This window comes from Vanacampus margaritifer, chromosome 12, assembly GCF_051991255.1.
Source record: "Vanacampus margaritifer isolate UIUO_Vmar chromosome 12, RoL_Vmar_1.0, whole genome shotgun sequence".
Classification (NCBI taxonomy): domain Eukaryota; kingdom Metazoa; phylum Chordata; class Actinopteri; order Syngnathiformes; family Syngnathidae; genus Vanacampus; species Vanacampus margaritifer.
The window spans coordinates 4541132-4829489 of NC_135443.1; the positions used below are offsets into that span (position 1 = coordinate 4541132).

Below are 288358 nucleotides of genomic sequence, written 5' to 3' on the forward strand. Positions count from 1 at the left end.
TCCTCTGTTACAGGATCTGTCACTGGGGGATTCCGAGTGAAGTGTGAAGAGGGGTGTGTGTGTGTGTGTGTGTGGGTGGGTGGGTGGGGGCGATGCTGAGAATTCTAAATAGGTGCGTGCTCATTTCTCTCATTTGTTGTCTCTTTGTTTAGTTTTGTTGCAGTGACAACACTCGATGGGTGGAAGAGGGAGCTCGTGGTCGGTTTTCAGCTCATTTCACTTGCAAGGCCATGCAGTGTACAGGCACGCACGCACATACATAGCTTACACAGTTTTTCACTCTGGGATCAAGCAAACATTCACAACAGGCTTCACAGCACACTGTAGCCAATCAGAATCCTAAAGAAAGTAATTTCGGGAAAAGGCATGATTCCAACTGAAATGGGGCGAAGATTTTTGACAAAGTCAAACTTTAAAATACAAATCTCATGTGCCAAGTTATACTGTTCCACCCCAGTCCTTAAGAGGGCGCTAATGCAACAAAAATATAATTTCTGTATTAACCATTTCTCAGTTTGAAGGGACTTTCTTGCCATGCTATTGCCGTTCTCAAATGAGTAGAAGAGCGGAGCATGGTCGGCTCCAAAGGTAGCCTTCGCTCAGGGCCCGTCCGTCTCCATGGAAACGAAGGCCAGTTTCGAAGGCTGGATTCAAAAGCCAACTGAATTTGGGATGCGTTCGGAAGTACGCTCTGAAGTTCTTGCACTTCACCGAGCGAGCGTATGTTCGGAGTAGTGATGGGCACGACAGTTCTAACTGAATCATTAGAATTCATTCTTTGAAAATACTTGTTCAAAAGATTACACTCACTCTCTGAATCGTTTGATGACGGGAAATGGCAGCATGTTCACTTACTGAATCGTTTGCGAATGGGACGTTCCCTCACTGGCGCTATCGCGAACACTAATAGTGAAAGTCAGTATGTTCAGTCCCGTCCCCATCTGACGCTGGCTGCTCATTGGTCACTCGTGAAGACTGGAAGAACGAATCTTCAGTGAAGGATCACTTCACTTCCTTTTGAACAACACTCGTCCGGACCAGCACTATGTTTTTGTATTTGGTGCAGTCTCAATTTCCGAACGGCAAATTTGAGCAACATGTTGAATTTTCCCCTAACGGTCGGAATGAACCGATGCGCACTTGGAACGTGTTGCCGAACCTTTGGACACCGGTGTGCGGTCGAGTTGCGCTGGAAGTTATGTCATGTGTCCGTCAAATTCGGTTTTTGCGGGACAGAATCTACGAAATTGGGACACCGCCATACTGCCAGAAATAAAGACGAAAAAGGTGCTTCATTTACTCTAATATGTTTTATTTTTTAATAGATTTTATATATCCAAAATATAATGCAATTTCAAATATCATGTGACTTATTATTATTGTTGTTATTATTATTCCCTCTTTATAATGGCAGGTGCCACACTCCACAATATGGCGCTGTGCTTGAGAGAACCAGCATATAGAGCCTGCTAGAGGGCCGTTTTAAAACTTCTATTTTTGCACAGTTCCTGACTTGTACTGATTGTCTAGTACGCCTATCTATGCTGTTAACGTCGTTGTAGCCCACGTGAGTGAAACGAAGTCGGAATGGTAAGTCAGTTGAATTGTTTGTGTTAGCATGCTAGCGCTAGCCGTAGCTTGTAGTTGCTAACCACCTATATTGGGAATGGAACTCGGACACGCTTGTGCTAACAACATTTGTGCCTTTCCCCAAACTAAAACTAACTGAATATAAGCTTTTTTCAATACATTTTACAGATTATTGGCCATATTAACAGTAGTACTGGGCACCACCGTGCTAAGTTGCTAACATGCATTAGATACTTTGAGTGGTGATTTAATACGTACTTTGTTATGTAGGCTACTGTATGTTTTCAAAATATGCTTGGTCATGGAGACATACTCTAACTTTCCTAACTTAAAATAGCCATTTGTTACAGTAGATACAAAGTGGAGGTCTGAGCATATGGACTCATTTATAACCAAGTTATGCTGACATGTTAGGTTTACCTGGTTGGGGTGTGTGATTGGGTGTTGCAAAAAGTCTCTCCACCACAAAAAACAAAAAAAAAGAAAAATGGAGAAGAATCATAACTAATGAGGCCATTTAGCGCCCAGCACCTGACTTTGGCCCGTGATCTCCAGGAAACATTAGAGGCAATTTGCCATCCACTTCAGGGCTGCTGTCCCGAATGTTATCAATGAGCTTGTCAGGCACACACCTAACCTCCCTTTGTTTCCTGCAGCACGCAGTCCCCGCCAGGGTCCCCGCCGCCTGCTCCCCGGGCCCCCGAAGAGGAACCGGCGGCACGATGTCACACACCTGTTTGGCTGGAGGCTGCGGCCCGGCGACGCTCGCAGCCGCGGGTGCCACGTTGGCACCTTTGCCAACTTCCCACCACCCTATCCCCCCACCCACCCCTCGTCGCTGCCTGCTACGCCCCGTGGATGTGTCAAAATGGCAGATGATGGTCGGGGTGTGTGCAGCTGCTTGGGAGGAGGAGTGCCAAGGGCGCTCGTTTCCTGCGGTGAGTTTTAATTTGCTCTACGCGCGTCTTCTAAAAAGAACACCACCACCCACGCCACCGCATCCACTCCTACAAGCACTTGCAATAAACAGACGCATATCCACAAATCTGTGCAGCACGGTGGCTTCGTGGTTCGCACATCTGCCACGCAGTTGGGTGCGCCTCACACCTACGCATTTTTACAAGTAACCGTCGGAGTTGGACCATATCGTTTTAAAACTTAGTATGAAATCTTACTAAAATTCTTCAAAAAGTAGAATACAGTAGGATATTGCAGGTAATGTGGATAAAAAAGTATTTTTGACAAGTGGAGAAAATAGAGAATCCTGCCAAAACAAATTCCACAATAATAGCTAACAACACAAACTTGCTCCACTAAAATGAGTTAAAATGTTATGTAACTTTTAAAATTATTTTTCAATTATTTGGATTTTTCAGTCTTCACTGTAATGACCATTATTTAAAATAAAGTGGGTAGTAGTAGGCCAAAGAGCATTAATACCTAAAAACAAAATTGGAACTGGATGTAACAATTTTTTTTAAACAAGGCTACTACATTTTGATATGTTTGAATGATTATACGTTTTAAATTCTTTAAACATTATTTTTATTTAATCAGTGATTATTTCATGTAACATTAGAAGTGATACGTACTACACTTTGGGTGTCACTGTTTAAATTCCACTTGGGTATTCTTTAATTTTTCGAGTAAATCATGTCCAATTTCTACCAATTACGTTCAAAGTTGTTTTTTTTTGTTTTTTAGAAGAAATCTTTCTAAATAGTCTTTGCTCAATATTGCTTCTGCAAATGAGTTGGATGAATGATATGGATGAACTTGCACCAACATTAACCATAATTAGTAAAGAGTAGATAAATAAAATAAAATAAAAATCTCAATAAATACTAAAATAACTTTTCGATATACACACAGCAAGCACAATCTGAGAGCTGTATAAAAAACTAATTTAGAAAGATATTAATGCTTACTTTTGATTGACAGATAAGATAAGCATTCATTTTTATTCCCCCCTCCTTCCAAAAACATCCATGCTAGGTTAATTGATAGACTCTAAATAGTCCATAGGTGTGAATGGCTTGTCAGTTGGCAGATGACTAGTCCAGGGTGCATCTCGCCTCTCGCCCCAAAATCAGCTGGGTGGCCTCGAGCTCACGCGCGACCCTAATGAGGACAAGTGCTAAAGAAAATGGATGGATATTCACAAATCTGTCAGCACCCGGTGGGGGTGTAAAAGTCCCACTTGGCCAAATAAAGGTGACAAGGTGTCAGACAGACAACAGTTGTGCCTCAACTTACAAGTTAAATTCATTCAGTGACCAAACTTGTAACTCAATTTACTTGTATATCCAATCCGTTTTCCACGTTGCAATGTATTGAAATGCCATTAAACTGTTCCAGCTCCCCAATAATAAAAACACAATTTTTGGTTTCATGCTTTTGATGAAGAAAATAGCACGGCATTGTAAAATATTACACAGGCGACCGTCTCATTTTCCGTTTTTCTTTTTTGTCTTACAAACACTTACTGTATTACAATAAATAATATCCGATTTGTCTAAAATGTTTTGTTTTGGTCTAAACTGAAACGTGAATTCATATGAAAGAGAGTTTATTTATCTACTTCAGTTCAACTTTTTACGCGTTCACTTTGGCAATTTCACAAAATTCTACCAAAACAAATGTGACATAAACATAAATCAGTACGTCATAATTCAGATTACGATTTTTTTTTAATCAAATCTGTTATTGCAAATGTTCATGTTTCATTAAACTATGTAAATGCGGACTACATTTCTTTGAGCACTATCTAAATAAATAAATAAACTTAAATGTTTGAAAAAAATAAAATAAAGCCTACCTACCAAAATGAAACGTTTTTTTTTTCCCACCAAATTGCACCCTTTGCAATTAAGAGAATTTCATTGTGCTACATTGCAATTTATAGTTGAGGCAGCAGTTCTCTCATACCGTAGTCAAAAATTTAGCTCGCAACACTAAGCAAAAATCTACCAAGTGATGGGCTTGTAACTTGAGAAACTTGTAAGTTGGGGCACTCTAAGTCAAAAAGGGAAGACCAGAGCAAAAGTGTCGCGTATGAAATGGTGGCGTCACGCGGCCCTCTGCCTGCTGACACGTGCCGCACGCAGCGTTGTCAGCGTCAACTTGAATCCCTGTTGATCAGACACCGAGAATGTGTGCCGCCGTGCTTCCCCGCTTTGCGAACAAACCCGCTCTCACGGGGGGGGGGGGGGGGGGTGCTTGGTCTGACAGTTACACCCAAACAATACTCGCTGTTTACCCGAGAACAAACGCGTCCACAGCGAAGCAGCAAATCTATTCTCAATGCACACAAGACATTCAATTTTTGCCTACCGGGAGTGTTTCCCTTTTTATTTTTTTTATTTTAACGCGACAATCCCCCCCCCCCCCCCTTCTCCTTCCCACGCCTTTGATGTTAGCATCGACTATAGGCGGCTAAAAAAACTATAGTTTGCAGCGAGCTGACAGATAAAACGGCGCGAGACGCCATTACCCTGCAAAGCGGCATAATGAGGAGACCTGAACGCGCACAAGACAGGAGCCCGGTTGAATTACGGCGCTCTCTCATCCAAGGTGGGAGCTTTTTGACAGCTTTCCAGGCAGCACAACACATTAGCATACCCACGCTGCCGTGTAGTGCCAAAGAAACTCTTTGATGAAAACAGAACGGGGAGATCTTTCGACGGGGGCCTCCACGCCGTACGTTTTTCTACGTGCCGGTGTCCTCGGCGACAACAAAGACGGGACAACAATGGCAGCCCAAGCGGTGTCAAGCTGCAACTTTATGTTCTCTAATTAGCGAGCCCATGAGCGGGCTTCCCTCCGATTGGCCAACGCACAAGGGCCCGTTTTTTTTTCTGATCCACTCATGCTGTCAAAGCTGACAGACGTTGCGTCCAGAGGTGGGTAGACTAGAAAATAAATTGTACTCAAACTTATATGAAGAAGAGGATGCAAGGGCCACTTTGAAATTCTTGGACTTTTTCATATATATATATATTTTTTTTTTAAACACTCAAAGCAGTTATGTATGTTTTTATATACAGTATTACGGTAATTTTGAAATTGTTACTTCACAGCTTTCTGTTAAAGGCGCTAAATGATTTTTCCAGATTTTGGTCTGGCCAGCAGCCCGGTTTCACAAAAATAGATCCACTCCTGTACTGGACAGCTGCCGAATCACATCACCACATTCAAAAACCAAAACAAGGGCAATCGCCACAGAGGCCAGACAATTTTCAAAGATGTCTTTACGTCATTATGATCGGGGCCGTAGTTTGGACACCCCTACTTATGACTCAGATTAAAATGATGAAGTAGTTACTCCAAATAATTACTTGAATTAGAGTATTCAGTGAATAAACTGCTCAAGTACTGAGAAAATGATGTACGGTTTTATGCCATGCTTCATGTAAATGAGTCACTTTGAAAACTTGACTTTGTGGCTGATCATGTGACTTCCTGTCGCCGTTTGATTGCTGAAATAGCGGTTAACGACTCTAGTGGTTACGCTGGATTTGGTGAAACACTTGTGATGAGTCATGTGACAGTAACAGAGGCAGAAGACTTTCTGACAATCCAAAACAAGTTGCGTAAGCAGTAATTGAAATAAAAGATTAGTGGATTGTAGCTCAATGCGACAGAGTAAAACTACTATTTAAAAAAAACACTCAAGAAAAAAGTAAACTACCGTATCCTGACGTCATGTACAATTTATCCAAAAGGATACTGAAGTAAATGTAACGGTGTCAACCTGGCCTATGAATGTGTCTAAAGTTGGGTTTCCAGTCACCCTTTTTATTCGAATTTTCAAGAAAAGTGAAAATAAAACTGGAACTGGAAATGCTAGAAATTTGAAAAAAGGGCCCAAAATTGCAAAAAAAAGTTTCCATAGTCAAAATGTAAATTTCAATACATTATGGCGAGACCGGATATACGTCGCACGTTTGTATTCACAAAGCAATGTCAGACGATAAAGTAAGGTATGTTTGGGGGGAACGACGAAACAGAAATATTTTTGGAATTAATTAAAAAAGTGAATAGTAACGCTAATTTAGATGTAAAACAGCAAAGAAATGCTACGGTTTATCAAGAATTAAAAAAAGCAAACTCATACGACGTCATCGCACGGCAGTTGCTTCCTGGTCGTCGTCTTCTTCTTTTAAAATTACTGGTGCATCACATCTCTTCGGTGTATAGCGCCACCTACAGCGGCGGGGTCCTCTCTTAGTATTCGCAAAAGATGAACACATTGAAACGGGCATAAGTCGCATGTCCGTTTTGCGCATTTACAGTAAATTCACATAAAAAATTTGAAGCAATTGGATGGAAACCTGACTTGGGACAGTCATCCTCCATTTTTTTAGTAGAAGGTGGTAACACACTTTGAGTGTTCAAAGAGAACCTTGCATCCTCGCAATTCATTAGCTTTTTAGCCAGTTTGCTTATCCGTATTCTAGCGGCGTAGGCTTGATGTGGGCTCTTTTGGCAAGGACACCCTGTACTGAGTTTTGGCACGGCAATGTGCCGCAGTATGCTGCTGACTCTGGGTCTTAACGACAGGCTAAACGAAGCGGGCGTTACGGCCCCCTGGATAGGTCATTACTCGTCCGTGGCCAAGAGCTAAACTGGAGCAGGGCTTTTTAAAGAGGGGAGCAGGTGTGTTTCACCATAGGGGCTGGAGCCGGCCCAAGACCAAACAGCCTTAACGGTCTTTATCTCCTTCATAATGAGGCCACGCTCTCCACACACCTCAACGCTGCCCGCACGGGCCAACGCTGGAGGTAAGGAGACCCAACCCCCCCCTTCCACACACACACCCTGTAACCCCTCCCCTTACCTCACGGTTAAATGGTGACACTTTCAAAATGACCCCAGCCAGGGAGGAACGGCGACATGCCATCAGCGTTCATACACACAAATTGGACAGGCGTGATTCATGTTTGAGGAAATGCTGCTTAAACACACTCCGCTGAAATGGCCTGTGCGAAAAATTTCGTCTCGTGCCGAAAAAATGCAAAAATGTTGTCGTCATAGCTTATAAAAAAGTCATGTAGAAATTCCTTGAGTTGTCCCATCATCAGAAATTTGGCCTTTTTCTGTCACATATCTATTAAAGTCTTTTGATGGAATGGCATTTTCCAGAGATTAGGATCCAGATGGATATTCCTGTTACAATGTATTTGAAAGGATGATGTGGATAAAATAGCCAAAACAAAAAAAAATTACCAATTGAGAAAATCTGAATTAATGAGCGACATGTCTCAGTTCCTATAAAATGCATTTCTAAAAAAACAAAACAAAAACTGTACTCCAGAGCAACTTATATTTTTCCTTCTTAATGATGCTTTTTTTTTTTTTGAGTGGTGCGATTTATATTCCGCAGTGATTTAAAGTCCGAAAAATACAGTAAATACTTTTTCATATTTTTAATGAAATTCTTCTAAATTCTCTCAAGATTTCGCTCCAATTAAATCTCCCTGCTACAAAGTATTTAGAGTGATAATGTGGATGAAATAGCCCAAACCAGATGTTTTTTTTTCACTGAGAAAATTAGAATCCTGCTTCAATGCATTCCACAAACATGGCCGACGTGCTGTGCTGAGAATGCCTGGCCATGAAAACGCAGTGTCAACACGCAAAAGCCAGTTTCTGAATCATTTTGACTATTCAAAGTAATTCCATTTAGTTTTTGCTAACATTTTTTAGTTTTAGTTTTAGTTTTAATCTAGTCCTTTGTGTCAAGTTTTCTGTTTCTGCAAATGTTATCTAGTTTTTATTTTTAAGGGATGCTTGACTCATTTGAGCCATTTTCATCAGTGACAAGTTTGTATTTTGTCCAGAATGAATTTGATAATGAAGGTGACATCACCTGTGCTGAGGAAGTTGTTAACGACCAATCATGGCTCACCCGTTTTCTGGGTTTGGTCATCAAACTGAGCTGTGATTGGTCGTTACCTACTTCCTCAGCACATGCGATGTCATCTTCAGTCGACAGCAAGTGGACAATTTCGTTTTTAAAGGTATTAATTCCACATGAAAAATAATGACGTTATCAAATTCCTTCTGGACAAAATAGTAACTTTTTACTGTTGAAAACGGCTCAATGAGTCAAGTATCCCTTTAAGCTAGGTAACACTTTGTCGACAGTACCACGTGTGCAACCAAACCTTAATATTTTTTAAGGTTCATATTGAACTGGATCACACTGAGAGCTGTTCAGAATATTTTGTCTTTCTCATGACCTATGACGATATGGGCCGGTTGAGACTTTCAAGAAGTAGCAACCGTATGTGGTAAGTGGGCCTTAGAACCAAAATGGCTGACCACGTACTAGTCAGTGTGCGTTCCTTGAAGTCAGTAAAGTTGAATGGAAAGCCTCTGAGTATACACGTATTAGGCTTACTTCTTCTTACTTGAACTTAAATAACTGTCGGAATAAGAGTGTGGGTGGTGCCAGGAAGTGTGTGTAGGTGTGTCTGTGTGTAAGTGCTATTGTCCCGCGCCTTCTCTTTCACCTGTCTGAGTAGGTTTTGTGTGCGGGCGCATGTGTGTCGGAGGGTCCCAGTGCTCCCCGCAGTCTTCTCGGGCCTGTCAGCCGAGTTGAACTTGATCAACATCAAACGGCATAGCATTCAAAAGTATTAGTGTTCTCTGTTGATGGGCCCTCGCGCTATCACAAACCAAGTCCCTGAGCTACTTCATTATTTATTCCTAATTCGTCAGTGTTGTCTCTTACACACACACACAAATCTCAGCTTTAGCCTTGTTTTTTTTATTTTTAGCTTTTTGTATGTCACCTGCACACACAAAAAAAAAAAAGCTGTACTTTTTTCACCTTCGGTTAGTGTCGGTATATTTTATTTGGGGAGTGTTTAGGCCTCGCGTTTCACCCGAGTCCAAAAAGTAGCCCCTGTGGTGCCGCGACCTCTGACCCAGCGTGGGCGATCCCACCAGATGTGGAGTGTGTGGCGGGACGGTGGCGAGGGGGCAGCTCGCTCTCACGCGGGGAGGCCCCCGTCTCCCCAAACTGCCACAGAGAGCATGGCCAGAGGGCTTCTGTCAGCACCGTTATCAATCATACTCCCTCGCTCGCCCGCTCTCCCGCTCTCTCACTCCCTCACGCTCGCCCTCGCGCCGCCGTTTGCTTTTTGCGCCGTCTCTCACTTTGTCTCCGTTCTGCTTTTGTGTTTCTCTAACTTTATTTTTATTGTTTTTTCTTCTTTTTGCTCACTCTCACATTTTCCTTTTTACCCCTCACCACTTCAGACACCTTCTTACGCACGCTGTAGTTAAGCTCCTCCCTCCCTTCTCCCTGCTGCCTCACACATGTACACGCTTTAACCTTCCTGGTACGACTTGCATCCTTCTGATCCGATGCACACGCACAGCTTGTCGTGACCTTCACGCTGTGAGAAGGACGCGGAAGGCAAGATGTTCCCATGTGAATTTAGTAGGCAATGCTAAGTAAAAGTTAAAGTTAGCACTACTTTATTGCAGTCAACGGAATATATTCCACATTTTGCCAGCTTCGGGCACTTGTGAATTGACAGTTTTTTTTTTTTTTAAATAATACATGAAGAAAATTAAAAAAAAAAATGGGAAAAGTATATAAGGGGTTAAGTATATCTTAATTGTTTGTTGGAGTCAAAACTGAATATATTGCACATTTTGCCATCTTAGAATACTTATGCATTCACAATTTTTCACATAAAAACGATGAAATAAATAGCTTCATAAAAATGAATAAAAATTTATAGAAAAGTGTCTCTATAGTAGAACAATCTGAACAGCTATAAATATATTTGAAATGCAACAACTTCTATATGCCTAGAAAGTTGCGTGTTAGTTTTATTATTCAGACTCATAAGCGGTTTAGATGGATGAATGGATTGATATGAAGCCCTCTAGTGGTATGCTAGAGAATCACAAAAAAATTATGTATTTTTTTTTTTTAAGTGCATCGCGACAGTTTTTATTTTTATTTTTTTAAACAATCAAACATTAGAGTTAATGAAAATATTTAATCTACTAATGGAGGGAAATACAAGTTAAAGTACATTTGCAGTTAAGTTGTCTTTAACTTAAGTACAATACATTTACATTAAATAACTAAATATGGTTTGTTTTTAAACATTTGGCACTTATTTAAATTGAACCTACCGTATGCAATTCTGCAATACTTTTTAATTAAATCAAGTACAGTTTAGCTATTTTAATGTAATGTTATTGTTCAAACTGAATATTGTTGCATTGACTTACAATATTATTAGAAATATTTATTAGGAATAAAATCTATCTTGTTTTTGATGAACATTTAGGCCTATTATTCTACTGTATTGTAATTTCCATCATCATGGTGGTAGTTAGAACTACCCATTTATAGTCATAGTCTATTGGGGCATTGGAGTATTTTCTTAGTTGACCAAACAAATTTTACATTTTTATTATTCAAACTCATAATGGTTAAGATGGAATATTTGTGGACAAATTTGCACATATCATCTATTAGAAAAACATTGTAATGAAAAGATCGGAAATATGAGTATGATTTTTTTATGTAACCCTAAAAAGGCAATAGACTAAATAAAAATGTTATTATTCAGATATTAGTTGTAAATTACTTGCAATATTAACAAGTCACAACAAAAAATTAATACCGCAACCAATTTATTCCGTCCCCCCCAAATGTAACAGATTCCTCCTAGGGGTGAATATTAGGTTTACTCTCCACTCTTTCCTCTTTTATGGAAGTGGCTAATCTGCTAACAACATCATCTCCTTGGCGGAGGTCACGGCGCGAGGGCAGACGGCGAGGCAGGCGGCGGTCACATTTTGGCGAGGAGACGCCAGTCGTCCCCGCCATGCGGTGTGAGGCGTTCGCTGACACATGGCACTTTGAAGGCCCCCCCACTCCCCACCGCCCACCTCCACCCGGCCCCCTATAGCGCTGCCATCCTTCACATCTGCAATGAGGGCAAATGGGTTACAGCCAGCAAAACAGACAACAACTAAATAAACAACATACCTGGGGTGGATCCCCTCCAATTTCCGGACTGCCAGTCTGGCTTTGGTGCATTTTTAAAACATCACTAGGTAATTGAAGTGGAGCGTTCACACTGACACATTTGCATGGGGAGGGGTGCACGGTGTGTGTGTGTGTGTGTGTTGGGGGGGGTCCTGGTGTAAGCAATGGAGCAGCTGGTACGCACCAGTACGACTGCGGCTCAACCAGTCCTCCTGACTTCATATGTAGCACTTAATTGGTTCCCAAGGCAAGAATGAAATATTTAGCTCGCACGTCCTTTAAAATGCGATTGATTTTGATCTGACAGCTGTGCCTGTCCCGCGCGAGGGGAGCGGGAGAAACCAGGAAGAGGCTGGCGAGGGCTGTCTGGGCTCGTTGCCTGCGAATAGCGCGACAACACCCACTCAGGCGCACACAAACGACACTATATGGCCACGCCATGTACGGATCACTCATGGATGCCATATGCTATCAACTGAAGTCTCCTTTCAACCCCCACCAACACCCCCCGTCTGTAACCTTAAAGAAGATGCACAAAGCTTTGTGTTCACCAGTCAAAGATGTTATTTTATCTAAAGTGTCTCATGTATAGTCCAGAAGTAATTGTCTGAAAAGCACTTGCACCCAAAAATATTTGAAAAATTGCCTACGTAGATTTATCTAATAATGTTTTTAGTGGACAAAACTCCAACCCCCCCCAAAATTCTAATGTTGTTATGTTTCACTTCTTTCTGTCCACTTTCATTTCTTTTTTAAAGAATGAAATACACATTTTGAACATTGAGACTTTTTTTTTTTTAAGAAAAAAAAAAGTTTTACCTTTTCACACGCATATTTGAAGTTAAAAGTAGGGACTGATACCAGGTATCTGTATCAGGCTGATACCAGAAAGGAAGATCTTTGGTCACTATTTTTTTGGCATTACGTTTAATGAACCTTCTTATATCCAAAGTATGATGGGTATCGGTGCTGTGTATCGGTGAGTAATCGAAGAGTGTTGAGGGGGAAAGTGTGCTTGCTTCAAGCGGTTTGTTACTCCCAGCTGAGGTTTGCTATGAAACTGACACATAAAACAAGAGAACTTGCAGTGTATATTTAAACAATAACAACAAAAAATCGTTTAAACTATATAATTATGTAAAGTCTGGCTGAATATTTTAGTAAAGCTAAGAGCTGCCCGCATATTGCAGCACAACGGCATACTTCACTGAAGGCACACTACTCCAAAATTTTGCTTGTCTTTATAATGTAAAAAAGTGATATAAAAATTGGTGGATTGTAAAATGTGTGCTAATAATGAACCGTGACATATAAAATTACACTTTAAAATATATTGAGATACTTAATGTATGTTTCGAACCGTCTTTTATTGAGGAGATGCACACCCCTAATATATTTATAAATATTCTTTAAAAGAATGCCACATTTACAGTACTGACAAGTTCATTCATATTGGAAAAAAAAAACTCATTGCGTCATATTCTCTTCAACTGAGCCGTACCGAATCGAATCGGAATCCCACAGAATCAAGCCGGATCAAGTCATGTCACTTTAAAACGAATCATCCATATCACACCCCATGCATCGAGATATACATCAAATCGTATTTCATTTCAATGCCCCAATTCAACAATGAAGTCATCATGGTATGACGGTAAAGTTATTAAATGAAAATGAATGGTTATGTTACAATATTATGAGAAGTTCTAAAATGAAACCCGTGGCCTCCCCCAAAATCTAATCACGCTGGCTTTTGCGTTGGAAGTGAACGTATTGCCACGCGCATGGAAAAAGCACTTTGCAGCCACCTTGTCTAAGGAGGCGCAGCTAAGCTTGCCGGAGATGGCCAATCAAATTGGATTAATGTCACTAATTATTTGGCAAGGCAATGGCGTGGTCACGCCATAACATGATAGAAATGCATTAAACCTGCACGAGATCCATGGCCGGGCGCCTCCCCCCTGTCAAATTGACTAAGCTGCAAATTACGTACAAACGGATATATCCTTTATATAACAGCCGCCATTCCCCCCCCCCTCCACTTTATCCTACCTGTCAAGCTGAGAACATCACAGGCTAATTCTTTATTAAGTGAAAGGGCATCGGGGACCGGATGATCCAATTTAAGTACATTGGGCAGAATAGAAGACTAATTAAAACCCATATTTTTACATTATTAATTTTGGAACTTCACTTTTAATGAATGTGAAATGACAGGCCTTCCATTTATACACACGTACACTTTGGGCTGCTCGGCGGGGGAATAGGACTTACGGGTGTACTGCTTGACTGCAGGGGCCGGCCGGGGAGGATGTTTTTTTTTTCCAAGCGTCCGACTTGGTATCAAAAAAGTTGAGACGAAGGTGTGCGCCGCTAACTTGATCCTGATTATGAAATTGTGCTTTTTTTTAAAAAAAAAAAAATTGAGCATAAACCGATTTTGGCTTTCTTAGCTTTCGGGGTGGTAAAATGCCATTTGAGGATGGAGACAAGAAAGTAATCAGGACATCTGTAGCCAGGGGTGCAACCTTGTCATTGACGACTACCTGCACAGTGGTGAGGAAAAAAAGTAGTAATATTACGATATCAACGTCATACAAAAAGAAGTTGTAACATGACAAAAGTTGGGGGGAAAAAAGTGATGTGATGAGAATTAAAGTTAAATAAGAAGAAAACTTGCCGTTAAAATATCAGAATCTCACAAGAAAAAGGTTACAAGAATAAAAAAAAATAAAAAAACTGTAGTCAGGGGTGCAACCTTGTCATTGTTGACTACGTGCACAATGGTGAAAAAAAAAGTAGTAATATTATGCGATATTGGGCATTTTGACGAATATCAGTATCAGCCTTTTTTTAAATCTGATGACCGATATAAGGTAAATCTAAAACAATTTTAACCTCAGAGAGCTATTTATTTAAATGTTCAGTTAATTTTTATACATAAGAGATGCTACTGACCCTGGGAACCTTCTAAACCAAAGAAAGTGAAATTTTTAAGATTTCAGGTATTTTAAAAATTTGAACGGGATTGGGGAAAAAAAATATTTACTGTAGAAAGCAATAAAGAGCTATGGCATTTCCTTGCTTAAGTTTCCAATTATATTATTATATAGACGCAGTAATAACCTTGGGAGCTCCCTGAACGTTTTGTTAGAAATTTTAAAAGATGTCCAAGAATAATTTAAGACATCACAACAGAGTAAAGGTTGACGCCAATACCCCCCACCACAGGTTTTTTTTTATTTTTTTTTACTGAAAATGAATATCGGCTACAAATATCGGTTATCGGCCTCCTTGACTACTAATAATCGGTATCGGTCCTGAAAAAAGCATATCGGTCTAAGTAAGTTGTAACATTACAGAAGTTGAAAAAAAAATTTGGTATTGAGAATTAAAGTTAAAGAATAATAAAATTGCATTATTGCCGTTAAAAAACAAAAACGTAACAAGAAAAAAGTTGTATTAGTTGTATTGCTATGAGAAAAAATGTAAAAAAAAATATTTTTTTAATTGAATGAGTCATATGAGGAAAACGTTGTATTATCATGAGAATAACAAGAAAAAAGTGACGAGAAAAAAGCCACAATAGTATGAAAAAGTCAGTGACGAGCTTGAAGGAGTCACACGGCGTAGAAAGGCTTTTTTGAAATGAGTGTAAACCACGCCGTTTGTGGCTTTTGTGGCTTTCAGCGTGCGAAAAAATGCCATGGAGACAAGAAAGTAATCAGGACGTCTGTAGCCAGGGGTGCAACCTTGTCATGTGGAGTACCTGCACAAAGCAACTTTTAAATGGTGTGTGGCCCATTTCTGCGCTGTCCATCACGCCCTCTAATTAGGCAAATGACCCTGTGTCTTAATTGAAAACACCCCAGCAATGCTCCAGGAAAATCATCTATTTTTGCCAATTCAAAAAAAAAAAATTGCAGTGTGGGAAAAAGAAAGAAGGAGAAGGCGGGACTGGAGTGTTTACCCTCTTCTCTCGATGCACTTCTCATTCCCCACAGGCTAATGCATCCTCACATCCACAAATAGACGCCAGTCAGAGGCCAGCCGCTTTGTAAAATTGAGTCAAATATACAAAACGGACATTTTTTTAATGCCGTTTTTTTCTTCGTTTTTTCTCTCCATTTTTGCGCACCAGCTGACCCCCTCTCGCACGGAATGGAAACCAGTCTTTTTTTTCTTTCTTTTCCTCCGGTTTCAGGAAACTCTTGGAAGGCAAAAGCAACATCCTGAGCTGGTGAGGAGACAGCAGAGGTGCTGACACGCCGACAGGCAGGGGATCCTGGGAAAAGCCACAGACAGGAAGAGCCTGACTGGCTTTGACCCGCCGGGTCAAGGCTGGGGGCTCGGCAACTGAAAGATGTTTCCAAGCCACACTCGCGCGATCATCCACTTTTTTTTACAGGAAACAACTTCCAAATGCAGGCGGATCCTTTTTTATTTTTTTCATTTTATTGCTCGCTCTTTTGTTTGGCTCGCCCGCGACATGAAATGCGATTTGGCCCTGAGCTATATTTGACTTATTTGTTCCAGGGTCACTGTATGTAATTGCACAGAGCTTAAGTCCACGTCCCTTTTCTACCATGCGAAAATATTCCGTTTTTTTTCCAAGTTCACTTTTAACATGTGCTCTGACTAATGCAATTATGCTGTGAAGGCCAAAACTACAGCATACAAAGGCGTAGAAGGGCAACGCTCCAAAGTAAATACAGTATATATTAAAAAAAAAGGATCATAAAATGATGAGGGTAATAAAGTCTTAATGTCACAAGAATACATTTGTAATGTTACAAGAAAAAAAGTCATAATACTGTGATAAATAAAGTCAACATGTTATAAGAATAAATTAGTCAGTCATGGAAGGAACAAAACTGTTGCAATGTCATGAGAATAGTGAAAATAAAGCAGTTGCGAGATAAAAACTTAATTTTAAGGAAAGAAAAATGTACTGTGTAAATAGTTGGAAAGTACAAGAGTAAAGAGTTGTATAGCAAGAAAGAAGTTGTCACTTAACGACAAAAACTTGCAATGTTTTCAGAAACAAACTTGTTATGTTTTGAGAAAATCATATCAAAACAATTTATACTGGTAATATCGAAGAAAAAAGTCCTAATATGAGAATGAAGTAGTCATGTTGCAAACGAAAATGTAACGTTATGGGAAAAAAAATAGTATTATGAGAATGGGCTTTTTGAATGGAGTCGTGATTTTCCCCCAAAAAAACCTTTGTAATGCAACCCAAAAAAATCATCAAAATTCCCCACACAAGCGTAAAAATGTTACAAGAATAAAACGAGGAAAAGGTTTTAATGTTACGAAAAATGGTTGTTGCAACCTGACAAGATAAGATAAAATTTAGTAAAAGAAAATTTGTACTGTTATAGGGGGGAAAAAAGGTCGTAGTTCACAAGATTAAAGTACTAACATGTAGAGATGAAAGACAATGTTAGAGGAATAAACTTACGAATAAACTCAAAATGAAGTTACGAGAATAAATGAGTCATAAGAAAAGTTATGTTGTGAGACAAAATTTGTAATGCTAAGGGATGAATTTCAAGATTGAATGTCATCATTCCCAAAACAAATGGAGACGGGAAAAAATTGAATAAAGAAAAAAAATTGAATGTTAAGTCATTATCCTCTGAGTATGCATTGGTGATATAAACAAAAATACAATTCTAATATTAAAAGGAACAACAAATGTTACAAATATGAAAGAAAAGATGAAAAACAGAACAAACTATGCTCGTACATACTTGTAGGAAAAATATGATGTAGAGACTGGAGTAAATGGCCAACCCAACTTCATTGGCTAGGCCACGCCCCTTAAAGGCATAGTTCCCCCAACTTTTTTCTTCTTCTAATTTTAAGTGTACTCTACGAGAAGAATCCTTCAACACATACAGTAATTGCACTTCATAAAACCATTTTTTTTTCACCACCACGGTGATTATGACTTTTCTCCCACTATTAGTCTGTAACATTCTCCTTCCATTTTCCCTTCTTTGTGATAATAATTTGACTTTATTCTCGTAATACTGTGGCCTACATGTTTTATTTCAGTGTGGCCCTAATAGCAGTTCATACAGTCTCCCTGTCTGACAAGTGTTTTGAATTAGGCAGATTGTATCTTTTTTTCCCCTCTCTCTCTCTCACGTCTGTGTGAAAGTCTCCAAAGGCCTCTTAGAGTAAAACCAAAAGATGGTGAGGGGAGATTGTCCTCTAGCCAGTCGTGCACAACGTCGCATAAATCAAGGCGTCCGTCGTTTGTCACCCTTCTGTCCCGGCAGCTCCTGGCTCGGACCCCACCGCTGTACCGATTGAGATTTTGTCTTTTTTTTTTTTTTTTATGGCCCAAATGTATCCATCAAGCCCTCCGAGTGGCTTGCCAGCCGCCCCGGTCGATCGATGGGTGCGCCGTACCCTCCCTCTCGGCCCCGCGCGCGAGCTCTTGCCTGCGTGGGAAGGGGGTAAGAGGAACCTCATTTTAGCTGGTTTTAGCCTCAGGCCACTACTGTGATTTTACCCCATGCTCCTGGCCTGACGTCATTAAAGATGCATGATGATGGATACCGTGAATTCAACCTCACCGAGGGGGTTTTGAGGTGAAGAAGAAGAGGGAGAGAGAAAGAGAGAGGGGGGGGGGGGGGGGGAGAAAAAGAACATTGCTTGTTTTTCAGATCAGATAAGAATAAATCAAGACTGTTTAAATGTAGAGGTTGCAAGTGGATGCATGTGACTAATCTCCCGGTTGCACATCAGAGGGGAGCAGACGGCAGGCAGGCTTCGCGGGTGGAGAGGCGCCTCCTGACCAGTTGGTGGTGCTCCTGTCACAGTCAATTCCTGCTAACAACACTTTGCAAAGTGAGCCTCTAACACGCACACACACACGCACAGCAAAACACAATCATGCACATGTAGATTTCACATCAACAATGATATTTATGTTGATTTTTTCCTCTTTTCTCACCGCTGAAAATGTTACTAATTCTAGATGATTCTCTCCTTTCCTCTCCTCCCCTTGCATGTAATGCATACAAGATGTAGTATTCATGAAGACACGCACACACAAAAAAAAACAAAGATGCCGATCCATATGCATGTTAGATTCCTTTAAAATATGATCACATACGTGCCAACAGAATGTAGATTTGCAACACCAGGCGTCAAAGTACAGCGCATACCTCTGCCAAGGCTTTGAGAAACACCTTAACCATACAATGCTCGCCTATGTTTAGAATTTTATTGTTACAATTCATGCGTTGGTTATGCTAAAATATAGAAAAATGTTGAAAAATGTGCAAAAGCATATGTAGGTATTGTTTGGGGTCACCTGTCATGGGAACTTACTCGTGTCAGCACCTTGCGATGTCATCATACTATGAGAAAAGTTTGATTTAAAAGTTTTATGGAATATTACATAACTGAGGTCGGATACTATATGAAAAAGAAGCCATAATGTTATGAGAATAAAGTCAAGTCATATTTGTTGAAATACGGATAGTAAAAACAGAAGTGTCCATGTGACTAGAAACGAATACGTTGTTATGCAAAAAGAGGAACAACAAAAATGTGCAATGTTATGGCTAGAAGAGAAATATTGTTTCAAAAGAAAAGATAAACATCCAGTAGAACAAATTATGTAAGGAAAGAGTTGTATTGAAAAAAAGACAAAGAGAAAAATAGGGAAAACTCAAAACTGAGAAAACCAAAATGCTCTGAGATAAAAAAAAAAAAATTATGTTACCAGAATAAAGTCACAATTGTTCAAAAAAGAAATGTGAGGACAAAAATTGTATTGTTTTATGACCAAGCTTAAAACTCAATTTACTTTTCTAGTTCCCTAATATGTCAAATATTTTTTTTGCATTGAAATGAATTGAAATTCCATTTAAACAAAAATGAGAAAGAAAAGAGAAAAAAAGCACTATTGTATAAAAACATAATCAAATGGGTTTATTTAGTATACTGTATTACAGTATTTGTATGTTGGTTGTGTGCCTTTAAGGGGCGTGGCTTCCTCAGTGATGTCCGGAGTGTCGTGTTTTCATTTTCCATTTGTGCGTTTGTCCCATTCAATAAATAAGTGCATCAGCTACTGTGGCTCTCCTTGCCCCACAGGCGAGGGCATTACAGTACATTTAATTGATCCATTTTTTCTCCATTTTGTTTTTGCCATACATGTTTTTATTGTGTTCATTTTTTTTCTCGTGAAAGTACAACCTCATTCTTGTAATACAGTTTATTCTGTTTTTCACCTTTTCTTTAATATTTGCTACATTGAAATGTTTATTCTCTGAATTTTTTGTAAAATGTATTAATCCCCATATTAAAAGAAAAAGTAGTGAAAAATCACCTACAAATTTAGTCATTAATATTCAAGCATTATTTTGTGATAAATGACAAATTTGGAACGGTCAACAACAAAACAACTAAAATCCTGGATGAGCACATTTAGCGTATCATTCTAAAATTTTAAGATGCTGTTGTACATTCTAATTCTTGATGAGGTATTTTGCATTGCAAAGGTTGATTTTATTTCTTAATTTTCACTGCGTATTTCCTCAATTTAATCAAATTTATCCATATCCCACCACAGGTTTCTTTCCTCCATGGTGCAACACTCAAAAAAGTTCAGCGGAAACACATTTTGTGTGAACTTTTACTAAACAGTGTTAAAAAAAAAAACATGTAACTTAAAGCTTCAATGTAACAAAATCCTCTGTGTGCATGTGTGTGTGTTTCTTTCCAGAACTCGTGTGTGTGTCTCCAAAAGTGGGAGTGACAGAATGGGGGAGAGACATTTGACAGCTGTGCTCCCCGGGTTCAAAGGTCGTGTCAAGCGGCGGACGAGTCTCAAGGTAAAGAGCCTGACGAGGGTCCGCCTGCCCGGTCAATGGCTATCGTTTCGGGGGGCCCCGGCTGCGGTAATGGGACCTCACTCATGTGTCAGCTCGCCCAGGAGAAAGTGGGCAAAAGAGATTGAACTTTTAAACTGTCCAATTTCCAGCTTAAAGGCGTCATATGCACGCTGAGGGCTTATCAGTGTCTTTCCGCCTGTCCGGCCACTCCCGCACGTCTTCCCACACTTTTAGACGGTACTGTAATGTTTCCGGGTACAAGTACTTCACGTACGTAATCGAAGCAGAGTTCTCCATCCTTCCAGCAATTTTTGAAGATTCTGGCTAAGACCCACAGGATTGTTTGTTCTTTGGTATAAGCACCGAAACCCATGGAAAGAAACAAAACATTCTTTTCTTACACCAGAAATAGGTTGTTTCTACTTTTTTTTCCTGATCTTTAGTAGTCAGCAGTAAAATATGGGTTGGTTTCGTGAAAAGCAGCGGTTTCTGACTTGCAAAATGGATGAATAATGTTGTATAATTTCCCATGAGCAATGCCCACTTTTCAGTCCTTTAATTATTGTACACCTCAGCAGTAAACCAAATAAAATAAAGGTGACTTTCAACAAAAATACATTCAATATCTGAAAAATGACTTATTAAACTTAAGTACTAGGGCTGGGTATCGATTAAAATTTCCTCAATTGATTCGATTAAAAAAAAAAAAGTTCAGTTTCGATTTCGCTTTTCCCCCCCGATTCGATTAGCTTCACTTCACAATCCGATAATCATTAATTATTTAACATCGATTCTTCTAAATGGAAAAACTCCACAAACATTAAAATCCAAATTCAATTTTGTGAAGGCAGTAACTAACACACGTTATAATCACTTAAGTGTTGCACAAACATTTTCATCAGTAAAGATGAAATGAAAATATTTTCATAATTCTAATTCAATAATTGTAAATATACATTAAAAAAGATTCTGAAGTGAGACAAGTCAGGTCTTTCATAAATGTAAGAAAATACATTTAAATTCATATGAACAGTAAATTTCAAGAAAACAGTAAGATACCAAAAAAATGTCGGCCTTTAAAATACTATTTTCTTATGAATTTCTGGCAAAAAGAGATATTAAAATAATGGTATTATGAATCTATATCAGGCTCGAAACGGAAAATTGATTCAATATCGATTATTCAATATTTTTAAAACCCAGTACAGAAAATGTCGGATACTTTAGGACTTTTACTCAAAACTTCTACCAAAGTTACTTTCTGTGAAAATACTTGTACTCGAGTATCACTTTCAGGTACTTTATACAAGACTGCTTTTAGCCTGCCTGTGTTTGAGCGCCGAGCGCGCTATTCCAGCATCCCGCCTTAACCGTCCCCCAGCTTGGGGAGTTGAATCCGGCCCCCTCACTGGAAGACCCTGAAATAAGGCCTTTATCAGCCGGGCCCACACAGTATCAGGGGGCTCCTCCGGCTGCCTCTGATGTGAAGGGGAGATGGACGGCGCCTCATGCCGGTCCTCTGGTCGAGCACCAGAACGGGATTGGGGTTGGTGGGGGTGCTGGTGGTGTTGGGGGGGGCATTGTGGCGTCGGAATTAAGCAGGCATCAAACGAGAAGAGGAAGCCGTTGTTGATGCATTGTCTCGTGTTATTTTAACCGGCTTAGCGCGAGAGCCTCTTCATGCTGGAGTGTTGTGGGCGCTGGATGCCGATGATGATAAGTGGCGCATTCTCTGTTAAGACTGCTAAGCTGCCGCGCTGGCTCCACCAGCAACATACTGTGCGTGTGCCGATTTGGGCTGTGTGGCTCAAGCCTTTTTCAATAGGTTAGCATGGTCTTATCCTGTCAAAAGCGCTGACTTGGCAGTCCGACGCACGGCCTTTATGGTCTCACCAGTGGGAGCACTCTTTATTTCATAATGCTGACTTTTTTTTTCTTTCTTTTTTTGCAAGAGCTTTGAAAGGAGGGGTGCGGGGGTGGGGGGGGTGTTAAAACACACAAAGAAACTTTTAAAAAATATCTTCATGATGAGTACATGTTTAGAGTGGAAACCTTGTTATGTAGGGTCAAACTAGCCCAATGTAAAGTTTGACAAGAATATTTAGGAATGACTAAATTTAGGATGGCCTTTTCCTTTTCAATCAACCCATTTTCATCCAATGGTGCAGCCATTTTGCCATGATACACTCTAAAAACAGTTGGGTCAAAAGTAACCCAATTATGAATCAAAAATGGACCAATCCACTCTATGGGTCATTTTGACTCAACTTTCTAGGTTGTTGTGTCAAATTGACCCAAGTTGAGGATCGGTCCATTTTTGACCCAACTGTTTTTAGAGTGTATCGCCCTCAAAGCGAGTTTATAATAGTTTTGGATTGGGCACTCTGACGTCAATACCATTCAGCAGCAGGGGGCGGTATAACGTCAAAATGGCTGCACCCTGAAGTGGATGAAAATGGGAGGATTCATCTGTTTCATTTTTTTCCCATCAACACAATTTCAATCAAAATAACGTGCTTTGACTAGTGGGGCAACATTGAACACATCATTGAAAAAGTTTTTTTTCTTGCCCATGTTGTCGAAATCACTTTGGCTATCATTACGTCAGCTTTGATTTGTTGCTGGGATGGAATGTTCCGACAATTTTGCCACTATCCCTAATCCTAATTCGAACCCTCTTCCTACATATTTCAAGATGACAACTTTTTTGCTGCAATATCATTTCCCCCTTTCAGCGTGGTCCTAATATCCTCCGTACGTTGTAAACGCCAACAAGCAACACAGAAATCATTTTAATAATGGCACCAAGAACGTGTAAATAGGCGCTATAAACGCACATGGGGTGGGAAATATGTTTTGCATAGATTTAAACGGCGGCATTTTATTTACCGGCCTGCTGAATAATGGCCCAGCGAAGATAGTTGGAGCTTTAATTCCTGTCGTCTGTCGTATTCGGGCCCATTAAGTGGCGTCATATGTCATGTAGCTGACACCTCCGCCATTGGCTACGGCCTGTTTAAAGCGGCCGTGACGTGTTAATAGCTTAGCCATCAGGACTTGTTCGATTTTATTACCCTTTCAGTTTGTTCCGTCTTGAGTGTGTAATTTTTAGGATTTTTTTTTACGGTTTGAGGCTGTTAATTAACATGATTTAGGGCTAATCTGGTAGAAAATGAAAAAAGATACAAATTTCAAGTGGTGAGTAGAATGAAACCTATTTTTGCCCAAATTGTATGATGATATAGCAAATAATTTCAAAAATGAAGTTTTCTTCGGTTTTAATTGGCCAAAAGTGGTCATGATAGAGCTAAAAGGTGTAATTTTATGTAAACATTTTATGACTGATATGTTTTACAGAGCTAAAGTTTCAAATGATAAAATTTGCCCAAAATCCCCACCCCAACCTTACAAACAATCTTGTTAAAATTACAGTTAAAAACTGTACTTTCATTATGGAAAATTACCATGTTTTTTTTACGAGAAAGTTATTTCACAGTCTTATTCTGGCACCCCACCTGAAATTAACTTAATTTTTAACAGTGTATATCTCATTCGGTTTTAATACAATGAATGCTACCATCTATAGGACATTACAGAATTAGTTTTCACTTTAAAAAAAATTGTCAATTCAAAAAGACATTATGGTAAAATTATTACTGTTAATTTCTCAGTAAATATTTTTTTTTCCATTTTTTTTTTTAGGGTTTTAAAGTTTAATTTTACAATTGAATCCATTAAATAACAGACAAATATTTGTGAAATTACAATACATTTGTGAACGTATTTTAACAATCAGTATTTTTACATTTGACATGCAAAATCAATGTATTTTTGTAAATTAAATGTTTTTAAAATCCAGAAAAAAACAAAAAATTGAAATAAAAAGTAAAATATGTTATATTACAATTTTTCTTAACACAGAACATTTGTATCAACTCAGCTAAAATGATGAAAAAAAGGAAGCAATGTAAACACAAATGTCCACCATAGAGCACGGAGGGTTAATAACGTAACCTGGCAAATCACGACACCGCATCAGGAAGGAGAAAAAAAAACTGCATGAGGGCCAAATGTTTTTGTGGACGGCGTAAAACGCACGCTAATCTGAATGAAAATGAATTTACGCCAGGGCCCTGCTGATGCCAGCCTCCGCCATCGCCGCCATCGCCGCCGCCGCCATCTCGTTCGCAGTAAATTTTCACTTCTGCACGCGCGCAACTGATGCTCGGCGGACACCTCGCCTCACTCTCGAGCTGTCTCATTACCCTGCCTTTCAAGTGGCGGGAGAAGAGACGGGGGTGAGAGCGACGAGACGGAAGCACAAGACGACGAGGGGGCAAGGAGGAGACGGAGCGTGTTATTTTTCAAACGCCGTTTTTTTTTTTCTCTCTTCCCCTCTCTATTGTTTGCCGCGAGTTCACACCGATTTTCAAAAAAAGTCTCACTTCCCTTTCTGACAGATGTGGTGTCATCGCTGCTGTTTAATTAAAAAGGAAATGGAGGTGATGATTGCAACACAGACGTGATCTGATATGATAATGTATTTACAATCGTCGAGATGAGCGTCATTAAGGATGTGTCAAGGACAAAGTCACCCTGGGAATTTTGCTGGGGGTCCGGAGCTGTCAAATGTGTTTTTTTCTGAGGCGGCTGTTTGTTGAGATTGTCAGGCGGCCATGACAGTCACAATTAATAATTCGCACACATAGAAAAACAAAAAAAGGAGATGTGATGGTGTTTTATGTTTTTTTTTTTTTTTGAGCTGGTGGCCACTTGTAAATGAAAGCGGTTTCATACCTGCAGAAAAAAAAGATGAGCCCCTTGATACTATACGGGACTCCATTAGGAGACGACTTTGAGTTATTTTATGAATGTTTCATAAGCATATGGAAGCTTCATCAAAACAAATTGTTTCCATTTTGACAATTACCCGCGACAATCGCCGGCCGCACCTGCCTGGGAAGGGAATGAATAATTTCCAGTCGTTTTAATTGCTTATGTGACAGCTAATCATCAAGGCCTTCATTTATTTATCCGGCTTCATTTGAACTTCCTCCTCGGTTGATAACGTATCCAGCCCCGCTCTCTAGAGTCGTGCCACGCTGATTAAACTGTAGCACAAAAAAAAAAAAAAACTCCCTCCACTATTATGCAGATGCCAGCCAAGGCAGGCCCCGCACAACCTGCGATAATAACATGTAAGATCCGGAAGTTGGTCAGAGGTGGCATACGTACTCTCAAACTCAAATTAAGACTCTGGTAAAAATCCAAGTACCGCTTTAGCTTATTGACATAAGTATCTGAGACCCTGTAAATTAAGTTCTGAGATTGTTTTCTGAAAACGTCATACATGTTTGAAGACAATTATTTACTGAGACTGAGAACTATAGCACTTAATTGTGGAGATACAGTTTTTCACAATGTCAGTTTTCCAGATTTTCGGGGCGGTGCTAAAACAGGCCATGTGACCCCCATCACGAGTCGCCCTCTCCTCGACCATATAAGAACTTAACTCATTTGCACATTCCATTTTAAATGTTTTAAGTGTCCCAAATTTTAACATGTTTTTTTTTTATGCTAGAGCATACAAGAAGGCTTTGATGCATTCTCTGAACTGCAGAGAACTGGTGAAGCAATGGTAGTAATTACAAAAATGGCCAGCAGGTGGCAGTAGAGTATAAGAGATCAACCAGGGCCATGTTACAAATAAGCTGATTTTCCCACAGTTCAAAACTGATTTTTTTATCTGATGAAAGAAGAGTCTCTAATCTTTTTTTTGGTAGGTTCCATGTTTTTATAGCAATAGAACACAATATTCTGTGGGCCTTGCAAAATCAGTAAAACAGCCGGGAGCGAAGGGGGTTGCTTCACTGAAAATGGCTGGGAACGAATATGTTAAGCACCTCCAGTCGCATCAGCTTTCGTCATTGGCGCATTTACGTTGCATTGTTAGCTAGCTAGTTAGCTTGCACTCTGACATACTTCTTCTCTTCAGTTAGTCAGCTGGCACAGCTGACAACATCAAACAATTTGAAAGTAACTCCATTATCAATCTCAATCACGGTTAACTTGACCTTTCTCTATTCACATCTTGTCTACGTTGCCGTCATCCTCGAAGGTTGAAATAAGTAATAAAAACTCATTTTTCATAGAAACTACAGTTGTCTCTTTGTAACAAGTGGTCAGAAAAATAAATATGGAATTAAAGTACATAATTGGGTCAAATCTGCTGAACCACGTTAATAAAGTATTTGTACTTCACACCAGTGCACATCGGTCAGAGCTGTGGAATTCTGGGCAACTTGTTGACGCTTGCAAAATTTGAAAGTTAAAGCACGGCGTGCCATCTTGGCGCCAGTGGGGGGAGCTTGAGCTTGTCTTCTCTAATTGTTGTCGTGATGAGCAGCCAGCCACCAAATGTCATTTTAATCATGTCGCCGTTTAGGTGGCAAATCCATAAAAATTGCCCAACATTGCCTCAAATCAGAGGACAATCTTGACAGTGTGGAGTTATGATGACGACGAACATCTGCACGCCCCCAACTCTCAGAAGAAGCGGCGCATTAGGCCCCGATGTTCCTAGCCGCCGGTGGCTCGTCTGCAGCTGCCGGTGGCGTGCCGGGAATCGGTGTGGTGGCTATGGGGAAATCAGCCACTGCCCCCCACCTCCCCCCGCCCCCACTCCCACCCCACACACATACACACACACACCCCTCCCTGCGCTCTCAGCGTCCCAAGCATGGCCATTAACTGACTGCCAGCAGCTCTGGGAAGGGGAACAACAGATGCCAGCCACTGAAAAGCCTCCAGCTCTTCAGCTCGAGCAATCCCAACTGGGCCGGGACGGGCCTCTGTAGATTTTTGGACATACAGCGAACAAATGTGGACATGAAAAGGGGGGAAGAGGAGGGTTGTCGCCGAGGTAAAGATTTGTTAACCCTCTTGAACTTGACAAGAGACGGCACCCAGGCGCAGATTAGCCCCCTCAAAGCTTGCTTTGGTACGAGGTTGCCGCGTGAATATGTGAATATTGGTGGCAAGTGTGTGCGTGCTTGTGTGTGTTTGGACAAGGAGGGCTGTTTGCACATCCTTGCATGCAGCGGCGAAAGTCACGTTTAAAAGAGTGCGTAATTACACGCTTGTAACATGTTAATTACACAGTAATTACTTTCTTTTTTTCCCCGCATGTCAATACAAATGACTGTGATGTAATAGTGGAGTAATGGACCGAGGTTTTTAACAATTTGGGTTGATATCAGAAAAATATGTCCCAAAGTGAGCAGCACTTTATATCAGTGGCTGGCCTGTCTGCCTCAAAGTCAAGGTGTCCTAGGTTCAAACCTCCTATGATGAATTTAAATGTTCTCCCTTTGCTTTGCTAGCTGGGTGTCAATTGTGTTTGTGTTTGGACAAGATTGTCTTGTTTGTCCATGCACATCACGTGCAACAGCAAAAGTCATTTTATAACACATTAATTACATTATAATTACACTTCTTTTTTTTTTTATTGTTGCTCTGATTGCATGTCAGTAGAAATGGCCTTTTGACATAATTCCATGTATTGGTAACTGCAATGCAAAGCAAGGCAATGCAATGCAATTGCAACTTTTGACCAACATTTTTGGAATAGTATTACTCCAAAGGAGCAGCATTGAGAAGGAGTGGTTAGCATATACGTATAAATAAAGAGGACAGCATGGTTGACTTGCGGTTAGCACGTTTTCACACAGTCAAGAGGTCGTGGGTTAAAATTTTGGCTCCTGTGTTGAGTTTCACTGTGTGTCAGTTCTTTTTGTGCGTGCGTGTGTGTGTGTGTGTGTTTGGACATGGTGCTTGTTTGCACACTATTGCATACCGCATTGAAAGTCAAGTTTAAAAGACTGTGTAATTACATGCTTGTAAACATTACTTAGCCAGTAATTCCCTTTTCATTTTTTCCCCTCGTCAATCTCCTGCCACTTGAAATGACTTTGTCATGCAATTTCACACAAAGTCAAAACACCTTTAAGGGTAATTCAACCACGAATATGCCTCGCGACACATGTTGAAGTTTGGACTGTCATGTAATTTAAGAGAGCCAAGTAAGAAGAACATAAATGAATAAGTAACTTATTCTTATTTTTATTCTGTTTTGCCAAAGTACTGAAAAGCGTTCGTAACAACTGGAATTTATTTGGTACAAACATTTCTGTAAAATATAGAAGGTGCCTGAGTGGTTTGCATGTCTTTGTCAGGAAGTAATAATAAAACTGTAACAAAGGTAAACATATAAACAAATAAGACACTAGAGAGTTGTAAAAGTGTAAAATAAAAATTACTACCATGATAGCATTTAGATATTTGGAAACAAATAGGAGGCTCTTAACTCATTTGCTCCCAAAGACGTATTTATAATTTTTTTGGTTTTGTTTTGTTTTTATGCTAGCGCATACAGAAGGCTTTGATGCAGCCTCTGAACTGAAGAGAATGCTTGAAGCAATGGTAGTTATTACAAAAACAGCCAGCAGGTGGCAGCAGAGTATAAGAGATCAACCAGGGCCATGTTGCAAAAAAGCTCTCTTTTCCCCACTGTTTTAAACAGATTTGTGAATAATGATGAGACTTAGCAATATTTTAATGCTAAATGCTGCAAAACGGAAACAGGTACAAATATACTTTTTTTTCCCCTATGAAAGAAGAGACTCTACTCTTTCTTTTGTTAGGTTCCATGTTTTTATAGCAATAGAACACAATATACTATGGGCCTTGCAAAATCAGTCAAAATCCAGTAAAACAGCCGGGAGCAAAGGGTTGCTTCAGTGAAAATGGCTGCGAGTCAATGAGTTAATAGGAACTCTGAAGTGGAAAAATACAGAATAGGAGTTTCCTGCTCCCTCTTAGATGTTCCAGTTAAGAGGCGATCTGCAGTATTTTGAAACAAGTGAAGACGTTTAAGGGAGGGCTGGCTGGCTCCAAAGTTTACAGATAATCCGGGCCCAGATGCAAATCCATGACCCCCTTGAGTGCCAGGGAGATAATCTAATCACCAGGCGTAGTTTAGAACACAATGTGTTTGACCTTGAAGGTTGCACTTTAATTTCCTCCTGCAAAAGAAAGAAAAGTTGTTAAAACCTCACATGTTAAAGTGATCAAATCGCGTCAACGGAAAGAAACGCAACGAAGCAAAGGATGAAGGCGTTAATGTGACCTGCAAGTCTCAAGGTCATTTGCCGCTACATTACATACTTAAGCGGAGCCACTTTGACCACACCAACAAGGAAGCGGGGGACGAATCGGAAGTGGAGGTGTGGAGTGGCGAGGGAGAGGATGGAGGAGGATTTTTTTTTTGGAGTGGGGGGGGGGGGATGGGGCGAGAGCACAAAGCCTGGGTAAACACAGCTAGCTCTGCATCTGGAACCAACTAAAAAGATGCTTAATAATGCAGAGCCGTGCAGGCGGGCCCTGTGCAGCTGTTGTGTGCGCAGGACCATGAAAGACTCTCCATCTGACAGCTGGCTCCATCTAGCTGGCTCCATCGCCCTCTTCCTCTCTTTCATCCATCCCTCCTTCCATCCATCCATCCCTCCCTCACTCTCTCTCTCTCTCCTCCGCGGTCCAGAGCGGCCAAGAGACAGCAGATTAGGGATTAACCAATCCCTGCCTTCCTCATCTGTCCCATCTGCCAAGCAGCCAGGCCTGGGCTGCCGATTCCGCCGAGATACGGGACATGAGCGAGGAGACAAAAGCGGGGACGTGATGCGGGAGACGACTGGGAACCGGAACGCGCTTGGCGGCAAAGACTTTGACCGGGATAGACAGAGACGACATTGCCCCGTCGTCGAACTTGAGGCGACTTTAACAATTTAAACTAATGCAGCATTAACAAGGGGAAGGGGGGGCTCCCACAATTGAGAATTCACACCCATGCAGTTTTGAGAGTGGTTGTTTGTCTATGTGTAGTACCATGTCCTGCCACAACATACCAGGCAGCACTGAGCTCTACTGGAAGAGATGCAGTGTAATTAACAGCAAGAAGTGGAGGATGCTCTTTTGGTATACTATTTTGCACAGGATAGGTATGAAACCCTGCTGTGAACGACAAAAATCGACGAGTAAATTGACCAGCGTGAAAAGGTTTAAAATTGTATTGCCACAAGGTGGCGACAAAACACTTTTTTTCTATTCTACAATGTTGAGTGAAGCTGCTCTCAGTTCATCATAGACAACAAGATGCGAATGGGTTTTTATAAGTTTTAACTATAATTTTTTTAAAATGCTCTCGCTATATTGCAGTTTTCATATAGTGTTGGATCTGGAAGGTATCCCTGCGCCAAACAGGAGTTCACTGTAATCCGCAGCTTCCCCGCTACGGGGCGACGACGCGAACGTACATTACATTAAAACGCTGCGCACCTGAACAAAGCTGGCACTCTTTTTAAGGTGGCTAAAAATACACTCTTGTATTTTGTCTGGCGAATCAAAGGCGGCGCTCGTCTTTTTTCATGGCGTGCCAGCTCACATTTGGCAGCGAGCAGAGAGCACACTTGCAGAAATAATTGCTCTTATCTGTGAGACTCAATAAAAAAAAAAAGCTGCTGCTTTTCAACTGGGAGGGTGCTCCTCGCTAAGTAACTGCTCTTATACATTATTATAGAAAAGTCGTATTCTTAGTCAATTATGGAAGAGGCCACATACTGTAGCTGTAGCTTAGTTTTTTTTTTTTTTTTTATAATGACACAGCAGCCATTTTGACAGGGCAAATACTAGGGCTCGGCATGGCTTATCAGTGACATTAATTAGAGTTTATTCCATTTGGCTTTAAGAGAGATGTCAAGTGTAAGAGGGAGGTTATAACATTATCTAATAGCGTTACCATATCATATTGCACTTGAAATGTTTGCCTTTAAAGTTTGTTTTTCAGCTCTTCAATAGTTTCTTTTATATATATATATATATATATATATATATATATATATATATATAAAGAACTGTGAAAGAAAACAATGAAAAAGGAGTCTTTTATGCTATTAGTGCTGTCCAATGAAAAGCATGCAGTAGCGACTTATCTGCAGCGTTACTTTTTTCAGTTTAGTAATCTGACTACAGTTACTTTACTCTCGTCACAATTCATAACTCTAAAGCTGATAACATTGATGGCAATCAGTTCACAGTAAACTAACTGCCACTTAACCATTTGTTGTGACGTGAAAGTTTAACAGTGAGTGATATATAATAAAAAATAAAAACAAGTAGCTATTTACGTATAATGAATTCCATGAAGACTATTTTTTTTTCCAAATAGAAATAATTATCTCAAGTCAAAAAAAGTTAGTCTTTATTTCATGTTTAATTAAAAAAGAAAATGTATTCTTAAACATTACTGTAAAAAATGTATTTCCAAATAACTATCGGCAACATTGGTTGTCAGTTTTATGTTAAGCGGGGATGTCGGCGTCTGTTGAATGTAACAAAGTAACTTGTGATCTAAAACCAAGTAATCTGTAAGTAAATGAGGAGCAAACTAACTTGTGAATCCATTTTCATTTACTGAACACTTTCTTCTTGAATGTTTTACTCTTACAACTTAATTTCTCTGTATGTTTTAGTGCGGTAGTGTCAGGCAGCAGCAGCAGCAGCAGCAGCAGCATTCCAGCTCTCGTTTCATATCATAAAAAACGATTCAAACTTAAGGGACCGAGTTCAGCTCGGCCACTTGGGAATTTGGGAAAGTCAGAAAGGGAAAAAAAAAAGTTCCCTCTCCTTTGGAAAGATAGCGGGTGTCTTAACAGGCCCTCAGCTGCAGTACCTGGCTCCCTGTGTGCACACCTTTAAATCACACCCAGGATAGTTGCCTTGTCAAAGCTCTCTCTCGCTCTTTCTCTCTCTCTGGCTCGCATCTGAGAAACATTAAAACGCTTCCTCATGCAAGCCCGAGCCTCCCACAGGGCAGCGAGCGGGAGCAGAGCCTTTCTCTCAGGCCCGGCATCCGGGGAGGATAGCGCTCAGTACCGCTCGGAAAGTCCCAGCTCGGACAGCGGTGGTTAATATTTTAATAGCCTACGGCTGAGGCAGTTATCGTCCCCGTGTATTCTTGTTGGTGGCTTGGAAAAAAAAAAAAAAAAAACACTCGCTCACGCTGTCTTTCTCACAGTTAAGAACCCGATTTGAGTTTTTAATTATTCTTTTTTGAATTCCCCAAACAGCTCTCCTCTGTTCTTTTTCATTTGTGCGCCGCCGTTTTTCCAACACTTGTATCCAGGGAATGCCCGATAGTGTCCTACTTAACTTTTCACTTTCTTTCCTGTGATTTCTCTTTTTCCTTTTTTTCCCCAAGCACCCACCCACCTCCATTCCGAGGGACTATTACTGATCAATCCTCCAAGCACCTGCATTTATATTGATCACTCGTTCACTTTCCCTTCCTTTGCGACTGAAGCGAAGCCTTGTCAAGCTCAGGTAAAAGTGAGCCGATCCCCTCATGAAGACTTTCCCAGTCCACAAGGCTTTGTTTTGATGTGGTCTACAGCAGAATAAGACTCATTGATGCCACTTAGCAACAAAGTAAACCCACGCGAATAGAGCAGAATTTACGCCCCCGAAAATCATTTTAATTGCCGGTATTAAAGCGGTGCCTTCGCTCGTAAGACAAAACAGGCATACCTCAAATCATATTTTGCCATTGACATGAATGGAAATGCTATTAATCCATTGCAATCTGTTGCAATCCATTTTCAGTGAAGAAGTGGCAGTACAAATTAAAATGGCCGCCCCTCGAGACACTTAATTCATATTCCACAAGCGCAATTATAATCAGAATATCATGTTTTGACAAGAAGAGGCACAGAGAACATATTAAATAAGATTTTTTTTTAGCCTTGAATTCTTTCAAAACAAAAGATTGTATATTCTGGCAAATATGGCATTTTTCATTTTGGCATCAAATTAAACCATTTTCATTAGCACAATTTGCATTCTGTGAAAAAAATATATCGCCTCGGCAAAATATAATAAAGTTTTAAGGGGGAAAGCAACACATTAAAACACTCTCTGGTCCTAAATAAACCAACTATACGACTCTTGATGGACACACCAAACAATTTCCAGCATCGAACGGGTCTCCAGATGCAACTTTACAACTTTTTGTTGTTTCTGCTCATCAGCACAATAAAGCGAGACCACCAACCCCCCTTTACGCCCCCGCCACCTCCCACGGCCCTTCATTTAAAACTAATTACAAGTAGAGGAGGCGAGTCAAGTAAGATAGACACAACATCTGCATGTATGGTGGTTAGTGCTCTCACTTGACTGGCTGGCGTATGAGTCAGTGCAAATGCAAATGAATGCATTACAGGTTCCTCAGTGTGTGTGTGTGTGCGCTCGGAGCCCGCCGTCAGCACAGCCTGCAGGGAAGGGTCCGGGGTTACGGCATCAGCTGCGAGCGGGAATGAGAGTGGCTGAGAGTCAGACAGACAGCGCCGTGGGTTATTATGTTTGAGTCAGAGCAAACACTCCCGGGAGCACCAGCCCCCCCCCCCCAAAAAAAAGTAGATTGCAGTTACAGTTGTAACACAATCACAAAATAAGGCCAGGCAGCTTTTAAGAGCAAATTTATATATGCAGGAGGGGGCTCAAACAGCACCCGGAATAATTAATTAGACAAATCTCATCTGGGCACACTTAATTGAAGTGCGCTAAACACGCCGAGCGCTCTCCAAATGGAGAGGACGGGTCAATCCGAACCTCTGCACCTTCCGTAATGAAAGAGAAAGAGGAAGATAATAGCACACATAACCTGCGGCAATTAAAGGGCTCGGGAATGTGGTGAACAAGCTTTGCCCTCTTGGACACTGTTGACCCCCCGGTGCCCAACAAGGCCCCCCGGGGAAATAAGCACTTATTAAAAATGGAGGAACGGGGCCACAAATCCCGCCGAGGCTGTAATATGCTATAGAGTAATTTAATTCTACTTACATGTATCACTTGGGCTCACGTGCCGAGCGGGAAGCAATTCGGCATTTCATTTGACAAAATATGACCTGTCGAGAGGCGGAATAATAACTTGTGTTGTTGGGTGATTGCAGAATGGGGGGGGATATCAAAAGAATAAGACGCTATCTGGGCGTATTTGTCATTGCGCGTGTGCCATCTTGCTGCTTCCTAAAATAAAAATAAAAACCCAAAAAAATCCTCCTCGTCTACTTAAGGGATTATTTTGAAAGTCTCTCTTTACCCTGCAACAGACTGATGAAAGACACGTCCGTGCTTGATTTGATCAACCTTCATAAGACTAAAAAATGAAAAAAAAAACAAAAAAAAACGATATATATATGTTGGAATCACAAGTTCTGGCATGGGTTTGGGAATATTGGTTGTACCCTCCTCCAGAGTGAGGGAAAATCCCCCCGGTGTGGCTGCGCTTTTTCTTTGTGCTGTAGTTTCACCGCAAATAAACATACTGTCTGTTATTGTGCTCCCACAAGAGCCGCAGTTAAAGAAGTAGACTTTTCCTTTGCTCTTCAAAACCGAATACAGGTCAGCGTCCTACATAAGTTTTGCTGCACTTTTGGAAAAACACTTGCAGCGCATATGTTCACGCTTTTCACGCAAAATATCTGAATTCACCCTGAAATGCAAATCAAGTTTGTGTGCAGTGAGCGTTCATTAGGTCAAATTTAGTAGCATTTTGGAATTAGTCAAACTTTTATGACTGATTATTAATTATTCCCGATAGAACAACATGGCAGTCAAATTTTATGCCGTCTAAAAGAAAACAAGCAACTAAGCTCTCCAAGTGCCACCATCATGACTAGTTTTAAAATAGTGGAGTATTATATACTAGACATAGTTTTGAAACATCGGAGTGTACCAAGTCTGCATGTGGCCGAGGTCAACATACGGATTATTTATTTATTTTTTATTTATTTTTATGTTTAAAATAATTTACTTTAACCTCCAGGATTCCTTGACGTACACTGGCCAAGTGTTTTTGTTGTTGTTGTTGTAAAGTTTAAAATCCGTCCATGTGTTCCGTCATACCAGCTTGCTTGCTAGCGCTAAGCTAACCTGTGAGAGTTCATCACTCTAGTCAAACTTCTAAGTTTGCCAACTCCCTTTGTGCTAAGATGTCATCAGAGTCCAACAGTGGAGTAATGACAAAGCTGCGTTTGATACACCGTCCGTGTTCTGTCATACCAGCTAGCAAGCGCTAAGCTAGCCTGTGAGGGTTCATCTCTCCGGTCCAACTTCTAAGTTTGCCAACTCCCTTTGTGCTACGATGTCATCAGGGTCCAACAGTAAATAAAGACAAAGGTGTGTTGGTACACTGCCCAGATGGGCTATATTAACTGATACAGATTTTTATAATGCTCATTAGCCAGCTAAACATTCCTATAAGCATTCACCACCGATTCAATCTGATTATCAGGGCAAAATATTATATGTAATTGCAAAATTACGTGTTTTTATAATATATTGTAATGCTCATAAAGCCACATTTTTGGCTTTATGTAAAAAAAAAAAATATATATATATATATAGCATTTGCAAAATGCTAAATGGTAGCATTTTAATGGCAAAATTTAGTATTGTTTTGTGGCAAAAATTTGCATATGGAAAAATATTGTAACAGTTAGCATTTTTTTTGTATAATACTGCAAGATGTGCCATTTTTTTGTCTAGCACTCACTCATTTAGCCATAGTAAAGTTAGCCCATAAAATCTGCCTTGATTTTGTATGATTTGCCGGAAAATTCCTGCGGGACCCTGTTGACCATGATGATAGCTACAGATGAACATTTAGGTATGAAACAGGAGGGACCCGTGGCACCATGAATAAAACAACTGCTGCAGGGGGAGCAATTTGGGACATCTGATGAATATATAAAAAAAAAAAAAAAAAGCATGAAAAAAATAAACAGGCTCTTCTTGAGCATGCACGCGCGCTTGCCTTTGGAAGAGCAGCCATGCCCCGTGGACACATAAAGGAGTGCAAAGGAGTGATAGGACGCGGGGGGATAGGGCAAGGACACGCGGCGGCCCGCCCCTGGTCATCGGTGACAAGAGCGGGGGGATGTTAAACACACAGTGGGCTGACTCCACACTTTGATTTAGCACTTTTGCCTAATGTTACTAAAGGGGGGTGAGGCCGGCTGGAGATGGGATCAGCAGATCTGCTCATAAAGAAGCTTCACGTCGCCGCCTCGCCTGCAGTCTGACGCGCCAGCCGGCTTCTCGTTTGCGTGTGTGTGTGTGTGGCGAAGAGTGGGGTGGTCCGCCGACCGGAGAGAACAATACACAAAGGGCGTCTAACGATTCCATATTGATGGCGGGTAAATGGCTTAATTTGTCTGTGGTGAGGGCTGTATTGACTCCAAACACATGATTTAATACATATTAATATTAGATGAATCACTCATTAATGGATGCATCAGACAAACCGTAATATTGTGTCGTAAATAGATTGTGGCCTTTTTAACAATTTATGCTGAAGGATTTTTTTTCCCCTCCTCTAACTTAGGAAAGTGGTGCAATGTGGATGCGGCATCTTAAACAGCACCACACGCAAACACCAGGGTTTTGGATTTTTCATTATAATTGGTTTTATGTAGTTTTTAAATTCTGTTAGTTTTTTGAAGGCAAGTTTGTTATTTTTATTAGTTTTAATTTTTTCGAAAATGCTTTCTTTTAGTTTAGTTTTAGTCCTAGTTTCAGTTTTTTTGAGTATTTGTCAAGTGCAAGAAAAAAGGTCACTAAGTATTATGTAATAAAGTAAAATAAACTGTAATTCTGAAACTGAGCTGCCTTCTCCCTTAGCTATAGATGTACAACAATACCAAAATGAATACATTTAATAGAGGTGGGCACGTGCCTCTGTTGTTTCTTTCTTTTTTTTATGCTAGCGCATACAGAAGGCTTTGATGCAGCCTCTGATCTGAAGAGTTTGCTAAAGCATTGGTAGCTAATACAAAAAAACGGCCAGCAGGTGGCAGCAGAGTATAAGAGATCAACCATGTTTTAAAAAAGCTTTTTCCCCCTAGTGTTTTAAACAGATTCATGAATAATGATGACATTTCGCTGTATTCTAATGCTAATTGCTGCAGAATGGAAACAGACAGAAATGTACTTTTTTTTCCTGATAAAAGAAGAGACTCTAATCTGTCATTTGATAGGTCCCATGTTTTTATATAGAACACAATATTCTGTGGGCCTTGCAAAATCAGTCAAAACCCAGTAAAACAGCCGGGAGCAAAGGCGGTTGCTTCAGTGAAAATGGCAGCGAGTGAATGAGTTAATATATCATCACCCTCTTAAAATAATTGCCTAAGCCATTTTTTGGCAAAAAATATTGTTTTGCATCTCCTCATTATGCAAATGGTTCCATTTTTTGTTTTTCCTGAAAAATGACTTAGGTAATTATTGTAAGAATGCGTCGATATTAACTTTAAAATCCCTTGATAAAATTGATTTGCTAATCTTGAAACTAGAAATAAATAAAGCAAACATTTTACTGAATTCACAAAAAAATGTCTGCTTTTGCCTATTGAACTCTTTTAATGCAGAGACTTATAGTAAAAATTCATTAAAAAAAAAAATCCAAAATATATAATTGCTACAGTAGCACCACTGTTTATTGCCAATTTAGGAAAAATATTTCAATGTGTATGCCTTCTTGACCATTGCGTGTCCATCATGTCAGTGTAGTGTGTTGCAGCAGCAGCAATTGACCATTTTTATATTATTTATTTAGTATTTTTCCTCCAACTTCCACTCAGGAAATTGGTGCAGTGTGGAAGCAGGTAAATACTCCGCCTCACACACCAACACCACCGCCTCTCTTTCCAGCTAGTTACTCTGACTGTGGGCTGGGAGCTGATCTGTGCTCCAGACACTTTCAAGTCTACTTAATGTAGCCTACGCGGGCTTCACAGGCTGTTTCATGCTCTTATGGAAAACAGGCCTTTGAAATCCCTGCGCAGCCCAATCTTAATCTCATTTGTGAATATGAGCCCAGCCACGACAGGTCCAGGAACATCCTCGTCTTCCTAAAGCGTCGATTCATTTGTCAGGAGATTTGGTTGGGGGGCGGCGACGTGCGGTTGACACTAGAAGAGTGATTTAATTGATTTTAATCACACACCTGAGATAGGACGGGAGGCGGCGGCGGCGGGGGCGGGGCTGCCCTCCGCCATTATTCCGAGGGCCCCCCCGAAGCTGCCGCGCGCCCGTCGTCCTCCCCTGTTTGTTTTGAGACGTCAGCGATTTGACAGATACGACTTGGATTATGAACTCGCAAAGCGGGGCCGGAATTTCAAACACGACCTTGGACTTAATATGCCGACGAGGGCTATTAAAAGACGGAGCCCGTCACCTGGAAAAAATAATAGATGGAGGTGCGATATGGATTTCCAAATGTTGCACCCTTGACAAGTTTGACTTATTGCTTCCAGCGGACGCGTCCACAACACACTGTGAGGACGTTCCGCAGGCAATATTCAACTTTTGTAAGCGCGCGAAGATGAATTCCTCCCTTCTGCCTCCTCAGGAAGTCTGAGGCCTTCCCTCAGCGTGCCAGTAATTTGTTATGAAAATCTCCACCCAAATGCGTCGAGTGGGGGAGGAGAGCGTCGGACCACGTTGTTGCAAGCCATTAGTTGGGAAAACAGTTTGGTGAACATTATAATGCAAACCAAGCCGGAGAAGTGGGGAAAAAAGAGGCTAGAAGACAGCCTGGGGAGAGAGATTTAAATATGTAATCAACTAATATTTCATTTATTTGCCTCACATGGGAACCTGACCATTTAGCTGCGGCGCAGTCGGATCTAAACCTCTCGCTTTTAATCAGGCAGCCCGGCAATTATGCGCAGATCTGAGCTAGCACAAAAACAAAAGTCACTTTTGTGTTATTAAACCCCGCAATCCGGGTTCAACGGCAAAAAAAGAAAGAAAAAAAAGTGTTGGGATAAAAGTTTTACTTTGCTCTGCATTTTATGACGCGCGCTTGGCCTCATTCCTTCATTTAGCGCGTCTCGGCGAGCTCGGCGGAAGCCTGCGTCGTCTTATTTTTTTTAAATTTATTATTACCCGACTCTTGCCGGCTTGTCGTGCGCTCCTGGTAGAATACAATGGCATTCATTCTTGATGAGCCCGCTGTCACTTTTAATTTCTGCTCGTTCGCCGAAAGTGAATGACAGTCGGCCGCCGTCATAAATATAACATGTGGCACATTAATTTTTCAGGGAACAAGAATGGGAGGCTCCCGTTACTAATTCCTTTTCAAATGTTTAGATTTACGGCTTTCCTTGCCGGCTGCATCTTTCTCCAACTTTGCGGCAGAAATATATTTCCATCTCATTAATGAGCAATTAAGAAAAAGGGGGCGGGAGAGAAGTCTCCATACTGAAGGACGGGTACACTTATATACCGTCATACAATTTGCAGGTTTGAATTCCACACTGTGTTATTACACTTTTATTACTATGTTATTACACTTTAAATTTTTTTTCACAGCGTCTAATCAATGTTATGTACTACACTGACTTTATACTGTACAAACAACATCAACAAATAGTAGTCGTTCATAACAAAATAATCAATTGAGGAAGATAACTCAAAACAAGAACACAAATGACCAGCAACTTCTTGGAGGATTAACACCAACATTCTATGGCTTTTTCCTTGGCTCATGCCCCGCCCCTTCACAAAGTTTAATCAATATCAGTGAATTTGATTTTGCGTAATCCCGTTGACAAACAAGACAAATCCATTGTTCAGACAAATAAACTACACAGAATGAAATTGCTTAAAAGTTACACATACACACTCATTTAGACACACAACATAATACACAAGCAAAGTTTTGTTTTGGATTTAAACGCATTTATATTCATGGCTAACTTCTAAATTCTGTTGGTATCTTATGCCATTTGTGTGCAGCATAACAGCTAAATGCCGCTTCACCATGTTGGTTTGGACTCTGGGGTCAACTAATCGACCCAAGTCTGCAGACTTTAGAGCTCTACTGGTAGATCTTAAATAAGGATAAGGCGCCGATATTGGGCATTTTGACGAATATCGGCATCGGCCTTTTTTAAAAATCTGACGGCCGATATAAAGTCAATCTAAAACCATTTTAATCTCAGCGAACTATTTATTTAAATTTTCTGTTAACTTTATAAGAGATGCTGCTGACTGTTTTTGTTATACATTTAAACAAATAAATGTGAAAGATTTCAGGTATTTTTTTAAGTTTTGCAAAAATAAATATTTACTGTAGAAAACTATAGAGAGCTTTGGTGTTTACTTGTTTAAATTGCCATTCAACTTTTTAAGACGTACTGATAACCTTGGGAGCTCCCTGGACATTTTGTTAGAAAGATTAAAAAATAAAAATAAAAACTTCTACATTTAGAAAAGTCTGAAAAGATGTCCAGTAAACATGCTTTTTAAGGCATTTCAACGAAGAATAGAAAGAAATGTATATCGGCTCCAAAATATCGGTTATCGGTCTTCTTGACTACTAATAATCTGCATCGATATCGACCCTGAAAAAAACACATTAGTCGATCTCTTATCTTAAATCTTAACTTTTTGTATTGCTTGTCAAAGGGTTAGGCCGCATTTGCGCTAGTGTGAAAACGACAACGCGTCCTCAATGAGGCCTTTAGCAGCCATCTTTGCGCTCGCGTCTTATCGTATCAACGCCGGTTTTGTGTAGAGACCCGGCGTTCCGGCTCCAAAAACAGATTGGAAGGCGAGAAAAAATGAGCGAGATGAAAACGTTTGGATATGCTCAAAAGAAGCCTTCTCTCAAAGGCAGCACATCCTCAAAGAAGTTGGGGGAATCTGCTATTCTTTTTAATGTCTGCAACGGCGCGGAAGACATGAGCTACTGTCCTTGTTGTGGCTCCGCCGTCATGATGTATCACACAGGTCCTGATTAGCCACCGGGTATCCCGCAATATCAAATAAACGTCATTTATTGGACCAAATAGATGGTTGTTGTGACTCTTTTAAAGAGATGGGGGGGGGTGGAAGTGACAGCTTGTTAGCCGCTAATTCAATTTATGGTGTCTGCTTTAATTTAAATAACATCACCTGTGCCGGATGGCGTGAAACTCATGATGTTACAGCAGTTTAAAAACAAACGCATTCGTTCTCGATGACAATTCGCGTTGTTATTCTTACTCCGTGACATTAATTTGAGCCATAATAGCGGGCAAGTTAAAAAAAATAATACATTCGGCATAATTCACAGACATGAGAGGTGGTAGACAATAGACAGCAAATCAGCGGCAATCCAATTTCCATGCCACCTCGTCTGGGAGCAAAATGTCATTCATATTTTAACCCTTATTAGGACCGTCTGCCGCTGAGTGCCTGAATTACATTTGCAGGCTTTTCGCTCGTCATGAAAGACAAAATCCACCTAAAAGATGGCAATTGACAGAGGGGAGTAAAATATATAGGAATCCACCACACGCACCTTTTCTTCTGGGCCTTTTTAATGAGCTAAAATACCCACTTCTTGCCATTTCCCCTGCCTTAATTGATGATTATGTTGTTACACAGGAGCAGCGCTTGCCGCTCTCCTCCCAGTCATTATGATGTGGACGGGCAGCTCTTGAAGCTTCAAAGGCGGGAAGGAGTGATTTAAGCATGAGGTTCGAGCATCCCCTTGGCCTCGCAGGTAGAAGGAAAAAAAAAAATACAGCAAGAAAAGAACCCATGTAAACATTACATGCTAATCGCTAATTAGCCCCGTGGCTGAATTGCACACAATTCCTGTTTGGAGATGACCGACGCTACGGTGGCGCTTAAGGGCATGTTGTACGTCTTATGACGAGCCAATTAGAAATTCAGCTGCAGGAGCGTAAAGGGAAGAAACCTTTGTCATGAATATTTAAAAAGAAAGCCGCCGACCAGCACGAAGGGGGCGCTGAACTGCGTGTCATGCGGGAGGGGAAAAAAGAGGTTGGGGGGGGGGGGATATCCGGCAATGTAGCCCACAATCGATAGCCTCTTGATGTGCTCTGTATTAGAGGGAAGATGGCGGCTGTTCTTGAACTGGTTGTGTCGAGGCAGATGGTGGGTCAAGGTGACGAGGGGCCCGAGAACTGTGTGTACAGGCTCCAGTCGAGACATGAGCCAGTAGATGTTCTTAACCAAACCTTTTCTTCGAAAACTAGGATTCAGCTAGAGACGTTATTAACTCATTTGCTCTCAAAACTTATAAATATGTTCTATTTTAAATGTTTTAAGTGTGTCAAAGACGCATTTATATGTTTTATGTTTTTTTTATATGCTAGAGCATACAAAAGGCTTTCATTCAGCCTCTCAACTGCACAAAACGGTTAAATAAATGGTAGTTATTACAAAACCAGCCAGCAGGTGGAAGCAGAGCAAAAGAGTACAAGAGATCAACCAGGGCCATGTTGAAAAAAAGCTAATTTACCCACAGTTCTAAACTGATTTGTGAATAATGATGAAACTTAGCTATATTCTAATGCTAATTGCTGCAAAACAATAGGATAGAAATATACTTTTTTTCCTGATGACAGAAGAGACTCTAATCTTTCGTTTGGTAGGTTCAGTCAAAATCCAGTAAAACAACCAAGAGCGAAGGGAATTGCTTCAGTGAAAATGGCTGGATACATTTTGAAAAGAACTGTAGTTCTGAGTAATTATCCTTTTAATAAGAAAATAGCACTCTAAAATATTGTACTCTAAAAAAACATGCAGTAATGACGCAATTAATTACGTATAATGTAAAGAATTAAACATTTAAAGCTTCTGTGAGGCTTAGGGACTTAATAAACCGCAGTGATGTTGTAAACTTGATTATACTCTTAGGAAAGCAGTTTATTTTTTAAGCTAATACATTTTCACCTAACATAAAAAAAAAAAAAAGTTAGATGCTGAAACAAACAGTGAAATGAAAAATGATAGAAGATGAATATTTAAATAAATATTTAGGTAATATGGGTACCCTGGATTTTGATCTTTATCGAGATATTTAGTAGTAGTTGTGCTGACACTTTGTTTGTTTTTTGTGTTTGTGGGCTTTTGTAATGTCAATTGTTTGTTTAGTGTATAGTGGTTATGTTTTGTTGTGTTATTTATTCTGTAAGGGCCTTGTTGTCTTTGTTTTTGTTGTGGCATGTTTTACTGATTTTGTTTCAATTTAATGCACATAGTGCTGCTCCTTCTGGTGTGGCCACCACAGGGCAGTGTAATACAAACATACAAGTAGATGAAATATTAGATGTTCATTACAGAGGATAAAGAATATAAGACTGTGGTGTGTTTTTTTAGGGTACAAATATGGTTACGCGGTCATTATCTCGTGTCGTCTATGATGTTTTGCTGTGTTTGTTAGCATTAAGCAAAATTGACTTCATTAAGGCGAAGCTATGTGGTTGCTTAATATACACAATGTAGGCCTTAGATTGGCTTCAGCTCACCTGTGTCTCGAATGAGAACAAGCACTATAGGAAAGGGATTGAATTTTACTTATGTCATTATAGATTAAATTGAAAAAGCTCTAATATGGCCAATAACTGTCATGTCTATGTCATGCCTCTAATTAGGGTCGTATCCCTCACAGCGTGTCAGCATAACCGCAAGTTAACACATGTCGAGGATATTATGGATCATTTATCATGTCAACAATGCATGTAAAACACAGTAAAAAGTTCCTATTACCAAAATGATATTATTCCAACAGTAATATTTGTCGCTTTATTAAGACGCTCGCACGCACACATGTAACACAAGCTACTTGCTGTTTCCACAGTCATAATGATGTCAGTGTTCGAGACCAAGAGTGTGATGTGCTTAATTGGTGTTTTTAAATGCGGCGACACCTAAAATTGATTCTTTTGTTTTTCGACAGCGCCGCACGCATTGCTGGTGTGATTGTCGCGCAGGAATGTGACAAGTGCTTAAACTTCACTCGGCTCTCACCTCATCGCACGCACGCCGAGCTGCGAAGTAACTTGCGCGGCACAAGTATTTGAAAATGCGGGCGCTTCCCGACACCTTCGTCGAGTGAGCAGGTAAACATGTTTTGTTTTTCAATGCCTGCGAGGCACGATCAATTATTATTCATCATTTTTTATTACGCGCTTTTACTGCGTGTTAAATCACATTTGCATGCTACTAATACAGTGGAACCCCCGGAGGCCAAATCCATGTGGTGTTGGAATTTGACCAACATTTTCAAGAAACATTTCAGGATTTGACGTTTTTTGGGATTCTGGTAATATTTAAAATAGAACGTATTTATTCGTTTTTTGGGAGCAAATGAGTTAATATATAAGTATATATATTTTTATGGTTAACAACAAGTAGGACTAATTAACCCATGAAGCTTTATTGTGCTGAATAAGAAATTAACATAAAATAAATGTTAAGAGAGGAACATGAGGAGAGAAGATTTTACACAGGAAGTTACGAAAAGAGTGAAGTCTGACATTTGAATCAGTTTTACAAGTTCTTTTTACACTCGTGCGAAAAGTAAGAATGTTCAAGGAGAAGTCAAGACGAAAATGATTTGTGCGTACCCACAAGTCTAAATATGGCATTCTGATTAATATTGTGTTATTGGACTATGAATTAAGCAGAACAATACACCTTTTTTCATCCATTTCAGGCGGCAGCCATTTTGGCATTTTTACTGTCAACTTGCTGTTGACTGAAAATGACATCACAGTCCCCGTTTGCTGGATTTGTTCATGTGACATTCGCAATCTCAGCCCTTTGGCACTGTGATGTCATTTTCTGTCGACAGCATGTGGCAAAATGCACCACCCCCCCAAAAAAAACTCCCAAAAACAGGAGACTACAAACTTTTTATTTTCTTTTTTTCCTTTTAACATCCTCACATATCCTCAGAATATGATGCAATCATTATAGGAAAAATACCTAACCTTCATTAAAGGAATATCAAGTTCATTTATCAAATGATGTCAATCATGTAAACAAATGCACAAAAAAAGCAGACCTGTGCCAATAAAAACATAAGTTCCCTGGAGCAATTATTGACACCGCCAGAGAGGTATTGATTTCATTAATTCTAAGTCTGATACTTTATTCAGCGACACAAGAGTCGCAAACTATCGGAAACAGCTCGTTGTGGTACGCTCCAATTTTACATCAATGCAAAAACATTGTTCAGTTAAGTGTCCATCAAACATTGGCGTAAATTCATTTGAATTATCTTGACTTTACCTTCTTCGATTTATCAAAAGATTATTTTTGATTGCGCGGGTGTCCCTAATGTTGCTGCTGTATCATCCGTCCACTGAGTAGCTCAGTAGCAGAGAACACAGCACACCTCTTAACCTCGACGCTCACTCGCGGCGTATCACTCCAAGGCAAATTGTTTTTACTTTGGACCCCACAACAGCAACTAAAGACCCACCTGCTCATCCAATAACAGCAAATCAAATCACATAGGCTTCCCTTTCTCGGTTTCAAAGGGACATGCTCTAAGTTGATTCTTTTCATTTAATTCCAGCAAAGGGATTGACACCCCTCACCCCCTCACCCACGCCACCACCCCGCCCCCAACTCCCCACTGCACCCCAACAACAGCAGCAAGCAACGCACGCTTGCCCTTTATCTGATGCTGAGAGTGGGGTGGGGTGAAGAAACAGAGGATTATCGATTTGCACTCAAACAGTGGGCCAACCTAAAAAGCCCCAATGAATTGTCACTCATTATTGAAATTATCAGGCACTAATTAAACTGGCAACCCTAAGCCCCCTGGGCTGTGCTCATCTCCAACTGAATTCCAGCTCCTCCGACTAATAGGGAGGCAGCATTAGCCGCTACTGGATGCTAATGAGACCTGGAAGCTGTCGGTGCCTCTTAGGGGGCTTCACAGGAGCATCACTGCTGCATGTGAAGCGCAACTCCAGTGCTGCAGCAGCAACTACGCAAAGCAAGCCGCTGATTGGCAGCGCCGGAGAATGAAAGCGGACGCTCGTGCATCGGCGGCTACATTCAGCGTCATTTTAGCGCATTTCCATATTTTTCCCAGAGTTGTTGACGCGCTCGCTCTTTTTGCTTTTTTTGTACCAGCGAGAGTCTGACTGACTTTATCACACGGTACACAGCCTGTTAATAACTTCCTCTGACAATTCCCCCTCATCTTCTGCTGATGACCAGAGGGACGCCCGTGATTGTCATGTTTGTAGGGGGCGGGGGGGAAGAAAGGCTCCAAAACAATGATGTCACGTCAGCCTCTCTATTAAAAGACTTCATATTTTGAACGGCATAATTAATACTCTTGGGCACGCCGCTACCAAGTTGGCACTCCAGGCAAAGGGCTGCCACTCACCTGATAATTATTTTTGGAAATGGAGCCCAAATTACGGTGATTGACAAACGCAACAAAGCAGAGACAGCCTGCAGCATTCGCGCGGGACAGAAAGGGGAAAATAAGTGCTTATTGCATTGTATCCGCTTCCACCAAGGATTTCGACGTGTCCTTTCATGTCTCACGGAGAACTTTGGCGAGGGTCAAACTATTTAGCCTCTCTATCCTCTTGAAGGAGCACAACAAAAAAGCCTCCGCACGAGTAATTAACACTTCTGTCGCATTTTTGAAGGAAGTGTAGTTAAAGCAACAGTACGTAATAATTACACACTGCAGTAGCAATGCCTTGTCAAAACAACAATGATCTCATGTCATTGTTGTGGTGATCATGGATTACTAATTTAAGGGGTTGGTAATATTAGCAGACAAGCCTGGGCAAATCAAGAAATCATCTGAAAAGTTTTTTTTATTATTATTATTTTTTTAACTCATTCACTCCCAGTCATTTTCACTGAAGCAACCCCCTTCGCTCCCGGCTGTTTTACTGGATTTTGACTGATTTTGCAAGGTCCAGAAAATATTGTGTCCCATTGCTATGAAAACATAGAAGAAAGATTAGAGTCTCTTCTTTCATCAGCAAAAAAAAAAAAGTATACTTGTATTTGTTTCCGTTTTGCAGCAATTAGTTTTACATTATAGCTAATTATTATTCACAAACCTGTTGAAAACACTGGCAAAAAGAGCTTTTTGCAACATGGCCCTGGCTGATCTCTTATATTCTGCTGCCACCTGCTGGCCGTTTTTATTTATTTATAATAACTACCATCGCTTTAAGTGACCTCTTCATGTCAGAAGCTGTATCAAAGCCTTCTGTATTCTCTGGTATTTAAAAAACAAACAAAAAACGTATAAATACGTTTTTGGGGGTTGAATGAGTTAATCGTTTTGTTTTTATATGTGGAAGAAATCAAATGTGACAAATATAAATCTCTCTAGAGCGTTGAACTCAGTATCGGCAAAAAGTTTAAAGGCCAGACCCCACATTTTTATTTACAGTTCCACATTTACTGTAAATTAACTGTAAATTAACTTCTTTCTTTTTTTTTGCACACATTTTGACTTGCTTGTTGAGACGACTATCAATTTAAGAATGGTTTGATAATTACTTTCTATGATCTACCTCATGAAAGGATAATTTCATAATGAAGTTGTGCCACATTATAAAAATGAAGTCGCAGTTTTATGCATAATAGAGAAAATGAAGAATTTTTCCACTGATTAAAATCAATGAATAGTCCAATGCCTTGTGAAAAGAATGACAACAGCAGCCAGTCTAAGATAATCATCAAACCGTTAAATTTATGTGAGTCAGAGAGCAAAGGGGTTTGTTCCAAAAATGGTGTTGTAAGGAAAGTTTCTGTCGTGCAAACGCATCGTATTAAGAGAGCAGCTGTTAAAAAGCCACTGATGAGCAACAAGCAGGAACATTTGCAGTGAGCTGATTTTCAAATAGTTTCACTCACTGATGAATGCCGTGCTGCTTTGGATGATCCAGATGGCTGGTGGCTGGCCGCCATGTCCCAACAAGGCTGCGACGTCAGCAAAGCGCCGGCTGAGTGAAGTTTTGGGGATGGAATAAGGAGAAATGAGATGCCAGGGCCCTTTAGGGTGCCTGAAGGTATCAAAATGATGAACCGTGCCTTCTGCAGTAAAATAATTCACATGCATTCAACGCGCCATCCCATACAAAAAAAAAAAAAGAGAAGAAAAAAAAGAAACCGTTGCAAGGTTTATTTATGTGAAAAAGGGAGACAATTCATGTGGACACCATTATCCCCTGACATCAACCCTATTGAGAACCTGTGGGAATGGATGCCAGTATTCAGGAAAGTTAACAATAACAACATATGTGTATATTTTTTAACAAAGTGTAAAGGGTTCTGTATAAAGCCAGAGTGGCTAAACGCGTTGCAGGAGACCAATTGTCCCCCAATCATCAATCCATACAATGACAATGTTTGTCTTTACATGTCGTGCGATTGGCTGGCGACCAGTCCAGGGTGTACCCCAACTCTCACCCATAGTCAGCTGGGATAAACTCCAGCACACTTGTGACCCTAATAAGTATAGATGGTATAAAAGATGGACGCTCAGAAGGGATAGACCGATAATCGTCCGGCCCGATTATCGTTTTTATAAATTTGACTGATAATTGGAATAAATGCTTGCCAACGTAGCAAATTTAGGGTTCACAGACAATTTGTACTTGTCGGAAAGACATTTCAAACATGTTCAGACAATGTTTTCACTGTCTGCGAAGATCTTTTGAAACCTTTTACGAACCCTGAGGAAAACCCCAAATTAGCTACATTAGCATTTGTCGTTCAGTGAGTAATTTATGGATTTATTAAAATGTCCACTTTATAAAAATGATGCTACACTGGGAACTCCCTACACTTTTTTATTTTTTTTAAATAAAAAAAATAATAAATTAAGAAATGATGTAGAAATTTTGGAAATTTAATTTACAGTACAAAACTTTAGGGAACTGTTTACTTGCTTAGTTTTTAATTTAACTAAACACATGCTGATGACCCTGGGAGCTCCCTGCAATTTTTGTTATAATTTAAACAAATCTGTCAATTCTTTATATGTCTAAAATTAAAAGAAATATATATATATATATATATATATATATATATATATATATATATATATATATATATATATATATATATATATATATATATATATTTATATATATAATTTCACTAATATTTTCTCTTTTATTACAAATGAATATCGGCTTGGAATATCGGTTACCGGTCTCCTTGACTTAATAATCGGCATCGGTATCTACCTTGAAAAAAAATAAAATTGGTCTATCACTAACGTTCAGCATGGCTTAGCGGGCCAAATAAAGCATGTCAAGGAGTTCTCCAGACATCACATGCAAACATTAAAATGAATACAAGTGTGTTACCTTTTCACACATCCCCCCCCCCCCAAAACTAGTTGTAAACCCGTCAGTTTGCACCCATTAGTTGTTGCCCACATGCTTTTTACACCTCCCACCAGGCACATGCAGAGATGTTTTTTTCAAGGCAGGTGCTCATGCCAAAAAATAGGGCACCTATTGCAAAAAAAAAACCCATCCTGTATATTACTTGATTATTTTTTGTTATTTTTTTAAACAGTCTGATTAACTAGGATCATTCTAATGATCAAATTGAATAAATAAATGACTAAAGGAAAAAAAATACAAGCAATGTATTCCAAAGGAGATGAAAAGAGCATGAGTGTTCAGCTCTTTGTAATCTAATATTGTTTTCAGATGTGCGAAAATGTTAAGTATCACGGTTAATTTCGCACCAAACAATGTCAGGGATTGCACAAATACCATCTCTCTGAAGTGGCGCGTCAGACGAGACCTGCAGGTTTCTCCGTTTTTTCTTGCTCGGATGGGGGTTTTAGACAAGGGGATGTCGTTGATCTTTGTGAACTGTGGGCTTGTGAAGCCCCTTCGAGACTCGTTTGCGATTAAGGGCTATATAAATAAACTTGACTTGCAGCGGGTTGGCCTGGCGGCTAGCGTTCAGCACTGCATGAGAGCTAAGTAGAGGACAGGGACATGCGGTCAGGGGAGGCAGCGCCTCACCTGGATTATGACGTGTGCAATGATCAACAATTGTTAGATTAAGCCTTTTAATGATTAGGGCCCCCTCAAAAAATCTCAACATTTAAGAAAAACAACCCCATAGCGATATTTTGACGATATTTTACAAAAAATAATATTAATTATGGATAGACAGCGTTTTTGAACAGCTCTTGTTTATATTTGAATTTGCTTAATGCATCTGCTGCAAAACATTTTACAGCGATATTCTTTAACAATGCATTTAACATTGAAATTCTTATTATTATTTCCAGGCTATATGTGGTGTTTCAATTGATTGGGACAATTTTATTTGAAAAAAAACAACACATATTTTATTTCAATTTCAGTTCTCTGGTATGTGCTTACAAATAAAATAAGATTTAAAATAATAAATAATTAAAAACATTTTTTAATAAATGAATAAAAAAATTCAAATATGTATATATGTGTGTGTATATATATATGTATATATTGAAAAAAAACAACACATATTTTATTTCAATTTCAGTTCTCTGGTATGTGCTTACAAATAAAATAAGATTTAAAATAATAAATAATTAAAAACATTTTTTAATAAAAAAATAAAAAAAATAAAAATAAAAATATATATGTGTGTGTATATATACACACAATACATACACACACATATATATATATATATATATATATATATATATATATATATATATATATATATATATATATATATATATATATATATATATATATATATATATATATATATATATATATATATATATATATATCATTCAGTTTTGCTCATACATTTGTCAGTCTGACTGTAATGTCAGTGCATCACCAGCCATGAACCTTATGTGACTGATGAAGGAGGTGGAGTTCAAGGAAGGAAGGCCACTTTTGGGGGATTGATTACAGAAAGGATGATTTTTTTATTTTGTAGAAGTATCGATGAATGGAGAAAAAAAATGGGTTACACCAGGAAAGGTTACTTTGGCGACTCCCGCCATGCATAAATCAGCCACTCGGTCGCGCCGCTTCTTAGTCAAGAGGGTGAGCAATGATGTCAAGTTATTTGTTTTGTTCCAAAATGAAATATTTATTGGCAGCGAACACCTAGCAGGAACAGACGATAGGCCAGGACGCTTCTTCATCTTCTCACACTCATATTTGGCTTCCACCTCCGCAAAGGCCAGCGCGTGTCCTGAGGGTGTTCAGCGATTCAGGAAAGTGCGCGGGCTTTGGATCCGCATTTCAAAGCTAGCGAGTATGTGTGTGCACGCAAGTGCAGCACTGAGCGAGACGTGCGGACAAAATGTCCGAACAATTATATGCTGATTTCCTACATTGCTCTCCTGACTCTGCCCCCGTGCTTTATTTTTCCACACACTGTACATCTCTATTGTGCAAGGCGCGGGCTGATTTATGCGTTTGCGGTCAGGACGTTTTCCACTCCAGCGGCAGATGTGAAGTTGCGGTGCATTCTTTGTCACCGGGGGTTGTTTTGTTTTCCTGCACAACATGCGGAACACATCATTTACCATCATTTAGGCTTGAAATACCGGCGTGGGCGGCTCGGGCGGGGGGGGGGCTCAGAGAAAGATTTGATGGAAAAGCAGCAAAGAAAAACACCAAGGTGGAAACTATAAATCGCCGGCGTAAAATCCAATCGGAGGTCTGTTGAACAGAAACACGCTCTGACAGGAAAACCATCACGCTGCGGTGCGGTTTCCAGAGCCACCGCTCACTTCGGACCTCATTGCCTAAAGTACTTTTCACTGTGAGGAGCAGCCGGGTGGTAAGAAAGGGAAGTATTATTTGCCTAAACTCCAAGTGGACCACTTAAGCAGTAATATTATTGATAGTGGCAATAATTTCCGACTTCTGGTCTACACCCTTTGGTGCGTCATTTCATGCAACAGCCTCCACCATGCTGGGAAAGCCATTAGAGAGGCCCAAATGCTAAATGCATTAACAGAAAAGGGTCAGAAAGCATTAAAAAAAAAAACAGTCATTGTAGCTTGGCTCAATCGTGCTACAGTGCTGACCCCCCCACCCCCCCCTGACTCGCATTGCAGTCATGATTGAGCTGGTGTCATCGCCAGCACTACCTGGAAAAACTCTTTTCCCGGGCCCTCATTTGATCATGCATGCGGGGCGACGCATGTCACGCCGGGTTATTCCCATAGTTAATATGCTTTCACGAGCTGCCATTTGCAAGCCTCGACTTGATTATTTTGGCACATGGGCAAACGGCCGCGGCTTTTCAGGTGGCGCATGCGGTATCAGAGAGCCCGGCGGTCACAAGGGGTGATCTATTCGCTGAGAAGGCAGGCTGCTGGCAAAAGACTCAGCATCTCGGCGTAATGAAGCCAGCGCCTCGTGTGTGTGAGCAGGTTACATTAGAAATGCATGAAGGCCAATAGGTGGCTACCTCCGCTCTGCTCCAAGCCATTTATATTTCCATCAAGCGCTATCAAAGCGGCGGAATGTTTTTGGAGAGCGCAGCGTACACGTCGGTGTCAACAAAACATGCAAAAATGGCTGTCAGATAGCGGCGGGCACGCGTTAAGCGAGGCGGCGGGCGGGCGGCGTCCAAGTCAACTGCGACCACAGAAGGCGCGAGGCGTTAGCGCTTGGACGCCTCAACTGTGGCTTGGATGACGACTGGCTTCCTTTAACGACACTTTAAAAAGCGCCATGATTTTTTACTTTGCCGTCTCATTATCGATGTCCACTTGGCACGCGCCGGAGACGCCGTTGCCCAGAACGGAGGCCTAAACCTGGGCAACTTTCCTGCCGTCCGCCCACCCTCTACGCCAAGCCATCCGCCCCCCCCCCCCCCTTCACTCTTTCGCTCTTGGAGACTTTCAGTGCGTACTTAATCATGATTAATCGCTGCCTGGATAATCAGATACAACATCAAAAGGTTGGAGATGACAGTCCAAGGACGCTTGGGAGGAAACAAGGTATACCAGGCATTCATTAGCTTTGGCATGGCACTCATACATTAGCCCATAACCCTTTATTGTCCTAATTAGGCTGGAGAGGCTGCTGGTATCGTACTTTTACATATACGGCCCGGTAGTTTACCTCCACCTTGACCACAGTGGAAACACAACGCCGCCTCTTCTTTTACATGCGCTCGTCTATTCCGGTTTTATTTTTGCGTCTCGCCTGCTCCACGGTGCGTTATGTTCACACTAAGCTGGGTAATGTTTTTGATTTACAGTCACTTACAGGGGACAAACACAAGACAGGCTCTCCCATCTTGTATTATTTTACTCATCTTACCGCACACTGCGAGGTGCAACCCACACTGTATATTTCATTTCTTTGGTCCCCCTCATCCCACCCACCACCCTCCTTCTCCTCTCTCCACTGTTTTAAGTCTCCCTGGATGGAGCCTGGCTTGCGGTGCACCATTTTCCCAGCTACAGTAGCAGTGGTGCTGGGCCTTGTTCAACCCCATTATTTCTGGGAGCCAAATTCCCATGGTCCCAGGAACAGGCGTGCCAGCTCTGCCTTCTTGGCTCTCTTCCCTGGTATTGTTTCCTTTGTTACATCCAGAGCTGCATTTCAGTTCGTTAATGTTTGCGCTGGGAGGTCCGAATTCCCAGCGTTCAGCTTGAGAAAAGGTAACTTCAAGTTCAGAATGCAGACACTTTTTTTTCCCTTACCTTCAGAAAATTATGTTTTGTTTTTTGATTTAGATGTTTTATTTTTTTTTACCATCCCTCCACTTTATATTTTCCATTTTTCTTCTTTGTTGCGATACAGGTGAGCACGGTGATAAAACTCCAGTGTAATGTTTGCATGGATGGCCACCATAAAATCTCTCAAACGGCTCAGGTGGCTCCTAACCCAGAATCATTGTGCTTTCAATTATGTCTGCAGGTTTTTAATGTGCATAACAAATATATATATATATATATATATATATATATATATATATATACTGCATGTAACAGCGGTGAACACATTTGTGAATAATGATGAAATTTAGCTATATTCTAATGCTAATCCTGATGAAAGAAGAGACTCTAATCTTTCTTTTGGTAGGTTCCATGTTTTTATAGGAATAGAACACAATATTCTGTGGGCCTCGCAAAATCAGTCAAAATCCAGTAAAAAAAAAAAAAATAAATAAATGGGAGCGAAGGGGGTTGCTTCAGTGAAAACGCCTGGGAGTGAATGAAAATGTGGGCAAGGAGAGTCACATTGCTGATGCATTCTCAGCCATTTATTGAACTGGACAAACTTGCAAAGAGCTGCTGGAGGCCACAACCCATGCTTAGACTCTCACACGCTAGCTAATCTGACAGTTGTTGTCACTTAGCCACGCCACTTAAAGGCGTACCTCCAACAAACAAATACTACAGTACGCGCAGCATTTCTGTTTTCTGTAATGGATTTGTGACATTTCAGTTCATTTCTATGGGGAAAATTGATTTAATATACTGTACCAGTAAATTGGTTCCATGCTTGTTTACAGAGCAAATTAAACTCAACTACGCCAAAGGTACAACTACTGTAATTCTCCCAGTATATAAGCCTACTTAAGTGGTTGTCGCCCCACCATATTAAACTCACACTTCACATAACAAACGCGGAAAAGCTTCTCCACCCAAATTCCGCCAAGCGGAGCTTATACAAGCGCGATTACCTAAAAGTGAATCACGATTAACATTTGGAAGCCGTCTCCCCTATTCAACCATGATGGCATTCCTCCATCTGTAATCCACTTTATCGCCCATCATTCCAGCCTGAGCACCCTAAACTCCTTCTCTGTGATGCGGGCCCGCCAAAGCCACCACGGCAGCTCACACACGTGGGATTAAATGTGAGGCTTGTTGGCTCAGCGCAGCACGGCGCGAGCATATCCGACTGATGTCGGCTGTTCCACTCGGAACGCCAGCGCTCGTCTCCCAGCGCGCAGACACGCCGGTGTCAGGTAATTCTCTGAGGAAGAGCCACGCGCCCCTGCAGGGAGCGGCGGGGAGGCCTGTATCACATCTCGGGAGTTGTAATAGCAGCTTTGAAGACTCCAGTCCACTAATCCCACATCATGTGATCATGTGTCTAATAGAGCGGCTCCTCATTCGCCAGCATTGTGGGGGATTTCTTTGCTGTCACTTGCACCCGTTACAGTTGGGAGAGTATTATATGTCGGGAAAAATAAATACGAGACTCCCGCGCATGGCTTCCCGTGGACACACGCGGGGCCCAGCATTGGATCTGGAGCTTGCCGATTACGATGTCATGATCGCACTAACGTACAATTAGTACTCTACAGTACTGTAATAAAGCAAAAGTTGCGTTAGGGTCAGCGAGGCCTTCCCTGCTGGCCTAAACATGATCACAATGCCTGACCTACATTCACAACCTAAATTGTAATTAATTTAAAATGAAAAGTCTATTCTCTTCTTTCCGTAGTGATTCTCTTGGCTTCACTGCTTTGAGTACATTAAGGTGGTTGTTGGATTTTTTTTTTGTCCAATCAGGTTTCAGCCAGTATGTGCTGCCCGAGGACTTCAGAGTTTAAAGTCTATCATTATTTATGATGTATGTAAATATATGCTCAGACGTGTTTATACGAGCTAACAGATTTAGCACTTAGAGAGCTCAGTTCCGCTAATGTCGACTAGCATGCTAGCTTGCGTGGACTAAGATTTTTGACCCATTTCTGAGGAATATAATTATATTACACTTGCTTACAATTGTAATGTAGGTCTTAATGGATATTCAGCTTTCTCAAACACTGATTTATGTTTTTAAATTTGCTCCTGAACTTGATTAGCACAAGCTAGCAGTAGCTTTAGCTGGCCCAACAACGGGTGTTCCAACAGCCGCTCAGGTCCAAATTAAAATGAGTTCATAAATGTCATTTTGTTAAAATTTTGAGCAGCCCAGAGCAAATAAAAAGTGTCTCGTGACTTCAAACGAAAGGATCAACAGTGAATACTCTTAAGTGCTGCCCTAATCAACACTTAAGAGAATTTACATGAAGGGCTATGATCAATAATGGCATCTCTGGTGACGTGCAGACAACCGTGATCACACGTGTGTGAATGCAATACCTTGAAGAATAGCGGAAATTGTCTCCTCCATAATCATAAGCTGTCAAAAATGCAACAAGAGCCTCCGAGTGGAGCGTGTGATCATCGCGGAAGCCCAGGTCTGCAGAGGTTTGCGTGACATTTTTAAGTCCTCTTTTTTTTTCTTTCTCTTTTTGAGCGATTATCTCAGAGGTACGGCGCACATTAAATGGCTGAGTTAACCTTAACACATGTAAAAACCATTACGGCTATTGACGGCAGCCGCGTGTAATCCCGAGGTCTGATATTGACACCGCGTGATCAAATGCTAAGCTCTGCTAGCAGATAGCTGGTGGCTCTCTGGGGGGGGTGGGGGGAGACAGGCAAATGAAGCAGAGCCAGATTGATGAGAAATGAGCGCCTTGCATTGTGCATGCATGTGTGTGTGTGTGTGTATGTAAGGGATACTGCCGCGCCAATCAATTAATACTTAAAGTGGAACCAATTCTTGTTTCACTTGGGCTTTGGCCCCCTTCATTTTCATACGCGCCGAGGTCTGCATGGCTAATTAGGAGCACTGCAAATGGATGCTAAGCCACGCCAAATTAAATCTTAGGTCATTAGATATAAGCTCTTTAAAGATTGAAGGAAAATATTAGAATTTTTAAAAAGTTTCAACGTTGCGGCGTCCTCATTAAAAATGGGACGTCGCAACGTGCGGGGAGGAAGTGGGGAAATGTCTTTGTGCGGATGAATAATCCAACCAATATGAAATATTAAGTCACTATTTTACCCTGTGTTTCTCCTCAGGCTGTAGTGATAGGCTGGGTAATAGAAGGCTTCTGCTTTGAATAAAATACAGAGGTGCATGAAGGGGAAGCTCAACTATCTGGAGGCGAGCGCACTTCTGAATTACATTGTAAATATATTCATTATTCCACGCACACACACAAAAGAGAGTGTGAGGCATTGTTGATAGACGTCAGTTTCAAGTCAGCCGGTAAATAAGTAAACAGCTTTTATTTTCTACTGGAAACAAAAAAAAAAAAAACACATCACCAAACTTCAGGTTTTTAATTTTTAACTATGTTTACTGCCTGGATGGACCTTGAGATGGGATGCACTCACCAGTCAAAATATTAGGTACACCTGCTCTAAACCCACCAAGAAAAGTTGGATTAAACATTTCCTTTACAAACTTGCTCGGTATTAATCTAAATAAATTAAATACCTCACCTCAAATAAATGCAAGTCTGTCCTGATACTGATAAATTATATTCTATGAAAAATTCCCATGTAATAATATCATGCTATATTTAATACAATATATGCATGATCATAAATCCAATTTATGTTTTCATGTCGCATGATATTGTAAAATATATGATTTTGGATTAATTATTGGGAAATGTGTTTATAATAAACACCTGACCTCGAATAAATGCTTTCTCCCGGATAAATATTATTTATTCAAAATTTCCGCGGGAATTTTTCTAGTTATTTACTAAATAACAAAGTGGTGGTATCGTCATTCATCAACTGGTCCAAATTTATTTCATTATCACAGTATGCTGGTGTAATAATATTTATTGTAACTAATTAAGCTTTTCTTTATTTTACTACTATTGTACTGAAAGACTCTGAGACGTATTATTTTTAAGTAAAATTCGCAAAATTATCAAATACAATCTTATATATTATGTATGAATGTTTTTCATTCATTCTGTTGTAATATTTTTTGAATGACATTTTTGGAAGAAAATTATTAAACATATATTGAAAATAAATACATTCATACAAAATAAATGCCTCACCTCAAATAAATGCCTGGTGTTCGCTGTAGTTGAATATATCAACACCACTCAGCCTCTACAGTATAGCAATTATGGCAACCCTACACCATCTGATATTATTATTATTTCTAACTTATTCAAGCGGATATTACTTCCTTCCTTTTGTCACAGTTGTTTTATTTTGCAGGTGTAGCTAATGACCCGTCTCCCTCTCGGCCTTACGTCACTTGTGGCGCTGCATGCGAGTGCGACGCTAGAGCCAACTTGCGCCTTTTAACTGCCATAATTCGGTGATGGCTGAAGCAGATGTTCGGCACGTCTCTACCGAGCGCCGCTTTCTCGCACCCCGTGAAAGGAGACAAATTAAAATCCATCCAAATTTGTCTCCGGGAACGTTCCCCGTCACAGCTTGGCCCGAAACGACATGCGAGGAACACGCTCTAACACGCCGTCTGCATTATAGATTAAAAACCTATCACGTTGACTTTGTATGAATAACTTTCTTTTTACTTGTTCTGTCACCTGAAGTCGAGTTGTAAAATCAGCGAGCTCGGAGGCCACCTTGTCGTAGGAGTTTTTACACAGTGTCCATTGTGTAACAGCTGTAAAACACGCTCCAAATTATTAACTCCACATGCCTGCGCCGCTGATGAACTGGAATCCCAGAACAACCTTTGGATTTTGGCCAATAACCTTGGAGGGAGACTCTGATTGAGAACAGGACTGCGAATCCAGGTCAGTCATCGTGCACGCACCGCTGAGAGCGCGATGCGTGACCGATGTGAGGGTGTGGTGATGCTCTTTGAGTCATCTGTTTTGGATAGCGTCGCGTTTTAGACAAACCGCACCTAAAAAAAAAAAAAAAAACACTTGAAGGGGACGACAGGTTTCAAGGAATGCAAGGAAAATTACGACGGTCTCAACGGAATGGGATTGCTGAGCGATGCCAAAGAAAGCAACAAATAGCGGTACCTTCACTTTAAATGATGGTAATACATCACAGTACATCATTCAGATGCAGTGGTTGAAAACAATCAGTTCCAAAACATTAGGTGACCTCTGACTTGTCTGGATTTGAAACATTCTTCCCATTGGAAATAACCCAAAAAGAAATACAACGTTGCCTTAACTTGTGAGTTGAATTTGTTCTGTGCTATATCGAACATTTTTAAAATTGCTTGGTTAAAAGTAACCCAAATTGGGTGAAATAGCTAACCCAGCATTTGGTCCATTTATACCCAGCACATTGGGTTGAGGATTTATATATTTTTTTATTGGAAATTATTTTCATAGCTGACAAATTATTGCTTTTTTTTTGGTAAATAATAGCATAATATTCAGAAAAGATTGTTCTGTGGAATGAGAGAAAAATATCACATATTTAGTATTACATTTGTGTGAATATCTGACAATGCTTGACTTTTCCAATATTCTAACAATAAAACTCAGGTAATAACATTTTTATTTTACATATGAATATTAGTCTTTCATTCACAAATAATCCCTGATATTAAAGAAGCATTTTGTATAATAAGCGATTATAAAAAGGTGAGACGATTTCCATCATTTTGAAATGACTGTCAATTTTATTATTATTATTCTCCCGAGCTGCCGGGACAGACGCAAATGTCGACTTTGCTCTCGCGTCTTTCGGCAATGATGTGACACCCAAAACCCAGGAGTGACTGTGTCTCTTTCCCCGCAGGAGGAACAAGCGAGATGATTTGTTGAGGGGCCCCGGGGAGCCAGCGAGCACGCCTTGAAAACAGGTGGTGCAACATCACACCGCAGCGTGCCTTCGGGGATTATTTGTAGACGTTCAGGAAATGCACCAAAAACAAAACACATCCGCAACGCGACAGAGAGACTGACGCAAAACGCCACCTAAGGTACGACACTGATGCTCAGGATGCCATTAAATCATGACACGTTCCCGCCAAAATATCGCTGTCGTATTTGAATGCTGCATGTTCTCTTTCAAGGAGACATTTTGTTTATTTTTTCACAATGTAAAACAGTTTCCTGGCATCTTATTTACTTTCATCTTATTTCCAACTCATGCATTAACTGCTGTAGTCTGGCTTTCATTACCATGACGACAACAGACTGCATGTGTAACAGTTGGCTGGATCCTGCCAGTACAGTAAGTGTTACATTGGGCTTGGACTCACCGGCAAGTGTATGCGTAACAGCAGGCTAGATCTCGCCAGTAACTGTATGTAATAGTGGGCTGGATCTCACCAGGGAGTGTATGCATTCTAATTGTGGTTAGGACATGTTCTCTTGTACGCTGCTCAGCAGGCTGTCTCCCTTCATCTCACCTGCAAGTGTATGCGTAACAACCGGCTGGATCTCGCCAGTGCCTGTGTGTAATAGTGGGCTGGATCTCACCAGGGAATGTATGCAATCTGGTTGCTGTAGACCGTGTATGTATTCTATTTGTGGTCAGGACATGTTCTCATGTCTCCCGTCATCTCACCTGCAAGTGTATGCGTAACAGCAGGCTGGATCTCGCCAGCTAGTGCACGTGTAACGGCGTGCTCGATCTTGCTAGTGAGGGTGTGTGCAAGAGTGGGCTGGATCTCACCGTCAAGTATGTGTGAAACAGTGGTTTGAATCTCGCCAGCGAGTGTGTGCATTCCATCTGATGTTTGTCAGTCTCTTCCACGTCGCTCAGGAGGCTAGCTCTTGCCATCAAGTGTGCGCACCAGTGAGTGCATATGTAACAGTGGGCTGAATCTCGCCAGCGAGTGTGTGCATTCCATCTGATGTTTGTCAGTCTCTTCCACGTCGCTCAGGAGGCTAGCTCTTGCCATCAAGTGTGCGCACCAGTGAGTGCATATGTAACAGTGGGCTGAATCTCGCCAGCGAGTGTGTGCATTCCATCTGATGTTTGTCAGTCTCTTCCACGTCGCTCAGGAGGCTAGCTCTTGCCATCAAGTGTGCGCACCAGTGAGTGCATATGTAACAGTGGGCTGAATCTCGCCAGCGAGTGTGTGCATTCCATCTGATGTTTGTCAGTCTCTTCCACGTCGCTCAGGAGGCTAGCTCTTGCCATCAAGTGTGCGCACCAGTGAGTGCATGTGTAACAGTGGGCGCGATCTCGCCAGTGAATGTGTGCAAATTCGGCTTCTAGAGCCAAGAATGTTGGAAATTTTCAACCTTATACTTTGACGAACTTGCACTGAAATAAGCCCCAATTATCACGGCTTGCATATATTATAGTACAAAAAAAAGCAGTAAAACCATTTAAACTCATGGATGCAGCAGTCTGACTAAGGCCGCCTCTTGAAAGTGACTCTGGGTCTTCACCCAGGCTAGTTCATCATGTCATGGGTGTTACCTTACATTACGGTAGTTAGCCCCACTGTTATATAACAGTGCAAAGTGGCTCAACACAGGAAAAAAATTGAAACAGGCAGATTATAAAAGGTTTCCTTGGTTTCTCAGTTTCATACTCAACTGCACTCCAGAGACCAAACAATTTGTACACAAGCCATTAAAAACTCAATTTTCCATAATATGGCCCCTTTATACTCCTAACATTGATAAATGTTGTGATTTTGCCCCTCTCATATTTGGCGTCGCTTACACTTGGACAAGAACAATTTCTTGCTTTTGACAGATCACTCCAAAATGTATTAGCAGAGAGGCCGACTGTCAATCCGGCTGCCCAAAGGTCCTTACAGGTCCCTTTTTTTTTTCTCTCCTAGAGTTGAAAAATGATGTAATCAAGCCGTCCTTCCTTCCTACCAGCGCTCCATCCATCCTCTCTAAAGGCCTGGCGGTCCCTTTGGCCTCGCTCTGGATCAAGTCCCCCACAAGGCCCCCCTGACCCCGTTAGAGGTGCATGATGGGCGGCCCTGTCACTTCAAATGGCTGCCCGGGTCCGGCGCGAGACTCACCCCTCACTGTGAGTAAACCTCTGTGTTATTTCGGTTTTATGGGCTACGGGTGGATAACTCCGCGGAATGGATGCGGACAACTTAGTTATTGTCACGCAGGGCGAGGGAGTCGATGCTGTTACGCTCTCGCAAAAACAGCTTTGGATTGAACGCTATGAAAAGTTATGTGGCGTGAGGAAACCAAAGCGCTGCGTTCAGGATGACCAGTGCCTGGTAGTTGGCCGCGGCTTTATCCCGAAGACGGTTTTCAAAGGGGTTATTTAAATTTCAAGGCAGATGAATGCCTCGTATGTGATGTGTTGCTTCAGTTGTGGAGAGCGGCGCCTTTGATGGCGAGGAGAGAAGGGAAGACGGCGGCTTTGTTATTGAAGTAAAGAATAATAAGGCCACTGCATGTTGGGCTGTGTACTGAGACCTTGATATCAATCCAATGCACTATGCATGGCCCCCGCACAACAAGCAGCCAGACAGGAAAGCGCGTGCCTTTTGATCCCGCTTTCCTTCTGTTGTCTTTCATCTGACCCATCCTCCCAAATTGTCACCAGCACGCGCACACACACGGCGAAAAAAAGACGGGAGCGAGGCGAACCCTCAGGGTTGGGGTGGGGGGGGCGCCGTTCACCGAAATGCCCCAGTTCACCCTGGACATTTTTAGTCATTAAGTTCCAACGGAGGGCGCCTGGCATCTTTGGAAACTACTCCGCTGTGTACACGGCGGGCCAAGTGGCTATGATGCTCAGATTCCAGTTTTGTGTTGGAAATAATCACACTTTAGAGTCTTTGCTGTAAGACCACAACTTTGGGGACGATTAAGCCACTCAATTAGAATATTAAGCATATTTTACAGTGCAACTAAGCACCAAAATGTTCAACTGAAGCATATTTCTTCCAACGAATGTAGTTTAGCTTAAACACCAATAGACTGGCTAATGGAAATTAACATCAATGTTATATTATGCTATATATGACAATACAAATTGCTACTAAAAATTTTTTTTCCACTTTTGTTAACGACAGTATGAAAACCTAGAAAAAAAATATTGTACATTTAAAACAGATAAAATTTGTGATTAATCGTGAGTTAACTATTGAAGTCATGCAATTAATTACAATTAAAAATTTAAATTGTCTGACGCGGCAATCTATAACTGATAAATAACTTCCAACAAGCCATAAATGTCCCAGTACTTCATTTGTCCCACATAGGCCACCATACGAACAATCCCTGACGAACCAGCTTGACTTTTATGACACGTTTTATGACAGCTTGACAGGTTTGTATAAAATCCAAAATTCCACATAACATCATGATGCGTCAAAAAATGGCTGCTTCAAATGGATTCCAACGAGTTACAAGGGCATTGATGAGCCACTGCACCGGCGGGACAACAACGGCAGCTGTTGCCGTGCTTTCTGGGTCTTGGACTTTTAGACATAAAAAAAAGTACAAATTTTGCCCTCCAAATAAAGATGCTCGACGTAGGTGCGAACTCTAATTACTACAGCCACCAGTGTTATTTATAGCGTTGCTGAGATGATATTACCCGTGGTGCGGAGGAGAGAGAAGCTTCGCTTTTCTCTCCTCATGTCAGCGAATTACACGCTAGAAGCGACTGAGGCCATGAAGGGGAGGGCATAGCAAAAGATAATATGTTAGCTTTGGATTTGATCCGCTGAACATACATTTTTCTTCTTCCAACATAAATTTCTCTCTCACCGTCACAGTAGCGGCAGACTTAAATAGTCTGGAATCAGCATTTCAACTTTGTGAATTCCATCCCTTTCACCTCGGGGCGGCATTAATAATCAGTAAAGTGAGTGCGGAGTAAATGATGCATTTGGAAGTTTGAGTGTTTCCATAGCGCGCCGGCCTGTTGTGGTTCAGCTCGTCTCCACTTCCAGGCACTTACGGTCAGAGGGAGCATTCGTTCCAGGAGGATAGAAAAGAATCCAATTGAATTATGGCAATGTTGAACGCTGCACTGTTTTATCACATTCTCTGCGCACAAAAAAACACATACAGACAAGAACACAGAGCCTGGCAATCAATGGAAGATAAACAGTCCATTCCAATATAGCGTTTATGCTATTTAACGTTCACTAACATTAACCTTTTACTTTTTTATGCTATTAGTAAACCAAATAAAACCACAAAAGGTTCTACTTTAGTCTTTATAAGTATTTAAGAGTGTGTTCCCCCCACATTTTCCGTGTATTAAATATTTAGCAGTGTTTTTTTGGGGGGATCTTTTTTTTTTTTTTTTTTTTAAATCTCGCTGAGTGATGATCGACTCCAAAATCCTGATTGTGTAAAGCCTAGTTCAAATATAAGTTTATACCGTAATATTGATGCTAATTTTGTTATACTATGTAGGGTTTTTTCACATTATGTGTTAGCATTAAGCTAGCAAACGTTATGTGATTTGGTTAAATACACAACATGTCTTTGAAAAATACTTTTTCACTTGTTTTTAAAGCTACTCTAGATTAGGTCAATTCAACCACAGTTTATATCAGCCTGATCTGATTACAATTTAGTAGGATTTTGTACAAAAATGTACAGTAATTAATCAAAAAATTCTCTATATTATCTCATGGGCTCTCAAAAAGTATAAAAACGTTCTATTTTAAATATTGCCATGGTCTCAAAACGTATTTCCACGTTTTTTATGTTTTTTTTTTATGCTAGAGCATACAGAAGGCTTTGATGCAGCTTCTGACATGAAGAGGTCGCTTAAAGTAATGCTAGTTATTACCAAAAACAGTCAGCAGGTGGCAGCAGAGTATAAGAGATCAGCCAGGGCCATGTTGCAACAAGCTCTTTTAGCCAGTGTTTTCAACAGGTTTGTGAATATTGCTGAAACTTAGCTATATTATATTGCTAATTGTTGCAAAATGGAAGCAAATATATAATACAAAAATACTTTTTTCCTGATGAAAGAAGAGACTCTAATCTTTCTTTTGGCAGGTTCCACGTTTTTATAGCAATAGAAGACAATATTCTGGGGGGGGGTTTTCAGTGAAAATGGCTGGGAGTTAATGAGTCATAAATATATAGTATTTGCTTTTAAAATAGCCTCTTTTATAACTTTTAAGAGTGTACATCATAGTTTTGGAGTGCATGATTGAGGGCTTTCCATTAAATGAAAGCACGCTGTCGTCACATTTATAACAATGTTTTCGCAAAGCAGGACTAACTTTTAGAGTGTTGGGGGGGCGCGCTTCACCTCTTGCTTGCGCGATACAGACATGTCTGACTATACATATTCATGTCAGTGTTTCAGATTCATGCAAATAGGTTTACATCGGAGCCAAGGAGGCGCCAAAGGCTTCCTTTTGCATCCGAGCACGACGCCACGAGCTGATTTCATGTCACGGGATGAAAACAGGCAGCGCTTAAAAGTTTGCATCCCAACTCCAAACTTTCCATTCGTCACAGCGTCTCGCTCCGCAGAAGTTTGTTTAGCCCGTCGCGGCAAAAACAAAACAAAAAAAAAACAAGTACAAATCAGAGAAGGGCTGACGTTGAAGTGATTTGTCGTACACATAGCAAAGGGGGGCTTTTATTGTCAAAGGCATCAATGTAGAAAGGCTATTATGCCAGTCTTCCACATCGATTTTCAGGCGACCCCGCGCCACTTGCCGGGGAACAACAAGGTGTTGGTATGATAATAATCATAATATGTCAAGTATCGCCAGCCATCAGAGATGCTAGTCTCAGTTTAATGATTCTGGGAAATTGCGGATTACCCGGGATATGAGAGCAAGCCTACAGTTTTCATATAGTGTGGGAGGTTGCAGGGGCTCTGTATTAGTAATCACAGGGGAGCGCCGAGAGGTGGGAGAGAAAATCTGCTTCTTCTCTTCTCTCATTCATCATCGCCGTCCTCTGGTGAGGAAACATGGCAAATGGCCAAATGAATGCACTTCATAAAGCGCAAATGTCTCCTCTGATGTGCCTCTCGCTGAGGATCTGCACAGAGGAGGAGTGGGGGGGTGGGGTGTGGGGTATTGGTAGGGGAGGTGGGGGGGGGGGTTAGATTTCCACAGATATATTATTGTCAAACTCTGCTGCCCCCGCTCCGAAGCGTTATTATGATATCGTAGGAGATTTTACAATAAGATTTGGCGACTTCAGCCTGAGCAGTTACCATAACCACGTTACAGTGATGGCAGCACTTTTCAATAGGGGAGCATATATTGTCTGACTGGATGATAAGTTTCCTCAAATAAGCACTCACTCATTTTTTTTTTTTTTCTGCTGCCGGGATGCTTTTGTAATTCAAAAGGATCTCTTGACAAAAAAAAAATAAAAAATAAATCTCCTAGGTGGATAAAAGTGGATGAGATATGGAGACACGAAGCAAGTCACGCCTCATAATAAGATGGTCAGTGCCACAGGGAGGTGCTATGGATCTGTATCCCCTTATAACCAACCCCCCCCCCCTCCTCCTCCTCCCCGCATCCGCCACTCTTCACCCTCCCTCGCATCACATGCAGAATATTGACTTTAATACATGAAATGTTTGTGACACGTCGTTCAACAGCAGCAATATCGGGTTTGATCACGGACAGCTTGTCGGGCATATTGGATAAAAAGAAAAAAAAATCAGGCAATATGGAGCAAAGACGGCTCCGATAATACAAGTAGTGGCAACCTGTGTGGCATCAGGAGATGACTCCTGAAGGCTGCTTTCAAGGCTGCGTTAAAAACCATGCGTTTTACAAAATTCTAATAATAGAATAATCAACATAAATCATCAACATATTTAGACTTTGGATATAAAGGATGAAAGTAATATGAAATAAAAAATAATGGCTTTCTAATGAATACCATCTCTATTTTTTTTTTTTATATCCATAAAAAAATTAAATTCCACAATCTGTATAAATAGTAAAATAATTGAAATATAACTATAAAAGGGTTATTTGAAACCATGTACGTCCACTGTTTTTATTCATGTAAAAAGATATAGAAAATATAAAAACAGCATGTAAATAATGTGAAAATATTTTGGTTTGATACATACATATGCTAATATTTTATGAACCTACAATATAAAGCTGTTGCCCAATGAAAAACATGTAACTCTCCCCCAAAAATTAATATCCATAAAAACCGACATATAAGTTATGCAAAAAATAGTTCGATTTTAAATATAAATATGCAATTGGTCTATGAACAAATGAAGAAAACGTCACTGTCCAATGAAAACCATATGCCTTCTTTTTTTGTCATATACAGACAGATTTAGAACAAAAATAATGTACTGTTCAGAAGAAAATTATCTTTAGTGTAAAATTGCTATATATTGAAAAAATAATAATTTCTGGGGGGAAAAGCATGAAATCAAAATTTACTATATGCAAATTATATAATTTCTAAATGTTTATTAAAAAAAAAACATTTTTACCTGAAGAAATAAAATGCAAGAAAAAAAGTGAAATATTAATAATGCAAATATATAAATTGGTTTGAAATGCACATAGATGGTTTTAATTGCCTTATTTTTGTCTTTTGCATAAAAGAATATTCGTGCTAGAGGGAACTATTTCAGTGCACAGTTGATATCCAATAACATTAAAAATATATTCTTTCTTGAGATACTCATAAAGCTCATAAAAAATGAACACACCAGCATAACAATATTTTATTCATTAAATTCATCTTAAGATTGACATTTTATTTGGCTTCAAACAAAACAGCATTAGTAGTGGAATATTTTTCTGTCCACTTTTGATGTGTGCTGTTACATTGATGCGTGCTTTAATTAGTCCAAATTTCCAGAGCGTTCCAAGCGAATCATCAACACCAACATGATGAAATTATAGCTGCACCGTGGCGTTTTTTTTTTTTCATTATTATTATTATTTTGTAGGGAATTAATCTCGCCGATGTTCTCATGCACGTGTTTACTGTTTGTGTGATTAGTGCAATTACGCCTCTTATGCACATAGGCCCCCTTTTGTATGACTGTATTAATTACTCTATTGATTCAACGTAACACCTAATGCCCAAGTAACATAAATCATATTTTCCACTTAATTATTGTGTTTCTACCTAATTAAGGACAGAAGTGGAAGCTGCTGCGGTTGGGAAAGAAGGAAAAAAATATATTTACTATTTATTCCCTGGGCTGTCACAATGTAAAGTAAGTGATTAAATTGTTTGTGCAAGTTTGTAAGATTATAAAAACACATGGTAATAAACAGTCTGCCTGCTTTTATTTAATTAGGTTGTGTTTTTATTTTTAAATTGGAGCTTATTGGTGCAGAATGGTTGCCAACTGGCGGTCCGTCTTGAAAAGTGAGAGTGCGGGAAGGCGAAAGGGTCAAAGGAGGAGATCCGGGAAGGCTGCGCTGGCTTATAATTACAGCCTCAAAATGGCATATTTACCATCTCTGCCAGCGAGGTCGTGCCTTCTGTCGTAGTAAACGTAGTGGAGTATGAAAGAGCCAATTACGGCACACTGGGTGACCTTTTAACAACTATTACCGCGTCCCATCAACACATTATCGCGATGGAGATAGAAGCGGGAATTACAACGTCGAGGCCGGCGTGGCGGCTGACGCCGGTGACAAGTGGCAGCTTTGAAGAATCAGCACAATAAAAGGAGACAAGTGCAATGGGAAAGAAAACCAGAAAGAGATATGGCGGCGGCGGTGGAAAGGGAGGGAGGGAGGAGGGGGTGTCGGGCTTGAACAATGGCCTCCGTACAGTACATTAGCTGTGGATGTCAAGCACCCCAGTCGCTCCCAATGAAAAGCACAACAAATAAGACGTTGGCCTGTTTGTATTCATTATCAGTCAGCACATGCCCCGGCTCCTGCATTAAACATTAGACTGCCTCTGATGTCTGCTTAACAGTTTAATTCCCTCCCCGCCGCTCAGCCTGTCATAATAAACCCAGCGAAGCACACACAAAGTCAAATAAGAGTGCGAGGGGGCCGCCTTTGTGTATATGTGTGTGTTTGTTGCACACAGGCGCTGCCGGTTGAGCGACATACACGTCATTCATAATAGCCCCCCATTGCCCGGCTTGGCTTTATTGTAGTTTATCTGATCACAGATTAAGTAGATCTCAAGAGTCGGCCTGACCTCCCCTGTGTGTATTTGTGGCGCGTGTGCCGGAAACCATCAATATCTGTGCGGATACGCGCACCGGCCACAATATTAGGTACAGCACAAATCGCTATTATTCAATTTATGGAGGGCTGTAAAAGTGCACAGCCTGGCACTACGTAGAACATTTTAATATAATAATTAACAGAGATGTTATTAAATGTATTCCCGTGAGATTTACAGTAAGGAAAATTGTTGTCATCCTTGTTTGTGACTTAGCAGGATTTTGCAAAAATGCTAAATAAGAAACATGAAATAATAAATAGTACCATTATAAAACATCTCTAAAGGTTTTACACACTGATTAGGAATTCACTTGTTAACATTTTACAAACATTTTATACAGGGCAATAAAGAGTGGGAGTAACTGAGTGCTTGCCAAATAGTGATCCGATTCTACTGCAAATTGTAATAAACTATGATGAGTTCTTGCATTTTTCCCCAATAAGGCTCCTTATTGTTTGAGATGGAAGCAGCTCATAATAACAGTTGGATAAAATGCTAAATAGTGAGCTTACACCATTATTTCATTCATACGTTTATTGTCCAAGCGTTTACAATGATATTGACACGTTTGTAAATGTCACTATTATACTGTATAGTGAGCCAGGTTTCTCAAGTAATTTAGGTAAAATGTATTATCACTACTATTATTATTACATTCTCCTTACTTACATATTAGATGCGTGGATTTTAATGAGAAAATGTAGGCATATGCAGGAGGTGGGCGGTATGAAGGCCTCCAATTTGGTGCTGATCCAAATTAGGATCATTTGGCCTTGGTGGAGGTCTGTGCTCTAATTGACATTGCAGCCATCATTAGGTTTTGCTTATATTTTATATTGCTAACAGCATTTCTGAATATGGCTGCAGGATTGGTTACTAGTTAGTTTGTGTCTTACTACACTGTGATTACAGTGTTATTACATTGTTAATATGGTTACTTTTTTGTACATACTTTTTTGACACATGAATCTCAATGAGAAAATTCAGGCATGTGTAGTAGGTAGGCGGGTATGAAGGTGTCCAAATTTGGTGCTGATGCAAATTAGGCTTGTTCAGCCTTTTTGTTTAAATTTGAAATTTCTAACTGTATAGCTGAATTTGGCTGTAAGGAAGGACACTATTTACAGTGTGCTTTGTTTCTTATTACATTATATTTACTTCCTTATTAGATTCTAAATATGATTTTGGAGGACCTGTATTTTTACTACTGGGTTGTTACCATGTTATTACATGTTTTTTATTATTTGATTTTTACAGAGGTCAAATCAGTGTTGTGGTTGGGTTTGTCTGTATATGTCTGTGTGAATGTGTCATTCCCCCCCACCCTCTCTGTATTTACTTCGTTAATATCATGTTATTACATGTTTGTTTTTTTTTTACATTCGATTTTTGCAGAGGTCACATCACTGGGTTTGTTTAGATATGTCTGTGTGTGAATGTGTCCCCTCCCCCTTCTCTGTATTTGCTTGGGCTTTTCTTTTTTATCTGTGCCTCTTTTTGCGCCCACTATCTCCCCGCTGCAGCCAGAGGCTGGCACGGGCACCGCCTGGTCATAACAGTCTCCTCGAGTGAGGGGGGAACATCCTGGCAGGCGGCTACAAAGACGCCAATCGCAAGAAAAGAAAAAGGGGCGGGCGGGGGGGGGGGGGGACAAACGGGCACCGAAATCCCCCACTCAGAAGAGATGATTGGATTAATTAGATAAATCCACTGTATCCAGCGCGAGCGCGCCTTGTCCAGAAATATGTCGGTGCTATTTGGTAAAGGTACGGCCTCTGACACGGAGCGTGCGCACAGAGGCGCTGGCATAAGGGCTGACCATCTGCTCGCTAATCCGAAACGCGAAGTCCTTCACTTCCAATGAGCGTCGATTTTATTCCATATTACGCCACTTTGATAATCTAATCCACTTAGCCGTGTAGTCGGCGTAGCAGGCACGCGCTAATCACGGGGCGGCGGCGGAAAGCAACAAAAGCCGTCTCCTAATATTAATAAATCACAAGCCTTGTGCTGCACTGTAAATACGTTTCAGCAACATTATCAAAGAAGGGGAGGGTTTCTCTTATTTCTCTCTCGGAGGGAAAATAGTGTAATTACCCCTTGGCGTTGTGAGAGAGCAAAAACAGTTTTGGGCTTTTTACTTTTTCATGACATTTGAGAAAAGATACAAAAATTTGGGAGGGGAGGGTGAGAAAAATGAGTCGTTGTCTATTATTCAAATGCTAATATGTGCTCAGTGCCGTAAAAGGGGTGCGATATTAGTAATTCAACATGTTACCATTGTGTTCAGGGTCTCGCACGCCTTTATTTGCCTAGCAAAGCGCGACAATGCGAGTGTGTCTTTTTTTTTTTTTTTTTTTAAAGGCATCTTTAGCCAGCAGAATGTTAACTAAGGTAAGCAGTGTTGTTTTAGCCCCTCAGTAACCACGCCAATTATCTGCAAACTTATTTTTTTCGACTTCCATGCATAGTTAATGCATCCCCTGCTTCCCTCTCGCCATCTGCCCCCCCCCACCCCTCACCCCCAGTCCCCCATCCAGAGCCCCCCCCCACCCCACCCTCCCCCAAACCTCCCTCCCTCCCCCCTCGCCAACACTCTGGAATTTTTATGAGATAGGACAAAAATGGGCACTTCCCTTATTAACATCTCACAGTGGAAATCAAATATGCAAGGAAAGTAGTGTATCTACTAATTAGTGCTGAATTCATAATTACTGTGCTCATTGATGGAGATACATTTGAATACGTTCATTTCCTTGGGGAGAGAGAGAGGCAGGCTGTCCGGGATAGACTGGGAAGGGAAGAAGAAAAAAAATCCCCTTCAGCCCCCCTACACCACCACTCAACACCACCCCCTCCCCCCTCCTCCCCTTTCTTTTGGAAATTAGGGATCCGTGGCACATGGCGATACTAGCAGACTAAGATCCGAAGTGCCCGCAATTTTCTTCAGATATAATTAATCAAGTGAAGCATGTAACCTAATGAATGTGTTTGATATCCGCTCCTATTCAAATATGGGCTTTATCGCGATGTGTGCCGGAATTGCTTGGAGCGATGCATAGACGGTAACATTGCTCGGAAATGTTCCTCAACAGTTTCTCTTTGCGTGTAAACAATATCTATGCTTGTCAAGGCATGAAGAAAGAAGACAGGGAGAGAGAGAGCGAGAGAGAAAGACACATTTTTAATTGCAGTAAATTAATAACAATTAAGCCGCAGGATGCTGCACGGGTATCTTGACAGTGCTTTGTTGTTGTTGCCCTGGAGATCATTTCACCGAGGGCCTCACAAGCCTGACAAGCAGGTGAAAAGGTAAAAAAAAAAAAGAAAAAAAAAGTACTTAATAGGGAAATGATGAGAAAACAATAGCAGTCCTTAGATATATGGGATTAACCACGCTCTTGACTTTGGAGTTGGGGAATTATAACGGTACCTCAAAATTTGAACACAGTTGTCCTGTGCTGTCCTGTCCTTTCATATTCTATTTTATACTCATCCCTTCCTCGCATGGTGACGAACTCTCTTCTCAGTGAACATGTACAGTAAATCACATCAAACACTTATGGTCACTCACTCTTCCTGTCCTGTCCTGTCCTATTTTATACTGTGTCCCTTTCCTAGAGTGTTCCACCGCCTTCCCACTCCACATATACAAAGTGGATCAAATCCAAGGCATGGATCAGTTATCCTGTCCTGTCCTGCACTATTTCCTTGTCATCACATCCCTTCCTCATAGGGTGTAACACTGCTTTTCAGTGTACATATACAGCTGATGAAATCCAACACCTACCACACTACTGTGCTGTCCTGTCCTATCCTGTCGTATACTTGTCACGTCCTTTTCTTACTGGATAGAGCACTGCCTTCCTTGTACGCATATAGATCGAATTCATTCCTGTCACGTTCCTACTGTCCTGTGCTATCCTGTCCTGTTGCACCTTTCCAGTACTTAAATACTTAAAATTCAACACCAGGCTCATTACTCCTGTGCAGTCCTATAATTAATTATCTGATTAATCAAATTGCCCCAGAACAAGTATATTTTGTAAGTATATAAACAAAAAAATAAAGTTATACGTGGTCAATGCAATATTTGAGTTTTTAATTTACATAAATGCATTTTCTTAATGAGAAATTGTGAATCCCAACCTCAGGCTCCACCCTATAAGATCACGAGTCCATACAATTTAAAATAAGTCAAAGATGTTGGATTCAAACCCAACCGTAAGTCGACCTGCGTCCCGAAATGGAATGCGTTCCACTTGCGCCTCGGTCCTTTGGTCGCCGAGCGTTGATGAATGAGTCGGACGCTCGATCGAAGAAAGTGAAGAAAATGAAAAATGTGAACGCAAACATACTTGCAGCCGGGACCGACGGACGTAGCAGGCAGGCCGGGGAGGATCCATAAGTCCTTAGCGTGACCTCCGAGTGTCAGAACGGAGGAGTCACGTGACGGACAAAAGGCTCCCTAATTAACAGCGAGGACTCTGGGAAGGCGCTCCGTAATGAGGCACCATGCTGGACGGGCCTCCAGTGAGGCACTTGGCCCATATGCAAGGCCAGCATCGCAAGAATTTACATACTGCGGGTCAATTGAACATATGCACACTCAAAACTGACTAATGACTTCCACTCTGCGCTCTGATTCTATTTCGCAGATCGGCTCTGTGGATGGGCACGCTATAGAGCGCTAATGAGGATAACATCAGGAGGCGCATGACTGAAAACATTAATATATGTATCGGGACCGGGGTTCAATATTAAACCTGGTTGCTGGGGGAAATGGGTACAAACCGCAACATTTTCCACAGGCACAATTAAAGCTGCATGAGCATACCCCTCCCACCTCACCCTGTATAAATGGGGGGGCGGAGCCTGACAAGCGGGGAGCAAAAGGCAATGTTCGGTAAAGGGCTCATCCTTGTCTTTTTAGGCTAGTAAACATGATCTTTATCCTCTACAAAGTGCGACTAATATTACTGCATCTTACTGAGGAGCTGGAACGTCCCCATGAATATTCATAGAAGGAACAACGCCATGTCCATTGAAATAAAGTAAAACGTGTTTTTTAACATTCTATTTAAACAAATCATTCTATTTTTTTTTTTGCGCACAATATTGCAGTGCTGTTTTTCACGTTACAAACATTTTAATTTAGGGTGAGGCTCAAGCAGATTAATGGCATGGTTTTGGTTTTTGGTTCAGCCTGCGAATGTCACAGGACCAAACCTACAACAGGTGAGCCTTGATTAGTCATTACCCTTAGGCACTGTGATGTCATTTTCAGTCGACAAGAAGTGACAAAATGGCCCCCCATGATGGACAAAAAAATGGCTTCTTTTTGCTTGCTAAGTCATATTCCACCAATGCAATTGGAATTAATCAGAATACTGGATTTAGACTAGTGGGGGGTCGTATCGAACATACACTCTAAAAACAGTTGGGTCAAAATGAACCCAAATTGGGTCATAATGGGACTCGCCAAACTTTTTGAGTTATTCAATTAACCCAAAACGTTAGGTCAAATGGATAACTCACAAAGCAACCCAAAACATGGGGTTGCTTTGCGGGCTGAAGAACTTAAATAGTTGGGTTGGTTCATTTTCAACACAATTCAATTGGTTTATGCAATTAACCCAAAAAGTTGGGTCAAATGATTAACCCACAAAACAGGACTTTTTGGGTTAAATAACTCAAAAAGTTGGGTCAAATGAATAGAGCAACTTAATTAGTTTGGCTTGTTTTGTGGGTTATTAATTTAATTTGGGCTAAATAACTCTATTAAGTCTATTAAGTATTAACTAAAATTAAGTCGGTCCATTTTTTTTTTACCCAATTTGAGTTATTTTAACTTGTAGTTTCAGTTTTTGTTTTGTTAAAAGCATTTTCATTTTTATTTTATTTATTTTAATTAATTTTATTATATTATTTTGGTATTTGGTTTTTCATTAGTTTTCGTTAACTATAATAAACTTGATTTGAGTGTCGCTTTGCTTTCAAGTACGAATTATGAATTTTTAAATGCAGAAACACTGCGGAAAATGAATGTGGCTGTATTCAAAAGTCTCAATTTTGTAATTGAGTGATAACAGGATTTTGGTGGGCAGAAAATGACGCGAGCACGCCTGCCTCACAGTTGAGAGGTTCTGGGTTTGAATCTCAGCTTGGGCCTTTCTGAGTGGAGTTTGAAGGTTCCCTTAAGTGGGTTTTCTCCTCCCTAATCGTACATTTCTTGTATGTGACCTGTGATTGTCTGTCCAGGGTGTGTACCCCACCTGCATCCCTAATGAGGACAAGCGCTATACAAAATGGATGTCTGGTCAGTCACACACTTGTATGACAGATAAGAATGTTACTCAAAAACTTGTCTCTGCATCACAACCTGGGGGGGGGGGTCAATATTAACTGTAAACCTGGTTGCTGGGGGAAATAGGTACAAACCGCAAACGTCTTCCATGGGCAAAATTAAAGCTGCATGAGTGAGCTCCCCCCCCCCCCCTCACGTCACCCCACCTCACCCTATACAAATGCAGGGACTTTGGCGTCTGATCAGCAGGGAGCAAAAGGCAATGTCCAGTAAAGTGCCCATCCTTGTCTTTTTGACGCACATTTACTCTCCGACAGCTGATGCCCTCCGCTTCTCTATTAAAGCAAGTTTTTGAGGTGTTGATCTTTATGTTGCTGCATGTCTGCAGGCTTGAGTGCTTGTATGTTCATGCGTGTGTATATTTGGGCATTTACCATGGAGGGAGGGGTGGCTTTGGGTGCGTAAGAGTTGGAAGGTGTTAAAAGTAGGAGTGCTGCTGGTGAGTGTGTGAACGTACTGTATGTGTGTGTGTGTGTGGGGGGGGGGGGGGGCTCTTATTTGGCTGGGTGTAAAAAAATGCCCCTAGGTCTCCTGATGGAAGAGACAGGTATTAGCTCTGAGACCTCCTCAGTCCCAGCTTGCCATTAGTTTCCTCTCCAGCTGCACCAGGATCCGGACTATGAATCTGCCATGCTTGGTCATTCATCAGTTTCACAGTCCGCACCAGCACACACACACACACACACACACACACACACTCACACACACACACATTCCAATAACAACACTGTGAAATAGTGAGTGAGTGGCGAAGAGACAGAGTGAGAGTGTGTGAGAAAAATAACTCGTCATATCCGCAGACATGTGCCGATGTTTACGGCCGCCACGCATGTTGTGGATCACATGTGTGTCGCGGCCCAGCCGCTCGCCTCCACCTGATTGTGCACACGTGTGCGCGCAGCGGTCCACAAAAAGAGGCGATGAGACATGATATAAATTAAACTCGCGGCGGGCCGTTTCGCACGGTTGAGCTGCTGCCGAGGCTGCTCCCACAGAGTGATGTGGAACTTCCTGGCAAACAGGAAGCATTTTAAATGTTGGTCGGAGAGTTATGGAATTGCCTGTGGAAACATATCGGCCGGGGTCAAATGAAGAGGTCAGCACTCCGAGACTTTCCGTGTCAAGGTCTCGTCTCCGCAGACCGGCCGTGTCTTTTTTTTTTCTTTTCTTTTTTTTTGTGCGCGCGGTTTGTTTTATTTATAATCTTCTGCCTTTTGAGATTACAGTCACATTTTTGGGAGATACTGACACTGAAAGTTTTTTTTTCCTTACACAGGAGAAATAAAACTGCACTAAAATTGTACGTTTGACCTCCACCAAGAGCCAACAAACTTATTGTGCACTTTTATTAAAAGAAAAAACAAAGCACCTGCTATGGCTTTTTAGCATTGTTAACTGAGGAAATAAATAATCAAAATGACTTCAGATCATAGGAAACAAACATAATCTGTTTTCAAGGATTATGTTTAAAAAATATATATACACATTTTGTAATTTTACAGTGTCGTAAACCTTATGTATGTCCTTGAACTGAATTATACAGCACATTGGTAAAACTTGTTTTATTTTATTTGTATTTTTTTATGTTCTCTAAAAATCCATTTAAGTTGGTTTAGATAAGTCAAAACTCGGCGCTACAAAAATGCAGTAGTAAAGCCATCATTGCAGTAAATATTTGTATGGAAAACACTTCTACGCCATATATATGAAACTATCAAATTAACTAACCGTGCTTTTTGTGTGAAGAATAATAGCTTTGTGTTAAGCAAATCCTTAAGCTGTTATTTTTATCCTCGGAAATGCATTGGGAACGCCGCACATTCGACTCCAAATCAAAACATTATGTAAAATGCATTAGATTTGTTATTCCTTTGCAGAAAGTAAAGAAAAGGGACTGTTTTAAAAAAAATACAAGTATGAAAGTCAAACATTTACTTTATAAACTGAAAAGATTTAGCTTTCCTGTGAATCACTGGACTAATATTTAGTTTAGTTGAATTGCTATTCCAGCCCGGGACGATCTGATATTTTGAATGCAACATGTGGAAACATGTTGACTTTATAATGGTGCAGTGGAACCAGTAAATGTCCTTCCACTGAAGTTCCAACAGGAGACGGAACAGTCTTGACTTTTTGTAAATGTATTGTTTTTCCATTTTCACCAAGGTTGAAGACATTTTAACAAGAACAACGCAGGAGGTCGACTTGCCTTCAACAATCCCGTGTAGGCCATCACAAGTCATCAAAGGGGTGAGTAGTTTAAATTTAGCGGTTTCAGACTTCAAACATAGTGGCAAAGATTAGGTTTGGATTAAAGGTTCCACTGTATATTATCACTATGACTAAATATAACAATAGGATAGAAACTGGGAAAAAAAATTGAATCAAATTACGCACTGCAGTTTGGCAGATAGAAAATGGTTGTTCCAAAAAGGTGCAAAGTGTGCTTGCGTCAAGCTTTTTATTGCCACTCCTAATTAACATTTATTGCGCAACTAAACATCAAAAAGAGAATTTCACATTTTGAATTTACCAAACCACATAACGTTGTCTTTCGAAATTCTGATACAAGAATATTACTGTAACTTACTTGTGGTCTTCTTCTTCATACGTCTTACGTTCCAGACACAGTAAAGAAATCCACAATAGAGAAATAATCTATTTAAATAATCCCATGTCATGTTTTTATAGCATTTACGTCGGTGTAAAATTTAGGATGGGAGAGACGTTCAATATTCTATTTCTAATCACTTCAGCAAAACTGAGGCTGAGCTTGAAATACTTCCTGTTTTCTTACTCTTTTTTTCTTATTCCAAATGTATGTAGTGTTAAAAACAACTGATACAAGAATATTACTGTAACTTACTTGTGGTCTTCTTCTTCATACGTCTTACGTTCCAGACACAGTAAAGAAATCCACAATAGAGAAATAATCTATTTAAATAATCCCATGTCATGTTTTTATAGCATTTACGTCGGTGTAAAATTTAGGATGGGAGAGACGTTCAATATTCTATTTTTAATCACTTCAGCAAAACTGAGGCTGAGCTTGAAATACTTCCTGTTTTCTTACTCTTTTTTTTCTTATTCCAAATGTATGTAGTGTTAAAAACAGTCCCACCACCCAGTGGCCAACAGTTGAATTGCACCCCAATATAATGAACAAAGTTAAAGCTGCGGAATGCAGAAAATTTTATTTCGAAACGCTACTGCCACCTGTGGCCAAAAAACTGTACAATTCCTTCTCCACGCACACAAAGCACACATTACATCATATCGGGTGGGAAATTTGAACCCAAACTTTTTGATTATTGGCCAGAGGCTTGTAGTGTGAACAGCTAAAATGTTTTATTACATACATTCACTTTGCAATTAAATATGTTGCTATAGAACGCGCATGATTGATTAGGTATTATCAGTGTAAATCAAGCCTATTAATTGATTTGATTTTAATGAGCATAATAGTTTTGTTATAATTCTGCTAGCTAACAAAAACAATAGCAAGCATCCATTCATTCATTCATTCATTCATTCATGATGCTCGTATAATGCATTTCCTCCCCCTCCTCTGCCTCCTCTGAGTGAGTGAAGGCCACAAGCGCTGTCGCGCGGTGTGTATGCTAACTCAAAAGGAAGGACAGGTCGTAGCGATGCGGTCGCTTGGCTTGATGTGACCAGGACACGGCCATGGCAGCGGTGAAAGCCCGCTTGAGCCGTAGTGACACGTCGTCTCCATCCATCTTCAGTCTGAAACATTTTACGCTAACTGACAGAGCGTGGCGCTTGCTTACCCGCCTCCCAGAGGAAATAGTCCAGACTGGTGTCTTTTTGACATGCACTAAAGAGTGAGCAGTCCACAGGTCCAGAGGGGCATTGTGTATTCAGTCCGAGACGAAAGGTTAGATCCTCTGCAAGGAAAAGAGTACTTCGGTATATATTGTTGAAAGTGACAATGACTTTTTTTTTTTTTATGTATGAGTGTGTGGGTGGGTGGGTGTTATTCAAGCAAATAAACAATTCAGTTGACATTTTTTTTCTTCCAACTTACTGTACATCACCTTTTGCAGTGTTCCCCAACCTTTATTGAGCCAAGGCACACGTTTTGCATTAGAACAATCTCATGGCCTAACACAAATGTCACAAAAAGTATACTGAAATAATGATTGTCTCATAATAATTGTTTTTTTTTTGTAAACTAAGTGTGAAATCTGGCCTGTTTAATTGAACGCAAAGTTATGATTCTGTTGGACAAATGATAACAGGTTAATCATACCATCTGCCATCTAATAGAAAAGTGTTTTTTTTCTGCGTGACATATGCATATATGTCGTAAATAAATAATTTTCAGACCAATTAAATGAAATTGGATGATTTCCCAGTGGTTGGGAATCACAAATCTCGTGTGTGCAGGTACATAGTCAATATATTCGGTACACTTACACAATGGTGTGACATCCAATACATAAATTCGGACTTTACGATGGTAATAATGCTGAGTGTTGGCTTAAAGTGCAGTTTCATTTGTTAAATAGGTATCGATCTCACCATGTTGAGCAACATTAATAAAAACTTTCTATATGCTTTTTTAAAATTTATTCTTGCATGTACAATATGTATATTTTTACAGCCAAGAGTACTCGTAGTGTGGTAATTTTTGGGAGCTGGAAACGACACAATAAAGTAGAACAAACCCTGACAATTTGTAAAGCGATATTAATACGATTTTTATTACATTTTGAGAGTTATTAATAATATTTTTTATTAATTTTTTACCAATAAAACTACAATTTTAATGTTTTAAATATGTTGCAGATTATAATGGTCCACATTATGCCACATAGTATTATTATTATTATTGTGGGCATACATTTTGGAAGAAAAACTAGATGAAATTGCTATTTTTTTCTCTTAAACAGACAATACAAGCATTTTTCCCCCCACGAGCACCCTTCTTAACATTATTTGAACAATGGTTGTATACTTAGAAATGTGCTTGCTACAAAGACTCTAACAAAATAACATACATTTTTGTGGCTTTCATAGTCCGACACTCTGTAAAAACCCACAACTGTCCTAGAAGATCAAAACAATACTTGTTTATCTTTGCTTTCATTTAACAACCCAAAAAGTCACTTTTAACAAAATCCAATCCATTTAACTCTATATTTGGATCACTGTATAGCCTGTACTTATTATTGCCATTGTAGTTGATGATACTAAGTATTGCATAATTCTGCTAATATTTATCTTCCTTTGTTCATATTGCGAGGAGCAAAAAAATGAAAAACATCCGAAGATGATGCAGTACAACTACTGCAAAGCCCAATAATAAACACATTGTTGCCAATCAGAACTTGGCATCATACATATTATTCATCCTTTTAATCTTGGAGAATTTCTGATGCAATTCTTGCACTGGATCGCATTACATTTGCCAAGAAGTGTGCAGCGGGTGTTGGGGGGGGGGGGGGAGGAGAAAAAAACACCCCCCTAATTTGATAGAAATCAGAATAAATATTCCACGTGAAGACGTAACCTGCGTGCTGACATGCAGAATTTTTGTCAACACTTTGCTTTACACGGCGTATCTCGGTCAGGAAGCAAAAGCGAGGCGGCGGGCGCGTGCGGGGGGGGGGGGGGGGGGAGGCAGAAAAGCAGAATTGAGCAGTGGCTGTAGTAATAAATCACAGGATCGCTGGTGACATTCATACAATACGGATACAGTGTTAACTCAATGAGTCGGACAGCCCTAGCCTGTTCCTCCATCCTGACCTTGCCTCCCTGTCGTAATCAATCATGTTGGCACGGCACACACGCTCCTTATTTATTATTACTCTGGACCTGCATGTACAGTAAACAATGAGTAGTATACGTTGGGAAGGCTTGCTATTATAAGGGGAGGTGGGAAAGGTCCAGTGGAATAACCGGGGGGCACGAGTGTCCGGCGTGCTGGTTGAAAGACGAGCGAACAGGACGGCGGGCCAATAAAGGCCAGTGTGGAAATGAACGATACTTAAATCTATAAGGGCCATTGTCACATGTTGAAATTGACTATAAACGCAGTCCTGTTTATGGGCAGCCTTCTTGTGGTTGCTGAGGAACAACTGTTAAAGTCTGTAAAGTGAAAATAAATGTGCCTTGTAAATTTGACACACCACAGGGAAGTGTGGTAATAACAACCGATTGAAAACAATTGCCAAGTGTTTCAAATGAGGCTTCAAAATCATGAAAAAAATGAAGCTTTTGTCTCTTCTCTCAAATGTTGCGGTCTAAAAGTATGTCCCACTCAATTGTCAACTTTCAAGTAAATACCACTACTACGACCTCAAAATTGTTGCTACTTGCTTAAAGTCTCCGGTGGCTGGAACGTATCCCACCTGATCATCATGGGGCTTTCCACGCCACAATGTGAGGCGCTAGCCAGCTAGCTCACGAGCTAATAGGCTTGGACCTAGCCAAAATAACTCAGTAGCTTGTCCATGTTTTCAGCAATTATCTTCATTCATGTATTTAAGAACAAACCTCTGAATTCACTTCACAGAGTTTTTAAAATGGGTTACATCAGCGACGTTCAAACATTTTTCACTTAAGGCCATATTCAGAAAAATGTTAGAAGTGAACCACTTCACATTGTATTTGTGAAACATGCTAAAAGCCAATTCAGTATGCTGAAGGTCAACATATGCTAAACAGTTTAATGTGAAAGAAAAAAAAAAAACGGTGTAAATCTTAGCTTCGTTTCATTAGCAACAAAGCTAAAAGTTACTGTTTAACCGCATGGAGTTTTTTGGAGTTTATGGTAAAATTAAACATAAAAAAGAGAATTACACACACACACACACAAATTACATAACTTTGCCTCACAATGGCCGCTATCTTAATGCTAACACACAATGAAAAACACAATAGAAGGGCTCACAAAACTAGCACCGATATTGTGCCAGTTAAGCAACAGATAGAGTGCTATTTTCCACCACTGTGTTTAGTATTACAATTTTTTTTTTAAGATGAAAAAAAAGTGTGGCATCGTGTAGCATTCAACTTACAACATTTTGAAACATTTTTAGTTTTTGTTTTTAAGTGTGATGTATGCTGTGCTCTTATTGAACATTTTGACTTTTCCTCATAACATTTTGATGCAGCCCAGGTTTATTTTATTCTAAAAACACGTAGCACGCCAAAAAAAAAATAATAATAATCTGCATCAGGCCATAAATGGCCGTCAAAACGGACTTTGTCCACCCCTGTGCTATATGTTGCCTGACTTTCACATTAGCAAACCGTCAGACGTGGTGTCACCTAATAAATAGCATGACTTTTGACTTCCTCCGCCATGCAATTTGACTTGAGTTTTTCTCAGGTAGCAGGTGTATATCCGGAGTGACAAACCGCTTTCTTTGTCAAACTAATAGCTTACAAAGTCAGTGTAAATTAACCATGACCTGATGTGAGGGGCTCCCCTAACAGCCTCTCCGAGTCAGCCCGACCTCGCCATGGTATAGTCCCATATGCGGCCCATGCAGGGGGCCTGTCTTGGCAACAAAGCCCGGGCCCCCGCGTGCAGGCGAGGGCCCCTGAACTGCTCATGAAGGATGGCTGGCCACGAGGAGGGCCGAAGGGGAGCCGCTTTTAAAACACATACCATATGCAGCTCGGAAGAGCCTCATTTATCAGCCCGGAGTTTGCTTGGTTTTTACACCTCGGACCCCCCAGCACTCTCTCTCCTCCCCCGAGGGGTTAGTCACCTCCTAACTGAACAGTGCACATGACAGGGCGCTGAGACCTGGCCTTAAGTGCATACCGCATCGCTCTGATTTGTGTCTCTTCCCTGGAATAACAAGGAATTGATTATGGCAGGCATGGCGCTGAGATATAATAATGCCACTTTGAGAATATTTTTTAGGATTTGATGTGATGATTTTGTGGATGCGAAAGTAAAGCTCAGAAGCTATCTTGACTTGAATTTTTCCGCAAATGTGGTCTTCATAGCAAATCTGTGACAATCATTCACTCTGATTGAACCCAATGGACAATATAGAGTTGGTCGTGGACAGCTAGTAAAAAATTGCATCTATTTTTTATTCCGATTTTTTTCAAAACAGTTCTGAGGTGCATCAAGTTCCCACACTCTAAAACAGTTGGGTCAAAAAATGGACCGATCCTCTAATTGACCCAACTTTGAGTCAGGAAATGGGTCTTTTCGTGTAAAATAACTCATAAAAATTGGTCAGATCCTTTACTTGGGTCAAAAAATGGCGTCATTTTGTATAAAACAACCCAGAAAGTTGGGTCAGAGTGCACAGTGTCAGGAATTGTTACTCACTAGCTACTCGGTATTTGTTTATAGAGCTCAGCCTTTGTCATGTCATGGCTACTAATATGCTTTTGGTGGTATGTCATACTCATTTGAAACTGTGTTTAAAAATGTAACATACTGAACATGTCTTTTCAGAGGCGTTTTTTCAAATTTAAAAAATGCTTTATTGTTAACTTCTATAAAATGGGTCGAGACTTTGCAACAATAAGACCATGCGGGTTGCACTGTGACAGTATTTGAGAACCACTGCATTTTTTTTCAGTGTACTATAGTTGTTTTGTATGCACAGTGGATATAAAAAGTTTACACAAGTGATGAGACCAAGATCAACTTTTTCCACCATGAACGTGACCCACAACCTGAACAATTACAAAAATTAAATCCGTTAAAAAACAACTGAGAAAATGTGGTCAGCACACAACTACCGTTATTTAAAATGATCCCTGATTCACCCCAGCTAAGTTTTGTTGTTCTAGTAGGCTTTCCCTGATTTCTTGATTTGATTTCTACCAGAATCCTGAATATTTTTTGGTAACACTGATTTTAACACTATTTTCAACTGTTCATAATCCCGTCCCTCTGTAACCATCCATCCATTTTCTGTCCAGTTTATCCTGTTGCGGGTTGCGGGGAGCTGAACCTCAGCCCGGATGACTTTGCACTCTAAAAACAGTTGGGTCAACATTTTTACTATGGATCAAAAATGGACCGATCCTCTACTTGGGTCGATTTGACCCAACTTTGAGTCAAGAGATGGCTCATTCAGCATAAAACAACTCAGATCCTATACTTGGGTCAAAAAATGTTGTATATAAAACAACCCAGAAAGTTGGGTCAAATTGACCCATAAAGTGGATTGGTTCATTTTTGATCCATAATTGGGTTACTTTTTACCCAACTCTTTTTAGAGTGTGGTCAGAGGCACATTACACTTGGACCGGCCGCCTGCCAGACAGACAAACAATTGGAGTAAGTATACATTTCGGAGTCCAGTTAGTTAGTCACACGATACACTTTTAGTGGCATCAGACATTGAAATGAACAAGTAATTGTAGACAACATAGCGGTCCCTCAGTTTTTTTCCGTAGCTCTCTCTATAATGTCGGACCCAACAAAAGAGTGAAGTTTTTCTGGTATCCGGCCTATATTACATATTTTTAGTACTATAAAAGAGACAGGTCGTATAAATCGGAAGTTTCCAAAGTCCATCAGGCTCACCTGTCTCTTTTGCCCTTCTGCTGCCCTTCCTGTCCAAGCTCCGCATCACAGTTGGACATCATCTGGCCCGTGAATGGCACATTGTTATGCCGGCTCCTCAGCGGCCGTACGAGCAGATGCCGCGAGCAGCCGCAACGCCGGTCCCCACGCAAACGGCTTCAACGCGGGGCCGTAAATTACATCCCGTGAACACACAAACAACGCCGCGCTCCACTGAGTGTGTGCAGTTTAGAGCACCATTGAAGGTGCAAAGCATATCCCGATGTCGGTTTGAGAGCGGGGCCGGGGGGTTTTGTGGCGGCGGGGGGGAAGCGGCCCCGCGGCATGCGACCGTGGCCCAGACGAGCAGATCACACACGGACAGCTGGGCTTTGAACTCCCTACCCCGCCGCTCCCGGGGTCAACAGCTCGGTGGCCGCAAAAGGTCACACGGCAATAAGAGGCCTGACTTCTGGTGAACTGCCGAAACTGTTTTGACTGCGTCCCAGTGGCATCATTGCGAGGCGATACTTTTCGGCAGCGGCGGCGGCAAGTAGTAAAGGACAATACTGCATTACTGTCGGTTTTTCAGGTATCTCTACTGTGCAGGATACCTGTACCAAGGTTATTATAGTTCAGAAAAACTCATGAAATAGCTCAAAATAAATTGAAAAATATTTCGTTAATGGAATAAAATAAAAAACGAAAATGCTTTTAAAAAAAGAAAGCGAGCTGAAATGATTTCTTACGTCCATAAAAACTAACTAAAATCAACCATAATTAGAGCAAAAATGTCCTTCATTTTCATATTAGTCAATTAATATCATACATGAGCTTTTGGAGTTGATTTTAAATGTATTTATTTCAGTATGTCCGTACAGGAAAGTTAAATAGTAAGTAGTTTGACAATTTTAATTTTACTAAAGTTTACTTTACGTTTCCTTTTTTATATTACACTTGACAAATACTTTATGTATTAAAAAACAAAAATGTATTCTAGAACTAAAAAAAAACTAAATTAAGGCGAAACGTTTGTAAAACAATACAAATTAACAAACCTGGTCTAAAGATTAACTGAATTTAGAAAACAAAAGTGAAATAAAAACTACCGGTAACTAAAATGAAAAATCCAAAACTATTATAATCCATCTAGCAATGTCATCTGTCCAGAGCATTCAATGCCAGTGCTGGCCTATGATCTCACATATAAACTATTAGCAAAGGCTTTTTTAAATTTATTTATTCAGATTTCAGATCCACCCCTCTTGTTCCATCTTCTGATTGGTTGAGCTAAATAATCTTGTGATGTACTCAATTGGTCACAGAGGAGGACGGATTTCGAACAGTATTAAAAGTTAACTTTCAACTCGAACTTTGCAAGACAAACAGGATGATATGAAGATGGTTTGGCCAACACAACTCCTGGCTAGCTTCTTTTAACCCGGCAATGTATTTCTTCGGCACTTTTAAAGTAAAGTTATTATAAGTTATACGTTTATTTTAGACTTTTTAATTCTTTACTCAAGAACATTTCAGTTTTGCACTTGTAACTTTTGAAGTACAGGAAATCTTTACATTTACGCTGACCAGTTTTTTTTTTTATTATTATTATTTATTTATTTTTAAAAACATATCTGTTCTACTTGATTGCAGAGTGTGAGTACTTTTGCCGCCTCTGCTTGTTGGGAGGGATCCACCGAAGCAGCAAAAGTTTAGCAATAACATTTGCTGTTTGTATGCGGCGCGCGGGAACCGGAAAACGCTGCAAATACCTTCTCGGATTGGGGAATAAGAAAAAGGTCAGTCCATTTAACACAAAACACTTCATTTTAAGACCCGCCGACAGCGCCAGCCTTTATCCGAACAAAACAAGAAGGACTTGCCGAAGTACACAAAATGACTCCATAAATCTGGGATGAGACATAATAAAATATGATTAGCCGTGGTCTTGGGAAATACACGGCTCAAAATCCAATCAAACATATCACCAAAGTGTGTTTGAGGAAGAATCATCCTTGTTGCGACTTGCTACAAACAATATTTACACAGTCAAATCCCATGTCTAGTCAACGGACGCGTTGTGGCTGGCTAAGATATATGGCTTACTTTATTCATAGCTCTTCAATTACAAAAACATGTATTGAGAAAGTGGGGTTGGGAATAAATTAATAATAAAAACCCCTATCTGAACTTCTAATATTTTGCTTGGCGAAGGGAAACGAATTACCCTTTTCAGAACTGATGATGTATTACTAGCGTTTGATCCTTAGAGGTTTGCCCGTGCTCACATTCATTACTTTCAAGTGCTGAGGTGTATCTGCAATTAGAAGCACCTTGCAGTGGATTCCTGACAGTCCTGCAGACTTGAAACACCACATCATAGGATCATCACGGCATTATACTGCACGAGAGGGGACGGTGTCTCCTTCCAACTGAGGCAAAGACAAGAGTGTGGGGGGGTAGGTTAGTTGGTAGGGAAGGAAGAGGGGGGGGGGGGGGGGCGCCTAATTTAACCATGTGCCCGTAAGTGAGCGGCGCCGGTAAGCAAATGAGGACCTTTCATTAAATCAAAGGTGATTTTTGTTCTGCTAATGGCTGCCCCAAAATCGAGTACAGCGGCAAAACATGTGATCATTCTCGGCGGGGCCCGCCGCACGACTACAGGCCGGTCAGGTCTATTCTTAATACGGTATGCATAATGTAATGAGCGCGCTTGTTTAATTTAATCACACTGAGTGGACCGCGCTAGTATTTCTTTGAAACGACAAAGCCCAGAGTCCGATACAAAAAGCGAATGAATAATACAATCACTCAACCGGCTTGTGGAGTTAATGCACTCGCTGTTTCGCAAATGGCTGCTATTTACATGCCGGTGGCGAGCTGTCGGGGCCAGCTCTGACTTCAATTTACAACCTATATTTTCATATTTTGGGGTGAAATTCTATTCATTAGTTCCCAATAGTCTATTCGCTTCGTTTTGTAGCGTTTCTCGTAGCTGCACTGTTTCCAGTTGATATTTGACTTTTTTGTCCAATCAGATTTCAAACTCAATATGTTGCCAAACTAATCTGGCCAGGACGTTCGGAATAAGTACTGTAAATCTTTCCTAGTGAGGATAAGCAGTTCGAAAAATGGATGGATGCCATTTATCCATAGCACACACTCTAAACACTATAATCTTTTTTTTTGTTAAATGCCCCCAGTACACCTGACAATTTGGTGACAAAAAAAGTAGACGTCAGCTCAGTGTAAAAACGGACTCGTTTTCGTGTTGGGCAAGTTTACTTTTAGGGTGTTTGTGAATTTGGTCGACCGTGCTACACCTTGAGAGGCATATAGGCATATTCTATTACATGGCCTTGACAATTCTAGAAATTTGGTGACCAAAAATTTGAGCTAAATTATAGAATATTATATTACTATATTTACTATAATAGATGTTAGACTACCTAAAACCAGGTCTAAGTTGTGTCGCAGGTGGTGTGACATGATTTTGGTGGATTCTGAACAACGGGGAAGTGTGTGGTGCATCGTATTTCATTCATAAATATGATACCAGGGTAGGAAAAAAAATACTATTATTAACTTCTTAAAAATATTTTTAATAGCATACTAATATGGGGTCAGGTGAAACTGATAATAATCGGTGTGGCATCCACAATGGCCAACTTTAAATCATCCGCAAGTGGAGATCTTCTTGCAGTTCATTTTATATAACAATAGACCAGGAAGGAAGACAAGAGACTTAAATTATTTTTGCTCACGAGAACGGACAGAAATGTGCTCAGTTACAATCTCCTACCCGCTCTGAAGCACACTCCGCCGAACCTCCTCTTTTTATTGGGTAGTCCCTGGTTACATAGCCTATTGCTGCTCTAAAGTGTTTGTGGAAGCATGAGTCATTGTGCAGACAATAATGCAGATGTTTGTTTGTTTTTTAGCGCTGAAAGTTTTAGTCAAAGTTCAACAGCAAACTGTTCCAGCCGCTATCTTGTAAGAAGGTCACAATTCCTGTGTTGCAACCGCAGCTTCTCCTCTTCTCCTGCTAAATAAATGCGTTGCAAAACATAAGAGTAAATATGGGATAACTTAACAAGAGGGATTGAGGAGAGCCACTTCCATTGTCGAGCAAAATACCAAAAGAAAAGTTAAACTGCACTAGACTTGCATTTGGCATGAAAGTAGAGCCTTTTGTCTTGTTTAATAAACTGAAAGTGCAATGGCAACTGTGGCTCTGTCCTCTAATCGGTTGGTTCGAGCAAAACGCGTCAATTTCATAATATCCATCTTGGGTTACTATGATATAGCCTATTTTCATTCAGGTGATGTTCTGAATGTTGTGTGTTTTTGTAAAGTACTGATGGGTTCTATCTATGCCACGTGATAAATCCCCAGTGAATGGCCATGTCTTAAATCCACCACCCGCCACTGGCGCGCTATATCCTTATTGCCCATTTCACCTTTGAATGCTCTCAAAGTCTCCAATGACTTTGGAAATGTCGTTCTCAGAAATCGTTACGGTCCCGAAGTCCTTCGCGGGTCACGCGTGACCGGGGCAGCGGCGGCCGCAGCGGCGCTACACTTCATAGAAGGCCGGCAAGTTTGGCCAAAAAAACCCGCTGAGCCATTATGTTAAAGTAAACGACAGCACTTCCTAATGCCATTTGGCAGTGCGAGCGTGCGGCAATTAGGGCCTCTCTTAATGCGACGCTGGGAGCATTTCTCCTCAAGGTTAGCGCCTCATTTCCCCACGATGGGTCTGCGGGGCCGCACCAGATGCATTGTGGGAGCTGTGGGGGCTGCGCGTTAGGACAGGTGTCCGCCACCTTGGATATCTCCCCTCGCAGCTGGCACCAGCTGGCACCCCCAGTGCCCCATCCGGACGGTCTGCGCGGAGGAGGAGGAGATGCTAAAGGGGGCTGGGGAGGGGGCGTGTCAAGGGCAGAGCTGCTACAAGCTCACTCACAGGGCACCCACGCCATGACATGACCCGGCCACTAGGGGAGCTGCCAGCAGGAGTAATGTGGTGCAGCCGTGCCCGTTCGGAGACCGGCTCCTGCATCCCTAATGGAGCGGCAATGATGAGGCCCAGCAGTGCCAGAGGGTCACAGGCAGCTTCTGTGGAGGAGAAGAGGCTGCTTGCTCTCTTCCCACTGGAGAGCAGAGCATGTCATGTCTGACGCCGCTCTCTGTGGGGGCTCACGCGGCAGACTTTTTTCTTTTTTTTTTTTGGCCAAGAGGTAAATGGGAGACGAATCTTTGAATTAGAGAATCACTGGGGTATGTAATGTACATTTGGACATACTCTCTCTTGTCCATTTATAACATACCGAGGGGTCTGGGATATGTACATAGCCAAGCATACGTGCAGCTAAAATGCATGACAAATTGCAATAATTACAAGGGGGTCTTATAAAGTCGAATGCCATGAAGTCGTACCAGACTCGCAAGGTCGAACCATCATCACAAAGCAAATCGTCTTTTTTTGGTGTGTATTTTTGATGCCACCAAGTCACACTAGGGTACCAGGAGTAGATCAATTTAGATTATTATTTATTTTTTAATAGAATTGTTTTATAGAAAAACACTGACAGCAGCTCCTTGCAAGTGTTCTCATAGTTTATTTGTGTTGGACTGTTTGTCCCGTTCATTAATCGGCTGAAAGTGCATCGGTTACTATAGCCTTGCTTAGAAAAAGACGAGGAGCGTGTGCAGTAGATAAAAAAAAAATTTTCGAAGACGTCCGCATAACATTAAATGTCGGAAAAATGAACACATAACAGGTGCTCTTTAAATTTGCCGGGCAAAAAAATGGTGATTAGTAAAGCCTTTTTAATTAAGCGATTAATCGTGATGAATCAAAATGTGATTAATCAGATAAAAAATTGTAATCATTTGACAGCTCTAGTTAAAAGATAAATGAATGGTTTGACTCTGAAATGTATTAATTTAATTACCAATTCATTGGTATTGGAAAGCTGTATTGTCAGTTCTCCCTTTTCTTCTGTAGCGAGCCCGCTACAGAAGAATGTTACGAAGCGGGGATTTACTACAGTGCTGTTGTATTATACTGTCACTTTTATCCGCTCATCTAAACAAAACGGCCACTTTATAGTGTCACCATAAAAAAAAACTTGAAGACAATCTGTAACCAAACACGTAAAGCAATTTACACGTCTCTGCTTGTATTTGGTTCTGCATAATTACAGCAGCTTTGACACAACATTAGAGCGCCGTTATTTACTAGCTGTACAATTACGCTCGTTTAGCGCCACATATGTTTTATATGATGTTTACGTCATGTAAGAAGCGTAATGACTAAATTAACATATACAACGCGCCATCTGGAAATAATCACCCAAACGTTGTATCGTGTGTAAACAATATACGGCAAATGTTTGCCTTGGAGGAGCAGGTCAGGTGTCATTTTTTTTTTACCGAGATAATGAGAATACTTTTGTACGGGGCTCGCCGTGCAAATTGTTATGAATGCAAATGGGTGTTTGGTGGGGGAGGTTGAAGAGAAATGACTTCACATGAGGAGCGTGTTATTATTGTTCCGAGCAACAGCGCAGTACACTGGATGTGAGTTAATTCACTTAATATGCCTTTAATGGCGCCAGGGCCCCTCTTTGTATTTGCACGCTGACCATTATCTGAAATCAAGCCTAATGATGGCTCCACTTGATGATAATGACCATTATCACACAGACCACCGTCAGCTCTGCCAAATGATCAAAATGAGCTTGCATTTCTTCACTTGCTTTTTTTTTGTGTGTGTGTGTGTGTGTGTGTGAATTTGTTAGTCATGTAAATTAAAGCCCTTGATGAGCTTCAACTCCCCCCCCCACCCCCCACCCCCCCTCCTCCTCTGTCTGCTGCTCTTGTTCAGACCTCTTATTGAACTATAACTGCTTTTGAAGTTGTTATCAGCGTATAGCACATCACTGCTGTCCTTATCAGCCCTTAATACAGTGATTCTCAACCGCTGTGTTGCCGCACACTAGAGTGCCATGGAAAATTATCTAGTTCAACTTATTTTGAAAATAATAATAATTTACGACAGTGGCACTTTATTTATTTATTTAAGGTTATTATTGGAATTACTCGACAACAAAAAAACGTACTCTAAAAAAACAAATTATAGATGGATAAAAAATGGACCGATCCACTTTCTCGGTTGTTTTATACAAAATGACGCAATTTTTTTTAACCCAAAGTAAATGATCTGACCCATATTTATGAGTTGTTGAAAGTCGGTGAAAGACCCATTTCTTGACTCAAAGTTGAGTCAAATCGTCCCCAAGTAGATGATGGGTCCATTTTTGAGTGCAGTGTGTGAGAAGAGGCAAAAGTTGTGGCATGGTAGCTTTTTGCCATGAGAACGCACCTTCTTGCAATGAACATCTGAAACTCTCTGGCCAAGAAGAACATGGCCGTGCTAGAGCAACCTTAAGAGGGCATAGAGGGGATCCCAGAGGAATCCCTCCAGGAGTGCATGAAGGGGACTCCATGGGAATTACTTTAAAAACTTGTAGTTTGTTGTTTTATTTTTTTGTGATACCAGTCCTTGAAGTAAATTAGCTGAGATGAATTAAAACATCATTAATCCATTCCAGAGCCCCAATTTTGCTGCCACTAATGACTATTCGATTCGATTTATCTGTCAATTATTTTGTCGATGAGTCAGATTTAATTTTCATCCCTACATTGAAAAACATTATTTCAAATTGCCAATTGGCAATTAATTCAGATTCAGATATGAGTTTGGTGTGTAACATGTCATAAAATTGTTGATCATTGATTTCGAAAGTAAAATATGTTTTATTTAGCTTGAACAGAAAGGCTACTTTCATGGTGGACCACGGAAATTTGAGAATATTTTTTTAATTAAACTAGACAAAGTGCAATTTCTGCAGAAATTGCGTGGGAATGCTGTAAAGCTGAATGCTAAGATTTGGATGTGCCTCTGAATTCAATTGAAAGATAAATTATTAAAGTACTAAAATGTTGTCCAAGCGGGGTTTGAACCCAGGTACTCCATTCTACTTTTTAAAATAGTACTGTATTTTTTTTAAAACATACCGGAATAAAAGTGAATGTATATAAAGTGTAATTAGTATGCAAGTCATGGCTTCTTGTGAGGATATCAGCATTTTGTTCAACTAAAACATTCCCAAATTTGACACAGATTAAGTCAATTTGATAGTAAATTCAGATGACATCATCATTTCAGTATATATTGTATAGTTTTGATTGGTGGGTGCGCTGTGATATTTTTTTGTTTGTGTGTGCTTTTGCTCACTTCAAGTCGGCAAACATTACTCTAATGGGCGAAAAACACACACGCTCAAATCCCGCTCAGTCTCCTTAGTTAACATGGTCATCATCCGCAGTGTGCAGAGGTAACTGTGAGGCAGTAATCATAATTTGTTATTAACACACCGGCTCCCTCTATTTGATGCCACATGAATCTTTTGAAGTGCAGACTGTTGATTACTGTAAATGAGAGCTGTTTCAGGGTGGATTGTGGGTAATTATATGCAGTGCACCCCAGGGAGCAGTGTTGGGCTGGGTGGGGGGGTGGGGGGCCCAGGGGACAGCGGTTCCACAGGAGAGCGGAGCGCAGACAGAGCAACACATGCTGGGCCGCCGAGTCCCAGCATGAAACGAGTCAACAGGCCCGTCTTTTATTTCTAATGCCTGTGATTTACATGAAAGCAACACTGTCACCCAACCGCAACAAGAGTGCGCACCGCCGCTTGAGTGACAGCATTTCCGATTCCACATGTTTTGCGCATGCAGCCAACATGACTCCCCCTCCCCACCGACCTCCCAGAAAAACTCGACTGCAGCGGCGTTATCGCATTCCCATTTCTGTGCAGTGCAGCTTCTCTCCGTGGCGCAGGTTGAGCAGAAACAAATTACTGGAAAATGATGATCTCGAATCAAGGGGGGGTTGTAGTATACAGGGGGGCTTAATAACAAATGAAAAAAGTTTCATATTGTGTAGATGTTTACCAGTACCTAGGCAGTGCCTAATGGTTGTAAAAAAAAATAAATAAAAATTTCACTAATTTATCGCACATTCCATACACAACATAACTCAATATGCTTCACATTCTGTAATTAAAAGTACAACATTTAAAAGCAGTTACAGAGTCAGCGTTAGTTAATTTTGTGTTCATTTAAAGTTCCTTTAACACCACTCTTTTTTTTTTTTTAATGCGCGATTAATGACCACTTACTTGGAAAGCCTGTACTGGGGGAATTCATTGTCAAATTTTAGCAGTAATGAATGGAATAATAATGCATACATTTGTGGAGACTGGGGTCAGGTTGTATTTTACAATTTTAGATATGTGCAGAATTTCACAAGTTACTTTATGTTAAAGATGAGATAGCTCTTAATATGAAAAGAAAAATGCAGTGAGCTGTCCACCAACGTCTTACAAATGCAATTATGCCATCTAGTGGCAGAAATGATGACCTCAACACAAATCAATATCACACTCGTTTTTACAGTACAGTACATCAGTTTAATTTTCACTAAATTTTTATGAATTATGATGAAATTACTCTAACAATGACTAAAAGATGCAGCCATATTTCTGTTTAATATTTTTGAACGTTTAAAAGAGTCAAAATGATAGCAAATTAATGACTAATTAGAGACCAAAACATCAATCTGATATTGTTCATTCTAACACAGATGAAATAATTCCTTGTATTTGTTTAAAAAATTACACCGAAAGTGGAACAAAAAAAAAAAAGCATATTAAATTGTGATCACAATATTCCGGGGAGAAAAAAAAAATCACAATAAAATTATTTTTCAAAATCGTTCAGCCCCAGTTACAGATAAATCAAAGGTAGACCGAGTATATTTTTCCAAGCTCGGTTTACATGTGAAGGCTGGAAAAATAAATAAGTGCATATTATTTCATTGTCTTGATCACTTTGCGTGTGCGCATTCCAAATGAGGATGCAAGGCAAAGAAGCAAAGTTCCCAATCACGCTGGGAGCCCGCAATCTCTTCCTCCTCACTTGAGCTCATTTCTCCACTAATGACTTTGCCCTCTGATGCAAGCCACGGGATCATCAAAGGTCCTTGAAACAAAAAAGGAAATATAGCAATTACTGGGACTTTCATGGGCAAGAAAGAGATTAAAAAGCTCGTTGTTGTACAAGCAAAAAAAAAAAAAAAGAAACCGGCTGGGTTTCACTATTAAATATATATTCGGTGGCGCCGTCCTATTCATCCAGGTCTTCCTTTCACTCGTCTTCATTCATTGCAAGATAATAGAATCAAATGTATTATGCATTACTAATCGCGTGATAAAAGCCTGTGGTGCCACTAATGCATGTAGATTCCAAAATGCTGCGCGTGTACAAGAAAAGTCATTGGCTTTTTAACAGTGGCCTGAGGGAGGGGAATTGTCCCTTAGCCTCTATAACCACTGACACAAAAGGTCCCCAAACAATTTCAAATTACTACTTTATTTCTCTCTCTTATATAATCCACCCACATTATTAAATCTGCCACCTTCTGGGACTGTGCTGATACAATATTACAGTGCTAAGATGTTTACATTGGAGACAGCACAGTGCTTCCTTGTTATAAACATGTATGCCCCCAGGACTTGTACAAAAGGCGCATGCATACTACTCGGCCTAAATGAGGCGTAGGTCATTTGCCTTTTAAAAGGGGTCAATATTACCTCCAGCGAACGGGGGGCCAAGGCCAACGCCGACCTGACTGAGCAGAAAATGGCTCCTGATCCTCACAGATGAGCTCTATTATATATTAAACACGCTTGTAAATATTCACTAGTCGGACCATTCAAATGGAAAATATGGTTTAGGTCAAAAGGTCTGTGGAAATGTTGTCTCCCAAGGAAGTCCCCGTAGAATTACAGAGACGGAGATAACAGGGTGGAACACCCAAAGGGGACTGGGAGAGAACATTAAGAGTTGTTTTACATGTTTGACTGCGGGACAGCTATGATAGCGGCGAGATAAATGACGGGCACTTATCATAGTAGACTGACCTGGAGTTATGTACCATGCCTAATGGAATGTTACACTCCCATCAATTACATACGGCCCGGCAGAATTACAATGAATTAGCAGCTTATAAAGCTCTCTAAATAATTCTGTTCAAGCATTTTATTAGCATACAAGATGATATAATTGGCAATATAATATCCGCCGTATTTATTGAAAGGCGCGTGGCGGGGCGACGTCATTTTTATTAGCGGTTTGTCTCGCTGACAGGGATCACATGGCCGGGAAATGATTTCATCATGTCGGAGTGCAACGGCGGGACGGCGACGACGTTATCTTCTATTTTGGTCTCCCCCGGCCGTATATTTCACGGGGCGGGAACAATGTAGCCTGACAGACATATTCTTTATGAGGGGCTCGTGGTCGCTCTAATTTGACACAGTTGTCAGAGATAAAGCTCCTTAGAGAGCGTGGCCATGCTCTGGGTACGAATGGGGATTAAATTAACACCCCCCCCCACCTTCACATCTTCTGACCCCAATAGTCCAGGATAAAACATATACACGGTGGCTAACTTGAGCATCCGTCTCTCGATGACTACTTTTTTTTTTTTTGTTTTATTGCAAAAAGCAAACAAAAGAAAAGCCTCAGCTCAGCTGTTTTATGTCCAGCGCTAAGAAGGTATATTCCCAATAAATCCATAACGTGATGCAATTAAAACGCACCTTTACTGTAAATGTGAAATGTGCTTACACAGTGTAACATTACACCCCCATACACCCCCCCCCCCCCCAACCCCTTTTCTATCCCCTTCTTCATGGCAGCTTCCTATCAGATGACCCGAGCGCATAAAATCAAATCAACACTGGAATGGATCATATCAAATTCTAATGAAAACATAATGTGCTCTTAAAATGTGTGTTGGCCCCGCAGCCAGTCATCCTGCAAACCACCCCCCCCACCACCACCACCACACCACCACCACCCCTCCCCACCCGCCTCAGATGACGTGATGAATAGGGAACACGGATGGAATATGCATCAAAGTCGAGCTCATGATTTATGTAATAGCAGTCACTTGGACACTGATTAGCTGCTCTGTCAAGCGTGTAATACGAGAGGCACAACCCCTGGTTTATCAGTCATTTATCTGAAGTGCGTCCTGATATTATCACTGGATCCTAATGTCATCATTATGCCGCGCAGCATGTGCGGGCCAGTGTGTCATGGCGTCGGCGACACCGCCTGTCAGGAGTTCAAGCCTCTTCATTTGCAAAAGTGCTCGCGCATTCAGAGTAGCGTGTGTCAACAGGACAAAAAAGGAAAGGAGAAAAAAATAGGGGAGGTAAAAAAAAAAAATCACATCAGACATGGAGGGACACAGGCGCGCTAAGTAAGTGGACACTGGAGGCGCACGCGGGAAATGTGCCGCCTCTTTGTGGCCATCAGGCTAATTCTTTGGAGGACCCGGGAAGGAAAAGTGTCCAAGTAAAAGGAAGAAAGTAACATGTTGTGGTTTTACAGGTTGGATTCAGAGGGCATAACGGCTATTGTACACTTGGTAGATGCCACAAAAGCCCCAGATGTGCAGTGTGAGGCCCAGAGAGCCACATTAGCTAATATAACATGGCTAGCTCAAGCTGTCGGGACTTTTTCAAATGGCTTCCACTCTGCCAACCAAGGCAACATTAGAGCCAGATTTAGTGATGTGCACGTACTTCTATATTCTTTCGATCCAAGTTAGAAAAAGTCCTCTCTTTTTTTTTTTTTGTCTTCACACAGATCTGCTCATAAAACCGTAGAAGCTGACAATCGTAAATGTTAAACCTGTTTAATGTCCACGATCCACAAATCCTTGTTTGTGATCAACTCTGAATTTGGTCGATGTACAGACGCCACGATTGCTAGCCATTTGCGAAATATACACGCATAACGATAATGTGACCAAATTTGAGCTTTTTCCCTCCCTACACCCTACAGTTATGGATATAAAAAATGTTTTTTAAATGGACCGATCAACTTTATGGGTCATTTTGACCCAACTTTCTTTTTTCTTTTTTTAATACATGACCCAATTTTTTTACCCAAGTAAAGGATCTGACCAATATTTATGAGTTGTTTTACACTAAAAGACCCATTTATTGACTCAAAGTAATTTTTTATTTTTTTTTGGTTCAATTTTTTACCCATAGTTGGGTTATTTTTAGAGATTTTTAGCGATTAAAAGCCCGATCATCAGATGTTTCTAAAAGATTAACTGGACCGATTAGTGTCCCTGATCTGTTTGGAAACAGTCAGGGCATAGAATAATAAAATATATCATAATGAGTATTTTCCCTTCTGATCAAAGTCAGTGCTTGTCAGATGTATTTTAAAGAAAATATCCTGACTGTGGTTTGGGGTGTATAAGGACTGATTTTTACCCCCCAAGCCTGCTTGGAAAATCGTCACAGCCGACAATCATAAACGTTAACCCTGTTCGTTATTGGTGGTGTCTGATTGGTGCTGGATTTCACTTAGTTTTTAATTAACTGAAGTATTTTTTTTTCTTTCCTTTGATCCTTCCTCTGGTCTCCTGACAACTTCTCGACTCTGAAGTATCCAGTTAAGGTGAAAGGTTTGGGATTTTTAACAGGTTTCAGTTGAATTAAAGAGCACAAACTCGCATGCTGAGTTTGCAATCGCAATGTAGCTACCAAAGAAACTAACAGTTCGCCAGCTTCTTCTATTTTTTTCTTCTTTGTTTGTTCTCTCCCACAATGCTGCCTCTGACAGGTCAGTCTTGGTATTATGACAAAAATTTGGTTTGGCGCAGAAAACTCGCAATTGTGTGTGAGGTATTGTAGTGCGGTGTGCTGTGCTCGTCATTTTGAGTCCTCCACACATTTTTTTTATGGAGTCGCTCACATTTTCAACATCTAAAGATCGGTGTGTGTCTGCCCGGCTTTAGGAGCACAGGAAAAGGGAACAGGACACATGACGGAACTCTGACAATCACACACAGCAGGTTGGACAAAGATGCCAATAAAGCCTTTTTTTTATCAATATATGACACAAAACGCAGGGGGTTGTTATTGTCGCAAACATCTGGCGGCATATGCCAAAAGGAAGCCGGCCGAGCTGTAAGTCCGTCAGCACCTGACACAAACAAAAATAGTGAGGGAAACTGTGCAGGAAAAGCAGCTCTGCGAGTCTCAAACAAAAGAGATCAGCACAGACAGGCACCACACCTTGGCAATGATGCGGCTCACAATCAAAGGAACCGTCGTCATCGCTGGAGTCCTGTTTTGAAAGGATATCTTAAAAAACCTTTAAATGTGCTCGGTTTACGGAAAACAATTGGAGCCTTTGATATACGGCTTGTTGTCATTCACACGTACTTGTGACCGTTTGTTACGGCACAAGTTCCTGTCGTGAAAGACATTACTGTACAAACAACTTGTTTCATGTGTGGACGGATTGGGACCCATCTGCTGTCAAGTAAATATATTATTACAACAATTCTTTTATTTTCTATAGTGCCTGGTGCCAGTCCTAAATTGCAGGCCACTTGGAGACAAATAAGTATTCATGTTTAGGTTTGGATTGAGCGGCTGTGGCTCAAGAGCGACCAAAGTGACCAGAGGGTCGGCGGTTAAATTCTTAGTTCTGATTAGCTCCTGTCGAAGTGTCCTAAATTGCCTCCAGGTTGGTTCTTAACTGCCTTTCCCGGTTAAAGAAAGGATAAACAATTCATACAGTTACCTCGCAAGCATTCACATTACTGACATTCTTTAAGAATCTACTGATATGCCTGTTTTTTTTGTAATGTGGTAGGAAGCTGAAGTAAACCAGAGCAAGTGAAATTCCACAAAGGAAGTCCACAACCGAGATTCAAACCCAGAACATCTCGACTGTGAGGTTGGACATGCTAACCGCTAAACTACTATGCTGCCCCAACGTCAAAAGTGAAAAACAATCAATTGCTGTGTGTCAGAGAGGTGAGTCACAATTGCACTTTTTTAACTGTTTAGCTTAACTCTAATTTCCAAGGGCTCAGTTCGATTGGATTTAGATTTTTCATGATTCGATCAGCTTCAATTCAATTGATATTAATAATTGTGGAACACCTTAAAAACTACAAATTCCAAATTAAATTTTGGAAAGGCAGTAACTGGTTAAATAATTCAATAATTGTAAATGAAGATTCCGAATGGTCTTAAAAGTGCAATAAGTCAGGTATTTCATTAATTTAAGATTTTTTTTTTTAATTCATGTGAACAAAAAAATTCAATAAAATAGTAAGATACAAAAAAATTGACTTTAAAATTCTATTTTCTTATGAATTTATGGGGGAAAAAAGAGATATTAAATAAAATAATCGATGGTTTTATGAATCGATATCAGGCTCAAAAAGGAACATTTATTTGATATTGCTAATTTTTTTTTTTTAAACCTGGTTCTATCCTCATCACGACAATTGTCTTCAACTCTGGTATTATCTGTCATAAGATGCAAAAAAACAATTGAAAAAGATGAATTCAAACTTACAAGTTCTGTTTTTGACTTCATAGCATGCGTCTGTAATTGTCCTTACAGCATGTGCAATTTGTCGAGCATTTGAGCTATATGCCTATGTACAAGCTCACCCCTATTTTATTCTATTTAAAAAAATCAAAACTGCTTTTTTTTTTTTTTAAACATGTCTTCATTAAATCTAAAATGCGACATGAATTGTTTCTGCCACATATGGTAATTTTTGCTGGCCACCAAGAAGAGCCTTCCTAATGATTTCAAAGAGTGTGGCTCCCAAGCTCCAGCAGAGGGGGCTGCTCACTGCAATCATATGCTGATTAATTGGGCCTGATTCTCCCCATGCTGGGAACATAAGTTGCGCCACACTGGAGGCTGCATGTTGGTATGCGGCTAAAAGGTCACAGGGCGTCTTGCAGTCACCTTTCAGCAGAGGCGGCCCTTCACATCACCTCTGATGGACATAAAGAAAAGAGCCATTTCCTGATTATCCCTCATCAAGCCTTTATCAAACTAGGCTATGTTCATTTTTATTAATTGTGCATGTTGCTCTCTAATTAGCTAATGAGAGACAAAAAAGCTGGGTTTTCGAGCAAGAAAAATGCAAATGGCTCTTAGAAAACTGCACCAAAAAAGTAAATGGCAAGGCTGAGAATCATCCTTCATTGAAATGTCAGAGATAAATGGCTCAAATGTCACATCAATTAAAACGGGGGACAGTTAGTAGTTCATTAAAGAGAGAGCCATATTGCACCGTCGGGTACCGTTGCCAACCCTTACTATCTGGGGCAGACTGGCAGCGGGTCCAGATGGCACAGAAATCCTCACAGATTTCAAAATGGTCTCTGCAGGGGTGGCGTTTTCTCCCCTCCCCTCTGCCCACCCTCACCACTGAGACGGGGTGTGGGCCACCGGCCCACGCCGGCCTCCGCATTCCAAACGGAGGCCGGCGTGCGGAGAGCTGAAAGAAGACCTGAAATTAAAAGAAGGCTGCCGAGGACAAAAGACATTTGGAAACAATGCAAGAATGACTGAAATATGGTGCTGGAGTTAAATGTACGACTGCTCCAGGGGACTGGAGAAAAGTCCGCTCCACTTTAGACTGCATAAAAACTGCAATAAAACGAGTGTGCGCTGCCTCGTGTGTTGTTGGTAGTGACATGCCAGATTTATTAGTTTGTCGTGCATACATGCATTCACGCGGATATTTTTTATTCACAGGCATTATGCGCAGGACCCCCATAGACCTCGGTGAGGAGCCACGGGAGACAAGGGAACTGGATAAATGTCTTTGCTATAAGTGGAAATATAACATGTCGAAAATGAATACGGATACATGTATAATCGTATTTCTCCTGTAAAACTATCAAGCAAATCAAATATCTAAATCATTACTATTACTTGTCTGCGGTGTGCTGGGACCCCCTGCAAGACGCCAAATCCCAACTTGAGACCCATTAGCCATATTTGATAAGCCTCGTGTTTGTCTCTGACAGGGGAGGAGCTTAGATGTGGATGTTAGCCAATCGTCGTGAGAGAGATGATTTCTGCTTCTTGTGATTGGTGGTCTCTCTTGGTGCGTTTGGGAAAGCAGGAAGTTATGAGAAAGGAGACAAAAGTGAATTATAAGGAGGTTCAGTGCTATTTGTAGGGGTTTGTCGTGCTGTGTGTATTTCTTTTTTTTTTTTTTAACCAGCGCAATATAGCTCAGTGTTTGGTGGACTTGATGCTGTAGTTTGCATCAAATCGTAGCCTTATGTTTAATTCCCTAATTTCACTGGATGAAACATGCAATGACAATAAAGGTTTTCTATTCTATTTTGCATTATTTGTTATCTTTTTTTTTATGGGGGAGGGCTTAGAATAGAGCGGACGGTGTGCCAAACCTCAAAACGTCATTTAAGTCGTTTTAAATGAGTTTAAACATCACAACGTTGAATGGAATAGATTTAGTAGTTTGCGTCAAAAATTGTCTTTGACGCAGGAGGGGGCTTAGATGTAACGTTGTCCAATCACTGAGTGGGAGCCGACTTTTGCCTCCTGTGATTGGTGAGCTCCTGCGCGAGCTAAAAATAAAACCGGTAGCAAAAAAAAGGAAGGCAAATGAATGTTAGCCTTCTTGTTCAAGTTTTTTTTTTAAACATACTTTTTTTTTCATTATTTAATGAAATGGAAGCGTCAGAGTATTCTTGTACTTTTTTTACTTTGAGAGGGGAGGGTTAAATGCAATGTTGTCCAATCACTGAGGGGAGCTAACTTTCACCCCCTGTGATTGGTTGACTCTGTCATGCGCGCAGAGAAGCAGGAAGTGCTAGAAAGAAGGCAAGTGTGTTTGTGTTGCATGCTGTATGGACGCTCCTGTCATTGTAAGAGTTTCATTTACTGTGTCAATGTTGCTTTTGAACAAACACGGGTCAATAATTCATACAATAGGGGATATTGTAGTTCGCTTCAAGTAGTGTTGTAGCGCTACCTCGTTTGAGGTACAACTAGTGTAGCATGGTGTCAGTTTGTGTACGCAAAGAAGTTACACCACGTTTGAAGATTCAACCTTTACGTACTGCGCAAACCAGCACACATGTTGCGTTTCCCTACACCAGCTTGTCTTCACGAGTAGCATCATGATGGACGAGCAACCGGAACGCCGACGGTGACTTTAAACAACACGCAGCCTGCCTTTTGTTTGCCTTGAAGAGATGGGTGAACAAACAACGCAGGTCTCCTCCTCCGCCGTCGTCTGCTGCGCGCGGCGAGCCGACGTGATGGCTTTATTTTTAATCAGAGCAGACTATTAGCCGGGACATAATTGCCAAAGTCCATTATTCTTTTTTTTTCTTCTTGTTCTGCGGGGTCTATTAGCGGTTTGCTAAATGGCAGGCAGTCTGCTCGGTGCGTATCCAAAGTGCACGCTGTACTACTATTGTTTGGCTCAGAAATGTGCTCGCCTTTATTGTCAGTGCAGGCAAACCCCTTGTGAGAGCTGCAGGAAGAAGAGTAGAAACAAGAAAGTTGAAACACACACACAGAGTTGTGATCACGTACCATGACAGATGTGTGTGCTTGTGTCAGGAAGGGGGGTTGTGCAAGTCTCAACGTAATAAGACATTGCCTCTTCTAGTAAAATCACCGATAATGTACATAAATTAGGCTATATGCCACAATTTCCCATGCAGGACCATTAATTAATGCAGAGCCAAACCATAAGAAGGTTCTCTTTTTCTACAACTAATTTGACAGTGTTAACATGCACAATTGAAGCCTAGAATCAGCATTGGTAGACTCCCCCCTTAATCAGGGTCCATTAAAGTCCCCCAAGGACCCGAGTACATTTGTTAAAAAATGATGATGTAGCGTACAAGGTGTTCCCAAAATTTTGACATCATTTGAAATATGAATATCTGAGTTACTACATTTTAAACTAACGAATAAAGGGTGTGTTAAATTTTTTTTTTTTTTTTATATATATAAACCAAAATGCACACTACCCACTCGTTTGGCTTTGTTCAAACATATTGTAACTCACAAAATATCTTTTCATTGCTCATGAATGTTCTTCAGAGCGAAAGAAAAAGTAAAACATTAATCTAAGATTAGTTCAACATGAAATTAGTTATTTCCCACATCTTATTAAAGCAAGAATTGGCTCTGTTTTTGACAATGAAATGTTTTTGGGAACACACCATATCGGGATATTTGTGTTTTGAAGTTTTTTGTAACAGTTTATCTGAGGCTGTATTATTTATTTATTTATTTATTTATTTATTCATTTCAGGTAGTCATTTGGACAGGGTCAAATACTCACTCACCCACTCCCCGCTTTAATTAGTCTACTGTCACAAGGAAACTGTAATAAAAAAAGATAAAACCCAATTTTTCCCAATACTATCCAATTCCATGTAAATGACAAATTTTCTAAGGTGTACATTTATGCAAGACTAAAATAATAGACTTGAGTTACAGGGATAACGATAAAAATATATGTGTTTCCAGGTTTTACAAACTTCCCAAGTAAAGGTTATTGGATGGAAAAGGTCTCCTTGGTTAAAACTCCTTCAAATCAATGTGACCTTTATTTGTCATTACCCCCATCGCTCAAAAAAAAAAAAAAAATTCACATATAACGTAGTCAATCATCTCTCACTTCCCCCTCAAAGTAAAAATAAAAAAGCAACTGCTGTCTGGTTATTGCCAGTATCCATCTCAGTCGTCAGAAAAGCTGCACGTTTTTGCTGTTGTTAAGGGCTGGAAAGCAGAATCCCATTGGAGTTGCACCCCAAGGAACAAATTTAATGCTAGAAAAACATCCCGGCCATCAACCAAAAATGACGGATTGAAAATAATGTCGAGCTATCTTGGGAATCCCCCACCAGACAAGGGAACAGACTGCATTGTTTTTCTCATTTATGTGATATATAGAACAGAAAGAGGGGGAAAAATGGGCGATTTATTGGTTAGATAGGCGTATTCCTTCCCATGCACCAAAGAAATATTGGATTGCAATGTCGGGATCAAGCCACATCATGACATTGTTTGGAGGCGAGGTGCTCAAACACGTAAGCCATCATCCGCTGGGCGGCCCGCTGCGCTTTTTCCGATAGATCACTCAATGCAAATGCGTGTGTGGGAAATTGCGGGAAGTGGCCGCGTGCGTATGTCAATGACGTGAGGTGTAAATTGCGCTTCCTTTAGCAGGGCGCCCACATGAAGGAGCGGAGGGAGAGCCCGTGCGCTCCTGAGACCGTGGCGTTGCTCAGTCCCCTGGGGACCATCCGAGTCCACGCCTGTGACAATGGCGTGCACGCCATCCGGATCCTAATGGATGTCGCACCTGCTGAAAGGTACTGTACAACAGCCGGGCCCGCTCACGCCATAAACAAAAGGTGTGAAATTTACAGGCAGACCGTATCCACTCGTGTGATGGAGTGGCGCCGTCGCTCATCTCGAGCGGGGGGGTCCTTTTTGTAGATCCCACAAGAAATATCCCGGCAAGAAAGTTGGGCAAATATGAGGAGGCGCTAGAAATATGAGGGCCGCTAGAATACGGGCGGCCTGGAAATTGGATTTCCGGCGGCACGCGCGCTTGTGATTTCTTTTTCTTTTCTTTTTTTCCCGCTCAGTGTTTGAAATTTCACCCAAGTAACCGGTTTATTACTCACGCGGGAGTCGATTAGAGCGCCGTGTCTGCGGGGGTCGCAAAAGGCCACGCTGGGGAACGCGCGCGTCGGCCCAACGCTCTTCCTGTTTATTTATGTTTCCCAGCAAGTTGAGCGCAGGCACTTTCGGCGCGCGGAGCCACGGCGGCGGCGGCGGCAAACGTAATTGCATTTCACGCCCCGGCCATCCCTCAAAATTGTCAGAATGTCGACAGTCTTACTGGAGCGATTGAGACTGATTAAACCCGGCGCTAATACGTACTTCTTCCTTATTTCTGCAGGTCCACATCCCGACGTCGCAGATTAGTTGTGATTAGATTGGAATTAAATATCCATGTATCACAGATTCGCATTTGATAACCTTGAATGGTTTGGGAAATTAAACCATTTCCAAATGCACCCAGATAGGAAGTTCTATGTTTAAATTCTAATTTATGGAAACCCATTAATGACCTTGTATATTCTACCTCAACATGTGTTTCCTGGCTGTGTGCGACCGCCTCAAATTCATCAAGCAGTAAAAACATTCCACTTGTTGTTAATGAGTTGAAGTGAGGAGATTAATAATATGGAATTTTGATGATGGGAGATGTCCTATAACCATGCCCGGGCACCTTTTTCTCCCATCGCTTTGCGAGCAGGCTTTAATTTGTGCGTTCAGGTTCAGTAGGAATATGCAAATGAATGTAATGATTCGCACCACTAGATCATCTCTCGGTTTAATATCGTTTGCGGTGTCGGTCATAAGTGAAGCCCCGGCTCACGTTCTCAAAGGTGCGAGGGGAGAAATTAGGAAAGAAAATGTTTGAGTTTGGACGTGCGGCGAGGAGTCCGCAGCGGCGCCGCGGGAAAGTGGCATTAAAGAGAAAGTCACATTACAAAAAAGTAAAATCAGGCCCCAATAGTCTAAATACATCATTCTGACAAATATTGCCTTTGTTGAATCCGCCTGCTTTTATTTGTCACTTGCCGTCCACTAAAAATGGCGTCCACAGTGCCCAAGGCAAACAATTAATTCGCTCCTTGTAGGCTGAAGCCAGAGGGCAGCCATCTTGTGTTGCCACTGTTATCAGTACATGTTTTACACTGATGTGAATCTATGACTGGATAGCCGATAGCTCGTACGCGCCCGTGCAAGCCGTTGAAGCCACAGGGCGGCCATCTTGCCCCTCCCATCTCGCGAGCAGACTGCTGTATAAACTATACGGTATACGTACAGATGAGACATATACAGCTCGTAGGCAATTAGTATAGGGTGGGAGGGGGGTTGTTGTTGTCACTAGTTAAAAATAAATAAATAATAATAATAATAAAAAATAAGTGGACGGTATGCGCTGCTCTGAAGACCCCCCTTTTATCTTTTATCGCTCAATTCCTTAGACCCCAATATTCGATTTGGCAGATGCATCTTTTGTTTAATTACAGTTATAATTCTTTAATAAAAAAAAAATACAAATTTCCTCCTGTAAACATCATTAAGCATATCATTTATACATGTATTTAAGGCAAGTTTTAAAATGTCTGTTTAACAAGTTTAAAACATCATAAATCTTGCTGTTTCTACTAAGAACGGTCTCAAATTTTTCTCCTATTTCGAAACTTTAAATGTTTAGGATCGTATGGCGAGAAACGTTTCTTGGGAGGAGCAATATGGCGGCTTCAGAAGTCTTGGCCTAGCGGCTATCCAGTCATGCGTTCAGATCAGTGATGTTTTTACGCTAGCATCCTTTTATGCTGTAACGAGAGCCTCTCAAAGAACCAAAAGAACGCTTTACATCGGTCATTTAGAGTGTATTTATCTCAATATGGTGAATTGTTACTGATAGAGGTTCGTTTTTTTTTTCTGGATGTCCTTTGCTTTCATTTCATTGTTGATGCTTCTAACAACATGATGTAGACAAATCTTTGAGTATCAATTGTAGATGTACCTTTATAAGAGAAAATTCATAATCACATTCTCACTGATGAAATTTGCAGGAAATCAATGTATTCATTGGGCGCACTTAGCGAGTGGCAACGTCAAATGCGCACTACTGGTTTCATAAGCAGCATTGTTAAGGCTTTATATATTAGTCTGTGGTCTCGATAAATACAAGATAGCTTGTGAACATCACATGACCAAACCCAGAAAACTGGTGAGCCACGATTGGTCGTTGGGCACCGTGATGTCATTTTCAGTCGACAGCAAAATGGCCGCCGACTGAGCTGGATTTAAAAACAGCTGGACTTTTCTGCTTAATTCATATTCCACAAACACAATTTTAATCAGAACGCTTAGAACATATTATTGTAAAGAATTTTTTTTGGGTCTTGACTTTGCGTATAAGGCAGGCCTGATAAAGTGACAAAACACAGGCTTACCTATGTAGATCTCACCAAATCCTTCCTGTAGCTTTAATAGTGGGGGATCTGGGGGATCAGCCATTTCCATTGATTTATTTATGACATACTAAAACAAGGCTCTTGTCAGCTTTGGATGTGTTGTGTTGCGGGCTTTAGCGAGTCAGGCTGATAAATGATCTCCCAGGCCATATTTTGGATAAGGGAAATACATCTATGCATAGCGAGAAGACGTGTGAGCGGCGTGCAAGTGTGCTATTCTTTCTCCCCGCTGCCAAATTTGCTCCAGCAGCGGCAAAAGCGGCGGTGGCATTGATAGATAGTTATTGATAAGCACCATTATAGCCACATAAACGCCCTTGAAGTATTGCTTACGCACCATGACCGTCAGCTCTTTCTAATAGAAACGTCTCAAGCCCCTTTTGCTTCCTAACTGATCTTCGCAACGTTTCCCGAAATCAACCTTTCTCTCTGCCAGTCTTAACGACAGCCCTGAAGGCACCATCACATGAACAAATTCATTACATCTCCAACAACCCCAGTTGGGGCCCCACGTACCAGCCTCCTGCTAACCAGCCTCAACCCCCCCCCCCCACGACCACCCCCCCACCCGTTCTTTTTTTCATGTGTTTTTTAGCATGGCCATACTGACGGAAAATAATACTTCATATTTTGTTTACAGCGTATATTACTATTGTATGAAATATAATGCTGCTTGAGTCTTTCACACAGATGTAATACTGAGGAAATCTTTTTATTTTATTTATTAGGATGAAAAATGGAGGGGGGGGAAAAAGGCCGGACTCCTGCCCCGAGACATTTTGTGAGCATATTATTTTACAATGCTTTGATCAATTTGTCTGTCAAGCGGGCTGAGATGTGAGGAAGGGTGAGGGGGGGGGGGGGGCAGACGGCGCTGGTGGTGGTGGGGGGGGAAAGCAATTTAGCCTGTGAGGTCCTCAATAGAAATGTACTACAGGAGGCTGTGTATGACATGTTGCATTAGAACCTGAGTAGCCTTTATTGCCTGATAATGTCGCAAGGCAATGCCGATATCAATCACCCTTAAACAGCCTCTGTGATGTGTTTTCGAGAGCAGCAGCGAGGGGGAAAAAATAAAATAATGCATGAAACATTTCGTGCGAAATAATTGATTTAATTCCGAGCTCGGGGATTCCTTTTTAACAGCGTAAAAAAATAAAAAATAAAAAAAATGGCGCTAGAAGCTAAAAACTGTTCGGAACAAGCTCCTATAGAAAACTGTAATTAATTTAACACGGATAAACATTCAGCCTCATTTGCATATAGATATAAACAATATATTTGTGCATCTGAATTCCCAGCACGCTCAGGTCACATGATCTGCCTAAAATCCTGAGTGGCTCCGACCGAAAATGATCATTGTACTTTCCAGGGCCGCAAATCCGCCTTTTCACACACGCGCACGCACACACGCACCCCTCCTACGACACAAAGCCACATAAATCTGTGTCTGATTTTTCACATTGCTCATTGTTTTTAGTTAATGATTTTCATCTGTTTGTTGTTGCTGTGATAGCGGGGAAATGTACCATATGCTCTGGCAAAAGACAAATGATTAGCAAATGAAATTCCGGACAGCTGTCTGACTGAAAGCGCTCGGTTGATAGCATTCTGCTACCATAATTAGCTTAAGCTTTGGGTTAATTAACTTTCTACCTGGATATGCATAATAATGGCGCTCCGCAGAATGCCAAGCAGCCGCCGGTATATCAGCGGCGCGGGCTGTTTTTTTTTTTTTTATTTTGGATTTCCACAGCTTATTTCAATTTCAAGAGGCGATTTAGCTCGGGAGCGTCGTCAAATATTGTAGATTTTCCTCCCCGAGCCAGATAATTCTGAAACAATAGGGGCGTATTATGTGGCAGAAATGCCATTTCTGAATGTAATTAAAGAGGATGAAAGCAATCACGGTTTTTTAAACGCTTTTGTCTCGCGCCAGGCCCTACTTGTTAAAAAATACCCATCAAGAGGAGAAAAGAAGCAGGAGAACCCCCAAGTCCTTCTATAAGAGGCCTTTTGAGACTCAAGTGAAGTACAACAGTAATTAGTCTTTTGTATGAATTTGCCGGCCATGGTCATGATTAGCTAAGCATATGAGAGGGACTGCATTGCTTTTAAGGAGGAGGGTGTTAAAGTCTATTTATCACCAGTTATCCTCACAGCTTTCCATTATCGCCGGCAACACGGGACGGGGGCCCCGAGAAGCACCTAATTGTTCCGAGGCGGAGTGTTGTTCTGTCAAAGCCGTCACCCCCGCGCGCATTTGGCATTCGTACGCAGCCAGGCGTCCTGCATCCAACGCGGCCCCAATAGCCAAGCTGTCACAACAGCTTTTTACACACTGCCGACGCTGGTGTGAAATATCTGAGGTGATGCATTTATCGTTTTTTTTTTTTCTTCTTCTTTTTTTCTCACGCGCGTGTAGTGTTGTGAATCAATCCCGGTTCACGCTGAATAGCGCTATGCTAAATGTGTTCCCTGTTTGGGGCCTGTTTACATGATGTGCTCACACACCGGGAGGAAACATCAACAACGTATGGTTATTTTTTTTCTTCCTCTCCATCATTCCTCTCTCGGCCTGTTCATACTCAGCCCGGCGCGTGCTTTTAATCACTCGTAATTATTATGTCGCCGGCGCCCGTGTCCTAAATAAACTGCTTACATTTGTAACTTAAACTGCTTTGTCATACAAACGGATATCTGCTGAGATCTTGAATGAAACCATCAGACGGCAGGCCGAGGGACTTTTTGACGCGCTCTCCCTAGAAATGGCCATGAATAATTCATCGCGTAATGATATTCAGATCATTTTTGTTCCATTTTTTTTTTTTTTTTTTTCCACCGCGGCCGCCCCGGAATATTGTTTTGCATGTTGTGAAGTGTAGTACTCAGCTGTGTATTCATTAAGGTGCCGCTCCCATCGGCCCCTGGACCCATCTGTGCACTATGTTTATGCCCGGGCTCTCCCGGGACCGTCCCCAATCAAGCTCCGTGTGCCACTTCCTGTGCAGAGCAGCACCTGTGTAACGCTACCTGTGACGCTCCACGCACAGACGGACGAGACGCTGACAGAATCCTGCAAATGTTGCGTTTTTTTCCCCCCCCCCCCTCAAACGCATCCTCAAGGGTAAATTCAGGAGGCGCGGCAAGCGAAAGTTCCCGCTAAATGCAGCTCCTCTGCACTTTTTTTTTTTTTTTTTTTCCTTTCCCCCTGCTGTCGGCCGGGAAGTTTTTCCCCGACACGAAGGGGTTGAACTAGTTTGTTTTGCAACTTGATTGGATTCTATATCTGCAACACGCAGAAGTACGCGGCGCGCGACATACTAAGGCAATATGCAGAGAAATGATTTCGCTCTGACATCTTGGAGAGGAGTACGAGTCAATTATGCCCAAGTGTTGTTCTTGCTTATCTTCCTGCGGCACCAAACAAGGATTTAGTCAAGGATTTAGGGGTGAGGGGGTGGCGGTGGGGATCATGGTAAGCGGTTCACAACAAAACACTCAAAACTCCTGGGAGCGGGCACTGATTTAAAAATAAATTACAGAAGACGAAGCGCTAACACTCAAGGGCCCTCAGCAGTGCTGGCGTACACAGGTGAAGATTAGCCTCCTCGCTAATCAGAGGAACAAGGCAGTAATTTGCTCTGAACACAGACAGTAATTAGGACTTGGTGACACTGGATTCCCATAATGCCTTTGTGCTTGACGTGGTCAAGTTTTGACAGAGGCTATCCATGCAGGGTCACCGTCCCCGTCCCCGTCCCCCCCCCTCCCCGCCCCACCTCCCTTCCCCCGGTCTCTCGGCCCTCTTCAGCGGAGCCTCTAAAAGGTCCCCGCAGTTACAGGGGATCCCTAATGTACTTTATGCCTCCCTGGCTGGCTCCTTACCATTCGGGTAATTGGAATCTCTTACTGTGGCACTTGAGAATAGGGGCTAAAAATGCGATTTGAAACTGCTCAGTAGTCGGTTGTAGATAAACATTGCTGCTTCGGGCTGCGGATACGCTACATAATGGAGTAAGAGTTAAGGCTGTGGTATTACATGCCTTCACTGACTCCCGTGTCTCGCCAGCTGGGAGAAGGCCTAATTGTTGTGTGCTTTGTTGCCTCCTCTGCACCTGCCGCCGCCACCTTTTTATGCATCGCCTTGAGTCCGCGGTGGTCACTCGCTAATAGGAGGAGTCGGATATCTCCAGAGCCGTTTATCCTGCCCGGTTGTTTTTTTTCCGGGTTTTTTTTTTTGCACACCAAAATAGGAACTGGCGCCCACGGAGGGACAACAAGGAAGCATCCTTTCCCGCCTGCCACTCTGAAAGCTCTCGACTCTAATGCCGCAGTAGCTAGATCGGCATCTGAATGATCCTCAAATGGTTGAACGAGCCGCCTTGAGCAAGTGGCTTACAATTGTATCACAGCTTCTGCTTCGGAGACCATCAGGATCTTGACATTCATAGAGACATGCTGTGTTTTGCCCCCCCCAGCCCCCCCCAAACCCTTCCTGCCTTTTTAGACAGTCATTTTAGGCTTTTTTCATGCTCTCTTGAGTCCTTGACGTCTCCGAGTTAAGTATGTGCTGTTATAAGGCCGGGGAAAATATTGGAGCACGCTTGGCCTTTTCTATTTCATCCTCTGACCCGCCATGTTACCCATGATCGGTGAAGGAGAACCCTGGCAGGCTGTGTCAAAAGTGACAGCCGATCGAGTCAGGATGAGCGCCATCACGCTTCACAGGATGGAGGCATGAGTTCTGAGTTTTTTTTTTCCTCTCTTCCCCCCCCCCCCTTTTTTTGTGCGGTACACCATTACACCCTTGGCCAGATTCCTTTCAATTAGAGTTTGTGGCTAACCTGTTTTCATTCTGCACTTGATAGAAAAAGTCTGACTGAAGACTTGTGCAAGAAAGAGACCCAACGTACAAGTGAGAAAATTGGCAAATTTAAAGTCAACAGCCTTTTTGTCTCTTTTTGTCTCCTTTGATTGTTTCCTCCTGGATGAATAAAATAACCTGCGATATTATACAAATGTGCAATTCATTCTTTATATTAGGAAATAGGCTGCGCTCCAAATGACTCCCACTTTGCGCAGCAATGATTTATGGTAATTGGAAATTGATTGTGACAGGAGCACAATATTAGAAATTTTCTGGAATCACAATCTGCTATCAAGGGAAATATTCTTTTTAGTGCAGTGCATCCTGGCTAGCCCTGAATTATTTGTTATTACCTGTGATGGAGTCAAAATATGATAACTAGCCGCAAGACTTGTATAGATGGAGATATTTTTCTTTGTCTGCAAAAAAAAAAAAAAAAAGTGTGGAGGAGCGCTTTGGAAGCAATTACTAGATGGAGTGGGGGAAAAAAAAAAAGCAATTCCTTGACCTCAACCACAGGTTGCATGTGGACAAAAAGCCAAAATGGAAAATATACTGTAGACAAAATAAAAATAAAATACCCGTTTACCAATGTTGAAAATCAATTCTTACACACCTCCGTATCAAACTCATATTAACTCCCAAGTGTTAACCACTAATGCACAGGTGCCAAACTCAAGGCCCGGGGGCAAATTGTCTACCTGTTGAAAAACGTTGATATAATGCAAGCGTTTTAGTTACCAAGCCACGCTTTTAAAATAAATGTAATATATTCAAACAAACAGTTTTTATGGGCCACTGATTTCAAAACTAACTATTCATAAATACATGTATGTAAAATAGAGACGTCATACATTTATTTACAGTCATAAATGTCTGTCACGTTTTTAAGGAATGTGCATGCGGAAGGCCATTGTAACAGCGGCCTCTCAAATGTCGCTAACGTACCAGCTCATCTTCATCATCATCATCTTCATCACTCTCTGCAACCGGCCTCAAACCTCAGCTATTTTCAATGTGCGCGGTGAGCTTGGTGGAGCTACAACGATGAATGGCTGAATCCGAAGCTCAGCGGCTACATGCTACATGCTACAAACACTCGAAGTGCGCATGCGCAGCTATTAACGAGCGCGCACGACATCGTTACGGCAGATTGATTGACAGGATCCAGAAATAATCATTAACTCTTTGACTGCCAAAGACGTTAAATAACGTTTAGTAAAATCCTATGGAGGAGTGCCAAAGACGTTAAAAGACGTTTGTTTCAAAACAGAGGTGAAACTAACCATTTTCTATTGTGGCTTACTGAAAAACGGAATAAGGTAGAAACAAACTTTTTTTTTCTGATGAAAGATGAGAGTCCAATCTTTTTTTGGTAGTGTGTGTGTTTCCATAGTCCAAACACATAATTTTCTATGGACCTTGAAAGATCAGTCAAAATGCTTAAAATCGGCTGGCACCCACGGCATCCCTTTTCTGAAAACGTCTGGCAGTCAAAGATCGACCCGGAAGACGCGGCGTCGAAAAATCCTTGAATACACCTTTAACGAATTTTGAGCACAACTGACCGGCAGCGTGCTAACAAGTAGCCTCAAACGTAGCATTCTGGTACATCTTCACTGCTTCGTACACATGGTACAAAGTGATGTTACTCAAATGTCCAAATTTTTTACGACAGTTAAGGCACCTTTTGAGTATTTAGACATGTCGGAACTGAGCATTTTATCTTTAGTGTTCGCTAGTTAGCGTTACCTGGAAAAGCACAATACTGAAACAAACATGTAAGACGTGTCAAAAGAAGGCTATAGTTTTCAAGTCAAAAAGACCTAAAGGTATCTATGAAAAATATAAATAGTTTTAAAAAATGTGTTCATATAAAAATGGCTCACTTGCAGAACAAAGCAAAAAACAACCAAAGGACTCAAAAACTCAAGTTGTGGCACTTTTAATTCAAGATACAGTGCAGCTCAGCACTAATAAATTAAGTGTCTGGTGTCACTGTATTTTTTGGTGTATGTTTTACTTGCAATTAAGACAACCCATAGAATGACGCCCCCTCATGAGTAGTTTAAAGTCGACAATGTTGTTGTGTTGCCGGGTAATTTATGAGTCACTGAGGAGAGTGGAAATGTTGCCTGCGCGGAACATACATCTCCACTGCCCTCGTGCTCTTTAGAAACAATCCCCCATCGCACCTGGAGGTGACAGACTTCAGCTCCACTCATGTTGTTCCCCCCTTTTTATTTATTTATTTGGCTCTTGTTTACCAGCCATAACATGTGCTGCATTGCATTAACTTTTACTACTGTCAATGTTGTATCACTCACGCCCGCACCTTGAAAGCGAGGCGCATCCGTGACGGGAGCGGAGAGACGAGAGAGGGGTGGGGCTTTGGGGGGGGGGGGAAATTAACCACGGTGACAAGTGTGAAGTGCGAACGGGGGGGGGGGGGGGTCAAAGGTGATGCGCCTTAAGCAAAGGTGCGCTAGCCTTTGTCCGGTAGATTGTAAGGGCCTGCGGGTCCAACAGGAACATTTCCACACACAATATCCCCAAGCTGTCAGTGTGCAGCGGCTGGAACATCCTCTCGGAGAGTGTGTGTGTGTGTGTGCGGAGGGATAGAGGATGTTGTGTGGAGAGGGTGGGGGGGGGGGTACAGAGAGGTGGCCTGGAGATCCTTGCAGGGAGAAAGAGGTGGTGAGGGGGAATGGTGGGTGTCAGGGTGGAGAAGTGAAAGAGCTGGAGTGGGAGGATAGAGAAATGGTGAGGAAGAAGAAGAGGGGGGGGGGAGGGTTTTAGAAAAGAGAGACAATGACAAGTAGGGGCTGGCTGGGCACTCACCCATGCCGACAAGAGATTGCCATGAGCCACGGCCATTGTTTGAAAGGGTCTCGGCACAGGACCCCGCTGGCGGGCCTGCGACTTTCCAACTATAAACTGCTGTGTGGTTTATGTAGAAATGAGAGCATTCACACCTCGGACTGTATTTACAGCCGCCGCTCAACGGCACCCGGGAGGCTTTTCCATCGCACGGCCACAAACTATACCAGGCGGGGATGCTCAGTCGCAGTCCTCCCTCCGCTTAAAGCCTGGCATCACGTGTCAATTACGAGAATGCCACTAGTGGAGCACGGACCTCTGCCAATCAATCCCAATTTGGATCGGCACCAAAACGCAGTTGAATCTGCCCTCAAGTCATATTCTTTGTTTGACCCAAATTGTGGGGGAGGACAATATGCCTGTTAAGTCGCACAGAAAAGTCGACATATGGAATAATCTAGTTTAGCAAGTTTTGCTTTTATTAGACATTTTTTTGTGACATTTATCTCAAAAGAAGTTAGGAAGTATGCAGACTACACGTTCAAAGCAGTGAGATGCCCGCGGTGTTTTTTCAGTTCACAAACCAGTTTATTAGCTTTTTGGTTTCTTATGTTCTATACTTGAGTGCAAAGTAAGAATATATTAACAAAAACAATACAAAATACAAATGAGATGCATGCTATGTGAAACAAATTCCTTCTTTTTTTTTTTTTAAAGGCCTTTGGTTGGTTGGTTGCTTTAATACAACACTGATTAACATCATTTTGTGACCAGTGAAAATGTGTGAGGTGCTTGTCGTTGCTGTCAGGAATAATCCTCACGTGTCCAAAATCACTACTTTTCAGGAAATCATAAAATGCCATCTTGTTTGATTTACCAGAACATTGTAATGTTAAAGTTGGCATTCTGCTGTATATTGCTTTTATACACCACCGTGCACCAACATCAACAAAAGACCACCCCAACATCATTGCTAACTTAACTCATTCACTCCCAGCCACTCTCACTGAAGCAACCCCCTACGCTCCCGGCTGTATTACTGGATTTTGACAGAATATTTTGTTCTATTACTATAAAAACATGGACCTACCAAAAGAAAGATTAGAGTCTCTTCTTTCATCAGGAAAAAAAGTATATTCCTATCGTTTTCCGTTTTGCAACAAATAGCATTAGACTCGAGCTAAGTTCCATCATTATTACAAACCTGTTGAAAACAACGGGGAAAGGAGCTTATTTGCAACATAGCCCTGGTTGATCTTTTATACTCTGCTGCCACCTTCTGGCCGTTTTTTTGTAATAACTACCATTGATTTAAGTGACCTCTTCAGGTCAAAAGCTGCATCAAAGCCTTTGTGCTCGAACATAAAAATAAAAAAAATAAAATAAAAAACGTCTAAATACGTTTTTGTGACCATGGCAATATTTAAAATAGAACTTTTTATATACGTTTTTGGGAGCAAAGGAGTTAATAAGATAATAATTTAGTAATTTAGATCACTGAGCAATTAAAATGGCCCAAACACATCGCCGGCCGTCATAAGAAGATGCGTTCACTAGAACCAACAGCAGCTGAACAAGAAAGACTTTAATTCTTCACAAAAGCAAAAATAATGTGATTTGATCAAATTCCCAAACTCTTTTTCAAGGGTCTTAACGATGAGTAATGCAAAAACTAAAACAAGGCCACAAAACAGTGTAATAGGTGGTAATTAATTTGCAGTCATTTACTGAACCTTGGCTGCTGCCTGGTTCCTTCCAAACCAAAGTATTGCAGTGATCCATTTTTAAACAAAACAGGCTCTCTTTAAATCTATATTCACTCATTATTCTCTCTTAAAAAAAAATTCCAAACTTTTAATATTGAGGATATTATTGTGTTGAGGTGAAGGTTTGATGCTTCCCACAGGGGAAAACCGTATCAAAGAGTCCCGGAAAGTATCGTGTTTGACATAAGAGTATCGGTAGGCACCAAGCACTGTCATAAGTCGATATTCAGTCATTGGCAGTTCATGCTTTAATCAGAATTTAGTAGAGAAAAATGCCCTTTAAATGTTAACCAAAGTTGGAAAGTAAGAATCCCCAATTGCTACTCATTATTTATTTTCTTAATCTGGATCCACACCAAAATTTAATGAAATGTTCTTTGGCCCATGCGCTAACCCCTCCACAAAGTTTTTTTTCGAAATCATTTCGATAGCTTTTGCATAATTCTGCTAACTAACGAACAACAAATGGCATCAAAAAGACTCCTCCCTGGCTGAGGTAACAAGATGCTTTTGCACATTGTGACCCGCCCGCACAAGTGTGAAGACGCTTTGGCGAGGAGGAGCGGGGACGCCGCGCTGTGTGTTTAACAAAGTAAATGTCTATTATTAATACTGTACAGGGTAAGCCAATTTTGAAAGAGAGGCACTTAAATGCTGATATTATTTATTTATAAGTGCTGTACACCAGTTAATGGAATTGGCGGCCCGCTTTAAGATCCGCATCACAGCTTGAGGTCCACTTTGCCGTAATGCACAGGACCTTCCCAGTAGGGTCTTTAAGTGTCAAATATGGGTCAGTTCCGCTCACGTTGACCTAGGGGGTGGTCAGCGGCGGAGAGAAATTCAGCTGTTAAGTGATGCCAACTCAACCGTCGGCAAATTCCTCCAAGCGTCTACTCGTGCTAAGATGCACGTCCAAGTGCAGCGCGATGCTCGCCAGCCCCCCCTAAAAAAAAGAAAAAAATCCATTTATTCTTGTCATGAACTCTCAACTAGACCCAAGAAGAGTTGAAACTCTTGTTAACGCTGAGCTCTTTATAACTTTTTCCTCAAACAGCTGCAAGACTTTTAGCCCCCTCCCCCAGAAATGACTCCCACTTCCTTAATCTTGTTAAACGATTACCACTGTTCCTTTTGGCCTAACAATGTTTTCTTTAATATTTCCATCATTTTGCACTTAAGGGTAGGACCGCACTAAGTTTAAGCAACACATTATGTCAGGAAAAAAAAAAGAAAAAAAAACTTTGTTCACTGTTAAAATGTTAAAAACAATCTTTTCCACATGCAAACACATTTCCAGGCCATCTATAGTATGTCAAAGCAACAAGTCGTGCTATTATCATAATTCAGATGATGAACTATTGCACTTTAATGTCATCTTATCTTAGCAAATTAATTAGTGGAAAAAATCTTTAAAATTTTAACATTATTGGCATAACATGTAATTTATGAATACAACAAAAAATAAAGTAATGATGATTGGCTGACTTTTAAGAAGTTCTCGTTTTCCCAGCGTGCATATTTTTTATTTTATTTTTATATTTCATCCTGGCTGCAGTGCAGTGTTCCAAAATTCTTTGGAGTGACCTAACTGCAGTTTGCATGTAGCCAAAACACATAGAAAGAAAAAGTATCGATTGTAAAAAAAGGACCTCTGTGTATCTTCAAAAAAAATTCCTTCCCCATCTGAGATCAGTAAAATATGTCAAATGTGAGGTTATTTGAGCCATTCACAATCTTTAAGTTATTCATTTCTGGGAAAATGGACAGTAATAACACAAGCCATTCACAATCTTTAACTCTTTGACTGCCAAAAACGTTAAATAACGTTTAGTAAAATCCTATGGAGGAGTGCCAAAGACGTTAAAAGACGTTTTTTTTTTCCAAAACAGAGGTGAAACTAACCATTTTCTATTGTTGATTACTGAAAAACGGAATAAGGTAGAAACAAACTTTTTTTTCTGATGAAAGATGAGAGTCCAATCTTTCATTTGGTAGTATGTGTGTTTCCATAGTCCAAACACATAATTTTCTGTGGACCTTGAAAGATCAGTCAAAAATGCTTAAATCGGCTGGCACCCACGGCATCCCTTTTCTGAAAACGTCTGGCAGTCAAAGAGTTAAGAAATTCATTACTGGAAAATGCCACTGAGACTTTACAAAAAGAAAAAAAAAAAAGCCAGTCTTAAGTCTTATCTTTTGTCTTAAGATGAAAGGCCTGGAGACAAAAATGTGCTCAACATGGTATATGTTGATCTCATCTGTATGTATTTAATAACTAAATACATTTTATGTGAAGTTATTTTAACTATAATTGTGATGAAATAATCAACACAATCTCATGTCGTAATACAAACAATGATTTCAGTAAAAAGATGAAATGTTCCTTCACCGTGCTTGGAGTTTTGCAAAAGAAGTCTTTTCAGTGACCTAACCGCAGTCTGCATGTGGCCAAAACACATAGAAAAGTATACATTGTTAAAAATACCCACGTGTATTTTTAAAAACAAATTCTTTCCCCACTATGGCTCAAACTAAATGTGTCGAATGTGAGGACATTTGGCCCCAAATCCTGGAAAAGGCACACTGAGTGACGTTTTCACTCATTTAAACGGTAGTTATCCTCTGCATTAAAGGCCAAAGACATCTATGGAAAAAAATGCATGTTGTTAAAAATATCTGTTCTCCAATTTCCAAGTGTCTTCAATGGCTGCAATCACAATCCCTAAACAGTCACTTTTAGAGAAGGCACAATAATAAAAAACAGACTTAGGATGTAAACCCAGGAGAGGGCTCTTGAGGTCTGCAAACTCGGGTCAATTAGTGGAGCCCGAGAGTTTAAAGCAAACATGGCGAAGCAGCTTTTAGCTGTTCTGCTGCGTGCAAATGGGAATAAGCCGCCAACAGAAGCAGAAGTTAAATGCAAAGGCTAAAAATATGCATTTTCTCAAATAGATTTTTTCAAATATTTTTCTAGCACTGTAAATTATTTTAGTAGTTTTTTTCCCCCCCTTATATTTCTGTACTTTGGTTTTACATGTATTTGCTTATTTGTTTGTAAATGCTTTTGTTGTACTCAATAATGTAAAGCACACTGAGTTACCTTGTGAATGAAATGTGCCTTGCAGCATAAGATTTCGGTGACTTAAATGGTGCATTCAATTTATAATAAAGGCCATAAGAGTTGCAAGTATGAGACCCTTTTTTTGTTAAAAAAAACAACAACAACAACAACTGAAGGGCCTGGGTTAATATCTTTGTATTTTTTTTTTAGCCGATCTGAATCTTGAAGAAAGGAAGGAGAAAAAACACACACATTTTCAGTGACCTACAGTCGATGTGAACGATTCATGGATTAATTGGCAACTAACAGCCCTAGTGTGACTTTACATTTCCGCTGTCAGTCAGACTCTTGAAAAAAAGTAATTCTAGTAATAATTCAACCGGCTTGGCCAAAACGGAGTTTTCAGTAACCCGTCGATTCCCTCCGGAATAAAGGCCAAAAAAAAAACCACGGCTGTATGACAAACGTACGCTGTTGAAAATATCCGTGTTCCAAGTGACTGCTTTAATGTCTTTACATTTCTCCAGCTTGTTTTTATTCTTCACCTAAAGCAGAGTGACAGAAGAACGCTGTAACTTTGTATTTGAGCACGTCCCCCCATAACAACTTACATTTCACTCCGTAAATGATGTCATCCTGCGCCCGCGTGACCCCGCGGGCATCCAGTTACACCCTCGTGGCGTATTTGAGCGCCGGCTGGAGCAGGAATGTCGTATTGTGATTGCTCCTCTGATCCCCCACCTCGTCCCCCCCCCCCTTCCCCCGCAGGAGCGGCCAGGCCCCCCCGAGCTGCCGCGTGGTCCGCGACGGCCGGGCGGAAACCAGCCCCGAGTTGCGGCGCTGCGTCGAATGGCTCCAGGCGTACTTCGCCGATCCGCGCAGCACTGGGAGTCTCCCGCCGCCCGCCTTTCACCACCCCGCCCTCGGAGCAGGTCTGTCATGGATAAATATTTGCAGAGCCGTGGCCGGGATCAGCCTTTCACTCTTAATTGTCAGTTACATCACTTACACTCACTGGCGCTCTGTGTTTATAATGAAGTATTTTATAGCTGCGAGAGAGAGAGAGAGGGAGGGGAAGAACAGAACACAGAGCTGTAACTTGGTTCAGTAATCTGTGGCGGCTCTTACCACGCGTGTTAGTCTTGGCAAGCTTTCCCATGATTCTTGGCACATTCTTTGAAACTGATCGAATTCCACTCTTGACATTTTCAGACAGGAAGCGCCTTTTTTTTTTTCCCTCTTCCCCCACACTCTCTTTTAATGAGAACATGTGAATGGTGGTAAAGTTTGAATGAGCTTATTGTCGGCCGCCGGGCAGCCACCTCGGCCCTCGGAACGAGTGCGGCACAAAAAAACAAAAAAAAAAGGACAATTAGTGTCCTTTCACGCCGCGCGGTGGCGGATAAAGACAAAAGTCTTTAATTGTGCTTGTGTGGAGTTGGTAAACGATGCTAGTAAAAATAGGCCGATATGGTTGTTTCATTATTAGTAGTAAAGGACGCCGATAACCGATATTTGGAGCCGCATCAAAAATTTTAAAAAATACCAACTCCAGCTCTTATTTTTATTTTAAGCATATGTTTATTGAACAATGTTTAGGGTTTGTAAAATAAAAATAGGCCGATAAGGTTTTTTTCATTATTAGTAGTAAAGGACGCCAATAACCGATATTTGGAGCCGCATCAAAAAATTGAAAAATACCAACTCCAGCTCTTATTTTTATTTTAAGCATATGTTTATTGAACAATGTTTAGGGTTTCTAAAATAAAAATAGGCCGATAAGGTTTTTTCATTATTAGTAGTAAAGGACGCCGATAACCGATATTTGGAGCCGCATCAAAAATTTTAAAAATACCAACTCCAGCTCTTATTTATTATTTATTTTTTTTTAAGCATATGTTTATTGAACAATGTTTAGGGTTTGTAAAATAAAAATAGGCCGATAAGGTTTTTTTCATTATTAGTAGTAAAGGACGCCGATAACCGATATTTGGAGCCGCATCAAAAATTTTAAAAATACCAACTCCAGCTCTTATTCTTTTTTTTTTTAATTTTAAGCATATGTTTATTGAACAATGTTTAGGGTTTGTAAAATAAAAATAGACCGATAAGGTTTTTTCATTATTAGTAGTAAAGGACGCCGATAACCGATATTTGGAGCCGCATCAAAAAAATTTAAAATACCAACTCCAGCTCTTATAATTTTTTTTATTTTAAGCATATGTTTATTGAACAATGTTTAGGGTTTGTAAAATAAAAATAGACCGAAAAGGTTTTTTCATTATTAGTAGTAAAGGACGCGATAACCGATATTTGGAGCCGCATCAAAAATTTTAAAAATACCAACTCCAGCTCTTATTTTTATTTTTATTTTAAGCATATGTTTATTGGACAATGTTAAGGGTTTGTAAAATAAAAATAGACCGAAAAGGTTTTTTCATTATTAGTAGTAAAGGACGCCGATAACCGATATTTGGAGCCGCATCAAAAATTTAAAAAAAAAACAACTCCAGCTCTTATTTTTATTTTTATTTTAAGCATATGTTTATTGAACAATGTTTAGGGTTTGTAAAATAAAAAAAGGCCGATAAGGTTTTTTCATTATTAGTAGTAAAGGACGCCGATAACCGATATTTGGAGCCGCATCAAAAATTTTAAAAATACCAACTCCAGCTCTTATTTTTATTTTAAGCATATGTTTATTGAACAATGTTTAGGGTTTGTAAAATAAAAATAGACCGATAAGGTTTTTTCATTATTAGTAGTAAAGGACGCCGATAACCGATATTTGGAGCCGCATCAAAAATTTTAAAAATACCAACTCCAGCTCTTATTCTTTTTTTATTTTATTTTAAGCATATGTTTATTGAACAATGTTTAGGGTTTGTAAAATAAAAATAGACCGATAAGGTTTTTTCATTATTAGTAGTAAAGGACGCCGATAACCGATATTTGGAGCCGCATCAAAAATTTAAAAAATACCAACTCCAGCTCTTATTCTTTTTTTTTTTATTTTAAGCATATGTTTATTGAACAATGTTTAGGGTTTGTAAAATAAAAATAGACCGATAAGGTTTTTTCATTATTAGTAGTAAAGGACGCCGATAACCGATATTTGGAGCCGCATCAAAAATTTTAAAAATACCAACTCCAGCTCTTATTCTTTTATTTTTTTATTTTAAGCATATGTTTATTGAACAATGTTTAGGGTTTGTAAAATAAAAATAGGCCGATAAGGTTTTTTCATTATTAGTAGTAAAAAACACCGATAACCGATATTTGGAGCCGCATCAAAAATTTTAAAAATACCAACTCCAGCTCTTATTCTTTTTATTTTTATTTTAAGCATATGTTTATTGAACAATGTTTAGGGTTTGTAAAATAAAAATAGACCGATAAGGTTTTTTCATTATTAGTAGTAAAGGACGCCGATAACCGATGTTTGGAGCCGCATCAAAAATTTAAAAAAAAAACAACTCCAGCTCTTATTTTTATTTTTATTTTAAGCATATGTTTATTGAACAATGTTTAGGGTTTGTAAAATAAAAATAGGCCGATAAGGTTTTTTCATTATTAGTAGTAAAGGACGCCGATAACCGATATTTGGAGCCGCATCAAAAATTTTAAAAATACCAACTCCAGCTCTTATTCTTTTTTTTTTATTTTAAGCATATGTTTATTGAACAATGTTTAGGGTTTGTAAAATAAAAATAGACCGATAAGGTTTTTTCATTATTAGTAGTAAAGGACGCCGATAACCGATATTTGGAGCCGCATCAAAAATTAAAAAAAAAAACAACTCCAGCTCTTATTTTTATTTTTATTTTAAGCATATGTTTATTGAACAATGTTTAGGGTTTGTAAAATAAAAATAGGCCGATAAGGTTTTTTCATTATTAGTAGTAAAGGACGCCGATAACCGATATTTGGAGCCGCATCAAAAATTTTAAAAATACCAACTCCAGCTCTTATTCTTTTTTTTTTATTTTAAGCATATGTTTATTGAACAATGTTTAGGGTTTGTAAAATAAAAATAGACCGATAAGGTTTTTTCATTATTAGTAGTAAAGGACGCCGATAACCGATATTTGGAGCCGCATCAAAAAAAATTTAAATACCAACTCCAGCTCTTATAATTTTTTTTATTATAAGCATATGTTTATTGAACAATGTTTAGGGTTTGTAAAATATTGGAGTTTTAAATCTAACAAAAATTCCGGGATCTTCTCGGGGGTAGTAGCATGTCTTCAAAAGTTAAATAAAAACTTAATAGCTCCCTATTGTTTGCTTCAGTAAATAGTTTTTTTTTTTATTGCAAAATATCTGAAGAATTAAAATTTTACTTATTTTAGTTTTCATTTCAAACAAAGACAGAAGGTGAAAGAGTTCTCAGGGTCGGAGGCATTAATGAAAATTTCAAGGGATTCTGGCTCATTGATCCATTTTCAGCAGTCAAACGTTAATATGTTGTCCAGAATGAATTTGATAACGTCATTATGTCTCTTGTACAATTAAATAACTTAAAAAATATATTTTTCCACTTGCTGTCGACTGAAGATGACATCACTTGTGCTGAGGAAGTAGGTAATGACCAATCGTGGCTCAGTTTACTGACCAAACCCAAAAAACAGGTGAGCCATGATTGGTCGTTACCTAAATCCTCAGCACAGGTGATGTCATCTTCAGTCGACAGCAAGTGGAAAATTTTGTTTTTAAAGGTATTAATTGTACATGAAAAATAATGAAGTTACCAAATTCAAAATATCAACTTTTTGCTTTAAATAAGTAATTCCCTCATTTTTTTCCACCTGAACACTTTTTTTTTTTTTAAATAGATGTATTATTGGCCGTATGATTGTACAAGATGGCCGATGGCGATATTCGTCCAAATGTTGAATATCGGCTAAACGCTAGCCGTTTTTTGAACCTGGAAAGTTCACAGCGTCGCATTAAAGATTTTCCAAAGCGCTCATTTAGACGGCGAATCGCACCTCCGCACGGAGAAAGAAAAAAAAGAAATCCCTAATATATGCATTTAACAATTGTGTCTGCCTTCCCCTGCAATCAGGCCTCACTTTCCCTCTAATTTCATGCAGACCCGCAGTGCTTGAGTGATGGCATTTTCAATGAGCAGGTACTCCGCGGAGACCCCCGTATACAGCTCCACAGTCCCGCGCTCCCGCAAAGGCAATGCAGAAATACATCAGGACCAATTACGATATCACCTTTCAGTGCGATTCCCTTCGCCACCAAGTGCTTGTGTACCAGCCCCGGGCTCTTTCAAATCGCATCTCATCTCAAGTCTTTGGGGTTTTAATTAAATTTCAGGATAGATGGAATTCTTCATTAGTACCTGATCTGAATAGGTGATTGTGCCGTGTTGCACCTCGCCTCCCTCGCCTGTTGTTTTGGGGCTCGGTAAATACAGGGTTTAGGGCCCGATTGCTCTCCGTAGTGGCAACCGCCGGCCACGCGTGGATAAAAATGTTAAATGTTTGCATCGAGAGTATTTGTCTTTTGAGGAAGGACAATAGAGGGATGTGTTGTTGTTTTTTCCGCTTAATTCATAAATATGAAGCTTTTGCGACTCGTGCCTGGGAAGCAAACCAGCCAGAAGAAATATAAAACAAGTTTAATCAGGTCATTACAATCTGTGACAAGCAACTTTTGTTTGCTCAGTTATCTTGCGGGAGAGCCTCAACGCGACAGCGCTCTCGCTACACTTGTCATGTAATATTGAGTTGTGACCTTCGCTTGAAGTGTTGCCATGTTTATTTACACGTTTCTGACAAAACAAGCCACTTTTCATATTAGCTGTCACCATATACCTGCGCCGCAGAGGTGACATGAAAGGAGAGCCGAGGTGCCGGTTTTTTTTTCCCCGCCGCGTCTTGACTGATTGTCAGACGCAACATCACACGCAAGTTTGGTCCTCTGAGGTACCGGGATGGCGAGTGCGCGCGCGTGTCATCCGCGCTCTTGCGTGTGTGCGTGTGTGCGCGTGTGCGCACCACCTCCAGGAAAACACAGACGCCATCGTGGGTTCTTAAAACGACGCATATTCTTATCTCATTAATTATACATCCATATGTAACAGACGAGAGGATCTTAGTCTCAGTAAGCGGCGCAGGGAACGTGCGGAAAGGTGGGGGGGGGGGGGGGTACGGTAGGTTGGTGGTTGCGGGCGAGGGGGGAGCTTACAGGGGCGCTCTTCAAAGCCCAGATGACTGCGTTCCTGCAGGAGCCCGAACCTCCCCCTGTGCACAGCGCAGGCCGAGATGAGACACTCACCAGGCCCGGCCCCTGTGATGTGGAGAGGAATTAGGGAAATGAACGTTTTCAGAATATCGAATAATCAGAGAATCATCAGCACCCCGTCAGCCTTCAAACGCGCCGATCCTTCAAGACTCCAGAGACACTTTGACTGGGAGTCAAAGTCTTCCCTCCCATTAGACACAAAGGATAATGAGGTAGCTGCATTTCCACCATTGTCGTTTTTTTTTCTCCTCTTTTTTTTTTTTTGTGCGCGCGCGCGCGACGAGGTGACTGTCAGCTAGAAGTCATCGCACTCAATCCATCATTAGCGCGCTTGATGGAATTCACTTTTATTGCGCGTCCTCCCCTCCCCTCTTCCAAATTGCTTTCATATCCAAAATAATGAGCAAATCAATCATAGGAGTCGATAACTTCATAATCGCCAGATCCCTTCGATCCGACTCGGCCCGCAGCCCTGCGCGCTCTATTACCTGGCATCCTGCTAGGTAATGACCTGTGACATAATTATGGGCATGTGTGTAAACTTTTATTTAAACAATTGACATCACTGCACCCCATCTAAAGAGGGTCCTGACCTCCGACACAGCTGTTTATGAAGTACGGGGCTGAGGGAACCGCCGCTCGCCGCAGAGTGACCCGAGCGGAGCGTCCGTCACCGACGCTGATGATGGCGCACACCGCAAAAAGGACAGTAGAAAATTAAAAACATTAAAAAAAAAAAATACGAGTAAAATAAGAAAATTATAGCTCCAAATAAGCAAAAATATCTGCCAACAGAACAAGACAATTTTACCTGTAAGATTTTGACAAATACGACAATCAACCTTAGCGGTCCTGAAAATAGTATTTTTTAGACTAAAACCAAGTAAAGTGTCAAGCAGGGACGTTACGAGTCCCATTTTTTTTTTTATTGTATATGGTATGACCAAGCCAGGAATTGAACCCACAACCTCCCAGTCTCAGGGTAGACGTTCTACCACTGAACTGCTACCGTATTTACTGGAAAGAGGAAAAAATAAGCTTGTTCAATATAACAAAAGAGCCACAAACTGATGATTTTTTTTTTTTTTACAAGAAAAATTCATGCTTACAATAAAGTAATACATTGCACTTTTGTCTGGTTGTTTTCACACATATTTTCCCTCATTTATCTTATTACTAGATTATGCAAAATCTTATAGACAATCCAATTTATGAAACCTCAGTTCAGGGCCTTTGATGTTGGTTAGTCATCTTAAAATGTGGAAAATGTTTCTCGTACTTAAAACTAGGCTGTTAACACTCAACGCCAAGACTGCTTGTTCAAATAAACTATCTTAAAATAAATAAATAGAATGATCTTGTCTAACAATCTTATTTTAAGTAAAAAAAATAACTTGTCAAGAGCAAAATAAGCAAATTTAGGTGAAATTAAATATCTTAATTAAGATTTCAGTTTTTGCAGTGCAATTCTTTCACCGTCTTACGGGGAAAAGAGGCTGCCTGGAATTAGTTGCGTTGGGTATAAGGTAAACAACAGCACGAGCTTGTTGCTGCTTTTGGGCAAAAAAAAGGCCAATTTTGGGTTGTTTGCAGGGAAGCGTCGACGCGGGATTTGTCACCGCGAAAGTCTGGGCAAACTGTCGTCTGCACATCAGTGACAAGGCGATATCAATATGCACATCATGCAGGGCAAAAGTGACTTGCTTTTGTGTGGGGGGGAGTAATGCATAAAAGAAATTTGGGGAGGCGGCGACAGGAGTGGTGGTTGGTGGTGGTGGTGGTGGGGGGGGGGTGTATCTTCCCTCGTCATAACATTGGCTCTGTCTAAGAGCCCGTCATCTCGTTGACAGCGTGATTATTACCTGAAAAATTATTAAACAGTACCTACGGGCCTTGTTGAAGACAAAGAACTCACATGGGTGCGCATCAATCAAACGTATCCCCTTTAGGTTTTACACTTATTCCCCCCAGTTTAGGCAAATTGCCTTGTTGGCGTGGCTTTGTGTAGCGGAGAGTGACTACGAGGTAGCGGAAAGGGAGCCTGGGGAGCGAAAGGATGTTCACTCTGTAGAAGTGAGACGGGGGTGTGACATGTTTTCACACAATGCCAATTTGGAGGGATTTCTCCTAGATCACTTGTCATGTGCTCTCTTAGACCATATAAATGAGAGAGAATGGGAGATCACTAATTGAATTTTCATGACTGAGTACACGCGCTTGTGTATACTCGACAAAGTTCACCCCCGCTTGATAACGAGACCATTGTTCCCCGCGTCGTGTTCGCTTGCGCGCAAAGTGTTGTTCGCTCGCTACAAAAGCTCGCCGTCGTCGGAGCGTCTCAAGGTTTTTTTTTTTTTTTTTCAAATACAGCGACTCTCTTTTTTTTCTCTCCTTTTTTATCAATCGCAGCCTACGCAAACACGCCTCGCTGCCACTGTCTGGTAATCCACGAGAAAAGAGAAAAAAAAGATAAAGCTACTGCTAAAGTGCTAATGAAATCAGAGCTGTTAATGTGGCCGGTTAAGCTGCGGATGATTTGAAGAATTCTGCCATTTAAGTGGAGATGATATAATGAATCTACTCTGAATAGAAAGCAATTAAAAGGACAAATTGGTCTGATTAACCTCAAAGTCATCCCGCTGCCACAAATGGTATGCAACATTCAAATTATTATTATTAAAAATCTGGAGCAGATTTGCCGTCTTTTTGGCCTCTCTTAATCCTTTTAAATGAAGGAGCCAACTTTTTTAATTTTAGCTGTGACCTTTCAGTGCATAACCTAGATTTTTTTTTTTTTTTTTTTTTCTCCTGCCATGGAAATAATTTTCCCACATCAGCTACTGTACCGCATTATTACTGGTGCTAAGGTCAAATGGAGGGACTTCCATGTGTTGAGATGGGAAGCGGGTAAAGCTTGATGGCAAATTCCACATAGATCAATGTGTCAAACTTTTGATTTGTGTACTTCAATGCAGCTGTCCATGTTGTGCTCTAAGTGGTAATTTTCCTGCTCATTTCTTGTCAACTCACATTGATTGATGAAATGAGGAAATCAGCTTTTCATGTGTTTTTTTTTTTTTTTTTCCTTTTTTCCTGCAGACACGTTCACCAGCCGCGTGCTGCACGTCCTGTTCAGAGACGTGAAAATCGGGGAGACGGTCTCCTACAAGCGCCTGGCTGAGATGGCGGGAAACCCCAGAGCGGCGCGGGCAGTGGGCGGGGCCATGAGAAAGAACCCGGTACGTGTGATTGACGGGTTTGCCGTTCCCACACATTTAGTGTGATGTGAAATTTACACTTACAAAAAAAAAAAAAAAAAAAAAAAAGAGTGATAATGAGACATTTTGACTTGAAATTTTAAATAATGAGCCAGTTATAGCCTATAATGAGTAAGTTGATTGATTAGTGTGGTGATGTGATTAGTGAGACATTAGGTATGATGATGAATAAGATTTAATGTAGTTTTAGTCATATTTGAAGAGCATAGTTGCAATCTAAACACACACAACCAATAGGCACAACTATATATAATTTAACAATATGCTTTAGTAATGTGTCTGTTTGTACTCTTTACTGTCTCATAATTTGGAGATGTTTCAAATGTTTTATTTTATGTACGAGCTAAATATATGTTCTCAAGATAAATGGGGGGGTCAGGGGTCATTTGAAATGACGACAGTACAGCTTGTGGACTGAGAAATGGAAAAGGGCCACCAGTTTGATACGCACTTCTGAAATAACAAATTTACTCAAATTACTTTTCATCAAAGGTGCAACAATTAATGGCAACTAATGGATTTTCAAATAAGTCGACTGTTTTGATGAATTTTCCGGATCCTCAGCAAATGTTCTCCGATTTTTGTAGCAGCAGATTCATTGTCTTCTGCAACTATCAGTTTTCAGGAAGTCAAAGACCAACATTTTTGTCTTTTTTTTTTTCCTGACATCTAACAGAGCAATTCATGATTTTGAGTAAAGAGATGAAAAGTTGTTTTTTCCAGCAAAATCATCAAATAATTGAAAAAAATAGACGGATACATCCAATATTAAAATAATCACTAGTTGCAGCCATATTTTTAATGATGTTATTGATTATGAATGACATCCATCTATACCCTGACCCTGATTCCGCTCCATATTCAATGATTTAACAAGGTAGGAAAGAGATAAATATCAATATCCAGCACTTTATTTACTTTGTTACAAATCTCTGCAAGTGTTTACATTTTCAGATGAATGAAATCACGTGTTCCATCAACGGGCGAGCTATTTTTATTGCAGGTTTGCGGGGCTACTCATGTGGCCCTTGGGGATTAAGCGCGGCCACCATGTTGGTAACCCCTGATATAAAGTAAAGCTATTCTACATCTTCAACCACCAAAATAAATAAATCCGACCTTTTAAACTCAGCATTTGTAACGGCAATACCGTATATTGTCTCTCATCGGTTTACCTTGTAGCTAAAAAAAAAAAAAAAAAATTGTGGCCATACAACATTTTGCTTTAATAAGCATCCACAGATAAAACAGTGCAGAAATAAATTCAAAAAAGTATTAAAAACTGTAACTCAATACGACACAAGTATTTCCAAGTCTTCCCCTCATGCAGGATGTGTTATTTAACAAGCATCCTGTTGGAAGCCCAGTCCAGGCCAGGCAAAGTAAACGGGCCCCCTCAGAGAACGGCAGACGAGGGAAAAGGAAAAGAAAAAGCCCACCTCCAGCACGGTTCTAAGCCCACACCTTTTGTCCCGCGTACACGCCGCTCTTTTACCTTTTTTTTTCCTCCGTAAATCTCACCGAGGAAGCTCGTCCCCGCACGTCTTTGGGCCGCGCGTGCCAAACGGAGGGCCAGAGGGCAAGTGGCGTGTCTCCTTTTGATTCCAACTCTTTGATCAAAAGGCCGTTTAGCGGCGCCCGTGTAGCGCTGTGGGCACCGCCGGTTAAGACGAGAGAAAATGTCTCGTACACAAATGTAGGCCCAGCCACATCTCCTTCCTGTCTTATATTATGTAACTTTTTTTTGTACATACTTTATTAGGTACACTAGCCAGTGGCATTGCTTCTGGATGGCTGAATAATATTCTCTCGTCATTTTTTTCTTTTTACACACACTCACACACACATTCACACACTTCTCCCCCTTTTGCTGAGGGAAGATGGGAGCCTGAGCCCTGAGCCACTGATACTGATCCAGAGTCAGATTGTCAGTGTCAATTACTTGTCAGCAGTGCCGCTCGGCTCGGGCTTCAGCTGCGAAAGAGCTCAGCGCGCTCAATCGATCCTCGCCTTCTCCATGGCACTCGTTCCTCACCAGGATTTGAGTATTGATAAGCCCGGCGTGGAGCATCCTCGCACATCCACCGCTTAAGCCCCACCCCCCAATCAGGAGGCAGATCCGAAAGGCCTTGAGGGGGTACCCTGCTCTTCTTCCAAACCCGGGGAACAATATTGATCTGAATACCGGAGCAGTATTTCTCTGTCTGCAAGGTTAATCCGGGGCTCGGAAAAGTTTTATTGCTGTTGATATGGGAGCGGGTTTAATGATGGATCTGAAGCGAAGCGCGCAGCACATGCAACTTTTATACGCGGCGGCAGCCATCAAGTTATGATCAACCAGAAATTACAGCCACGCCGCCGCCCGTTTGGCAGTGACATTTTTTTTTTTTTGTACATGTAACACCAATCAATGGAGGAGCTTTTGACGTGAAATAATTGCTGTGATTCATGGCGAGCGTCGCCGCCGCTCTTGTTGTGAATTTACAATGATCGAAGTCTTTTAGGCTGGCTTGTTTAATCTTTCTCCAGCCATTTAGTTTACAAAGAAGCCGGGACCCCCCCTGGCAGTCGCCTGCAATAAGTGTAAACGCTCCACCGACTTTCTCTTTTTAATGATCACAGGGTTATCAGATCTTAATGTTGACACCCTCTCGATTGAATATTCATCCTGCTGGTGTTTTTGCCCATTAATTTTTGATTGCTTCTTTGCTTTTCGCTTTTAAAGAGTGGGAAAACATTTATCGCCATAGACTGAGCCATCACCCCGAATGCGGGATTGCGCGCGATCAAACCAGACGTTTGTGTTGTGGCACTTTTTTTTTTGTTTTTGTTTTTACCGCGCTCGCAAAATTGCACGTTCGCATTGTCTGCGCGGCGGTTTACTTGAAAGTTGCACCGTTTATGCGGTAAATCACAGGCGCTTTCATACATAATACATTTCTAGCGGGAAGAGCTCGTCAAACGGAGGGACTCCTACCCGCCTATGTTCGACTTTTTGTTTTCACATATTTCCCTGTATTTACACTTCTTAAAAATTCAATTCTCTGCAGTGAATTGTTATATCGGGCTGGTTAAAATAAATACCAAAAATAAAAAAATAAAACAGGAAATATAATTGTACCTTTCCAGAAAAAGATAAGACATCAAAGTGTCTGGGCTTTTGCGTGTGGAGATGTGCTTGCACAACATTTGCAAAAGTTGCACGTCCGCTTCCTCGGGGATGAATTCCTCTTTTGTTTGCCCGTGCCAGATTCCGCTCATCATCCCCTGCCACCGAGTCATTTCGAGCAGTGGCCAGAGCGGCCCGTACATGAGCGGCAGGGGCGACCACCTCAAACAATGGCTGCTCGCCCACGAGGAAGGCTGACGCACGACCGACGCCAACTCAATATCAAGTACGAAGAGGAAAGACACACACACACACACACACACAAAAACAAACACATGCACCAAGTTGAGTGTAAATATTCAATTTAAATTCATTTTTAAAAATCTAAGAATAGAGATGCTTGCATAGTTAATGTGCTCGCGAGTTGTTGCCGAATTAGAATGTGCAAAAATAACTTAAACAGAGAACAGTAGGAATTACAAACATATGCTCCCGTGGGCCTCGGCTGCGTTTGCCAGATAGTGCTTGGAATGGTTTTTCTAAAGAGTTATTATTCCCTTAAAAATATGTCTCTCGCATTGTTGTTGTTGTTGTTATTATTATTTTTTTTCCTGAGAGCAGAATTAGTCTTTGTACCTCTCGTTGGTTTTTTAATTTCCTGCCAAGCGAGTGCTTTGTTCGACATCCAGTGATAAAGGCTCAGAATTTTGCCGCTACAAAGCTTTGTAGTGGAGTATTTGTTTAGTCTCCATTTAGATCTCATTGTTTGCTCTCGTCTTACTATCCACCTCCAGTGCTGATGATGTCTTATGCATTATATACGGCGCCTTTCAAATCGGCGCGTCTCCACGTGTCAAATTAGCGCCTTTCATCATTTTTAATTGTGTTTATTTACAATAAAAAAAAGTTGACTGCCTTGGGCTCATTTCCGATTAGGCGGCGTGTCTTTCTCACGTGTGTCTGTGCTCAGCCGCTCGCTGGCTTCTCCTCGCTGCTCTCTCCGAGCGGAGTGTTTTCCATTAGAGGGCAGTACAGAACGGCAAAACTGACGTGCAACATTTCAACCTGGAATTCATCCTTGTACATTTGATCCGGCAACTTACATGTTTATATGTTATTTTTATTTCCCCCGCATAAGCGCGTTTGATCCCTTTTTGAGAGGAATTATTTTATCTTGGAAGGACCATATGGAGGGGGGGCAGCAGGGAGTGTGTGTGTGTAAATGTGTGTGTATGGTTTGACTGAACATTTCCAATTCCCCCCCCTTTCAAGATCTTTTGTTGCGTTGACGCTTTCCTTCTTTTTTTCCCCCCTATTAAATAAATTCTTGATTCTCCTCACTGTCTAATGCAATTCCGGAGTGACCCTGACATGTCCATAGTTATTCCGACTCTGCGCGGCGCAGGTAGCCTAATAATCCACCCTCCCAAAATAACCTCGGCTCTAACCTTTCCTGATCCAATTCCAGTGGCCCTCCCCTTGAATACATTTCAACTTTTTCTTTTTTTTTTTTTTGCCGCATTTTTGAATCCCTCATCCAGACCGGCTCGCGCTGCCGCTGGAGCGCCAACGGTAAGCGTGGACGTCGGAGGCGGGCAGACGGGCAGATGAAGAATGAGAGCCGGTCTGCGCTTTCACAGAGGGCTAATGATGCCTGTGGTGACTACAGGCTACAGTCAGCCCCCTAACGAAGGGAGTTGTGACACAGCCACAAGGGGTCCCATTTAAGCCCGGCACACTCTGAAGTGCACTGTAAGCACCCTCCTTTTCTTTTTCTTTTTTTTTTTTTTTTCTCGTCTTTTTGCTTGTGGCTAACTAAATTCGGTGGAATGCTACAAATTTAGCAAGCAAGAGTTGCTGCTTGTGTGGAGCCGCTGAAAACAAGTCCAGCATCAAAGCGTCAGCCGTGCTGCCAGTAATTGGCCGTGTAATTGCTCAGGTACCCTAGGCAACGCTTTATATTAAATATTTCACACCTCCTTTTTTTTATTTTTTATTTGGAGTTTTCTTTTTTACACACCCTCTGATATATTGGTACGAGCGGGATTATTAGTGTTTTATTCTTTTTGGATAGCCAACATTCAGAATTCCATTAAAGGAGGCTGAGTCCATCTCATCATGCCAAAGCTTTAATTTTGCCCTAATATCGGCCCCCCGTTTCAGTGGGTGCACGTGCGCGCGCGGCCACGCGTGCTCATGTGCGCACATGTGCAAGTCCATATGTGTGTGGGTGAAGTGGATGATATTGAGTCTGACTTCATAAATCACCCAGACACTGATAAACTCCCCATGCACCCACACACCGCTAATGGGCAACCCTTAAGGAGTGTGAGTGTCTCGTGCGGCGTTTGATTCAACATTTATTAACCCCCCTCACACGCACACACATGGCATTGGCGCACACTCATTTGAGCCCCGCAAAGAATATATTTTGGTGGCGTCGCTAGTGTGAGTTCATAGTTTTGACCCGGCCGGGTTGCATTAATCACCGGCGGCCGTAGTGAGGAATATTTGAGCTTATAGCGGCCGCAACGACGGCATTTCCCAACATTGGTTTCCTTCTCATAACTTACATCCTGTCTCCAACTCCCCACTTCCCATCTCATATCCTGCCACCCCTCCTCATTATAGAACAATTTTCTCCCCCACATCAAATACAAACACACTCCATGCTTCCGTGTCTCGCTCCTTATAACAACCTGCTCCCCCTCGGTAGAAACGGGCAGCCACATCAGTGATTCATTCATAGCCACTTTTATTATTTCCAAGAAGTTTGCCAGCTTTAGAAAAAAAAAAAAAGAAGAAGAAGAAGGAATTAGAAAGTTTTTGGGAGCGCATTAGGCAAGCCGAGATCGGCGCGCCGCCGCTGCCGGGAAGCCGGAGGAGTGTTTGACATGCAGATAGTCAGCCGGTCCGACACAGGAATAGATAGCTCGCATAGACAGACCGAGGCTTGGCCGCGCTATCGGGTTTCCTCCCCCTCTTGTCTGCCTGCCGGGACCGGATGGCCTCGGAGGCCCTGACACCGAGGCAGCGTGCGGCCAGCCGCGACAGCTGCCGCAGCCGCCTCTAATACCGATTCGCGCCGCCATGCGACGCCGCCACTACAAAGAGCAATATCATCGCAAACATGGCATCCTTTGATGCCCTTGTAATGATCTTTGTGTTTTGAGAGGGAAAAAGCGCCGCGATTGGAGACTTGTCAGCCGTCTTTTTTTTTTGTGTGTGTGTGTGTGTGTGTGTGTGTGTGTGTGTGTGTGTGTTATTCTCTTAGAACAAAGAGCCCCCTGCTCTGTTTAGGATGCTCATGATGAGATGGAGCAGGATTAAATGAGAAAGTGGAGGAAACCCTGAGAGCTGAGAGCGTGCCAGTAACCTTGTATCAGTATGTCATTGTAACCTTGTGAACCCCAGAACAGAACCACGGTTCTCTAATTAGGACCGGCTGATGAAGGGGGCCGCATTACGTGGGAGCCTCTCCCGGCACGTATCAATCTGAGCGCGCGGCGCGGGAAGGAGAGCGTCTCCGCCTGGAGAAAGTGCAGGTCTAGCCTTGGTCCTGTTGACGGAGGGGGGGCGGCACTTCAGAAGGCTCCAGGACCCCGTGGCACCAGTCTCTCCAGTCCCCCAGACAGACCGGGAGCATCTGGGCTCTGTCAGCGCCTCTGGCCCCCGCAGACTTGCGATCTATATGACGGGGAAGGACTGGATCAGGGAGTGAGCGAGAGAGAGAGAGAGGGGGGGGAAAATACGAGCCAGATTCCTCAGCCTTGTGCAAAATGCTTGCCAGTTAGCATCATAGGTAGCGTGTGCGCGCGCGCGCGTGCGTGCGTGTACTCGCGCCGCACTGATAACAGGTCAGAGTGATTAATTTTGCATGATGGGAGATGGAGGCTATTGATTAGAGGCTAACGCCGGGAATAAGTCCTCTCTATAAATTGTCCAATTAAGTATTAATTAAAAGTGTGGCGCTGGAAATATTCAAAATAAAATAAATAACACATCACGGCGTATGCAGATTACATTGACAGAAATTATTCCAGAGATGTTTTTTGAAAGCGCCCTGTGATGTGAAGGCGTAGATGGAAGCTGATACGCGCACTTGCCAAGACTAATTAATCCATACACTAAATTAGGAATATAAATTGTAGTCCCGATTTAACAAGGTCAGTTTTAACTTCTCACTTTACACTTTATTTAACTGTGCAAGGGGGGGAGGGGCTGAAAAGACACCCTATCAATGTGTTTCGCTTATTATGATTGACGATTGATGATTAAGTCCTCCAGCTGACACACACCAGCAAAGCCGGTGAGTTGGAATTGGATGTGACACATACACAGTTCTGCGTGTTAGGTAATTCGTTGACGAGGGGCCAAATTCATTTATGGAACAGCGGTATTGGCAGGCGTGGACACTCTCTGCAAAAACAACGATAATCACAGAGGTTTGGCGCGGCGTGACAAGGACTCTTCAGGGAAAGGCCCTTACACGCCGCTTTGTTGGCCGAGACGTGGGGGGGAAACATCCGCCGCCGTTCCTAAAAATGAGAGTGACTCAGAGCGGGAACACGCTCGCTGCAAGGTGTGCGTGATGTTTTCAAGATGGAATGTGGAATCGGAGAGCTTAGGCGGAAAGTATTGTACGGATTTCTGTACATTTAAAAAAAAAAAGAAAAAAAAGTCTGAGAAATAAAACACAAGAGGGGAGCCATTTAATCTCCTTCCGCATTCCCCATTTTTCCTGCTAATGAGCCTTATTGACAATCAAACAGAAGCTGTCATCCCCCAGGATGCAACACTCCCATCCCCAGCCTGTTTGTCATAGTGTCCTGGCAATCAGAGGCGCCTGCAAGACCAGGCTGGCAGTTAGCGCTTCTCACAGCGGCGCTGCCTGAAAATGGCACACTTCCTGTAGAGTTGCAGCTGCCACCTCTGCTACTTCCATTACTTTCTATAGCATGCAGATGTTGTATCAACATTCCCTGCCAAGGGGGACTGCAATAACTGCGAGATTCATGCCATGTTTCAGAGGCACGTCAATTTCTCAAGTGGCGCAATTAAAGAGGGAAATGCAGCGCCGGGTTTCTCACGGGCGCTCAAATCGAAAAGAGCTTTTTTAAAAAAAAAATAATAATTTTCGCGCTTCATATAGGTTCCGAAATGCACCCGATTTTTTTTTTTACTGCCCTTTTCCTGAGTGGAGCAGTTGTGTGCGCCTTTTGTGCGGCGGACCTGTCGTGACCCACAGCGGATATGGAAATGGGGCGAAGGTTTTATGGGCCAAACGGATTGGACACAGTCGAGCTCAAGGGGCATGAATATTGGATGTTATTTCTGCTCCCTTTTTATGTAATCCATTGCCAATACATTATTAATAGATGATATCATATCCAGAAGTACTGGACAAAGCACTACAGAAGGGCCACTATGAAAGGAGCTCTTTTCTATATGGTGAGATCCAGGCAGTTATTTTATCACCGCGCCCGACCGGGCAACATTTCGGGAGCCGTTTTGGGGATGAGGTGACGTTCATAAAAGGGGGAAAATCGCTTGAACGCCAACGCTTCTGCCGAGGTAAAAAAAATTTGCGTTTGTGGATTTGGAATTCACTGCAACATTAATGAAGTATCAAATGACACCCAAATTCAAGTTTAATGGCTCTTCCAAACGCGCCGGGATACTTTGCTCACCCTTTCTTGACTGCGCCGAGTGAAGTGGAAATCTTTTGTACGGATCTAGTTTTCGCTGCAAAGCTGGCGTCCCGGCGTGTCGTTGGAGCAGGGGAGCGGCGTACTGTATTATCAGACGTTCCCATTCACACACAGACTATTTAAAAAAAAAAAAAAAAAACGGGGGAAAAAAGGGTCAAAGCCCTTGTTTTGATGTGGAATTGTTCAAAAAAAGGTCAGCCCTCTTTATGTCGTCTCAAAAGTTGTGATCCCAGGTTGTGCAGTCAAAGCACTTGCATCCCACTACAGTATCTAAACTCCCACTCCACCCCCCCCCCCAACTTGCCCTCACTCAGCATTTAACAGCCAATCCCTAAAAAAAAAAGACCTCCTCAGCACCGCCCACCCAGCAGCCAAGATAAACTATTGTCATGCTATTTTAGTTTGATGGGCCCTTGTCTGGACACGCATTGGCACAAAAGGTACGACCACAGCAACATCCATTAAAAAGTCAACCTATAACCTCCTCAATAACGCCGACACGGGGAAGCGGATGCGTCAACTAATATTCCCCTTTTAAGGTCAGCCGGAATTGTTTTTCCTCCTGGGAAAGTGCAGATTGATAAAGCGCAAACAAAAAAAAAAAAAGCTCTTTTCTGAATGCTTGTCCTCCATGGCCCGGCTGAAGGTTTCATTCCTTTATACCGCGCAGCCCAATTCCCAGCATGCACGGCCATTGTGGCTCTTTCAGCTGGCGCTCTCCATTGACTGGCTCATTGTCCGGCCGCCCTTTTGTGCGCGGGCTATCACCCCGGCGCAATCTTTCACCTGAACAGCCTCGCCGATGGTCACCTAAAGGGGCCGAGTCACCCGTGGAGACGCCGCGATTAACCCGGGCCCGCTAATGAAGAAATATTTATTGTCGTGGATCGGCTCCAGTAAATCTACTGCGGGGGCTGGATAATAACGTGGCGGATTTCAGAGTTGTAATACTTTTTTTTTTTTTTTTAAATTGTTATTATTTTCACTTTCCTTTCTTTTCTTTGGTCCTTCCTCGGGTCTCCCGACGGCCTCACGACTCTGGCTGGAAGTCTTCGGTTTAGGTGAACGGTATGGGATTTTTTTAATAGGTTTTAGGTGAACTAATGAATACACGCACGCACATAAACATACTCACCCACATACAAAAAAAACACACAAAAAAAAAAAGAGAGCAATGATGATGACATGTCAAATCGGTACAATTACTGAATGAACAATACTGAACTCCAGGGAAAAAAAAAAAAATATATATATTTTTAAATATAACAATCCACGAGCAGATGTTTGAAGCGCGGCCCTCGGCAAGTCCAGTTAAGATCGATATTGCTTTCAATATTTCTCTCCTTTGACAGATAAGCACTACTGAGGGCGAGTCTTGATAAGAGTGGCAAACGTACGGACGTGGCGAGCCGCGCTCCCTTTTGATTGCGTGACCCCGGTCACCTTTCGCCAGCGTGGGGAGGGAGGCGGCTGCACGCTACGGCGGAGAGGGGGGGTCTGTCAGGCTCTGGTTATGGGGCATTATTGACCCGGGATTTATAAATATTTAATGCACACATTAAGATCATGGCGGAGGGTGGCCATTAGAGTTCTCCAATAAAGAGGCTCTCAGAATGATTGAGTGGCGTGGCCGAGCTGGCCGGACACGCCGAGGAAACCTGCTGAGACGATGGAGTGCAACCTCCAGCCTGCCTGCGAGCGCTTAAAATTGGCAACAACTGAGCAAACATGTCATTTTTGATTGTACTTTCACCCTCACAACTTGTCTGTTTTTTTTTTTTTGTTTGTTTTTTACCTCCTCCCCCCCTCCTTTTTCTGCTCAGCTGGGCTGGCTATTGTTCCCGCCATGGCAGTTGGTGCCAGGGTTTAATTTACAGCCACGCTCCGGCTAAATGTACAGTTTGCGCATTTTCCAACCCGAGCAAGATTTTTGTCATGAATAATAGAGACAGCGGTAAGCAAAGGCGATAGATCCGACGGCGTATCCGAAACAGATAATGCAATGTCAGGACGCTATTGTTATCAGACACTTTGGATTATCGAGGGAATGATTTGAGGCTAGCAGGCGATCGCGGCTGAAAATTAAATTGCTCTTTTGAGGGCGTCTGTCCTTTTTTTTTTTTTTTTTTTTTTGCGCTATCAGCAGCCCCCCCCTTCTGACTATCTGCGTCCGCGCACGCCGCTTGACATAATAAGCTGCGATATGCTGATTGGCACTCAGGTTGCCGCCACTTAATTGTGCATTAAAAGGAGAGGTGGCCGAGGACAATGTTGCCTTGATGGGAAATTGACATTTTGTGACCTGCTTCTCGCTGCACGTTAGGACGCCAGATAAGACGCACTCTTGTTTTTAGGGAGAACCCCCCCACCACCACCACCTCCCTCGAAAACACTCCTCTCCTCCTGTTTGACCCACTTGATGAGTATAGATTTCACAGTGGTCCCCCACCCACCCTCCTTTCAGCTCGCAAACTATAAGGGGTTCAAAACGATACCAGCTCTTATAGACAAAGGATAACCTTGCTCTTTCAATGTATTGATTCTTTATTAACTAGGTGGCTTAATGCAATGAAATGAGGGATTTGAATGAGCCCCATTTGGGGTGCTTTGAATAAGAAGCTGCTGCTGTTTATGAATGACTACAATGCGGCTTTGAAGCGGCAGGAGGATCTCACAATGTCAGACAAGAGCGCGAGTTTTTTTTTTTTTTTTGGGGTGGAGGTGACACCTTAACACATAACACGACATCAACTCAACCGTGCGCCTCGTCCTCCTGGTGGTCCGTTTGAGTGCTTGCTCACACTCAAGACGTCTGCAGCGTAGGGCCAAAGTGTGTGTGTGTGTTTTTTTTTTTTGTTTTCGTTTGATTTTACTTGCAACGTTTTAATAAAACATCATGTTTCCATTCCAAATGTTGACATTTTTAATGTTTCTCCCCTGTAAACACGTGTAAGCTATGTGGCAGAGTCATAAGTGGTGAGTAAAAATGACTTCTTTACATTCTACAAAACAGAAAAATAATACAACCACAAATGGAGCCTGTGATTTTTTTTTTTGTTTTTTTTTTTGTTGTTTTTGTTTTTTTTATCTCCAAGGTTGTCCCTCATGCACATTAGTCTTCTATTGGATCTTAACAACTATCATATGGGTCACAAACAATTTATTTTGACAATACAACCAACAAAGTTTTCTCCAAAATGGTCTGTATAGATAATTTAAAATCAATATAAAAATAAACAATGAAGTTTGACTTCCCCTTTAAAAAAAAAAATAAAATAAAAAAAAAAATGGACAAGAGAGTCTTGACGGAGTAACACAAGTTTTGGAGAATACACATGAAATATATGCACATTGCATTTCATCAAATACAAAAAAGAAAAGAAATGAAGGCAACATTTCTTGGCTGAATTATCTGTGCTGCATCACTATATTAAGGGCAATGACGATTAATACATACATAATGAAAAGCAATATACAAAATTTCAGAGATAAATACATTATTTATAGTTGATATGTTACAAAATTTCCCTCAGTGAGCGCAAGTGTGTGTTGGAACAGAAATATGACGATGAACTACTTTACGCCTACTTTCTCAATGGATTTGCTTTTGTAACTTTTTTTTTTTTTTTGGGACATTTTTTTTTTTGGTGTGTTGATCTAAAAGAACATGAAAAAGACAGATGTATAAATATTTAGCACAAGTTTGGCAATATCACAATAGTCTACCATTTTTTTTTTTTTTTTTTTTTAACCACATATAAAACACATAAGGGAATTGGAGCTATAGAAGGGAGAGAGACTGCTCCTCATCAACAAGAAACAGACTTCACAGTAGCCTAGGAATGCATTAATATACAGTGCTAGCAAAAAAGTTGAAAAACATGGCAAAACACACTTGCTTAAAAGGAAGCTCTAGACATGGAAGTACATCATATTCATCAACAGAGCAGTGTTTTGTACACGTCAGTGTGCTTGTTGAGTCAAAGAGGATTTTTTTTTAACCATTTGAAGATGATTTTTTTTTTTTTTCCCTAGCTACAATAAATTACAAAATTTAAGTTAAAATGCAGGAATGAAACATGGTACAACTTCAACCGCCCGGCCCCGCCCCCTACTTTCCCCGCCCTCCCTCGTCACTTCAGGATCAATTAACTACATTATATATCTCTTATAATTTCCAGTTGAAACGGTCTTGGCCCCCTGTGTGTATGTGTGTGTGTGTGTGTGTGTGTTTTTTTTTTTTTGTTCCTCACATTTAAAAATACAAAAAAAGTCACATTATAAAGACGCACAACTCTTGTGTGTGGATCTATTAAAAGAGAGTCGGAACGAGAAGAAGAACAGAAAAGAAAAGCAATTTTCTGAGGCAAACGAGTTCATTGGCAAATGTACTGTACATCAGTGTTTTGAACTGTACAACGGTGAGTCCACAGAGTCCCCTTCCATTATTGAACGCCGCGTGGTCGATCGGACGGATCCAAGGCCGAAGCGCGAGCCGACAGGTATACAAAATAAAAAAAACCTTCATCATCCCGTGTCCTCGTCAAGGGTGATGATAGAATGCGGGGGCGGGGAAAAAACACGAAACAAAAACAAACCCAAAAAAAAAAAAAGTCCCACAGAAAAAGAAAAAAAATATATGCTTCCTCGTGAGATCCTTTTTCTTCTGCGGGGTTGTTAAAAGTCATTTTGAAAAGATTCTTCTTCTTTTTTTTTTCTCCCCCTCCATCTTTAAAAAAAAAAAAAAAAAAAAAAAAAAAAAAAAAAAAAAAAAGCAGTCGACTATACATGGCACAAGCGTTTTTTTTTTTTTTTGGGGGGCTGTTGTGTGCCAAAGGGGGTGTGGGAGGGGGGGGGGGGTTGGGGGCGTGTCCTGTGAAAGTGGTAGACTGGTGCTTGAGATGATGAAAGTGCATTTACATTGGTGGGACGACCAGGCCGGACATGGCTGAGAAAAAAAGAGGAAAGAGACGATTAGTCTATCAAGCTTCAAATAAGAGCTGGAAATAAATGCAATGAAATAGTGCATCTGTGTGTGTGCGTGCGTGTGTGTGTGTGTGTGTGTGTGTGTGTCGGCCGTTCCTGCGAGTGTTTGCCTGCAGCTGCGCGCCCTCCTGGTGGGTCGAGACTTTGTTAAGCTCCCTCCCGCTCTGACATTTCAGCCCCCAGCACGCCGGCCTTGCTCACGTGTGATATTTCCACTCGGGCGTCGAGGCGGCGGCGGCGGCGGCGGCAAACAAGCGGCCCGACGCTCCGGGGAGGTGAAGACCAACTGGCGCGGTCACTTCCCACAATCCCGCGCTCCTCAGACCCGCCCTAATCCCAACCTCGCTCTTGATGTGCGACGATGCGCCGTCTCGGAGAAAGATTAGCCGCGATCAAAGGTAGCTTCGGCGATTGTAGCGAGACCATCTGCTGGCGCCGTCATTAGCGACTGCACCTCCACCCGGAGAGTTTATATATGCGCCACTTTGCGCACGTTTTAACAATTAGGCGACTACTGAACTGCCGGGAATGATATATTATTATATTGCTGCGAGTGTATTTGTAGAGTCATGCTTGGAATGCTTTTAAGTTTGCCGGCGCAGATGATGGCGAGGCATTGCTCATTAATTTCTGCACAACATGTATTAATAAGTATGAACGTGTTGCGAGATGAACTTTAATTTCCCACTTCATTAAGCCCAATGTTATTAATCTTGGGGCCGCGCACGCGACGGCTTTGCTTGTTTTCGAACCAATCACGTCGCTGGTGACGCGCGCACTCACAAAACCTAATAAACATAATTACCGAAAACAATTCTGGCGAGCGTCTCCTCGTCGGCGGCGATCATCCTTACCGAAGGGCAGCGAGGGGGTCCGTGTCGTGTAAAATGAGTCGTGTGTGTGTGTGTGGGTGTGTGCGTGTGGGTGTGGGTGCGTGCGTGGGTGCGTGCGTGTGCGTGTATGCATATGTGCGTGATGTGTAAATTGGCCTGTCAAAATGCATATATGTGTAATGATTAATCCCTCACCAAACCGGACAGAGGCCTGAGCAGCAGTATCTGACCAGTAGTCCGTAGGGAAAGGATGAGGGGGTGAGGGGGGCTCACCTTGCAGTCCGTTGCCGTTGGCGCTGGTGCAGGAGGGGGGTGGGGAGGCCTGGGGTCGGACCACAGGGGCGAAGGCGCTCTTTTGTTTAACTGCGGAGACGACAGGGAGGGAAGAGGGGCAGGAGGGCGGGTGAGAGTGAGAACGTGCTGTGAGTAGTGCTTAGAGAGGGAGAGGGCAGTTGAGGTAAGGCTGGGGTAATGTTACTTTGGGGGTCGGGGGCAGGGAGGTGGGGGGGCGGGGGGAGCAAATCAGTACTTACACGCTCCTACTTTGCTCAAATTGTCTGGTAGAATGAGTTTGAAAAACATGTGCCAAATACAAATGGAATGACCAAGACTGGATGATACTTACCTTGTGACTATGGTTGAATTGAGTCATTGAAATTAATACATCACCAGAATCTCATCTTTGATTTATTTGAACACACAAAAGATTACAAAAAATATAATATAATCCTTCACAGGTCTGCATGTAAAAATGATGCCAGTATTCGCCCCCCTGAAAAACCCAGCAGTGATTTAAGTTTTTTTCTTTGTGAGATATCAACGCGCGGGAGGACACAGAAGCAAGTTTTTTTTTTTTTTTATATGCACAAATGACATACATGCGGTTCTACAATATTTCAGCAGTGTTTTGGTCGGTTTGAGGGGACCGACCCTCTCCTCCAGTGAAGTTGAATTAGTAGAGCTTCGCTGGCAAACTAAGTGAAAAACAAAAATGTCATGGAAAGTAGAGAGACCGATAAAAAAAAAAAAAAAAAGATTTGACAACCGATAATCGATATTTGGTGCCCAAAATAATTTTCACTTAACAAGAAAATATTTGGAAAAAAAAAATCTAATTAAATTTGTTGACATTTTTTAAGCATATGTTTATTGAACAACTTTAAATATTTGCTAAATATTGTTTTGTTCTGTTTTTTCATCTTTTGTTTTAAAGGGGTACTTGACTCATTGAGCCTTTTTCAGCAGTAAACAGTCCATAATTAATTTGATGACTTCATTACTGAAGATGACATCACCTGTGGGTGAACAACCAATCACGGCTCACCTGTTTTCTGGGTATGGTCAGCAAACTGTGCCGTGATTGGTCGTTAGCTATTTCCTCATTAGTTGTGATGTCATCTTCAGTCGACAGCAAGTGGCAAATATAGTTCTTAAAGATATTAATTGTTCATGAAAAATAATTAAGTTAGACAAAATATTATATTCTTACTGTTGAAAATGCCTCAATGAGTCAAGTATCTCTCAGTGGCATTAGCATGTCTTGAAAAATAAAATAAAAATATTAAACAAGTAAATAGTTTCCCAAAATTTCAAAATTTTGCGAATGTTGAATTTTTGCTTATCTTAGTTTTAATTTCAAACAAAAACGTTACCATCTGTGATGAAGTTAACTGAAAATGTAAATAAATACTTCCCTGAAGTTAACACAGTTTTAAGTTGATCTATTATGACTAATCGAAAAGGCAGATATTCACCAAAATGCTGAATATCTGCGCCGACAATCGGCGATAATCTATCCCTAATGGAAAGTCTTTTTTTTTGTGTAATCCTCATCCCCAACTGACAACAAAATGTAGCCACTTAATTATGCGGCAGTTATCGATGAGTCGTTAAAGAATGCGACTCCGATACTGAACACACAAGTTGAACAACCCGACAGCGAAAAATAACAACCGTCCAATTTCGGGCATTGCATATAACATTGAAATCAATAAAAAAAAAAAAAAGCTTCTTAATCTTAACTATGCGTGTTCCGAGAAGTACTCGGAAAGGGGCAGCAATACATTAACAGTAGCGGCAACGTCCTGTCGCCAGTGATTCATTGAGGCGAAAACCAATGTGGGAACTGGAATTCAATCAGCAGCGCTTTAGCGCGACGGCGGCGGCGGCGAGCTACTCACTTCCATACGGGGAGTTGGCAGAGGATCCGTTGAGGAACCCCGGGGAGCTCGGCACTCCCAGGTTCATGCCGGCATTGCCGTAGCCATTCATGCTGTTGCTGACGGTGTTGTAGCTCGACTGTTGTGGGGTGCTGCTGGAGATGTAGCCCCGGGGGGACACGCTGCTGGTGTTCCGGCTGTAGCCCACTGCATAGCGAGGAAGAAGCGGGTGGGCGGGGGTAGAAAAAGGATTTGTTCATTGTGCTTTTAGCAGTGAAATTTACAGCTGCAATCAAATATATATATTTTTATATCAGCTCATACTGCAGATGGCGCTTTAATAAGAAGAGAGGTTTGGACTTAATTGGGGGCTTTAACAGCCTATATTGTTGTGAGTCGGAGCAGTTATTCAAAAATGTGGATTTCTATCCGTTTTATCTTTTTTAACTCTTTGACTGCCAGACGTTTTCAGAAAAGGGATGCCGTGGGTGCCAGCCGATTTTAAGCATTTTGACTGATCTTTCAAGGTCCACAGAAAATTATGTGTTTGGACTATGGAAACACACATACTACCAAAAAAAAGATTGGACTCTCATCTTTCATCAGAAAAAAAAAAGTTTGTTTCTACCTTATTCCGTTTTTCAGTAATCCGCAATAGAAAATGGTTAGTTTCACCTCTGTTTTGAAACAAACGTCTTTGGCACTCCTCCATAGGATTTTACTAAACGTTATTTAACGTCTTTGGCAGTCAAAGAGTTAATGAGAAAAAGTAGTGGGCATTTGTCTGCCTTGCGGAACCTCCCCCGACCACACGTTCGGGAGCCGCCCATCACATACCTTGGTCGTTCCCTTGTGACTCAGACACGTTGACGGCGAGCTGGCTGCTGAAAGAGTTAACTCCCATCATGCCGTGGGAGGCTGAGTTGGCGAGGGAGGGGATCTGGTTGTGGTTGCGGGGAACGCTGTACAGGGCCTCGGCGATGTCAGCTGCCCTCTTCAGAATGATCTCCTGAGAAGCGCAGGGGAGGGAAGGCAAAGGTTTTTCAGTTTCCTTTTTTAAAGCGGCGCCACCGCTTTGATGCCTGCTTCGCGGCTATATGCTTGAGCTCGCATCTGGCGCCGGATATAGTGGTGCGGAAAATCCCCTATGGTGATGCTCTGGATAAATTTCTCATTTATTTACGTACGGATACTGACCTGATTGTTGTGGGGCATCCCATACAGGGCCTCCACGAGGTCAGCCGCCCTCTTCAGTAGCACCTCCTGGTGAAGGGAGAGGAAAACGCTAAGAGTCCATACAGTCATGTATAGGGATGCACGATAATAGCTATTTTGTCAAAACAAGATTGTCATGTTTTAAAAAAAAAAAAGCTGAGGGTAACATTTTAGGGAGACGGTAAAGAAAGCCCACACTGGCGACTGCCATATCGCCATGATGCATCTTCTGTGAACAAGAGGTCGCGCGCATTATGATGTCACAAATATGCGACACTACCTTAGGAAAGGGAAGGGGTTGAGGAGTTGGGCACAACAAGATGCACCAACGTGTCTAATATTTGCGGATTTCTTTATTATCTGGTTTATCTGTGTGACGTCAAATTGGTCGATAATTGCCGATTATTATCGGCTGATTTCTTTATGATCTTGTTTATCTGTTTGACGTCAAATTTGTCGATAATTGGCAATAATTATCTGCAAATTTCTTTATGGTTTATCTGTTTGACGTCAAATTGGTCGATAATTGCCGATTATTATCGGCTGATTTCTTTATTATCTTGTTTATCTGTTTGACGTCAAATTGGTGGATAATTGCCAATAATTATCTGCAAATTTCTTTATGGTTTATCCGTTTGACGTCAAATTTGTCGATAATTGCCGATTATTATTGGCTGATTTCTTTATGGTTTATCTGTTTGACGTCAAATTGGTCGATAATTGACGATTATTATTGGCTGATTTCTTTATGATCTTGTTTATCTGTTTGACGTCAAATTCGTCGATAATTGGCAATAATTATCTGCAAATTTCTTTATGGTTTATCTGTTTGACGTCAAATTGGTCGATAATTGCCGATTATTATCAACTGATTTCTTTATGATCTTGTTTATCTGTTTGACATCAAATTGGTGGATAATTGCCAATAATTATCGGCAGATTTCTATATGGTTTATCCGTTTGACGTCAAATTTGTCGATAATTGCCGATTATTATCGGCTGATTTCTTTATGGTTTATCCGTTTGACGTCAAATTGGTCGATAATTGCCGATTATTATCGGCTGATTTCTTTATTATCTTGTTTATCTGTTTGACGTCAAATTAGTCGATAATTATCGGCAGATTTCTTTATGGTTTATCTGTTTGACGTCAAATTGGTCGATAATTGCCGATTATTATCAGCTGATTTCTTTATTATCTGTTTGACGTCAAATTGGTTGATAATTGCCAACAATTATCGACAGATTTCTTTATGGTTTATCCGTTTGACGTCAAATTGGTTGATAATTGCCGATAATTATCGGCAGATTTCTTTATGGTTTATCTGTTTGACGTCAAATTGGTCGATAATTGCCGATTATTATCGGCCACCAATATCATCGCGCATCTCTCGCAATGAAGAGCATCGGAAACATTACACAGCAGGCCGCGTCGGGTTCTTCCTGGCCGGCAAAAATGAGGAGCGGTGCTGTTTTAAGAGGCGGCGCGCCTTCATTTACACACTACTTTACTCCTCCCATGCATGCAGAGCGGTGAATAATGTTCCCTATCTTAATTAAACCGGCATAGTCCTTTAAAAACAACACCTCACGCCTGATTCCGGGCTTCCAGAGTTCAGCGCCGAGGCCCCTCTCCTCAGAACAATAAAGTGAATTAGCTCTGGGTTAATCTAGTTCTGTTGTAATGACATTAAGGAATTTTTCAATTAACCTCTTTGACTGGCTGCTGCAAAGGACTTCACAAATGACTTCCCATCCGGCAGGAGCTGGTGGGTGCCGGGTGCGGGTGCCTTGGGGACACGGATGCTCAGGATGTGGTCTTATCCATGTCTGCACGCTTGCCCCCGCTTGACAATGCGGATTAGCTGTGTTGCTTTGGCTCTTAACACTGAAAATGAGTTGGCCCCGGATCCCGTCGGCGCCGCTCCGTTCCGGGCTGCGGGCGAGGTGGCGGGTTTTGGCCCGCTTGTCGTGTCTTTATCTTCTCTTTGAATTTGCCACTTACAATTAAATCCCTCTCAAGCAAGCAGACTGCTCTCTTTGCTTTTATAATACGGGAGGCAATATGCTGCGAGCAAACCCTCTTGTCCTTTTTTTCGAGTGCATTCGAGCCGCCGCCCCCCCCAAAACGTTTGCTTGTTGTCACCTGCTGTAAAGCGGAGATTTGTTGACCGGGCTCTTAGAACCCCCCCCACCCCACGCTTAAAAGCAATGCAAATCTGTCAGCAGAAACATCTCAGATGGCGCTTGTTTTCTTCCCAAATTCACTGTGTTTTCTTTTGCGGGCTTCGGTAATTTGTCTGAAGTGTTCCATCACTTGGCAATGGCGGTTGCGGGATTAAGACGGCAGCTGCCGTAAATGAATGTAAACACAGCCTCGGCGCCTTCAAACGCCGGCCTCCTCCAACGCTTGGCCTGCGTTCGCCAGCCGCCGCCGCCGCGTATGTGGCGCCGCCGCCGTGTTTACGCCGCCTTTCATCCTGAGAAGCATATCTCGCTCGGCCCTTGATTTATCAAGATGAATCACCGTAGAAGCCACTTCCAGCATACGCCGCGCTTTCTTATAGAAACATATCGCTTAATCCAGCCCAAGTTACCGGATGGGTGGTTCTTAGAATGGGCATTTACCTCCGAAATTGGCGTGTATGCTCAACGTCGCATGCATCTAGTTTGCATACAAATAAAGAATTACGCTTGTCGTGCGGCAGGTAGGCTAAATGAGAGGACCAGCTGTCTTGATGTGTTCTCATCAGGCAGAACAGATTTCTCCCGCGCTCGCTGAGTGAGATAAAGTGCCTTTTCGTTCTCTTTTTGTCTGCGCTTAATAATTACCAATAATCTATTCTATCATATTTCAAGCTCTCCTACATGCCTCTCAATTTTAAGCAACAATTAAAGCAATTAAGAGCGTCTCGCACGCGGGCCATGTTTCATTCCCTGTAAAAACGTTCCCGCCGCTCCTTGCCCATATGGCGCTTTGCGGCAGTGACATAAGGACAGCTTGGGAAGAGGGGGAGAAAGAAAAAAAAAAAAAAAGAAGAGGAGAGGAGGAGAGGAAACGATATTGCCTCTCATCCTTAATCTGTCGTTTACCGCGCGGCGTCTTAACTAACCGAGCCGACTGGCGGGGCGATGCTTAAGTGGCAGCCCGGTCATATCCGAGGATGATGAGAAGTGCGGCAACCCAATCAAGGACCAAGTTTTGTTGTCTTCCGACGAGACGCCTTCATGCGGATCGGCTCACGCTGTGAATACGATTAGCGCCGAATAGCGTTCCGGGGGCATTTCCATGTAAATCTGAATGCTACTCCAGAATAAGTGTAATTGGCTTTCATGTCATGGAGACATATCAGAAGCCGGCGCGCTAAATTGAAACAATTAAAGGCCTCAAATGATTCCTTTTGTTCGCTGACAAACGCGTGACCGATTTCTGCTGTTCTTCGCCTGGCTTTGCATAAAAAAAAAAAAAAAAAAAGGGTCTCGCGTTCGACAACTGTTTGAACGGAGCCGGCCCGCGTGACAGATCACCGCCCCCAAGATTTCGACGTCGGTTCCGTCGGCTCGTGACAAATGACGCGTTGTCATAAAACAAGCGCGGAAAAAGAGCCCGAATGTGATTCTTGCAGCAGTAGATTAACACGGATGTTGTATTTATATGATGGCAGTTAATAAAAGAGGGCCGAGGTTATGTAGCTCGGAGTGCTAATGCCATTATAAAAGTGTAAGGCAATTACTCTGTTAGCTCTAGCCCGAGGTAATGAATGCATTTAGAAGCATAGGGCCATTAGACGAAGGTACTTCAAAGAGCACAGGAAGAGAGATTCATTTAAATACATGCGTAATTGCTTGACATGAGCACATTTGTAATATTTTCTCCTGGCGGATTAGGCGAGGAATTGGAAAAGAATGGGTTTAGGCTCATTTTGGGGGGGGGGGTAAAGAATCCAAAGCAATCAGCTTAATAATAAAACAATATTGAGTTTCCACTTTTAATTTCATAATGAATCTAATTTGTTACAGAAGAGAGAAATTGAGTGTGATATAATGTGATATGCAGTCTATTTGTCCATTACTGCCAGAGGGCACAAAATGGTATTATAAATTGTCTTTTTTATATTATGAATAGAAAATTGTTTTATAACAAGATCTTAAAAAGGGGGTGGTGGGGGGGGGGGGTTGAATTCCAAAGTCTCTCTTCACTTAACGCAATGCCCCGCAAACCAATCTCCTTTCTCATCACTTGACTGCTCACACTTATTACTTTCATATTCACCCTGGACTTTGCATTGAATTTTTATATCTGGCGCTTCTCCCACAGGGTCAGACTGTCATCTGCGATGTTGTCTTAGAATTACGAGGTAAACTTCAATCAGAGGTAGCCCCCCAAACACCACCACCACTCACCCGCCATGTTTTTTTTTTTCTCTGTGTAGCAACAATATTAGCGTGCATCCCTCGCTATCCATGAGCACTCCCGTATTGGCTTTCTGTCTCCTTACAATTACCACGTGTCTTACTGGTCCCAGGGAGGAGGCTGGTGGAAATCAATAGCGCAGTAATATTATCAACTGGAGGGTGAAGTCATGGGCGGGTGTGGGGGGGCGGGTGTGGGGGGGCGGATAGGGCGCGGCGGCGGTGAGTGGGCTGGGTGTCGATTTGCCTTTCTGCTAATGCACACCCTGCGTCCTCCAGCTTGATCTCCTTTTTATAGACCCCCCCCCCCCCACCCCCGCCTCACCTGCAGCCAGTAATGGCCGCTCTCTATATGCCGTTTCTGTTCTCATTCCAAATGTACATGCAAGCCGCCGCCGCCGCCGCCGCCGCCGGCTCTTTTATTGGGAATGTGCTTTTGACCCCCCAGCGCTGACCCTCGGATGGCAAGCTTAACAATGACGAATCACTTGGTGGGATCATTTACATGCCCCCTGAACCCCATATTTGGGTCCATTAGAGAGCAAATCAAATATTTATGTTGTTTATTGGAAGTGCAGGGGTTTCATCTCACTCTGTGATTGTTTCATGCAAAGGCTGGGAGACCCGCGCTATATTAAGCATACGGCGCGGCCAGGAAACTAATCTCGGGTCCGGTGTCAAGAGCTGTCTCACTGCCAACAACACTTTGTATTCATGGAAAGAAGTCTGCTTTCCCCGTAATAAAGCTGTGTTTAACAATGTGCCCGTCTTTTCGCAAAGACACTGTGACTTTATAGAATAGAAATAGTGCACCCGCGTTGACCGGCAATGGCCGCCCGGTTTAAAGAAAGTGGATATTAAAGGTGCTCTAGCTTATGGTCAGGCTTCACCGGCTAAAATTAGAGTCACATTTCATGTCAAGGTGTTGCGTCCCCCGTCTCCGCGGGGACCCCGAGTCTAATTGAAACACTTCATATAGCCGAGCGAGGGCTAGCTTGCGATGCTCCGCTTCCCCGCATCGCCTCGGTCAAACATCTTTAGCGACCGCGCGGCTTGGACTTTATTAAATTGGCCGTCGGACGTTAATGATATTGCTGTGTTGCATGCTGGGATTTAACAGATAAGGTCTTCAAAGGTTTGACAGTGTTATTAAAACTCAAAGGTGGGCCGCTGCTTTACTACGCTACTTTGAATGGGCTAATCAGTCATATTATTGCGCTTGACACATCTGGAACGTCGGTCGCCCAAACGGTTGCCGGCATGGTAGCAATTAGTGACAGCGCGCAGATAGATTTTATCAATAGGAAATGGAAGGAGCGAGAGAATCAAAAGACGGGGGAGAAAAAAAAAAAGTGTCAAAGAATCAAAGAGTTTTGTCTCAGCGGGAGAACGATCTTCCTGTTCCAACGCGGCGGCGGCGGCAATATCGCGACGGCTTTATGTGCCACACAAGAGCATCTCAGACTTGACGTGGCTTTCAACTGCTTCGCCCCGGGTTCAAAAGAAAACAATAAGAAAGCCAAAGCGTAATAACACGCGCTCTTTGTCTATTAGCGGCAGTAAGACGAGGGGGTTTTACGGCACAGGGTTCTGTAAACAAAAGATTAAACCAAATCGAGCTGCAGAAAATGAAAGGAAAACATGAGCGGGGTAATGAGGGCGCAGACGTGGTTTCTGACCAGATTAGCATCTCCACAGACTACTGGAGAGGAAAACGCCTGATTGAGCTATTTTACCGCACAGAGAGTTTACGCCTCTCTCCTCACATCTCCTCACACTAAACCAATGCAATTACCACGCTGGCTAGTGGCTAAGCCACATATGCGAGGCAAAGCTGTTCTTTTTTTTTTTAAAGCACTGTGTGTTGGTGCTAATGTTGCTTTGTGTAATTCTCACCTTTGCCAGTCATCGTAACCTGTTTTTTTCGAGGACAGTGGACTAGGACCGCAATGAGTCGTCAAGTAATTCAGTTTTTTGTTTTTTTTCGGATACCCGCTTATTTACATGTATACTGTTCATGCCGCCACCGTCAAAATAAACCTTAGCATACCAAATGATATATGGAGGTCAATGCCTTGGAATGCTTTTATTTTGAATTTGTTCCAACGTAACGGCTGGCTTGACTCGCGTTGAATCTGCAATTATCGCTAAAAAAAAGGACTTAACTCTTTGACTGCCAGTCAGAAAAGGGATGCCGTGGGTGCCAGCCGATTTTAAGCATTTTGACTGATCTTTCAAGGTCCACAGAAAATGATGTGTTTGGACTATGGAAACACACATACTACCAAATGAAAGATTGGACTCTCACCTTTCATCAGAAAAAACAGTTTGTTTCTACCTTATTCCGTTTTTGAGTAATCAACAATAGAAAATGGTTAGTTTCACCTCTGTTTTGGAAAAAACGTCTTTTAACGTCTTTGGCACTCCTCCATAGGGTTTTACTAAACGTTATTTAACGTTTTTGGCAGTCAAAGAGTTAATTACACTGACATTGTATTGTTCGGCAGAGTTTAGCGGCTGCTAACAGCACTAGCGGCTGCTAAAAGCACTAGCGGCTAACAGTGCTAGTAGCGTCTAGCGGATTACTTTTCAAAGGCAGTTTAATAGCGGTAAATGACAAACCGGGCTGTTAGAATAAATGTACATAAGTTATCCCATATTTACTCATTTACAGTATTGCAAAGCATGGCTTCCTGCAGCTGGAAAACAGGAATTGTGCTTGTAGGGAAAAAAAGTGGATAGGAGATTCTCAGATTCTCAGCTCACAGCTCAGTGGGCCTAGTGGTACAGTGTCCGCCCTGAGACTGGGAGGTCGTAGGTTCAATTCCCGGCCGGGTCATAGCAAAGATTATAAAAATGGGACCCATTGCCGCTCTGCTTGACACTCAGCGTTTAAGGGTTGGAATTGGGAGGTTAGATCACTATATGATTCCCGAGCGCGGCTACTGCTGCTGCTGCTCACCGCTCCCTCAGGGGATGGTTCAAATGCGGAGAACGAATTTCGCCCCCACTTAGGTGGTTTTCCTCGCGAATAAATTTAAATCTCTTGTCATCCTTCCTTGTCTCTGGTTTATTAAATGTTCTAGGTTGGTTGAACCTGACACCGGCTTACTCAAATGTCTTGTTTTAGTCGTCAAAATAGCCACTGTGGTTTTGATGTCACTTCATCTCAGAGACCAAAATCTTTGGGGGAGATTTGTCTAAAATGTCACAAATGTTTCTAGAGAGGAAAATAGTGTACTGCAAAGCATAGTTAAAGCACACACAAAAAAAGTTTGTCTAAAAATGAAAACAAATGTTTTTTTGTCTTGTGTATTCATATTGGTTCTCAAACCAAGCAAAAATAAATATTTGCTTATTTTTACCCACATTTTGATAGAATTTTCCGAATATCAACATATTCAACAGCTGCAACCCTTACAGTGAACTGACCTTTGGTAACCTTTCGGGGTCGCCGGGGTGTCTGGGGATGACCTTCTGCAGCCTCTGGAAACCGTAGTCGATGGTGGGCTCGTTGAGGGCTGCACGAGAAGAGGGGGGCGAGACGAGCGTTACAAGCCGTCATGTTTTGGGCCTTTTCACGCAGACAGGAAGAAAGTAATTGAGCAATCTGTTAGCGTTTACAGTACAAAAGTCATTTCGGAATGGCTAATTTCAACAAAACCTCAGGGGTGTCAAATCGTTTCATGAAAAAAAAAAAAAAAAAAAAAAAAAAAACGGCGGCTCCGTGGGTGGCAATGGAAAATGACACAGTTACTTGTGACACTCGTGTCACAGAGTGTTATTCCATTAACAGCTGTGATGACCTACATCAGTGCCGGGATCCATGCGAGTCCCCCCTCCCCTTTTTTTTTTTTTTTTCATCTACTGTAGAATATTGACTACAGCTAAACTACAGAGCAGGCCTCTTTTAATCTAACAGAGCTTTAATAATCTGTGAAAGGCTGTCCACACATTGATCTAGTGTAAGCCGCTGTCATCTCACACTTCGCCAACGACTGTACCGCAACAGAGCGCCCGTGAAATACGGCGCCGGATCCCACGGAGCCATCAATCTTTCCCACCCCTCAAATAGTAATCTGGAGCATGAGGCATATTGGGCGATGAATCAGGGGCACAAAGTAAATGAATCATAAGCGAGACTTTGGTGAGAGCGGGGCCGCTTTATGTCTGACAGTCCTAATGGGTAATTGAAGGCTTCCTCACAGCACCGCCTGCTTCTAAACAATCATGTGTACACTCATAGGCAGCGTCGGGCGGGGTAGGGGGGGAGAAGAGCAGTGCGAAAAGGGGGAAGGAATGACTTAATAGAGAACATCGCTTCTCAATGTAGATATCATTTTCAGGAGAGTAACTCCGCCGAGCAAGGCGCTTCATAAATCAATGGCTTTCTATGGAGACTAATAAGAAGTGCCGGCCTCTATTCATTGTTCAGCCGGTAATTTGGCCCATCACTCATTACTCAGCATGTAATTTCGGCATTAACACCGCACAGCTCGCTGAACCCGCTCCACGCCACAGAAAGGGAAAGCACGCCAAATATGGAGTCACAGTAGGAACATTTATTGCTCTTGCTTCCTTTTGTTGCCCCCCCCTGCCCCCCCTGCCCCTTCCCCTTCATCTTAATACACAACACATACACTCTTCTTCTCCGTACCTTTTGCGCGCAGAAGCCCGGCTACGGTAATTGCCAGCTCGAGCGTGATCAAATGCAGCAATTATGTGTTCAAGCATGGCCGATGCAGGGCGCTAATCGATAGCAAGGATGTAGCGTAGCCCGCTAGTACAGTAATACGCAGCCTCGTTTTGCCGGCTCACCTGAGTAACATACACCGCTGGAAATCTAATTTGGCAGCTCATCATGCGGTACCCAAAGCGACAAAAGGGCCCGCCTCACCAAGTGGACAAACGCCATCTTCCCCTTAATAAAGGATTGATCGCTTGTATTGATCGTACATGACAAGGCGGCGGCGAGGAATTTGCCCCCCTTTCCTTTGTTATTTCCAACCTCATTCTTATCTATGCCTTGGCACGCGCACGTGCACCTGCCCGGGAGTGTGCGAGCGAGCGCGTACGCGGCCCCGCCAGACCCCGCCGCTCAGTGTGATGTAAATTGTGTATGTGTAAAAAGCACTCCATAATCAGGCCATCCATCATCAGAGGCTGTCAGTGGGCGCTCTCGGGGTGATACATCACGCTCTCCTGTCCTCCGCCTCAGCTGGGGCCTGCTCCAGCCGCCAGGCATGCTGGGAACGCAGCCGGAATGGCGCGAGACCTCGGCTGGGGGAGCCGCTCGGCGTGATGCGCCTTTGCCGATGATAACGATGCCCAAACGGCGGCGGGAAAAGACTCGGCGGGGAATCGTATGAGCGGGAGGATGGGATCTCCTTAAAGAAGGCGTCGAGGCTTAAGTGCTCACACGTGTGAATGAAAATATGACGCCGGCCCGGTTCACGCAGTCGGGCGCGGTGCCGGCGTGACGACGTGCCGCTCTCTCATCTATCATGGAGATGATCTTTGTAACAACCCCGGCGTAATGAAATTGGTGACACAGACCGCCATCTGCTATTGATTTCATGCAAATGCTTGTGACAGCTGATGGAGACTTGCATTAGCGCTAAACGGCGCTGTCAGTTGATGAGTTGACAGTTTTGTAGTCGCGGCATGTACGCCGGCGCAGACAGACACAGACAATGTCAATAATCCTGTAAGAGCCGCTGATGATATATACTGAGCGCTTCTATGCGGCCGGGGAAATAAATGCCGTACCTGCACGTTGGTAGCGCCGCGCCGCAGATTTTTGTCCTCCGTACAAAGATTTTCTTTCATCTGGATTTCTCCAGAATGATTGTGGACTTTACTTTTGAATGCCACACACATTGACAGCATCCTCCTTTCTCCTCAAATAGTACCGTTTCTTCCACCTGAGTTTTTGGAGAGTTTTCCATTTTACGACCAGTTTTTCGTGAATTTTTGTGAAAAGGGGGTAGGGTTTGGGCCAAGGATAAAATTTGGGGGCGGGTCCAAGACTGATGTAAATAATGGAGAAACCAAGGTGTCAACAGATCTTTCAAAAAGTCTTAAGTTAGATTTTCCAAAGTTAAGGCCTTAGTTGTCCTTTCAAAATTGCACTTAATCCTTAAATATACTCTAAGGTCAAAACCTGCCACATTGTATACTGCCAAAAGCACACTTGTATTTTTTGGTGCTAAAATAGTAATAGTAACAACTTTTTTGGGGGGGGAATTTGTTACCTTTAAATGTTGAGTTCACCCCCCCCCCCCTTTTTTTTTTTTTTTTACCGTGGAGTCCTATTGTGTTGAAAAAAATAATAATTTAAATCAATATTTAATTTACTCATAGCTGCATGCATAGAAGATATATTTAATTGGACTTGTAATAAATGAGCACGCTGCAATCACATCAAATATAATCAATTTTTTTTTAAATATTGTATTGAGCCCGTATCGCCCGCTTCAATTTGTCGCAATAAAACGCAAATGAGAGGTTCTTAAATTTGATCAAAGGGGCCATAAAAATGTCTTAAATTTCACTTTCTTAAACCTGAAAAAAAAATCCCTAAATTTGTCATTGAGTAATCCATGAACCTCAATAGCAAAAATCTGGCAAAAGCACCGAGTGGGTATCTATGACTGTGAATATTTACTTTGGCCTTGGCGGAGGTTTGCGCTCCACTAAACGCCATTCAAGTTTTATAAATAAAAGGAAAATATATGTATTGTCATTATTTGACCAAATTTGATGACCAAAGTGTGTTTTGATAATATGGTCAAAGAGGGCGGAGGGTGAGGATGCCCATCCTGCCCCCCCCCCACCAACCCCCCACCCCCCTTTCTGTGAGGGCTTTCAATCGCTGCATGGAAACATGAAACCCTCCACAGACATCCCATAAATCCTTCCCTGGCTGGGTGGGGAGTCTAGCCAAGGGAAGGGGGAGGCTGAAGAGGGCAGGGGATAGAGGGGAGCTATGATACGGGTGGTGGCGGAGGCGGATTGTTTAGGGGGGGGGGGGGGGGGTTGGTGTTTTGCTGGCACGTTCCAGTCACGCCCGCTTCCCGGCCCGCGGCCAATCAATACCACTTTCCTGTTTTAGAGGTGGGTAATTATGAGGTGGAGAGATTGTGTGACCTCTCACCCCTGCTGCATTACTCGGCTGATATTAAGATAAATTGCCTGATTTTGGGTAAACATATGCTGCAATTCAAACTGTCAGCACTGGTTTGCTCAGGGATAATTTGTATTGATCTCCTGGCTTCTTCCCCATTTTGCTTACTGACCTCACGGATAATTAGAGAAAAAGAGACACGGGGAGGTAAGGCAGGACTTGCATTTGAATACTTTGTAGAGCAGATGAAGAGCACAGGAAAGCTGGCAGGGCGGGGCCACATTATGGACTAATAGAATTTTCATTTTCTTGCTCATCTTCTGTTCAAATTTAGACAGGTTACACGGTCTGTTCAATTATGTCGCTGATGTTTTTTTCCCCCTGCTAGTCATACAGATAAGCCATTTAATTGTTTAACACAGCTTTTTCCGCAGTTTAATATCCGTGATTATTAGATTAGAACATGTCTGTCACATTCGGCGTATTATTACAAAAAGAGTGAGTGTCATTTCCAATGATTCTGTCTTTGAGGAATGCTGTTTTGTTAAAAGTTTTCTGACCTCGCTCATATGCGAGCGCGCGATCAAGTTTCAGAGAATGAAGAAATGGAATGCATGACTCGGTGCGCAGCTGCGACCGTATCGCTTCCAATTTTCGACGTTGCGCCTGCGTACGAGCCGCCCCGGTGGACGGGCTCCAGTGGAATTCCTCAGACAGGAATGCGCACTTCCCGATCTTGTTTTGATCGGACGCCTTAATCGACTCGCTGAACATTTCCTTCAGAAAGCTGATTTGGTGTGTGCTAAAAAAAAACGGAGTGCCCGTCCCGCCCACTCTCCGGCGCAACATGGCCGACGTTGGCAGCCCCAAGTGCTTCCATGGCCATCCGCCGCCGTGCCCCCCCCCCCCCCACGGTCCATATGGAGGTGAATTGAGCACATGTTTCGACTGACAGTATCAGGACATAAACATAGGGAAATGTTTGAGCAAAGCAGTAAATTTAAGGGAAATTGTTCCTTGTTAAGTCTATGAGCCTGAATGGAAGCTTGCGCCGCGTCCTAGCATTCCTGCCAGCCATTACAGCTTATTACGATAACTCTATCTTTCCAGGAGATAAAAACCTAGCCTTGTTGCCATTTGCCAGCTATTACTTTCGCTAATTATACTTAACTGCTTCGAGCTTATCTCCACTCCTCCTACACCATTGAGCAGTTATTTTTTTTTTCTTCCCCCTTAACACAAATTAGAGGTGGAGTGGGAGTTGGAAAGGGGGAGACAGATAAACAGCACAGGCAGAAGTTCATTCAAGTGTTATTGCATTTGTGACTTGTCAAACAGTGCAAGCAAAGCCTCGGAGGCACCTGCACATCTGTTAGGAGGATGCGGCTCAGGAACGGCGTCAGCAAACATACCGTAAAGATCTCATCTTATTGGGCTTCCACACAAACGAGCGAACAGGCTTTTTACTCTGCGTTACTGGCGAGGGGGAGCGGTCGGATGTTGGACATAAAAAGATATCCAGATGCCATGCGTTTGGACGCCACAGCAGGAAACGGCATTGAGAGAGCAGAAAACACGCATGCAGATGAAAACGGCGTTTCAAACCCAAGCCAAATTGGAATTCTTCACTGCACACCCACGCAAAGAAAACCTCATCTGCTTTGACACTGACCATATCATCTCCATCCACTGTTGCCAGTTATCATTGAGTGATTCCGCCACCTCCAGCAGCCTCAAGATGAACAGGAAATTAAAATTTCAAAGATCTGCAGTTAAGATAAATCAATGGAGAGAGAGATCAATGTTCATTGAAATTTCATGAACTTTGAGCCGATACAGATGGAAATACCAAGACAGTTACACTCTGCTGCAGAAATTGCTCCTGCAACAGATAAAATGTAATTAACACGGTTAAAAGGGAGCAATGATACAGATTGCACATCCATAATTCCGCACTGCCTTCAATTCTCTCGTATTATTAGAAAGGGCCAAAGACACCTGTTCAATCCTCTCAAATGACATCTCAAGTATGTGTGCCACCTCTCTAAGGACACGGGCGGACTTTCACACATTACCGGCCAACAGAAATCAAATGGGTTCCCTTCACAGCTGATTGCAAGCGCAAATTAATATTGTAAAATGAAGATCAATACATGGACGGGGCACGGATCGATGGCGGCTAAATTACGACTGCGTTTTCCCCCTCATTCAAGATGAGTTGTGTTTTCCTCCCAAAGTCAATACCGCGCTGCCTCCCCTCATTCATTTCTCAATAAACTTGCCGATGAATTTCAATCAAAATGCGGCAATGGAAGAGAGGGAGGGGGAGGTGGAGTTCTTTTAAAGCCCGCTGGGTGCGGATCGCTCCGAATATGGGGCAAGAGGAGGAGGACGAGAAGGAGAAAGATCCTCGTCTATCAAGAACCCCCCCCTCATGCCTCCTCTGTCTGTCTTTCCAATGGCAGGCGACTGATGCTGTGACTTACTGAGGACAATCCATTCTCGGAGCCATTACAAAACACACCTCCAACGACACTGGGGGGCAAAAAGTGTGTCCAATTAAAATTAAATCAATGAATACCATCCTTTAGTGTGGGAGAAAACATACAGCCATGCTTTCATTTTCCTCCCACAATGCATTTCGCACAGAGATGTATTAAAAAGGTGTGTGGGGGGGGGGGGGGATCCACGGCCAAGTACTTATTTCAATCAATTTCCTGGAGTCGGATTTCACAGGTCACTTGCTGATAACATGCGGTGGAATAATGCCCGCAGTGTGCTTCTCAAAGCCTACCTGACAAGCTGCCTGACAGTGGGGGAGCGCGGCCACGTGTCACGTCAGCCCCCTAATTGGACACAAGGACCTTCCTCTGTGGGACCTTGTCGCGCTCCACGCAAGCTCACAAGGCCTTCAAACGACGCCCGTCTAGCTTGGCAGTCGGAGTCCGCTTCGCTCCCGCCGAGCCGGTTGCTAAATACCCCGCTTGTAATGAGACAGGCAGGTATGGCTATTGGATAACACGGCTTGACACATGCTACTAGGCTGCTGCCAACTGGTTACAACCCATTTGGCTGTGGCGATGACTTTTTATAAATGCCTGTTCAGTCCACTCTCATGGCAGCAGTTCATCGCCTCCAGTCAACTTCTATAATAATAATATTGTAAATGCAATTATGCATTACCCCACCCCCCCCGACCCCACCGGCGCATCTGTTTACATGCCTTCTTGAATGCCTTTGATTGAGGCATATCTTTGTAAAAAAAAGGCCCCACCCCATCACTGAGCGGCGTCTGATGGGGTTCCGAACCCAACCCTTGCAGGGCAGGAAATGAAACGGAAACTCCGCATCTGATCAGCTGCTGAATCTGGGACTTCAAAGTGGTCGGCAGGGTGGAGAGGAGTCCTAAGGATAGGCCTGATTTACAGAACATCGCAGGGCTCCATCAGATAAAAACTGGAGGAGTGTCCAAGGCCGCATAAAGTTGACTCTGACTTTCTTCAGTTAGACACTTCTCAAAATAAAGACCTCGTCCTCAATATCTGCACTAGCTCCATCTTGCCTTTCCATCCTTTACCGGACTGACATTTCCTGATCCCCACCTCTATTGAATGAAGCACACATGACCCCTTTGTCCTTACGTTGATGAATGACTACCTCGTACCCGTTTTGTCAGATTTTGGTGCAGTGGAGTCGATAGCGTCACCTTGACGAGTAAAGTTTGTGATCCATCAGCCCTCAAGGCTGTCTGGGCTCAACTAAGGCCTGGCAAGAGCGGCTCGCTGCATGGGGCATCTGCGCCATCCAAAATCCTTCAACCAGTGTGCCGCCAGCCTGTGAGGTCGAACGAATCGCGCCTCTTATTACTGCCGCTTTACAGTGGAAAAAGGGGAGGGGAGGGGGGGAAGAAAAAACACTTGACTTGTACTAATAGCCGAGCAGCCATGCTGGTCACCAAAGGTCTGAAGACGAAGCACCCTGTCAGTGCCCAGCTTGGGAAATTAGCAAATAATGTTCCCGTCTCCCTGACAAATGTGTGACAGCTCGCCTTCGCCAATCATCCTCTCCTAACGTTATGATGCATGTCCCGGATCCCCACTGGAGGATACAGGCGAAGTTTACTGACCCTCAATTTACCCATGACAAATGGGGTCCTGGTAAATGTGCATTTTCTAGGGCGCGGAAGGGGTTCATTTTAAGCAATCCTGGTTATGTGGATGTCACTGATTAGGATAAATAGTGGCTGAGTGTGTTCGGACTGCTTGCAGAACCACATTACCATGGGCCTGCACTGTTGCCCCTGGAGGGGGGGGGAGCTCTCGTGAAAACTTGCCCATGATAGAAAACCAAAAGCTTCTGATGCAATTAGGAGATTAAATTGGATAAATTGTACAGTCGTTTTTATTTATGATTTATTTGTTGATATAGTGCAGTAACTGCCCCGTAAAAAGGTAACAATGCTGCAAATGAGGTTGAAAATGTTTTAAAAAACAAGGGGGGGGGTGTCTTGATCACACCAGGCTGCTCTCTTTGCGGCGCTTGATAGAGCATAATAAAGTATCGACTGGAGGTACAGCTTGGACTTTCTCCTTTTGATTTTCTCCAACCTTGCTGACAGTCAGTTCTACCGGTCCTGTCCTGACCAATGGATAACCAATACATGGATTAGACAGAGGACAAGCTCGCAAGCTCTGAAGGGACAACACTTTGTTGAAAGGTAAAAGGGGGTAGACTGTAAATTAGCCCGCATGACTTTTTCTTTTAAAAACACGTGGGGACATATGAGCTCCTCCATGTCAGAAACTGCGACCTAGTGAACTTTTATGCCTCTTGTCTGTTTGTCTCGTTAGCGTTAAAAACGTCCAAGAGGAAATGCCAGCAGGAACATTCGACACTGCGGGGTGCTCTCTTTGGGAGAATGGATTGTGAGTTTTGGAAGTGGTTTCACGGTAATAACCTGAGTGAGGACGTGCCCCTCCGCTATTCAATTTGACTCTGGGTAATTTGTGGTAATTTCTTTGAATTGGGTGACTTACATTTCCACAATTAGGGAGGCGTTCGCAAGAAGAGCCAACTTGGAAAAAGAAAGTATGAAAAGGGCAATGCGCTAAAGCCACAGCTGGAGCTATCTACGCTATTATTATGCACTTTCGACCCCACACGCACCAGATCATTTTTTTTATGCAACTCGGTTATATTGAATCTGCGCATCACTGACATCAGACATTAGCAAAAAGCTCAATTGCAGCAAGCCCAACAATTAGTGGAGTCAGTGGAAAAACCAAGCAGTCGTTCACAAGTGTCAATCCTCGTGAGCCACACGGCGACGGGAGGAGCAGAAGAGCTGGACCCGTTCATTGGTGACTTTCTCTTTTAATTCACTAATCAATTGTACCTCCATTGCCTCAAGGGGCAATTGTATCCTTATACTAACTGGAAGTGAGTAAGTACTGAGGGAAGATGGAGTAAGAATCAGGGGGAGAAGAGAAGAGAAGAAAATCAACAAAGATAGAGAAAGGGGGACACGTTTCCTCGGTAAAACCTGATGGTAATCATCCCAATCCGCTTAGCCTCTGTGACTAATGGGGTCTGTTCTTTAGGGACCTGCCACTTTCACCGGGGCGCTATAGAAGCCATTAATGTCTTAACTTATACACCTTCTCAAGGCTGCGCGGCAACACATGTACACACACACACACACACCTCTCGCATGCACTCCCAGGCACACATGCACTACGCCGGGCACACTACACTCCTGTTTCATTATCCCGGTGCCTTGTTGGCCTTTGCTCCGCTCCTGCTAGGGAGGTTAAATGCAGGAGAGCTGGGCCAGACTGCACGGTTGGAGGAGAAGGGGACGCATGGCTGAAGGAGGCGAGGGGTTGGAGGAGCGAGGGGGGGGGGGGGGGGGGGTTCTGGGGAACAAGAGGAAGGAGGGAAGGGTCTTGATGAGAAACAGCTGCCCCAGGATGGAGGGATCTGGGTGAGGGGGTGGCGGGCCCCACTTTGCAATTCTGCTGCGCTCAAGGCCAGGGCTGCGCTTGAGGCCTGGGGGTGCTGGCGGCAATTGGGTGTGGGGGGGGGGGGGGGTTGAAGTGAGAGTGCCTTGACGCACCCCTGTTTCATTCTGTCCATCAGAGCTGCAACAGACAGAGGCTTCCAGGTCAGACAGGCTCTGACCCCCGCAACCTCTTGTCTCCTCAGCAATGATGACAGATAAGACCACCACTTCCTTCTGTTAGTCAAGATAATCACATCCCCTTACTTTTTTGGTGTGACACACTCACACACGGCACACACCTCACTTGCCTGTGTTTGTCTTGTTACATACTCCTTTCACGCCACCCGAACCCAAGGTATTGCATTTCCAGTCTCATTTCTTAAAAGCAAGAATGGCTTATGAAGACTTCTGCCAACATACCAAAAATCATAATTTGCATCAGCCTCCCCAGAAAACATTAATTGGGACAAATTTCCGGCACATGCCTCCACAAAGCTGCATCAACTTCCTCCCAAAATTCTGCTCACAAACAAACAAACAAGCAGCGTTGAAAACATGAACCTCCTTGGCAGAGGTAACTGGATAGGCACGCAATAAAGTGTGACCAATCCTTGGATCCTCACCTTTATCCTCATCTGCACCAAAATTTAATGGCAGCTTATTTGGCCCATTCCCCAGCCGTCCACAAGGTTTTATGCTAGATTTAGTGTAATCCTCCTAACTAAGTAACAGCAAAAAAAACGTAACCTCCACCACCACCACCCCCTTTCCTTTTTGCAAAATCGGCACAATTAGCAAGCCGAAAGCCCGATCTGCCTCGTATCAATCCAGATAAAGACAATTGGCAGAATGAGTCATCCTGACAGCTTGAGTTTAACAGAGCTCGGCAGCGACCTTGTACCACAGAAGGTCAGAGGGGGATCGGGTTGCAGCCCCTCCATCAAACAGCCTTTTACTTTAAAACAGTGCAGATCTTGCACATTTTTACATCCAGCCAGGCAAGACCTTGGTTAGTTCATTACCGCCAGGCTGAGGCTTTTCCGTACGACGACGACGAGGAGAAAAAAAAGAAGAGGTTCTGACTCACCAGTGTACACAAATCTCCCGGGAGCACCTTTGCAGAACTGCTTGGACTTGTAGGACAGCGTGACTTCCACCACGCCGGGGATGTGCCGAGGCGGAGTCTGGACGCGGATAGCGTGGGGAGTTATCAGCTGGATTAGAGAGCGGGAGAGAAGAAATAATGAGCACTCGGCAATAACGAGAGGAGGTTCAACCCCCCCACGCCTCGTACCTCGCTCCACACGAGCATGGTGCCGAACACCACTTGTAGGCCGTCAAAGAAGTTGTCCCCTATGATGATGACGGTGGCTCCTCCGGTGGTCCATCCCTCGCTGGGGCTGATAGCCTTGATGCATGGGGTGGCTGCTTATCCAAGACAAAGAAAAGAGCAAATTCAGCACCCGGGCTTTGAGGTGTCTCGCCCGTTCCGCACAGACGCGTCACCGCGTCACCTCCACGTCCGAGGCCTCACAAAGACATATCGTGGAGATAGCCCCCCCCCCCCCTCCCCGGTGAGGCGGGCAGTGAGAAGAATGATGGATTTGTCCTTTAAGGCAGGAGAATCAAAATCATTTATCAGCGCGCCGGAGTGGTGTAGTTAAGCAGACCCTTCAAATGGTTCACTTCACAAAGGCTAAACGCCGGGCTCGCCAGGAAAATGATTTGATGTTGCAAATGATGTGTCAGGGCAAATGTAGCCATCGGAATTGATTAGGCGGGCGCCGGCGTGTACAGTAAGATTTCAAAGTTGGAGGCGCGTCGTAAATTAGTCAAGAATAGAGGCCGTTAAAGTGGAAATGACAAGCTCAAGCTTTGCTGCTTCACGTTGTTTCATTACCTTTTGTTCTGCATATGCAGTACAGTGCCGGCGCAGTCGGAGTAGTTTCAGGTTTCATAACGCCGAGCGCGCTCATGAATTATTCACACCCAGGCTTTTTTTTTTTCCCCCTCCCACCCTTTGTTTTGGTGATCGATTCAATCCATTTCATATTGTTTATTATTACAATGCTTTTCATCTGGCGTGACTTGGGCGACGCGGCCGCGCCATACGTCAACAGTCGCAGTTGTTATTATAATCTAATTTGAGTGATCTGGCGCCTCACATCCACTGTCATTTGATGCATTACCTTAATATGGCGCTCGGCACAACACCGTGTTTACCACAGAAATAGCATGACAGCTCTCCATAAAGCAGCCACATCAAATTTAATCTATTTCCGTCAATATCTTTGAATATACAATGAATTGTGCATGCGTTTCCTCCCCATTCCGGCTGGCTTCTTTTTCTTCCCGGGCTTCTAAACCTCTATTATCCTTTCCATCCAGTGAGTAAATCACAGTCGGCCCCTTGTTGTATGGATCACCTCCGACAAGACATCTCCCTTTGTTTGCCTTGCTGTTGGGCCTGTTCGGGTCATGTTTGCCGTCTCTCCCGGCCCATAAAGTGCACGCACACACGCGGTACTACAGGGAATCTGACTTTAACAGGCGCTGTTGACTTCATGCTAATCACCTCGTACAGATTTTCATTTGTGAGGCCTGGAGGAGTGACATTTGCTTTCCTTAATTGCGAAGCGCGGCGTCTGAAAGAGGACCAACCCTCTGCGGGCGCGCCGGGCCCCCCTCTGAGGGCCTGACCTTCATCAGTGCGGACGATTACAGCAAATAATTCACCCTTCAAAATTACTGTAAACAAATTGACTTTGGGGATGAGAGCAAACGAGGAGGCGGGAGGAGGAAGAGGAGGAGGAGGAGGGGAAGGGGGGACCTGATGGTGACTGTGACTGTTCGGGGGGCAGCTGCAGCCTAAAGCCCGACCGAACATGTGCGCGCACATACAAACGCACCTTACGCCGCCACCCACGCGCGCACACAGAGCGACCCGAGGAGAGACAGTGACTCTTAAGCCGTCCACCCTTCTGCCTGCAAATTTGCATACGTCTCAATGCGCAGACAGCGCGGGGAGCATGTGCTGAATGAGGACCGTGGCAAAGTGGATTACACAGTCAGCGCCGGCGATCTGATGACAGACACGCACAATAACCCCCCACCACCACCACAACCCCACCCAGTCCTAGGCATCATGAGAAGTGGAAACTTTAGGTTACAGCACAGGAAATGCACCTGTCCCCCCCCCCCCCCCCCCCTAAATCTGCTGGAAATTAAAGCCTTAACTTCTAAACCATCCCGTCCAGACCGCTCAGTTTGCCGCGCGAGGACGTCAAAACTGATCCGGGATCTGAGCCTGGGAGGTCGCGCCTCCGGTATTGTGACACTCAAACAGGTCTGATGTAGCCCCGTGAAGCCGTCCTTTGTTCTGCCTGCTGAAATGTGTTGTAATTGTGCTGTGGGATGTCCAGATGGTCGGTTGATAGTGCAGCTGATGGGATTATACCTTTTACCTCTCCCTGGGCCATCTGTTCCCTTTGACTCTCTCTCGCTCGCTCTCTCTCTCTCTCTCTCTCTCTCTCTCTACATCCCTCTGCCTCTCAACCTCTCTCTGCCTCTCCTCCTCTCGTTTCTCTCCATCGTTCCTCCCTCTCTTTCTTCCTCTTAGGCCCAGCAGTCTGGATTCACTTGTCTTTATTGCATAAACCCTAACAGCATTACAGCCACTTGGCATGCAAATGAGGCAGGCGCTGCAGGCTCTATGCTGAGTCTCCTATATTGTCTGGGGCTCTATAATGGTGAGCTACGGAACGTGTGCGCGGATGATGACGATGATGCCATGTGTGTGTTTGCAAAATAGTGTTTGTGAGCATGTTTATGCATCTTTAAGCCTGAATCTATACATGTTTGAGTGGCAGGCAAACCGCAAAGCGCATTTGTGTCTGAATGCATAATTTGCTTGTTGTGTGACAGCGTGCACACAAGTGGGGGGGAAAACACCTAGAATGGCACTCGGCAGCGTGCAGGACCTCCGCCAAGGCCCCACAGTCCTCGTTTGGATCGCCACCAAATTGTTCATAGATATCCACCTCCTCCATAGGCCTGGATTTTGTCAGCTAGATTAATTATTGGCATTATCGTACCCCACTGGGGATGCGATGAATTTTTTGGGCGCGCATCCCAATATTTTTTGGGATCACTTTCAAATTTTGTCACAGTGGTCCAAAAAAATTGGTATCTCTCGCTACAATTTTGATCGCTAATTCATTCAGTGCCATTCATAAGGCAAGTCGAATTTGAGATGCTTCGCACATTTAGCGACGAGGGACTCAAAACATTAGAAATAGCAATAAATTAATGTCAGTTTTGTTGAAAAATATTATGTACCGTTTAAATGGATACTTTACTTATTTAGCCATTTTCAGCAGTAAAAAAAAAAAAAAAAAGTTAATTTGTTGGCTGTAATTAATTTGATAACGGCATTTTTCATGTCCAATTAAAATAATAAATAAAAACGCATGTTGCCTCTTGCTGCTGCTCAGGGCTCTATCAATAACTAATTACAGCTCAGCTGGCAAACATCACATGACCAAACCCCGTAAACAGGTGAGGCCGTGATTTGTCATTACCTGAGCTCTGAGCAACTGTGATGTCATACAGCAAGTGACAAAATGTGTTTTAAAAGGTATTAATTGTGACAAATTATGAAGTTATCAAATTAATTATAAAACAAAAAAATTCTGCTGAAAATGGCAAAATACGTTAAGTATCTCTTTAAATTGTGGCGGTGTCCATAAAGTGTTTTTTGTATGAAAATCAAATTAAGGGAAACTGGATCTGATTGTTTTGTGTACATATACAGTATCCAAAAACATTTTTTAGAATGCCTGATGGGAAGAATTTCTGGTTGTGTAAGGAATTTTATGTAAAATTCCTAAGAATTTAATTAAAACCAATAAACGGCTAAAAAGCATAAGCCTCAATGTCACATGGTGAGATGCAGGCTATCCCGCATTTGGACCAATAGGGGGCAGCACCTCTTGATCAATGCAAGAGGCACAGATGATGCAGGCAGAGGGAGAGACTGACGCTCCTCTGCCTCAGCCACAAAAGGCTCAGTCACTGTGCCAGCCGCATATCTCAGGCTTCTTGCCTATAGTGAACTCTAGAGGAAGAATGTGTTGCTATTTAAAAAAAAAAAAAAAAAATGCTTTAAAGCCAATGCCTGCCCACGAGTGTCACGGCGCCTTTCTGGACATGGCGGGAGTCTCCGAGAAACAAAGCGAGCTATGGTTTTTTCCGACGCATTTTATATTAGCAGAGAGGGAAGAAAGAAGTGGGGCGGGGGTGGTGTTGTGAAGTAGAACACACACGCACACACACAGCTAAGCATCGGGAGGGTGTGTTAAAGTTATTAGACAAAAGACATGTTCAACTGCGCGGTTGACAGTCGCTTCTTTTCTCGCGTTTACAGGGTGTCACTCTGCTGCTTTGAAGAGTGTGGTGAGAAGAGGAAGAAATCATGGGTTGGGTTAACCTGTAAAGAACACACACACACACACACACAAATACATTGACATACACACACACACAACGTAGGGGGGGTCCCAGGGGAGTGGGGGAACATGGAGGCGAGGGCTCAACCTCTTTAATTGCTCTCCTCATTAAGAAACTGGTTGCTAGGCGATCCACACCTATCGTGTCATAAACGCGAAACACACAAACAGAACGTCAGCGAACATAATGACTTTGCTGCTCCGGGCAGGACTTTAATTATTTGATTTTGTTCTCCAGTAGAGGAGTCATTAATAAAGACAAAAACAAATAGATTAGCTTTTTGCCCCACCAGGACTGCGGAGTGCACCAGGATATATTAATTGTCTGATGTGTGTGTGTTTTTTTTGTGTTTTTTTTTTTTAATTTATTAGTCGTCGTTGTTGTATTAAACATTACATTTGCTTTTGGTGGTAGAAGCATTAATGGCCATTAATGTGTCGAGAAGCTGGGTTCACTCAGTGGTGTATATAAACTGTTTGCCCAGCCATAATTGGCCCTTGAAATGTGAAGATAAGCAATTTGCACAATTGCCTCTAGTCTGTTCACTCCTCTCTTTTTTTTTTTTTTTGTTCTTTCTTTTTTTCAACACGCCTTCAACCGTATGCGAGTGGAAAGCATAGAGGTCACGGGGTTATGTTTTGTGCATTTTGCTTTTTGAATTTCCCATGGTTTGGTGGTCCTTCTCTCTTTCTCTCTTTTGGCTGTGCAGGCAATCAGTCTATCATATGGAATCAGTTGGAAGAAAAACAGTAAGTTCTGTTTTTCTCATAGGTCACCCCCAACACGCACACACATGCTATTCACCCCCCCCCCCCCAACCCTTTCTCCTTCCTCCCCCTGTTTCTGCTCTCTCACAGCTAAATCTGCAGAACCCAATGACAGGAAATTGACCTCACAGCCAAATTCTTAAGCAATTTGATCATGTTTCACATGAGCTTTTAGGACAAATGTAGGTGCATTAGCAGACCGGGACTTGAATTATCAAACCGTTTCTGAAATAATAAATACACCCAAGTAACGCTCGCTGTCTCCAAACATGGCAGTCGGTTGACAAAAAAAAAAAAGATATCTAAAGGGTCTAAAAATGAAAGTGATGGAGGAAAAAGCTAAAAGACGCTAATGTACTAGAAGCTACTAGTGGCGTGCTGGTAGGACGGGAGAAGATTGGAAAGAAACGGCGAGAGGGTGAACAAACAAAAGGTGCCAAAAAAATGTGCCTACCAGTCTCCAGATAAGGAGGCGTACCTTCTGAAGGGTCGAGTCTGCGAGCCCTTCGCCCATGTTTGGAATTGTTGTGTACGAACATGTTGTCGGACACGGCCAATACGTGGCCGTCCACGTTGACAGTCGTCGATACGACAACCTGCGGGAGGGGAAAGAGATTTGTTAGATTAGAAAACGTCCATTTTGGGACGTCATCGCCGGTAAGTGGGCGTACGTGTTTGCATGTTTGCTAACCGCACGGCCCGCTTTCAGACGCTTGTTTTGTTTGGATGTATCATGTTACCGTGAGCAGCCATTTTGCTCTTCGGTGTCTGGCATTTGTGTACAGCTAATTGACTTTTGAGCCTCCAAAATACATTTCCGTTCAGCCACTCCGCCAACTGTCATCACGGCTCAAAGCTCCGAATTATTGATCAGCGTGTGCATCTGTTTGAAGACGGAGGGGGCCCACCCCACTTTTAAAATATTACTGGAGTCATTAGTAGCTGAACCGTGCTCTCTCCCATCACTCAGCAAACATTTTGCTAGGATCGGATTCCAAACCACACTCCATATTTCATAATGCTTATTTTTGTTGTTGTTTTTTCACCGACCACATCTCCAAACAGTCGGGCCACATGTGAATGGCTAAAGTGTGTCTGAGCCGGAAACAGAGAGCCCCTCTCAGGTTTGCCTCGCCGGTAAGTGACCTCGCTGAAGCAGTGGAATTTAGGGGAGCGCTTTTTTTTGCTTTTTTTTTTTGTAGGTGGGGTGGGGGTAGTTTTTGGGACTGCTGAAGGTGGGGGTAAAGGGAAAAGGGGAAGTGAAAGAGCTCCATTCTTTGGAGCAGGTTCAGAGCTGGGCCAAGCTGAGAATGATGGATTGGGCCCTCTCTGGCCTCCAGCTGGTTTTTGGGGGTAATAAGTGGACTTGAAGGCATTCAGAGTACACAAGTTTGGCCAAAGAAACACCTATGGAGGAGCATCTGGCAAATCTATTTGGGAGGAAGAACACTATATTAACTGTTGGACCCGTGACAAGGGAGACATGATGTACATTTTTGCTTCTCCGAAAAGTGCTGCGCAGCTTTTTCTTGCGGACCCTTTGACACACAAGCGAGATGCGGTGTCTGTCATGCATCAGTCCACATTCGCCCTCGGGGAATACGCGAGGAGGCAGGGGAGGCCTGATGGCAGTGACATCAGGACGGGACACCCTTGTCTTGTCTCTTTCGTGTCTGGCCTTCCTCGCTGGATCCAACCTGAGTGCCTATCACCCAACAAGGCGCGCTCCTCTCGTTTGTCCCCATCCAATTGCTCTAAAATCTACCCATTTGTTCCAACTCTATACCCAATTGTTCTAAACTCTACCCAAAGGCTCTAAACTCTACCCAAAGGCTCTAAGCTCTACCCAATCGCGTTAAACTCGACCCAATTCTTCTAAACTTTACCCAAAGGCTCTGAGCTCTACCTAATCGCTCTAAACACTACCTAAGCGCTCTAAACTCTACCCAATCGCGCTAAACTCTACCCAATTGCTGCAAACTCTACCCTAATGTTCTAAACTCTACCCAAAGGCTCTAAGCTCTACCTAATCGCTCTAAACACTACCTTAGTGCTCTAAACTCTACCCAATTGTTCTAAACTCTACCCAAGGGCTCTAAGCTCTACCCAATATCGTTAAACTCTACCCAATTGTTCTAAACTCTACCCAAAGGCTCTGAGCTCTACCTAATTGCTCTAAACACTACCTAAGCGCTCTAAACTCTACCCAATTGTTCTAAACTCTACCCAAAGGCTCTGAGCTCGACCTAATCGCTCTAAACACTACCTAAGCGCTCTAAACTCTACCCAAAGGCTCTAAGCTCTACCCAATATCGTTAAACTCTACCCAATTGTTCTAAACTCTACCCAAAGGTTCTGAGCTCTACCTAATCGCTCTAAACACTACCTAAGCGCTCTAAACTCTACGCAATCGCGCTAAACTCTACCCAAAGGCTCTAAGCTCTACCTAAGCGCTCTAAACTCTACCCAATCGCGCTAAACTCTACCCAATTGCTGCAAACTCTACCCTAATGTTCTAAACTCTACCCAAAGGCTCTAAGCGCTACCTAATCGCTCTAAACTCTACCCAATTGTTCTAAACTCTACCCAATTGCTGTGCACTCTACCCATCTCGACTGGATGCGATGGTGGGCTGGACAGACAAATGCAGTGTTGGGATAAACCAATTATCAGTTGGGGGGTCGATCATTTCAAGGCTGGACTACTTGACACATTAGACGCGGCAAGGCTGAAAGAAGTAGTAAAAGTGCTCCGTGGTCATGTCCTTTTGGTGTAAATCGCCACATTTTGCCTGCCCACAACAATGATGGTTTTCAGATGGCCGCAAGTGCTACATGTGTGCATACTTAAGTGTGCACACATGTGAGCAAGGCTGCTCGTAGGAGGGAAATATGAATGTGTGTGTGTGTGCGAGAGAGTGCATGCCCGCGCATACATGCAGGTATGAATTTCCGCTGTCAGACGGATTGTGAGTTAACACTGTTGTTACATGTGCTGGGATGGTCCTCCCCCCTGTGCTGAGGCTCAGAAAGCTGTCAGGAACACAATTGATGGCACTGCTAAATCCTATATCTTTATTTGTGTCAGATGCGATTCCCTTATAAATATTCCGTCCAGAGTGCATAAGACACCAATTCCCCGCCCTGGTTTTTTACCTCCCCCTGTGCCAATAATAGATTTAGATTCATGTGTGAGTGCGTGTTGATTTATTTGTACGAGAAGGCGGCAGTAGACGGAACATAGCGTGTGAAGTGGGTTTCAGTCACCTGGAATCTGCGCATGTCTCGTGGGTTCCCTGCATTCTTCAAACAGTTCTGGTTGCACTTGAGAAAGAACTTAAGGAAGAATCTGGAAGAGAAGACACGACAAGAGAAAATAAGTTGAGTTGTGTAGAGTCTCCGAAAATGCACTTGGCATTTATAAGAGAAGTTACCCCTGAGATCCAGAACAAGAGCAGTATATAAAATTTAGCCTTGATATAAATAATAGTGGCCAGTTTTGACAGATGCTGTCAGAGAGGTGATTGTTTGTAGTGGTGTAGAACTGCAAAATAATACATCCAAAATTCACTGTTGATGCAGTTATATCAATAATAAACCCAATGTCAGTCAAATTGTAGAATTATTGATACAGCTCTTGTATTGCATCTCATTAGACGAGATAACATTGCGTCCGGCGAACGCACTTGATCAGTGCAATCAAGCGTCGGTTGGAAGCGCCGTTGCGAGATCGATCCATTATTTATCCCCTCAACATCAACACCATCAGTCTCTTTGTCATCGCCTTCACCTGAGTTCACGGGTCTTTCCCAACACCCATCTGCCACTAACACGCGGAAAGTCACTTGATATTCCGCCCACCTCTTTAATCCCAGGACACCCCTGTGCAATTAAAGTTCTCCTGTTCAATAGGGAAGCAAATGAGGCCCACCTGTGACCAGGTCTTGTTTGAAGAGCATCAGGGATAAAGGACCTAACAAGGTGAGAGCGCGCCACAAAACTTATAGTCCTGTCAGGCAATTAGGCGGACACTCCTGGGACCGCCGTATGCCACACACACAGACGCACGCTTAACGCATGCACACACAACCCATGCACTTGTGGGTGGGTGAGGCAATTATGCCACAAATTACAACCTGGCTAATCGTCTCTGAACAAATGTCACGTCTGAGTGAGATCTGGGCCGGGCCGGTTTGTTAGCCCGCCTTGCAACGCGCTTTCTCACGGCTCTGGCAGAATTTATTGATGAAGCCCCCCGCCCCTCCCCCCCCCCCCGCGCCCGGGACTGCGACTGGAGACGTGGCAACAGTTAAAGAGGGGGGGGGAAGATTAACAACAAGCCGATGAGAGAGGCGCTTCCCAGTGACAGCCTATTGTGCGACGTTGCGCAACTGCGCAGAACAAACAATGAGATTGACTTGTTTTTCGCAACGTCCCGCCGCAGAATGGTGACTGATGTCGCTTTGTTGCTGTCAAAAATGCTGTGATATTTACTTTAACCCCCCCCTCCTCACATTGTGTTTGCATCATAGTTACTGCGGTTTCTATTGTGCTCGCGAAGCGGGACCACACAATCGCAGAGACTCATCGGATTACCATAGATTGCGCCGTAGGTTGCCGCTGCCATTTCATTGCGCTAAATACGGTGGCTTGTGTGGCTTGTGAAGACGCTTTCTCAACACTTAAGACTTCCCGTTTTGCCCGGTGGGACGGCGGCCAGGCCGTAAATCAGCATCTGGAATGACCCTCCTAACCCCCGGCCACATTAACACATGCGCCGGTCATTTCCAAGCGTTCTTCGATAGACTCCTATACCTCGTACTTGGCCCCGCAGGGCCCAGGAGGGAGAGGTGAGGTGAGAAAATATTTTCCCTCCACATCCAAGGAGCTTTGGCTCGGACATCAATAAAAGACGTTTTAACCCGTGCCAGGATGCTGATTGCCTGTTGGTGTGCGCTGAGGCCATAAAAAAGCTGACTTGTCATTAGAGCATTTCACTTGATTGTGTTCACTGTGTTTTCGGGTTGCATCTGTTGGCTGATCATCAAAATGACCATTATGTACTCTAATTCCCTGACCCTGTTTTTATTTCCCCAAAGAGTCATAATGTAGAGCAGCAGACATCTGTGGAAAGCAGACCTGAAATACGACTTTTATTTGTCTGTCGCCTCTCATACAGATTGGGTAAGGCCAGGCGGTGTGTGTTTGCGAGTGTGTGTTTGTGTGCGCGCCTCCTTCACACACACAATTTATGTCTGAACAAGAGATGGAATACATTTGCCAAACAATGCACTGACTTCATAAAACAAACACATTACTTTCCGAGTTGGACATTTCTTGGATACTTTTTTTTTTTCTTCTTCTTCTTTACACGCTGTTCCCGCTACCAGAGAGCAAAAAGTAACAAAACAATAAACGCGAGGAATTGGGCGCGCGTGCTCATAAAGAAGCTCCTTTATGTTTACTGTTATGAAGGCAATTAAGCTCAATTTTGCCGCTAAAAAGATAAGCTTAATTTTCATCGTCCACGGCGGCGGTCCTATAGCATCCATTAGGTTTGAGTTGGTTAAGATTCTCCATGAGCGCGGCGCAAATTGGTCCTCGGTGGAAAGGGGAGCAATTAAGAGCAGGCCCCTCTCTCTCTCTCTCTCTCTCCTGCTCTTTTACTTCTTAAATATCTACAGAAGTTTGTGCTCTTGTTTTGGCACGCACGGAGACAAAAGGAGCTTGTTTAATTGTTTTTTAATGGGATATCAAGTCGTCGCTGCCATTAGATGTTGGCAATGGAGGGCAAAGGGGGATAGCGAGGAAGAATGAACTGCAATTAGGTTTGATTAAAGCTATCCTTCTCAATAATCAGCTGTTCTGACAGGACAGGGGGGCCCTGGTGGCCGCTGAGATGGAGGAAGGTGTTGAGTGATATTAAGGCCAATGAAGGGGATATTAACATGGCTAATTAAAGCTCTTCCAAAGCCGGCAGAGGAGGCTCTCGGCGGACCTAGGCTGGATGAAATAATCGGCCCAGGCAGCTATCAGTTGGAGGTGAGAGAGAACAGAAGGGGCGGGCGGGCGGGGTGGCGTCCATCTGAGAAAAGCCGGGATCGGGCAAGGCGGGGGGGGGGGGGGGGGGGGGGGGCACGAAGATCGACAAAGAGGAAGACATCGACGAGAGTCAGGAGGAAGACTCCCAGCACCGGAGCTCATTTTGACATCAAGCTTTTGTGTGTGCGCGCCAGTATAACTAAGAGCTGACATCAGCTTTTATGTCGGCCTGCCAGTCACGCCGCTCCACAAATCAACATTAGAACAATCCTGCTCGCGCCCCAGTCTGTGGCAATTAATACGCTTCTGCCGTTGTACCTCCATGCTCGCCCACTGCCGAAGCTACTAATCATGCCATAATGATTTCTCTCCCTCTGGTCAAAGGGGAAATAGATTGTCTCTTTAGTAATGCAGCAGGCTCGGCGCCTTCCACTCCCCGGCTTCACACAGCCGGTAATTGAGGAGAAAAAGGCCGACTTTGGCACTTTGACTGATTTGAGGGCTGTGCTAGACCCTCTTATCTTTACTCTGATCATTTTTAGGCTGACACTCAAAGGAAGACCCATCGCCCTAATTCGAGCTCGCCCTCTCCTATCATCAAACAGAGGGGGGGGGGGGGGGGGGGAGAAAGTGAGTCAAAAAACAAACAGATGAGGTGATGAGGGCCGCCTCTCATTTATATGGCCAACTTAATTGCCGCGTTGATGTCACTCATGCAAAAATGTCCGTCTCTTTGATTGGAATGACGAGCGCAAATTAGGATAGTGTTGCATTATTGAGCGAGTGGCGTAACCGGCCGTCAATTTATTTCATTGAAAAAAAACAAAAAAAAACAAGAGCTTTCCCTGTCACACAATACGCCGACAGATGGCCAAAAGTATCCATACGAGTCAGGTATTGACAAGGCTAAGCTCCCGCCACTAATGACTAGCTTGCAGTGTCCACAGCCGGCAGCCATGACAGTGAGGTCATCCATTGCAGGGTGCTGAGTATCGATCACCGGCCAGCCCCGGCCCATCAGGCCCCAGCTGCCTTCCCAGACTCAATGGGTCCCTGTTACAGGAGCACCCCCCCCCCACCCCCACCCCTGTAGAAGGAACAGCTCCCGACACCGCGCTACAATCTGCTGACACCAGATCTCTGCGCTGAGATAGTTGCGCGCCGGTCAATAGCGTATCGGATTTCCAAAACGCCGGGGTCTTAATGTCAAGCCTCCCGCCTACCCTACCTACTGCTCCGGTTATTAGGCACTCTACTGAACTGCATTCAGATCCCTGTTGTGACAAGGCAAAAGAAGAAATAGAGACACTTAAAGATCTTAATCTCGCCCCTTGAACACTTATGTATGCAACTGGAGGTACCCTGGGAGGCGGGGTCGGGTAAGGCCGCCGTTCCTATCCGGGGTCTTCCGCCCGGCCGGTGTCTTGAAGGCTGTTTTTTTTTCCTCGCCTTGGCCCAAGTCAACCGCAGCAGCACATTAACAATATTTGCTCTACCCCCGTGTACAAGCGCCCTGGGAGCCACCCCAGCAGATCCTATCGCTTCTTTATCAGCCAACAAGTGCCCCACTATCCAACCTTATTGGGTTTGGGAGATTAACCCCTTCCGCTGGCGGCCCCGCCGCCATCTCTTCCGGGACGGTTGCGACAGATGTCACCGCGATTATTATTGTTCGACATCAAATATCTCAAGTGCGTATCTGCTGCAATTTATTGGATCTTTTCGAGTACTTTTTTTTTCTTTTCCTCTCTCCGAGCTGCTGCTGCTGCTGCTGTTGTCAGTTCATTTTGTTGTTTCATATTTTTTTCAGTGCTGCGTGTATGGCAGGGGGGGGTGTCACAAATAATTGATGCGCTTCCTGCGCGCCCTGTAGATGTAGCTGTGTCCCTCCATTCATCCCTCTTTACCCTCTCCTCCACCCATCCCCCTTTCCCTCTCTAATGGGCAGAGTGGCATTGACATTATTTCACTTGAGGATCCCTCATTCTGTCAATCCCTCTTCATTTACTCCATGGCTGCAGGACTCATTATGGAAGCTCCTTCTCTCTCTCTGCTACTTTCAGTCATCCTTCTCACCTCCTGTTCTCTCTCTCTCTCTCTCTCTTTTTCTGGACACTGTTAGTCTCTTAAGAGAATCGCTTGTCTTCACAAATGGCTCGGTGTCAGGGCCCCGCTCCTTGCTAGCTCCCTCGCAGGCTTTGAGCGGCAGGTTTAGTGTCACAGATTAAACAAAAGACGCGTAGCTCCCCGCTAAGTATCCATCACGAGCCTAAGACCGGACGCGGAGGCTGCGCGGCCGGCGCTCGCGCGCCGCCTCTGTAGCTCCGGCGCGCCGAGCGCCGCTGCAATGTTTAGCCCCGAGCTCTTCGCCATCCCCTCGCATGGAGATGCTGCTGCGGCTGTGTGTACTGTTGCACGCTGCTCTTTGTTTTACTCTGCGCCGCGTACTTTGAACACAATGTAATGGGACACAAGAACATCAATAATTCTGCACTATTTAGTCTTGCGTAGTAGCAGGAAAAAAATTCCTCTCGCGCACGAGCACGCCGCTTGCGAGCATTGGTACGACACCCCAAAATATGTTTAGTATTCACACATAAACAGCACATGATGATGATGCCAATTAAAATGATCAGCTGTCAGTCAGTGGAGTGCGGACCTCTGCCAAGGCTGAGCAAGCCTCATTTGGATCGGCACCAAATTGAATACCCGCCTTCTGAATAGATGCCTGGATTTTGTCATTAACATCCATGCATTATTCACAAACACCTATATCTGGATCAGCACCAAAACGCAGCGGGTTCTTCCTCAGCCAATCCCTAACCCATCTACACTTCTTGCTGTACAATCCTGAAGATAAAATTTTTTTTAAAAACGTAGCCTTTAGCTGATGTACTTATTAGATGTAAAGTATCTACTATATTGTTTTTTTAAATGACCAATGAAAACATGTTTGAAGGAATTCCTTTCCTAAGACAACATAACCCAAATGTGTTCATGCCCGAATGCGCTGAACTGCGCTAATGCAGTTGCAAAGTCATAATTACAGTAAATATTTGTAAGAAAAACATTTTGAAACCATGAATAAAAAAAAAAAACAGTCAAATTAATTAATGTGACTCATTATTACTAATGAATCAATTATTCAAATTAGGCTACTGGTCTAAATATCACTGAATGCTTTTGGTCCTGAATAGACGAAGGAAATGCTAAGGTCCGCAGAATCGGGTCACTTAGTGGAGCCCAGGTTTCAAAGCAAACATGATGAAGTGGCATTTAGCTGTTATGCTGCACACAAGTGGAATAAGTTGCTCGCAAATGGTTTGTTCCCAGTCCTTTGATTGTGGTATTTTAAGCATTTTTTTAAATATATTTCTCCGGTCTTTTAGCCACTTGAGAAAGCTACTTTTTTTTTATCACCTTTGCTTTTAAATATCTTAAAATCTTTGGATTTACATTTTGTCAATGTACCTTCTTTCAGGAATTTGAATAAGCTACCTTTGTTCTTTTTGAAAACGTCTTCAGTTGTTCTATTTAATGCTTTTAGATGTTGTGCGAAAGTTGCCTTGCTTATTATGCTCATCCCAAATAAAAACGACCGTATCATTTCTGGACCGTTGGCAGCAAAATACTGCGATACCGAGGTTCGAGTTCCTCAGCGACGTACGCGGCTACGTGTCTAGCTGCAAAGCAAAGAGGCATCTCCTGCTTATTTTTTTGGCTCCGGAGCAGAAAATATGGTGCTTTTGATTAGTGGTCAGCTCTGGAACCTCGGGGCCCTGAGGAAATACCAGTCAGCACCTCCGACGGAAGATAAGCACGTGTTAGAGTGAGCTGCCCGGGTGAATAGTTGTATTTAGGGTGTCGGACGTGGGGGGTTTCTGGAAGGCTCTACAATGAGAGCCTTACAAGGTGGGTCTCCTGTGGTCGCTGGGAGTGATCAGTCCCCGGGCATGAGCAGAGGAACGCAGCTGTACAGTCAGCCCCAGCAGGGGGGCTGTGGACATTTACTCAGCAGCTATTTTGGACGCCGCTCATATTTGCATGTGCTTGTATGCGCTCCGGTCCCGTGAGTCAGTGCTTTTTTTTTTTTTTTTTTTTTTTTTCTTCCTTTTGCTGCTGCTGCTGTCCGTCCATGCATGCCCAAACGTGTATGAGTGTATTTCGACATCATATTATTACTAATGTATAATACATACATCCAAAGTGGCTGTCAGGACTGGTCAGCCATCATAAAACATGAGGCAGCCACTCTTGACATTGCCGCCATATTAACAAGAGTGGGGGGGGGGTGTTTGGACTGTCATGTAGGCATAGAGACAGAAAGGCAGTGAGCGGCTGGGCGCTTAAAGCTAACAGGTAACCTTTCTGTGCACCTAGGACAAAGGCAGGAGGGGGGGTAGGGTGTGTGGGGGGGGGGAGAAAATGTCAAATTAAGAGAGGCCAGGCAGAGAGACGTGGCTGCCATATTTGTGTGAAAGCCCAGTGCTGTTGGCAGCAGAGATGGCTGCTTTCTGATTCATCTGGGGCCGTATGGCAAAGCTTTGTCAGTCTGTGCGAGGTATAAATAATTCAGGGTGAGAGATGGCAATTACAGGGCCCTGCACAACCAAAATGAATATTTTATAAGGACTAAAACTGCCCTGGAATGAATCACACACATGGAGTCACACACATACACACCAGCACGTCACCCATTTGTGTGCACACAACATAGAAGTGAATGTGCACACATATAGGCACAAACCCCCCCCCCCCACCCAACCCCGCCTTGCCCCTCTAACATAGATGTTGTATTGTTGACATTACAACTATTATATGATCTAAACCCTACGTTAGGACTTAATGATATTTAATATGCTTGCACGGTGGGATAAATTTGTATTTCTGCTTCCACCATCACAAATATGTTTGCAATTTCTGCCAGCGATTTTGTTGTTGTTGTTGTTTGTCCTTTAGCCCTTTGCTAAATGAATTAGCAACAAATGAAAGCGCAAAGTCCTGTCAATGAATCAGCAAAGATCAGCATAAAGAAAGTCTCCCGAGACGCCTCGGATTTACTTTTGACCCTGTAAATATGCTCTTTGTGTGTGCATGCGTGTGGGTGGGGTGTTGTGTTTTGTTGTGTTGTGAGTGTGGGGGGGGGCAGCTAAATGCTAATGGGAAAAGATTAAACCCGCTAGCCGCCTGGAGCATTTACCTCCAAAGGGTTTTGTCTGTCAGGTTTCCTGCAAAAAAACTCTGTCTTTATAATGCCGGGACAAAAAATAACATTGTCCCCCGCTCCGGAGGAGCCCTGCGACTTGCTTGAATGGCCATTGTGTGCGCCTCGTAATGATACCTTAGCTTTTGTGCGCGGGAGGCCAGGTAGGGCTGTGTGACATCAGCGTCACACAAGTGCCTCTCTGTACCCATGTTTGGGGGGGGGGGAGGATTTTGTCGACGGTGGGAAAAAAAGGGGGGACAGATAATAAACAGGAGTTGGTTTTGTGGTGTCAAAAGTATCTCGTTCAGGAGTCATTGGATGAATTTTGTGCAGGGGGTCCACAGAAGTCTTCAATTTGATTTGATTCTTTTGGCACGTATAATATTTAAAGTGTACATTATAAGGTCTTAAATATATTTCAAACGTAAAAACATTATTTCGATATTTTAAGAATTTAGCTTATTAGCCAACTCTGCATTCACGATTGAAAAAAGTTACGTGCATTTATTTATTTATTTTATTTATTTTTAATGATTAAAACTAGGGATGGGCGAGTGGGCCGATACTCAGCCTGATTTCAAGGTCTTGGTACTCGCGAGGGCGGCCAATACTTGGGGTCGTTTTACAATCAGGAACTACAAATGAGAAATTAATAAAATAGAAAAAATAAGGCAACATACTATATTGGGATATATAGGTCTGTGGTTTTTTTTTTCTTCTTCTTTTTTTTTTTACTAGTGGTTCAGTACTTGGTATCGGTGACGACTCGAGTTGAGTACTCGTGGTATTGAACATCCCTAGTAGTTCTGAAATCAGAAGTCAGTAAAAACGTTTTGTTCAATATATCGATATTTTTATAAGTGAAGACAATTTGCAATTTATGCATTTTAGCAAGAAACATGAAGTCAATGCACATAATTTGCTTTCACGGGCCACCTAAATGATGCGACGGGCCAGATCTGGCCCTTGAGCTGCGTGTTTGACACCTGTGATTTACATTTTCTAAGACTTTTAACTCAAATCTCTTCTTTCTTTTTTTCCCCAACACTGTGATTGTGTATTGCCATCGCCTTGTGGTCATATTTAGTGAACGTGTCTAAATCTTCAATTTTGATTTCTTAACATAGAGAGATCAATTGATTTATTCATGACTTTATTCATTCTATGAAGGAAAGTGATTATTAAAGGTTCAGAAACAAGTGATAAGCCATTAAATAAATCTGTATATGGTATCTAGTTTCCTGAATTTCTCCATCAGTAAAAGATGAGTCTTACTGAGGATGTAGCAGTTGTTCCGCATTCCTGTTAGCATAGCATTTGTCAATGGGCATCACATGTTCTGGAGGGCTGACGTAATCGCAGGATTTTTTTTTTTTCCTCTCCTCTCTTTTCCGAGCGGGAATGCATTTGTCAGTCCAAAGGGAAGATGGCAAAGCCTCAGAGGGAGGAGACACCCCAAGCATGAAGGCGCCGACCGCATGTGTTGCCCAAAAGTGACAGGCAGGCAAATGCTAAGAGAAGGCTGCTTCCGTGGCCAAGTGCGCTGTTAGCGATACCGCTAGCTGCTGTGTGAAGACGGCTGACAAAAAAGCCGTAGCGTGGCGTGTCTCGCCCCGTTTGTGACTTTTCAAAGAGTGTGATTTGCAAATCACATGAGTCTGTGGGCATAGACCGGGCATGTAAGTGCGGTGAATAAAAGCCCCCCCCCCCCCTGCTCCGCCGAGGGAAAGCCTCGCTTGTCAGCCCGCTTCTTTGTCAGGAAACTGACACATAAATAGACAGTGTTTTGCCACTCACTCCTCCCCGCCTGGTGTACGCACACAAGGCACGCGTCTGCCTCTGCCACATCCAGGTTGGGTGGCTTTAGGGGAGGAAATTGTTGAAAGGACACCCTGCCGCTTCTTGGGGCGATGACTGCAAATATCGCGGGCCACTTCAGAGCGCCTCCGACAACAAACAATGGGGGTTGATGTGTAACCAGATACAAAAAAAAATAATAAACGTCGATCGGGTAGCCGGGTCGAAAGCGTCACTACAGGGCCTATTTTTCATGCAAATTACTACTAATGAGCTTCCTGAAATCTGACTAATTATATCAAAGTGATTTCTTTAATTAGTTTGTAATAACTCCGCACACACGCAAGCTAGGCAGTAAACAGATTAAGCTATATGCAGCTAGCAATTTGTCACACTTTCTACGAGGTGCAGTGCAGCTGGCGCTAATGTAGCCTCTCCAAAAAGGCCCAATAAGTACATTGCTTTAAGAGATATAAATATGTGTCTGGAGAATTTTATGGAGCGTTTCCACAATGGGAACATTTGCGACTGGAGTGGCTCTCAGTAGACTGAGGACCTCCTCCAAGGCAAAAAAAAATTCTAAGGCTGATGATGAAAAGGAAGTCGGGCTTGGAATCGACATCGGCATTTTATGTGCTTTTTTTTTTTTCTTCACCGGCAACTTTTGTAACGCAAATGAAGTAAAGTTTTGAATTTGGAACATGTTGAAAATGTTCCTTGCAACAATAAAGACCTTTAAGGCTGTTTAGAGAACCATTAAAGCAGTGAAACGTTAATATTTTGTCCAGGATGAATTTGATAACGGCATTATTTTTTGTATACAATACCTTTAAAAACTATTTTTTCCACTCGCTGTCGACTGAAGATGACATCACCTGTGCTAAGGAAGTAGGTGACGACCAATCAGGGCTCACCTGTTGTCTGGGTTTGGTCAGTAAACTGAGCTAAGGTGAGGTCATCTTCAGTTAACAGCAAGTGGAAAAATTAGCTTTTAAAAGTATTAATTGTATGTGGAAAATAATGAAGTTATCGTATTATAGACAAAATATCAACTTTTAGTGCTGGAAATGGCTCAGTGAGTCAAGTATCCCCTTTAAGACTATTTCGGAAATCGTTACGCTACGACCTTGAACGAGCTGACATGGAATCAAAATTCGCAAGCGTCACAAACGTTCATCCCTCGGTGGGATACGGGTTTAACGAGCTCATTGCCTGCCGTTTGTAAAAACAAGGCCCAATCTGTGCTCTTTTAAAGGGGGCACAGTATGGACCTGGAAAAAAAAAATAACTTTCCATATAGCAATACAGTAATGATTGTGAAGACTTGGAATATGGAACAAATTCAGTTTTTTTAGGGGGGGCACTTATGAGGTATAAATATTTTTTTTTATAATGTAAATATATATTGTCACTGAATAAAAAGCATGGATTTAGTTATTTTTCTCCAAAACAGTACAAATCTGTTTGGTTTGGGATTTCAGAAAGTCACAAATGTTTTTTCATTCGACATCTTGAAAGTCTATACTCTATACGCAATGTATGAAAATCCTCCCTTCAAACAATCAAATGTGCCTCATGACCGCGTTTATGAATTTTTTTTTGCCTGGCCTAAACCGAGAAGCCAAAGTACAAACCCGCCTCATATATGACATCACAGTGCGCCTGAAACCAAACGCAATTTTGACGAGTAACAGATAACAACGAGGCGTTTATCGTCCACTTTGCACCTCTCGCTAATCCCGCAACATTCTCCCAGATCCTTAAAAGTCAAAACATCTAACACGCCGGCGGTCACAGGAGAACGCCGCCGATTACGATCTTTCTGATACCCTCAATCTACGCGCCGATGGATTAAACATTCAATTTGTTAGCCGCCCGGACCACCGCCCAGGTCGGGCCACTTACCATACAAATGGAAAACACGCTAGTAATCTATTAGCCTGCCCGGCCTGACACTGTATTATGTTGTATTTGTATTATATTTACTTCAGGGAAATTAGGATTCAAGTCATATTTATCTTAGTGTGGAAATGTGTGTCTAAATGGAAATCACCTATAGCGTGAGGCAGGATGCAGAGCCATACTAATGTGATCCGTACAACACAAGACCTTGCCTGTGGAGCTGGAGGAGGCTTGCCCCCCCCCCCCCCCCCGACTCACCACCCCCATGCCCCCTTCGCACGCACTCACGCACACTCGTTGTCATATACAGTAGTAAACAGCTTCCCAGTAAGCTGTTTGCACTTGACTGCCCGCTCTAGGAAATAAAAACAAAGAGCAAATTGGGGGTTTCGCGTCTGAGTGAATAAATAAGGTTGTTTTACTCACAGAATGCATTACCTTTTTTTTTTTTTAAAGCGTGCGCCCGCTAATGCGCCCAAGCCTTTTCATTTGACAAACAAAAGCCCAAATTAGGAATTAAAAACACTCGTATTGAGATAACGGCATTAGCCCGGCGACGTCAACGAGGGGGGGGGGGGGGATGGGGTGATGTCGGGGTGGAGGGGAGAAAAAAAAAAGTTGGACGGCATCCACGTCGTTCCCATGCTTCCATTGTTACGTTAAATTGCAATATTAATCCGGGCTCAAGGCGAGCTACTGTAGCTTTGTTTGCGGCGCACTTGAATTATGCCATTGAAGTAATTGATAGTGATTCAGCCATTGAAGGTACTAATCCCACGATTGGGTTGGTCTCGCGCCGTGCCATTTACCTCCAGATGTTTCCAGTTTGGTGGTAATCAATAAAGAGGGAATAAAGATTGGCATTCACAATACTCCCCCTGACAAGCTCCAGCCGCATGTTTGTCAAGCAAATTAAACACACTTAGACTTTTCACCTGCTCCGCCGACGACACCACATATGGCCGCGAAGTTAAAAATAAGAAAGTGTGCATACATTACCATGCATAATGCACAACTCCCTCCATTTAATATGCAAATTTTGTAAAATATTACTGAATACCTTCTGTTCGGAGTGAATAAATTTGAATTGCAATTAGAATAATCTTGTATAATTAATGAAAACTGTCAATTTTGGTTCCCAAGTAATTTGATTAGCATGTTGATAGGACACTTATCAAGTTCAGTAAACTGTTAGATTAGGACGGCAAAGAGAAAGAAAAAGGAGATATTGGAAGGATATTTCTCTCAGCGCTTTTGACATTTTCCCTCAGCATCGTAAACAAAGACGGCGAGCTGGCAAACTTCCTGATCGGAGGGGGGGAGGGAGTTCTGGAGATGGAGATCGCCCCCCCCTCCATCTCATCCCCCCCCCCCCCCTGGCCAAGCCCGACTTTACGGGCTCCCTCTCACGCGCCATTTGTAGTGCTCACATCACACGAGTTTAAAAACAGCTTTATAAATGTTTGCGGGCTATAAATGTAGACTCCTTGGACGGGAATCCCCCCCCCCCCCCCCCTCACTCGCAGACGGCCCATCCCAGCCGGCAAATTCATCTGAGAGTAGCGATCTATTAACGATGGAGCGAACAACAAATTGATGCGCGCCATTGTTGTCGGGTATAAAACATAACCATCTGTACCGTCTACACATGAACGGAGCCGCTGACCTCCTTTTCCCCTCTCTTTCTCTGCTCATTAGCGATCCTCAACCTCTTTCTCCGCTGCTTTCACTTTTCAAAGCCCCAAATGAGACCTAAATCGCTTGCAATACAGGTTTGCTTGAGGAGGGAGGGGGGGAGGTTGTGGGTGAGGGTTGTGGGGGGGGGGGCAACATCTGTCGCGCTAGGTACCCGCTCTCAGCTCGGGGTATCTCCTGCGAGGAACTTTGGGGATGTTTAATTCATAAACGCTGTCATCCATGTAAACCTCCTGATTTCATAATGACTAACTCTTGGTGGTTTAATTAATTTAATAATGCCTTTCAGAAGCCATAAATGAAAGGGCCTCTGAAGTGGCGCATTAATTAGCCGGCGCCCGCGCTAGTCGCTGTCAGACTGGTGGCTGTCAAGAGGCGAGGCGAGGGGAGGGCGGGGTAGGAGGACGGGCACGGCTGACGCGGCGGAGGTCGCGGGGTCGTGCCAATCACGCCTCCCGCCACGCGTAATGAGTCATAATGTGAGCACGCGGAAACACACATGAGTACGTTGCTGGGGGGGGTGCGGGTGGGGGTGGGGGGGGTCAACCTGTGGTCATGTCCGTAATTCGCCGGGACAACAACATATTTGCATTGGCGCTAATAAGCTGCCGTACGGCCGCATTATGTTGCCGCTTGTATTTACACGGCCCTCCTTGGCTTTAATTGCAATCTTACGGTTTTCCTTCCTGGCCAGGTTGCAACGTTAAATAAATCAAAGTTCATTAAAAAAGAAAAAAAAAAAAGAAGAAGCCAGTCTCGCGCTGAGATCATCACAGAGAGACGAGATGATATCGGGCGCGCATCTCATAAGGAGCTTGTTTTCCTTTCTCACATTTCGTAAACATGAAGCGGAGGAGGAGGAGGAGGAAGCTTGTGTCTGTCCATTTATTACCATAAAAAATCAGCTGACTGAAGTATCTCACTATCCGCGCGGGCAATTAACTGTTTTGAGAGAAGGCGTAATACGGGACTTTGTAATGGTATCATTTGGAGTCAAGGCACAGATGCGCCGTGCCGAGCCATACTGTAATTAGAGAGAAACGCTGTACAGGTTTTCCACTAATTAGCAAATTATGCTGAAAATAGCATCAAGCTAATTAACAGTTATTATGGCATTTTTGAAAGTATGACTTTAATTAGCAAAGTCCTGACGCAGGCAATTTCAAACTCGTCTTGGAGAAGATGAGGAAGAAGGCGAAGAGGGGGGGGGGGTGCGGGGGGGTAAAAAAAAAAAGAACGAACACGAGGGCATGATCAAGAAGATATACCCAAATTATTATGATGGCGTCAGAAAGTAGAAGGCGGATGTTGGGGGCGAGCTGGGGGGGGGGGGGGCGACGCTTTTGTGTGTTGCGTTTGAATCTCCATCCAAATGAAGGGGACATGTGTGGTGCCGTGCCACATTTTGCCAAGAGGAGCTCGCAGCCTCTCTCGCCTGGTGCCCGGTGTCAGGTGGCAGCGGCGAAGACGCCGGCGAGCTCAGCTGGTGCCCGCAGCCACTCACTTATTCTACTCCGCTGCACATTAAAGGAGCTGTCGAGTGGAGCCAAGCCACGCCGGCCCGCCAACCTGACCACCAAAAGCCGCACTTCCAGGCGGGCCGGCCCGATCAATCGCTCGCCATGTTTATTTTTTTTTTGTTGTATGACCATTTCAGCCATTAATTGTTGATACAGTGCGCGTGTGAGGTGTTTGGTGGTGGGAGGAAAGAGGGAGGGGGGCGGGGGGGGGGGTCTTTAAAGGCACCTGCGCGGCGGCTTTTTGAAGAGGGGAAGTGTCACAAATGGAAGCCGGGGCGAAGAAGAAAGAGCGCGAGAGGAGCGTCGGAGCGAGGAGGAAGAGAGGAAGAGGAGGAGAGCGGGGTCTGCACTGAAGGCGCTTTGAAGGGCCGTTGTGCGAGCGAGAACAGAAGTGTGCCTAGCCGCAGGCAGCCCGCAGCTCAGGCCCATTAGCTACACTGACCTTGCCCGCGCCTTTGTCTTTGTGCTCTCCTCCCGCTGCTTCCCCTTCTCAAGCATTCCCTTTTTGTTGTCTACGAGCGAGATTGGGAAGGGGGCCATATCTTTCTGCTTTCGAAACCCCCGCCGCACTGCCACCCATCAACCCCCCCCCCCTTTTTCCTCCAAGCAGACACATGCACGAGGTCGGAGCTTGTGACACCACCTCTGTGTGTGCCCTGACCACAACTTGGCTGGAGTGGTCCGAGACCCCCCTTTACCAAACCCCCCCCCCCTCCGAAGACCCTCTGGAGGAAACACCAGGGGGGGAGGGTGCTGCATACGTGCACCCACTCTGGGCAGCCTGCCTTTTTATTGCCTGCCTCTCATTTGAGAGGATGGCGCCCGTCTGCCAAGTTTTGACACCGCCACATATGGCCTCCTCCATCAATCGGACTAATCAAGCATCAAGGGGAGGCAGGACCGGCTTAATTGCCAGCCAGATATAGCTGCTCTCACTTGACGTGCAACTGAAATAGAAGCAGGTCTGAGGAGGCTTGACAAGAGATGAATTAATACGCGGCCATTGTTCCCGCCGTGGAGGAAACGGTGCAGAATTGAAATACCAAATTTGTACGGAAAGTCGCAGCGCACCGAAATCTATGCTAGCGCAGGCAGTAAGTATTTAGATGGAAAACAATTATTGAATATTAGAATAATTATATCCTCAGAGCATTGTATGTCCGGTAAAGTAAAGATCTGCTGTATAGAACAGCCAAATGAAATTGTGTGGTCCTTGGGGTCTTTTTATTTATTTATTTATTTATTTATTTATATATTTATTTATTGACTGTTTGTATTTATTTTTTTTTTTTATTGTTTGTGTATGATAGTGTGCGGATCTTAATGTGTGTTTGGAAACGCTTGTTTATAAAATGTGCTATAGAAATAAAGTGGATTGGATTGGATAAAAAAAAATAAAAAAAAAAGATTTTACGTCTATATGATAGATAGCAACAGGCGGTAATATTGTAAACTGCCAAAACGGGGGGAAAAAAAAATCCTTCACACCAAATTTCTTCTTCTCTGTTCTGAGTGAGTGAGGCTTTGCAAGTTTATAGAAAAGTTTGCAAATGTGCCCCCTACTGACTGTGAGCAGCATAGCGATGACATCGTAGCAATGCGACTGGACACTGTGCTAGGATCATTTAGTGGGAAAATATTAAATGTGAGTAATAACTAGTGTTGTTCCGATACTGTTTTTTGGCCCACGATTCCGATATCTACGGGGGGGTTTTCTCAACATGAAAAAGCTGTCCTGCCATTGGTTCGGAGCATTCAAGGGCCAATAGGAGATCTTAGCTCGGCATGCAGTGAACGTGTCGTGCATGAGCAAGACACAAGATGCTGCATCCAAAGTCCCACATTAGCGTCAGAATTAACAGTATCGGCATGTTACTTGTTACCACTGTTTTGATGCAGTATCGAGGGCCTCTACCGATACCAGTATCGGTATCGGAACAACACTAGTAATAACTTTACTCACAAGAATGCCTGAAACACTTTGCCAAGCCTCCTATTCACTGTCTATCTGTGGTCTGTCGTACCCGCCCCCAAGTATTTACTATACATACTCTAGCATTTGGGTGTTGCCTTTAAGGGGCGTGGCCTAACGAGCGACATCAGTGTGTTGTCATTTTGTATTTGTCTTTTTGACCGACTGTCCCGTTAAATAAACAGTGTGGAGTGATTGTGGCTGTCCTTGTCCATATGCGAAACCTTAATTGCTTCATTTTTTTTTTTTTTTTTTGCTATATCTGACGACTATTAAGTCGAGCTGTAACTAGTTAAATTATTACAGTACACAGCAAGTATCAACGCTGATTTGCATAGTATGGGATGTTTGAATCATCGTTATCTCTTCCAAAACTGGCCGCAGTTGGCTTCGCTGTTTCCCCACTATTGCAAATATTGCCTTAATGTAGCATCATCCGCTCGCTAATAAGGTGCGTTCTATCTGTGTGTGCAGAGTTTGCTACCTCCGGTTAGAGAAGTGTTCAGTCAGTTGTCGGGGAGTTTGATTTTTCCCATGCAGGCTGCAGCTCTCTGCTCCTCCAGAGTCCTTCAGGCATTCTGTCTGCCTCTCTCAACTTCCTGTACCTCCCCCCCCCACCCTCCCCGTACCCACCCAGCCAAGCACCCCCCCCCCCCTGCTGGGTTAGCAGCCACGGAATAACTTAGCACACAGAATGAGGAGGCGAGATCAACAGCGGTGATCCATTCATCTTGAGTTTCTGCCGTCACTCTCCCGCTTCCGTTTGTAAACACCGAGGGTCCGCGGTCAGAATGGCCTTTTGTCCGGCGTGTACTTTGGCCGCCGCTCCTCTCATTCACTTCAAAAGGTAACAAGTGACAGATGTCTGTCTTCGGGCCGCCGTCGCCGTACGCCGAGGCGCTGAGATAGCATCTGGCCTGAATGTCAAACTGTGAATGTTGCCCGAGAATGCGCCGGTGCTTATGCCAATCTCATTGTTATTAATGTCAGGGCCGCCGCCTACAGAGGTGTTTAAGATACCGCCCGCCGTTCGCGTCGGGGAGCGCTGGAGGAGGGCGCCTGTGCCAAAGTGACAATTCATAAATGAAATATTATTAGAGGAACATGATAAAAAGCCAATTAAAAAGTGATTGGCTGATTTAGCTTTAGGAGCCTGTCTTGTGTCGCCTCTCCGAACTTTGAGTCAGACCAGTTTTTATGAGGCCTATATTTGGCACAGTCATTCATAGCTGTCACCACAAGTGGTTGTTTTCGTATACTTAATTTTACTACTTTTTTTTTTTTTTTTTTGCATTGCAAATTTTTAGATTCATTGAAGACTCAATAAATTGGGCATAGGTGCAAATGTGAGTGTGATAGGTTGTTGGTCTACTCTGCCTTTCACCCCAAAGTCAGATGAGATCGACTCGCCAGAAACCCTAACGAGGACAAACGTGATCAAAAATGGATGGTTTATGCAGTTGTACAATTCAGGATTTGTGGTGTAATTTTATTGTCGACCATTAGATGGTGGCACACTTTTTAGTTAGAAACTGCGTAAAGTTGAAAGAAGAATGAAAACGGGAAGTATTTCAGCACAGTCTAGTTTTTGTTGAAGACGGTCGAATATCAAGTTCTCTTTGATCCTGCCTTTTACACCTACAGAAAGCAATGTGATTTGAGCATAATTTTTGATGTATATTGTGAGATTTTACATTTTGTTACTTCTCAATATGTGTTGCTCCCAAAAACGTATTAAATACGGTCTATTTTAAATATTACCATGCTCCCAAAAACGTACTTATACGTTTTTTTTTTATGCTAGAGCATACAGACGGCTTTGATGTAGCCTCTGAACTGAAGACAACGCTTGAAGCAATGGTAGTTATTTAAAAAAAACGGCCAGCAGGTGGCAGCAGAGTATAGGAGATCAACCAGGGCCATGTTGCAAAAAGCTATTTCCCCCAGTGTTTTCAACAGATTTGTGAATAATGATGAAACTTAGCTATATTGTAATGCGAATTGCTTCAAAACAGAAACAGATAGAAATATACTTTTTTTCCAGATGAAAGAAGATACTCTAATCTTTCTTTTGGTAGGTTCCATGTTTTTATAGCAATAGAACACAATATTGCAAAGTCAGTCAAAATTTAGTAAAACAGCAGGGAGCGAAGGTGGATTGCTTCAGTGAAAATGGCTGGTAGTGAACGAGTTAAATGTGTTTGTATTTGAAAGTGCACGTGTTGAAAGAAAGCTGCTACGTGTTGATGAATATTGTGAGATTGTAATTAGCCTGTCATCTATTTTGATACCTTTTGAGGTCTCGAGGATCAGCCAAATGTGAAATGTGGGTCACAAGCTGAAAAAGTCTTAAAGAATCACGCCCAGCGTGACTACATTTGGCCGCAGGGCATGATGGGGGAAAAGCAAACCGGCAGTAAAGCAGGAGTTGAGCGGGATTAAAGCGCTTCATTGGAGTTGAAAAGCGACAAAAAAAAAAAAAGGTGGTTGCGTTTTTGAGCCGCTAATCACAGCACGCCGCCGTGTTTATTTAACGTTTTCTCATCGCCGCCGCAGCCTGCTTGTGGTATTTACATGTTTAATTGAGAAGTGTGCCGGCGTTTCTTCTGCCCATCTGCCGAGTCCCTTCCTCTTATCAGCCTCATTCCTCAAACTGACAGCTCTCCCACTCTGCATATCTCGCCTCCGCTCCCGTGCCACTTCGGCGCTAACTCCTCTCGCCCGCCTTCTCCCTCGTCCCTCTGCAGCCTGTCAGGGCCCGGATATGAGTAATGACAATGCGTTTTGCCTCAAATCAAACACATAAGTAGAGGGAAATAACCGTAGTGAGGAAATACTACACGGAGGCGTCATGAAACTCTCACTTCCCGCCGTCCGATTTTTTTCTTTTCTTCCGCTATTATTATTCCTCCGCCTTTTTTAGCCCACATCTAAATCACCACCTGTCACATGCAACATGTGTGTCATTGTGTCCTCATCAGCGTGTTTCATTGTACACACAACCACCTCTGAAGAGCCGCCTCTTATCAGTGGAGTGTCAGAAAGAACCCCCCCCCCTCCTCCTCCTCCTCCTCCCCGCCGCCTTTTCCTAAATGCTTTTCTATTAAGAGCAGCGTTGTGTCCCCGTGATAGCACCAGCTTCTCCACTTCATCATCCATAATCCCAGTAGGCATCAATGGACTCTTTAGCGACGCCATCCACACCAAAGGCTTTGTCGCCGGGCGCAAATGAAAACAAGCTAAATGAGAGGGACAATCTGAGGAATTCACGCAAAGTGACAGGAAATGCTCCGGTGGGGCCCCACGAGCGATGGCGTACGTTGAGGGCTTTTGATTCCGCCTATAGGCGCCGCTACAATTGGCAGTATTATGGTTCGTTATACTAATTAGGCGGGAATATTTGACTGGTTCAATTAATTGTCACGCCCTTGTTGTTCTGAACTCCTGCTTCCACGCCTGCGTGGCACGGTGTGGAAGTAGCTCAACTTGCCTCAGCAAAGTATTGTGCTCCATTTTGCCGATTAATCAATCAAGCCATCCACAAACACGCTTATTGTGCTAATCCCTCGTACTAATAAACATAATAGTGTTAAATCACTTTTTTTTTTTTTTTTTTTTTTTTTTACAAACAAACAAGAGTCCGCTTGCCTGGATTTGACCTTGGTGGATTACCATAAATAACCTGGATGACTGACAATATACACAGACGTTACGGGAGAAAAAAACATTTTAGCTAGCATATTTGCAGTTTCCGTTGATATTTTGAAAGTAAGTAAAAAAAAATAATAATAATAATTAGGAAATGATGATGTTGGGCTTACATAATTGCATGATATGTATTATCTACTAACTCATTACATTCTGTATTAGGGTTGCTTGATTATGAAGAAAATAATCACGATTATGTCAGTAATAATTGAAATCACGATTCATTTTTGGTACAAAACAAGAATATGTTTAATCGTAATCAAATTATTTGAAACACTATTATGCAAGTTCCTTTTGGATCAAACTAAATTTGTTATTTTAAAATTGTAAAAAGCTGCAAATGTATCAATTTACTCAAAATTAGTATTAATAATCCTTATTTTTTTTGCGATGATGCTGGTTTTGTAATATTGTAATTGATTTTTGATTAATTGCACAGCCCTATTCGATATCAATCAGATACACTTGACAGTTTTCATGGGTTTTGGGTATGAATTTCATATGTGTAATAGACTCTACACCACATCTGATCAGCTGGATCGGATTGGCAGACATCTATGCAAAATTGGTGATGTGATGTAATGTCATCATGTGCCAATCGATCGATGACATCATTAATCACATCCGCAAAATAAGACATTACCGTTTCCTTCAAGCCAGGGAAGGTTTTTTCACATTTTTGCCCCCAATATTTTTATTTATTTATTTATTTTTGGGTGGGGCCAAGGTTTCCCCCCCTCATTGTTGTTTTTTCAACTTGCTGATCAGTCATCAACAACAAAAATTCTGATTGTGTAAAGCCTAACGTTTGATAACATGAAACTGCTTTTTTGAATATTTTGCGCAGCAATGTTTGTGAGCGTTCTCCATGCCAACGGCCTCCGTCTTCCTTCCTTTCAACCCAACCGAAGGAGCCAGATGGCCGCCATCCGCCGGTTGAGTTCGCGTGGAACCTGCGTGCCCCTTTCTTTGCGATTTGACGCTCTATAAATAACGCGCCTTGAATATAACAGAACATATGTAGGGCATTAGAGTAGAATGATTTATTTACGCTAACTGAACGCCATGACAGATAAAAACAATGTTAAAAGCACTGAAGGTTGACAAGTGCGCTCCGTCTGTATCTCTCCGTCTCCCGCGCACAAATCCAGAGATGAAAATTTCATCTGTGTTCTAAGCGAACTTTCAGCAGCTCCAAAAAAAAAAAAAAAAAAAGTCTAAAATGATGTTTCCGCCCTCCCCGGCATGCCGGAGCCCCGCTGGGAGCGTGAATGTGATCAGCAGCATCCCCACCACGTCTCCTCATTATTGAGTAAATAGGTTTGGGCATGTCCTCAGTAAACAAAGCCAAGACTGACAGTTAAGGGAGTGAGGGGAGTCGGAGGCAGCCTCGTTCCCAATTAGAGTCGCCTCAGGCAAAACTTTAAAGAGGAGATCAATCCTACAGATCGCTAAACTGATCCTGTCACAGGCTGGGGATATTTAAACCGTGGCGCGGCGCGCAGCCATGCCGGGCACTCCTCCGTACACTTTTAGCGTGCGCGCTAATGACTTGGGGGTCGGCGCTCGCACCGGGATGCGCGCCCCACCGCGCGGCGGGCTGTGATTGACGGCTGAAATCGGACCTCAGCTGCAGTTCTCGACGCAGTAGGGGCCAGATGGGGGAAATAGTGATTTACTCCCCCCCCCCCCTCTTCCTTTTTTAGTATGCAGCTCCTCAACTCGCAGATATTCCCTAATTGTCTCCCTCACTTACCTGTGAGCTCCTCTCCCATCAAAGATACAGAGCGCATTTCAAATTAACCCGAGATGTGTTGATTTATCTTTTTTTTTTTTTCCCCACCACGACTTATTCAAATGTGCCGGGTTCGAGCTGTCCGTCTCCAGGTGTTGGAAAAGTTCCACTAGTGATTTTAATCACCTGGTCAAAGCGTGACATCCTGCTAAGGCAGCAGAATATCACATGTGCGCCGACAAGTGCGGGAGCGGGAGGAGCCGAACATTTAAATGAGAGGAACGATGCATTATGTATATCAGCCGGTTTTCCTGCACGCGCGCGAATTAATCATGATCATAAAAAGACAAAACAGGAGCGCGCCGCTAAATTGCCGCCATCCAGCGCGACGACAATCTTTCCGTGCCGCCGACGATAAAGACGATCTTAAAAAGGTTTTCGGTTTCGCCGGCGCGCGCCTCTTATTGGGAGTCGTTCACTTTCAACTTTATTTGCGGATTATTGCAAATCCCCCGTACAAATCATATCATGAAATCATGTAGCTGAGACATTGGATGTGTTCTGCTAATGCTCAAGGAAGATCCCCTGAGGGAGCCATCGAGTGGAAGGAGAGAGGCGGATGGAGGGTGAGAAATGGAGGGAGAGCCGGTTTGCGGGACGTGGCGGGAACAGGAAGGGGAGGGGAGGGGGGGGGGGCGGCGGCAGTCAAGCTGCACTTTATCCTGACAGATCTCCTTTACACACTAATTTCCTTGTTAAAGAAGAGAAAATGGCACTCAATCCGGAGAAATCCCCTTCTCCGGGAGCAGGCCTGTCAGCCCGAGAGATGAGTGGATACCAGGCCGGCTTTCCCGCCTCCTCCCGAGCCCCACGGCGGCCGGCGCGGCCGTAATTAATACGCCATCGGGTTATAACCCAGCGTAGCCGGCGTACAAGAATTGCGCCGGACGTGGCGCCGACAGCAGTCATTTAGCCGGCTCGCCGGGAAAATCAAGCGTGAGGCCCATTGATTTTTTCATCATGTCATCGCCGTCGCAAATGGCAAACAAATCATGTAGCAACATTTCACGCTCGCTGGCTGCGTAAAATCCCGGCGTATTCATCACGGCAAATTTAGGAATTCTCCAAAGTGTCTTAGCTGGGATTTGAAGGAGGAGAGAGAGAAAAAAAAAAGAGCCTCTTATTTGAAGTCAGCCGCTCAGTCTGCATGTTTCTCCTCTCCCCAGATTACAATTCGGGGTTTGGCTCAGATGGGGGGGGGGGGGGGGGGGGGGGGGGTCGTGTCAGGACTGCTTTTGAGAAATCTCGGTAACAATTCAGATGCGATCGATAAGGAGTGACAGTTTATTCCAAGGCTTAGCACGGGGATACCGAGCGAGGCATCCAGTCGAGAGGAATGAATTTGTTTTGTATTTGATTTTCCCATTAAATTTATTACCCCCCCCCCCCTTTTTTGCTCCCCTCGGCTCTCTTTTTTTGGCTCGCCTTCTCACTTCCTACGTCCGCCGTCTCCGCCTCACCCTTGTCACTCAGCCGTAAAACGTCCGGCAATCTCTCGTCCTGTGATTTCCATGTCCTCACTTTTCATCCGCTTTCTGATTGCTTCACACCCCCGTGTCGGCACGCTCGCCGCTGACCTCGTCAGATGACGGGAGAGGCCCCGCGCTCGGCGGGGGGGGGGGGGAGGATTACGGAACGTCTTTTTGGTTGGCGGAGTGCTACTCGCCCTTTGTAACACTTCATCATATCGGCTGAGGACAGAATGGAGTTGAGAAACATTTTCTTACAAAATGGCGGTTTGGCGCACAATGCTATGGTAAATCTATTACCACTCTGTCAAGGGAAACCACTTGAGGGTTCTCTCAGGCAAAGTGGGAAAGTGCAAACCCGGAAAGTAGGCTCTGCTTTCTCTTGTTAAAGTGTTTTCCGACCCTCCGAAAGCCCCCCCTTTCTGGATTTAAGGGTCATTGAGGAAGCCAATCGGAGGAGGCGGGCCAGTCAGGGAGCCGACGGCGCGAACAGGACACAAGCCAGCTGATGAAATTCATCCATACTTCTCACTTATGATGACATGATTGATTTTCCCTCAGAGTGCTCAAATGTAGGATTGTCTTCCCAGCCCCCCCCCCCCCCCCACCCCGACCCCCTCATCTCCTCTCGCATCCCGCCTCAATCTAACCCGCCCACCCGCACGTCCATCCGAGCGCCACGCCGGCAGCTAATGGATAAAGCCTCTGTCTGTCTGGGCCCCGGCGCGGGCTTGACGAGTGGAAGAACAACTGCGGCGAATGAAGGGTGAAATCTGAGAGTGCAATTTTCCGTCTGTCAATCTCCCGTCAGGAGAACAAGTTGACCACCAATCAGCTGAGTCGATTCGGGGCTGTCGGGCTGAGTGACAGCCGTCGCGTCGCCGCATTAACACGGCCATGAGAGACGCGCGGCGGCGGGGAGGCGGCGGCGAAAATGTTCACGCTTGCGCCTCGCTCATTCGATTTGGAGATGCGATTCGCATTTTTCCGCCTTAACAAATGAACAAAGTGACAGGTTAATGCATAACATATCACTCCATAATTCATGCTTGTGAATCCCGGAGCCTCCTATCATCCGCTAGGTGCTTCAAAATACAACCAATTAAACAATATTTAATTATTAAAGGTAGAAAGTGAAGGAGAAACATGCCTTAAAAAACTCTTGCTGGCAGTCAATTATGATAAAACTTTAATGAGGCTGGATAGAGAGCCATAAAAACTGATAGCCCCTCCGCCATGAATTATATATCCATATCGATTTTGTTTCTTTGCTATAAGAATTGCAGGTAATCGTATGTTACCACATGTAAAGTGCACTTCCCTGGCGAGGATAAATATTAACTATCAAATATATATGAGGGCGCGTGTGCATTTATGACCGGGCTCATGTTGGAAATGAAGCGGTGATGGGGATGGGATTTGAAGGGGGGGGGGGGGGGTCCGCTGGGAACGGATGAAGGGTGCCACGTCTGACAGGAAGAGAGACCCTTAGTGGTGCGGCCTTGATATGTTACCTAGTTAGCGTCACAGAGAGAGGAATAAATAGTTCTTTATTATTTGTGGTCGCCATCATGTCTCTCCTAATAGACAGGCCATAGTGAGTTTAAACCGCATTATCCTCGGCGAGACCATCGCAATTACTCTTGAGCGCCGCCTCTGATGTGTGGATAAGGCAGGTCGCCCGTGTCTTAATGAACACAAACAATGTGAAATGGAGGGAAGGAGCGGTGGGGGGAGCCATAATGGCAAGGGAGGCCTTGTCTTAATAGAGACGGCGCTAAGTTGTTTGCTATGATCTACGGCCATGTTGAAAAGCGCCAACGTCGGACATCTTTCTCCATGATCCCATTACGCCATCAATCTGACACTTTTTTTTTTTTTTTTTTGGTGGCGGTGGCGGTGGTGGCCTTCAAATCGCATTTGCCGCGCGCTAGAATGCGACTCGTGTTTGTGCGCGTGGCTGTCATTGTCGCCGCGTCCCGCCTTGTTGGACACCGGCGAAAGGTCAAAGGGCGGATCAGCGTGACATCCGGGGAGAGAGTGAGAGAGAGCGAGGGAGAGCTCGCACCGGCAACGGCTGGCTGCTAGGTTAATTGATAAACTGCCGCTCCACTTCATTAGTCAGACAGAGCGAGCTTAACGAAGGAACACAGAGAGCGTGTCACTCGGAATATGTTAATCATGAGCGGCCATTATGGGGCTTCCTTCCCCTTCACCTGCCGGGGCGGGCCGAGCTGTTTAGGCCGATACAGATTTGTGGAAGGGAAAAAGTACTGATTGACGATTAATAAAAAATTTAATAAAATGTATATATATATATATATATTTTGGGGGGAGGGTCCCCCAATGCATATTAATGGGTGTCAAAAAGACTGGCTTCGCGAATAGCCGGTGTCAACTGTAAATATGTTGTTTAAAAAAAATAATAATAATAAAAATATATATATATATTGCTTTTCATTTCCTCAGAAATGTGCAATGCATTCCCACAATAACAAAACCATAAATTTGTTAAATCAGGAGTTTCAAACAAATGGCCTGTGGGCCAAAACTAACCCCGTAACACAACCTGCAATTTTCACTCAAATTAATTTTGTTGCTAATTTTGTCCACTGGGAGGCGCACTGACGACCACTTGAATGACATTCTGAAACGCAGCTGTGACGCAGGTTTTGATGCAAAAATTGTGCGCTCATTTTTAGTAGGAAATTTCAAATGACTGCAAGTTAGATGGGAATATTTTCAGAATGTACAAAAAAAAAACTGCAAATATTTTGACCTGTCATTATTTTTAAGTTATTAGGCCGCGGACATGCTAGTACGGCCCACTTGAGATCAGAGGTGGCAAATCCAGGTCCAGAAAGTATAAACCCTGCCATAATTTGTCTTTAGCCCCTGATGCTAGCTAGATAGCTAGCTCCCTAAAAGGTAAACAAACATGGGAGCTAGCTAGGGAGCTAGCTATTTTAAAGGTAAACAACCATGGGAGCTAGCTAGCTTAAAGGTAAACAACCATGGGAGATAGCTAGGGAGCTAGCTAGCGTAAAGGTAAACAACCATGGGAGCTAGCTAGCTTAAAGGTAAACAACCATGGGAGCTAGCTAGGGAGCTAGCTAGCTTAAAGGTAAACAACCATGGGAGCTAGCTAGGGAACTAGCTAGCTAGCACCTGGGGCTAAAGCCAAACTGTGGCCGTTTTTTACTTTCTGGACCTGGATTTGCCATCTCTGCTTGAGATCAATTTGGGTGAAAGTAGCCCCTGAATTCACCCCTGCTGTAAACGGTTCAAGGTAAAAACAATCGGCAAACATGTTTGAAAGGCCATAATCGTCCGATTTAATCAGTCAGGCCCTAGTTTATTTATCCTGGGAAAAAAAAAAAAAGATAGACAGACGCAAAGAGCTGTCCCGGGTGTTATTGAATATAAATATGTAATGAGCATGTAAAAAATGCATCATTTGTCCTCTTCACAAAACGGCGGGCGGTAATACGGCGGGCAGGTGAGCGGCGTACTTGACGTTACGTGGCGGAGGTGAGCGCGTCGCGGGGAGAGCCCGGCCGAGCGAGAGGAGGTTTTTATTGTTGCCCGGCCCTTCCGCTTAAGTGCACATGGCTGGGAGGAAGCCGGGACCTCCAGCTCTGACCTCTGCGCATGTATATTTAATAGGCCATCAGTTGGCCGGGCCAGCGCTCTGATCAGGATTCAGAGAGGGGCTTTGAACACCCCTGTGTATTCCTGAGCGTGCAGCCTCAAGCTGCTCTCCCCAGCTGTGTCAATCCGACAGCACTGTTACAGGCACCCAGACAAGGCGGCGGGCTCTCCACCGCCAGCGCCAGCGCCAGCGCCTAATGACTACGGCAGCAAGAAGAAGAGAGGAGGAGGTGGTGGGGAGGAAAAAAAAAAAACAAACAATAACATTTGGCGCGTGGATCTCTGCTACCATCTAATGAGTGCTTTTAAAAGCTGAAATATTGCAGCAGCTGATGTGCCGGGGGTTACATCAGCGACGCCATCTCGCTCGCATGTTGTGTTCCTCCTTAATAATAACAAAACAGCCAATCACACGGTGAGTGCGCCGCACGCACGCACGCACGCACGCGCGCCCGTAACGACTGCAGCAACAAGATGGCAAACGGAGAAGTGCCACTCGTGTGTCTTTTCTTCTAACAAGGTATCACTGCGCCTTGAATCAAGACGGCTCGCTCGCCCGTGTGTGTGTGTGAGAGAGAGAGAGAGAGGGCAGCTTAACGAGGGTGGTTCATTTGACAGGCAATTAGTTTGCGGAGCTGCTATTGACAGGCCCGGCGCTTGTGTTTGTTCAACAGCTCTGGGTGAGTTCCACGCTCCCCGGGCTACGTGACAAAGCACCTCCGACAGGGAGCTCCTGATCTCCAGCGAGGCTGGGAGGGAGGGAGGGTTTGTAGCGAGGGGGGGGAGGAGGATGTGTGACAGCCTAGCAAGAGGGGAGAGCGAGGGCGGGGAGAGATCCAGCACCCACAAGGGTCTATTAGGGGGTTTTGTTGCAAGTTAATGTCGCTACAACACATTTCTTGTGTTGTGTTCCGAAAGCGGGCCCGAGCGATGATGTTGTCATTTGTTGTGTGATTGCGTCGGATCGGGCAGGCTAATCTTTGCAGATGCAGCCCGGGCGGGAGGAGAGGCCAAATATAACAAGATCCAAACACTCTTTTATCCTGGAAAATCCCGTATTCTAATGCAAAGGCCCATCCCTCTTTTAGTTGCGAGCGCTTGGTTTGTAGAGCCGCAGCGGCGATCAATATCATTATTTTCACAGCGGATCGAAGCGCCTTCACCGAGTTAATGGGGGATTGAGGTGGTAAACGTTTACCCTCTCGCTGTCAGCAGAGCACTGGGCCATAGTGGGCCCAGATGACAGCGCCCGCCGGGGCCCCGCTGCGGACACACTGTGTGGAGATGTCGTGCCGGGGTTCGACAGGCTGCATGGACTGTCAAGCGCCTGCCATGCCCCCGGACGGCCCCGCATATCAGACGCTTGAGGCGGAGCGGCGGCGGCGGCGTGGATGACTCTGGCGGAAGCGGCGGGTGGCAGACGCACCCGAGTTCGTTTTGATGTCGGCGGCACCGAAAGCTTCGCTCGCTTTTCAATGCTGCGTTCCAGAAAACATCAGCACTTTATAGTGGACCCGTTTACTTGGTTGATATGTTTCGCACCTGCACACAATGAATCCCCACAACGAGGAACTATATTTAAAACTTTGCATATAGTTTGGCCTGTTTTAAACACTCATTGCGACTATAAAATGTATAGAAAATACTGCGCATTTTGTGCCTTTAAGAGGCGGGGCCTAGTAAGGTGGCCTGTGATGTCTGAGTCCATGTGACAGTTGTGGCTAACAGCACGAGTGTGCCTATTCTGTATAAATGTTCTCCCGGTGTGGCTCTCCTTTCCCATATGCGAGGGCATTACAGTAAGTATTCTGTAAAAACCCTTTAAAACCCAATTGTTCAAAAAAAAAAATGCAATAGCGAAGGGGAAAACTATATATTCGGGATGGGTGAGTGCCAATGCCAGGTATTAGTATCGGGCCGATACCCGTCCGTATTTCAAGGTATCGGTTCTCGCGACGGCGGCCAATTCTAGTTTCAGCCGCCCTCTTGTGGCCGTTTTGTCATCAGGGAGGCATGCAGGTCTGACAGATGCCCCATATTTTGATTGGGCCTTTTTTGGCCACTGGAGTATTGGTTTCGATTTATTTATTTAAAATCATTTTTATGATGTGTTCTGCACAAAATATGTACAAAATTGCCAATCATTTCATGCAATTTTAAGCAAAAATGCTAAATTAGGATATATAGGTCTTTCTCTAAAATTATCTATTGTGTTTTTTTTTTTTTTTTTTTTTTACTCAAGAGTTAAGTACTCATACTGGTATCAGTCTGAAAAAAAGAGGCATCGAACATCCCTACTATATCGTGGACTCTTCCAAATGCGAGAAAATATGCCTCGGAAATCGTATTCAAACCGCCAACTATCTTGTGCTGATCATCCAGAAGATCAAATCCTCCAATTCGTTTTTGAGTTTTAAGTTTTGAACACAACGTTACGTGGGATCGTCGGACGCAAATTCCCACGCACTCGGGATGATTGAAATCAAACACAACGCGTCTTTCATGTGGTTGTTGGCTTCCCCCAAATTATCGGAGCAACAGACTGCACTCATGTGCAACTCGTTCCCCCCCACGGGGAGTTTGTGTCCCACAATTGTAAACGCACACATTGTTTGAATGAGCAAAGCTGTGTGTGACTCAAAAGGGCTCATAGCAAATGTTGTGGCAAAATATCCGCACTTAACACTTCATTTTGAAAACCAGCAGAGCTAGCGAAGTGCAAAACCTTCATTGAAAGAAGTCCGTTTACACTTGTCACCAAGTTTTGGGAAAATAGTAAATCAGGCCGTTACTCTCGTTGTATCATTTCAACACCAAAATACTGCTTTTCTATTAGCCGTACGTTTGTAAGTTTGCGCCTGGAATTAATTGATGAGAAAAACTGTTTTTGAAATTAGAATATATAGGAAGCATCAAAATGGGATTGTGTTGAACTTTGGTTGGACTAGAGATCATCAATTTTGCCTCATCCTTTTACAAGTTACAAATTAGTTTTCAAAACATGACGAGTTTTTGTTACATATACATTGTTGCATATGTAATTGACTGTACTACTACATTAGCATAGGTTAGTGATCGACTACACATTTTATTGTAATTTAATTGATTGCTATGTTAGCATAGGTTAGCGATAGACTACACATTTTATTGTAATCGACATTGTGGCTACGTTAGCATAGGTTTACAATAGACTACACATTTTAGTGTAATTGACTTAACTACTATGTTAGCATAGATTAGACTAAACGTTTTACTGTAATTGACTTTATTGCTATGTTAGCATAGTTTAGCAATAGACTACACATTTTATTGTAATCGACATTGTGGCTACGTTAGCATAGGTTTACAATAGACTACACATTTTAGTGTCATTGACTTTACTACAACGCTAGCATAGGTTAGCGATAGACTACACGTTTTACTGTAATTGACTTTATTGCTATGTTAGCATAGGTTAGCGATAGACTACACATTTTACTGTAATTGACTTTATTGCTATGTTAGCATAGTTTAGCAATAGACTACACATTTTATTGTAATCGACATTGTGGCTATGTTAGCATAGGTTTACAATAGACTACACATTTTAGTGTCATTGACTTTACTACAACGCTAGCATAGGTTAGCGATAGACTACACATTTTACTGTAATTGACTTTATTGCTATGTTAGCATAGGTTAGCGATAGACTACACATTTTAGTGTAATTGACTTTACTACAACGCTAGCATAGGTTAGCAATGGACGACACATTTAATTGTAATTGACATTGTGGCTACGTTAGCATAGATTTGCGATATACTCCTAGTGCCTTCAGGTTACGTCATCACCAGAGAAGCAGAATTCTGTCAACCCACGGCCAACCTATAATTTGCCGCTGACAGCCAACCAAAGCAACCAGTAGCTCATCAGATTGTCAGTCATGTTTTTTGTTTGACCCGAATGCTAATATGCCGGCTGGGTGAGCTCCGTGCGCGCTACTTCCGACTTCCCAGCAGCCGTCTCGAGCTAGCACGACATCACAAGCCCACTCGGCGCGATCCATCAGTAATGAAAGGCGCCGTCCTCTGACGCGTGGCACGAGCGTAAAACAATATTTCGGTCGTCGCCGAGCCCACTACGGATCAGCTGCTCCGTCGGCTGTTTTTTGCGCAATGACGACGCTCGCTGCAGCTGGCGGCGGCAAAACAACTCCTCTGCTACGGCGGCATATGCTAAATAGCTCTTCAAGTGCGCAGATGCGTGGCCGTAAAATACTTCCCCTGTCTGCGTATCTGCATCTCCCAGATGGGTCCCAAGCTGTGCCAAACTGCATCTCATCAGCTGCTGTGAACTATGGCATCACATGACCGCCGCAGATATGCGCACCGCTATTCTGTCGCGCCTTGGCAGCGCACAGTCGGGCCATGCATCATCGGCGGCGGGTGGTCAGGGCCAGGAAGGCCTTCTCTGCTGGCCAAAACACTATCAGAAGCCCTGACCTGAGTAATTCACAGCCCCCATAAAAGCTTTATGATTGCCTATAGATGCCACAAGACGGCGGCCAATCACTACTTTTTGTCTAATTTGACTTTCTCAACTCATTTCAACATACTGTACTCATATAGTCTCAACAGTCTTTTTCCCCATCTTGTAACATTTCTTTAGGCTGCACTGCTTTCAGTACCTTTTTGTTTAGTTTAGTTTTTTCAGGGTCAATACCGTTACCAATTTTTAGTTGCCGAGGAGGCCGATAACCGGTTTTTGGAGCCGATTTTCACTTTCACTAAGGGGGAAGATATTGGTGTCAAAGTTTTCAAAAACAAAACAAAAAATCGTCATTGTTATTGTTGAAATAAATGTCTTTAAGCTTAACAAATTTGCAAAACTGATTTTATTATAATCTTACGCAATGACATATTTGTTTTAAAATTCTATCAAAAGCTTAAAAAATTCCAAATATCAGAAATTTTACATTTTTGCTTTTCTTGGTTTTAATTTCAATCAAAAGCAGAAGTTTTAGAGAGTTCCCACGGTCAGCCATATTTCTTATAAGGTTAACTGAATTTTTAAATAAATAGTTCCCTGAAGTTAACACAGTTAAAAAAAAAAATTATAATTTAATTACAAATTAATTTAATTAATAAAATTTATTGACATTTTATTTGCCTTCAGATTTTTTTTAATTTTTTTTTTATATATCGGTTTACCTATTTATTTTTATTTTATTAGCCTTTAAACTACTCCAATCAGATTTCAGCCCCTGTGTTTCCATGTCAATCTAATCTGGTCAGGGCCTTCAAAATCAATACTCCGGGCCAATGACTTCAACTAAATGAGCAATCTGACTCCTTCTTGTATCTGTGGTGAGTTATGATGTTTTTCTGTACTTTGCGGATGAAGTCTGTAAGTCCCCGCTGAGGGCCCGCGGACCAAATGTGAGTCCACTACTGATCATCGGGAGTTCCGATGGAAAGTAAAGTAGCCTTGCTGTTAAGTGTTCTCCGGACAGATGCTTTTCTTCCCCCGCATTTTTTTTTGGGAGGGGGGCGAAAAAGACTAATCAGGCGAGCTGATTTTGTGTTTTCACGAGGGTGTGACACAGCACTGAGAGATTTCATGGGACCTTGCTCCATGACTCAATGACTTATTGGTTTCCGCCCTATTTTAATCGCCGCAGGGCTCGGGCCAAAAGAATCTCGGAGGATTCCGGAGAGCTCTTTTCCTCCGCCGTTCAGCAGAATGGAATTTGCTCGGCGAGCAGGCCTCACGTCATCCGAGGCGTCCTTCACAGTTTTTCGGGGGCCCTAATTCAAACCACATGCCGGCCGACGTCCGGTTTGCGGACCTCTGCGGGAGGAGGACGCGCTCTCTCCCCATTGGCTGCTCGGGGATGGGAACCCGGGCGTGTTGGTGGAGAAAGATAACAAACACATCTAAGTAGGAGCCACAACACGGCCAAAGCACACACACACATTCGCACGCGTAAATATACACCAACATGTTTGGACACGCAGACGTACGCAAACATACACGGACGCACACAAATACACAACGCGGGGCTGTTTGCTTGACAAGATGGAGGAACGAGCGGCAGCCTCCGTAATATTGCCACAATTCTTCATTGACAAGCATATATTATATATATATTTTTTTCCCCCCGTTCCCAACTGACTTTTGCGGCGCTGAACTCCATTTCTGAATTATCTGACATATTTCCCGCAATTTTTTTTGACAGCCGCACTCAGAGGAAATTTCAAGGCACCTTTCCGGTGACATGTAGAAATATCAATATTCGAATAAATTGCAGATTTGGATCTCCTTACATGGATGCTCTCCAGCAAGCGTTGTGTGTTTGCGCGAGTGAGTGAAGGCGATGGGAATGGGTTTGTTTCATTCTGTTACCGCGGTCTTATCCCCCCGAGCCCGCAGGCAGAAATCTGTATGCGGCATTTCATTAGGAGGCGGCGCCGGTGAGTGACATGTGAAGCGCACCTCGCCGTCGACCTGATGAAGTTTACTTCTCTCAAACGACAAAAAGCCACTTTGTAGACTAGCCCTTTTTTAAACTCCCTCCTCATACGAAGAAGAGAAGTCGCAATAATAAAAGAATCATGACTGTTGTTTCGCAGCGTGACAGGCCGATGTGTAAACAAATATTTCACTTGCAGAAAAATGTACGCTTCAGAGCCTTTTCTCCTCCAAAGCGGATGCGGCTCGATAGAACTGTGACACCGTTCAAAATTCAATCGCCTCCGTTTGAAAAGCTCGCTTGACGAGAAGCAGAACGAGAGGCCGAGCAAAAAAAAAAAAAAAAAAAACGCATAAAGCGGCAAACATTTGTCACCTGCAAAGTCGCCGAGTGAGCTCCTCGTACGTTAATGGGTCCGAGAGGGGAAAGTGAGGTCTCGTCCGGATGCAGAATGATTTCTGCACCCGAGGGAGCCACGTGCATGAAAGCCCGCATGAGGTCATGAGAAGTTACAACCTGAAGCGCCTCAACATGTTAAATGGGATTTTCCGTGTTTCCGACTCAAATTGCTGCCAAACGCGCAATCTGGATCGGATCGGAGTGAAACTCGCTGTGACATCACAGCGTCAACGTATGGACTGTAAAATACATGCGACGACCCCACTTCATTTGATTCTCCTTTTTTAATCGAACCCGCAAAGACGAAGACTAAGTTCAATTTGTTCCGTGACCAGAGTGCGAAAAACAGGTTTAGTTCCCAAATTTCCCACAATCTTGAAACTTCCTGTTGGGCGGAAGTTTTACTTTGAAGGGATACAGAAAGGGATTCGACTACAACTACAAAGGTTTACAAATACTTAGCTCAGTTGAAAGTGGCAATAAAGTCAATAATCGTGCTTATCTGTCTATAGATTTATGTTTGTATTTAGATTTTGGGTTTAATGAAGTCACCGGTGTGACGTGCCAGCAGAGAACTAAACATCTGAAAAAATTCACTTACACTGTAAAAACAGTTGGGTCAAAACTAACCCAATTATGGATCATAAATGGATTCACTAAATGGATCAATTTGACACAAGTTTCTGGGTTGCTTTGTACAAAATGACCCAATTTTAAATTGACCCAACACAATTACACTCTAAAAAGTTGGGTCAAAATATAACCTAACTATGGGTTAAAAATGGACCGATCAACTTTATGGGTCAATTTGACCCAACTTTGAGTCAAGAAATGGGTCTTTTAGTGTAAAACAACTCAGAAATATTGGTCAGATCCTTTACTTGGGTCAACAAATTTGGTCATTTTGTCTAAAACAACCCATAAAGTTGGGTCAAATGGACCCAAGTAGAGGATCAGTCCATAATTTTAACCCATAGTTGGGTTATTTTTGACCCAACAGTTTTTAGAGTATACAGTCTAAAAAACAGTTGGGTCAAAACTAACCCAATTATAGATCATAAATGGATTCACTAAATGGATCAATTTGACCCAACTTTCTGGGTTGTTTTGTACAAAATGACCCAATTTTAAATTGACCCAACACAATTACACTCTAAAAACAGTTGGGTCAAAATATAACCTAACTATGGGTTAAAAATGGACCGATCAACTTTATGGGTCAATTTGACCCAACTTTGAGTCAAGAAATGGGTCTTTTAGTGTAAAACAACTCAGAAATATTGGTCAGATCCTTTATTTGGGTCAACAAATTGGGTCATTTTGTCTAAAACAACCCATAAAGTTGGGTCAAATGGACCCAAGTAGAGGATCGGTCCATAATTTTAACTCATAGTTGGGTTATTTTTGGCCCAACTGTTTTTAGAGTATACAGTCTAAAAAACAGTTGGGTCAAAACTAACCCAATTATGGATCATAAATGGATTCACTAAATGGATAAATTTGACCCAACTTTCTGGGTAAAATGACCCAATTTTAAATTGACCCAACACAATTACACTCTAAAAAGTTGGGTCAAAATATAACCCAATTATGGATCAAAGATGGACCGATCAACTTTATGGGTCAATTTGACCCAACTTTGAGTGAAGAAATGGGTCTCTCATAAACTCTTAAATATTGGTGAGATCCTTTATTTGTGTTTTACAAATTTTTGGTCATATTGTATAAAACAACCTAGAAAGTTGGGTTAAATTGACCCATAAAGTGGATCAGTCCATTTTTGATCCATAATTGGGTTATTTTTAACCCAACTGTTTTTAGTGTGTATCTGCCATTGGATTTTTAAAAAATGGCCGATGCCAATATGCACCAAAATATCGGCCCCGACTGACAATCAGTCAATCACTACATGTAACAGAATCCCGCTTAATTTGTCAACGACTGCAAACAGGAAGTGGCACGCAAACAAGGTCATCAAACACGAGCGTCGTTCTTCTCATTCACGGGGTGACAGGCGCGGTGTGAGCCAAGTGGCGTTTCGCCCCCGCCCGCCCGCCCGTCCCGTGGAAATGGCCCGTTGTTGTTGTTGTGTGCTAAAGCGGTGATGAATACGCCGGCGCCGTACACGGGGTCAATGTCAAGCATCCATAACACTCAGCGTTGTCGTCCTCAAGCTGCCGCCGTTACGTATGAGGGACTCCCGCCTATCCGTCTCACTCGCTTTAGCCGCGGTTAGCTGCCATGTTGTCTGCGCACTTGATAGATCACCCTCTGGCGTGACCCCCCCCCAACATCATTTTAGGGAACCTGAGAAATGGTTTCCCCATGTGAGGCTTCTCAGGTACCCGCCCCCTCCTCTCTGAGAAGGACCTGGTGACCCCCCCAAAGCTAACCTCCCTGACCCCTGTGAGGTACTTTCTCCCGCACAAAACACAAACAAATCTTATCACGCGCTCGGTGGCTCGAAAGGGGGGGTGGCGGCGGGGGGTGGGGGGTTAAAGAAGGAGAGGCCCTATATCAACGTGGCGCTGTGACAATCATCTATTCGCATGACCCGCGCTTTCCCCGACAGGGTCTGCTTGACACCTACAACGTGGAGGTGAGCGTGCCCCCCCCTTCCCCCCCCACCCCAACTCGCCGTTGTCCTAACCCTTATCTCCTCTGCTCTCCATCTCGCCCCTCCACTCCTCTTGTGTGCACAACTTAATAAGCAAGCAAGGGCTAGATTGCCATTATGGAAACCCTGGAAAATAGCCCGGACATTTCCCCCCGCCGTATCTGCCATCTCCATCTGGAGAAGGCGCTCTCGCTGCCCCCCTCGTCCAATCTGTGTGCGTGTGTATGTATGTGTGTGTTTTGGGGGGAGTGGGGGGGGGGGGCTGGGGAGTCTATGTTGCAGTGATGGCTTTCACTCTCCACTGGCTACAATGAGATTGGCCCACCAGGGTTGACTCTATTCGAATCGACAAGCCATTTCAATAACGTAACAAAACAGAACAGAGTGGTGATGTTGAATAAAACATTTTTGGAGGAGAGCCCAGGGGGGCACGAGAGGCAGCGAGGGGCTCCCAACACTTAAGAGGAAACATCTCCATATGATAGGAGAATGATAGCATAATTTTTTATTTTTTTTTGAAACGGCCTTCTTGTGATGTGTTATTACGCAAAAGGTTTTTGCGAGGTTTCCGCCAGTCAGCGGAGTTAGCGATGCTACATTGCTAGCGTTTACATATGGAACCTCGAAAGTCCAACATGCTTTCCCTGTAGGAAATAATGCGACTAGAAATGCTCTGTCAGTTAGCTGCCATTGCAAAACTTTACTATCTGTAAAAAATAAAGAATTAATTTGATTTGATGTGGCATGTCTCCGCTCGAGCGGGTATGATGCAATGACTTTTTTCTTGTCATTTTACAAATATTTTAGGGGTGGGGAATCTTTGACTGTCTCATGATTCGATCCGATTTCGATTTTTGGGCCTGCGATTTTTTTATTCAAAATGATTTTTGCTTCAATGTATAGATGTACAAAGAATCGTCATGATCTACTCCAGTCTGACTCGCTAATGCTAATTAGCGCGCTACTCACAGCACTTTTATCACTCAAAAGAACGGCTATTCATACAAAAGGCTTCAGGAATGTTTACAGAGACGCATCTTAACATTACTCACCGGCATATGCTCTTCCTACGCTGCAAAAAAAAAACGACTTTTATTGGCATAACTTGATAGTGACTTTTTCCTTCTACTCTAATGTGACTACAACTTAATAGTGTATCAGAACGCGAGGAACCACACTGCCCCCAAGTGGTCAAATCGTGTACAACATGAACAGCGCTCCCAATAAAGGCACACAGAAACCACAGGCAAGACAGTATAAAATAATTCAAATAAAATCGATCGTGGGACATTTAGAATAAAATCGATCCTGACTCGGACTAAATTCTATACGATTCTCGTTATATTTTAAAGCGTAATGATTTGATTGGGTTCAGTTCGATGCGCTGGCATCTTTTAAATCAAAAATCGATTTTCCGATTCCAACCGATTTTTGTTACACCCCTTGAAGTAGACGCAAGTAACCCTCGCTGTGCATTCTACTGTTAAGTCTTGTCCTTCGCAATGAGTGTCGACTTCAGATATATATTTTTGACCACAAAATGTTGTTCTAATTCCACACTCTGGGCCTAATAAAGATTACACTGAGGTCAGCACGTCACTAATCCCTGACGTTATTAGTAAAAACAAAGCCTACAGCTTTACGCCATGCACCTCGTCATGCATGTGCATAAGGTCCGAACATAATACGCTGTGACTTCAAGCATACAATGAGAAGAGAAAATAAATATGTGAAGAGCAGCGGGGGGTGGATCGGGCCAGGCCGCCGCGGACCGATGTCATCACTGCCCCTCCCAACCCACCCCCCCGCCCCCCCCCCAATGGGCAAAAGGGCTCAATGATTACGGAGGCTCAGCTTCCCTCTAAGAAAGCAAACCGGAGCTGCAGTCCAAACAAGAGTGAGCCGGCAGCCAGAGAACGCTGACTGCTGCACCAGGCGGCTCGGGTTCACCCGCCGCCTCCGACCCGGCTGGCCCCCGGGCCCACATTAGTCCCCCGGCCCAGCCTTTCTAGGACAAACAAACAAGCAGCACTTACGCAGTCGAGGACGGGCGGCGGAGGCGGGGCCTGTCGGTGCCACCAGCACTGTATGGAGGGGAATTTGACCCAATTGGATTTGCTTTATCACCCCGTATAATGACTCCCAGCCTGGCCGGGTCCAAAAAAACAACAACTTGCCATTCTGACTTTGGCCCGAAAAGGGGTTACTCCCCCCCCACCCCAAAAAACAGATGGGGAGGCATCTCAAAAATGTTCTCCGCCTCTGGGGACATGTGGTTTTCCCCATCATTATATAACTGTAAACTCCTGGATGTCAGAGATTGCGGATAATAACTTTCAGATGTGGACGCCGGGACCTGCTGGATGGGAACAGTTACTTGGCCGAGAGGAGGAAGTCCGAGAGATTAGGACTAAGATGTGACAGGAATAAAAGTGGATCTGGACTGGAAGCGAACGGAGTCGCCTCAGGTCCGTTTCCAGCGCCGCTAAATGGCGCCGCGCTGGGTGGCACGCGGCAAATGAACGCTCGGGAGACGGCGTCACGTCACGTTTGCTCGTCAACACGCGGGCGCGCGCGCTAATTCTCCTCCCGTAAATGAGTCCTTACACGAGTGTCATCCTGTAAAAGCGTTTTTTTATTGCTCCGTCTCACACGGCGGGCTCGCATCATCGCTCGCGGTTCAAGGTTTGCTCACTTCAGCCCCCACCTCCGCCACCACCTTGTCGCTATTTCCACACCGGGGCTCGGCAGTAAAAAACCTGTTTTTTTTTTTTTCCTTTTTCATTTCTCCTCCCTCCCTTTTTTTTTTCTTGCTTTAAAGCATCGACCGCAATGCTGAACAAGCAGAGGAGGGTTTTTTATTGTAAATCAATAGTGATCGATTAGCAGCCTGGGTGTTGAATATGGATCAATATCACACCGGGCTGTGGAGGAGATCTGATTTCAATTGGCAAGAGAAGCCCGCAGCAGGTTTCCATCAAGCGGTAATTCAAGACATGGGAACATAAGTCAGATGGATTGATATAGACTAGCCAGGACCTTTCTTGCCACTGAACCAGCACAAGGAAATTTCTGTCATATATCATTAACGCAGTTTGGGGTCGGCAGTTAAAAAAAAAAAAAAGAGGGGGAGGGAGGCGGTGCTGTGCTGAACACCCCACTGACCCTCCGTGCAGAGCAATGGTCAAACGCTGTGAAAACACGCCATTAATAGCACCAATGTAACGCATTGGAGCAGAACCCGCTTCCAGAGATGCACGCCAGAAGACGTCCCGTCGCGAGAGCGAACCCATGTGCAAATATTTTCCCTCCTGTTGGATTTTTTTTGCGCCTTTTGTTTTAATTCAGCTCCATTCATCATTTGCTTGTGATTTGTGAGCGGTGGGGGGGTCTGCGGTTACCGTTCCAAACGACAGCATTGTAAACCAATCAAAACACGGCTATAGTTAGAAATAACTTGTCACTTGTAATAAATGACAAGCGGTTCACGGCTCTTTCCATCGGGACCTCTGCTCCGATACATCCCGGGCGCCCCTGGGGGCCCCGAGCGGAGCAGCCGGCGGACCAGCTCGTTTCCCCGAGGTAACTGATGACCCTCTCTCGCTGAATAAACCCCCCCCCCCCTTCCCCTCCCCCCACAATCTCATGTCCTGTGACCTCACGCCAGCGGGAGCATGTCCGATGGAATCTTACGACTGCTCGGCCCGTCCTAATCTCCACCGTGTCACACTACAAATTGCCACATTCAGAAAATGGAAATAGATGGAGGGGAGGGAGCGAGGAGGGTGTGGGGGGGGTGTTCTGCTGTCACATGAAGACAATAAAATAGAACAATATTGTACAGGGTTTCCGCAGGTCATTAAAAAGCCTTACAAGTCATTTTGTGGATTTGGGTCAAATTAAGCCTTAAATGGCATTGAAAAGCAATAAGATGTCCAGAGGCATTAAAAATAATTATACAATTGATGTAAAAAAAAAAACTCCATGCTTTATTTTACATACATTTTGCAAAGGAGTCACTATAACACAATCTAACAATAATATATGTGATTAAAAAATAAATGTAGGGACTGTTGACTATGAACAAACAAATTGCTTCATGTTCCACATACCAATTCCTCTGGATTTGAAAAAGAAGAAAGAAAAAAAAAAAATGCACCAACGTTCAACATGAAACACTAATGCCAACTAGTGGCAGAAAATGACCTCAACACAAATCTATGATTCCATTTTTCACACGCAACTGTTCAGCATCTCTTTTTAACTTCAAATAACGATGAATTACGATAAAGATACACCCACATTTGTATTTGGAAACCATATGTGTCCACTTTTATGGTAAGAGTATGGAAAACTTGAAAAAAAAATATGAGTGTACATTTAAAGCAGATATAATGTGCGATTTAATTTGCAATCAATCATGAGTTAACTATGGAATTCTTGTGATTAATTGCGATTAAAAAATTGTATTCGACTGGCAGCCCTAACATCTAATTGCATAGATTTTAGTTTTTTCTTTTGTTGACACATTTGCGAAAGCGTGAATAGACAAAATGAAAATTGGAGGTTTTGTACCGAGTTCTTAACCACTTCTGCAGACTTGTTGACTGCTTTTCCAAAAAAAAAAAAAAAAAATCATTTTACATCATCTTGTTAACATCACAACCCAAATCCAGAAAGTGGAAATAGACGGAGGGGGAGAAATGCGTGGGGGGGGCTAGAGGTTCTCATTGACAAGCCCCCCTTTTTTTTTCTCCCCCTCAGGAAAAATACTTGAGGAAAGAACAGGTCGGGAGATCCCGGCAAGCAATCGCATCTCGGCGAACATATTGATCTGATTTACAAAACCTCCCGTCTAATGCGAAACAAATGTCATGGGCGTGAACTGGTACTTAACCATAAAACCCCAGCATTACTCCGCCTCCCATGAAATACCGCATATATCCCTCAGCGTGGCCCGATGTGCTGTTTTACGGCCAGATACGACTGAGGTTGACCCAACAGTTTGTTTGACAATTAGGGGAAACCTAATAGGGACGGAATGGGGAGCCAGAACACGCCAAGAAGGGAAAAAAAACGGAGGGAAAACAAAAACAGTGGTGGCTCTTTACAGACTCTGTTTGGCAAAGCGTCATTAATGCTTCAGGGCACCAAACGACATCCGCGTCAATTATACAGCAGCGCTAAATATTTGAGGAAGAGTGACATGTTTTATTTACTCCAGCTTTAATTTCAATAATGTACGATTTCCGCCGCGCCGACTTCCTCTTGGTTGCGGGGGGAAGGAATCTTTTATCGGTTGTTTTCTGTCATAATATCCCAATAAATCACTCGCCCTCGCTCGGCAGCTGGCTTGCGAAAGCCGCAGAAGCACAACAACGAGACGGCGGAGGCAACTTTTAACAAGCCGTCGGAACGCCGCGGGGAAAAGGAGAAGAGAAAAAAAAAACGGACGACTTTCAGGCAAAAAGGAACGGCCCAAGAAGCCGCCATCAACTTCGCATACGAATCGAGATCGCCGTTTTGACACGTACGGAAAAATGTCACCAAATATCAAAACAAACAGACTTTTTTTTTTTTCTGGAGAGCTCAGTATTGTTCATTCGGTAATTTTACCCATTTGACATGTCAGAAAAAAAAAAAAAAACAAACAGACATATGCGCTCACGTATGGAAAGTATTTACGCAGGATCGGCACAAAGATCCATCATTGCCATGTTTTGCTTTGCTATAAATGAGCAATAAAATATAACATAACGTCGTAGATTATATATGAATGTTGAAAAATGTCCAATCAAAGCAATAGGAGGTCAAGTTTTGACATCTTGTAATGGGATTCCAGGCACCAATAAAACAAACAAACTGTTTGACCAAATGTTATCCGCTAGCTTAATGCTATCATATAATGCAAAACACTATAGACGGGCTAACAGAAATTAGCATAGACGTTACGGTCATTCTAAACCTTAAAAGTACTGCTACTATAATACACATTAAAACATAAACATCCACACACATTTGTATTGTCACTGTCAGACAGAAACCTCCTATGTCTAAATATTTTTTTTATCAATGTCTTATTTTTCACAAATCGACACTATTGGTCAGTCGTCGTGTGTCATTTTTTTTGTTTTTTTACAAATTTTTCACCAATCTAAAAGGCTTGCAATGTCAACATGTTTTGGAGAAATGAGGATTCCGGCCGATGCAGCGATATATGACGATTATTGGAGTTGAGTTGGGGACCTTCTTTGCCTCTTTCTCGCATTGTTAATTATGCTGCATCTCTTCCTCCTGGCATGTTGTGGCACTTTGTCAAACTACACTGAAGTAATGCTGCAATTATTTTAGTAATTAAGCTGCTGACGATTTTTTAAGAATTGATGAATGATATAAAAAAAAAACTTTTTAATTTCCATTCCTTTATTCAAAAATAGGACGTTATTTGAAAATGAATTATGGTTCATTTACTGGTTTGGTCTGCAATGTGTTAGAAAATGAAAAAAAAAAAGTTTATTATTGTTTTCAAGTAAACGCAAATATTTTTATTTTTATTTAACAAACATAATCTCCACAGAAAATTGGGGAATATTTGGACAATTTTATATTAAATTAAATATGATATAAAAAAAATTTAAAAAACATTTATTAAATTTTTTTAATTTATTTGTTTGTTTTTTTTAAAAAAGGAGAGCAATGATGATGTCAAATCAAATGAACAATACTGAGCTCTCCTGAAAAGAAAAAAAAAAAGATATATAAAAAAGAATTAGAGCTGTCAAACGCTAAAATTTTTTAATCAGATTAATCAGGTCGTAAAATTTTGATTAATCACGATTAATCGCTTAATTAAAAAGGCTTTTTATCAGCATTTTTTTACCTGCCAAATTTAAAGAGCACCTGTTATATGTTAATTCTTTCGACATTTAATGTTATGAGGACGTCTTCAACATTTTTTGATCCACTGCACACACTCATCCTCCTCTTTCTAATCAGTTAATTACTTGCATAATTTAAAATGGGGGGGGGGGGGGAATGACCCCGAGTTTGACATGAACAAATCTTCTGAATGTCATACACAAACATTTATTAAATGCTTTTTTTATTTTTTTATTGCTCAAACACAACCTGCGCTACCTTTAACGTAACCATCCGCTATCACGACATAATCTGTAGCCAAAATGAGCGGGATTAATCTGCTTTAATACGTGATTAATGCAATGATTATTATTTTTTGGATTAATTAGTTAGTTAATGCTTTAACTTTGTCAGCACTAAAAATAATCTAAATGATTCATCAGTGACCAAAAAGAATTAACAATACGATACGCGATTAGTTGTCGATGAATCGATTACAGTAATCGTCGCACCTCTACACTGAAGGTGCATAACTCGAAATTCTGATGAATTTGCGTTACAACCAGGGTGCGAACGATGAAACGTGATAACGAGCGTCCAATTCGTTTGTTGTCGTTTTTCTTTTCTTTGTCATCTCACGACAGACCGTGGAAAAACCTCCCTGGCGGAGGTAATAACTCGCTGTAAGCCTTTCTTATTCCCCTCATGCAATGCGTGTTGCTTTTGGCCCCGCCGTCCGTCCCATCAGCCCAGCTCTGGCCTTGTTTCTGTCAGCAGTGAAAGTGAGGGAAGGAAGGAAGAAAAAGAACGAGGGGGGAAAGAGAAGTGGGTGGCAGGGAAGAGGGTGGGGGGGGGGGCGTCCCCATGGACAGATGGACTGCTCTTTCTCAACACATGTGGAACCATGTTTCGTGTTTCACTGCCGTCAAGCCGGGGCCCAACCCGCGGTTCTGTTGGCCCGCGTGCACACCTCGCTTCCTTCTCTTTAGCGCACGTGCACGCAAACATTCCTTGTGCGCACACATGTTAAAGTCATCACCCCTGCTCAGCGCTAGTAAAACACAACACCCCCGGCTCCTCTGCTGTTGTCAAGTCTTGCCATTAGCTGATGCCACTGGGGAATCCTACCCCAGTGAGGTGGGCGTCCCCGGGGAGCGCCAGGCACCGCGTTTACGTGCAGCCGCCACTCATGCGAACCCAAACATGTGAGCGTCATTTGGAAAAAGAAGAAGAAGAAGAAGAAGAGGAGGAGGAGGAGGAAAAAAATCCTTTTTACGCCGCGCGTCTTTTGTGCGCGTCTTGACATTTACAAACTGCGATAAAACTGACACGAGGGAGGAGGGAATAGAAAACAGGGCGAGGATAATTTGAGGTAATGTTTTGCTTAGTGAAACACTATTACCCAATCCCGCGTGTTGGAGCGCTGGGACGGAGGTTCTGGCTGGCGGAGAGAGAGCGAAAGGGGTCTGGGTTTCATTTTTCGCCGAGCGGCGAGCCAACGGCGGCGCGCCAAGTACAGCTTTTCGCTCTCAACACTTCCTGCTCTCGCTCCTCTGGCGCGAGAGGAGACGGGCTTCGCTCAGACGTCACGCCGACCTGCGCCGCCTCGACGCTTGGCTCGCTGTTTCTCGGCCGTCCCATCGGACGCCTGCTGCGGTTCATCGTTAGCTATGTTTTTAAAAGCTTATGGGGTTTGTAATTGTATCATTTCTGTGATGCCCTCGCATGTGGGAAAGGAGAGCCACACATTGAGCACACTCATGCTGGAGCTGCTGTCGGCCACAGCTCACACCCAGACTCTCACGGGCTCACCGATGTCACATACCAGCCCACTAGGCCCCGCCTCAAGCAGGTTTCCTATTCAGTCACTACCGGCCTTATTTTTAGGTATCAGGTACTTGTGGAGGCTGCCGATACCAGCCACTGATACTTAAAGGGAGGGGGTGACATTAAGTCCTCCTCTGCAGCAGGTGGCGCTATACGGCAGCTGTTTGACGCACTGTGTCAGTAAGAAAGATTTTGTTCACAATGTTTTGTCATTGTGATAAATGAAATTTCATGTATCAAAAAGTACTAGAAGTATTGTCTCGATACTCTCTCTGTATCGGTGAGTACTCAAAGAGTGAATACTCATATTGGTATCGGTCTGGGGGGAAAAAGTGGTATCACATCCCTAGTATTTTCTATACATTTTATACTTGAAATAATTTTTGGGTGTTTATAATGTGCTTAAAAGAGTGTGTTTACTTTTTTTAATTTTTTTTTTATTATTAAATTGTTTAAAATGGTAACTGAGAAAAAGTTTTGAAAAATTATTTTTATTTTGTAGGTATTTGTTTTGATTTTTTTCACATTTTAATCTATCTACATTTTTTTCTGATTGCTTTGCATTCATTGTTGAAACTTTTTTTTAAATAAGTATTTTTTTGATTATTTAAATGTTTTGTTTATTTGATTGTATTTGTTTTGAGTTGCTAAATGCCATGAATTAAAACCTACATTTATTTTTAAATATAAAAAAATTGTGAATAACTTTTTCATTTATTTATTTTTATTTTGCAGGTTTTTGTTAATTTTTTTATGTCAAATGACAATAAAGCTACACATTATTAAACTTTCATTTTTAAAACATTGAATATATATATATATATCTATTTTTTTTTTTTTATCCGTTTTTTGGAAACATTCAAATTCACACCTATGGAAAATTGAGTTTCCAATGCCTGTTTTTGGAATGTGGGCAGAATTCCACACAAACATGGTGGAGAAAATGCCAACTCGATCGAGACTGTGAGATTCAAACCCAGAACCGCCGAAGTGTAATGCTCACATGCTAGCGTAGCGGATGTGTTGATTAGTGGAGGTGCACGCAGGTGTGTAAATATAGAAAGAAGGCACCTGCAGCAATCCCAACAACACCGACCCTTTCCTCTTTTATGATTTTCATTAGGGAGGCAGCAGATTATCGCCGGCGACCGAGTGCCATCTTAATTGCCTCCGTGCAGATGCGGTGCAAAAAAAAAAAAAAAAGTCATTTGGGCGCTTCATAAACAGAGCGGCCGTCGCAGGTTATCAAGACGCCGGCCGCAAAAACACGCCCTCCTCTCCATCGCGCAATTAAAAAGGTTTTAGAAATCCTCTTTTGACAGAGCTGGGCTTAGCCAAAAATGTAAATGACATTAAAGGAGACAATGAATTTAATTTTGTTTAATGTCCCCTTTCGCTGATTCTCATTTACATCACATTTCCACATAAAGGCCTGACCTTATAAATACTGGCATTTGTTCAGCTTTTGGAGGTAATCACGCTTTTGCAAAAACCAGATGGGGAGCGCGCAAATTTCACCAGATTTGCGTCCGCGCGAGGCCGACGGTGACGTGGGGGCTGCCGCGCATCCCGGCGGACCCCCCCCGGACCGGCCCCCCGCCCGCCTTTTGTTTCCGGTAAACAACTTGACAACAAGTCAAGTGCACTCTGGGAAATGACCTCGTAGGTGTTGCGCAAATGAACGATAACGCAAAGTCATTTGGAAAATACGGGCTGGCTAATGAGGGTCATAACGGGGTGGGGGGGGGGGGGAGCTAAGCAAAATGTACATTAGGCCAAAATGTAATTGCATTAACACAAGAACAGGTGTGCTGAGGCTTTTATAAATGAGCTAAATGAATAAAAGCCTCCCGCCGCCGCCGCACGCTCGCATGCGCTCGTGTGTGCGTGCGCTGACCAAAAAGAAGACAAGGGGAGAAAATAACAAGTCAATGTCATGAATTATTCAGCGGCTGGGCTGCTCTCCAGAGGTCGTTGCTCTTTGACCTTTGTGACAGGAAGTGAAAGGGAGTGCCGCGGTGGCCGGAATGAAAGGAGGCAGCGTGGGTTTGGATTCCGGGGTGTTGTCGGAACAGGCGGACCTTAACGTCATCTGGATTCCCCCAACAAAAAAAAAAAAACACCCAAGGAAAATAGCGATGTGTGTGTGTGTGCGTGTGTGTGTGTGTGTGTGTGTGTGTGTGTGTGTGTATTTTTTGTTTCATGCAGAAAAATAAGCAGGCTAAGTGTTCAAATAGCGAATGAAATAAACAACATCCTGTATATAATTTATATATCAAAATAGTGTGATGCCCTCGCATGTGGGCAAGGAGGGCCACAGTCATCGTTGCACTTGCAACCATTTAATCAACAGGACAAACATTCCAGTTTTATTTATATTAGTTTAACATATTTTTTTTTTTACAAGTTGCTGTAGCTCGGGATTTATTTTTTAATGTACAATTATTTCATTTAATTACATTTTTTTTTTATTGCGTTCTGAACTATACGGAGGAGGATTAGGGCCAGTAAAAATAAATAAAGGGTCTCACTTCATACTCAGAATTCTGACTTTACTACTTTAATCTCAGAATTCTGATTTACTTAAGTGTCAGAATTTTGACTTTAAAGTGAGAATTCTGAATTTGCGACGTAGAGCTCCGAATAGTGGCGGGAAGTCAGAAAGTCAGAAAGTCAAAAATTAAAGTCAGAATTTTCACTTTTAAGCCAGAATTCTGAGAATAAATTGAAAATTCTCACTTTAAAGCCAGAATTCTGAGAATTCAGTGAAAATTCTCACTTTAAACCCAGAATTATGTGATTAAAGTCAGAATTCTAACTTCAAAGTCACAATTCTGACTTTAAAGTCAAAATGCTGAGAATAAAGTCCGAATCATGCCAATTTTTTTTTTTCTTCTCTTCACTGGCCCTAATCCTCTTCCGTAGTACGGAACCGTAGAAATCTACAGTAGGAAAGTAGTATATAAAAAAAAAACTACTATCATTTTGATATATATTTTTTTTTGTAGAGACCAATGAATAGTACGCTATTAGTTTGCCCCGCCCCCTTCTGCCGAGCGCATATTTCTCAAAGGTGAACTTTGAACCGGGACGGCGGGAATGAGTCATTTTCTCTCGTCTTTCAGCGGCGCGCTGTTGTCTTATTACAAAATCCATGCGTGAGCCACAACAATGTGTCTAATCTTTCACACGCGAGGAGACAAAGTCAATATGCGAGCGAGCGAGGACGGCTAGCAAGCGCGCCGCAGTCGCGGCAAATTGAGTTATGCGCGCCATGCTCGGCGCGCACTGTAGACTGGCGACGCATCTAATCACATATTGGCTATCTCATCACTATCATTCTAAAGACTCAAATTACCCACTGAATAAAGCTACACCCCCACTTACTTTAAGGCACCATTAACTTAGAAATGTGACATCTGCGGGGCTCTGCTAAATCCGCTTGCCGTTATGACTCAACTGCGTTTGTGGATAACGAATACAGCCCGAACCGTTTGGAAAAAGAATCTTTGCGATTTCGTTTTGGCCTCAATATTTGCGATTTAATACCCCATTAGTTTTTCCACCGTCCTCTTCCTATGTGTTTTTTTTTTTAACAAATACAAGCAATACATTTACAGGTTTTTTTTATGCATAAATGTTTATAAGTTACTATGCAAGTGACGGATAAATCAATATGAAAGCCAGTCACTTTATCTACTTCAGTAAGTGTTGTTCGCTTGCTAAACACTTTGACCTACATTATTTTAAGTGTTCACTTTTTAAGTACGGAAAATATCAAGACACTTAAATAAATCAGGCTTAACGCCGATCTGATCGGCTGGATCGAGATCGGCCGATATTTTTTTGCGTTTCATGCGAAATCGGTGATCGGCTGTAAAGTCTTAATTTGACCGTTCGATCAATGACGTCATTGATCGGCTCCACGAAATAAGAAATTAAATGCTATATTCAATGTTAAGCCATGTTTTTTTTTTTTTTTTTTTTTTTTATAATTATTTATTTATGTTCTCCATGCATTACAATTGATGTCAATTATATGTGGAGTTTTTCGCTATTCATGGGCGGGGCCATTCCCGATCCTGCGCGAATGGCGGCGGTTGACTGTAGAGTGAAATATAAAAGTTGTCCTAATAGATATCATGCTGCATCTTCTGATCAAATGGATTATCTTTTCTTTTTCTTTTTTTTTTTTACTCTGTGATCATCTGAAAAATCCTGATCATGTAAAGTCTAATATAAATCAATAAAATATTCATATAGAGAAAAAAGGCCTATTGACTGAAATGAAGGTTTTTTTTTTCCTCCCCAACATGTAGCTTGAAAATAGCATTTTATTACTTTGCGATGTCAATTTGAATTCCCTAACAAAAATGACTTAATTCCACGCTAGTTTCGAGACTTAGAGCATTTGATTTTTTTATTTGATTTTTTTTTTAAATGGGGGCACGATGGAAACTGTTTCGTTTTTCCCCAAAGACATAAAAAGTCACAAATCCACCAAAAAACGCGACTTGCCTTCATGTTAAAATGCGTATGAATAATGCAAAGGCATCACATTTAACTGTTGAAATATTTAAAGAGCAAGCAGTGCTGAAACTATGGGACAGCTGTTGGGTCTGTATATCTAACCAACTTTTTTTTTTTTAAGAGAATCCTTCCTCTTGTGTCGAAAAATTTTTTTGTATCAGAACTCCAAGGGAAAATAGGGTAAACAGATGTCTGGCCTGACCGCAGGAAAATAGGACACATTCGGAATGATAAGTTTCCCAAACTCTGTCGGACATGCCAGATCCATGGGAACGCCAGTTAATGTCTCGCTAGATGCCAGCTAGCAGCACACGCCTCCCCTTCCCCTCCTCCCCTAAGCCCCCCTCCTCTTCCCTCCGCCCCCGCGTTACCATCTGGGAAAATGTTACAGTGCGTGAACGCCATCAATGATACAGTCCAAGGAGCCTGTTCTCACGAGAATTTACCCGGATTTTGTACGGGGGGGAAAAATAGTGAGCGACTGAGGGAGAAAAGTGACATTTTCTGGGTTACTTGCAAACATGTTATGGAACTAATGCGGCCCCCCAACTTCAACCTCAAAACCACAAAATGAGTTGGGTTTTGTACTTTGACTTACAAACCCCCACAAGTCAAAGCGGTGACATCATCGTAACCACCTGACTGCATATTACCATCAATATGACGTACCCCCCCCACCCCCACCCCACCAGCCCCAACTTTTTTTATGGCTCATGCATGTGCCCTTATTCTAACCCCCAACTGCTTCTAACTATAAATACAGGAACATAAAAGTAGGATTTGGTGCAAAAGGTAACACACTGTAATTAGTAGAAAACTTAAACTCCCACCACTTTGATCATGACAAATTACATACTAGGATTTTGTACAAAAAAAGGATCTGTATTTACTTAGTGGATTATTGACATTTTCTGAATGACTTGCAGACCCCCAAATATTTTTATGGCTCGTTATGGAACAGATGTGACCTGACTGTAACCCCCGTAACTACATAAAATTAGAAATATCACAAAGTGTGCCAATAGTAGCATTTTGTACAAAAAGTAACAAAACAATCTTGCCCAACTATTAACCTCTTTCCCACTTTGATAACTGAGAAGTTGCTAAACATATATATACAAGTTTTTCTGATCCTTGCCACTCCACAATGTTATGACTGACTTTTTGTGACCTAATTCTTAACTCGGTGTTTAACGTTGCATCGTCATAGAGCATTTGCCATTTTCAACACTTTAATTGGTCAATAATTTGATGTGAAATTTGCCAAATTGTGACATAGGAAGTTCCAGCCCATCGCCAGCAATAGATTAACTCGCATCCCGCAATCATTTGATGATATGACATAACTTATAGGAGGATTTTGTACCAAAAGTATAAAGTAGACTTTTATAGGCTCATTGCGGCTCAAAAAAATGTTTTGCCACATCTGTGACCTCATTTTGAAAATGTGGCCCAAATAGTCCAATTTAAAAAGAAAAAGTAATGCACAGTAGTTAGTAGTTAAGCAGCATTTTGTGGGTTACTTCCATGAATGAATTCTAACTCAAAGTTCACATTGAAGTGGATCGTATGATTTTGGATTAAAATGTATAAACTAGTAGAAAAAGTGACATTTTACGGACTGTGGCCACCATTGTTTCCTTCAACTTTAATGGCGGTCCTGTTTCTGGAAAATCATCCAGTTCGAACTCAGTTCAGGTGCTTAACTTAACTGTACCCCCCCCCCCCTCCTCCTATTCCCAGCGGAGCCGGCGTGTTTCCAAAGGTCGGGTTTCCGCGGCGTAATTGTACACAGACGCGGCTGATTCAGCCTGTCGGACCTCAGCAGCCGAACCTTGCGTCAGTCAAGTGGATTGGAAGTAATCAGGCGGGCCGCGCAGGTGCCTCGTAATGACGTGCGTGCGAGGGCGACACATGTAACACAAATGGCAGTAAAACACGGCAGTTTGGAGCAGCCGTGGCCAATAATTTAACACACCGGTGTAAAAAGGAAAAGAAAAAATAACCCAGTCCCGCTTGGGCTGTTTTTTTTTTGTTTTTTTTTACTAGCGAGCCTCCCCCGGTCACTGGGAACCTGCGAGGGTCCGCGAGGGCGCGCTGACAGGCTCATAGTTACGACATGGAGACAATGGGAGGGTCTAATGAGGAACATATGCTTTTGTGTTTCAACAGAGCCGCTCATTGTGCGAGGAAAGGGATACTCCGCTCCCATTCAGAGCGGCCACAATGAAAACCCGAGCCCTTCCCTGAGCCGGTTGAGCTTACAATATCCACCCTCGCCTCCCGTTGCTTTTCTCTTTCCAGCCCCTTCTCGTTGACTTGACTTTTTAATTCTTCCTCCTCCCCCTCGCGTTCATCCCGCTCGCGTTGCGCTTAAGTTACACGTTTTGTCCGTCCGATTGCGGAACAATGCGCGTGCGAAACTCTTGAATGACACAAAGCGCAGATGAAAGGGGGCCGGCGCTTGCTTTTTTTTGCGGCCAGCGCGTCGCATGCGGCATCCCCTCTGTCTGTCTGTCTGTGTCCTTGTGTGAGAGTGAGTTTGCCCTGCAGACAGCAGTAGCTGCGGTAATCCATCCCGGCTCCCGGGGCAGCCGGCTCCTACTTCCCCATGCATGAGAAGCGGCTGGAGTGGAGTGGCAGCAACAACTGCTCAGCCCTATTTGATTACTAATAAGAGAGTTGTCCCCTCTGTCAGATAGCAGCCATTCGCCGCTAAGCAAACAGTGATTCCGCCTAGTCAAACATTAGCATTGCTGTGGTGAGAGTTACATTGAGATGCCCCCCCCCCCACACCCTTTTTTTCCCCCTCGCTGCCTCACCTCCTCAAGTCGCATAAGACTTGTTCACATGAGCATTAAAAGAAGTCATCGCAAATGTAAAATGGATGGGAAAATACTGTACGTTATTGGAGTGTTGTGTATGTGCATGTGTCTTTAAGAGGCGGGGCCTAGTCGGGTGGCGTGAGTGTCTGGGTGAGGGCAGTGGCTGACAGCAGCTTCTGTGGGTGCTTATCAGGGCACGACAGTTTTTTTTTTTTTTAAGTCTAAAGTCAAATTTTGATATTTGGCAGAATAAAATTGGGATGACCGATTATTAATAAAAAAAAAATTAAGTACCTATAATGAATAAAATATTATATGAATTACAGGTAGAACATTTTAATTTTTTGGAAGGGGTGTTCAAAGGTCATTATCTCTGTCTCATGTAGTAATGTGTAAAAAAAAAAAATTGAATTAATTAAATGGCATAAAATCTGCCATTTAATAACAAATATTAGCCGTTGTAGGGCTGTGGCTCTCCTTTCCTACAACAGAGGGCATCAGAGTAACTTCAAAAACAAATTTCTTAAGAAATTGGTGGCGTGGGAAAAAAAATTGCACTACAGGGCGAACGATGAACCATTAAACGCTGTCGATTTTGAGCCGTAACAAAGGCGGGACACGACCTGTGTTGAAAGCAGTTGTTGCTGTCTGACAAATATTTTGCATTCATGTCATGGAATTGTCACTCCGGTCCAGAAACTTTTTGGAGAGATGTTCTGAATACGGTGCCTTGAGATAAGAGAATCCACGTTCATTTGACTTTTTTTTTTTGTTGTTGCAGTGGAAGGACATAATCAATTGGTGGCAGTAGTGGGCCAAGCGCCAATACACACCATAGAAGAAGAAGAAGAAAAAAGCACAATACATGAGGCACAGTCTGGTATGTACTCACTTATATTGAGAGAAAATATTATTGTTGTTGTTTTTTTTAAATACAGTACGATACTGTTGAGTGCAACATATTTAAAAATAATAATAATAATTTAAATCATTTTTTTATTTTTTTTTATTGGGGGGGCTGGCCTGGATATCTCAATTTTACTGGGTGTACAAAAGAGAATTAAGAATCTGAAGGAAATGTAAAATAACATGCTGAGTTAGATTGAGATGCCCCCCACTCCGCTCCACACACACACACACACACACACACACATACACACACACGCCTCTTCCCTCCCCTCCTCAATGTGCACAACACATATTCAGCATGACTTATCCACGGCGGGGGGGTGGGGGGGGGAGCGATGCGTTTGTTCGCCCACTTTGGCTGGGAAAGGGAAGGTCACAGATATGTGGCGGCTTCGCTCCAGGTGCGAGCAACACGAGAAAAAGAGATACACGAGAGCAGAGAGAGCACAGACCTCCCCCAAGGTGAAAAAGAACAACATCAACAACCTAATTTTGGATCAAATTTTACACATTCTGCTTAGATTCATGCATGAATCACAAATGAAGGGAAATCGCTTGTACAGTGCTGTATTGTGGGAAAAAAAAAAGTCTAATCATGGCATTCATAACGGTTCGATGAACCCTGCTGCTAGGTTAAGGCTCAAATTGGTGAACAGTGTTTATTGGGAACTTAAATAATTACTTTTATCAATTGATCAATTTTAGCAGTTAAAAGTGTACATTTGTAAGCGGAGTTAGTCAAATATAGGCAATGTCTATTGTAGTGTTTTCACTTTTGGATAATCAAACGTGCCCCGGGTCAGATTGACCCATTTCAAAAGTCAAAAGTAGTTTTTGGTAGAATGGACATTTACAATGGAAAAGGTTCTTTTCACATAGCGTTTGAAAGTTGACGATAAAGATCAGCAATATTTAGTCAATATTTTCATTTTTGGATGATTAAACAAAACAGAAGCATTTTAGCTGTTAAAAGTCATTTTTCCAAATTCTGAACTATAATCAACACATACGATAACACATTTTTACATATTTGTAAGTTTAGTTAAGTCGATATATAAACAATATTTACGAGTTTCTGACACTTTTGAATATTACTACAGGTCAATTTGACCCAATTTGTCAGTGCTAATTATTATCAACAATTATGTTTGTTTGTTTTGCTGTATAAATTTGGAAGTTTGGTTAATAATTACCTACAAACAGTTTTTATTGGAATATTAGTTACTGAAATGTTTGGAGAATTAAATATGCCTGAAGATGAATTGGGGAGTTTTATAAGTTAAAAAAAAAAAAATTGGGGGGGGGGGGAGTGTTGCAAGTGTACGTAACAAAAGTTAACAGTTAACAATGAGATATAAGCAATATATTAATTGATTCATTAAAAAAATGACCCCAAATTGTTTAAAAGCAGTTAATAATGATATTTTGATTTTGAAACACTTTTGCATAAATAAACATGGCCCGGGTCAAATTGACCCGGTAACATTATTGTCCCGTGAACTAAACATACCAGGAGGGTTAAATGTCACATTAAATGTTCCACATTGAAGCCCATTGAATATCTCTTCTCTTTTCTTTTTTTCTTTTCTTTTTATTGCCGCACCGTCGATATAGTCGACCTTTTTTTTTTGTCACCATCCCGCACTGTACAAACGCAAATCGGCACCTTTATCTTGCCAGATGAATAATAAGTCTGAAGTGTGACGTCTCGCTCCCTGGCAAACCAAAAAGCCGCTTTGGTGGCGTTAACGTCTGACGGCGTGATCAACAAAAGGGTGCGCGCCAGCCAAATAAACACCAAGTTGCCCAAGCTAATTAGCTGTATTCCCAGTGTGATCCTCTAGTGATTGAACCACCTGCGACTGAACAAACCCGCCCCTCCCCCCAACCACCATCCAGGTGGTTGACCGCCCCCTCGGCGCACAGGTAGCTGGGAAAGACCCCCCTCAGCCACTCCCACGCCACCCCTCGCTCGGAAGATCCGAGTCAGCCCGAGCGGGGCGCCGTCTGGCAGCGCCGAGGGAGGGGAAGGAAACTCGTTTGTTCGCCGGGTCTCATCCCATCAGCCATTTAGTCGCTCGTTTGACCCCCCCCCCCCCCTTCCCAATGAGAGAAGGCAAACCGAGGGTCTTACCTGTCGATGATCACCGGGTCCGAAGGGGTCTCGTTCCTGTTCCCGCAGCTTTTCTTGTCGCAACATCGGCTGTCGGGACACACACGGGACGGGTCAGAATGATTGAGGAACATGGCAAGACCTCCGCCAAGGCACAATAATTTGCATTTGCATGAGCACCATATTGTTAAAAAAAATAATAATTTGAATCGAGGGTGATACTTTTCCAGAATTAAAAAAAACACTTTAAACTTCTTTAACCACACTTTTCAAACACATATTTGAAAACAGCAAACAAATTGCAATTGTAAAATTGGGGGGATCCATGCTTGAGCTTTTGAGAGGCGGAGCTAGTGTGCGTGAGTGTCCGAGTGAGAGCTGTGATCGACAGCAGCTTCTGCATAAGTGTGATGGTTGTCTTTGTGCTCACCTAGTGTTCAATTTAGGCTAAAAAAAAAAGTGCATCGTGGCTCTTCTTTCCCACATTCGAAGGCATTACAGTACACTCTAAAAACAATTGGGTCAAAAATGGGCCGATCCTCTACTTGGGTCGATTTGACCCAACTTTGAGTCAAGAAATGGGTCTTTCAGTGTAAAACAAAGTTGGGTCAAATTGACCCATAAAGTGGATTTTTGACCTATAGTTGGGTTATTTTTGACCCAACTGTTTTTAGAGTGTAAGATACTCTAAAAAAATAAAAATACTATACAGCTCTGTAGTGTGATCCACCGTCCAGTTTGTGTTGAAAGAGTACAATGCAAACACATAATTTTGCAGAATCTCTGTATCAAAGGGTTTATTTGGAAAATGGAGGAAATTAATGGAAATTAAGGAATAAGTGTAATAAATAATTTGCACCAAGATTTGATGGTGCCACATCTCCACTAAATAAACAAAACACACACACATTATTGTTCCATCAACTACGAACCAGATGCTGTTCCCGACCTTGCAAAGGCGATTCCGCAATACTGGGACCAGTTTGTGAAATTTGAATGCCTTGATCATTCCGTTTGTGTGTTTGTGTTGTCGTACAAATATTTTGCAAGATGTGTAAAAGTGCTGATAGTTACAGAAATATCCCGCCTCCACATTCTAGAGCTGGGGTCACCAACCTTTTTCGAAAGTGAGCGCTACTGATTATTGCAAAGGGCTACCAGTTTCATACACACTTCTGAAATAACACATTTGCTAAATCGCCTTAAAATGATATGTTAACACTAATTATGTTCATGATTCCTCACAATAATTAGCCGTATTAATTTAACAAGATACCGGTAAATATCAATATGCTACATTGAATTTCTATTAATGTATTGTATTAAAATATAATATTTCAAAAATACAATAATTTTTTTATCAATGTATGCAAATATAATATTTGCATACATTGATAGAAATGTATTATATTTTTTGAAATATTCACATTTTCATGATGATCACTTCACGTTGGTGACCCCTAGTAAATCCTAAAAATAATTTTTTTTTTTTTTTACTGCCCCGCGGTTACGTAACTTGTGGAAAGTATTGGGGCTAGTAGGAAATAGATTTTTTTTTATATATATTTTTTTAAATTAGCCCCCCACCCCCCTCACACACACTTGTGGAAAAGTCGTTTTGTCCTGCCCGAGCCCAGCGTGCGTTTATCAAGTGGCTAGCATGCATGAAGCTAGCTTGACTGCTTGCATTGATGCTGATAGATAAAAAAAAAAAAAAAATGTGGAAAAACAACATGTTGTGTTGTTTGGCTTATAGCGTTGCAGGGGAGGGGATGCATGGGTGTGTGTGTGTGTGTGGGGTGGTGGGGGGGGGGGGTGGAAGCTGGGGAGTCACTTTTCACAGCTTCAGCTTTTGTTTACCTCTAATTGCCAAGCTGCTATTTCTGAGGGAGATGCAAGGTGCCACCCTCAACCAATATTTCTGCGAGGCATTTATCAATTATGGCCTCAAAAGCACTAATCTATCTTCCACCACATGTTTCAGACACAAACACCACCCCCCCCCCCCCCTCCCTCTTCTAACCACGCCAATCCAGAGCTTGCAGCTAGCTGACTTTCACATCCTTTGATTTGTACATGAATTGGAAAAAAAAAAAAAAAAAAAACTGAAATAAACAAATTCATCATCCGGGCTTCCATTTGAAATGAAAACTCCTGAGAATCAGATTGATTTACGCCATATGGTGCAGGAAGCCAAACAAAGATTTGTGCAAAGATACTGTCGGTCGAGCTCACTCAGCTTAAAAAAAAGAAAGAAAAAAAAAGTCTGATTTACAGCAGCAATAATAATCGAGCTAACTTATTATCATCATTTCCGGAGAACAAAAAAAAAATAAAAAATAAAAATGTGATCTATGACTTAAGAAAAAAAGAGAGCGAGAGGTGACTGCAAGTTTTTTGTGACTAAAAGATATTTTTAAGCACTTACTGGCCACTTTCTGTACTTGACGCTGCACAACTAAAATGCAAAATGGTGTCTTAAAAAGACAATCCTGCTCATTTTGGACATTTTTTTTAATTATTATTATTATTATGGCATTGTAGCCCCAATAACGCACACACATTGCTCAAATAAGTGTCACTCAAAAGTCAGCATTATCTGCCTAACTTCACTTCTGACTGCATATTCTTCAAAACCATAATGATCAATTTCATGCCTGTAGCGACACCACTGGTCCTAATATCAAAATATCCCATAAAGATTATGACAGGAAATGCAAATGAAGCATAATCCTCTTTTTTCAAGGCACATTTTTTGTGGCCATTCTTTTGTATCCTTCAAGTGTAGCTTCACTATCATTGCTGATATTTTTTTTTTTAATCCCAGCAGTGGTGATGAAGCCGTGCAAATAGCGACACCAGAAACACCCCCCCCTCCTCCCCCTTCTCAAAATCCGCCCTCACCTCGCAAACAATGCACTTGTACACCACACACTTGACTAGTATCTTTGCACTAGCTAACTAGTAATGCAACTTCTCCGTCCGAGCAAATGTTTTTGAAAAAAATGATAACGATAAAGCAATGCAATGTGTAATAATGGCTCAAAAATATTCTCAACAACTCACAGGATGATTTAATACACATCCACAGACACAATAATGAGCATATAGTCAATAAGTGTCCATCAAAAGTGAGCATTAATATCATTGCTAACCGCTTCAAACTATAATAATAAACATACAGTTACAGTCAACGTCAATCAAAAATGGCAGCTTTGTAAATTCTATTGGAGCATCCCTGTACTGTATATAATAGTAACTTCACCCATCAGTGGTATTTCCCGGTCATATTGTTATTAATAGCAATAATTATGTGTGGCCAGAATATTAGGAACAGCTCTCAGCATGAATCAATACACGTCGTGAACAACTTTCACTGCTTGCCCATACACGACGACTACAAACTACAATAAAAAATTTTTTAAAAAAAACATGTTCAATCAAGTCCACTTATAGCTCATGTATATATAGTTATATTAGTGACCGCATCATTCAAAAGCAATACACCTTCGTAATAGGTTACCAAAATATTAGGAATAACTCTCAGCCATGATTCAAGAAGCCACGTACAGTCAAACGACAAAACTCAAGAGATCACAAACGGCATTATATACTCTGTACTGTACATTAGCGAGAATTGTGGTCTTACAGTTAATAATAATAACACAGAAATATGAACACTACGTGAATCATAAAAGGCAGCCAAAATATTAGGCACAACTCTCAGCGTGATGCAAATCCTTTCTAGTATTACATCAAAAAGTCAGCATGACTTTGTAATCTAACTATTGATATTAATAGCAATAATGATCAATCAGTGCAAATCATAATATTAGGAACGTCCGTCAGCCTCATGCAATACACTTCTTTACACACACACACACAAATTCTTAAATTAAGTGACAATTAAAAGGTTATTGGACATCCATCACTAATCTTATCAATTGAGCACTTTAACGTTAGCAGTAACAATAATGTGGGGCAATATTGGTCAATAGGCGGGCAAAAATATTAGAAACAGCTATAAGAAACAATATTGTCATGTAACTACTCTCAACTGGATCATTTGTCATACATAGTTATTAAAACCACAATATAGGCAGCCAAAAAAATAGGAACAGCAATACACTTTTCAGCAGTCATGTATTGGATTACTGCCCATATATGGTTATTAATATTAGCAAACAAAATATTAGGAACAGCTCTCATGCAATGTATTTATTTGTACGACCAACACAAATTACAATAATTAACATGATCCCTTAATGACATTACTGTCATATATGGTTTTTTTTTTATCAATTATTAGAAACAGCTGGTGATGAAGTGCATTTCTATTACCAATGCAAATTACAATAATAAATTCGAGCCCTTTGCTGTAATATAACGACTCTCAAATGGATTACTGGTCAAAAGTACTTATTTAAAATAGCAAGCAAAATATTAGGATCAGCTCTCAGTGCGATGCAGTGTCATAAACCTATTGTAAAAATTTACACCTTCTCGCTCAGCGTCAATTATTTATTTATTTATTTTCTTAGCAGCACGTGTCGAATCTGTAGTGTGCCTAATGTTCTGTCCACGCAGGATATTCCGAGTGTGACAAACAAAGTGATGGATGCGCGTGCAAATTGAGTGTGAGTGATGAGTTTACGCAAGGGGTGGGGGGGGGGGGCAAGGGGGTGGCAAAAAGAGCATATGATGCATGCGCTTTTCAAATTGAAACAATACAACAGTAATAATAAAAAGGGGGAGAGGGAGGGGGTGAGTAGTATCCGAATTCAATGCTCGCAGAGCTGCAGTCACACGCTTGGGGGGGGGGATCAAGGAGGGGATGGGGGGGGGGGGGCGACAATAACAACAAAAAGCGTTTGGGTATCGGTGACAGCGCAACGTGAGACGCGAATGCGCGCGCAAATTGCTCAAAGGTTCGCTAAACGTCGCTGACAGCTCCGATCAAGTGTCCAAAAAAAAAAAAAAAAGAAATAGGAACAATCATACAAAATATATTTTCGCTACATTACAGCGCATGCGGCTTATCGTTTAAAAACTTCGCACCCATTCTTTTTTTTTTTTTTGTATGTTGAGTCACACGTCACACAAGACCAAATTTTAGAAATCAAATATAATAATAATAATAAAAACAAGTCGTCGTCTTACCTGCACATGATTTCGTGAGTCAGAAGAACTCTGCACATTTCCGGATTCTTGTCTTGGCCCTCATAAATGATGGCCTTTGGAAATAAAAATTAAAATGTCAACATTAGAAATACATCATTTTCAACACGCCATTTTTAAAAAAAAAAAATCACATTCAACATTTTACTATCAATTCTTTATGTATGAGATTATTTCTAATATAAGACTAACACATAAAAAAAAAAAAATTTCTCTTTTTAAGCTTATTGATAAAATTCCAAATACTAATAATTCCAATGTGTATTGTTTTCCCTCCCATTTAATCCACTTAAGACGGACAGACTGACAGGGGTGTGTGTGTGTGTGGTGGGGAAGGAGGAGGAGGGTGGGGGGTGTATTTTCGCTCCAATAGAAGTGTCATCAATATGCTTATAATCTGGGGATATTTGGGGGAAAGTGTTAATGGGCAATCTGTTGTTTATTTTTGAGCCGCTAACAATGATCTTTTCTGTGGATAAAACGCGCGCGCGCTCGCGAGTGAGCGAGCCGAGCGGCTGTCTGGCGGTGCACGCTCGAGTAATTTTTGAGCATTGGCTGAAACAGATGGCGTGGAGCGATCACTTCTGCCGCCCTCCCTCCAGCCCTCCTCCTCCTCCTCCTCAGCCTCCTCATCCTCCGGTTTCTAAGGAGACTCATCCCTCCTTACTCTACACCGCAACACTTTGGAATGAAAAAGTATAGCGATCGTAAATAAATTAAATTTAAAAAAAGTAGCGATCAGAATAAATCTAATTGATAACGAGCTAATCAGAATTATCGTCATGTTTTTTTATTTTTATTTTATTTTTAAAGTGGTGGGGACATATAATTAAAAGTGATATTTTACTTCATTTTATTTTATTTTAACATTTTTTTCCTTATAGGCCGATGATCCCTATTGCTTGAGATTGATGTGGCCATTTTGCAGCCGAGGAAACCGAAATCCATAAATTGCTTGTTCTGCGTCATTGACTCGGATCATTGGCGGAGGAATGTGAGTGTGTGTGAACGCCGTCAAGTCACGGCTTTATTTCTTCAATTAAAAAAAATAATAATAATGAAATAAAATAATTAAAATAGAAATATAATAATTTGGCTCCGCAGGCGAAATAGACGGCGTGCATTTATGTGTGTATTTCAATTTCTCCTTTAAAAAAAAAAAGGAGCAGGTGATGAATATAACATGCATGGTCTGCATTTATTTTTCCTCTTTTTTTTTTCCTGAGATGGGTTTCACCTCTCAACCTGGGCGAGAAAAGGGATCATATGGAGCAGACGTCCTCTTTAAATTTTTAATGCTGGACAAAGTGAGTCTCGCAGGCTTTCCGCTTCTCACGTTACGTCTTAAATTGAGTCTTTTTATTATTATTATTATTATTATTATTATTTTGTCGGTGGTAGCGTTTGTTTGTTTTTCTCCCGGCGCATGCACGTGCGTGTGTTTTTACACCCCCATGCAACTTACCTGTTTCGTCATGGAATCGATTAGCCGAATGTAAAGATCCTGTTCTGTCCTGACGCCTGGATCAACACAGGAAATTGATTTTATTATTATTATTATTATTTAATACATATATGGTATTATTAGAAATATCATGCCAGGTGTTGTTGAGTCTACTCACCGTTACTGTACAATAATTGTAGTTTGTAATGTATCCCATTGTTGGTTTTTTCACTGGTTGGCTCCTGCAAGGGAGAAATCAATAAAGCAATAAACAAAAAAACTAAAGTGGATAAAATTAATATTTTTTAAGGGTGGGGGGGTTCTTACTTTTTCTTTCTCCACAAAGTCGACAAAAGCCGTCCTCTCGATTTCCACAGGCTGCCCCTGTCTGTCGTACAAGGCCAGCACGAAGTGGAAGAAATTGGACTTCCTGAGGTTGGACGGGGGCTGCTTCTCGTAGTGCGCCCGGGCCAGGCCGACTCCACTGCGGGGTGAACAAGGACACACGGTGGGGGTCGCTCTGGTTCTCTCGCCTTCCATCTCGGCATTTGGATTCTTAGGAGTCCAATTGCCGAGATGGAAGCCGGGATGGAAGTTCGACTCGGATTTTTTTAAGGGGTTGAGGAGTGGGGGGGGGGTCACAATGATGACCCTCGGTACCTTTGCGCGGCCGTGTTGGCGTCCACGACGCCGGCCGTGTGCATCCACGAGCGCACAGAGTTGAGCCCGCCGAGCGGTTCCTCCTTCATGGTCGTGCCGCCCCGAGGTATCGTCTCCTGAATCCCAAACATCGAGCTTCCTGCGTGGGGTGGGAAAAGATTACAAAAAAAAAAAAAAAATAGGTAGCGGTGGTGGGAGTGGGGGGAATCAGGGTCCACGCCACGCGTGTCGGCTTATCCGTCCAAAAGTCCACGCAGGTCCGCTCTCCCTCTTCTCACCGTCCGCTGTGAACAATTCTCAAAAGTGCTCGAGTGGGTTAAGAGAGATATCCACACACGCGAGCGAGAGAAAAAAAAAAAGCAATATTATTGTTTTGTTTTTTAGCGTGGAGGAATAAAAAAAAATGACTGTTCGTAGGTGATGCTGCTCTCAAAGTGGACACATCCCCGAAGCACCGGCGTCCAAAACCTTCAGGACTTGACGAGGAGGAAAAAAATAGAAAAGCCCCACTCGTGGCGTTGAAAAAAAAAGGTAGCCTCTTCTTGTTCTTCTCCAAACACTGCTCGCCAGTGGAAGGAAGGTGTTCCACGCTACACGCGAGATGTGGAAGTGGCGCTGGTGGAGGAGAAGAGGGGCCCCGTTCGCGTTCGCGTCGCGTCGGCGTGGTGCTGGCGTGGCGCACGCTGGATGGGAACATGCAAAACTAAGCCCTCTTTCCCCGAGGACTGCACTCTTTCCCGGGAGCCAAAACTCTAAACCCACGGGAGAGGCGCCGTCACGGGATGACGCGGGCGAAGGGGCGGGGCTTTGCCCATATACGGAGGCGTGACGCTTCCTGTTTCCAAAGCGCGGAGCGGAGAGAGAATTTCGACTCGTCCACTTTTCACCACCTCTTCCATTTGTAGGCCCCTCCACATGTGGTGAGTTTTTTTTTTGAATTTTATTTATTTTTTTATTTGAATCACATGCAACGAGGGGGAAAAAAATAATACATTAAAAAATGAACAAAATGTCAATTTCATGTAATCATACAGTTTGCAAATCCTAATCGTGTTAAAATGACACTTCCATATAATATCTTCTTTTATTACACGCAAGTGCCGGAAAATCAGTAATAATAAGACACATCTTCATCTTTTTTTTTTCTTTCTTTTTTTTTTGAGGAACTGTCTTGCATGCTTCTCGGTCCGAGCAGTTCGCTTCATTAGTGGTGAAAAGGAGGATGAGGAGGAGTAGAAGGAGGAGGAGGAGGAGGGACGCCTGCTCCATCCTGAGCAATCTATCTAGCCGGTGCTGAGGGTTAATAGCTGCTGCCAAAGATAAGTGAATTATAAGCTGTTGCTTTCACCTCCGCGCAAATCTATTGCCAAATTGAGCTTTTCGCACACGTGCTAAAATCATAAAAAGAGCGCGCGCAAATTGACGATATTTTGCGCTTATTTAAGAAGTTAACCTTGCTTTTTAAAATCTGTTTTGTTTTGTTTTTAAAGGCAAATCCCTCTTTAGGGATCAGATACTGTTGAGTGGAGAGAAGCCGCCATGCACACGCACGCGCGCGCGAATGCACAATGTGTCGGTATAACGACGGCGTCTTTTTAAAGCGTATTTGACAACAAATGCAGCTGGCCCGGCTCGTTGTGGACATATTAGCGGTGGAAATGAATGCAAATCTGTGTGCTGCAGCCATCTGGACGTGCAGAGACGGAAAGAGGGGCATCAGCTGAGCCCCCTTTACTGGGGTGGTCTTCACATGCGAAAATTCAAGGCAAGAAAAATGTGGTTATTTTTAATATGTTAGTGGAAAGATGCACAAAAAAACTCTTGTCTCCCACTCCCGTCTTGTATTGACCTCCACTGATATCAAATCAAACTCCCAATGAGGGCTTCCGGTGTGCACCCCCCCCCCCACTCCCCGCCACCCCCTTCTGTCTTTGTGTGTGTGTTGAATTTACGGGGCGAGGCCCTTCATGATCTCCCCCAAATTTGCATGTAAATGGCCGACATCAGCCTCCACGCGTGCCAGGGGCCAGCGGGCCTCCCAGATGTCACGGCAAAGTCAATCAGCCGGCCGCTGCCCAGCTGTCCACATCCACGCGCGTCCCAACACTTCACGTGCAACATCATATCAAATCCGTTTGATTCGATTTGATTTTTCAAGTCACTTTTTTGTTGCAGGGAGCTCACCTGCATTGTGATATTTGCTTGGATGATTTTTGTCCAAGCAGCCCATGCAGGCTTAGCTTTATTAAAGGGATCTTTTGTCGATTAATTATTAATTACATGCACGCCCACAGTGCCTTGCAAATTCTTAATGATTAGACAAGCAGCCCACGCAGCAAGCCTACATTTTTTGCTTGCACTGGAAACTATACTTTTGTTATTGATTTTTTTTTTAATGGTAGCTCTTTGACTGCAAAGCACGTTTTAGATGCATATTAATGATTATTTCTTTCATTAAAACATATTCTAATATCAATTATGATTATTTAGACATATTTATTCCACCCCAAATGCATTCCTTTTTTTTCTCATTGTACCTTTCAATATAAAACATTTGAATGTTTGTGTTATAAAAAACACACACATTTTCAATTATTCCTTAACTAAAACACAATTTAATTGATTTGTAATGATTAGCACGTTTTAATTTATTCTTTACAAATTCGAAATGCCACCAAAAATATTTTTATTCTAACATTTGTATTGATTTGTAATGATTATTTCCCTGTGTTTCTTTCATAAAAATAACAATTTGAACATCATTGATGTATAATGACTATTTCCCCATGTCTAATCTTTTCATTCATTCATAATGTTGTTTCCCTCAAAACACATTTTTATTTCAAGATGTTCATTTTTATAATCACGTTCCCGCGTTTGTTTCGCCACAAACACATTTTATTGCAAATAATCATTTTCTCGTGATTATAAAACACGGGGTTTTTTTTTGTTCATTAAAATAAATGCGTTCACATTTAGCTGAAAATTAAAATGAAAGCATCCCCATTTCACTCGCACCAAACACATTAGAAAGAGACATAAAAAGGACAAATTATGGATTTTTTTTGGCCTTTTTTTAGGATGGTAAAAATGCATTCTAGCCATGAGGAGTGATGGGATCGATTTTTGTCGAGCTGATAGACGGACAGCGCCCCTCTTTGGCAACACTCATTTCTTTTTTTTCTTTTTTTTCCCCACCCTCCCACTTCCACAGGAGCCAAAATCTCGACGTGGATTTTTAGTGGGGGAAAAAGACCGCTAAAAACGGACGCTAATTATGCTTACATGCTCATTGTTTTTATTAATATTATTATTATTATTATTATTATTATCATTGCCATTTATTACACGCTTGAATTTTTTTTATTGATGAGTAGAATTAATCAAAAAGCCTAATTGTGTTTAGTGAGACCAGCACGCGTGGGGAATAATAATAATAATAATAATATATGTAGAATTGTGTAGTGACGTCACGTTGGTTGGCCAACTTAATTGTGTGCAGTGGCGAGTTGTGTCAAGGGCATCAATGTGTGTGTGCGTGCGTGCGCGCCATTTGCATTTCCATTCTGCTGTGGAAATGAGAGACTTTTTTTTTTTTTTTTTTTGAACCCGCGCGCGCTTTCGAGCCTCGCGGCGCAGTCTGTGGGCGAATTACATTTTAAAAGAAGGCGAGAGAAATTAAATAAGAAACCGAGACCACTTCAGGGCTATTAACATCTAAAATATCCCCTGGAAATTTCCACCGAAATACACATGACCAAAAAAAAAAATACCCAGGGTGCCATCACTCTCATGCAGACCCCTCCCTCCTTACGCCCCCCCCCCTCCAATCCAATCGCGGTGGTGTCCATCACGGCTTTGTGGAGCTATCCGGGACTGATTTAAATAAAAGTTGGGCGCGTTCTTGAGTGGTGTCAAAGAGGAAGAAGGCAATAAAATGTGATTATTCAGCCATAAGTGGAAACATATTAACGGGATGGACAAATGAAGACTTGAAAAAGGTCACATTTGAAATGTCATTAGTGGGCGGGGCTGTGGTTAAGAGCCTATTGGATGTAATAGAAGCAAAAGGGATCATAAACATAAAGCATGGGCCATAAATGAATTTCAATCATTTTGGTTAGGAAAGCAGTGTTCCTCCCCTCAATTAGAATTTCTTATAATTTAGGGGAGGGTGGGGGGTGGTGGGGGGGGGTCAGAAAAGTTCCATGCCTGGTGTCAAAAGATGTTTGAAACTACAAACACATCCAGTTGTGTTTACCTTGTTCAGTGCTTTAGAAGAGGTGATCGTCATGACAACACAGTTGCTCCCAACAATCGGAGTGTCCCACACTTAAATGCAAGAACGCAGCCATGCTTGCCGCAAACCTTTCAGTCACCCAAACAGATTTTTTTCTCCCTCGTTCCCTAAGATCAAGGGAACCATTTTGAAGACACCGACGATGTTACGATCCAAGGAAAAAAACTTGGGAGTTTGGATTTAAACTTTTCGGACCCGCCTCAATGAGACTTTTGCTAAGTGAGAATCAAAATCTTTTACACCACTTTTGCCAGTTTTTTTGTTTTGTTGTGACAAGAACAGAAATCATTAACCTAAAAGCATCATTGCCAAAGTCAACATTTTCCCAAAACAAGAAGACTCCAGTTGGCTTCATTCAAGCTTTGCCGATTATGATAACCTAAATGATTAAAAATCTAGAAAAAGCACCCCCCCCCAAAAAAAAATAAATCACAATTTATTCTTAATATTTTGCAATTTTAGTAATTTAATAAAAAATAGCTAAATATTATTATTTTTTAACTAAAACAAAAGATTATTTGAGGTTATAATTAACAGAATACAGTATGTTAAAATGACTTAGGCAACTATGCTAGTAGGCTAGCAAAACGAATAATGCTAATACACAAATCACACACAAAAAAACTGAAAATTAACTGAATGTACCCAGCAAAGTTCACCTTGACTGCTTATTTTACACTGTAATGTGACTTTTTTTTATGTTTTTATTTTATTTTTAATGGCATTCAATCCCACCACTTAGTCGCTTCTTCCACTCGCAACAGTGACAAAATATTCTCCTGTCAATACATTTCATCACGATACGTCATTAACAGAAATGTGGTGCTAATGAACCCGCCTCCTCCTGAGTGTGTGTGTGTGTGTGTGTGTGTGTGTTTTATTTATTTTTTCCCCAGTGATAAAGCGCGACTTCTTGCACTCCGCCGGCATCAGTGCCAAACGCCGAGGTGCGTTGCTATTAACAGAAATGTTAATTGTGATGTCACGGGAGCGGGAGTCAAGGTGAAAGCGGCAGAAGACGAAGAACAAGTGTACGCTAAAAATAATCCGGCAGCACACAATGATCCTGCAGAGTCGTGTTAGTGGCGAGGGACCTTTTTTATTTTCAGAGGTGGAAAAAGAGGAAGTCAATGAATCGGAAAGCTACATTTTTTTGTTGTCTTTGTTTCAACAGGCCTTGTTTTCCCCCGCAAATTGTATAATGCCGCTCTTTGTTCTACACGCCACATGAATAGCATGTCCTGAGCGAGCACACACACAAAAACACACACGGACCAAGTGATCATCTTGAGGAAAAAAAAAAAAAAAAAGAGAGAAGAAGCAACGCCCTGGTGCTCACTTGGCCTACTTTCCAGTGGGAAGGGGAGCGCCGTTCCGGGGAGGGGCGGCCGCGGGAGAGTGCCGAGGATGTTAGCGCACTCTGGGAAAGCTAGCGAGAGTGATGCGAGTCAACATCGGCAACCTTCTTCCCTCAGCTCGTTTGGCCTCTGTGTGCTTCCTGTCCTCGTTTCACGACGAACTTCCTTTTCTACGACGGCGATGTAACCCAAATTTGTACCAACTTGTATTATGTTGTCGTCTATCGCTAAGCTACGCTAACACAGTAGTAAAGTCAGAATTGACATGAGGTACTGCGTATCCAAACGTGGAGCGCGCCAACGCATATTTACGGTGACAAAAACGCACTAAACTCAGGCCTGGCAACAACAAAAAACATCTTAATTTAAATGTCTCATACATGAGTATCAGAATATTATTTCCACTATTCGCGGATTGTCCGCATTTTGTTACCTATATCATTTAACGCTACCTCATTACGGCCGTAACACTTTTTGTTACTGGTATTAAAAAAAACAACATAACTGCTTACTCATGGGCAGCGGAAGTTAGCAGAGTCAGACGTTAGCCGAAAGCTAGCGACTTGAGGCTAACCACGATTTATTTTATTATTTTTACGAAATTCGGATCAGTGGCGAGAAACAAGGACAGTGGCACAAAGTCATCATTGCCAGATTTTTATGTCCAGCTCACTGAAGCAACCACCTTCGCTCCTGGCTGCTTTCCTGGATTTTGACTGATTTAGCAAGGTCCACAGAATATTGTGTTCTATTGCTATAAAAACATGGAAACCTACCAAAAGAAAGATTAGAGTCTCTTCTTTCAATCAGGAAAAAAAAGTATATTTGTCTCTGTTTCTGTTTTGTAGCAATTAGCATTAGAATATAGCTAGGTTTCATCATTATTCACAAATCTGGGGAAATAGCTTTTTGCAACATGGCCCTGGCTGATCTCTTATACTTTGCTGCCACCTGCTGATTGTTTTTGTAATAACTACCATTGCTTCAAGCATTCTCTTCAGTTCAGAGGCTGCATCAAAGCGTTCTGTATGCTCTAGCATAAAAATAAAAAAGTATAAATCGTTCTTCGGGAGCATGGTCATATTTAAAAGAAAAGAGATTGGGAGCAAATGAGTAAATAGCACCATCTGGTGGACTAACTTGAAATCTTATAGCGTGGTCGATTTACGGCGCAGTTCCTTTTCAATGTAAAATGCATTTGTTCACAAGTTGTAAGAGGTTTTGCTAACACAGTGGTGAAGTCATAACGGATAGAAAACAGTCCAATCAAAAACAGAAAGTACGTCCCTAACCACATAAACCTCCTAACCTCAAAATGTCTCTATCGTTCTAAACATCCGAGCCTCTTGTACTCTTGTTTGACTTTGCAATTGAGAATCCTACAGAAGCTTAACGGCCGGGCTAAAAAGGCAGCCAAACTCCGGCGCGGGATTTCACTTGTCAATTCCTGTTGGATTTGAGCGGCATTAGGACGCGCGGCTCAAGCCATCTGTTAATCGATAGCGCGACAGGTCCGCGCCGCCGCTCGTTCGGGCCCTTCAGGTGGCGGCTCGGGTTACACGACACCAGGTCGCGTAGGGGCGGGACAGACGGCAAAGCGGGCGCTCCTGAGTTTGCCTTGACAGACTTTGGGCGAGGAGCGGTTCTAATCTGGGGCTTGGTGTACAGCGCCTAACCAAATGTCGACATCTGCGAGGGTTTGCGCCAGGAAAAGCTCCTCGGAGGAAGAGGGGATCATCATCTTAGCTCTCCTCACCTTCAAGCGCGCCCGTCGGGCTTTAAAAGGCAGATGAAGAAATCCTAACGTAAACACGCCGAGTCCGGTTTTCAAGGCGTGCGCGACACACGAGGCGAAGGGGCAACCTTGGCGGATCGCTAAAGGGCTTGACTTTTCGCTGCCCCTGGATGTAAACATTCGTGTATCCGCATACACCTGCAATGTACGTCACGGGTGTGCAAACTTTTTCTTCCAAGTACAGAAAAATGGAAGGATGACGTTCTTCACATTTTATTATTTACAGTAACACGCTAAAACCAGTTCCTCATATGCTCGGCAAAGCTATACAGTGGTGACTTGGTCCAAATGAAGAATCGTATCTTGAAAAGCATGTAGGTCAGGTCACTCGTATCTCAAGGCAACACTGTATTTATTAAAGATATTAATAATTTTTTAAAAAACAAGAACATTCTGTAGTAAAGTGACGACCCAGAGCAGAAAATGTAGCAAAACAATGTCATCCATGTTTCCTGCTTGTGGAACTGAATTATCTTTTTTTTTGTCTGAGCATTATGAACGGAAATGTTGTCACTTTTTTATTTGTAAATCGTTTCTTTGTGCTTTTGAAAATCTAGTAAGCTCTGTAAAAAAAAAAAAACTTTGTGGTAACAGTAGTTTTAATTTCGTTTTGTACCCATTTTTTCTTAACACTGTGTGTATTTCAAAGAAGAAGCGTGAAAACAGGAAGTATTTCAAGTCCAGCCTCGTTTTTGCTGAAGACAATCCTCTTTAATCCTGCTTTTTACGCCTACAGAAAGTGATGGCTGTAGGTTCATTTTATAATGTACATCTTTGGGCATGACTATTGATGTAAATTGTGAGATGATACATTTTTTGTTTGGGAAAAACGGGTTTACTTTACTGTAAACATACAGTAGAAATATCAATACACTGTACAATATTTTTGTCTTATCCTTTGATCTTGCTCTCTCTCAATATGTTGTTTTTAAACGTGTTGTTATTATCTTAAAAGTGTGTTTAGAGACCTTTAAAAAAACAGTGCCATAAAAGCATGCATACAGAATATTTAAATAGGGTGTTCCTAAAGTGCGGATTTCATAGTTGAAATATGGCGGGCTTTACCGTCCACGCAATCAAATGGACGAGGAGATGATCCCCAGGCCATAGTTTGGGCACCCTCGATATGTCTGAGCAAGTGCCCGCACAAATGTTTCACTTGGTCTTTTGCTCCGCGGCGTCTGTGAAAGTGACTTTGACTCTCCTGAGGAAAAGTTTGAGCATCTGTTCCGCCGTGTAGTCTTTGTCGAGGAATGAAATATTGAACCGATTGAGTGCGCCATGAATGTTTCACTCGCACGACGCCGATGCCGATTGTACGGGGAGCGGCACTTTACACGCGCGACCCCGACATGTTGTTGTTGCCTTTAAGTGCGCCAGATTAGCGCGCCGCAAAGCGTTCCGTTCAGTTTAGCAGCGACATGTTCCTCGCACGACGACGACGACGGCACACACGCGCGCGTGACAGAAACAAAGTGTTTGTGGTCATCGTCTGGTGTGCAAGAGCTAATTGCTAACATCGATATACAGACATTAAAAATGGAGGCTTTATGAGAGACTCTTGTGAAAAAAGCAACAATTGTCATTTGTAGAAAACACTCATTTCTGGTCATTTTGACAATTTCCTACAAAAAAAATTATTAGCGGAATGTGGACTAATTTGCGGGTAACTGCAGTAGGATTTCCCGCCACAAAAGTCATTTGTAAACAGACTATTTTGCGGGTAGGGTCATACCATTTCCTACAAAGGTAGTAATGGAGTAATTTCAGCGTTATTTTGTTTAAAAAAAATTGTGAACAGAAAACTAATTTTGTGTTACTTAGTAGGACTTCTTACAAACAGTAATTTATAGAAAGGATGTTAATTTTTGGGTCACAAAGTAGGATTTCTTACCCCAAAAAAAGTATTGGTAAAGAAAAACTGACTCATGGATTAAGTTTTATTTATTTTTTATTTATTTATTTTGGTATGAATTTACATAAGATAGAAAAGAAAAAAAGTAATCAGCGAAAAGTAATTTGCACTTTCCCAGTAAAGAATGTAGTTAGTGGATTATTCTCTAAAAAGTAATTCGTATAAACTTGACTACGTTTGGGGTTACTTAGAAAAGTAATGAGAAGAAATTTGACTAATTTGAGGTTAACATTTTGGTAGGCTTTATTTAAAAAGGTAAACTGGTGGAAATTGGCCCACTTGTGGTTAAGTTGGATATCTTACAAAAAGTAATTAGGAGAAAACTGACACATTTTGGGGAAGGTTACTAACACAAACATTTTTGGCTTACTTATAAAAAGTAATTAGTAGAAATCTGACTAATTTAAGGTTAGCATTTAGTAGGATTATTTAGGTGAAGTGAAACACATTTCTGGGGTTACTAACAAAAAGTGATTAGTAGAAAACTGACATATTTTTGGGGCTACTTAGAAAAAGTAATTAGTTACTTGTGGGTTTGCAGGATAGCTTAGAAAGAGTAAGTTGGGAGACAAATGACACATTTGTGTTACTTAATGGATTTCTGACAAAGCAAATTCTTAGAAAAGTGTGTATTTGAGAAAAATAGTCCGTTCCGTAGCGTTTCCCACGTGATTGTCCCCGTTCTGCTGGATGCTAACCACCTTCTACTCACTAGCTTAGCTTGAGGCGCTCACGTTTGCTCTCCGATATCTCGATTGTCGGACGTTAGCATGTGGCTATCGTGGCAGAGATGATAAAATGGTGTCGTGAGTAGCCTTTTGTGCGCCGCGCTAGGAGAGTTCCGTCGCTAAAAGGGAGGAACAAAAGCCAGAAGGCGCCACGGGTATAAGGTTCCGCCCGGCGACAATGGCCAAAGTTTCAACTTGCAGCGCGATGGGTGTAACTTTAACTGGAATGGTGCGGATCAAAGCCCGGCGAACAAAGTAGGTGGAAATGCCGCGGGAGAGCGTCTGCGCTCCGGTGAAGGACAGCCTCAGACCCGGAGCTCGCCGATGCGGGCTAATTAGCGACACTGTTTTTGGTTAAAGGCCAGGCCCCGATTCAACATAGCTCTGCGTCTTAACGAGAAATCCAACAAAGGCTGATTAATTCACAGCCGCGGCGAAGACGGTCAATTTTGTATCGCGTGTGAAACATTCATCGGGCCTGTGCCGTCTTTGGGAGCGGAATTATTCAGTGGCGCTGGTTCAAATGAGAAAGGCGGCCTTGGAAATGCGCGAGGCTTACGGCGAACCATCAGGTAAGCGCCGGTACAATGCCGACGTGTAACCTTTACACTGCGCTTGAACCCGCACATACAAGTGTTATGAAAGGTCCCTGTGGCGCCGCGCTCTTCTCACATGGATTTGACGACTTGCCACTTTATTAGCTGCTAAGACCCCCCCCCCCACCCCCCCATACGTGTTCTGTATAGTGGGGGGGGGGGCAATGTTATGAGCCGGGATTCTCATTGTCTGCTGGCGTTATTAGAAGGAAGAGTGTGCAGCACTCACTTGCACCCGCCCTCCCAATCCAGCAAACAGCACCCCGAGAGAATAGGCCGACTGTTTGAAGGCGAGCTACAAGTGCAATTTAACCCGTCTTATTTACAATGTGATCGTTTTACAAGGACATGCTTTCTGCAAAGGATCACCATCTAATATTTCTCCTCAGTGTGATTCATTGATTTTTTTTTTTTTCTTCTTCTTCTTTTTCAGAATATATTGGATGTGATGTCCAAATAAGCCTGTAGACAAAAAAAAAAGAAGTGGAGTTGTAGAGAAGCTTAATAGATTGGCAGCACAGTGCAACAAAAACGCAATAAAATGAAATTAAATGTTAAATCAAGTGTAATTACAGAGGTGCTGGGTGACACTTAAACCGGGAAATAAATAGTTGGTGGCCTTCAATGTGTTATCGTCACATCTTGCAAAAGGGGAACTCACGGTTGAATAATAATTAGTGTCATACTGCCATCTAGTGCACATATTAGAGAACTGTATGTAAAAGATGCACGTCACTCAGTTGATGCGACAATAATAATAAAAAAAAATGGTGGTGGGCTGTGCAGTTGTTACCAGGGAAGTTATAATCCACCTTTTCATACTTTTCACGTCAAAATTAATAGTCATCTACTCAAACATATCAATATAATACATTATTAAACATAGTATGTGTTGGAACAGTTTTGCTATGACCAACCAATCAGAGGACAGAAAAATGATGACATCATCGAGGGCCAGTGCGGACAAATTTGAAATCTGTTTAAACGAATATTGATAATATAGATGAAGCTACATCGGTCAGCATTCTGAAGGACTTGGCCACTTATTCTTAAAGGAATTATCAAGTCATTGAGCCATTTTCAGCAGTAAAAAGTTAGTATTTTGTCCAGAATGGATTCGATAACTTCATTATTTTTTGTATACAATTAATATCTTTAAAGCGTCTTTGAGTGTCCTGAAGATGACATCACCTGTGCTGAGGAAGTAGATAACGACCAATCATGGCTCACCTGTTTTCTGGGTTTGGTCAGCAAACTGAGCCATGATTGGTCGTTACCTACTTCCTCAGCACAGGTGATGTCATCTTCAGTCGACAGCAAGTGGGGGAAAAAATATATTTTTTAAAGGTATTAAATCTATGTGAAAAATGATGACGTTTTTCTTTTAACACAAAAAAATCTAAAAGACTCTTTTAGAAGCGTCATTAGCACAGTTTCAAACACTTAACTACAAACTCATGTAGTATAAAAGCTTGAGGACAAGTTGTTTTGTTTTTTATGCAAGCTGCTACACAAGTTTAAAACTAAGGTAATCACTGTAATATTTATATCTTTCAACTTAGGATGACATAGTGAGTCAATTTAGTATTTCCTCTCGCATATTTACAATTTGCTACTTTTGAAATTTGTGTTCCATTATGTGCTGAAAAAAAAAACATTTTATGAGTAGGTTAAAGCCATGTCTAATATAAAAGTATTGCTTTGGCGCCATCTTGGGTGTTAAGGAACTATGTTGAAGTGAGGGGAGGAGCATTATTTAAAACAATCTCATTTACATGTATTTATCTTATTATTGTTATTTTTTATAGCAATTCATTTTCATTCATTTATTTAGCCCTGTCTAATAAAAAAGTAATATTTTGATGCCATCTTGTGCCATCTATCTGCATCATAGATTTTTTTATTTTTGGGGGGGAATAACAAAGCTTGTAAAAAGCCAAAGAAAAAGAAAAAAAAAACATTCAGAGTAAATCCTCAGTTGCTGCCAAAAGAAGTCGCACATCATAATGATGACATCATACATGATGACACATTGACTTTTCTTCACACTTACTGCATGGAATTCTGCTGAAAAATAAATGCGCTTGGCTTCGTCGGTGTTTGGGGTTTAACACTGGAGTGAGTGGAAAATGGAAGAAAGAATAAAAAGACAGCGGCTCACATGAAGGGTGGAAGCAGCGGCGCGTCCTCGCCGTCTGACCTCCGGTGATCTGCGCATGCAAATCATATCAAGGACCTCAAACTCGCTCATGTGCGGGGCCCTCCTGGCTTCCAGCTCGCCAAGGCGGACGGATGCTATAGAGACAACGCAGCCAAAATCTGCCAGGAAAAAAAACCAAGAGTGTTGAATAATTAATTGTGTTTGTCTTTTGCTGCCTGTGTGTGTGTGTGTGTGTGTGTGTGTGTGTGTGTGTGTGTGTGTGTGTGTGTGTGTGTGTGTGTGTGTGTGTGTGTGTGCGTGCGTGTGTGTGTGTGTGTGTGTGTGTGTGTGTGTGTGTGTGTGTGTGTGTGTGTGCCTGGACACAGCTTCATGCCCCTGAGCGCAGCATTGGTTAGTTTTAAAAACTGTCTGATGGACCAAACATGGGGGAGGGGGTCTGTTTGTGTGTGTGGTCTTGTTTTTCTTACATAGTGGGGCCAACATTTCGGGATTTCGTAAAAGTTGTGGGGCCCACCCGTCCATGTGGGGCCATTTTGCTGGGCCCCACAAGTTTAGACCCTTTTTTTTTTAGGGTCAAGACTTGGTTTTAGAGTTTAGGTTTGAATTGGGTTATGGTTGGGGTTAGGGGAAGGGGCTAGGAAATGCATTATGTCAATGAGATGGCCCCACAAAGATAGTAAAACAAACTCGTGTGTGTGTGTTTGCAAAGTGTGTGTGTGTGTCTATAAAGTCAACCAACAACATAAAGGGAGCTACTTTATATTTGATTTTTGTGGGTTACCATTTCTTAAATAAATTTTAAAAAAGTACATAATTTGTTCATTTTTAGTATTTCTTACGCAAACTTTGGTAGCAAACGGACAGTTTTTTTTGTAACAAGAAAGGTAAATGATGGGAAAGTAGTCGAGTTTAGAGTTTCCTAGCATTTTTTTTTTTTAATGATTAATACAACACAAATTTGCACAACTTTTTTTTCCTGACAGAGAAGTGACACATTTAAGGGGTTACTTGCTTCCCTGAGTAACTTTTGGGTTACTTACAAAAAGTAAGTACAGTGGTGCCTTAAGATATATGTGACCTGAATTTAAAAAAAAAAAAAAAAAAATTGAGATATGGCCCAACAGTCTGATTTTTTTTTATTTTTGCTTCGTAGCTGAGCAATTTGGTAGCTAGTGAGAAATCCCCCCGCCCCCAAAAAAAGTAAAACTAAAAATAATAAAAAGACGATTACACGTTTTGTATTCAAAACAACTGTTGCTTTGCCTCTAATGTCTGTATAGCTTAGCGCTAATAATCCAAAAAGTCATAGACCAGCTAACGAATTGCATCAAATTTATGGTGTTATAACCTTTCAAGCAATAGATATTTGTACACAAACAGGGAAGCAACACATAACAATACTCTAGCATATGTTCTTTATCCCCTGCGAAGAACAACTAATATTACTATGGCTTACGAGGGCAAGCCCCGTGTTTTCGTGGAAAATATGTTTTAAGAATTTTGTGGGCTAAATATATATATAGAGAGAGAGAGAGACAGTCAAACAGATTATCTATTATATTTTCCTATACCTTGCGTATACCAGATACCACTGGTTTCACAATATATTCATATGGCTGTATTATACTGCCCCCAGGTGGCTGAGGCAGGTACACCAGGAGGAGCAGCACAATAGCCATTGAATTGATGCTTATTTTTTTACATTCTGTTTATTAATGTCATTGGTGCATGTTTTGTTGTTTTCCTTGTGATTTTTTGGGGATGCTGGAACAGATTAATGACATTTCCATTTAGTTTAATAGGGAACAATAATTTGAGATCCGCATGTTTTGTGGTATGAGCGTGGTAAGACTGTAGTAAAAAGATAAATCATTTGTGGTTAGTACTATTACTTTAAAAAGGCCAATAGTCGAAACTGGGCTGCTTGTATGTTAGTAGAAGAGCACTGTTTGTTTTTAAAGAATAAATACACAATACATGTTGAGAAATGTGAAAGGTGCCTGGCTTTTTTTTTTTTTTTTTAAACCAGTACATAAAACATAAACAATAGGTGTGTTGTGTGTAAGAGATGCTTTCAAAAAAAAAAAAGTCAATACACCTTCATTTTGCCCGCGCTGGTAATGAGCCATATTTTCCTCGGAAAATGGCGTCTTCTCCGGAGGCGGCGTGTCTGTTGAATGTGGCCCTGATCCTGGATGAAACAGAAGGCTCACCAATCAATCTCTCCAGGTTGCCCACAGCCAGAGAAAGCAGCTGCACCACATGTTTGCCCGGCGCCACAGCGACACGTTAACATACGGCCGAGCGCGGGAAGCGTCCACAAGCAGCCTCTAGCTGTCTTATAATGAATTCCCGGCGGGATCGGGAACTATCAGAGTCAGTGGTGTTACTGGAGGCTCGGAATAAAGTCAACACCTCTCCTTATACCTGATCAAGCTGCAGTGAGCCAGCCAGCGAGCGCGCGCACACTCACAATACACACTGAACTTTGGAGGAAAGTGAGGACAAAAATCCAATAGACGCGGCAATTAGGACGGTTGCGCTCATTAAAGCGCAACGTTTTCAAAAATGTGCGCTTAGTCAAGGTTGCGATGCTCCTCGTTCTGATTGTCCAGTCTTCTGTTTTGGCAAAGACGTTCAAAACAACCATTCATTGTTTTGTACACGGTTAAATCGCAAGTTTAGAAATTGCATGTGGACTTTTTTTCCGAGTATTCCTGATCTTTACTACAGACTTCTTTTGTTAGCCAATTCAAAATGAACATGTTAGCCAAAATGAAGGAGGAGTTGCAGCTTTTGACCACGTGCTAACTCGGAGCTTCTGTTTAAAATTACAGTTCCTGGTAACAAGAGTTCCTGAAACCAAAAAGTTCCTGTGGTTTGTACATCCTTCCACGCCTCAAAGTTCAGGATAATTTATCCAAATGAGAGTAACTATTAATGGGAGAATGGTTTAAAAACAGAAACGGAAAAATGAAACGGCAATACCCCTCCAGTCCACTAAGTGGCGGTATGAAAAAACTTAAAGGTCGTGATGTCATAACTGCGTGAAGTATTATTATTTTTGTAATATATATATATAATTTTGTACTTAAAATATACAGTCATGACATACATTATTAATTCAATAAAAAAGGAATAATCCATACCATGCTTTCCTGGATGGATGCAGCCTAGGGGTCCTAAAATTGAACCCTGTGGAACACCATAAGACATCGGGGCAGAGCGGCACTCAGACCAGTCAAGGCTAACACAAAAAAAGTTCTGTCTGCCAAATAGGATATGTAGTCAGATCCAACGAAACAAAAGACATACAGTCTGGAGGATATCGAGGCCTGGATGGAACTGAACTTCTTCAATGTAAATAAAAAGAAAACTAATTGACTCAGTATGAGACTCAACAACTTCATGTAGAGAATAGCTGTGGAGTCAAAACCTTGCAAAAAAGGATATTTAGTATTTTTGGAAACGTGAAGTTCCACAACCTTTTAGTTTTCGGCAATTTCTGTAAATAAAAGTTTTTAATCACTTATGTGGTTTTATAATACCAATTTTCTGTGTAACAAAGCGCAACATATTACACAATGTTACTGTCTGTAAATAACCCTTTTCCCCTCTCATCTGGTGCATTTGAATCATTCTTATACGTTTTCATTAGATTGCGTAATAATCGTTGATTCGTAAATGTTGCCGCTGTGACGTCACATCAAGAAAGATGTACACACATTTTCTGCATTGTCGTCAATTTTCCACTAGGTGATGCTCATTGACCGTGAAATACAAACGCTTGCAGTGTGTCACGTTTATGTATTTTTATGTCACTTCTTATAAATAGAATCAATAAACATAAACTCTAAGGAAAATTAAAAACAATATAAAAGTCTATTGATTTTTTAAATACGGTACTATATTTTTTAAATGTAACACACGTGCATCACATGTCACGTATGGTAGGTCGTTATTATTATTAACATTATTATTATTATTATTATGTGTGTGTTACTGCTGTAGTGATGTTATTAAAGTAAGGTTGGTTTAGCGTTGATCAGAATCATCAAACTCACGCAGATGTGTCGTCACTGCAATATCATTCTGCATTTTTGTTACTTTTCCACTAGGTGGTGCTCATTGACACATGAAATACAAACGCTTGACGGTGTCATAATGATATATTTATGTCGCTACTTAAATTGAAACAATAAAGACAACTGACACTTAGGGGAGGTAATTATAAATAACACTTTGAATTTTATTTTTAAGTAGTATATTTTTAAACATTGCACTCACGTGTATAATTAACACTTTTCAAATTGTATTTGAATTTACGAAAATGTATGATGCCGCTTTCGGGATGTTTTTGTAGCTACATTTTGTTTGTTGTACTGTCGTAGTAATTAAAAAATTATCACATTCTCATGCAGATGTGTTATTTGTGCACTCGTATTTTGCATAGACTTGAAACGAACGCCGGTGTACATTACAAGGTAACGTAAAATTTACGCTAAAAATTAAAGATAAAAATTACATTCCAAACGATCGAACTTTCCTCGGCGATGATGCTGGAGCAGGATGGACAGCGAGGGTGAGGGTGGCATGCGTGCATGACGTCACCGCTCCATGTCCCGTGCGCCATTTTGGAAAGGGGGAGAGGAGGGGGGGAAAAATCACGGATAATTTGTGTGGTCTTGACAGATCCCCAAACCCCGGCGTTTCACCGCGATCGTGGATGTTCACCGTTAACTCCGAGCGAGCCGCGCGCGTCGTTTCGGGCATCGGACGCGCCGTGTACAGCAAAAAGCGCTGCTAAATGAAGCAATGGCGGGTGAGCTACTTTATAGGGAAGAAGGGAAGGAAAATGATCCACCACCTCGCTTAGCTCGTGTGTATATTTGTGTATGCGTGTATATGTGTGTGTGTGAGAGAGATGGCCCTGAGTGTCTGCAAGTTAGCCGGCTAAGCTAACTAGCCTGCTAGTTGTCAAAACTGTGCCACTGTCACGTCTTTTTTTTTTCTCATCGAAACGCAACGCGCTGTCGTGACAAAACTGACATTTTTCTCTCTCTTTTACCTTCCAGGGGTTGCAGGAGGAAATGATTTTCAGTGGTGTTTCTCTCAAGTGAAAGGAGCGATAGATGAAGATGTTGCGGAAGGTATGTGGCTAACGTTAGCGCGGCTAGGCTAAGCTAGAATGGAGAAGGAGGTGGTGAGCAAGCCGCTCGTTTGGGCTTCGCGCGGGTTAGTTAGAGGCCGCTGCCGGTGTCTCTGCGGCTCTGCTACGGTGGCAGGATGAAGGGGATTTGTGTATTTGTGTGTTGAACGTACGTTTGTCATGAAATGGAGACGCTACTGTGTGTGCGGCTAGCTAGCCGAATGCTACACACAGGCTAGGCTATTGAAGGGGGAGCGCCTGTCGACGTGACGTCATTGCACTGCGCCCATAAATTGTCCTGACATCACGCTCGAGTTCATTCATTCGATCGCGTGTACAGTTAGTAATCAATCGGCTTGCTATATATGGATTAGAATGAATAAGCAGGTTATGTTAAATATTAATATAACACGAAAAGATAGATACATTAAAAGAGTCATAAGAAAGTAAGACCACATTATTTACAAAAAAGTAGGGATGTTTGCTTCATGTGGAATTTTAGGATGAGCCTAAAATGCAGTATAAACTTTACAGATAAACTTTATTTGACCTTCTGTTTGTTAGATACTCTAGAATTGGATTTTCACAGCAGCAATATTCACATTCAGACAAAAAAGAAACAAATAAGATTAAAAAGGTGTTGCAATAATAAAGGGAAGTATAATTATTATATAATCAAATTGCCACATGTATTGGAAAGCAAATACAATTATTTGAATGACAATGGATATTTAATGACATGTTGATGAATTAAATGCACCAGTATGTATTTATAAAAAAAGGAGAACTGTTTCATATAGTAGAAGGAAAAGACAAATACAAAAACAGCATTTAAAAAGGGACCCAAGGAAAATTAACATCATAATCTAATATAAGATGGAAGAAAAGCAGACACAGGATTTTAAGGTGTTGCCTGTTGGACCGTAGCAAGTAAGAATTATGTTCGGTGTTTCAGTACTTCTGGCACAGCTCCATCAATTCCATTTGTACCTGTGTCTAAGCGGAGTACGGAGAGCTTTTGTCTCCAAAATGCATTATTGCAATCTATGAATGGGGATGACCATTTAAAAAAAAAAGCCTGTCACTTTCTTTCCTTAATTTATCTCCCATTTTCTGTATTTTTATAATAGAACAACAGTTAGTGAAAGGGCAATCCGTTTCTTCCTTGACAATCACACCATGTTGCTTAAGTAAAAATAATACTGTCCAGTGTATGTTGTGCTTCAATATGTTCCCGATAAGAAAATCAGTGCAACGGTCACTCGGCAGGTGTGCAGTTGAATAGCTGATTGTCCAGTTAAGTCACGTTCGGTTGCTTTTTGTTTGGCAAGCCTAACAATTCATAAATTGTTGCCAGAGGGAAGTGGTGGCCACTGACCTTAGTGTCACAGTTTCCATCCGAAAGTTACTTGTAACAGGAGACACAAAGACTGGGAGAGTCACAGAAAGGCAAATAAATAGGCATCATGGAAAATGTAGTGGACTGATTCAAATACCAGTTGTGAATTTTGTCTTTAAAGTGCTGAAACATTAAACAAGCGCATTCAAAAGTTTTTCCAAAAAGAGACGATTCAATGCGTGTTTTAATATATTTCGTTTTAGTGGAACGGTTGGGTTTGATGCACTTGAATCTTAATAACGGCCTCTGAATTAATAGTTTTGATTGTTCTGCCTGTCACTCACTACGTTGCTGGCATGAATATATGATCAAAGATACATTTGAAGTAAATACATGATCATTTTCTGACCAGTTAAGTGAAATTGGACAATTTCCTGCACTGGTTGGGAATCACTGCTATCGAGCGGAGTGCAGGATGCTCTGAACAAAGGCAACTTTATACAATTTTTTTGTACATGCACTCCGCTTGTGTCAAGGATGTACGCTTGTTTATACAACATGCCACGCTGGCTACGCTTTTGTCATCGTCATCCGCCGTTTGATCTGTTTTAAGAGGAACGAGATGCTTCACTTAAGTACAGACCGTGAGATTTTTATTCCAACATTGTGAAGTGGGGGAGATGTTGACGTTTATCATCTTTGGTTGCACGAATCATCATCATCATCATAGATGAAAATGTGTTTTAGTCAGTTTATGCTTGACATGAGCTGTTTTTGTTGTGATTTTTACAGAGCATGTGAGTGTAACTGAATGCAGATATTTTTACACATCACCACAGCTTGTTGTTTCTATTTTTAGCTGACATAATCTCCACGGTCGAATTCAACTATTCCGGAGAGCTGCTCGCTACAGGAGACAAGGGCGGCAGAGTAGTGATATTTCAACACGAGCAGGAGGTATTTAAATGTTACCTCATTTTAAGAGCGCTTTTTTTTGTGTGTGTGTCATCCAAGAAGTCACAAATTGTTGAATTGTGTTTTCGCTTTTACTTGACAGTCGAAAAATCGCCCACACCTGCGTGGCGAGTACAACGTTTATAGCACTTTTCAGAGTCACGAGCCTGAATTTGACTACTTGAAAAGTTTAGAAATTGAGGAGAAAATCAATAAAATTAGATGGCTTCCCCAACAGAATGCTGCTCACTTTCTACTTTCAACAAACGGTAAGAGATCACTTTTTTTTTTCCTGCTCAGCCAAAACTTCGTCTAATCCAATTTTTCCTTTCATCAGATAAAACTATCAAATTGTGGAAAATAAGTGAACGAGACAAACGGGCGGAAGGCTACAACCTGAAATATGAAGATGGCCGTCTCATAGACCCCTTTAGAATCACCTCTTTACGGGCACGTCCACTTTCAATCACTTGTCTGTTTTTTTGCCTGCCTTGACGCGTCCCTCATTGTCGCCTTGCAGGTACCGGTGCTAATGCCGATGGATCTCATGGTAGAAGCCAGCCCGCGGAGGATCTTTGCAAATGCGCACACCTATCACATTAATTCCATTTCTGTAAATAGTGACCATGAAACGTACCTCTCTGCAGATGACCTAAGAATAAATTTATGGCACTTGGAAATCACAGACAGAAGTTTTAGTATCCTTTTTCTAAGTTATCATCCAGGAGTTTGTAATTCTCTTATGGCAGCAGTTTGTTGCTCGTCGTCGCCTTTAACTCCGCCCCCCTCGCAGATATTGTAGACATCAAGCCCGCTAATATGGAGGAGCTGACGGAAGTCATCACGGCGGCAGAGTGCCATCCCCACCAATGCAATGTATTTGTGTACAGCAGTAGCAAAGGCACGATCCGGCTGTGTGATATGCGAGCGGCGGCGCTCTGCGACCGCCACTCGAAGTGTGAGTAGCCGTCATCACCGCCGTATTCAGTTTAAAAAAATTCCTATGTTGAAAGTATATTTGATTTCCGATTGTAGTCTTCGAGGAGCCCGAGGATCCCAGCAGCCGCTCCTTCTTCTCCGAGATCATCTCGTCCATCTCCGACGTGAAGTTCAGTCACAGCGGGCGCTACATGATGACACGTGACTACCTCTCTGTCAAAGTTTGGGACCTCAACATGGAGAACCGGCCAGTCGAGACGTATCAGGTGCGGTGAAGACGCTTTCATCGTCAATCAAATGTCAACAACTCAACATGTTAGACGTTGTCTTTTGTATTGTGGTTTTACTTTCTCTTCAGGTCCATGAATACCTTCGCAGCAAACTGTGCTCTTTGTATGAAAACGACTGCATCTTTGATAAGTTTGAGTGCTGCTGGAATGGCAGTGACAGGTCGGTACTCTTGTTGCAAATTATCCAATTGACCACATTTATTTTTTATGAGACTTATTATTTATGCACTGCAATTCACATATCTTCGATTGCCTATCTATACTAGAGACGTATAGTGACAGGCAGAACAATTAAATGCTCTTCCACTAGATGGCAGGATGTGCAATTAACTTGAGTATCCACCCGTTGCCAGACATACAACAGAATTCTAGTTTAACTCATTCACTGCCATTGACGGCTATAGACGTCAAAAATTCATTTGAACTATTTCTATTAGTTTAAATTTTTTTCCACTTTTGTTAACAAGAATATAAAAGCCTAGGGGGGGGAAATGATGAAAATTTTGAACAGATTTTTTTTTTAATTAATCATGACTTAACTATTGAAGTAATGCGATTAATTACAATTAAAACATTTAGTCTCCTGATGCGATAAAAAAAGAATAGAAAAGATTATTAAAAATTCGGGGCGTCAGGCGATTAATTTTTTTTATTGTAATTATTTGCATGACTCCACTAGTTAACACACGAATGATCACAGATTTTATATCTGTTCTAAATGTACAATATTTTCCCCCCTAGGTATTCATACTCTTGTTAACAAAAGTGAAAACAAATGTTAAACTAATAGAAATAGTTCAAATGAATTTTTGACGTCTATAGCCGTCAATGGCAGTGAATGAGTTAAGAGTCAACCCCCAATTATTATTAGTTTTTTGACAATAACATGTTCTATGCAGCCCCACTAGTCTAAATATGGTATTCTGGTTAATATTATGTCAGTGGAATATGAGTTAAGCCCCAAAATCCAGCCGTTTTTATCCATCTCAGGGGGCGGCCATTTTGCCACTTGCTGTCATCAATGTTGCTGAGGTCTCAGGTAACGACCAATCACAGCACAGCTTTAAAAAGATAAAAAAAAAAATAAAAATAGGTGAGCTGTGAATTGGTCGTTGCCTGAGCAACATTGATGTCATCTTCAGTTGACAGCAAGTGGCAAAATGGCCGCCCCCTGAGATGGATAAAAAATGGATGGATTTTGCTTCATAACTCATATTCATTCCACAAATGTACTATTAATCAAAATGTCATGTTTAGACTAGTGAGGTTACATATATTATTGAAAATAAATGTTTACGGTTGACTTCTACTTTAAACAGGCCCAGATTTCACACTAAATGTTATGTTCAATTGCACCTGCAACAATTGAAAATGTGATATTGAGACCTTATAATTACACACACTTTAAAACAATGAACTTACTGAAACACACTTAAGTATTCCTTAGCACTTACACTCTCTTTAGCCGTATTAGCATTAGCGTCGTTGAATGCTGGCAACAGGCACCGTATAAAACACTATCAGCTATCAATGCAATTAAGTCGATTTTTTTTGTTTGGGGGAAAAAATGGATCTTAGTGCTGCGTGGTGTGTTGTGGCAACACTAAATCCAGACTTGGCTGTGTATTATAAAAACAATTAGTTAACAAAACAAAAAAAAATGCGGTATTTGTAAATGCTGGGAAGCATTAAGCCACATTGTCCAATTCCCACGCTTTTGTTGTAACAATGGCCTCCCTCTCTTCCAGTGCCATCATGACGGGCTCGTACAACAACTTCTTCCGAATGTTCGACCGCAACACCCGGCGGGACATCACGCTGGAGGCGTCCCGGGAGAGCAGCAAGCCGCGGGCCACGCTCAAGCCGCGCAAGGTGTCCACGGGCGGCAAACGGAAGAAGGACGAGATCAGCGTGGACAGCCTGGACTTCAACAAGAAGATCCTGCACACGGCCTGGCACCCCAAAGAGAACGTGATCGCCGTGGCCGCCACCAACAACTTGTACATTTTCCAGGACAAGATCAACTAGAAGAGCAAAGACGGGCTTTTGGGGCGTCCCTGTTGTAGTTCAGCCTACTACGTGTCTATCTGTATAAGAACAAGAAGAAGAAGAAGAAAAAAAACGGCCTTTTCGTCCTCCCGGTGTAGAATTTTCGAAAGCACGCGTCTACTTTTTTGGAGGCCGACCCGTAGGTCTGTTTTATTTTGAATCTAAGCTTAAGGTTGTTTTTGCCTTTGGGCATCAGGGCAATCAACACGCCACTCCCCCCCCCCCCACCCCCACCCCCCAGTGACCCGGATAACCCAATCTGGGTCTAATTGACGGAGGTCAAACTCTTGAACGTCGATGTTTGTGTTGACATTTTTAACCTTCGTTTCACCATTTTAAAGGCTCAGAAGAAGAACCCCCCCCCCCCCGTTCCCCCCCTCCCTCCGAGAAGTGACGTCGTACCGCCGTTTGAAAGGTTCCCGAGCCCCCGAAGGGCGGATTAACGGCCGGTGGAAAGAAGAAAGAGAAAAAAAACTGTAACATTCCCTCCCTCCCGTCGGCCGCGTATCTGCTGGTGGTGGCGGCCGTGAATCTGGAGAGCGGACTTTCTTTCTTTTCTTTTTCCCCCTCCTCGTACTTACTCCCCCCCTCCCCCCACCCATCAATACAGTGACCTGATTTCACTGACTGTATCTACTCAAGTACACCTTGTCATCCACATAATAAAAAGAAACTAAAATGACAGATGTGTTTTTAAATTTAGAAGTATGTATATTGCTTTGCATGTTTTTTGTAGAGAGGTGGAACATGTCCAGTCGCACCACTGTCTTTTTTTTTTATTTGATTTTTTTTGGAGCAGATCTCAAGCAAAACGTGTTTATTGAACTACTATTTTGGGGCTACCAGTCCGCAACCACTGTTGGACACAACTAATAATGTGTGTGTGTGAGAGAGAGAATGTGAGTGCATATGTGTGTTTGTGTCAAGGTCATCTTGATTTTTGAGCTTTTTAGTGGGCTGGTAAAGCACACGGCACAAGACGGACAAAGGGAATCTGCAGCCTTAATTCCGACATTCTATGAGTGACAGCTACAACTTACGCCCTCCCGCCACCCCGAACCTCATGTGCATTATTTGTAATTCCTATTTTCTAGCGTGATGTCATCATACGCCGCTGCTTCGCGTAGCTGTCTATGAGTAAACATTACACACATACACGTCGGTGATAGAGTGCCTCCCAATTGAAGGACTGACAGCCCTCGTGTGTGTTCTTACGAAATTCGGGAAGTTTTTCCAAACACGTCACCACCCCAACACATAAATGTGAATGCAGACACGAAGGTTCCAAGTACATTCGGAGAAAAACACAACGCATTGTCTTTGTCCATTGATTCCTAACATGGTGGCAATGTATTCACTTGTTTCTTATTTTGACCAAAGTTCAATAAATTTTAATTGTGTTCATCTTCTGGGGGATTTTCTTTCACTTAAGTGACAAAGCCGCATACGTTTTCAACTTTTATTGAACATCATGGATCATATTTGTGCATCACATTTTTTATCACATTATTGTTTTTTATAAGTATCACAGCACAATTTGTAGTGAAGTAATCACAGTACATGAATGATCCCCTGGATACAAATGACAAAATAGTTATTCACAGTACAAATTACCAACTCTAATCAAGTGATTCAAAGCAAAGACGTACGATGGATGAGTTCTTAAAATCTTGAAGGAGCTGGAGAAAGCAGCAGGAAATCGGGATGGTCTTACGAGTCCTTTTGTGATTTCAGTCATATGACCCACAGTCACTTGATTTTTCACATTCCATCTTCTCATTTCAAGGCAAGCCGAGGTCTCATCAAGGTCCGAATGCAACACTTCTCAGAAGGTGCTGTGGGAGCTCAGACGCTTGCCGATGTAGATCCTAAAAAGACCACATGAATGATATAACAAAATTATATAAATTTGAAACCGTAACACTATTTGAACCCCTACTTTGAAATCCTAGTAATCATAGTTGATGTAGGAGCCTCATGTTAGTTTTGCTTGCATTTGCGGTATATGAGCGCAGGTAGGTGATTACGTAATGGGAGTGGAAAGTTCATGCGGTTTTTACCACTCACGCTCAAAACAGAGACCTCGGGCATCGTGTTACTAGAGGGCCCCATAAAATTCCTCATACACTAATGGGCAGTATAGTTTTTACTTTTTTTACGCACATTAATTATGTTTTTGATCCAAATAATGTCGCTAAAATGCCAGCAGAGGGCTTCTTGTATCGTATGTCTCTTGGGCCCCCCCACTCACTTTCCACTAATGGATCAGTCCATCTTACTGCGCATGTGCATGCGTAAAAACAGAGCGGAAGAGCGCGAAGTGACGGCAGTGAGCGAAACAGAAGAATAACGTAAAAAAAATGAAACGAAATTAACCCAGTGGGGCTGAAAAGAATGAGGAGGAAAGCAAAAAGTTGATTGCCAAGTGACCAAAAACGACAAATATTTTCACTGCGTCTATGGCGACTTACAGCCTGCAGCCGCAACAACAACAAGATCGACGCCTGATGGGGACGCAAAAGTAGTGAGTAACTGTAGAGTTGGTGACATTTCCCCTTTATTGATAAATATTTCTTCATCTCATTGAACTTGGGAGGGCCCGTTATCGTTGCAGCTTACCATCCGCACGACGTTTGCTATTTTTAGAACAAGCCGGGACATGTACTTCGCTACCCTGGCCACGTGACATATTTAAGATCATTTTAAATAAATGAATGTGCTGTTTGTTGGACAGTTTAAACAATGTTCATATATTTGTAGCATCACTTGTTTCTCCTGTGAGTTTTTAGGCTTGTCAGGATGCATTTTCCAACCTGCCCAGAGTGATTTCTTTTTTAAAGTTTTCATTTTTGCAACACCCTTATTTGAGTAAAACTGAAAATGTTGTTCTCTAATTCATATTATTAACCTTATTTTAATGTTATCAGTCAAACATATGTTGTATACATTTAGTCTTCTCATCATTTTGTGTTCATTGACATATTGTTCAAAGTGTTATTTTCCAAAGGGGGTGTACTCAATTATGCTGAGCACTGCACAATAGTGGAGTAGACAAAATCCTCAAATTTATACATTAGCACTTGACAATACCACTGAATAAGAAGCCTTATACTGTGTTGTGCGTGTTTGTTTCACAATGAGACCGGGATCTGCTGTGAGAGTTATTAAAATTATGTCATACAATTTTAAGGAAAAGTACTACATTTGGTTTTATAGGTCTGCCTTTAAAATGATCTGTCTTGTTTTGGGGAGGAAATTTTTATGTACTAGTGGAAACCCTAAACATAAACAAACAATCTTAAAACCCTACTTTAAACCCCTAATCTTAATTTGAAACCCTAACTTTATTTACATAACTTTCAAACCCCATCACAATCAACTTGACTTTTTTGATTTGAATGACACAGTTTCACTTTTTGAATTAAACTCCTAAAACAAAGTCAACATTTCCGCAATGTTCCACTTGGAGATGCTGATGTACGTCAACGAGTCTTACCCGAGGCCGATGGCGAGTATGTGCGAGATGATTAAGGAGGGCAGGAAGAGCTGCAGGAAGTCGGGCGAGAGGACGCCGCCCTCCTTCATGACGCTGCTGTTGCGCATGCTGAGCGGGGTGGAGCGCTTGGGGTGCTTGAGCAGGAACTCCCTGCGGACGAGCACATCAAACTTTCATCGCCGCCGACGGGTGGCCTGTCTAAGGTCACCGCCACAGATAATTATAAGACATTACCTTTCCTCATTGATCATTTTTGCAATAACTGTATGTAAACAAAAGGCACCAGTGCACTTCATCTAATTAATTTTTTTAATGACTATTTCTTAATATTAAATCACGACATCTCTAAGCTTGAGTACCTAATATTGTGGCCACAGTGAGTGCAATTACATAAAAAGCTGAACCGTACTTTGGCGGATTATTCTCGGGTCGACTGGACCAATCCCAGATCCAGTCTGCGTTTTTCTTCATCATCAGCTCCACTTCCTGTCTTCTTTCCTGAAGGTCCTCTTCCGACTAAAAACAAACATTACACACAGTATGGTCAAGGTAGGTTTTGATGTTTATCAAATTAAAGCAGGGTACATGCATACCGCGTGATTTTCCCAACGGTGATCGCTAATGGTTAGCCTAGCCTAGCTACTTGAACTACTAGTTTCTTTTTGTGTTTATATTGAAGCAGTGTGAATGCCCCCCTAGAACCATACTGCCTCTCAGAGCTCAGTCCTGGTACTACAGCAGACATTGGCAAGACGTTGAGTATTTTTTGGATATTCAGCCAATGCACTGGTAAACTTGTCCTTACTAGTAAACCAACGTTGGCATACTAGTGGCACTACTATGTTACTAGTAAGGCAAAAATGTGCACTAATTAGTTGCCATACCATAGTGTCCATCTTTTATTTTATTATATATTTTTTTTGTCCTCATCATGCGTAGGGTTGCGTGTACCCCGCTTTCGATTAAATCATGACAATGGATCAAGATCTTATTACTACCTGCAAGCTGCTTCCCCCAGAGCCTCTCCACACAAGGGGGGTCAGTGCTCTGCGCGGGCTGTTGTAAAAGGGGAGCAAAGGGTCAGAGTGACTTTTGTGCATTTCACAAGCATTTCGGTTCCCCTTTCCGAGCGCAAACCTGTTGCACTGCGAGCTTCCGCTTGAGCTGCTCCTGCCAGACTCGTGTTGGGCGTCCAGCAGCATGTTTTCCACGTCATCCTGCAGGGTGGACGTGGGCATTACGAGCTCTTGGCTACCGTGGCGAGTGTTGCTTTGTGAGGCCGCCCCGCTGAAGTGGAGCTCCACCCACGAACCTGGAAAAACCATGAGGACAAATATAGAAACTATACACGAATACGCTAATGATGATAATTTATTTATTTAAAAAATTGAATAGAGGAAATTTGCATAGAAATCAGTTGAACGTACTGCAAGCACAATGCAATTCTTAACTTGCTGACTCGTCATATTTGCAGAGCAACTCGCTAAACTTTAAGCTAAAAACAAAATATATTTTAGAAGCTCGTCGTGAGGTTTTCCAACTGTTTTTATACCAGCTAGTGCCATTTCAGAACAAAAGCAGCCATTTTAATACAATACCTTGCAAACTCTCCTCCGAAGAACCGTCCTTTGGCATCGACATGGCGCCGCTTGGTCTCTTCCTTCGTTTTAAGTGTTGAACAACGTTGCTAAATATTTGAAATGGGCAAAACTGTGGCGAAATATCCACAGAACCCCGAGCAGCTGGTGCTCCTTCCGAGCAGCACACAATAACAATGACGCAATCAAGTGTTTACCTCGACGCTGATTGGCCGAGGCGAGGGCGCGAGCCGCGCGTATGAAGCCTGCTCAAGCTGGACTGCGCATGCGCGTCCACGCTCGAGGGAAAACAGACGCCTTTATTGCGTCCCTAAATGTCACAAGCCGGGGTTTTGATAACAGACCGTGACATTTACGCGAAACATCACAAAAAGAATGTTTAAACGGAGCACGTCGGGAGAAATGCTGTGGGTCAATGAATGCAGGCAGTGCTGCGCATTTGGCTGCAGGTGGCAGTAAAAGATCAGAACCTCTCACAGGAACATTATTTAGCAACATTACACTCATCCTTGGCCAGAAGTAGTTGTTTGTACTTTACTGTTGAGGTTGTGACTCATTGCTTGTATTGAGTAATGCTGATGACAAGGTTGCTGTTCAGCTAAAATTTCAAAATTCTGTATTTATTCCACACCCTAATAATTAGTCAATTTGTGAAGTTTGAGAAAATGTGTATCATGTAAACTAAGCAAGAAATTGATGATTTTTGCCCCCATTTTTCTTCAAATATGGCATGTTACTAGATAATTTACAAGAGACTGTGGGTATGTAATAGCGGATTCAAATAAATAAGGATCAGTGGATTTACCTTGTCTTGTGGACTCAATAAATGGCTCATTGATAAATAATGTATCAATAATAATAATACAAAGCAAAACAGATAATTCTCCTAGAAATAATATGTGAAATTGGAGAGAACGTGTATTCTGTACGGTAAATAACTAAATTAAACAAGCAAATTATTTTTTTGTTTCATTTTTGTGACTATGTATGGGGTAATGTCACAAAATAATATCCAGAAGACTGTGACTGAGACTATGTTTTACAAAACAGTACAGTGGTAACAATCTTGCAAATATAAGTATCTTTCCTTACTTTTTCACACGTGGAATTTTGAAAGAAAAAAAAAAAATTCCCCACGATACCATACTTTGGATACTTAGAACATGAACTCCACTTCTCATTGTTGACTTAACAACGTGCATTTTTCAGATTCATGGTGGCCATATTTCCTCATCCAGTGGTCGGCCTTTCATTAATGACTTAATTGATGCCGTGTTTGCACATGCTCAGTGGTTGTCTCTTGCTGTGGCGTTTAGAAAGGCGCACAAGCGTGTAAATACTTGTTTTAGTCCAAAAGCCAGCGTATTTTTATAAAGTCCATATCACGCGTCCTATCTCGCGCAGGCGACTCCAAATTTGAGGCGGGCAAATGAAATTACCTTTTTTCCTCGCGTGGAGATTAGCGTGACTGATTATTCCTGGGAAACTCAATTATTTCAGCAATTTAGGGAAGCTATTACTTCAAAATGTGTCCTCCTTCCTGCCAGACGTGAGCGCGTTCCTTTTGTAATCTACCCGCCTGAAAACAAAACATGTCGGACAGAACAACATGTAAGAAATTTAATGTCTCTGCACTGTGGCTAAGAGCTACAAATGTTTCCGAGAAGGGAAGTACATGTACTCCCAAAATATCTCTTTATAGGGGACATGTTGTGGAAAATGGACTTTTTAATGTCTTGTATACAAATAGCTGCGTCTCACTCTCACGCTCGCCACAGACATCAAGTGTGAAATGAAATAACTACATCTTTTAGCTGTTCCTGAAAATGTGTCTGTGAGCGAGACGACTTGCTTTTCTTCGACCCCATTGTGATGGTGACGACCGTTTGACTAGCCTTTGTCGACGTACGCATCCATTTATTTCATACAGTAATAATAAATAATTTGGTAACTTTTTGACTGACTCAACATTATCATATTCACGTCTGAATATGGAAGCGATCCAATAGTCCGCCTATGAGAAGAAGGTTAACACCTGGGAAAAAAAAAATTGGGAGGGGGGGGGGGGGGGCATTTCCTCCAACATAAAATATAGTGACCAAGACAGAAAAGGAAATATACAAATGAATCATGTTTCTCATACAAAAGCCGCTTTTGAAATGTCAGTACGGTTGATTCAATAAGCAACGCATGCCCCCCCCCCAAAAAAAAAAACATTTATGAAGCTGTAAACCCCCGAGCAAGCAATCTCATGTGGTTTCGATTTTCATAAACTGCTGTCAGGATGCGTTGCCGCTGACAATAATTGTGTTAAATGTTGTGGATGTTTTGTTCATCTCCTCATTCTGCCAACAGACGCCCGTCGAAGCGCGACTCGCAACGTGTATTAATATGATTTAAGCAAAGCAAAAAGTGAATGCAGCGAACGGGCAAAACCGTATATGAGACGTTGATTAGATACAGCATATAAATAGGTTTGGTAGAAAGAGGCGAGACAGGAAGTTTTAGTAAGGCAGGAAAGCATTTAGCATCTGTTCCATCCCTGATGAGCTGGCACAATTAACCTCCATTGGCCACATCCTGCTTTCGATCAGCCACGCAGATTAATAATTGGAGGGATACAATTAGTCAATTGTATCTCTGACCTAAATACTAAACACTATGGATGTTCAATACCACTTTAAAAAAAAATTAAAAAAAATCCACTCTTGAGTACTCACCGATACCAAGTACCAGTGCCACTTATGATCCGTAAAATTTAAATTAACACTTGACGCACATGATGATTCACAGATGTGTTAAAAAGCCAGTGTTGCACAAATTACTTTGTCCTTTTGATTCCTTGTGTCTTTAGTATAAAGGCTGGTATCGGCAGATTAAGGCCAGTATCGGTATTCGCCAATCTGTCAATTTTCAAAATCTTCGCCATCTACATGGAAAAAATATGCATTATGACAATGTATGTAAGCATTGAACCGAATTGAACCTCAGTATGCAGATAATTATGCTCAAAAATATTAATGCTACACAAATTTTTGATCCCATTTTTCATGAGACAAATTCAAAGCTCTAAGACTTTTTCCATCTACACAAAATGTTTGTTTGTTTTTTTCAAACGGCAAATTTTAGACTAGCCTTTTATTGTGGGCAACCTAAAAATGTGCGGGGTGACCTGAAGGGGGCAGTGTACAAAAAAGGAGCTTGCAATCTGACATATTTGAAGTGCTCTTGTCGGGAACACTGGGCAGATAATGCTCCAAAATACTGTGTTGTCCTTATCTGGTAAAAGTGAGATACGGGTACCACTAGTGGTACTTGAGCGCCCTCTAGTGATACGTGTAAACATTTGTTCTAACTTCTAACTGTGGGTAACGCTACAGTGAGTGGTGTATAATTGTTTTTATTATCATTTTTTAATCCCAGTGAAGTACATTTGGACAGTTGAGTATTTTATTTTTAAGGTCCTAAGGACATAATCTGTCATCCATCTGTGTTGCACACGCTCGTTTACATGTTTAATAACCCCCCCCCCCCCCAACACTTGTTAATTATGGATTAACATTATAAAACCTTCAAAGCTATATTTAATATTCATAAGCCATTATGGGGCCACATCAGGCCTTATGTAGGAATTTCCTCATACTGTAATGGGGGAGATTTTTTTATTTTGTAATATTACAAAACTCGAGGTAAGATGCCATCAATTAGACTCGGCTCATTCTGCTCGTGTTAACTCACTTTAATTGTTGTTTTTTTATTTGAAGTAGGACCTCTCTTAAAAATGAATTAGCTTTGCCGAAAGGAATCTGCGATGAATAATTCAACAGTAACTTCTTTTTGCACGTAATAAAAGGGGTGTACTGTAATTAACGGAAAGAGTGAAAGAGACTAGAACAAATCTCCCTGGAGGATAACTTTTTTTTTTTTTATGTATACGTGTATAAACATGAGAGTTATGTTTGGTAAATTCCACTTCACGCGTGTGGCTTTCTTAATTCCACACGGGGTTTTTGGCTCCCTTGAGTCCTTCACATTGGTTTGTTTTGCAATGGATTGCTCCGTTCACACAAAAATCATAACAACCCAGTGGCCTTATTTCATGAGAAAGTACAGCTGTTTGCAAACAAAAGCCCAAAGACACAAAAAAAATAACGTGTACACATGAATTAATTTCGCAAGTGAATCACTAAACTGTAGAAGATAATATTGGCTAATGGTGTTTATTTATTCAATTGCGGGTATTGGCCATCTATTAGTGGTAAGGTGTTTATTAGGAAGTAATTCTATAACAATAATAAAAGTTAAAATAAGGTGTGAGTCATTAAATGTTAATTTTTTTTCTATTTTGTTTGACAATTTACATTTAGCAGTTTTTGCATGTTATTCCCTTTCTGATGACTCGCCAATTGACATTGGAAAAAAATAGCCACCTGCCGAGAAGTTTTTCCCCAACTGCCAGTTTGGGGAAACTTACAGGCTACTTACTTATTTGTTTATTGCTAACATAACTTTGAGATTCATTTTACAAAAATAATTTCCAGTTGAATACATTTTGTAGAAACCTTATTTGGACATATGCCGCCATTATTATTTACGTCGCATAGCATTCAATGCGTAGCGAAACTCCAATAAAGAAAGCAAGTTAAGCCTCGTCGCGTTCCTAAAGAAACAACATGCGATCGGGAGAGCCACTGTGGACTGAATTTTCACTTTGAAAAAGAAGTGATTGAAGCAAGTAAACAAGCAATCAGTGGTGAAACGGAACGCAAAAAAAGGGGAATCGGAGAGAAAATGAAAGCTGGATCTCCCCTTCGCTTCCATGCCGCAGAATCTAAGTTGATTATCCGGCATCTTTATCAATCCGAGCAGGAGGGGAAGTATCATGTACTCCAGCGCTCCATCCATAATGAATGAGCCAACATTCAATTAAAACCCCACTATTCATCTCCAGCTATGATGTAAACTTATTAGTATGGTCTCGGGGCCTCTGTCTGACACTGCGAGCCAGCCTTAATCATCCCGCATGTCTGGGATGAAGTCGGCGCTCGGCGCTCTTTAATTGCCTCAAAGTTCAGCCGCCCTTTTGAGAGACATGACTAGAAGATTTAAAGAGACGCCAGCAACGAGCAGAATGTGGAGACGGCTGATTGTGGGAACTTGCGCCAGCAGCAACTTTTTAAAGCCTTGTTTTTATCGACTTTCTATGAAGCCCTTAAACACTCTGAATAAATCATATTGGATGTGCACACAGTGAAAGTGGACATGTGTGAATTTATGATGCACGCGCAATCAGCGCGCTTGGCTGGAACATAAAATAGAAAGGCATCCATATTTTAACACGTTTGGTGAAACAGAACACTAGTTTTAGACAGCGGACGACAAAATGGACACTAAGAAATTAGTTGGTATCACAAAAAATACAGTAAATTATGAATCGGGTAGAAATTGGATCAAGCAGTCAGGATACTAAAATTGGATTTGCTAAATTCCTATCAATTCCCAATCCTACTGTTGATAGCAAAATGGGTAAAAATAATAATAATAAAATACTCACCCTTTACTTTGATTAGGTGCAGGTGGGAGATTTCTAATGTTGACATCATACTTGTCTCTTTACCAACAATGGTGACATCACAGAAAAATACAGAACAAGCACTTGAAGTTGAGTCAGTCTACGCGATGCACACGCACACAATATTTGTTGTTCAAACTTTAGTTTTTTTTTGCTACTTTTAGGGGCAAATTCTTTACGAATATCTATTCACTTTAGTCTAACTTGCCGTGCTTCAAAGAATTATACAAAACCAGGGGTGGCAAATCCAGGTCCAGAAAGTAAAAACCCTGACACAGTTTGGCTTTAGCCCCTGGTGCTAGCTAGCTAGCTAGCTAGCTTCTTAGCCGGTAAAGCATCATGGTAGCTAGCTAGCTAGCACCTGAGGCTAAAGCCAAACTGTGGCAAGGTTTTTACTTTCTGGACCTGGATTTGCCTCCTCGATACAAAACTAACAATACTGATTCGTAACTTGGTAGTTAGTTAGCACCTCCACCTCATAATTCTGAGGTTAGGGGTTCAAATCCAGGCTCCAGTGACACAGTCGGATAAAGTCAGACAGGCACAGTCAGGACATATTAATACACGTTCACTTCACAATTGGCTTCATCTGTACTAAATATAAAAAAGCATGTTGGAAATTAAGCTTTTTTTTCCGTTCTCCTGGATATATATAATAGCCTACTAAAACAGCTAATTTAACATGAGTTTGAATGTGATTGGTTAATTCAAAACTTAGCAACATTCCCTAGTTATGATTAGGGCTGGGTTTTAAAAAATCTAATAATGAATATCAAATCCATTTTCCTTTTCAAGACTGATATCGATTTATAAAACCATGAATCTCTTTTTCATTTTTTTTTTTTACAAAAAAATTGAGTTATTTTTGTTTTTTTGTGCATTTACTGTTCACATGAATTTAAAAGTATTTTCTTACATTTATGAAAGATCTGACTTATTGCACTTTAAGACAATTCAGAATCTTTTTAATTTATATTTACACTTATGGAATTAGAATTGTGAAAATATTTTCAGCTCATCCTTGCTGATGCCATGCCAATGTTTGAGTGTTGTGAAAAGATTAACCTGCCCAAAAAGAAAATATGTACAAAGTTGTAGGTCAGATTTGAAATGATTTATTTTGGTTGCATTTTTTACATCGCAAAAACCTGGCAATTGAACAAGGGCGTGTTGACTTTTAAAATCCACTTTTGACAAATACCGCCATGACCCAATAAATGTTTCCCATGTAAACATATTAATAGCACGCATGAGCTTCACATACCAGGGTGAAGTACAGCATATGTTACGCAATCTTTCTCATACTGCATTGTTCATGGGAACTCCAGCAGAGAGACATTTATCCGGCACAGATGACCGTTTGCGGTGACTGATAGCGATCATATTTTAAGCCTCACAGATTGAGTCCAAACATGCGTACCGCAGGAATCTCAAACCACAAATTTCCACGGCGCAAGTCATGGGAATTGTTCACTTTTGACTCAACAGTGGCTTCACCTTTTTATGCAGGTTGACGGGATTGTAAATGTGTTGAAATGCGTGATGAAAAGCAAAAACACTGATAAGCTTGTGTGTGCATATGAAAGTTAATTGTGTCATTCTCATATTTCCATTGCTTTGTTGGCGTACTGTTTGACTCCAGGGGAGGATTTAATGACATCCTGATATGAAGGGCAATAATTCATGATAAGCTGCCTTCAATGATGCAGAGTCGCCCACACACCTCCTAGCTTTAATTTCCCCTTCATATAAGTGTCTCCTGCTGCCGGAGAGAGGATGGCATAATTTAGCTTCGATTTGATTTTCAACTCATCAAACTTGTTGCTATCGTGCCGATTTTAGCGAATCATCTCTCCCGTATGATGCCAGTAACCAAGATGAAAATATTGCACTTGACAATTCAGTGGCAGAAAAAAATGCAACATTTTTCATGCTGAAGGTTTAAAATAAATTAATCAGAAAATATAACTGAGTGATTGAACAAATGTAGGCTTTTTTTTTTTAAATCAAGCTGAAATATTGACCCCCCCCCCCACCAGCCTGCACAACTGAAGTGATTAAAAACAAACAACTGAAATAATGTGATTGCATAAGTGTGCACACCCGATAGTAACTGGCATGTGGCTGTGTTGAGAATTAACCAATCACATTCAAACTCACGTTAAATGGGAATTAGCATACACCTGTCTCTAATTATCCCCTAATAATATCCGAACATTTATTTTGTCTTCTGGCAAAAGCCTGAGAGTTTTGAGGTCACGACGACCGCTTATTTGAATTGTTTACAATTCGCTCCACTTTGTCCAAGACAAATTATGTGAGTGACTTGCTGTGGAAAAAAAAAAAAATCCCATTTTTTTGGTAACAAGAGTATGAAAGCCTATCATTTTTTGGGGTACATTTAGAACAGATGTAAAATTTGTGATTAATTGTGAGTTAACCAGTGAAGTCATGCGATTAATTACAATTTTAATCACCTGATGCCCCAAATTTTTTCATAATCTTTTCTTTAATTATTATTTTTTAAATAATAATCTTTTTCTTTTTTGTGTGTGAAAAGATTATTAAAAATTAAGGGCATCAGCTGATTACAATTTTTTATCATAATTAATTGCATGACTGCACGAGTTAACTCACGATTGATCACAAATTGTATATCTGTTCTAATACAATAAAAAAATTATAGGTATTCATATTCTTAACAAAAGTGGGAAAAACGTTAAACTAATAGAAATAGCTCAAATTTATTTTTGACTTCTATAGCCGTCGATGGCAGTGAATGAGTTAATTTGAAGTCAAAATGATTGCCACATGCCTCAGTAGTAGTAAGACGAAAGAAACGTGCTGTAAGTGTACAAAATGCTGATTATGTAACTACTCTAATAATAAAGATTTCCTCATGTTGTATATATTATTTAATGTTTTGGAACGTGTACCCAATGAAGTGACATATACAAGCGCTACAGCACCAATAACACATCAAACGGTGACTGATAAAGCATTCAATAAATACTGAAGAGTTTAAATGTCAACACGCATTAAAAAAGTAGTTTCAAATTGTGTCCTTATAAATCGATCTGGGTTTTCCTGCAAAGGATCTTTTTAAAGGACCTCCTGAAGTCGTTATTGAATATGGTGTATATGAGCGGGTTTAGGGAGCTGTTGCAGTATCCCAACCAGAAGAACATCTTGAAGAGCGTCTCGGGCACGCAGCACGCGCAGACGGCGCTGAGCGTGTACGTGAAGAAGAAGGGGAGCCAGCAGAGGACGAACACGCCCACCACCACGGCCAGCACTAACGTGAAGCGTCTCTCCCGGCGCTGCCTTCCTTTCCAGCGGCTGCAGTTGGCCTCCGACTTCTGGGCGGCTTCTCCGGGCTTCTCGTGACCGAACTTGGGGGCCCGCCTCTTTTTCAGGGAGCACAAGGTTACTTCGTGGCCGTCGGATGATGAGTCATCCGCTAAGTCCCCGTTGACCTCTCTTTCCTCACGCTCCAAGCCGCAATTTGCCTCACACGGGCGTCTGTTTTCTCGTGACCTTTCACCCGGCGGGGTTCTTGTCCTCTGCTTGGCCACCTGGTAGATCCTCATGTAGACCAGGACCATGATGGCGCACGGCGCGAAGAAGGAGGCGGTGCTGGAGAAGATAATATACCACTTCTCGTCGTTTATTTTACACTCCGGTCGGTCCTCTTGGCCCTCGTCCTTCTTCATGGTGATCAGCGGCGGGAAGGAGATAATGGCCGCCAGCACCCAAACAATGAAGATGGTGCATTTGATCCGGTGAGGCGTCCTTCTCAGGTTGTACTCAATGGCCCGCGTGATGGACCAGTATCGGTCCAGGCTTATGGCGCACAGGTGGACGATGGACGAAGTGCAGAAAAACACATCCAACGCCAGGTAGATTTCACACCACACTTTGCCAAAGTACCAATAACCCATCAGTTCGTTGGCCAGCGAGAACGGCATCACCGACGTGGCCACCAGGATGTCGGCGCACGCCAGAGACAGCAGGAATAGGTTCTGCGGAGCTCTGAGGGAGCGGCTGGTCGTCACGGCGATGACCACCATGACGTTGCCAAAGACGGTCATCAGGATGAGGACGCCCACCAAGAGGGTCAGAGGCGCCGAGGTCTGAGCGGTGTACGGATGCCGGGCAGCCGCGGTCTCATCTGTCAAGTTCCGGCAGTCCATTGACACTTTGATTGGATGGAAGTTGATTAGCTGCACTTGGCATCAGTGGAAGCAGTCTTCATTTTGTTCTTCCAGGGGGAAAAAAACAAATCAAGAAATTCTACTCTGTTGAAAAGAGGAAGCGTTCCCATCCCTCAACATCCGAGCACTTTAAAAATAGAAGCTTCAAATGAATCATTCATCCACTAATCTTTCAAAAGATGGCACAAAGATGGAGTTCAAGCAGATGTTTTTAAGCAGGTGTGGTAGACTGGAGAGGGGCTCTTTTATATGAGATGGATGTGACGCTACAAGCGAGGGTGGGAGGGCTCCTCCTGCTTCTGGAGGCTGCCACCACACTCTGAAGCCTAGTAATGACACTGACAGTCATTTTGATATATTGGTTTAATATTTTATATATAGTCATCGAAATGAGACTCTAATGAGCTCCAATATTAAAACACAAAAAAAACTGCCTCGAACAAGCTCTATGAGTCAAGTTTTCATTTAACAGTCTTTAAGTTTTCCCATTGTAGATCGAGGAAGTTAAGCCAAATGCTTATCCTTTTTTAGTATTAATTTAACAATGTTCTTATTACTGTCAAGTGGAAGTGTATTGCATTATACAGAGAGCAGTTTTTAATATTTTTGTTGGCTGAAAAAGCACGGCGACCGAGTGGTTAGCACGTCCGCCTCACAGTTGTGGGGATCAGGGTCCGTATTTTGGTCAGGCTCCTGAATACATGGTTCTCTCCAGGGACACAGACAGAGTTGGTCCAACTTTCCAAAAATCAAGCATTGAAGAGTCTAAATAATCCATTTGTGTGAATGTGAATGGTTGTTCATCTGCTGCCTGATTAGCTGGCAAACAATCCAGGGTGTATCCCACCTTGCCGAATATCAACTGGGAAAGACTCCAGCTCACAATGAGAACAAGTCCAGGTTAAATCCTGCTTCTCTCGCCAAAAACTGAACATTTAAAATTGTTTATAGTCCATGTGTGCACAACTAGCTCTTTGTCTGCGAATGACACGACGACCAGTCCAGGGTGCATTGCACTTCTCTCGCCAAAAATCAGCAACGCTAAATTGTTTGTCTGAAGATCATATTGGAGTTGCAACTTTGAACCTCGATTAAAAAAAATATATATATATATATTTAGGTGGTGGTTCTGTGTTTTCACGTTAATTTTTGTTAGAAAATGACCTAATTATCACAATGAGGTCTACCTGTTGATACTTTGGAAGGACCAATTTAGTCTTGTTTTGGGTGTTTTTTGCTTGAAATAGTTTGGGAAATACAACTTCAACTTCATACAGTTTTAATTGTTTCGTACATTTTCAAAACAGAACCATCACCAGGTGTTTGTGGGGAAAAAAAACAGTGAGGCTAGTGCTATCATGGCCGCTGGAGACATCCTTGAGCTCATCGAGATTTGCTGTGTTATCGCGAGATTTCCATCGACAGGCTCGTACGACCGACGTCCATTATTATTATTGTTCCCCACAGCGGTTGCATTTTTGCCTTATTGAAGCCGTGAGAGTTGAATGCTTACGTCATTTACATTTCAGACGCAACCATCCAGAGGTAAGTTTAGTTTTGGACTACGGCGTGTTTAGAATTATAACCAATATTTATTATTTTTCTGCCGTTTCTCTCGACCCGCTAAATCGTTAGCATTAGCATCCAGCGCGTTGGTTAAACGTCGGCTAATGAAGGCCGAAGCTAACAGATACAAGCATCTTTTCAATCGCACTGTGACGTCGTAGCTAACATTTGTTTTTAGTTTCAGCCCCTCGCGTAGTCTCTGTGTTTATGCGAACTGAAACCACCACGTCGAATCGATCGTCAATGCTATCTTTTCCGGCCCCCGTACTGTGTGCTAACGAACGCAGCTAGTTGACGCAACTTTGACGCACAGCGAGTGAATGTGGTGTGCTGGTTCTGCAGATGTCGGAGGACTTGGTGAAGCAGCTCGGCAGCTACAAAGCTCAGCTACAGCAGGTTGAGGTTGCCTTGTCCACCGACCAAGAAAATGAGGATCTCCTCAAGCTGCAGAAAGACTTACAGGTTGGTGTCTATGTTTGTGTGTAAGTGAACCTTTGCTTTGCCGTGTGGACAGGAGTCACAGGACAAAGACTATCCTAGCCCCTCTCAAAGTATATATTCATGACTACATTAATAATTTAAACTCTAGTTATACTCCTATACTATGTTACGATAAGTATAAGTTGAGTGAAGTTAATATTGTATATTTAAACACCAAAATGTTCAACCAAGCCATCAAATTTCATCTAACAAAAGGAAATTACCTTATGTTGTAGGAAATGTTAACCTTAAACTGCTACTTTAACACACGGTGCAGCAACACATACGGACAGAGCATATGACTACTACATATTCGATGTGTTACACTGAAGGTGCTAATATTTGAATTCAAACTTTCCTCTATTAGAAACCTATAAAATAATCATTAAAAAATATACAATATAGCTTGGGGAATTATTTGTGATATAGTTGGAGTTCACTGTATACATTATTGTTTTTACAATCCAGAATTGGGGTTTAACACCTGACCCGACGCTCAATTATGATTTCTCCTTCAGGAAGTCATCGACTTGACCAAGGACCTCTTGGCCTCGCAGCCCGCCGAAGCCACCCCCAGTGTCAATGGCTCCGCGCCGGCCCCCATCAGGCACATCTGGAAAGTGGGCGACAAGTGTTTGTCCGTGTGGAGTCAGGACGGACAGTGAGTGTTGCCTGTGCCACCAGAAACAAGCCTGTGTCAAGTTTTCTTTGTTTTTTTACATGCGCCTTTTGCATAAGAGTGCATCAAAATCAGTTAGAATTTGGTGGACAAACGTCATTTAATTTTGTAGTTTAATTCAAAATGTGGAACTACCGATAATTTCATTCACTACATTCAAAGTGCAATATTTCCTGATTGCGTTTTCTTTTTTTAATATATAATTTGGGTAATTAAATCTTACTGCTAAAAAAAACAAATTCATCGACTCAAGAAATTTGGATGTTACGTAATACCCAATTAGGTGTGGATTGAATTGAACTACTGAAATAAATGACAGTTTCCACTTTCCACAAAATTGTAATTTGAACTGCATTTTTTTATCCTGAGTGGGCACTACAGGTAGTATTTGAAACAAACAACGCACATATAGTATTTAATTAACTGTTGATTTCTTTTGCATTTTTAAACGTGCAAATTCCTTACACTGGCTAAACACCTGCTACTACTCTGTTATTAAGTAAATCAACTGCCACTCTTTGAGTCAATAGAGTAGTCTGAAAAGTATGTGTCAAAGAATCGGTCGTCACTTGTGATCGTGGCCCACCTGTGAACCGTACTCACCTGCTTACAGACGTGGCTCTTTTGCAGGGTGTATGAGGCCGAGATCGAGGAGATAGACCACGAGAACAGCACGGCCGCCGTCACCTTCACCGGCTACGGCAACGCCGAAGTCATCCCCCTGCAGAACCTCAAAGCGGTGGAGGACCGCAGGCGCCTCGAAGACGACCTCGGCTTGTCCAGGAACAAATCAAAGTGCGATCAAAACGTGACCTGCGTACTGTATTCCATGTGGCAGCGGCTGCTTGATGTCGTCTTTTTTTCTTTTTCTTTGTGGGTGTAGAAAGGAGCAGATAGCTGAGCAGCGAGAATACAAAAAGAAGAAAGCCCAGAAAAAGGTGTTGAGGATGAAGGAACTGGAGCAGGAGAGAGAGGACCAAAAGTCCAAGTGGCAACAGTTCAACAACAAAGCTTACTCGAAGAACAAGAAAGGACAGGTAAATGATAGATACATGGAGACAGAGGGCAACAGTCCTTTTTTTTTATATATATAATTTTTTATTTGTATCAATTTTAAAGTGTAATTTAATATATAGTTGTGTATAATGTTTGTTAAATAATAGTGCATAATTAAAATGACATTTATTTATACAAATTATTATTTATTTTTTTCTTGGAGAGCTCAGTATTGATCATTTGACATGTCATCATGTTTTGTTTTTTTTTGGTATGTGGGTGTGTGTGCGTGCGTGTAAAAAAATAAAATAAAATATATATATTATTATTTATACAAATTGACATCGGGTGGAAGAATCTCATCTCCAAAACTATTTTATAGGATTTCTTTTCTTTTTTATGTTGTATTTGTAAAATAACAGATGCATCTGGGGACTGACCAATGGTACCGATTTGTGGGGGCAAAAACAATAAATAGAAATTGAGCAAATTTCAACTTAATTTTAAAAAACAAACAAATTTGAAGTATATAGTAAGGCACGTATTCATTTTTTTTACAAATGTGTTGCTAGAATTGTGGATTTTTTTTTTCAATGAATTATATTACTAATAATAATAATGATTCGTAATTCAAGCTAAATTGTTTTTCACAATATATCTTTATTTTTATTTTTTATAACGGGTAAAACTTTTATACATGTACAAATGCTGTTTTAGATAGTACTGTATTTAAATAAAGATTTTTTTCTCATCAAAATGAATTAAAATGATGCATATTTAAATATAATTGATATAATTTGAGGTGTGGCCTCTTATTTTTTTTTTTCAAATTTGAATGTATTATTTATTTAGTGTTAAAAAAAAATCCTAATACTAACGGTGATCGTGTTTGTTTCCGCAGGTAAAGCGAAGCATATTCGCATCTCCAGAAAGCGTCAACGGCAAAGTGGGGGTGGGCACGTGCGGCATCGCCGACAAGCCCATGACGCAGTACAACGACACATCCAAATATAACGTCAGGCATCTGATGCCGCAGTGACCCCCACGTCTCCTGTAAATACTCACCCACCACCCCCCAATGTTGTATACTGAATGTTACAGTGTTGACAATGTTGTCCATTTTGTGTTCTGTGCACGACTGGGAAGAAAAAAAAGGTGGAGTCACTTGCACACAATTGAATTGAAGCATTGATGCGTTTTTTTTCTTAATATTGTGCAGGTAGAAGAAAACGTGCAAATTAGACAGGAAGCCACCCTGCGTTGTAATCGGGTCACCTGTTATATACAAACAGGAAGTTAGCTGCTTGTGCCCTAATTCCACACGCAGGCCAAATACACACCGTGCTGTGGGTCAAGCTCAAGCCTTCTGAGAATTGGTGCGTAAGTGTCAGGCTGTTATTTTTCTTTTTTTTCCCCATTTGGAGTAAGAACACCAATAACCGTGCTGATAAAATCTGATTTAGCTTTGTTTTCCCCTTTTGAGTTCTGTAATTTATAAAAAGTCAAATAAACATCCATTTGTTGAGTTTTATAAATGACTGCCTTCTTATCATTGGGGGAAAAACCGGCATCAATGAGACTGTCTGTCAGCAAATCAAGCCGGACTTCAGGTCAGTGAGCATCTGATGGGCTAACTAGTCTGATAAACGAACACTGTGGCCTCTACAAATGTCAACATAAATACTCATATTTCTGTGAATTGCAGTGAAACCTACAAAACGCTTCGTCTCATAACACCTGTCATCAAATGGTAAGTAGTTTCTCCACTTTTAGATATTTCATGCTAACCAATTATGTGGGGCTAAACAGTTAAATTAATGCTACGAATAAACGGTACAGACGACTGTTTTAAGTTCAACACAATTTTGGTGGAAGAGATTTATTAGGATTCCAGGGAGCGTCGTCAGGAACCGTAACAAAGTATCAGCAGGGCACCAGCAGCATGTTTTGCAAACAAACAAAAAAATTACATTAAACCCCTAATCAAGCACTAGAAAACATTTGGGCTGTGCTTCCCAAAAAAAAAAAACACAATTCTTTTTTTTTTTTTTATAGTGCATTTTATACATTTCCCCAAACACGTTGTGTGGGTTGGGTGAGCAGGGACTTGTGCAAGAGTCATACACTCACATTAAGACACAATTTGGTGCTGATGGATTCACTAGCAGGGAATAAAATGGAGAGAGACGGTCGTCATTGTTGTGGTAACGCTAGTTGATGATTTGGTTTGACGGAGTGACAAAAACAGTCCATTTTGAATGTAAAGGGGGGGGGGGGGGTTGTTCATGCTACAGACATTTTTTTTTCTCAAAGCTTTGTCAATCCAAAGCACGTCACAACATTCAACACGCATGCACTGTAGCTTTTGAAAATCATTTACATTTCTTTTTTTTTGTACTAAAATCACTAGTCTTGCAAGTTGGACATTAACAGGATTAGTTTATGGACGGACAAAAGCAATGTTGAAAAAATAAATAGATGCATTATTGCTTTTTCACCTTGTGCTCGGACAAGTACTGGATAGCTTATTACTTTCTAAAACGGGCTTCAAATAAATATCACAGGTTCTGACACAAATGCATTTAAAGGGGAGGTCACGTCGTTTTCGACGTGTTTTTTTTTTTTAATTTTCTTTCTTCCACCACTCAAGCTGCAGCGCAATTAAATAGAGCAAAAATAATAAATACTATGCAAAATAAATTAGAACAACTAACGTGTAAAGATTTGATGCTTGTGGCTCCGACGACTAAAAAGCAAATTTTGTGTTTACGAACACATTTTGGAATGCAGACGTCGCGGCCCTCCAACAGAAAAGGGTGACGTTTAAAAGAAATAAATAAAAAAAAATTAAATGCAAAAGAAGCAAACGTCAAGCTGGTATTTGGCCTTTTTTGTTTTTTTGCTGGTTTTAAGAGGATCAATTGGATTCGTTGAAGGGTAGACTTGAACCCCTTCATGCCTCTCCTTTTGATTGTGGCTGGTCACGGGACAACAGACATTCAGGTTTAGGTTGGGGTCAAGCTTAAGGCTGGTTCTTAGGTGGACATGTTGGGTTTGTGGAACTGTAGGCTGGTGATTGTTAAAAGTCATGGGCGGGGAACCTTTTTCCTGTCGGACCGTTTTGAGTCCTCGGGCCTGATTTAATAAAGGTTTGTGCGTGGGGGGGGGAAGCAGCCAACTTGATTGGGGGTTTACGTTGACTTGATTTCTATTGTGTAACGCAGTATTATGATTCTTTCACTTCCAATTCCATCACTGCAAGCTTGATTTCACGCTTGTGAACGAACGTTTCACGGTAAAAACATCCTGATATATGGGATCATTTTTGTATTGCTGTGATTTGATGGCTGTTTTGATCCTTTTTCTAACAGTTTACACCCCCCCCCCCCCCACTTGTTTTTCCAAATTGCAATGACAGGCCGAGTTGGATTGTGACCCGCGTGCCGTAGGTTCCCCACCCCTGGTTAAAGCCATAAAACAGCGTGGTGTCGGGGGAGGGGGGGAGCGCAGTGCGGCCGACCTCAAGCGGAGAAGGCCACTTTGAGGCTGCAGGTGGAGTAGCCCTCGTCGCTGGCCGAGCTCTGCCGGCTGCTCTGGTCGTCCAGGTCGCTGGCCCCGCCGCTACTCGCGCTGTCCATTTCCCCCAGCGAGAAGTCGGTGCACTCCACGTCCACTTCCATCTCCTCTGCAAGCGCACGCAAAGTCACAATGAAATCTGTCTTCGAGTCGCTACAAACGAAACGACCTACGTTATCAACGTGGCCTAACCTCGGTCCGACTCGGAGCGGTCGGAGTCCGTGGGGGAGCTGAGGCTGTCCAGGCGGACGCGGTCCCTTTCGCCCAGCGTCTGCAGCTGGGCCAGCTGCCTTTGCAGGTACCGCTGCTCACGTTCAAGAGTGTCCAGCTGGTGCTGACTCCTCCGGTCCGCCTCCTCTAGTTTCTTCGAGGGGAAAGTAGGTGAGTCAGTCATTCTTTTGCATACCACTAGAGGGTGCAAGTGTGTACAGGGTTGTTAACAGTTTTGGAATTTTCATTTTACTTTTGTTTTGGATTTTGTTTTTTACATTTAGTCAGTTTTAGTGTTTCTGTTAGTTCTTTTATTAGTTTTTATAATGCTTAGTTTTAGTTAGTTTCATTATTAGTTGTCATAGTTTTTTAATGATATCAATTGTGTGCAATATTTAATGAAAATGAAAAAAGTGTTACTTTTTTAAAAAAAAAATGTTTTACCTAGCATTGCATTTTGTTAAATGAAAAAGCAGGCGAGTCGAGCCAAAAGTCAAGCAGGTAAATTTGTCGCCTTGGAGCGACGTCATCTAAAGATGCTTTTCGATTCGTTGCTGCTCGATGACATCACTTCTGTGTGACGTGCTTTCAAAACGTCTTTATTCCGGTTGACCTCAAAATCGAAATAAATGTACTTAAAATCACATTTAACTCATTCACTCCCATCCATTTTCACTGAAGCAACCCTCTTCGCTCCCAGCTGTTCCACTGGATTTTGACTGATTTTGCAAGGCCCAAAGAATATTGTGTTCTTTTTTTTCTTTCTTTTTTTCTGGAGAGCGGCACACAAAAACCACATTTGCAGGACTTCAAACTGTCAACTGTTGACTTAAGAAGGTACTACATACTGTACACGCATTATCCATAATGCAAAACATGCCCAAACACAGTGCCGAAACACCCCCTCAATTGTCATCCCCTTGAAAGTAGACATTCAACATTAATGGCATCTGCTGCGTAGTATGTTACGCAACCGTTTGTGTCCCGTCGCTATTGTACAAAAAAAAATAGAAACAGGAAAGCGGCCACTGAAACATCCCAAGCGCCGGCTGATGATGCACTCAGTCGCCATGAACACGAGAGTGTACAAGAAGGTCATGGGAAACTCTTTTGTGAGCAGCCATTATAAACTTGCGTAAGCAAGACATAAATTTCTTAAATGGGTGAAGTTGGAACTTTGCTCGCAGTTGGACTTTGTATAAAAATGTCTTTTATCATCTAGACATCAGTGGTGGGCTGTAAATTTGGTCTGAATAGCTCATACTGTACTCCTAGCCCATTAGCTTAATGCTAACACATAATGGGTATAATTAATACATTTTTTGTTTGTTTTAATGGTGATTGACAAGTTAGATTTTTTTGTGTTTTTACTGTGTACTCGTGTATTTGTTCAAAATTCACTCATTCATGACTTCCTTTGGGAGCATTTGCTTTGGAATGCAAACAATTCAGAAGTCAACAAGCGTCACGGAACACTTTGTGTTCAACGATTCATGTTCTGCTGTGCACAGCATATCCTGTTATCCTGTCACATTAAATGTGCTGGTGTACCTAATATTGAGGCTCAATATTGAACACACAATCCAACTCTGAAGTTACTCTTCACGACAGTGCCGCACTATGAGAGTACCGCCGCACCTTGATGTGCACTTTGGCCTTGTTGAGGAGTCCCAGCGTGGTGTGCCGACTGCAGTCCGGTCCCAGAGGGATGAGCGACTTCAACCTTTCCAAGCACAGGCGGAGATGCGCTCGTCTGCGGCGGGAGGAAATTCGCACACACACGCACAAGCAGGAAGTCAATTTCCCCTTCGCGGATGCGGCTAAATAAGGTAACCAAAATATTCCGTGCAACACTGTAAAAAATAAACATTGTGGCATTAATACACATCTTGCGGTTATGAGTTTCTCTTGGCTACAACGCTTCAAGATTTTTTGATTTTTTTTTTTTTTGTCCAATTAGATTTTAGTGAGTGTTGCCAAATTTATTAAAGATCAATACTGGCACATTTTAACTTAATGAAATCAGCATTTTTCTGCCCTTTGTTTGGTTGATAATCCACATCTCTTGTGAATATGATTTATTCTATTTAATTTTTTTTTTTAATGTTGTTATATTACAACTCTATACAGTATTAAATTGATGGTTTCTGTAATCGCAAGGTGGATTAAGTCATGTAAAACCCCACTAAAGGCAAAGATACCAAACTACATAGTACCAAGTATACATAATGAATAAATGTTGTATATAGGTCAATCTGTGATGTAATCTTCCTCAAAGGCAACCCCCCCCCCGCCCCCCTGCTTAATTTGTTTAGCAAACATTAACAGGCCGGTTAATTTTGGACACAAACGCATCCTGACATTTGTCGTCTGCCCGCAGCCACGGTCGCCTCGTCCCGCACCAGAGGGAGGAGGCGGCTGTGCTTCAGGAAGGAGTCCTGTTGTCTCGAAACAGATGCTTCACATTTGCTGACTGGGGAAATGTCTGCAAGTCCTCCAGGAACTGTCACTCGCTCATCGAGGCAGCGTGAACACGTCGCTAAAGGCTACGCTTCATCAAAGGTGAATTTAAAGGCTGTGGGCAACAACGTCCTTGTTAAGGATGTAGTGATAATTACATTTGACATTTATTTAGATTAGAATCTTTTTTTTTTTATCTCGCCCTGATAGAAAAACAACTGAATTCATACATAAAAATTGCTTTAATCTTTCATTACTCACCTATTCTTTTCCAGTTCATTGTGGGCTGACCTGCAGTGATGACAAATATGTAAAAATGTAGAAAATTTGTGACTTAAATAGTTATATAAATTATAGGGAAAAAAAGACACATGATGCCATTTTGAAAGTGGAAAAAAAAAGGGAAACTAAATACTGTAAACAATATCCATCCCTGTGAGGTGGTGCTCACTAAATGTTTGTGAACGATATTTGAGAGAAAGATATTTGAGCAAAAACAAAAGTGGTGTATTTATATTTTTGTTCGGTGTAGTTTTTTTTATTTTATTTTATACGTCATCACAACCCTCTGGTTCATTTTCAATTTTAGACAAGAGAACGAAAAATATGATGTCATAATACATAACATGACACTTGTATAACAGGTTAAAAAAAAAGGCAAACTATTTTCCTTTACTGTATTGAACTTTTGTTAATCATTGTAACTGTTTCTTGAACCCACCTATTGTGAATATTGTCCATTTTCCTGTTCTTGTTGAATTTACGATGTTTCTGTGGGTGTGCCACATCATTGGCGGGGTACGTCGAAGCATAACCATGCTCACATTCTGTGCAGTTTAAAAAAAAAACATAAATAAATTAGACTTTACAAGTTCATATAACTCAGTCTGACATATATCCACCTCCGTAGTTATCTAATAGCATTAGCGTGCGTGTCATGACCTAAATTCTCAGCAAGGTTAGAGTGCAAGAGGAAAGCAAATGTTAGATATTTCCATCAATATTCATTAAACAGCCAGTAAAAATAAAAAATACATACATCTTTAACCGCCATTTCCTACTTTATATGCCGCTGTCTAAAGACATACAAATCCCATAATGCATTTTTTTTCCGGTATCACGGCAACGTCACGATTGAAGTCACATCTGATTGGCTTAGCGGCGGTGGTGAACAAGAGTGCGAGGCCAATCAGGAGGCTGCAATATGTTCCATGTGGAACCCATGTGAATAACACATACAAGGAAGCTTGGCCATGAAAGTGATAACCGA

The 288358-nt window shown here is 42.2% G+C and overlaps 7 protein-coding genes and 1 long non-coding RNA gene across 29 annotated transcripts in view; 4 read left to right on the forward strand and 4 right to left on the reverse strand.

The window, feature by feature from the left end:
- Window positions 1–1439: 1439 nt before the first annotated feature.
- On the forward strand, window positions 1440–239239 carry LOC144061098 (methylated-DNA--protein-cysteine methyltransferase-like). 18 transcript variants are annotated; one of them, XM_077581193.1, is made up of 17 exons: window positions 1440–1590; window positions 2247–2528; window positions 15822–18484; window positions 20373–20481; window positions 44351–44513; window positions 59954–60137; window positions 61962–62161; window positions 77816–77899; window positions 84575–84935; window positions 86817–86962; window positions 105372–105520; window positions 121506–121669; window positions 130095–130234; window positions 133524–133668; window positions 229146–229244; window positions 238386–238516; window positions 239086–239239. In XM_077581193.1, the coding sequence occupies exons 10-14, from the start codon at window positions 86900–86902 to the stop codon at window positions 133638–133640; spliced, it is 633 nt and encodes a 210-aa protein (XP_077437319.1). In that variant the 5' UTR covers window positions 1440–1590; window positions 2247–2528; window positions 15822–18484; window positions 20373–20481; window positions 44351–44513; window positions 59954–60137; window positions 61962–62161; window positions 77816–77899; window positions 84575–84935; window positions 86817–86899; the 3' UTR covers window positions 133641–133668; window positions 229146–229244; window positions 238386–238516; window positions 239086–239239. The 18 variants fall into 18 exon arrangements, with proteins under 18 accessions (XP_077437319.1, XP_077437331.1, XP_077437324.1 ...); XM_077581205.1 differs by lacking the exons at window positions 86817–86962; window positions 238386–238516; window positions 239086–239239 and adding exons at window positions 99987–100150; window positions 101904–101933; window positions 237449–237558; XM_077581198.1 differs by lacking the exons at window positions 238386–238516; window positions 239086–239239 and adding an exon at window positions 237449–237558 and having other exon boundaries at window positions 84575–84638; window positions 84875–84935.
- LOC144061097 (transcription factor COE3) lies at window positions 143879–239355 on the reverse strand. Of its 4 annotated transcripts, none has more exons than XM_077581187.1 (16): window positions 238669–239355; window positions 238336–238492; window positions 238187–238250; window positions 238030–238085; window positions 236547–236620; window positions 231408–231476; window positions 175368–175449; window positions 172580–172697; window positions 167121–167251; window positions 166914–167040; window positions 156132–156220; window positions 148269–148334; window positions 147909–148080; window positions 147093–147278; window positions 145108–145275; window positions 143879–144041 (listed from the first exon to the last, which is right to left on the reverse strand). In XM_077581187.1, the coding sequence occupies exons 1-16, from the start codon at window positions 238797–238799 to the stop codon at window positions 144010–144012; spliced, it is 1722 nt and encodes a 573-aa protein (XP_077437313.1). In that variant the 5' UTR covers window positions 238800–239355; the 3' UTR covers window positions 143879–144009. The 4 variants fall into 4 exon arrangements, with proteins under 4 accessions (XP_077437313.1, XP_077437312.1, XP_077437316.1 ...); XM_077581186.1 differs by having other exon boundaries at window positions 167121–167254; window positions 238669–239354; XM_077581190.1 differs by having other exon boundaries at window positions 145186–145275; window positions 238669–239353.
- Window positions 239356–256155: 16800 nt separating this feature from the next.
- Window positions 256156–263645, forward strand: LOC144061316 (serine/threonine-protein phosphatase 2A 55 kDa regulatory subunit B delta isoform). The gene is made up of 10 exons (XM_077581657.1): window positions 256156–256343; window positions 256597–256671; window positions 258869–258966; window positions 259067–259232; window positions 259301–259413; window positions 259484–259661; window positions 259757–259921; window positions 259999–260168; window positions 260261–260352; window positions 261941–263645. The coding sequence occupies exons 1-10, from the start codon at window positions 256337–256339 to the stop codon at window positions 262218–262220; spliced, it is 1344 nt and encodes a 447-aa protein (XP_077437783.1). The 5' UTR covers window positions 256156–256336; the 3' UTR covers window positions 262221–263645.
- Window positions 263646–263686: 41 nt separating this feature from the next.
- Window positions 263687–267604, reverse strand: LOC144061320 (BCL2/adenovirus E1B 19 kDa protein-interacting protein 3-like). Its single transcript, XM_077581662.1, has 6 exons — window positions 267336–267604; window positions 266875–267049; window positions 266736–266793; window positions 266147–266253; window positions 265738–265887; window positions 263687–264109 (listed from the first exon to the last, which is right to left on the reverse strand). Exons 1-6 carry the CDS (start codon window positions 267376–267378, stop codon window positions 264067–264069), a joined length of 576 nt encoding a protein of 191 aa, XP_077437788.1. The 5' UTR covers window positions 267379–267604; the 3' UTR covers window positions 263687–264066.
- On the forward strand, window positions 264551–282367 carry smndc1 (survival motor neuron domain containing 1). Of its 2 annotated transcripts, none has more exons than XM_077581660.1 (6): window positions 264551–264765; window positions 279030–279149; window positions 279686–279828; window positions 280477–280641; window positions 280730–280883; window positions 281744–282367. In XM_077581660.1, the coding sequence occupies exons 2-6, from the start codon at window positions 279030–279032 to the stop codon at window positions 281879–281881; spliced, it is 720 nt and encodes a 239-aa protein (XP_077437786.1). In that variant the 5' UTR covers window positions 264551–264765; the 3' UTR covers window positions 281882–282367. The 2 variants fall into 2 exon arrangements, with proteins under 2 accessions (XP_077437786.1, XP_077437785.1); XM_077581659.1 differs by lacking the exon at window positions 264551–264765 and adding an exon at window positions 278498–278666.
- Window positions 275965–277918, reverse strand: LOC144061573 (alpha-2A adrenergic receptor-like). Its single transcript, XM_077582143.1, has one exon. It carries the CDS (start codon window positions 277098–277100, stop codon window positions 275973–275975), a length of 1128 nt encoding a protein of 375 aa, XP_077438269.1. The 5' UTR covers window positions 277101–277918; the 3' UTR covers window positions 275965–275972.
- Window positions 282368–284363: 1996 nt separating the features above from the next.
- Window positions 284364–288358, reverse strand: part of LOC144061318 (max-interacting protein 1-like) — a 4967-nt gene continuing 972 nt past the window's right edge. Inside the window, exons 2-6 of the mRNA XM_077581658.1 lie at window positions 287810–287915; window positions 287350–287379; window positions 286267–286381; window positions 284611–284782; window positions 284364–284527 (exon numbers count right to left, since the gene is read on the reverse strand). Coding sequence (XP_077437784.1) covers window positions 284364–284527; window positions 284611–284782; window positions 286267–286381; window positions 287350–287379; window positions 287810–287915 — 587 coding nt within the window. The remainder of the gene's footprint in view (window positions 284528–284610; window positions 284783–286266; window positions 286382–287349; window positions 287380–287809; window positions 287916–288358) is intronic.
- LOC144061321 (uncharacterized) lies at window positions 284500–288194 on the forward strand. Its single transcript, XR_013296160.1, has 4 exons — window positions 284500–284799; window positions 285407–285465; window positions 286240–286457; window positions 287009–288194. It is a non-coding gene; the product is annotated as an uncharacterized LOC144061321 (long non-coding RNA).

Coding starts and splice junctions, on each gene's coding strand:
- LOC144061316 (XM_077581657.1), top strand. Junction 258,967..259,066: donor TATTTCAACACGAGCAGGAG/GTATTTAAATGT, acceptor TTTACTTGACAG/TCGAAAAATCGCCCACACCT. Junction 259,414..259,483: donor TTAGAATCACCTCTTTACGG/GCACGTCCACTT, acceptor GTCGCCTTGCAG/GTACCGGTGCTAATGCCGAT.
- smndc1 (XM_077581660.1), top strand. CDS start 279,030: ATGTCGGAGGACTTGGTGAAGCAGCTCGGCAGCTACAAAGCTCAGCTA. Junction 279,150..279,685: donor AGCTGCAGAAAGACTTACAG/GTTGGTGTCTAT, acceptor TTTCTCCTTCAG/GAAGTCATCGACTTGACCAA. Junction 279,829..280,476: donor GTGTGGAGTCAGGACGGACA/GTGAGTGTTGCC, acceptor GCTCTTTTGCAG/GGTGTATGAGGCCGAGATCG.
- LOC144061320 (XM_077581662.1), bottom strand. CDS start 267,378: ATGTCGATGCCAAAGGACGGTTCTTCGGAGGAGAGTTTGCAAG. Junction 267,050..267,335: donor TTCGGAGGAGAGTTTGCAAG/GTATTGTATTAA, acceptor TGGTTTTTCCAG/GTTCGTGGGTGGAGCTCCAC. Junction 266,794..266,874: donor GGAAGCTCGCAGTGCAACAG/GTTTGCGCTCGG, acceptor CTTTTACAACAG/CCCGCGCAGAGCACTGACCC.
- LOC144061098 (XM_077581193.1), top strand. CDS start 86,900: ATGCGGCGCGCGGGAACCGGAAAACGCTGCAAATACCTTCTCGGATTG. Junction 105,521..121,505: donor GATGTCGCACCTGCTGAAAG/GTACTGTACAAC, acceptor CTTCCCCCGCAG/GAGCGGCCAGGCCCCCCCGA. Junction 121,670..130,094: donor CCACCCCGCCCTCGGAGCAG/GTCTGTCATGGA, acceptor TTTTTCCTGCAG/ACACGTTCACCAGCCGCGTG.
- LOC144061097 (XM_077581186.1), bottom strand. CDS start 238,799: ATGTTTGGGATTCAGGAGACGATACCTCGGGGCGGCACGACCATGAAG. Junction 238,493..238,668: donor GCCAACACGGCCGCGCAAAG/GTACCGAGGGTC, acceptor TTCACCCCGCAG/TGGAGTCGGCCTGGCCCGGG. Junction 148,081..148,268: donor GGATGCCCCACAACAATCAG/GTCAGTATCCGT, acceptor TGCGCTTCTCAG/GAGATCATTCTGAAGAGGGC.
- LOC144061573 (XM_077582143.1), bottom strand. CDS start 277,100: ATGGACTGCCGGAACTTGACAGATGAGACCGCGGCTGCCCGGCATCCG.